The sequence below is a fragment of the Callospermophilus lateralis genome, chromosome 11 (genome assembly GCF_048772815.1).
Source record: "Callospermophilus lateralis isolate mCalLat2 chromosome 11, mCalLat2.hap1, whole genome shotgun sequence".
Taxonomy (NCBI): Eukaryota; Metazoa; Chordata; class Mammalia; order Rodentia; family Sciuridae; genus Callospermophilus; species Callospermophilus lateralis.
The window spans coordinates 1,442,102-1,717,736 of NC_135315.1; the positions used below are offsets into that span (position 1 = coordinate 1,442,102).

Sequence of the window (275,635 nt, forward strand, 5' to 3'; positions counted from 1 at the left end):
AGAGGCTTGTGCGCTCTGGCCCTGGTCGGCGCCTCTCGAGCCCCGGAGGGCGCCAGGAGGGACAAAGGGAAAGAAGGAAGGGGAGGGAGGTCAGGAACCTGCGGCTTCAAAGGCACAAGGGCCAGAGAGGGGTCGGGGGCTGTGCGTGCGGAGGTGCTAGGCTTTCCACCGGCCTCTGGGGAGTCGTGTGTGTTGAGCTTTTGTTTTGTGGGTGTCCCCCCCCCCAGTATGAAATTTCAAAGTTGTGGAGAAAACGCAAGCTGCTCGCGATTCTCGGGACGCGGGCTCCTCCACGAAGCAGTAATTTTACTCTTCCACCCCCTGCGGGCGGATCGCGGACTCGATTGTTCCTTTCTCACCTACCCGCTCGATATTTTACGCAAACAGGGGGCAGATTAGGTCGCCGGTACGTGCCGCTGCGATTCTTACTGGACTCGGGGAGACTTTTCTTTGTGTAACCTCCTCCCGGGGAGGGACTGCACCGCGTCTCCTTGTCTGCCAGCGACTGGCTCGCGGAGACTGGGGAACCAGAGCCAGCCAGGAACCGGACGCGGACTGGCAGCCATCGCGGCCAGGGCTCAGAGTCCTGCGGCCCCGTAACTGTGGCGCCGCCACCCGCCGAGTCCCGGAGCTCCAAACCCACCCCCCGCCCAACCTCAGGACAGGCCACCGCAGAGGACCGCGAAGACTGCGCCGCAGTCCCAGGTAGGGTTGGATCAAGCAGAAAACCCAGAGAAAGCGGTAGTATGCAGAGGGCCCCCGCTCCTCCCAGAGAATCGCTGACGAGGGCATTTCGGAAAGAACTGAACCTCGGTACACCTCCCCAGGGTGGCAGGGCGTGACCCCCGGAGCCTTGGTTCCCCTTTTCCCGCGGCCTGACGCTTGTCTCCCGCGCTTCAGGATCCCGGGTTTCTTCAGGTTTGCTTTGTTTTCAACTGTGCATCTAAAAACCCGCTCTTGCTTTGGCCGCCTGCTGGGGATCAGGGCTTGGGCCGGTCTGCCTAGCTCAGAACCCATCTCCCTCGCGCCAGCGAGCGCCCTGGGGCCTGCAGGCCAGGCCGGCACCAGGAGCGCGCCGTGTTCAGGCAGTGCTACAAAACCCGCTCCCTGCGAAACGGCCGCGCCCACCCCCTCGGGAGACGAGTGAAAGTTGGGGTCGCGTCGGATCCCCGCGCCCGGGGACGCACCGGCCGGTGGACCCAGCCACGCGACTCCTAGTCCAAGCCCGCGCGCTGCCCGGAACGCATGCAGTGAAAACGTCCGGCTGTTCTAGTGCCCATCCTCTAACCCCACTCCTCCCGGGAAATTTTTTTTTTTTTTCCTGAAATGAATTAGGCTTTTGAAAGTGAAACCCGAAAATCTCCCCTCCTCAGCCCCTTGCTGCAGCCGGGAAAGCCCCTCTGAACAGCAGCGGTGGCCGCCACGAGCCGGCCAGTTCCTTGTGCCGCGGAGCAACCGGGCGGAGCCCATATAGGACTACTCGGGCAAGTGTAGTAAGATGCAAGAGCAAATAATTGGGGTTGCTCGTGGTTCCTCCAGAGCTGGGCGCTTGCTGAGTGTCTACCCGCAGCCACCCGCGGGGCACTCGGTAGACACAACCTGGCGGTCCCTGTCCTGTCTCGATTATTTATTTTTAATGCTGGATGTCGATCGAGACAACAAGCGCTCAGAGCAAAGCAAGGACGCATCACAGGGGGAATTTTAAACCGATCGATAAGATTTTTCAGAGGAAAAAAATAGCACTCATATTATAAGTCCATCTTTTAGGAAAAAAAGCCTTCTCAACATTATAACGGATTTTTTTTAAAAGGGAAAATATAATAATTATTTTCTTAACATCACAATCCTGAATTTATCTTGCCAAAAAATGTAAATCCCCAAAGCCAAAATAAAAAATAAAATAATAAAAATACAAAAACAAAAAAAATGAAAGCAATTTCAGTTACTTACTGGAGGCTGTTTCCTGGATACAATTGAATGCAATACAATTAAATCAGTAAATGTGACTTTGTTTTGTATTCCTATTGGTATTTTCAATGTGCTGACTGTTGCACTGTAAATGCACCGCTTCCACAACAACGACTCTAGCGAGCCCATCCAGAGCGGCTCTCAAACCTGCAGCCCGGCGCGGCGAGCCACGGGCCCTGCATACTAATAAGCTCGTGCCACTCAGCCTGGAGCAGCCCGCGCGCTGATTGGACGCGCGGCCCTCCACGGCCGGGAGCTTGTGCCACTCATTCGGCGTAAACAGGCCTCCCAATAGGCTGGCGCCGGGCCAGGGAGCTGCCAATCAGGGAGCAGCAGGGCTACTACCAAGCCCGATGGCGCCTAATTCAAGCCCGGCGACTGCGCAGCTCCTTTGCGCAGATCATTGCTGCTGAATGGGAATGTGGCGGCGCTGGGCGGGAGAGGGAGCAGGGACGAGTGAGAGCGCGTGTCCAGGCCCAGGGGGAGGCTTTTTTTTTTTTTTTTTTTTTTTTTCCAAATCCGCAGGTCTAACGCTTGGTTTCTGTGTACAAAATGCCAGGAGAAGAAACAGCAACGCCCCTTAAAGCAGATGTCCTTTTTCATACTTGGGATCTGTCTGGCAGGTGGCAGGACCTAGGTGCAGGTAGGCCCCACCTCCAAGCCCAGAGGCCTTCTCAGGTTTCCCAGACCTTCCACCACTCTGAGAGTGCCGCTGCTCTAGCTAAAGCCCAGGAATGCGTGCACACCCGCGGCTCGAGCTGCAGGGGCACCACCCTGTCCTCTCCCGGCCTCAGACGCGGGGAGATGAGTTCTTCCTCTCCCACCATCTATTTGCAAGCGCTCAATTTTTATCTCCCTGTGCCACACCTGGCAACGGAGCAACAATCAAAATGAAAATCGAGGATTTGTTGCTAAGACAAGGATTATTCTTTCTTCTGATTCTATTTCAGGTCCTTTCACCTGATAATTTGGGGTGGGGGTCTCGGTGTGAAAACCGTGCATAGCATTTCTCTGTGCCACTCTTCTGCACATCTGTTAAATTCTCACAATGGAAAACAGCCACCGAACTATTCTCTTTATTGAATTCATATTCAAACCACTTTTTAAAATATTTTGCAAGCAAATATTTCATTTAGAATTTGATTTCCTATCCAAATGGTATTTATTCTCGAGGAGTCGAGGTGATGCCTTAGTGGCGATGAATACATTATTTTTACTCCTCTTTCTCCGTATGAAAAAGGATATATAAACGAGATGCCAGCCGACTCATTCACACGCATGAGAATTTCTCCACGGTTTCATTCCGGCTGGGAGGTGAAGGAGTTAAACCTGAGGCCGGTTGTCTCGTTTCTTTCCCCGCCCCCACCCCCCGCCCGCTCCCCCGGGACTGCTGGGATTGGTTGGCACTTGGCCATCAGGCTGTCAATCACCGAGTGTAAACAAGGCGCTGATTGGCTGTTGTCCAGTCCGCACTGGGCCTCCTGAAAAAAGCAATTACTGGCTCCGCGGTTTCAAGGCGGCCCCAGGCCGCTTGATGAAAGGAGATAAGCTGGGGACTGTTTCCAGGATCCCCGCGGGCCGACCCCGGCAGCCCGGGAGCGGAGGTGCGGCGGAGAGCCCGTGGATCAAAGGAATCCGCAGAGAAAGGGGAAAGCGGGCAGACGGACGAGCCGGCCTTGCCCCCCGCGGGCCGCGCTGGCCCGGGGTGGGGGCCGCGGGCGGGGACTCCGGGATTTCCCGCCCTCCGGGCACCAGGCCTCTGCGGGCTCCCACTTCGGGCACTTGGCCTGGAGGAACTCCAGGTAAGCCCAGGCTCCGCGGGCCGGGCTGGGGGCGCAGAACCAGGCTCGCGAGCCTGCGCAGCCGGCCTGGGACCCTGGTTCGGTTGCAGGACCCCCGCGGCCTGGGACCCTGACCAGCACGGGCTGGCGCCCTCGAAAGCGCGGCGCCGCAGCCGCTCCGCCGGGGCGCGCGGGCGGGCGGAGAGGCGCAAGGCATAAATCCCGAAGAGCGCCCGAGATCCGATTAGTGCGCGTCTATTCATTAGGCCGGAGGCGATTGAATTAGGTCCCCGGGCGCAGGTCTTGGCTGGGGGCGGCGGCGTCTGGCTCAGGCGCAGGTGGGGGAGCGCGGACCACCGCGCTCCTGGTGGCATCGGGAGCACCAGACGGCCAGTGCGCCACGGAGTATCCGGGGGAGACGCGGTCGTACAGGGTCCCGCCCCGAGGCCTCTGCGGAGGCTGCCCGCCTCCCACGCACACCGAGGAGAGGCGGCCCGGCTCCGGAGAAACTGTACCGGGGGGGGGGGGGGGGGGAGCGGTCGGAGACCCGCGTTTCCAGCCCTCGGGAGGGACGGGCGCGGGATGGAAGCGCGCGGCGCCCAGAATCCTGGGTCCTCGCAGGGCGCCCGTCTCAGACTGCGCCTTCCTGCGCTCCTTTGAAACCCGAGCTTTGAAACTCCACGGAGTTTGTTTTCCAATCCAGGAACCTTTTCTTAAAAATTAATTCGCAAAACCCCACTTTAAGAAAAAATAAAAGAACATATGTAGGAGAAAAATATTGAATCCAACAGAGAGGACACCTTGGCGACCAGGGGTGTTCCTGAAATTGCTCCGAGCGCGCCGCCACGGCCCCGCAGGCTCTGAAAAGGGGCTTAGCCTCCAACCTCCCTGTGAGGGAGGGGTGGACCCCCAGCTCTCTGAGGCCCTACTCCCCTCCAGAGTGCGTTGAGGAGCCAGCTGTAAAGGCCTCTGGGACCCCCAAACCGTACCCCCACAGGCAGGATATGATTTAGGGGTCCTGGAACCTGGCTGATAGGCAGGCTCTGGGCCCCAGCCGCAGTAAATACCTACTACCCAGGAGGTGAATGAGCGCAGGAGAGCACGGATGTGGGTCCTCTCTGCCCTAAGTTTTGGGTTTAGTTCCTTGTGCATGGCAGGTTCCCCGGATTCCTAAGTAGTGGGTGGGGGCTGGTTTCAGAATCCCCCAGTGCTGTCTCTTGTCTCTCCTGTGTCTCCTCCCAGAAGGAGGTTGCCCACGTGGGGAGGTCCTGGATGCCTTTCCCCTGCGTATTTCCCCCCACCTCTGCAGCCCTATTCTGCAGCATTCACTTAAAACAAATTTAGTGGGCTTTTTTTTTTTTTCCCCTTCCTCTCTCAATATTGTTTCAAAACAGTTGTTACAGCAAATAGCTGCAGATGGGCCTCTGCTGGATGTGGCCAGGGGCTGGCAGCTGCCCAGCGCAGGCACCCAGCCCTGGGCAGCTCTGCAGGACAAAATAAGCTCCTGTGTTCCCCTCCCAAGGCTTGGAGTCAGGCTGCCCAGGCATGTTTGACTGGGCTCGCTATCTGCATAGAGGATGCCTCCTTGGTGGCCCTCTGACTCTCCTGCTGTCCATAGCTAACAAATGTTTTTAATTTTAGACGAACATACTGGGATCTGCAGATCTGCCTTTTACAGGAAGAGGGCCAGGAGGGGCAAAGAGAGAAGATATTAAGCCTGAAGTCAGTTGTTTTTTGTTGTTGTTGTTGTTGTAGATGGACACAATAATTTATTATTATGTGATGCTGAGGATTGAACCTAATGCCTCACACATGCTAGGCAAGTGCTCTACCCCTGAACTACAACCCCAATCCTGATACCAGTCTTGATGCTGGAGTGTGTAAACCAGTGAGTTCTTAGTGGACCTGGGCCCTAAGACACCCAGCCCCTGGCCCACCTGCTCAGCAGCCTGAAATCCTAGAAGCATCCTCAGCCCTCAGATCCATTCCTCCCAACAGAAGCCCCAGCCATTTCTGAAAGCCTGGTGGACACCATTCAGGGTTTCCTCTGGCCTGGGGGGAAGATGAATGGACGCCATGCATAGCCAGCTGTGCCCTGACACCTGGGCATGGCCACTCCCTGAATGCTGTTCTCACGTGTGCACACATGAACATTCATGCAGTTTTGAGAGCATGCTCCTTTTGTTTTTTGGTACCAGGGACTGAACTCAGGGGCACCATTGAGCCACATCCCAGCCCTTTTTGTATTTTATGTATAGAGACAGGTTCTCACTGTCTCACGAGTTGCCTAGGGCCTTGCTAAGTTTCTGACGCTGGCCTTGAACTCACAATCCTCCTGCCTCAGCTCCCAAGCCTCTGGGATTACAGGTGTGCCCCATCACACCTGGCGAGTGTGCTCCCTTGATATGCACACATTCATGAGTGCTCACACATCACCCCATCCCCGTGTGTACACAAACCCACTCTGGCACATGTGAGTCTCTCATAGTGTGTGACACTCCCACATGCACATGGGTATAAAAGACAAAGGCAAGGCAGGCCTGGGATGTAGCTCAGTGGTGGAGTGCTTGCCTAACATGCCTGAGGCCCTGGTTCCATCCCCAGCGTCAGGAAACAAAACAAACGAGCAGGCAGAGACACTTCTACATCACATCCCAACATAGGGCACACCGCAAGAGCAGAAGCAGTCCTGAGCCCTGCTGTTACAGCCACAGCCTGCGGCCTGTCACCCCCAAGCCTGTCCTGGAGGCCCTGCAGCACTCCTGCCCTGACTCTCCCTGACACTAGCAGCAAATCTAGATTTCCCAGCTCCCAAATGACCGAGGTCCCAACTGATCTGAAATCATCAAATAAATAATCATTTTTTAATATAAGGGGCTGGGGATGTCAGGCAAAATATAAAAATATGAATTAACCACTGCTCCAAATAAATGCCTTACTGGGGCCAGAGAGCAGCAGGGCCGTGCTGCCGGGTAACTGTATGTTGGGTGTCTCTCCATTGTTCCTTGGGCCATTAGTCAAAGGGCAAATTAGAAACAATATCTTTCTTTCTTTCTTTTTTGGGGGGGTGGTACTGGAGATTGAATTCAGGGCCACTTGACCACTAAGCCACATCAGCCATATTTTTTTTGTATTTTATTTAGAGACAGGGTCTCCCTAAGTTGCTTAGCACCTCACTTTTGCCGAGGCTGCCTTTGAACTCATGATCCTCCTGTCTCAGCCTCCAGAGCTACTGGAATTACAGGCGTGTGCCACCACACCCCATATAGAAACAATTTCTTGAAGACAAAAATTGACTCTTAGTTCTTCCCAGCAGAGGTGTGGGGGACTGGCCCAAAGACCAGACCTGAGACTGGGGCCAGGGTGCTGCAGGCTGGCACATGGAGGGGCAGGTAGGGGCAGACTGGGGGCCCTGGGACCTAGGTCTGAACTTCTTCAGCCTGTGAACACCTGCAGGTTGGACCCAGACTGGGGCAGGAAGGGTGGGCTCAGAGTGGAAGGAAGGGTGGAAGCTGAGGTGGCCCACACCACCCTGGACCCCCCCTCATGGGAGGAAAGCTATACCCCACCCAACTCAGAGTCAGTGTTCCAAGGACAGCTCAGGATGAAGAATTTGCTCCTTTCTCTTCAAATAAGAGGGTTAAAAAAAAAGTCAGCTACAGTTGCCAGGAACTGCCCTGGCTAGAGGAGTATGTCTTGGGCCCCTTCCTGTCTCCTGAAGGAGGAGGCCCTCCACCATGCGGAGGCCTCCTCATCAGGACTTTGGCTACACCGTGGGGGGGAAGCTCCCTCTCCTATGCTGCAGACTCCCTGAAGCCCTCCCAGGTGGGATCTTGGAGGTGCTGCTTGGAGGCTTGGGGGGGGGGGCAGCCTTCCCCTGCCAGCTCTGCTTTGGAACTTGAGTTGGTAGGCAGACTAATTTGGGTGGGACAGGAGGGTGAGGGTGCCCTAGGTCCCCAAGAGCAGGGGGCTGCCTCCCAAAAGAACAAAGCTTTCAGTCCCAGCACCACTATTTAGCTGGGCCCAGAGGCAAGGTGTCAGGGGAAGGGGCTGTCGGCAGGATGCTGAGTCAAGGCCACAAAGAGGGAACTGTCCCAGGGCCAGGCCCGGCTGGGCAAGTCCTCTGTCACACAGCCCATCTCTCCTGAGGATCAGTCCCGGCTCCAGACTAAGCAAGGGGCCTGGCCTCAGTCAGTGCCCATTGAGACCCGGGAACCATCAGGGAAGCACAGGTTGTACCTCTAAGACAGATCTCAGGACCCCGTTGTGAGTTTTAAACAGCAAGGGGAGCATCGAGGTTGAGACCTGAAGTCAGATGGACAGCTTCCCCAGCCAGGGCCACCTCTGCTGCCCACTGCCCCTGCCTCGTCCTCTGAGGGAGGCTTCACTTCTGTTGCTGATTTTGTGCAACCAGGTCGGGAGGCTGCCTAGCCCCCTCCCCTTGCAGGGAAGGTGCTTGTTAAACAGAGTTGTAATTTGTGGCTAAATATAACCCAGTGTGTTCACACGGAAAGTATAATTCAGGGTGCTGGTCGTACGAGGTTATCAGCGAGGAGACCCATCTGGGTTAAATTAAAGTGATTTTCATAAAGGGCAGAAGCACCATTGCCAGGCTTCTCTCTGCCTTTTTATTAGCGACAGTATGGTTGTTATTACTACTAGAGGGGAGATGCCCCGGGCCCCAGGGCTGAAGAGCTAAGTGGCCCCTGCATCAGAGCAAGGAGACTTGTGTCCCCACAGGCAGTTCAGATTCTGTTGAATCTGAAGGTGACCTGGAGGGGAGAGGGCAGGCTCTCCAAAAATGGGGGAATGGCCTTGGGGAACTTCCTGAATAAGGAATGATGGATTCTCCTGGCAGGAGTCTGACCTAAACACCCTTCAGTCTTGGCGGTGAGGAAAGTCCTATGAGGACAAGAGCCAGACCCAGGAGGGAAAGCCCCATGACCCAATATACAGGAACAGGTGAGGACAGCTGAGTGGCTGCAGCAACCCTGCTGCGACAAGTGCCTGGGCAGGGCCTGATACAGGTGGTCTGTGGTCTTTCCAGGCACGCCCCCAGGCAGAACTGGTCTTCAGGCCCTCCCTTCCAGAGCCCCTGCCCCACAGCCGGCCACACCAGGCCTGGCTGGGGAAGGAGTGCAGGGAACTGGTTGCAGGGTGCCGGAGCTTGGGTGCTTGGGTGCGCTTATTGGGGTCACTATCAGGTTGTGTCTTGCAGGACCTCCTCTGATGGAGCCCAGCTGGCTTAGGCAGGGTCCCAGCTGTTCACCAGGGCCAGGAGCAGAACCTCTAGGGCCAGGCAGCCCATGATCTAGGGAGACAGAGCCCCCCCCCCCCCCCCCCCCCGCTTCCCTTACTTCACCCCAGTTCCTCTGGCTTCCTTGACAGCCCAGGCAGCCAGTGGAACAGCACTCTGCCCTCCTCACCCCACTCACAGTGGCAGGAGGCCTGCCTCCCCTGGATTCGTTCAGTGCTCCATACTGGGAAAACCCCAGCCAGGCCAGACTCCCCCGACCAGTACGGCTGCCCCAGTAGAGGGCCCTATTGTGTAGGGTGCTACACATGGGAACTGGTCCCGCAGGGTCACAGGCCAAACCTCAGGACACTGCTCTCCTGCTGTTTCCAGAACTCCTCATTCCCAACCAGCCCAGCTTCCTGCCCTTGAGACAGCCCACAATCTTTCTGCCCTGGGGCACCCCCCACCACTTGTATCCCCAGAGTCTGATGGGCCATAGGTCCCCTTCATGGAAAAAAAACAGGCTGGTAAGATGGAAGACAGATGCCTCCTTTTCCTCCCCCTTATGTCTGGGGGGATTTGAGTCTTTGGCCTGTCTGCATTTATAGACCACAAATAAGTGATTCCTATCAAAGTTCCCACAGAGCAGCCAGGGCCTGTAGCAGAGCCTGGAGAGCCCTCTCTTCCAGTTACCAGAGGGGCAGTAGGGACATGGTCACATAACCACCTGACCCATGCCTCCCACCTGCCCTGGAGCATGGCCACTGCCTCTTTTGTTAACAGGACGGTTGATATCTTAAGTTAAAAATAACTCAATAGGACCTTTTTTTCTGATCTGCACAAATACATATTCCACCCCCATCCATGGTGTGTGGACACCTCTGCAGGCAGCACTTGCCCATCCAGGAGGGTTTTCAGAAGTGTTCCAAAGGAAGACTCCCCAGAAAACTCCCTCTTCCAACAGTCCGAGCAGGGGGTGGAACACCCCCCCCCAGCTCTCGCGGGACACTTCCCACTTCCGCAGGCCTTTTCAAGCACATCCCACTGAGCGGGCGAAGGGCTACGGAGCCGAGCTCTGCGTCTTCCCCCGCGCGTCCCCAGGGTCCATCTCAGTATGCCACCACTAGCCAGACCGGCCGCTGCCTGCTTCGCTGAGCAGTGCAGGGCAACAAAATGCGGGAGGCGGATTTGCTTCCCCAAGAAATTGTTTGCCTTTTTTTTTTTTAAGGCTGATTTTTCAATGCAGAAAGTCTCCTGGAGCAGGTGGTATAAAATCAAAGCCCCTACATCCAAGCCAGACACAAAAGCGCCCTGGAAGTACCCGGACCCGCGTCCGGAGAAGCGCACGCACCCGCCGCGGCGGCCGCGGGCGCTGCATCCCCACCTGCTCGGTTCGGCCCTGTCCCCGAGAACCAGGAGGCGGCCAGAGGCGCCATAATGGCAAATTTATGGCCTGGGTGACGTGCTTTCCTCTCCCACAATGGGGCCCCGTGACATTAAACAGAAAATTGATGAGAGGGGAGCGGAATCTAATCTCTTCCCCTCCGCGCCGCCTCTTCTCGCTTTTCGGGGAGGGGGCTAGGGCCGGGAGGAAGAGTGGTCCGTGCGAGTTTGGCACCGCGCCAGAAGCGCCTTCCCCCAGATCCGCGCTCCCGGCCGGCCGCAGTGGGGTGGTGGCCGCCACCCTCGTCGCGGGGTCCCCACCCCTCCGCGAACGCATTTCGAGAGGAATCTCGGGACCTGGTAGCCGCGACGACACACCGACTCAGGACCCCAGGCCCAGGCATGCGGCAGCCCCTGTTCCCCTCCCCAGTTCCGGGCGCCCCCACCGCGCGGGGGGGGGGGGGGAGGATCCCGGCCGCCCAGCCCCCATGTGGGAAAAGACGGCAAGTGAATCGGGCGCGCCTGGGGTGGCTGCGAGCTCCCGGTCCCCTCCGCCGGCCGCACGGCTCCCCCGCGACGCGCCCGGCGCCTCCTGGCACCGAACCCGCCGCGCTGCGTCCTTAAAGGCGCCGCCTGCTCTGCCCGCCTTTGTCCGCGCCTCTGGGAAGGTCATGAGACGGAGAGTGAGGGGCAGCGGCAGTGCCTGGCGCAAAGCGCATCTCCCATGCATAGCGCATCCCCGGCCACAGGCGCTGGGCTCCAGGAAAACCTGACCCAACCGTCTCTGCGCCCCCTGCCCCATGCCCCAGGGTTACGTCTTGTCACACACACTGTGCTGGAACACACAGCCCGCTTAAACGCTGGGCCTTGGATAAGTGGGGGTCAGGGGGGTGTGCTTCTCAGGGGAGGATGGAGAGAGCCCCTGGGGACCTCTTGGGGAAAAGATCATCCCCAGAGCCCCAAGGACATCTAGAGGCCATGAACAAAGTCCAGCTTGGGGCCTGATGAGGCTCCTGGAGTGAGACTTCTGCCCCTCCTGCCTCCACCTTTCTGGCCTATATGACATTGAGGGTGCCTGTGTGCCAGATTCTGCCCGGACACTCAGACTCTAGGCAGCCTGGGTTGGTGGTGTTGCCCATTTCACAGATGAGCACACTGAGGGGTGAATGGCTTGCTTGTCTGCTCACCTGGGGCCTAGACACTTGGGCCCTGAGTTATTCTATAAAAGCCAAGATGAGGATTGACTGGCCTTTGGGTCCAAGCAGCCTCCAAAACCTTTGGAGTTGGGACTTCCACCTCGAAATGTGGGTCACCTATAGCACCTGCAGAAGGGGGTGCTTGGGCCCTGTCCTTCCTGGGCAGCAGGTCCACAGGCCCCAGCCAGCTGGCCTGTTTCTCAGTCCTGCCATGAGATGCCGTGAGGCCAGTCTGACTCTGCAGCTAGGAGGAACTGCTGATGCGTGGGGACAGCCAGGAAGGTCAGGTTGCCCTGGGACCAAGAAATCACCTCCGTCAGGCTGGATGCAAACCTCCACTTCTAGGTTCAAAAATGAGCTGTAAACTGCAGCAGCTTCCCATGAAGCAGGATGAACCAGAGGCAGCTGCCGGTCCCATTCAGGCAGGACCCGTCCCCCACCCCCAGCCCTGCCCTCTCCCGTGGCAGGCTCCTTGTGAATGTCTAGGCACCCAGCAGCTGAGCCTGGCTGGGGTGGGGGTGGGGGTGGGGGTGGGCCCCCTCGGGATGTCTGACCCAGAGCCTCTGATGTCAGGCCCACTGGGGGAGGGGACGCAGCTGGGGACAGCAGAGAATGGGGTCCTTGTGCCACTGTTGTCAGGCCCAGGGCTTCCATGAACACAGCTTTGTCCGCACCCACACCCCGTGGTGACCACGGGACAGGACTGGGGGATCAGCGGGCCTCAGAACAAGAGCTGCAAGCGTTTTTGGCTTTTTGGCCAAAGTTAACCCTTAAATGGGTGTTGGATTCACTCTCCCCAGCCATGTGCCTGGCACCTGGAAACCGGGGGCCGGAGGGCATGCAGAGGGGCTTCAGGCCCAAGGTTTGAAATACATTCAACTCTTTTTTTTTTTTTTTTCTATTAAAATGGCTGCAGTCATTGGAGGAAATAAGAGGGTGCCTGGGTGAGAGGATCTGGTAGGCGTGATTCTGACCGCACGTGGCCTCCCACACAGGTTCTGCTCCCACCCCAGTCCTAGCTGGCCACAGAAGTCCAGAGACAACTCCCCAGGGGTCTTCCAGAGGAGGAGGCCCCATCTGTCAACCCACCCGGGACTCTGGGCTGGGTGGAGGTGAGACTAAGTGGAGGATCTTGCAGGAACTCCAGAGCAGTTGGGTGTGGGTAGGTCACAGACCCTGGGAGCAGGAAGGGGTGGACAGGAAAGGGCCATTTGTGGGCCCCAGGACTTGGCTGGCAGCAGTGGGGTCTGCAGAGGCAGTGGGGTGGCCAGGACACTGGGAGCCCAAGGCAGTCCTCAGACTGCAGCCTCTGGGCCCGCTCACTCCCCTCAGCCCACGGTCCAAGAAGTACACCTGGGCAGTGGCACAGTGGTGGGTTTTCTCTTCTTCTTTGTGATTCTATATATAAAATGTATTTCTCAAATTTCCCTTTTGAATGGTATTCATTTTGTAATCAAAAACAAAACAACCGTAAGCAGCCCCCTGAACAAGTCTGCAGGGCCAGAGTTTAGCGGCTTGCTGCACAGTAGGTCCAGTCACCCAACCCCAGGGCCACTCCTGCCCTGAAGGCCCCTTGAGCAATCGCAGAGAAGGGTGCCTCAGTTTTCCTCACACACTCTGGGAATCACCAGCTGGACTCCAGATGGGTGCTGCCAGCTCAGGGCATGCAGGAGTACAGGCGGCACCTGGAAGTCCTCCTGTTTTCTGAACACTCAGAGGGAGGTGCCCCAGTGGCTGGCATTGCTGCCCAGGAGAGGCCCATGGGCCCTGGGGAGGGCAGCCCAGCAACTCATGAATGTGCCATGATAAGCCAAAGGCATGGGGCACCAGCAAGAGCAGGGCATATGGGGCCTGTTCCCCCAGGCTGCGCCTGGGCTCCCCTATCGCTTGCTCTAGAGGCTGGGAGAGGCTCCAGGGATGCCCCAGAGACTCAGAGCCCTGCCCCTAGGTGTGGCTGGTCTGCGGTGGGGGGTAAGTTAAGGCCCACCGGTCTCTGCTAGCTTCAGGGCAAGGTTGCACTCCTGCCCCCCGACACCAGGGGCAGTGGGATGAAAACCCACCCCCAAGTCTGCCCTGTCCCTACCCCAGGATTGGGGCCATGGAGGACTTCTAGCAGAGGTGGGTAGGAGGTGGGATCCAGAGGTCTCTAGCTCACTATAACTGGGTGTGGGGGGGCCTGGAGTCCAGAGTGTGGACAGTGCAGGCTTAGGAGCCTCAGGGCCCAGGAGGGGCAGGAAAGTTTCCCCAACATGATTGAAGAAGGAGCCAATAGGGGCATGGGGTCTGCAGAGGCAGTGGGGTCTTCTGCACTGGCACCCTCCCAGGAGCCCCGCACCCCTCCATGGACAAGAGGAAGAGCCAGGCATGACAGGCACAGCTGTCCTGCCTTGGGAAGGCACAGCTCTGGGGCCAGCATCACAGGAGGGAGCCAGGATCAGCCATGGTAGTCTCCATCCCCAGCAAGGACTCCCCAGCTGAAGCAGAGGGGCTGACGGACAGGAACCAGGCCAGCCGACCCCAGGCCTATAAGCTCCAAGAAGTATGGGGCTTGGGCATGCCTCAGAGGGTCCCCGATGGTTGGTGGTTCAGGATGACCAGCACCGAGTCTGACGCCTGAATAGCCAGCACTTTGCCAAGTGTTGTGGGCCTGCCCTGGGCTGAGCTCAGCCATTGTGTCCCACAATGCCACCACCTCGCTCACTGCTCCCACCTGTGGGTCCCACTAACCCGCAGTGCCCTGCTGTGTGGGACAAGCACACCAACCGCTGGGCACGTGAGGGACCCAAGATGTTCTCACCAGGAGCTAGGCACTAGCATGGGCAGCCAGCCATCAGGTATAGATGGGGTTCCTGCAGGCTCTTGGGGCTTGACCCCCCGACTCCTGCTTTTCCTGCATTCCCACCCGGAAGTCCTCTGGCCCAAGGATGTGAGGCCTATCCATCTGCATGGTGCCCACGGTGGTCCCTCAGCTCAAAGCGGGACTATAACAAACACAGCTGTTACTCTCATTCTTTTTCATGCCTTTTGGTAGTTCAAGCCCTTCTTTGTCTGGGATATTGTCTTAGGGTTATGCAGAGAGAGAGAGAGAGAACCAATAGGGATAGGCCCACACCTGTATCTCCATCTATGTCAAGAGATTCTTTAGAAGGAATTGGTTCACATGCTCACAGTCAAGTCCCAGGATGTGCCCTGGGCGGGAAGCTGACGGTGCAGTTTGAGTCTGAGGGCAGGGCGCGTTCCAGTTCAAACAGTCAGGAGGAGGAAACCCTCCTGCTCTCAGGAAGATTGGCATTTGCCTCCCATTTGGGTCTTTTTTTCCAATGGATGGGATGAGGCCCACCCACTTGGGAAGGAATGTCGGCTTCACTCAGTCCACATTCACCAGCCAGACCCTAACCCCATCCAGAACCCCTCAAAAACACCAGAATTGGGTTTGAGCAGACACGGCAGCATCCAGTCAAGTTGACACATAGAATCAACCCTGGTAGGTGCATTCCACTGGAAGGGGAATTGCTGGGTCACGGGACGGTGTAGGATCCCCGTGGCCCCTGCTCCCCACTGGCACTTGGAACTGCCAGTCTTCCTCAGCTCTGCCTTTCTGAGGGTGGGAAGCCTCCTGTGGCTTAAGGCTTGTTCCCCATGGCTGGGGGCCAGCCAGTGCTCATCTGACTGTGGCCATTTCTCCACCCTTTGGGTCCAGGAGGTCCCTGTTCAAATGTGTTGTCCCTTTTTAAAATAGTGTTGATGTGTCTTTCTTGTTGATTTTGGGGCTCTTGACGCGTTCCAGACACAGATCTTGGCTAGTCACTCTCTACACCCCCGTGGAGAGGCGCGTTGTTTGGGCTTAGATTTCACTCAGAGGCTTCTCTAAGTTGGTGTTTCTTTCTTTCTTTTTTCCCTAGAAATTGAGCCCAGAATTGTTCTGCCTCTGAGCTATATCTGTGGCCTTTTTAATTCTTCTTTTTTTTAAATATATATATATATTTTTAGTTGTAGTTGGAAATAATACCTTTATTTTATTTATTTATTTTTATGTGGGCTGAAGTTCAAACCCAGGGCCTCACACATGCTGGGCGAGCACTCTACCGCTGAGCACAGCCCCGCCCCCTTTTTATTCTTAAGTCAAGGCCTCCGTCCTAAGTTGCCCCCCTGCCTTGGCCTCCTGTCACTGGGACCACAAGGTGTGCAGCATTAGGCCTGGCTCCACGTTCTTGATTTTCACCGTTGGATTGTTTTGCAGTCTGGTGACTGAACCCAGGGCCTCAAGCATGCTAGGCAGGAGCTGCATCCTGAGCCTTGTCCCTAGCCCTTTCACTTGGTTTTGAGATAGGGTCTTGTGAGATGCCCAGGCTGGCCTGGGACTTGTGAGCTCCTGCCTCAGCCTCCTGAGTCGCTGGGCTTCAAGTTCTTAATTCTAATGAAGTCCAGTCTTTTCCTTTTATGGTTAGTAACCTTGGCATCCTACATCAGAATCCTTTGCTGACCACAATGTCTTGAAGATTCTCCTGTTTTATTCTAGAAGCTCAGGGGTTTATTTTTCACCATTTGGTGTATGATGCACTTTGATTAATTTTTGTATATACTGTGACAGAGGATCAAGGGTCAGCCTTCCTGTCAGGTCCAGCTGGCCTGCCCCCTTCCTGCTGCACTGCTGTGGCCTTTGTTATAAATCAGTGGGTTGGGGGAGGGGCAGCTGGCTTTCTGAACCCACCCTCCCATCCTTGGCCTATTGGAAGGTTCCTGTGCCAGTCACTGGGGCCTTTGCTGGCCGCTCAAAGCCCACCCAGGGGTTTAGGCAGAGGGGCCCTTGAGGTGAGGCTTCAGGGGCCCTCCTGGGTAGTATCCACTGCTTGCTCTCCCAGGGTACAGCTTCCTGTCCTGACTGCAGCGCTTCAAGGGCCCACCTCAAAGACCCTGAGGGGCTGTGGATAAGGGCGGGGGCAGCTCTCAGGGAAGGACACATCTGGTCAGCCCCCAGCTCACAGCAGCCCTTTACAGAGGACCCTCTGGCTCAGCTGCCACATGGGTTCCCAGGGCCGTTGCAGGCCCAGAGAGCTCGCATGGAGCAAGGACGCCACATGGAGCCCCACACTGAGCTTGCACATTAGTGGGGCCTGGGACAGATGGTGTCAGTTAGGCAGCATGGCCCAGGGCCACCTGGGTGGGGCTGTTTGAAACGGGGTGACACTGACGTCTGAGCAGAGCAGAGGGGAAGGAGGAGCAGGCGTGCAGGTAGCTCCTTTCAGGAGGACCTGCAGGGCCAGGGCCCCAGGCTTCCAGCCGGAAGGTGGCCAGGGCCTCCTGCAGGGGTGGGAGGGGTGGAGCAGGGAAGGTTTCAGAGTGCAGGGCCAGCAGTGGGGCCAGAGGTCCTTCAGGTCCTTCAGGCCCTAAACTACGGGGCAGGTCCCGCGGCTCAGGAGGTTGGACCCCGCACCTCTGGCTCTGCGACTGAGGTTCATCGGAGACCTCCAGAGGAAGGAGCCTCAGCACTGGAAGAGCTCAGAGGGTCCTGCCCAGCAGATGGAGAGGAGGAGCTGCAGCCAGGGAGGGGGCAGAGTGGGAGCAGGGGCTGGAGCTGGATTGCAAGGGTTCCAAGGGCTGCAGGGGTGCGTGGGGCGGGGCGGGGGAACAGGGTTCTGACTGCAGGGGTGCATATGGGGATGTGGGTACAGGGTTCTGACTGCAGGGTTGTGTGGGGTAGGACTTGGGTACAGGGTTCTGACTGCAGGGGTGCGTGGGGCGGGGCGGGGGTACAGGGTTCTGACTGCAGGGGTGCGTGGGGGGGTGTGAGTACAGGGAGCATAGCCACACTGCCTGCACTCTGGGACCTGCACCCCTTCAAGGGTCGGGGCTCTTCGCCAAGTTGAGTGCCAGGCAGGCTTCTGGGGGACTTGGACTTGGCCGGCAGGAGGTGATTGTCAGGCAGCTGGCTGGTTCTGGAGTGAGTGAGGCAGGCCCTCCCTGCCTGGACATGGCCTTGGGAGATGAGGCATAGAAGGGAATGGAAATCAGTGGTGTGGGAGGGGTCATACTGCAGGGTCTACAGGGGACGGGACAGGAGGGGCCAAGGAGGGGATACCAGATGGGGAAATCGAACCAAGAACTTGTAACAGGGGGCCAGGGTAGTGTCAGGAAGCCTGGAGAAGAAGGGTTCTGCCAGAAAGAGTCATCCAGGGCCAGTCAGAGGAGGCCAGAGCAGTGGCCCTTGGATCTGGTGCTGTGGTGGATGCTGGTGACCTGCCCAGGCCCTTGTGTCTGCCCCACCCCTCTCCCCCTTTCAGAGTGACTCTGAGTGCACAGGGCTGACCCCTCTCCAACCACAGCCTGTGACCACTGAGCACCAGGTTATAGCCCCAAGGTCCACTCCCTGCCAGGCCAGCCTAGCCCAACCTCCTGACCCTCAGGAGGCCCTAACCTAGGCTGGCTGGACTCTGCCCTGTTGCCACGGGCTGTTGCCTATGTGTTCCTGGCTGGTCCTCCTGGCCATCCAAGCTCCCTGAGATCTCCTCTAGCACTGGAAGGAGATGGCCTTGTCCTAGGTCTTATTCCTGTGACCCGGCCAGGCCATACAGTCCCAGGAGCACGAATCTTCCACCATCCCACGTTCTCCCCAATGATGAGACTCCATTGGCAATCACGGCCAAGCCAGTGCAGCCAGTGTCCTGGCTGTCACAGCAAATAACCACAGACTGGCCAGCTTAGATGACCAGAATTTATTTTCTCGTGGTTCTAGAGGCCAGAAGCTGGCAGCGAGGTGTGGGAAGGGTAGGCCCCCTGGAGGTGCCCAGTAGGTCCAGCCAGGCCTCCCGGGCCTGCCCCTCCCAGCACTCCTGTTCCTGTTCCTTGGTCTCTGTCTCACTTCTCCCTCTGTCTCCCTTTTATTTTTTCCATATTCTTCCTGAAAATTTTATATGGTCAGATGGGGAAATCGAACCAAGAAATTATAACGGGCCATGTTTGAATTCCAGTCCATTTCACTTCACCTAACCATGAGAGACTGTCTGCCTCGGCCTCTGAGTCAGGGCTTTCCCCCTGGGTGCGGGTGTTGGGGGCTCTCTTACTGCCGTGGACCAACGAGAACCGCTGGCTTGTCATGCAACTTTCAGAAACGCATTTTCTCAGGCCAGGGTTGCAACTCAGTGGTAGGGTGCTCACCCAGCGCATGGGAGGCCCTGGCTCCAACCCCGAGTGCTGCTAAATAAGTGAATGTATTAATAGTGTATCACTAGATGGCCCCAGAAAGGACCAGCAGCTTGTTGGGCTCCTGAGCATCCTGCACCACACCCATCCCAGCCTCAGCCCAGCACACTCAGCCTCCTGATGGACGGTGGGCCTGACCCCTTCTCCAGTGTGGCCCCCTCCCCAGCCACCTGTCTCCACACTGCCTGCAACCTCCAGAGAGACCCTGCTGCCACGGGCTGTTGCCTGGGCGTTCACGGCTGGTCCTCCTGGCCATCCAGCTCAGGGCCGGGAGCACAGAGGGCTGGGAGGGTGGCCCACTGCTTCTTCCCAGGCTGAGGTGCAGAATGAAATCGGTCCAACTGCATCTGTTGAAAAGCAGCCCCCTGGCCACCCTGCTGTGCCCTCTCACCAGCCCTGGGCCAGCTACTATTGTAGCTCTGCACTGTGCCACTAAGGAGCAGCGGTCACTCTTCCAAGTCTCCATGGCTGTGGGCAGAGCCCTGGGCATCCTGCCCTCCAGCACTGTGCCCCCTGGCTCTGCAGCTATGTATCTGGCAAAGTGTGGCTCAAGTGGGTGGGAGTCCCCAGGGTGCCAGTTTGGTTCAGCTTGGCAGAGGCTGCACCCCCTCTGCACCTGTCCTCAGGCGTCATATACACCTCCGTGCTTCAGGTCTGGTTTCTGGAATCTTCCTTCTTGTCATTTCCATCCCCCTCCCACTGTGTGTCCCCCAGAGTGGCCTGGACCTGAAGAAAGGGGCCCTGGAGAGTCAGGGCAGGTGTCCAGGGATCCGTTGCAGAGCAGGGGCTGGACTGCAGATCCCCAGACTCTCTCAGAGTCTGATTTATGGCTCATTTGTAGGTGAGGTCATCCTGGATTTCGGTTGGACACTAACTCCAATGACAAACGTCCTCATTAGAGAAAGACAACAGCTATTTGAGACTCACCCACACTAAAGGAAAACTACGTGAAGAGGAGGCAGAGGGCTGGGCTGGCGCTCCGTGGCAGAGCACTTGCCTGGCATGTGTGAGGCACTGGGTTCGATTCTCAGCGCTGCATATAAATAAATAAAGTCCATTGACAACTAAAAAAAAAAAAAAAAAAGATGTAGGCAGAGACCAGAGATGCACCACCCCCCGGGGAGTGCTGGGAGGCTGGGAGGACAAGGAAGGAGCCCTAGGAGCCTCAGAGGAAGGTGGCTCTGTGGCACCTCGATTCTGGACTTCTGGGCTTCAGAACGATAAGAGAATAAATTTTTATAGTTTTCAGTCACCCAATTTGTGGACATATGTCATAGAGGGGTGTGGGAAAGTAATACAACACTCTTTTAAAAGAAGTCAAGGTGTGCGCTGGGCTGGGGCTCAGTAAAGAGCATCGCCTGGCACGCGTGAGGTGCTGGGTTCGATCCTCAGCACCACATAGAAATAAAATAAAGGTATTGTGTCCACCTACAACTAAAAAATAAATATTAAAAAAGTGGGGCTGGGGTTGTGGCTCAGTGGTTAAGTGCTCACCTAGCATGTGCGGGGCCCTGGGTTCAATCCTCAGCACCACATATAAAGAAATAAAAGTATTGTGTCCAACTACAATTAAAAAAAGTTAAAAGGTGCCAGCATCATGGCCCACTCCTGTAATCCCAGTGGCTCAGGAGGCTGAGGCAGGAGGACCACAAATTCAAGGCCAGCCGAGTAACTAAGCAGATAGACCCTGTCTCAAAACAAAATAGAAAGGGTTGGGGGTGTAATTCTGTGGTAAAGCCCCCCTGGGTTCCACCCCAGTACCTCAAACAAATAAACGATAAATTCAAAAGGTATAAAAGATTCTAAAGTGAAAAACCGTCGGCACTGGGTCCCGCGCCCTGCTGCCCCCCAGCACTCACACATCAGCACACAAGGCCAGAGAGGGTGCTGGGCGTGGCCAGCGCAGCACAGGCAGCCTGCCTGCAGGAGGATCTTTATGCCATTCGGGCACCGTCACCTCGCTCCTCCTGAGTATGCGGTGCTTCGTTAGCTCAGCGATCTCTCCCTGGTCCAGCTCCTCTGCTCCAGGTGCAGGGACAGATTCCAGTGCAGGTGTGGCGGACAGGTGGTCCCTGTGAGTGCCCTTCCTCTGCATCTGGGCGTCCTGGTGAGAAACCCCTGCACCTGCTGGGGTGCTGGGTTAGGAGCACTTCACTTGGGGAGGAATATTGCCGGATGCCTCCCAGAAGGTCGCCCCATTCCCACGCTCCCCAGCAGGCAAGCCGGCTCACAGGAAGGAGAACGGGGGTCCCCGAGCATAGGGCAGGCCCCAGGGGTGTGGCTACGCAGCTTGGCCTCTGCTTTCTGGCTTCCTGCAGTCTGGGGCAAGCTTGACCGTGGAGGAGCTGCCAGAGAGCTCGGCCGGGTTGGGCGTGGGCTCGGTGCTCTCCCTGGGCATGTTGATGGACATGCAATTAACCCGCCTGTGGTTATGTTGGCAATTGAACTGGAACAGGAAGTTAGCACAGGAACCAGGGCCTTTCAAGTGTTGACAAATTCACCGAGCTCCTGCACCTGCGGGTGGGGAGCTGTGCTCCTGCCTCCACGAGGGAGCCAGGGAGCGGCATGTCTGCTCCAGGCTGGGAGGACTGGCCCTTTCCAGCCCTTTCCCTGAGCCCCAGGGCCCAACAGCCACACCTGGGCAGAAGCTGAGGCCTGTCCAGTGTAGACCCTGGTGCGTGGCTCCACATCTCTGTGGGTTTCTGTTTCCCCACATCACTCATGGGAAGCGGTCTGCATGAGCAGCTCAGCATCATCTGATTACCTTCTTGAATTCCAGATGCTGGGCTCAGTCTGATGCTGCAAAACCCTGATGAGGATGCCGGCCATCCCCTGGCAGGAGCGAGTCGTGGGACCTGTGCTCTTCAGGAATGGCGGTGCCTAGTAAGCCCACCTGCAGCCTGGGGAGTCTGAAACAGGGCCTGTGTGTGTGGGACCAGGAGCACCCTCCACGTTCCTCCCTGGACAGGTGGGTTTTGCTGGCTTGTTTTTGCAGCACTGGGGGTTGAACCCGACCCTTGAGTGTGCTAGGCAAGAATTCCACCACCAAACCACGTCTCAAACTCCCCTGCGCCTTTTACAATTTTTATTTTGAAACAGGGTCTTGCTCAGTTGCCCAGGCTGGCTTGAACTTGGGTCCTCCTTCCTCAGCCTACTGAGTACCTAGGGTGTGTGCCACTATGCCAGCTCCAGGACAGGTTTTTAAATGGCCTGATGCCTGGCGAAGCCTGAGTAGCAGTCCCCAAGTGGGGATGCCTGTGGGGCACCAGTGGAGGTTGGGGCTGAAGTTCAGCTCTTCATCATATGGGTAGGAGCCTGAGAGGTCCCGGCTGCTGCTCAGGCCACGGAGCTCTCACACTGAGGACGGCCCTGGACTGGCACACCCAGCTGACCCCTCAGCCAGCACACTCTGGAGGGGCCCTGGCTACTGTGGAGTGAGCAGACATGTCCCTGAGCAGGGCTCCTGCAGTCCTGCTGAGTGCGTCATCTGGGGTGAGCTCATCTCCCGAGCCCTCTGGGGCCACTGTGGCCAGCACTCCTTCCAGCACCTCTGCCTGTGGCTGCCCGCTCTGTCCTTTGGGTCCCGACCCCTCCCTCCCTATGCACTCAGTCTCCAGCCTGGTGTCCAGGAAGCCACAGCTACAAGCCTGGGGCCTGTTACACACAGACTCCACCCCGCGTGGTGAGACATGTCCCCTGCAAGACGTATTGAAGTGCCAGCCCCACACCTGCGACTTGGCCTTACTTGGAAACAGGGTGTTTGGAGTATGAGTGGGCTAGGACAGCCTGGCTGCCCGTGGTGATGCTGGCCACTGACCTGGGCCACGCAGGTAGTGTTAGAACCCCTGCCCTGTCAGTGACAGGGGAGAGCAGTTTGCACACAGAGGAGAGACGGCTGTGGACGATGGAGCAGAGATGGAGCCCTGTGTCTGCAGCTGAGGGCCACAAGGACCACCAGCACCCAGAAGCTGGAGAGAGCCTGGACCCCAGCAGCCCACCCTGCACATGCCCTGGTCTCCAGAGCTGGTCATCGGTTACAGTGGCCCCAGGAAGGTCATACCACCTCCTCCCTGCTCCAGGGACCCGCCTCATGGGCTCTTGGGTAGTGGCAGTTGGCAGGAAGTGTTGAGCTGAGCGCTCAGGAAGTGACCTCAGGACAAGGGGGCAGGCTTCTCCTTTAGAAAGGGAGCCTCCAGGGTGGAAAGAAGTTTGGAGTCAACTCCACTACGTGGGCTAAGGCTGCAGCGTTGGTGTGAACTCGGTTTCCAGTACAGACAGCCTCAGAGTGGATGTGGCGTTGAGTCCAGCTCCTGTCCAGAGACGCACTGCCGGCCCAGAGCCCAGTCCTGGCTCCACTCACAGGAGCGTGGGCCCTTCCGGAAAGACCGAGCCCAGGGCTGGGGCAGCGCATGCATTCTGAGCCTGGCCCGGTTGGTTGTGCCAGAAGGAGGTCAGGAAGTGCCCGAGAACAACAGAGACGACAGGGTCGTTGGGAAGGAGGAAGACAGAGGGCTTCCCTCTGGCCAGACCTGGGACGGACGGTCTGAGCAGCACCATGCCGTCATGGACGGCCATCTTTATTTACAACATAAATAATTCATGATGAAGATAAATGATTGAATACGTGAATGGGGGGAAAGCTGACTCGTAAATGTGGAAGGAATAATGGGATCAGAAAACTTCCATTTGGCAACCGGCATATTAATAATTGATTCAGGGAGGAATCAACAGCGGATGCTCCGACTGCTGGTGAAAGGTCGGAGGAAACAGGCTATTTACTTGGCCTCCAAGAGTCTGCTCTGAGAGCACTCACTAATTATTACTTAGTAATTAGTAAGTTCAAAATACTAATTAATTAACTGCACCGTGGAGGAACCTGGCAGGTGTCACCTTGAGCCAAGCGGCAAAAGCATTACCAACTGGGCTTGCTGGGCGCTGCCGACCTCAGTTTCCCCATCTGCTCAACAGGCTTCCTCCCGAATTCCAAACCACTGACCCCAACTGTCGAATCGGTGTGGAACAAAATATTTGAAGGACAAAGTCACAAACGAAGCTTTGAATTCTAGGTCACAGGACGGGAGAGAAGCATGGAAACAGACGAACACAGGGGCCGGGCCGGGCCCTGGGCCCACAGGAGAACTCGGGTCTGTGGCGCAGGGTGGTGTCCTACAACAGCAAGGTCTGACTCTGATGGTCCTGCTGCCGAGTCTGTGGGATCTGGTCCGTGCTGTAGGAGACCCACCGTCTCAGGGCACAATGGGCGTCTTGTCAGCAACGTGCTGTCAAGTGGGTCAGGAAACAGGTGCACTGCAGCGTGGCACGTGGGGTGCAGAGGCTCCTTTCACTGCTGCAGCACACTTTCCATACGTTGGAAGTTATACAAAAGAGTAAAGCTGAAAACAGAACCTGGATCAGAACATGAAAAGATGAGCCACAGACCAGGAGAAGGTACCCAGAAGCCACACTCCAGACCAGGGGCGAGGGTCCGAGATACACGGAAAACTCTTAAAGCTCCAGGATAGGCTGGGGCTGTAGCTCAGCGGTGGAGCGCTTGCCTAGCACGTGTGAAGCCCTGGGTTCAATCCTCAGCACCACAGAAAGATAAATGAATAAAATAAAGGTATTGTGTCCATCTACGACTACCAAAACCCCTCCATGGTAAAAAAGCAAGCAATTCGGTTAGAAAATGAGCAAAGACACGAGCAAACATTTCATTAGAGAGGTTATACAGATGGCAAATAAGCACTTGAGAAGATGTTCAGCATCATCAGTTGTCAGAAAAGTGGAAATGGAAACCACAGCACCATGTCAGCACACACCGATCAGAACGGCTAAAATAAAAATAGTTGCAAAACCCATTGCTTTGGAGGATGTGGAGAAACCGAACCATTCATGCACTTCTGGTAGGTAGGTAACCTGATCCCATCTCTCCAGAAAAGAGTTTAGCAGCTTCCTAAAAAAAATAAGCACAACTACCAAACAACCTCACAATCACATTCTTGGGAATTTATCCCAGAGAAGTGAAGTTCACACAAAATCCCAAACAAAAACGTCCATGGCGGCTTCACAACAGCTGGACCTGGGCAACAACCCAGACGGCCTTCTGTGGGTGGATGGTGGAGGGACCTCCAGAGCTCCAGGCTGCTCAGCCAGAGGAAGGAAGCTGGCGTGGTGGCACATGCCTGTCACCCCAGCAACTGGGGAGGCTGAGGAGGAAGATCACAAGTTAGAGGCCAGCCTCGGCCACTAGGTGAGAGCCTCAGCAACTTAGTGAGATCTTGTCTCAATAGAAATAAATAAATAAAAATGACTGGGGATGTAACAATAAAGCAATAAAGCACCCCTGGGATCCCTGGGATCAATCTTTAGTTAAAAAAAAAAAAAAAAAAGGAAGGGGAGGAGGAAGGAGAAACTGACAGAATCTAGATGAATCTCAAGACACCCAGACAAAAAGCCAGTCCCCAAAGGTCACATACTGTACGAGGTCGTTTGTGTAACATCCTTGAAACGGAGAAAAGAGTAAGGGTCACCAGGGGCTGGGGAGGGGTGGGGGAGTGAACGTGCAATAGAGGGGGAACAGAGGGGTCCTTGTGGTGCCAGGGAGCTCCGGTCCCAGCTGTGCCCACATCAGCGGCTGCTGGGAGGATGACCTTGAGAGATTTCAGGATTGCCTTTGGGGGAAGCCGGGTGAAGGGAATGTGGAGTCTCTCTGCCTCACTTGTGACGACTGCATGTGAATGTATGATCATTTCAAAATAAAAAGCTTAACAGAGCCCGGTGCGGTGGTGCACGCCTGTGATCCCAGTGGCTAGGGAGGCTGAGACAGGAGGATCCTGAGTTCAAAGCCAGCCTCAGCAATGGCAAAGCACTAAGCAACTCAGTGAGACCCTATCTCTAAAAAAAAAAAATGATAATAATACAAAATAGGGCTGGGGAATGTGGCTCAGTGGTTGAGTGTCCCTGAGTTCAATCTCTGGTACCAAAATAATAATAATAATACTTAATTAATTAAAATAAAAAAGCTTAACAGAAAAAGAATCATGGCAAGCTTGTGCACATATCCACCGTGTGTGTGATTTTATGTGATTGCTAAATCACATTGTCTTTATGGCGTGCATTGGCACACACTTTAAAATTATAAGTGAATGTAAAAGGATGAGAGTCTCTAAATTGGAAAGTCCGGGGCCAGGACTGCGTTCAGCAAATCCCCAGGTCGGTTGACAGATGGAGGCCCAGGAGAACTGCAGGCCTCTCCTCCAGCCCTGGCCTCTGCTGGGCACTGCCCCTTTGCCGCTTCTCCCTGGTCCTGGGGAATGACCCTGACCCTGCACCCTGCCATGGGGGAATCTAGAAGCCAAAGCTGGGCATGGCTCTTGTGCTACCACCGGCCGGCAGGGGACGAGATGAGGCTCATGGGTCCAGGAAGCGGGGCCAGGGCCCAGGCTCAGGGGATGAGGACCCATGGCCACCCTCCGCATCTCCCTCAGACCCCAGGGCTGTCTGTCCTCGAATGGGAGCCCCGTGCCCCACCCAGACAGCCCAGGGTCCACCCTGCCCGGGATGAGGCTCAGCGTGAGCCGAGGCCCAGCGTGGAGGGGGCCACGGCCACCTCACCCCGAGGCCCTCAAGAGGTGGTGCTCAAAGTCAGTCCCCCAGGAACCCCCATGTGACTCACTCAAGGAAATACCCTCTGAGCCTCCTGGGCCCCCAGTGAAGTGGCCGCTTGCCCTGGCCAGGAATCAGAGTTTAAAACGGGTTTTCCTGGAGATAATCCTGCACAGGGACAGAAATCCCTCGCCCCTGGGATTCTGGCCAAGGGAAAAGAATTTGGAAAACATTTCCCTCTAGCAGCAGTTTGAAAATAAAACGTGTTCACAGATTCTCTGGCACTCTTCCCACGGGGTGGGTCTGTGTCCCCTCCCCTCGCATCGGGGCTGGCTTGGTGGCTGGGGTCCCAGCTGAAAGCTGATAACAAGGGTCAGACACGTGGGTGGAGGAGCTTCCAGAGGACGCCAGCCCCCAGGCCACGTGAGTCCTTGCCAGTGGCCGAGGCTTCCTGCAGATGGGGCGAAGACAAGCCGGCCCGCTGGGCCCCGTCCAGGCTCCTGACCACAGAATGTGTAAGCACAATAAAGTGACGGCTGAGCCACCAGCTTGGTTACTCAGCACTAGTGGTGGGGCAAGGACTGCCTCCCATGGTGCCACCTGCAGACCTTGGGCTCCTGCCACCCGATCCCAGGAGTGACCCTGCTTCCTTCCTGCTGGACCCTCCCCCAAACCAACCCAGATGCTTCCATGCTAACTCCAGAAGTCCTGGCAGTCCTGTCGACCACTACATGTCCAAGTGGGGGTGACCCAAGGACAAGGAAGGGGCCAACGGGGCTGTGTTTGCAAGTTCTCAGCCCAGTGATATGGCTGCAGGTCCCACCCCATGGCAGTCACCCAGAGAGACACGTGGAGAGGGCAGGGGGTGCAGGGCCTGTCAGAGGCCCCTGGGAGGGACCCACTACCAAGATCAAAGAGAGAGGGAGAGGGGTCTGCACGTATCCCTGAAGGTGCACGTGCTGGGACTCGGTCCCCAGCCGTGGAGGTGGGCCTCCAGGAGGTGACTCCAGAGGGAGGAGGCCAGGCCTCAGTGGCTCCACGAGAAGTCACCCCACAGGCAGCCTCCGACCGGCCAGGAAGCCCTGGAGGCCGTGTGGCCGTACTTCTCCCCGTAATCGTTGCACCCAGGATCTTTTTTTAATACTTTTGTAATTGTTGATAGACCTTTATTTTTTAAATTTATCCACAGGCGGCGCTGAGAATCGACCCAGCGCCTCACACATGCCAGGCAAGTGCACTACCACTGAGCCCCGGCCCCAGCCCCAGCCCCAGCCCTGTGCACCCAGTTTTTTGAATCCAAAATTTGGTTTAAAATCTTTCCTCACATCATCCTCCAGGGTGCGGCGCTGGTCCTCAGGCCCAGAAAGGCAAAGAGGCCGCGGGGCCTGCCAAGGACTCCTGCAGCGCCTGAGCCCAGCCACCAGCCTGCAAGTCCCAGTGCTGCGGGGCTGCTCAGAGGCCAAGGTGCCCTTGGGCACATCTCAGCAGGGCGCTGAGGACCGCGCCTCAGATGAGGAAACCAAACAGCCGGGCAGTCTTTGGCTGCAGTCCACGGCGGAGGATTAGCATTTGAAAATCTGTGCTTTGTAACGCCATAGTAAATTTTGTCAAGCGCAGTATTTTGACTATATGCACAATCAACAGCAACCACTGTGTTCACCTTATTGTTTTTCAGACTGGAAAAATGTTTGCTGAACAGTCACAAAGAAATGATGTGCGTGGCTTTGGACTATTTGATCTTGACATAGATAGATCTATGAATATCCCCGGCATCCTAATCTTGGACCAAAGACAGTTTAGTAATAAATAACTACTAGCACAGTTAAACAAAACAAACAAAAAGCTTCACATAATGTCCACACCCCACTTCTTTGCAAAAATATTTGACATAAAATCTGTGATGAATATGTGGTAAAATACAGTCTGCTCTTGAACATCTTAGCCTCCAGAACCTTGAGCAAAATAAACCATTTTCTTTATAAATTACTCAGCCTTGGGTATTTTGTTATAGCAACAGAAGAGGGACTAAGGTAGAGGAACAGGAGAGAGCCAAGTCAGTGAAGAAAAGAAGCAGCTGGGTACACTGACGCACGCCTGTCATCCCAGCGGCTCAGGAGGCCGAGGCAGGAGGATCACGTGTTCACAGCCAGCCTCAGCAAAAGCAAGGCGCTAAGCAACTCAGTGAAATTCTGTCTCTAAAAAAAATACAAAATAGGGCTGGGGATGTGGCTCAGTGGTTGAGTGCCCCTGAGTTCCATCTCTGGTGCCTAAAAGGAAAAGAAAAGAGAAAGAAAAAAAGCAGAAATAGTCAAGGAGTCACCCAGGGGATGGAGGCCCCAAGTGCACAGCAAGAAGAGAGGGTGGCAGAGTCAGGTGGCCACGGATTCAGAGCAGCTCCAGCTGTGTCCTGTGGCCTCCCACAAGAGCCCCCTGAACTTCTGGTACCTCCTCAGTGTCAAGAAGACTGCAAGAATGGAGCGTGGGTGCTTCCCGTTTTCACAGTGTCTGACTGAAGGAGTCTGTAGCAACGCCTGTTGATCTAATGATGAAAATCAAGGGCCTGCATTTGAATGTCTTCGGGGTTTTCTTCCACTTTTCTAGTGACTCATTCTATTATATTTTACAAGAGCATTAGCCTGCAATGGACAGGGGCAAAACAAAACCGAACCTTTCCAGATGTGTCACCCAGGAGGAGCCGGAGGGGCTTCCCTGCAAAGGGAGCACCTTGGTCGGCTTGTTGGGGGTGGAGGTGGAAGTTACTCGGGAGCAGAGGACCTGCACGTGTTTACAAGATGAGGGGGGAGCCAGTTGAGAGAGAGAGAGAGAGAGACACACACACACACACACACACACACACACACACACGGCAGGGTACGGCAGAGAGCTCACCGATGGGCGAAGTCCCCTCCTGAGCTGGGGAGGAGGGATGGGACAGTGACCAGCAGGCCAGGCTGGCCGAGGAGCCGACGCACGCACAGGCAGGATGGTCATCTGTAAGTCAGGAGAAGCTGGCACCGAGGCACGGGCCTGTAGCCCCACGTTCCAGGAGGCTGGGCAGGAGGATCCAAAGCTCCAGGCCAGCCGGGCAACTTGGTGAGAGCCTGTCTCGGGGTAAAAATGAAGAAAGGTCTGGAGATGTGGCTCAGTGGTAGAGCCTGCGTTCAACCCCCTCTATGGGGGGAAATAGTAAATAAATAACAAGAAGCTCGGACCAAACATCATGAACGAAATAATAGGAAATACAGATGATTTCCTAGAGACTAGATACTAAAATCGACGCTAGAAGAAGCGGGAAATGTGGTCGAGATCTACCCCTGGAAATGTCCCCTGGCCCAGTTGGTCGTCAGGCAGGTCTAGCAGACTCTCAGGGGTAGTGCCATGTTGCACAAACTGCTTGAAAGAACAGAGGAGGTGGGGCTCTTCCACAAACCAAAAGTGGACAAGAAATCTGTGTCCCAGCCCTTTATGAAGACAGACGCAGAAGCCCTAGCAACCCGTCAGGTTCCGTCCAGTGGCAGCTCCGCGGTCAGCCAGGCTCCGGGGCCACGCCTGTGATCAGGGCTCAGGAGGCTGGGCAGGAGGATCTCGAGCTTCCAGCTACTCAGAGACCCTGTCTCATAAAATGAAAATGACCGGGGATGTAGCTCAGTGGTAGAAACCCCTGCGTTCAATCTCCAGCACCGCCCCCCACAAAAAGAGCTTAATGTATTCTTTTTAATTTATTGTTTTCCAATAAACCTACTGAAGATTCCACATTTTCAAATTTTTCCCTTTGGGCTAGGACATAGATTTTGAGACTTAAGACTATACCCCTCCTTCCCTCCCTCCACCCCTTCCTTCCTTCCTTCTGGTTCAACCCTAACCCAGGGGCTCCCCACCCTACTGTATTTTTGGGAGAGGGTCTTGCCAACGTCAAGGCTGGCCTCTCTCTTGCCATCCTCCTGCCTCAGCTGGTTCAGCTCTTTACTGACGCATGGTTTGTGAACATCAGAGTGTACCTGCTCTACCTTTTAGTCTTTCTTTCTCTCCTGTCCTGCCCCCTGGGCTGGGACAGGAACCCAGGGCTCACACAGGCTGGGCAGGGTCTCTTCCCCGGGCCCGTAGCCAGCCCAGGGAGCCCATTGTCAAACATCCCCTGCCTCCTCCTAGTAACCGGCACCTGGTTCCCGGAACAGGGCCTGTGTGGGATCACTCTCCACCTCTTGTCAGTGTTGGGGCTCCTGCTTCTTTCTTTCTGGTGGGCATGTGGGTGGCAGAGACTGCTCAACCTGGCATCAGCAATATGGCAGTGGTGGGTGGGCCATGCTGGGCCGTGACAGAGTTGGCACCAGGCCCCAGACCCTCCACCTCTTGGTTTGCTTCGGGGAACAGAAGGGCATCAGCTCTGCCCTTGAGCCAGGTGAGGACCTGGTGGTCCCTGCAGGCTTCCCTCTCAGACCCAAAGGACCCAGGGCAAGATGAATGTGCCCCATCCTGGCACAGATACGAGGAGCCTGCCCCGGGCCTGGTAGCACAGTCCCTGGCACCCATGTCCAGGCAGCCAGCCAGCCAGCCAGAGTAGAGCAATCCCTGATTGGCCTGGACCCCTGGTGGCACCTAGTGGAGTCTGCGGACGGCTTCTCAGAACAATGTCTTTAATTACACAGAATGAGGGCTGGGGTTGTGGCTCAGTGGCAGAGCACTTGCCTAGCATGGGTAAGGCACTGGGTTCCATCCCTAGCACCACATATAAAATCTAAATAAACAGAATAAAGCTTTGAAAAAAATACATAGAATAAAATATAGGATTACAAGAGGAACCCATCATACTGAAACACAGTAACCAAAGAATTTGTATGATTTTTGTATGTATTTTGTATACCCGTTTAAGTCTATCACAAAAGTGCTGAGTGATACGTGCTTTATTGACACACACTAAATAACTACCAAAAATGTGAAGTGCTGATGGGCAGACAGTATCTCAAGGTTCCTGCACCAATTTCAGGGTGATTTGGAAATGAGCACCTGGTCAGCCATCCAGGCTCATCCCAGAGGGAGATGGCGGGTTTTTAGTGAGAGATCCGTGAAAACAACGTGGCCTCCCGTGCCCACAGAGACCCCTGGCCCAGCTCTGCCCATGAACTGCACCTCTCGGGTCTCTCCAGGGACCACGTCAGGGGCGCCGGTCTTAGAGCAGTCACTTGGGTTTAGGACTAACCTAACTGGAGTTGGAATTAGGTTAACTAACTGGTGGAGTCGGTCATCAACAGCACATCTCCAGATTTTGATTTTTTTTTTTTTTTTTAAGTACCGGAGATTGAACCCAGAGACACTTAACCATGAGCCACACCCAACCCCTTCTTACACTTTATTTAGAGACAGGGTCTTGCCATGTTGCTCAGGGCCTCGCTAAGTTGCTGAGGCCGGCTTTGAACTTGCGATCCTCTTGCCTCAGCCTCCCGAGCCACTGGGATTACAGGTGTGTGCAATTGTACCCAGCAAGATGTCGACTTTTCCGGGCTGGGATTGTGGCTCAGCGGTAGAGCGCTCGCCTAGCCCGCGTAGGACCTGGGTTCAATTCTCAGCACCACATAAAAATAAAGGCATTGTGTTGTGTCCATTTAAAAGAAAGTGCTGACTTCTCACCTGTGCCCAGTGTGTGTCTCTGAAGGCAGGACTAACCCATTAGCACCTATTGTGATTATCAGTGCCTCAGACATCCCCTGCAGTCCAGCTCTGGGGTCTAGCGCCATGTTTTCTTGCTGTCCCTGTTCCCTGCAAGAGCCCCCATTCCCCGCTTTCATTAGGTACATCAGGTTGCCTGTTGCCTGTGTTTGGAAGCTTACATCATACTCTATTTACTAGTGGTGAGTTAATTAGTTAATTTATTTATTTTGTGGGGCTGGGGCTGGGGCTGGAACCCGGGCTTCATGCAGGCTAAGCAAGTCCTCTACTGCTGAGCCCCACCCAAGCCTTACAGTTGAGATTTTTAGTGTCGCCAGGCATGGTGGTGCACGGAGGCTCAGGCAGGAGGATTGTGAGTGAGTTCAAAGCCAACCTCAGCAACCTAGTGAGGCCCTAAGCGACCCAGCAAGACCCTGTCTCTAAATAAAATACAAAATAGGGCTGGGGATGTAGCTCAGTGGTTGATTGTCTCTGAGTTCAATTCTGAGTTCAGAAACCTTTGTTTAGCATCATCTTGAATTCACCTCTTCTTACCCCTGTCTAGAGGTAATTCAGACCTGTGCAATCCCATGGATGAGACACGGACCCTCAAAGCTTTATTTCCCTGCTCCCCACGGCTGCCCATGCTGGGGCCATCTGGGGCCACCTCTCAGACTGCTGAGCGTGTTTTCAGGCGTGTATCTTCTGATGAAAACGTCTCACCAGCCCACGTGGCCCTTGTCTCCCTCTTGGATTTACTTATTTATCTATTTTTTGCTAGAGTACATGATCAAGCAATTACTTGAGGTGGTATTTGTTGGAGATAAACTCCCTGCATACTTGGCACAACCAAAAACAGTGTTTGTTTTTCTTCATCACTGAATGGCTATGAGCCTGGCACAGAATTACAGGCTTGGAGAAGTGTCCCTCGGAGCCGGGAAGGGGCCCCTCCACTGCTTTTGAATTCCAGGTGGCAGCACCTCAGGCTGGGCTCTCCCTTTCTCTGAAGGTACCTGTTTCCCCCACGGGGAACTTTTGTCTTTCTCCCTGGCCTTTTAAAGTGTGAGCAGGAAAAAATAAGAAATAAGTAAATGAATAACTAAAATGTGAGCAGGGCTGGGGTGTGGCTCCCTGGGGAGGCTGCTGCCTGTGTCAGGCCCTGGGGCCACCGTGGAGTCCCTCGGCTCTGCTCCCTTAACAGCCTGCCTCTTCTCTCTCCCCGGTTCCGGCTCTAGACCTCGGGCCCTTCTCTCTCGCTTCACCTTTCACTCTGTGCTCTGGAGAATCCCTCACTTGACCTTCCAGCCCGCTGGGATGCTGGGTGGTGGTGGTTGTTATTTATTTAATCAGTCAGTTGTAGTTGGACACAATATTTTTATTTATTCATGTTTATGTGGTGCCGGGGATCAGACCAGGGCCCCCCCAGCCCCCCCCAGAGGAATATTGTCTTTACATACGTAGAAGACGTAGGATCATAGAGGCCATGGCTCGAGTGGAGCCAGTCCACTCCTTGGTCTAATTGGGCAGTTTTTGCTTTAAAACCATGATTTTTGCTTTCTGGTACTGGGGATTGAACCCAGGGTGCTCACCACTAAGCCGCATCCCTAGCCCTATTTTGTATTTTATTAGAGACAGGGTCTCACTGAGTTGCTTAGCGCCTCTCTAAATTGCTGAGGCTGGCTTTGAATTTGAGATCCTCCTGCCTTGGCCTCCTGAGCCACTGTGCCTGGCCCCTTGCTGGGGCTGGGGTTGTGGATCAGCAGTAGAGCACTTGCCCCCAATGTGTGAGGCACTGGGTTCGTTCCTCAGCACCACATAAAAATAAATAAATAAAATACAGGTATTGTGTCTAACTACAACTAAAAAAAAATATATTTAAAAAAAGAAAAAAGCGGGGGGGCTTGCTAAGTTGCTGAGGCTGGCCTTGAATTTGAGATCCTCCTGCCTCAGCCTCCAAGGCACTAAGATCACTGTTGTGCACCACTGTGCCCAGCTAACACCCAGTTTTTATTTCCCAGGATATCTAGCTGACTTGGGGCTGGGCTGCAGCTCAGTGGTAGAGCACTGGCCTAGTGTGCATGAGGCTCTGCGTATGATCTGTAGACACACACACACACACACACACACACACACAGAAAGAAAAAAGAAGAGCAAGCGAGATCCAGCTGACTTTTGGAAAGTTTCTTTCTTTTTTTAATTACACATGGACACAATATCTTTATTTTGTTTATTTATTTTCATGTGGTGCTGAGGATCGAACCCAGGGCCTCACATGTGAGAGGCAAGTGCTCTGCCACTGAGCCACAACCTCAGCCCCTAGAGAGTTTCTTATTGTTTTAATTTTCTCACACAAACATGATTTTGTTGTGTTTTCAAATGTCTATTATAGGGGCTGGGGATGTGGCTCAAGCGATAGCGCAATTGCCTGGCAAGCGTGCAGCCCGGGTTCGATCCTCAGCACCACATACCAATAAAGATGTTGTGTCCGCCGAGAACTAAAAAATAAAAAAATATTAGAAAGTTCTCTCTGTCTAAATGTCTATTATATTCTTGCAAATTTTTGAATGACTCATAAAATCATAAGGAAGAAAGCAAAAATCATGTGGGCATTCACTTCTCCTTATTCTTTTATTATGTCTTCTTATTATTTTCAATTTTTTCTCTTTTGGCCTTGGGGTTGAACCCAGGGCCTTATGCATGCTGAACACATACTGTACCGCTGAGCTACACCTCTGGTCCCAGGTCCTTAGTTTTTTCAGAACAATCTTCTTTTTTCTTAAGATATCAGTGGTGTGTTTGGAAATGTGGGAGTTCAGGGGCAGCAGCAGCGTAGGTATCTCTGACCTGCCCAAGGCAGGCGTCCCACTGGCTGGGAGGAGGATGCTCCCCACAGCCACCCAGGGTCCCAGAGCTGTCGACTGCATCGCCACCCTCAGTGTGGCTTCTGTGAGTGACTGTCCCTGCTGGCATCATGGGGTGGGGGAGCCACAAAGGCTCCCAGGAGCTCAAGTGTGTCTGAAACCAGCACTTATGCCACACTTACCGTAAAGGACCCTGGGAATGTAATGCAGCCAAGGCCCCATGAGAAGGGGCAGCAGCTCCGGGTGGACAGCTAGGTGTCTATCCGTCTGCCCTCTGGCCTTCAGATACTCAGAAGCACCCACGCTTCTTACACCATGTGAAAAGGGTCTCACAGGGAGAAAACCCAGCCCAAAGCCTGGCACTGCTAGGATATGTGAAGCCTCTCATTGGGTCCAGATGCCTGTCCCCTGGCCCAAAGGACAGCCCACCATGTGTTCAATGATCTGCTCCCCTCCTCTGCAAGCTGATCCTTACTCTGAGCTCTGCCACAGGCTGAGCCTCTTATTTGGCTGGGCTGTCATTGTGGCAGGACTCAAAGCAATAAGTAACTCTTCTCTTTCTGTGTGAGGTATAAACAGTGGCTCTTCCCACCTGGGTGCACCCCTCTGGGGTACCTGTGACTGTAAACTTGTCTTTCTCATGACACTCTGGCAAGGCTGCAAGGGTCAGCCCACCACACCCACGTTCTGGCTCTTTCCCACCCCTCGCCTGGCTTGCCCCAGTTTTTGCCCCAATGTAAGAAGGGAACCGTCCCCATCATCCTCAACTCAACTGCTACGTCAGTGCACATAGCCTAGGGTGGCCGGGGCCCTGCATGCCGATTTCTGTATCAGGGCTGGCATCTCAGTCAGCTGTCACCACGATGCTGTTTAGTGCACTACACAAAGTGGCGTAAAACAACAAAGCTGATTCTCACACACACAGGCCTACAGGCTGGCCGAGCTTCGCCAAGCCAGTGTGGACCCTGGTTACTGGACACAGGGTAGGCTAAGATCTGCTCTGGACTCTACTTTTTTACTGATAACAAATAGCTTCCTATTAATTAGCATCTGGTCTGTTCTCCATTCCTCCACGGGTGCAGTCTTCTCATGGTGGACTCCAGGCATTCAAGAGAACAAGGCCAAATTTGACAGCAAATTCCAAACCTTTGCCTCCACTTCACAATGGGTAAGAGCACACTGGCCAGAGCCAGCCACTCTGCCAAGCCCAATGTGGCCTTCCCAAAGGCCACAGGAAGGAGGTGGATGTAAAATTCAGGAACTGTGAACAAGAGTCAGGCACAGTGTTGCACAACTGTCGTCCCAGCCACTTGGTAGGCTGAGGCAGGAGGATCTGAAGTTCAAGGACAGCCTGGGCAACTTAGCGAGACCCTGTCTCAAAATAAATGAGAACAATTCTGGGGTGTAGCTCAGTGTTAGAGTGCCCCTAGGTTCAATGCCCAGGACTGTGAAAGACAGAAAGAAAGAGCTGGGACTAATGATCTAACCTAAGACAGATATTTTATTTATTCACTTATTGGTACTGGGAACTGAACCCAGGAGCACCCTAACACTCAGCAACATCCCAGCCCTTTTGAGATGGGTCTTGCTAAGTTGCTGAGGCTGGTCTAGAACTTGCAATTCTCTTGGCTCAGCCTCCTGAGCACTGGGATGAGAAGAGGATGCCGCTGTGCCCTGTGGACCTAAGTTTAATTGCCCAGATGTAATAGAACTTGGCATAACACCCTAAGCAGAAGGGAAATGGGCTTCTTTTGAGAACTGTAGCTGGGTTCCAATCTGGCCTTGGTGGCTGTGGCCACCTGGGGCCTGGCTGATCGTGGTCTTGCTGTCCTCCTGAGGCTTCCAGGGTGGCCCTGGGTGTTGCCACCTGGGCTCTCCTGGGAGGGAGCAGCTGAGGAGGGGTGTGGGCCAAGCACAGAGGCGAGTCTGTTTCCTCAGTTGGGCACTGGCCACAGGGCCACAGTCTTTGCAAGGTAACCTGACAAGTGTGGTCTAGCCCCACCGGGGAGGCAGGGACCTGGTGCCAGTGGGAGGCTGGGAGCTCAGTCTGGCCTGCAGGTTTGGGTGCTTCTCCCCGGCGGCGATTCTAGCTTGTGCTCCTCTTTGTATGAGGTTCTCTGTGCCTATCAGCAAGGGGTCAGTTGCCTTGAGGTGTGTGGTCGGCCCTGTAGGCTGCTGGAGTGACCAGTGTGGTATTTGAGGACAGGGGAACCCCTGCTCTTCAGGAGTTATTTGCCAGTGAGGTTTCTTCTCCGTCCACTGCCTCTTCCTGAGCACAGCCAGGGGTGAGGCTGAATCCCCAACAGACACCCCTGCCCATCACCCAGCAGCCATCCCAGGGCCCCTCTGCTGTGGCTGCCGTCTCTGAGCAGGTGCCCTCACAGCTACCATCCCTGTTGGAAATCTTCCCTCTGTGTCCTAAGGCTGTGGTTTCCTCTCTCCGGCCCCAGCAAGGCCCCCACCCATTTCCCCAGGCACCCTTCTGTTGTCTGGTTATAATGGATTTTAAATTTTTTCTGTCATTTACGGGGATTCAAGGTGGGAGGGGAGACTGTTAAGAATTGTCTAGACACTATCTTGATTCAATTCCTCTGCAGTCTCTAAACGCATTCGAGGTTCAGGCCTTGTATGCTTAATCCCTCGGAGCTGCATCTTCAAGATCATATTGATGTGGGGTCTGTGGATTGCAACCAGGCTGGGACAGGTGTGGCTGCTGCCAGGTACTCGCTACATTCTGGACTGCTGTCAGCCTTTTTGGAGCCTGATTGTGTGCTCACCTTGGGAACTCCTTATGGAGGAACACTAAGGTGGAGACTTAGAGGGGCACCAGGGACTGTCTAGTGACTTTGACAGGGAACTGGTGACTTTAATGTTAACAGTGCAGGGGACTTGAGAATTCTCAGGTTCAGCATTGCAGGTCTTGGGATGTTTGTCACCAGCCTGTCTCCCTTAGTGTTGTCTCCTGTACCAGGATGCAGCTTACTTATGTCCAGGATTCAGCTCACCCAGGACACAGGCATCAGGCCCCACGGGGGAGGCCCCTCACAATGTCTGCACCCAGTAGTGCTAAACTGAACCAACCAGAGGGCCCTGCTTCCATTTCTATCTTGGTTTATGACTTTGTTGGGGCCAAAGTTTGCAGAATGCTGGAATCATCAGTGCTAGGAACCAAGGAAAAAGATTGAAAAAACACCTTTCCCGAGGCCTGGGACCACTGGACACCCACAGGTTGTGGATTCTCCCTCTCATGGAACTAAAACTGTGTCTGCTACTTTCCAGAAGATGCACAGGACAGGCAATGACCAAAGCCCTCTGTCTGGAAACAGGAGAGACTCCAGTCCTGGGGGTTTATCTCCACCCGCGCTGCCTCCAGGGATGGGCGAGGGTACTGATGAGGCCCTACCTTCATCCCCTTGTCCAGGGTCTGTGCAGCTGCAGGGAGGGCACAGCAGCAGGCCGCGCAGCCTGGCTGTGGTCCTCTTGGGTCTGAGTTCCTTTCAAGCTCAGAGGGTTGGGGTCGCTGCTCAGGAGAACCTGAGGTAGCAGTCACCAATTCCAGGGTCCCGTGTAAGGCTCAGGACCTGCGAACCTCTAAAACCCTCGGCCCCCAGATTCCCGGGTGCTCTGTAATCAGAACCTCCCCTCCGAGGCGGAGGTGGCATCTCCTGCATTTCCCTTTGCACGTCCTCAAAGCCATGGGCGCCGCAGGGTGCGCCGCGGGCACATTAGGCTAAACCAAGCCCTCTTAAGCCTCTGGACTGACCCTGTTCAAGACGCCGTCCCGCTCTCGCAGCTGCGACGTCATCCCCTCCCACGTCCCTCCTGATTCCGAAGCGCCTTCCGATAGTGAAGGGGTATTCAGAAACGCAGAAGCCCGCTGCAGCCACATTGCCGCACTCGCTCAGCGGTGCACAGCCACCTGGGCCTCTGCACCAGGGTCCAGCAGCGCTCGCGGGACCGAGGGTGGCAGCCGCAGCACCGCCCATCGCCACGCCTTCGATCCCTCCCATTGGCCAAACTGCTCACCGACTGCGCTCCCGCACGATCCTATTGGCCCGCGCCCGCGGCCCAGACAAAGGGAGCGACCGAGGCGGGAGGCGATTGGGCGGGGTCCGAGCAGGGGCCCGCGCAGACCGCGGCGCGAGTGCGCCGGAGAGATTCGGGCGGGGGCGGGCTGCTCTCGCGGAGGCGGGGCAGCAGGGGCGGGGCCCCCATGTGGGTGGGGCCCGACGCCCCCGGAGGGCGCCGGCCGCGGGGCGCGGGAATCCTGCCCGCGCGCCCGCCCCTCCGCCCTGCACCCCTCCCGCCCCGGGGCTTCTGCCCGGGCCACGGCCGCTGCCGCCGCCTCATCTTCCCCGAGGGCTTCGCGTCGGTCTTCGCAGCCTAACGGTCCGGAACGCTGGAGCCCGGACGCACAAGGCCGCGCCCGAGCTCGGACCTGCAGCCGGAACCGCAGCCCCGCGCCTGGAAGCACCGTTTCCGAGCCTCGGAGCTGCCTCCGGACACGCCGGGCCGCGGGGATCCCCTACACCGACCGCGGAACCAGAGGTGGCTTCCCGGGCGCTAGGGATGGGTGCCGCGCCAGCAGCGGCTGGCCGGATCTCTGGCTCCCCGCGCTCCTGGAGAGTTGGCTCGGCGGGAGTGCGTCGCCGGGGAGGGAGGGACAGGCCATGGGGCGGCCAGCCTGGCGGGGAGTGGCTTCTGGGGGCCCCCTCACTAGCGGAGGGCCCGCGAGGCCGCCCTCGGAGTGCCTCCAGGTACGTGCGCTTTCCTTGTTTCCCGCGCGCCCAGAGCGCGCTCCGGGAGGGAACGAATAAAACCCCGGCTGATGTGTAAGAGCCTTCGCTGCAAACGCGTCTGTTTGCTGGGTGCAGAGAAGGCGGCGGGACGCGGGGAAGATTCCAGCTCCGAGTTCCTGGAGCTTCCACCGCCGCGCTCCTCCACCCTCACCTGAGGTTCGGAGCTGGGCCCCTTGGGGAATGCGTGTCCTCTTTTTCCCCCATCCCTTTTAATTGGCCAAGGACACCATGTGTCCTGCCTCGGCCTCTGAGCGGGGAGTACCAGGCTTTGTTTCCGCAGTCGTCCCATACCCCACCCCCTGGAAATCCGGATTCTAGAGCTGGGACGCTCAGGGAATTTGGGGGGTGGGGAACGGAGGAAGCTCGAGATGGGTGAGACTCAACCTTGGCTCCTATAGGGCGGGCAGCTCCCCTTCTCCTCGAACGAGCCTCTCCTGGCCTGCACGACTCTCAGAATTGGGCGAGGTCCTTGGGCTTTGGGTTCTTTTTTTTTGGTCAGGCGGCGGGTGGCCGGCCTGCAGCAGGCTCCTTCCCCTCCCCCATGCCCACTTCAAACAAAAGAAACCCTTGGAGAGCAGTTTCAGGGATAGAACTCTTCTGAATGTGGGCCTGCACTTCTCCCCGCCCACGTTCTTAGGAACCGGGTTTTTACAACAAAGGGGAAGATTGGGGAGCGTTGAAGGAAAAGGGCCGCTTTTATTTCGGGTTCCTTAAGAAAGAGAATTCAGCCCGGCCTGGTGGCGCACGTCTGAAATTCCAGCTACTCGGGAGGCTGAGGACCGAGGATGGAAAAAGTTCGATGTCGGCCTCGACAACGCAGCGAAACCCTGTCTTAAAATAAAAAGAGAAAGGCGGGGGATGTACCTCACTGGTGGAGCAGTCGAGCAGGAGGCCTGGGTTCAATCCCCCCTACTAAAAATAAAAGAATTCACTTACTCTTTCTCCCCCCCCCAAAAAAAAAATAGACTCAACTGAGCGAGAACCTTCCCCAGTTTCCTTACCTGATTAATTGGACTTTAGATGATGTTTTCTTGGAGTGATTTTGTTAGAAGGCTATTTCAGAAGCTATGTGGGAAATTGGCAAATTGGCTTCCAACTGGTGGGATTAAAAACCCCCATGCAGTGAAATGTGTCTTTGGCTGTTTTGCAGAAGATTGAAAATTAAGGGATTTGATGGTTGTGTGTAGGGGGTGGTTTGTGTCCTCCCCTCCCCCAATAGATTAGAACAAAAGGCCGGGCGGAGGGGGCCGGATGGGCTGTGGGTTGCGAAGCCCCCCAGCGAATGGAGCACGGTATTAAAGTCCCTCTTTTCCGGAGTCCCCGCGCACACCCCGATATCTTTTCCAAGGTGGGTGGAAAGGAAAGTAACGCCTCCGCCCAGAGTCCGGTGGGGCCCTAGGCTTGGCCCTCGCAGCAGGGACCCTTCGCCCGTTCGTTCCAAGTAGTGGCTTCTGGGCTGAGGAGAGAAGGGCCCGGGCTTCGCAAAGTCCCCTCTTCGGGGCATAGCACGTGGTTTCTATGGCCACCCTCCGAGGAGAAGGGCTCCAGGCGAAAACCGCTGTTTGTCTTCCTGGCCCTGCGTGGCACTCGGGCGCAGACCCGCGTCCACCAAAGCCCTAGACCTCATTTCTCTCAAAATAAGACCCAACAAGCTATAAAGGGTCCCTACTCCAGTGGAAAGGTCCTCAGGTTTATGGTCCCCGATTCCCCACACTCTAATTATACCCATTTTTAGTTGACTTATTGATGGTGACCAATAAAATAATTTTACGTTTTGGATTTTTCCCCCAACGTGAAAAATGCCCGTGTTCTTCTGTAACCCGCTTGGGCGTATCTTTTTCCGTGCTGCCCTCCGCCGGGGGCCTGGCCGCCCTCACCCTCGCAGCCTGGTCCATTCTCTCGCGCCAGGGCACCTCCGGGACCCTCCCTGGAAGCCCTGCCGGTGCGGTGCGGGCCGCCTGGGCTCCGAGCCCCACTTAAGGGTCGTGGCGCTCACCCAGCGGCGGAGCGGGTTTCCCCAGGATTCCCGCCCCAGTCCGTCACCCCTCATCCCTGGCCCTCCCCGGGCGGCACAGGGCGCGCGCCTGGGCGTTGCGGGGTCCGCAGACCGACCCCTCGACGCTGCCTGGCGGCCCCATCCCCCCTCCTCCCTTTGTTCGCCTCTCCGGACACTGAGTTGGAGGTGGCAGGGAAAAAATAATTAGATGGAAATCAAAGATTAGATGGGGTACGCCGGCGGCCTGCGCGAAGCCGGCCCGACACTCTGCTGCCGCCTCGTAAATCTCTTCCGCAGGCCTGACAAAGCCGAGTCTTCCATTCCCTGGGAACTCAGAAACTTATCGATCTCCTGCCGGCCCCCAGACACCCCTCTTCCGGAGCGAAGGCGGAGAGCCCGTGGTGACCCCGACTTTTGGCCAGCCCAGGACGCCCCCAGGCCCAAGCCCCGAGTTAGTTAATTCTCAGAAACGGACGAAGGTATGGGTAGGAGAGCGGGAGACCTGGACAGCAAGTGGCCCAGGGGCCCACCCCCATCCAAACAGGACAGCATCCAAACCCCCCATCACCTTGTTTGTAAAACCAAATAAATGTTAGGGTGCCAGTTTCTCCCGTTTCAAAGTACGTGAGGAGGTGGGGAGTTAGGAGAAGGGTGAGGGGCGGATTAGCCCCGGGCTGGCGACTCCTTTGTCTGGCCTGGACACTGGCTGGAGGCCTGCGGCGCAGGGAGCGGACTTCCAGGCGCCTGGCCCCGCAGGTGTGCGGCGCGCCCGGGCTCTGCGCAGCTCGGTGCCGGCCCCCGCCTAGGTGTCGGAGATCGCTCAGCCCACGTGCGATCCACGCGGGACTGCACCCGGATACCTCCCCGGCTGAGCTTGAAGTCTTGCACCGTTCAGATTTTTAAAAACTGGAATCAATTGGGAAAACAGTAGGGCTCTTCCCACCGTAGATTAGAGGTGGGGTGCCTTTTTTTTTTTTTTTAATCATATCTTGTTGAGGCAGTTGTTTCTGACCTTTCTTACTATTAAAAGAATTGTTGCCACATTTAATTTTTGTTGCCATGAGATATGGAGAGGGTAGCCCCACATTTTGAAGTAATTTGATAAGCCTTCAAGTAGCAAATCCGAAAGGGAGGCTGGCGGCCCAGGTATAGTTTCTTTATAACCTGAATTTACAATGAAAGCATTCTCCTTTATGGATATAATAGATTAGATTTCACAACTTAATTCTCCGCAATGGCTCAGTTTAAGGGAGCTCCGGCTGATTTTATTACGCCAAGCCAAATTGGATGTTTGTGGTCTTAACGAAAAGCGATTGTGACATAAAATATGTAATTCTAAAGTGAAAAACAACGGGTTCGACCCCGTCTCCTCCCCGTCTCCGTCCTTCCTGCTAGCCCCCAATCCCCCAGTTTGGGAAATGCCAAGAACTACTGGTGTTAGTCCGCGTCTCCCAGGGACACTGAAGCCCAGGCGGGCGGGGGCTGGGAGGCCTGGCTCGGACGGCTTCCGAGCCCGCAGCTGTGCATCGCCCGGAACGTTGGCGCTAGCCCGGGTCTCTGTCCACTCCGGCCACCGCAGGGGTTCCCCTCTTCGGCGCCCGGGGACAGGGAGGCGCGCTCTCACCGGGCGTCTCTGGCTCTGCGTGGTGCAAAATAGCTGCATCCCCGCCCGCGAACTCCGCCTGCATCGACTCCCGGACTCTGGCAAGAACTGGCCCCAGCACCCACCGTGTGCCGCGCCCGAGCGGGTCAGGACTGCCCGTGCGTGGTCCATGGGGAGTGGGCGTGGGCGCAAGGAGCTTTCCAGGCCCAGCCACCCCGTTTCTGAGCGCCCGGAGCCCGCCCTCTCAAGCCTCGCCTGACCAGGACAAGGGTCTGAGTGGCCCCGCCCGGGTCTGGCCCGCAGCGCGGCGCCCACGGCCCACTCAGCCATCACTTCTGATTAAGGTCGGCCCCATTCCACAGACCGCCGCGCCCCCTCCCATTTTGGCGTGCTTTATTGAGGACTGATTTTGTCGCCCCAGAAGCGGAGGGTGGAAAGCAGCATGAGCATAGTTGACCCCTGTCCCTGGCCACTCAGACCAGGCCTGAGACCCCTGCTACGACGCTGGGAGCCAGGCCTGGTGTCCCTGTCCCTCCACAGCCGCAGGGACAGCCCGGAGTCCCGCGCAGGGAGGGCACGAGCATGCCGCGCGTGGCCCGCGGGCTGCGGGGGAGCGCCTTAAATTAAATCTTCGCAGCGCCTGACCTTGTTTTTTCCTCGGGCGGATAACGGCAGCAGCTGTTTTTTCCAGAATTCCTGCTGCTGGGGGAGGGGCGTTATTATTATTTTTTTGGTTGTCACAGTCTCCTGGAAACATCCCCTGGCCTCAGAAAAGTGTAACAATAGCCCAGCGGATTTCAGGAGGAAGCCCTCTCCCCGGCTTTCTCCAGGGACTCTGCCCTCGGGCTGCAGCGAGCCCTCCTCCCCTGCTGGACTCAGAACCCACCTGGGGATTCCGAGGCCCACTTTGCCTGTGGAGCCTGGCCCTGGTCACTCTGGGTCACAACTCTGAACCCGGGAGATGGAGGGAAGTTGGTGGTGTCTTCCAGCATCACCAGGGGCTGGGGTCAGAGTGCCCTGCCCCAAGCCCACTCCAGGTGACCCTTCACCGGGGCCCTCTTTAAGGCACTTCCCCAGCACTCCATCCCTGCTCAGTGTTTGGAAGGGAGGTCCCCTCCCCGGGAAGCCTGCCCCTGTTTGCTTGGGGGTCAGCACTAGCCCAGAGGCAGTTTGAGATTAAGCATCTTGGCAGGGGGCAAGTGGAGGAGGGGGCCTGAGAGGACTCTGGCTGGCTTTTGTTCCCTCTCTGTTGGACCCCTCCCTGGGCCACTGCTGGCCTCTGCACACAGCTCCCCAGTTCAACAGTGCTGCTGCCTACCCCACTGGAGGGCTGGGGGCTGGGCAGTGGGTTCAAGAGGGGACAGCCACTGGCCCTCTTCAGTGGAGGGAAGTCAGCAGCCCTAGTGCTAACCACAGACTCAAGGAACCCCCATTTCTGGTTGATGCACCCCCCTGAGGACACCAGCACATCTGTCTTTTGGAAGGAGGGGCTGGCTCTCTTGGCCTTCTCCCAGCCGGGCAGGGTGGGCAGCCTCCTCCTCCAGTGCCAGTGAGCCCTAGCCACGGGACTGCTCTGCAGCCAGCTCTCAGCACAGCCCAGCAGCCACACGGGAACTTGCCCCAGTAGGACAAGGAGCCCAAAAAAAGTGATCCTGCCCTGAAAGTGCTCTGGGAAGCCAGGCTGGCCAGCCACTCTGGCAGTGTAGCTGGCCTGGGCCTCCTGGGTATCAGATAGGGCATGTGTGTGTGTGAGTGTGAGTGTGTTGGGGGTTGCAGGGAGCTCAGGCCCACATTTCTGTCCTACCTGCATGGGTGCTTGATCAGGAAGGGGAGGCCGGCAGGTCTCCTCTCGGCCACTCCCTTTCCTCCCCCAAGCGAGAGGCCTGGAGGGGCGTCTTCCGTGTCCAGGAGTCCCCAGGGTCCTCTGACCCGTTAGCACCAGAAGCAGCTGCACATGGGAGCCTTTAGGACCTGCCCTGCCCTGTAGTGGTCCGCTGGCTGGGCCTCACCCTGCCTCTGGACTTATTGACACTTGTGTCATGCCAGGCCAGCATGGAGGGCAGGAGTCGAACTTCAGTCTCTGGGCCATTGTGGTGGCAGGGAGCAAACTTCATTAATGGCTGTTACACAATAAAACATATGAAATGACCCCTACTTGTGATTTTAGAGATGCAGTTTGTTACATTTACATTTTTAAGTACTTCTGGGGCTTGGTGGGGGTTGTCACGGCACGGCTGGGGGTGGGCCCAAAGCCCCTTCCTTTGGAGGGACCAGAGATGAGATGAACCTGGGTAGCAGGGACCAGCCGCCCTGGCCTACGGCTGGCAGGAGATGACTGTCATGGGCTGCCTTCAAAAGCAGCAGAGAAAGACCACTCAGTGGCCTGTCCTCTAGGCCTGACTGCTACTGAGGGAGCTGAGGAAGCATTCCTGAGCCACACATCCGGGAGCCAGCTGGGCAGGACTGTCCCCTAGGGACCCGAGGCCTTGGGCACAGTGGGTTGCCTCCCATTGTGGGCTTCTGGGCAGGTTCCTTAGGTCAGGAAGCAGCTGGATGCCCCCCACCCTCAGGAGCTCTCCATTAGATCTGGCCCCAGAGGAGGCAGCCCCTCGTGCCTGGCCTTGCGAATCCCCTCTTCCATGGATTGATTCTGGGTCTTTTCGGCCTCCAGAGAGTACTGGGTGCCATATGTAATACCAAGGCCCAAGGGCCCAGACAGCCGCTGTGTGTGCCCCCTGGGTCTCCTCCTGCACCTGGTGTCTGCCTCTCTGAGTCCACCAACTGAGCACCCACCATGCCCAGGCCACTCCCTGGATGCCTTGGCAGGGAGGGAGCAACACCCTCTGCCCCTTCCCCAGCTACACACAGACTTGGGGTACAGCAAGAAGCAACCCCCACCTGCCGGAGCAGAAAGAAGCACACTGCAGGATACAGAGGGGAGAAGCCTCCAGGGAGAGTCCAGCCCACGCATTGCACCTCAGAACAGGGGGGTTGAGGATGGGGTGGAGCTCAGGGTAGGGTGCCTAGCCTGGGCTCCATCCCGTGCTGGGCTCCATCTCAAGCAGGCACTGGAGCAGGCTCCGGGGAGCAAAGCGTGTGAGGCACTGCCGCGTGGAACTTCCTGAAGACCCTGGAAACGGCCCGGCCATGGCCACCACAGCATCTGCAGTCACCCTGGCTTCAGACCCAGCTGGAGCTTGTCTTCAGTGTATGTGCACACACACGTACACACGCACACCTGCAAGCACGCCATCAGAGCCAGAGCTCCCCACCTCCCCCTGCCCACAGACGCAGTGGAGCCCTGGAGAACTGGTACCAAGGCGCCTTGCCCTTCATGCCACTCTGCAGAGCCACCTCTGAACCCCTCTTCAGGTCACTGCCAGCCAGTGGCCTCGGCCTGTCTGACCCTGGAGCTCCTGAGGGGGATTCTCTGCTGCCGCCCTCCCCCGTCCACCCTGGGCCTTGCCTCCCTCCCCTCTTATTCTGGGAGCCTCCTCCTGCTGAGTTAATTGGCAAACTTTCCCAGAAGTAAACTTGAGGATGGAAATTAATAATTTTCCTGGTGTTGCACTCCTTCTAATCAGGCCAGCTGGGAGGAGGAGGCTGGGTGCACAAAGGACCCCAGAAAAGCCATCAGCACCAACAAGATCTGCCAGGGGCCAGCGCCCCCCCCCCACCCCCAAGCCATTTAGCAGCTCTGCAGCCCCAATGCCGGAGACAGGGACATCAGGGTGGTTCACCAGGGAAGAGTTTGAGCCATCCTCCCACCCCTCATCCCCAGGCCAGGCAACCAGTTCTGGTGGCCACGTGACGTGGGCCCCCCAGGTCCTCAGAGGTGCTTCCAGCCAGAACCTGTCGCTCACTGGGAGGGGGAGGGAGGCCAGCGGGGCAGGGGGGAGCCTGGGAGGAGAGGCTGGAGGAGGGCTACTGCCTGCCCCCTCTCGGAGCCCCTCCTTTCAGAGACCGGTGGCCTCCTTCCTGCTGGTCCTCCGGCTCAGCTCAGAGGTGCCTGGTGTTGGTGCCTCACTCCGACTCTGTCTTACAAGGAGGTGCCGCCCAGCTCCCCATTCTGAAGCTCTGGCCTTGTCACAGGCCTTTCTCTGTGCATGGCAGGAAACGGGTGGGGGTGGAGGCCAAGGGTGTGGCCTCTGTGGCCCTGGGAGTGACAGCTGGTCCCTGACAGGCCCTGCCACGCTCGGCCGCCTTATCGGCTCCTGGCCTTCCGAGCCTTTGAGATGGGTCCTCGGAGGCCCTGAGGAAAGTCCAGAAGCCGCGGCCTCCCGGAGTCCAGCATGGGAGGTGGGTGTGACCGCCAAGAACCCCAGGTGGTTCCCACCAGGTGGGCCCCATCCATCCCACACCCGGGGCTGGGCTTCCAGCTGCCCTGGGGGTGGCTCTGCAGGCGGGGTGAGCTAGTGGAGGTGGCTGAGTTGGTCATCTTTCCCTGTTCATGAGGGTCACTGCCCACTTCAGCAAAGCTAACTCCCCGGGAAGCTTCCCAGGGAGCCAGAGATGAGACCAAACCCAAAGGGGGACTGACAGGGGGACTGACGGGCCAAGGAGGCAAGAGGGATTCCTGCTGCCCTGGGGGACAGCTCAGGCAGCCACCCAGTTCCACACTGGCAATGTGAGGGTGGCCCTGGAGGTGCTAGGGCACGCTCAGCGGCAGGGCCACGATGGCACAGGGGTGGGGAGGGCATGCCTCTGTGGGCTTCAGGTCAGCACCACAGCCAGCAGGTGCCACCTCAGACTCTTGGCCAGGCCCTGTCCACCTGAGCAGTGCTGACCCCTCCCAGGCCTGGCAGCTGTGGAACTGCTTTGTCCCTTAGCCACAGGGACATAGGGTAGGGTGGAAGGGAAAACTGTCACTGGCTAGTACCTGAACTTGGTATGTTGATAACAATGGCACTCTGGGGCCCCACGGCTATGAAGCCATGGAAATGACATTACACAGTGTGGATTTGTGTTTATACACCTTTTATTTGTATGATTTCATGTTAAACCTCAAATAAATGTTTCCTTATGTGAAAAAGAGAAATAATGTTACAAATGAAAATATGAAGCCCAGAGAGGGTCAGTGATTTGCCCAAGGCTACACAGCAGGATTTGAACCAGATCTGTCTATCTGAGACACACCCTTGTCTAAGTTAATGTTTTGTGGATTAATTATAAGTCATCATCCTATCTGACAGGGCCCTCCTCCTGCCCAGGACAGTGCCTGTGGCTCTTGGCTGGGCAGCTGACCTGGCTTGCTAGGTTAGACAGGCTGGAGAGGCGGCTTCTGGGGGCCAGGAGCTCATACCTCACCCCACAGCTGTGGGGTCTGGATAGGGCCAGGGTACTGGGGAGGCTCTGCTCAGATGTCCCTGGGAAGAAGCATGTCCTGACCACTTCCCCTCCTGCCTGGTCAGACCTACCTACTGATGGTTCCCTTGTAGCACAAGCTGGGGGCTGGGGGACTCCAGGCTGCTCCCCTGCTCGCCCTGGGCCATGGGTGGTGGCAGGCCTCTGCGCAGGTCTGGGTGCCGTGCCAACCTCAGGAGAGCTCTGGAGGATGCTTCTGGACCACACGGACATTTTGCAGGTGGCAGTCACCCCAGTGAGGCCCCGGGGTCTGAGGACACCCTGTCTCCTGGGTTGGGGACCCCGGCCTCATCGCAGCCCAGCTCCGGTCCTGCCCACATGTCTCAAGGCCACCTGGTCCTCGCCTCCTGGCTCACTGCCCTCCTCCACCTGTTTTCATCCATTTCAGGTCCACACTGCTGAGAGCCCAGGGAGCCCGAGCCGTCCTGAACTGGGCCTGAGCTGCTCTAGGTGGCGGTCCTGCCCCGCCCAGGCCTGGGGATGGCTTTCCCAGGCCACATCACTGGGCACATTGAAAAGGTGCCACTGGCCTGCGGGGAGGCCCAAGAGCTGAGGTGAGCAGGGCCAGGAAGGCACGATGCCAACAGGTGCCCGAGCCAGCCCCAGCGACCGGGCTTCTCCAGAGCCGGCCGTGGACTCCATGGGCTCGGGAATCAGCTCCTGGGACGTTTTCCCTGAAGTGGAATTTGGGCCTGCGCTTGCTCAGGCAGGAAGGGCCGGCTGTGTGGGCTGGGCTGGGACGCGCTCCCACCTGCTCTGGCCCTGAAGGCAGCAGGTCCCAGGCGGCTCTGGGGCAGGCGGAGGCCAGGGTGTGCAGCCTGGCCCCCTCTCCACAGAGGGCTCTGCCTCTCTCTGCCCGCCATGGCCCAGCAGGGGCCTCCCCACGCTGCCCTCCCAGCCTGCGGGCACTTCACTCTGCCCTTCAGCGAGGCCTCCCCAGGCCTGTCCCGGGTCTGCTCTGTGGGCAGGTTTGCCAGGCCCTCACAGTCCCAACCACGTGCCCACCTGCAGCAGCACCCCACTGGGCGTGTGGAGCCAGCATGCCCCTGGACAGCTGTGACAGTGGCCCCCAAAGCCCCAGACCGCACAGCCCACCTGGGACTCCAACCTGGGGAATCTGGGACACCTCCCTTTGTCCTCTGAGCACTTCCCGCTCAGAGGGAGGGGGAGGGCTGGTCCCACCTTCTTCCAGTACCCACCTGGACCTCAGGGCCACCCCATGCCCAGGGGCCTCAGCAGGGACCCATCCCATTTTCCTTGGGGCTGGTTCCTGACAGGTCCTCCCAGGAGCCCTGGCCTGAGCCCCCAGGTCTGGATCTGAGGGTGGCGCTAGGGATCAGATCCCTGGAGGAGCTGCAGGGCGCAGGCGTGTCCTTGCCTGCCCCCACCCCACCTCCAGGCCAGCAGGGTCCCCTCTTCTCTCTGCCTGCCCCCAGCTAGCTCAGGTGCCCCCTGCAGGGGACGAGTTCACAAGAGGGTCTGATGTGCCTCTGGCGTGGGAGCCCGGCCGCACAGGCCTGGGGTGGGAGAGGGCCAGTAAAACAGAGTTTTGTACACAGGTGGTGTGGCCCTCCACAGGACTGTCCAGATGTTTCCTGGGCCCGACGTGAAGGCCCTGTGCTTAGAGGAGATGCCACTGCACCTAGGTGTGAAGTCCCATGGTGACAGCCACTCACAAGCGTTGACAATGGCCAGGTGCGATGGCCACGCCTGTCATCCCAGTGGCTTGGGAGGCTGAGGCAGGAGAATTGCAAGTTCAAGGTCGGCTTCAGCAGCTTAGTGAAGCCCTAAGCAACCTAGCAGTATCTGGTCTGTAAAGAAAGAAAAGGGCTTGGGTGTGGCTCAGTGGCAGAGCACCCCTGGATCCAAGCCCCAGGCCCCACAGCCAGCAGACGCGTGTGTTCTGTGGTGCCACCGAGGGTAACCAGGGCCTCGCCCTTGCTAGACCAGTGCTCTGTCACTGAGCCGCAACCCCAGCCCCGGGAATTGTGAATAAAGGGAAGAGAGAGACGAGAGGAAAAGGGCAGACGGGGCAAGACTCAACAGGCAGAAGGACATTTTATTCGTATAGAATCATAAACATACTCCTTGACCACTGTCCAGAAATGGACTCCGGCTCACTCACGCCATGAGCAGGTATCTGGGCTTTCAGTGGGGAGGGGGCTGGCCCCGTCTCCATGGTAACAGCCCCAGAGTGGACCCTGGATGATCTCCCAGGCCAGACATTCAAATTCCAGGAAAGGATCCCCGATGACCTCGCTCTAAGGCTGTGGCCCGTGGCCGGTCCCCCCAAACACCCCTGTCCCTGGGCCGTGGAACCCGGGCCTTACAGGTGCTTCTCCACGCAAGCTGTCAGCGCAGTCACACCTACAGAACCTTCCAGCTCCACCTGCAGCACACTGCAGAACGCCAGCCATGTCCCTTTGTGACACAGTGAGCGGTGGCTAGCTGCTGCCACCCAGCATCTCAAGGACCATGGACATGTCAGTAGCCCAAGAGGTCAGAATTCAAAGGACAGTTTCCCCTGAAGCCATGACACTTTGCAGCCCGTGGAGCTGAGAATCACTGAGTGGAACCATGCTTCCTCGGGGTCGGTCTGTGCAGTTACCATCTTTCTTATTTCATAGGAGAGAGTGGGGGCCTCATGGATAGAAGCCGTGTGCCCAGTCCACCCAGGGAGTGGGGGCCAGTCCTGGTCTGTGTCCCCAGCCAAAGGAGAGATGTGGGCCTGACTCCCACCCAGGGCTCCTGCTGACCAGATGCCAGGACATCCCCAGGGGTCAAAGCCCACAAGCCTGGTGCCCACCCACACATCGCAGCACTCTCAGGATGGCGTGGGGACGCTCTGCTGACCTGGGGCTGGCCCTGGGCTCTGGGCTCGGGATGGCCTGAGCGAGCTGCTGGCCAAATGCAAACCTCCAACGAAGGGGCAGCCAGGCTAGCAGCAGGGGTGGGCAGAGATGGGCTCCAGGCTGACACAGGTGTCCCTGGACCACACAGCCCCACTCCCGGGCTCCCAGGCTCCCCCGGGCTCTGGAGCATGCTTCAGGGACAGCACTGTCCCTGTGCTGCTGGGGACAGACATCTACTTCCTGTGAGGAGGACCAGTCAGCCCTCTGTGGAGAGGCCCCAGGGCTCTCTGATTTTCAGAGTGTAGGCTGGACACAGATGTGCCTTAGCTGCTGGTCTTAGAGTTGCTGCCCAGCCCAGTCCTGGACGGGGCCCCCTGCCTCTGGAGGTCCTCATCAGCCTGAGAAGACCCCAGCTCCCCCAGAGCTCCAGGGGGCCCAGGAGGCCCTGCTCACCCTGGGGGTTTGCCTGTTCAGTTTGCTTTTTGATTAAATGACAGAGACCTTCACCAGAAAGTGACGTGGCCTCATGGGGGGCAGGGTCCACGTCCAGCTCCAGACCTGGACCTCCAGTCTTCTGTGTGGCCTTGGCCTCCCCTGAGTCCAGCCCATCAACCTGAGTCCCTCTCTGCCTCTCTGTCAAAGCAGGTGGGGCACCTGCTCCTCGGGGCTCCAGGCTGGGGCTGCCCCAGGCCCGATTCTGCCTCCCGAGGCCCTGCTGGCCTCCCCTCCTGGGTCTCTCCTGGTCCACTCCTGGGCACATCCACCCACAGCATGGGGCCCTGGGCAGTCCCCAAGACCACAAGCACCCCTTCATGTGTGTCCATGAGCAGTGGTCAGTGGGCCCAGGGCAGGGCTTGTGTCCCTCTGAAACGACGGCTGGGCTGGAGCCGGGAGCACTGCCCCTGCCAGGCCAGAAGAGCCACAGGATGGCCGTCCTGAACCCTGGCCAGGCGGGCTCTGACCGGCACCTGCCGGCGGGACCTGGGCAGGCTTTCTGGGCCCCGTGGGGTGGAGGTGTCTAACTCCGCTCCCTGTCATCTGGGCCTTGCCTTCCTCCCATCAGGGACGATGACCCCTGGTCACCATGTGCCCAGAGAACAGGAGCTGGGCTCCTGGGGGGAGCAGGCCGGCACCCTTGGCCCTGGACGCCAGCCGGCTGACACCCCTGACCTGTTGGCTGTGGTGGCCTTGCTCCCTGGGCTGGGAGACTTTGCTCTTTTCTCTGCTGGAACATGCTCCTGTCCTCCTTCTCTCCCTGCAGGCCTGCTGGTCCCCAGGATGCTGGCTGTGCTGGGTGCTCCTGGGCAGGTCCTCCCCACTGCTGCCAGGACCCTGCCCACCCCCCAAGGTCATCCTGAAAAGGCAGACGGTTGGGGTGGCAGTGGCCACCAGGCACTGCCCCACACTGGACTCCAGAGGAGGGTCCCCAAGGACAGGGGGACCTCCACCTCCCACTGGCCCCTCCACCAGGGGGGCCAAGAGAGAACTGGTTCCTGGGCCCAGGACACCAGCTCATCTGATCCAGGTAGGCAGGAGGAGGGAGCCAGGTCTTGGGAGCCCACAGTGGCTTGTGGGAGTGTGAATGAACCGTCTAGGGGCAAGAACCTGAGACTCAGAGAGGTGGTGCAAGGGCCGGAAGCCACGCAGCCAACAGGCAGCAGAGGCAGGTGGCAATCTTGAGCCTCAGCCGCTCAGGTGCGCCAGTGGGAGGTGGTGCCCAAAAAGAGCACCTGAATTCCAGGTTCCCCCCGGGAGAGGCGGCTGCTGCTTCAGAGCCAGGGAAGGCACCAAAGGGCCCAGACACTGGGCCTGGAGGCCGGTGTGGGCGTGGGAGGAGGGCTGCCACCAGACACCTGCCCGCCCCAGGCCTGGGCGGGGCTTCCCATCCTGGGTCTCACTTCTCCTGGGGCCCAACCAGGTGAGTCACCCAGCCTGCCACCTGGCAGACAGGAATTACCAGTGGGAAGGACAGAGGAGGATCTCCGGGGCCTAGAGGGCTCCGTCCCCTGAGCCGGGCCAGACCCCTCGCCCCCATCCCTCTCCCTGCTCCAGCCAGGTACCTGCACAGTGGGAAATGGGGGACACCCCAAGCCCTCCCTGTCGAGGCCTGATTTCTGCAAACCCACCTAGTACCCACCCGACAGCCCCCTGGGACCTCACGGGCTGGTGCCGGATTTGGGTCTCCTGCTGCACCCGGCGGCGGCGTGGATCACGGGTTCTGGGGTTTCTTGGGGCCGTGTGAGGATCACGTCAGGCACACCCAGCCTGGAGCATGTCTTTCAGGAACCGCGGACCTCAGAGAGGCCTCGAGTCCCCCGGGATAACTGGGGATGCGACTGCCCCAGGGGGCAGCCCCAGAGCAGGAGGCAGGACCTGGCGTGGCGTCCAGAGCCCCCCACCCTCGGACAGGCAGGGTCCTGAAGGAGCCCTGCCAGGCAGTCGGGTCCCACTGCCCTGTGGCAGTGAGCAGGGCAGGCACAGCCCCCGACCGTCATCAGACACATCTCCGCATCTCCAAGCCCCTCCTGCATTGAGACCCTCCTCCTCTGAGACCCCTCCCAGCCCGGCGGTGGCCTGGGGTGACCTTGAACAGCCTTTGGCCTGTGCCTTGGTCGGCCCCTTTGGGCCCCTCCAGCTGTGGATCTCCTCCTGACCTCTGCTGGCTCCCAGGCCTCTTCTGACCCCAGGTGGGGAGCCCTGTCCCTTGTCCCCAGCTCTACAAACCTTGGGGGATGCACATCTTGGCTATGAGCCCGGTGTCCACCAGGAAAGGTCACTGCAGCCCAGCAGGGAAATGCAGACCCAGCCAAGACTGCTGACCAGCTGCCCACCCTGTCCATCTGCCATGCCTGGGCACAGGGAGTAGGCTGTCCCCTGCCCTCCTGTCCTCTCTCACCCAAGCCCTCCTTAAGGGGGCTGTTTCCTTCGCCCCCAGGGCCATGCTCTCTCCCTGGGCTCTGCCTCTGCCCCGAGACACCAGGGTCCTGAACAAGGGAGGCCCCCTGCAGCAGTGTGCTGAGCTCGGCCAGGTCAGCTGAGTGGGCTTGGGTCTGCTCCTTGCCTTGAGCGGGGCTGCGGGTGGTGAGGATGGACGCTTACCAAGGGCTCCTCAGTGCCGGACCTCGCCTGCCCCCTTGCTCACCCTCCTGAGAGGTGGATACTGTTCCGTCCCCGTGGGCAGATGAGGGACGGAGGCTCAGAGTGAGGGACCTGTCTGCCCAGGCCCTGCAGCCAAGGAGGGTGGAGCTGAGCCTCCGGGGGCGGGGGCAGCCTGGCCCAGACTCTGCAAGCAACCCTGCCACAGCTTCTGGTGGAGCAGGGGACAGATCAGTCTCTTTCTTTGCGAAACGGTGGCCCAGGCATGCCACTCCTGAGCGCCCTCAGAAGGTTGCCAACTGGGGCCTTGATGGCTGCACACCAGCGTCCAGTGCTGCACTGTCCACAAGAGCCCGGCGGTGGCAGCACCTAGTGCCCCCCGAGGTGACTGCGTGACAACGCGGCTAGGTCCAGATGACAGAGTGTAGCCTCAAAAAGGAAGACATTTGACGCGGGTCACACATGGGTGCTCTCCGAGATCTGGACTGAGCAGGACAGGTCCCCCATCAGCAAGTGGGTCAGTGGGTACCAGGACCGGGCCAGGGGAGCCATGGCTCAATGGGGGCAGGGCCTCGGCTGGGAAGACGGAAGCCCTGGGTGGACAGGGTGTTGGCCGAGCAGCATGGCACATGCAGCATGGGTGCTCCGTGCTCGACCTGTGCACTCCAGAATGCTCCAAGGGGCCCAGGCACGGTGGTGCACCCCTGTGATCCCGGCAGCGGGAGACTGAGGCAGGAGGATCACAGGTTCAAGGCCAGCCTCAACAACTTTGCAAGACCCTGTCTCAAAATTTAATAAGAATTTTAAAAGGGCCGGGGATGTGGCTCAATGGTGAGGCGCCCTGGGCTCAATGCCTGGCACCAAAAATAAAAGTTTCGAACGGCTAGTTTGATGTTGCATATATTTTACTACCATAAAAAAGGAGGAGCAGCGTGGAGGACAACCAGCTCCCAGGCCCCTGCTCGGCCTCACAGGACAGTGCTGCTTCGGCAGACCAACTGCCCACCCACCTCTGGCTCACACTGGTCGGGCGTAGGACAGCCTCGGTGCAAACAGCTGTTCACGGTTCTCCCCACGCCCCATCCAGGGCAGGGGTGACCGCCTCACCTCTGCCTGCTTCCAAGGGCCACCCTGGCTGCCAGGAGGCCCTTGGCCCCGGGAGGGTGCTGGTGGGAGTGACCCTCAGCGTGACCAAGCCTGAAGGCTCCTCCTGCCCTGGGGGGCGTCTTCTCCTCAGTCACTGCCTGCTGTGTGGCGCTGGGTCGTGCTGCAACCTTCCTGGGCTGTGAGTCTGCCTGAGTTGCCCAGAGTCTGTGGGAGGAACCAGTCTCCAGATGCGGAGGTGAGGCCCACCGACTCGCAGGGCCGCCCGGAGACCTTGTTCTTCCCCTGCCAGGCACCACGTGCCTGTGGGTTCAGCACTGGCAATCCTGGGGTCGGCCCTTACCCCACCAGCTTTATTCTACAGCAGAGCACAGACCTCGAGGGACCAGCCGTCCCCCCGCTGTGCTGCCTTGGGACAGACAGCTAACATCTCTGAGACTCACTTAAGGGTCTCGACTTGAGGTCATCCTGGATCAGCGAGGGCCCAACCACAAGTGTCCTTATAGAAGACAAAGGGAGGAGGCACCTGCCAGGAGGAAGGCCGTGGGAGATGGGGCAAGGATCGGAGTCACAATGCCAGAAACAGTGAGCACCAAGAATGGCCAGCCACCACCAGGAGTGGGATAGGCAGGACTTGACCTTCCTAGGAGCCCAGGAGAACCAGCCTTGCCACACCGTGGGGCTAGTCTCCCGTCCCCACAACTGTGAGAGAATGAACGTCTGCAGTTTAAGCCACCAACTCTGTGGTCAGTTGCTAAGGGCCCAGGTCCCTTGCACGGCCATCACTGTCGGCACCAGCCCCAGCCCCAGCTCCGATCAGGGACTCAGTGCCACTGGGGGGCTGTGGTGGAGGCCCCGGGTCTGGGGCTCTGGCTTCCTTCCGTAGCTGGTGGGAGTGCTGCCCACCCTGGGTGGCTAGGTGCCGGGCTTTTGGACAGCTGGCCACCTCAGCTGCCCCAGTCACTGCACGATGCTAAGCCATCCCTAAAACCCAGTGAGGGGCTGCTGACCGCACACAAGGCCTACAGAGGTGGTACTGACTGTTGGCCCCTTCCTGCCCCTGGACGCACCACTGGACTTGCAGGCCCCTTCCTGCCCCTGGACGCACCACTGGACTTGCAGGCCAAGTTCCTGGGTCGCTGCAGGGCCTCCCTCACTCCAAGGGGAGGGGTCAGGGCCACCAGCTGCTCCAGCAGTCCACAGCTGTGTCCTGCTGTCCCTGTGCCTGTGGCCAGCTCCGTGCGGGCCCGTGTCCAGCACAACAGGCCTTCCATGTGCAGGTACAGGCCGAGACTTGCAGTGGGCCTGCAGCGTCTGGGGTCCTCTGTGAGCCTTGGTTTCCTCTTTGGCTGAGTCGGGAACGTCCTTAGCTCACTGGAGCATTAGAGGAATCGCTAGAGGCCCGTTTACCAAGAGGCCCGTCTTGCTGTTGCCGTGGCGGACATGACAACATCCCAGGGAGGGCTGCAGACCAGCACACCATGTTGGGATGGGGTGTACTGCGGGGAGAGGACAGAGGGCACCTCAGCCTGTGCAGCCCCACTCCCTGGCTAACTCTCCCAGGCCTGGGCCTGCTGTGACATGAGGGCTGACCCTTCCTGCTCTGTCCCCAGAGTGGGGCAGGGGCCAGAGAGAGTTGCCCTTCCTCTGTCCCTCCTGTAATCCTGCAGTTCTTGCCCCAACAGGAAACAGGCCCTGGCGGCGGCAGCCTGGCCTCGGCCGGCCGGGGCGCCCGGTTCGCGCAGGGCTGCCTGGCCCGGGGTGTGGAACCGATTTATTCGGTAGCTTTGGGCTGATTAGTTGCAGGTGAGTGGATGCCACGTGGTTTGTGTTGTAACAATATTTTGGGACAATTAGATTGAAACCACATTGCTGGCGGCCTGCTGGCGGCTGGCCGCTCCCTGCACTCCCCCTGCCCTCTGCGGCTCCTGGCTGGCCCGGCCACCCCACCCCAGGGCCCCATCCTCACACCCCCAGCCCCTTCCTGGCCTCCTGCTGACCCGAGGCTCCAGTTGCTGTAGAAGGCAGCTGCAGGGAGAGTTCCCAGGGCAGGTGGGGAGGGCCTGGGGCTCCCGCGGGCCCTGAGGTCAGCCCCCAGCGTCCTCTAGCTTGTCTCCTCTCCACTCCCAGAAGAGTCCCTGAGCCCCCTCCCCAGCAACAGCCCCACCACTCCACTTCCTCCGCTGGGAGTCTGCACCCCGGGACCTGTCCACTCCCCGAGCCCAGCACATGCCATGGGCAGAGAGGCCTGGAGAGTGACCTGCTTCCCCCACCCCTGTGGGAGAGGTTGGGGGCACAGAGTCCATCTGTCCCGTGAGGGAGGAGGCCCTGGAGCCAGGCCTGGCTCGGGGATGAATGTGCTGGGAGCGGGTAGCTCAGGGCACCTGAGCACAGGGCAGAGTGGAACCCGGGACCTGTCCTCAGGGCCCTGCAGCAGCCTGGACAGGAGTCCCATGAGCCCACTCTGAGCCTATGGCCTAGTGTGGGGCAGGGCACAGGATGAGGGGCAGGGGCCCTGGGGACTCACACCCTGCCCTTCCCTCCCAGAGACTCAGGTCACTGGAGGCCACCAGCCCCCGCCTGGCCTTTCTGGGACAGGCCCTGGTGGGGTGAAGGCCAGGCTCCTGCAGGGAGGCCCCTGGGGTCCTGGCTGCTCTGGGCTCTACTTCTTAGTCCCCCTCAAGGTGTCCCTGAGGGCTGGCTCCCCTCACCAGCCAGACCCCTTCCCCAGGCACCCAGGACCCCTCGGGCCTGCCAGGGGAGGCCGGGCCGGGCCTGGGGAACGTGGTGCCTGGAGGACCCCCTGGAGGACCCCCGTGGCAAGGCCCCAGTGCCTGGGTCTCCAGCCTGACTCTGGGTGCTCCTTAGAGCTGCCCGTCCCTGGTGCTTCCTGGGCACTGGATGCCTCCAGTGCTTGGACTCTTCCTGGAGTCCTGCTTGCTGTCCCCTGGTTCAGCCGCTGTCCCTACCCTGGGTCCGCAGCTCTCTCTGCCCTGCCTTCCAAGCCAGCTGGGCAGCCTCTTCTTGTTCAGACTCTTGCCTCGTGGCCTGGTGGGTCCAGGGGCTGAAGTCTCAGGGGTGGGGGACGTTGGGCAGGGCTGGGGCACAGTGAGGGCCGAGGGCTCCTGGCCCACTGAACCCGGCACGGCCAGCCCAGCCCCCTCCCTCATCCCCCATCACTACCTCCTGCCTGGGAGCCTCCAGCTCCATCTTGGCTTTGGGGACAGGCTTGGGCCACGGAGACCACTCTGCCCTCTGGGCCTCTCCTCTCAGGGACAAGGGAGGCTGGAGAGCCTGTCCTGATCCAGGAGAGAGGTGGCAGGGAGACCCCTCTGACCGTGTGCTGGCTGGGAGGGGACCTCAAGCCTCCCTTCCTGAGGAACCACGCTCCCCTCTGGAAGGTACAGTCACATGGCTGGTGGACGTGGCCTGTGTCCAGCCAACTGTAGGCCCTGCCCAATGGCCCAGGATCCAAGCCCTCATCCAGGTAAGGACATGATGCCCAGGCAGGTGAACCTGGGCCAAAACCCCGCTGACCAGACTGGGGACTGGGGCAGGGCAGCGGTGCCCAGCTGCTGGGCCCTGGCCGGTTCTGGTGCTGTCTTGTCCTTGGGGGGCCCATGGGGGCAGGCAGTGCTGCCTCCCTGAGCCCCACCTGGACTCCGCGGGCACCCAGGAGACATACTGATAAAAGGCACGACGAGGTAGCCGGGCTCCGCTGGCCCTGCCGAGGTCCTGAGAGCAGGCGCCAGGCCCACCCATCAGGGGTGAGGAGGCGGGTTGAGCCAGGACCTCCCTGCTCTGGCCTTAGGGAGGGGGGTCTCTGAGGCCCTGAAGCTCCAGAGCTTCCCCACGACCCCCACCAGCCTCACAGGCAGACAGGGCGGTTTGCAGGGGCCCTGCTGAATGACGGGGTGCTGGGCCAGCAGGCAGGCCCTTAGGACTGCCCACCTCGGGCTCCTGGGTGAAACCTGGTGAGGCAGACGCAGCCTGTGCCTCTCCTGCCGGGCAACAGGACAAAAGAGCTGCGGTGACCCCTCAGTGGGAGTCCAGGTGGCTCCCCATGGCCCAGGCACCTGGACGGCCTCCAGCCAAGAGGTCAGGGCAGATCCTCAGAGGAGAGTGGGGAGCACAGACATGCCCCGGGCTCCAGGAGCAGTGCCTCTGCCCAGGTGTCCCCAGGCCTTGCCACAGCCACCTGCCCCAGTGCCTGCTCCCACCCGAGGCACCTGGCCCAGGCACAGCGCAGCTCGTTCTAGGACGTGCGTAGTCGCTGGGTATTAGTCACACTGTCCCCAGAGGAGCAGACACCCTGGGTGCCCCAGGTGGCCCCACACTCTCCTGGGAGAATGGGGAGCAGGAGAGGCGGCCTTCTGGCTCAGCTGCAAGGGTCCTCCTGGGAAACAGGTCCCCTTTGTCCAGGGCCACCAGGGCCCCAGGGGCTTCCAGGGGCAGGTGACTGAATGGTGCAGGCTGTAGCCCCTCGGCACAGAGGGGAACGGGAGGCTGGGAGAGGGTGGAAGGCTGGGTCACGGCTGTGAAGGGGCGGAAGGCACAAGGATCCCTGGGAGCCCACACGTGCCCAGTGGAGGACCTTCCTCAGCCCCTGTCCGGCCAGGCTGCCCATCACAGGGCCTCCCCCCAGCGGGAGGAGCACCGCGCAGCGTGGCCAGTCAGAGCAGGCTGAGCTTCAGTCACGTGACTGGGTCTGCGCCTGCGGCCGAGCTGCCAGCAGAGGGGCACTGGCTACCTCTGTGGGTCTGGGGGCAGCCAGGACAAGACCAGAGGCCCTTGGGGACAACCTAGAGTAGAACCCCCTTCTCCCAAGCCTGGCTTCCATTTCTGCATAAGGGGGTCCCTGGGGTCCTGGGAGTTGTACCCAGAAAGACCCCAGCATGGGTGAAGAGAGGATGTGGGCCAGGCCACTGTGGCTGCCGGGGGGACGCCTGGATGGGGCTGTGCCTGCCACTTGTCACAGAGGAAACACTGTGGGGTGACAAGTGGGGGTCCTTGAAATGGGGGACAGTGGCTCTTCCCAGGAGAGGCAGGGGAATAGGGTCAGGAACCAGGGCCACCCCCCACTGCTGTAAAACAGGACAGGGCTGGGGAAGAGAGCAGTGGACATGAGAGCCCCCGGGCAGCTGGTCCTGGGGGGGGCTGGGGCACACCAGCGCTGGCACTGGTGGGTGGAGTGTGGCCCCCAACGGCCCTGCTTCGTCCCCTTCTGTAAACAGACCTAACGTGGGCACTAACTGTGCAGGCCAGAGGACCTGGGGAAGGACAGGCACAGAGCACTCCTGGCTGGCCTGGTGCTAAGGGTGGTGCTGTCAGGGAGACCCAGGCCCCTGAGGATTGGCCTCAGGGGTTTGGGGAAAGACCAGACCTGACGGCTTCCTCCCAGATATGCCCAGAGACTTTGAGGAAATGGATCTGCCTGGGGCTGAGAAAGAAGGTGCCCTAACCTCCTTTGCTAAGACCTGGCTCACTCTTACAGTCTAACCTGTGTCCTTCCTGCTGCCCTCGTCTCCAAGGCCTCGTCTGGACAGGAAGGTGCTCTCTGAATGTCCTTTCAGTTGTAGTAACTGCCGTCTCCCCAGGCCAGCCCTCCCCATCATGTTGAGGGAGGACAGACAGGGATTTGGGGTGGAGGAGGGGAAGGTGAGTAGGGACAGGGCAGAGGAGGCCAGAATGGACCTCTTGGCTGGGTGCACCTGGGAAACAGGGGAGGTCTCAGCAGGGCTCCTGGGCACGGACAAGGGGCCCTGGGTGGCTCTGGTGCCACCCTGTCCACACAGGTCTCCCAGGGGTCCTGGCTGCAGAGTGGAAGCACACTGCCCACACCTTTGCAAGCCCAGGGCACTCCAGGGTCACAGTAAGGCACTGTCCGGGGACCTGAGGCCCAGAGCTGGGTTCCAGAAGAGGCAGAGGCCAGGCTGGCCCTTGGCCTGAGGGCCTTGGGCAGGTGTCGGGGTGGTCTCTGCTGCCCTGAGTGCTGGCTCCTTTTGCTCTGCACCTGAGGGTGGAGGGGCAGGTGGGGCAGAGGGAAGCAGGCCTGGACGCCAGGAACGCAGCTGAGGTCTCCAACAGGCCAGGGCACAGCTTGGGCACCATGGGAGCTGGCCTCTTGAACAGCAGCCCAGGCCAGGAGGGACTCTGCCGCTGTCTCCGCCAGGGAACAGTCAGGGGAGGGGCAGCCCCAGCTGGCTCCACTGTCCCCTTCCTGCCACGTGAGCTTACACTCCTGGGCATGGTCACTCTGGCCCTGGGGCAGGCAGCCGAGGCCCCCTGGCCAGATGGGACCTTGCTAGGTCTCCCTTCATCTGGCCTCCACTTCCGGTCCCGGTTGCCCTCTGGCTTGTTTGGACCTTCCAGGCCTCTGGACCTGGGGAGCCCTGCAGGGACGGAGACCCTGCTACAGGTGCACACAAGGGGTGGCTGAGCCCCTGAGGGTTGGAGGCCTCAGCAGTGCAAGATTGGCCCTGGGTATGGCATTGGCCCCATGTGGACAGTGATGTCCATCTCCCCACAACCTCCACAAGCCCTGGAGACAGCCTGGGTCCGGAGAGAAGGGAGTTGGCAGGCTGGGAAGGCTGCACCCCTTTGGAAACTCCTAGGAGTAAGTGGGGCTCAAACATCCTGATGGGGGTAAAATGCAAGGTTTGGGTGCAGTGGCACGTGCCTGCAATCCTAGTGGCTCTGGAGGCGGAGGCAGGAGGAGCTCATGTTCAAAGCCAGCCTCAACAAAAGTGAGGCCCTTAGCAACTCAGTGAGACCCTGTCTCTAAATAAAATACAAAATACGGCTAGGGAGGTGGCTCAGTGGTCAAGTGCCCCTGAGTTCAACCCCGAGTTCTCAGGAAAAAAAAAAAAAATGTAAGGCCCTGGGTTCCATCCTCAGTACCAGAAGGAGACGAGAAAAGGAAACTAAGCCCACCCAGCGCTTGACGCAGCCATGCCACATGCTCAGCAAGCCCACACTCAGCGTCCCAACAGCTTTCACATCAGTAGCCACAAACTGAACAGCCCAAGTGTCCACCACAGCGAGTGCTGTGACGGCAGGACAGCTGAGCCACAGGGTCGGGTGGCATCAATGAGGACAGAGCTCTGGACACACAGACAACAGGGCTGAGCCCTAGGAGGGTCACCCAGAGCCACAGAGGGCAGACTTCCCACGAGGTTCAGATTGTGTGAAACACTAGAGGAGGGACAGCGACCTACGGAGACGGTGATGGAGGCAGACCCCTGGCTGCCTGGGCAGCGACTGAGCAGAGAGGAGCCGCAGGAGCCCTGTGGGGGTGCTGGGCGCTCCGTGTCTCACTGAGCCGCACCCGCGTCTGGTCTGCACACCCTTGTCGGAACTCATTGCGCTGAGCCGTTAAAATGGGTGCACTTTCTCGTTTCTGAAGTCTATCTCAATTAAGCAGATCAGAATTAAAAACCAACAAGGTCCTATTTGTCACCCATCAGATGACCAAAGTCAAAATGACTGATCATATCCCGCTTTGCCAAGGAGGTGGGGAGCAGACCCTCACCCCTGGGCAGGAGGGAGGTGTGCTTTGGCATACTGCTGCGCAGCCTGGCAGAACCAATCAGCATCTGCACCATGCATTCCTTTTAACCGGTGCTTCCTCTCCTAGGGATTTTATCTTCCAGACATGTGTGTGAAAGCACAGAGATGGACTAGTGTGTGCAAGACCCTGGGTTCCACCCCTGGCACCTCAATTGAAGAAGTGATATGGAAGCATTCTTTGCAACAGTATTTGCTTTGTTGAAAAATCAGAAGCACGAGGCTGGGTTGGGGCTCAGTGGTAGCACACTTGCCTGGCGTGTGTGAGGCACTGGGTTTGATTCTCAGCACTGCGTATAAATAAAATAAAAATAAGGTCTATCAACAAATAAAGAAATGTTTTTAAAAAATCAGAAGCAACTCAATGTCCAACAGTAAGACACTGGCTAAGTATGCATAAGCCAACCGTGTTGGTCAGCCCCCTGTCTCTGTGACAAAATCCCTGAGATAATGGACTTACAAAGAGGAAAGGTTTATTTTGGCTCAGTTCATGGTCTCTGCTTTGCTCTGGGCCTGTGGCAGCGCAGTCCATCATAGCAGGAGTGCATGGTGGAGGAGGCTGCTCACCTTACGGCGGCTGGGGAGTGAAAGGGAGAGACAGGAAAGAACCGGGGTCCTAACCCCTCTTTGAAGGGCACGACCCTGACCTGAATCTCTCCCACTAGGTCCCACCTCCCACAGATCCACCACCTCCCAGTAGCTCCACAGCATGGTCTTCACAGGACGGTGGACGTTTGGACCCAACCTAGAGCCCAGGCCTTGTCCCAGGCTGCTGGGGACTGCAGCCCTGAGAACCTGGTTCTGGGGCGCCCCGTGTCCTCAATGCTAGGCTGCTGGCTCCGGAACGCAGCATGGCATAGACGTGCCAGGGAGCACCCGTAAGTCAGGAAAGGTGCCCCAGGAACCTCCGTGCCCACCATGGGCCAGGCGCAGTGTGGGTGGCACATGCCCAGAGCCCAGCACCTCTGGAGGCAGAGGCAGGAAGATGGAAGTTCAAGGCCAGCCTACACAGGCAAAATCCTGTCTCAGAATAAAAACAAAAAGCTCAGCCAGGCACAGCGGCACACGCCTGTGATCCCAGCGGCTCCGGAGGCTGAGGCAGGAGGATGGAAAGTTTACGGATATGGATAGCCTGGACTACTTAGCAAGACCCTGTCTCGAAATAAGAAATAAAAAGGACTGGGGGGCTAGGGATGTGGCTCAAACGGTAGCACGCTCACCTGGCATGCGTGCGGCCTGGGTTCGATCCTCAGCACCACATACAAACAAAGATGTTGTGTCTGCCAAAAACTAAAAAATAAATATTAAAAATTAAAAAAAAAAAAGGACTGGGGCCAGGCGCGGTGGCACACATCTATAATCCCAGCAGCTCAGGAGGCTGAGACAGGAGGATCGTGAGCTCAAAACCAGCCTCAGCAATGGTGAGGCGCTAAGCAGCTCAGTGAGACCCTGTCTCTAATAAAATACAAAATAGGGTTGGGAGGTGGCTCAGTGGTCAAGAGCCCCTGAGTTCAATCCCTGATACCTAAAAAAATTTAAAAAAAAAAGCTCTCAGTGAAAGAGCACCTGCCTAGCACAAACCAGGGAGGCCCTGGGCTCCATGTGTCACTGTGTCACTGTGGAAGACAGAAGAGAGCCAAGCTGGGAGGAGCAGGCAGAGCCGGGTTAGCGGGTTTCCAGGGCTTTGGAGTGCCTGGGGGGTGGCCGGCGCCCTGCAGAGCGGCTCTCTGCTCCCCGTCCCTCTGTGCTCTTGGACTGGTTGACTCTGTGTGACCGCGGATTTCATAATTATAAAAATATTTTCTGAAGGAGGTGTGACCTTGACCTGCAGTCCAAGGCAGGTGGGTGGGGCCTCTGGGTGGCAGCCCCAGTCAGGCAGGCTGGGGGCGGGGCAAGGGAAGGCTGGGAGGGGAAGGGGTCCCACGCTCAAGGGCACGGGGACCCCGATGCTGGGGCAGGTGGAGGTAGGGGATTTCTGGGGGCCTCCACTCTGGCTTTCCTCCCCTGGAGGCGGGCCTTGTCCAGGACCCACTTTCAGGAGGAGCTGGCCCCTCTTGCTGCAGGCAGCGTCTCTACCCAAACACTGGCAGCCTGGGATTGTTAAGCAAATTGACTGGTGGGGCCCTGAGCCCAGCTAATTCCAGTGTCTTAATGAGCGGGGAGATGAGGTTTTATTCATCACTGGGGCTTTAAAAATTGCAGTAAAGTGGCCCACTTTATAAAGAAAAAATCAATCGCAAAAAGAAAACAGGAGTATGTAAATGGACAGGGTGACAAAAAGCGGACCAATTACCCCCAAAACGAGACGCAGTTATGGCTCCATTAACTCAATTATATTTTCAAAAGGATTTCTTACGAGGCCCCCACCCCACCCCACCCGCACACGCCTGTAATTTTTACATCAACTTCAAGCCATTAAGTTGCATTAAATTATTTTGAGGGAGAGAGAGGTATGTTTGGGAAGAGAACGCTCCAGGCACCCTTGTCCAGCCCCCCAGGGAACAAGGCAGGTGCAGGCAGGAGGGCCCGTGGGTGGCGGGGTCCTGGGGACAGGCTCTCTTGTCCAGTCCTGAGGGTCCCAGGACGCTAGGGCCTGCAAGCTGCTGTGGGCCAGTCCTTCTCTCCCCAACCCCCCATGCCCACGGCTTACGTTTATATCCCCAGATGGACAGCTCTTCTGTCCCCCCAGGGGTTGGCCCTGCAAACGCCGGGAGTCCCTAATCTTGCTGGCGTCCTGAGGTCTTTCTTTGTCTCATTGGAGTTAGAAGCTCAGTTTTCTGGAGAAAGTAAACATATTTAAAATAAGAGACACCAAAATCAGGAACCAAATGGAGATATGCTCCCTGCCTTTCTTCCTGCAGCCCGGACACCCTGGAAACCCAGGGTCCTGTACACATTGGACATGACGTCCCTTCAGCCCTCTCCACCTGCAGGGCAGGTCCTGAACTGTCCCGACTGTCTCGTGTGGCGTGCCTGGCCTGCGGGTGGCAGCTGAGACCTGCTTTCCAGGTCAGCTGTTCCCTGGGAGCCAGAGGCCTGCCCTACATAAGCCTGCGCCTGGGTCACAGGGGAGCCAGTGCTTAATGTCACAGAGCCCAGGCGGACACAGAGCAGGAAGTGGGGAGAGGGGGATGGGCAGACAAAGAGCACTGGGTGGTCAGCCAGGGGACGCAGGTTCTGCTAGTGGTGGGCAAATGGAGGGGTGGAGACTTGGGCAGGCAGTGGGTTGGAGGTGACCCTGGGCACCAGCCAGGGCCCCCCCAAGGGCTCAGGTGTGGAGAACCAGGACTGGCAGGCTGCAGGGTCAAACCACAAGACAGAGGACGGGAAATGTGGATGGGCATCACAGAGGCAGCAAAAGAACCCACTCAGACAGGCTGACCTGGTGGGGTTGCCGATGGGTTCTGGGAGGTCCCCTCAGCGTCCAGAGGGTCCCTCCACTGGCCAGAGGCTGTGGGAGAGAAGAAATGCCAAGAAAAAGAACTGAGACTGTGGCTCAGCGGTAGAACACTTGCCCAGCACCTGCGAGGCCCTGGGTTCCATCCTCAGCTCCACATTAAAAAAATAAAATAAAGGTATTGTGTCCAACCACAACTAAAAGATAAATATTAAAAAAGAAAGGCCAAGAGGGATCCCCTCTGTCCGGCACCCAGATAATGGCCTCTTGGGCTACGTGTGAGCTTCGCCCTCCCAGCCCCATGGCCCCGTGAGCACCTGAGCTTGCTGAGCCCAGGCAGCTGCAGGACGAGATCCGGCCCAGCCCTGGTTTGGGAGCCTGGGGCAGGGGACAGGTGGGGTGGACAAGGAGGACCACAGGGTGCGAGACCAGGATGCACAGAACCTCCCGCTGCCCACTCAGCCCCTTGGGAGCCTCAGGTGGCCTGTGAGGCTGCTGGGAATGGCCATCACCCCCTGTAGGCTGTGGCTGCCAGCAAGGGTGTGGACAGCCTCAGGGGAGAGTGCTGGGGCAGCAGAGCAGGAGCCAAGTGGCTGGGCCCGCAGGAAAGGCTGGGCCATCCCAGGAGAGGGAGTTGCCAGGGGGAGGCAGGAGAGGCCAGGAGACCAGGAGCTCTGGGCCTTTCCAAGGCCCCAGAGAACGTGGCCTAGGGGAAGATCTAGCCTAGGCCTCTGGGCATGGCCTGGGTGGGGTGAGCAGACAGAGGAGAGCTCCCACCAGCTTGGCCGTCCACCATCACGACACTGGGCCATCTCTGGAACTCCAGTCTTCCTTTCCTTGGCCGTAAAATGGACTGACAAGAGGACAGCTGGGCTCGGGGTGGGAGACAGGAAGACACAGGCCCCACTTCCCCTCCACTGTCCTGAGGAGTGGACTGCAGGAGGCCTCCTGCCTCTTGTCCACAGTGGGCGGCCTCAGGGGCCCCGCGGGGGTTTCCAGGGCCTCCTAGTACTGGGGAGATGCAGGGTCACCTTGGAGGAGGTGGCTCTTGGCCAGGGAGCCACAGCCTGCCCAGTGGACTCTGCTTCCCGCCTGCTCCCGCCCCACGGCTGGCTCAGCGAGCTCCTCAAGGTGGGGAGGGTGTCCTTGAAGGCTCCAGGGGCCCCTCACCAAGATCTGGGCACCAAGGTCACCGCCAGCTGGGGTGCTGCCCAGGAAGCGGGAGGGTGGCTGGGCCGTTAGGTCTGAGGGAGGAGGGAGGCAGAGGAGGGGAAATAAAAAGAGATTACATTTTTTAAAAGGTACTCTAGCTGTCAGCTGACACCATCCCTGGTCTCCATCCGTTTTACAGCCTGCCGGGATCAGGCAGCTGGGCCCCGTCTGTCGTGTGCGGAGGGCGGGGCGGGGAGCCAAGCCCCCCAGGCGGCCCAGCCATCAGGGCCTCTCCCGGCTTGGCTTCCCCAGGGGCTGCCCAGGCAGCAGGAGCCCAGCCCCACGCAGGGCGGGTGCTCAGTGCAGGTGAGACCCCCGGGTGGAGGGGAGCTGCCCCCGCGGGCGGCCACTATCGCTGCCCATCTATCCCCCTGACAGGTCAATTTTCTCTCGTGTTTTACAGGAGCTTTCAGGGCAGGAAATGTGATCGGGCAGCTGATTTATGTCCTCACCTGGTCTTTGTTCACCAGCCTTTGCTCCAGCCCCCCACACTGCTGCAGGGCCAGAGGACATCTCCTGAGGGGAGTCCCACCCTCACGCCTCCTCCAGCAACCGCTGACCACCAGAAGGCGAGCTGGCCCCGCTGACATGGGGACATCCTTGAAGGCATCATCCCCGTGTTTTGTATGAAGGGTGCCCAGGCTGGTGGGGGGCCCAGGCTGGTGGGGGTCCCTGGCTCAAAGGCCTCACCTAAGGCTGAGGCCTGGGGCCCAGGAACCAGCCTCGCCTGAGGGGCAGCTGTCCCCGAGGAAGGAACTGATTGCCCAGGACGACTTTTCTTTTTGAGCTCAGAGTTCTTGTCTGATGTTGTAGCCAAGTCCTTTTATTACCTCTGCGGACAGGGGTAGAGGGGTCACAGGGAGACACCTGCACCCCCTTTCGTCTGGAGGAAGGAGTGGCTGGAGGCCTTAGCCTCCACTTCCTGGGGCTACCTCCCGCGAGAGGACCCCCTTCTTTGTAGCTGGTGGCTCTGAGCTTTTGGGGAGTGGCAAAGAGCATGTTCAGAAAGCTTCCCGCAGACCGTCCTAGTGCGACAGCTGGGCTCCGCACAGCCCCAGCTCTGTCCCTCTTCTGCCAGGTGCTGCCCCCAACCCCTTTCAGGATTCTGGGAACTTGGGCTGCGGTCCCTTGGACCTCCCCCAGCAGGTGGTGGGGACTGTCACAGACTCAGGTGCTAACCAGGGTCATACTACAGTCACCAGACAGGTGACACTCACTGCAGCCCCCTTTCCCTGGAGCCTGGGTTCCTGCTGGAGAGTTTGATTCTAGGTCAGAGGAGCAAATGTACCACAGCCCAGGGGCTGGGAGCAACCCCGAGAGAGGCCGAGTCCTGGCCCCCAGCAAGGATCCCCGCAGCGTGCGCGAGGCCACGTGGGGAAGTCTGCCTGCCAGGAGACCCCACTCTGGGGCACGGGGCTCTGCCCTGGAGCCTAGCAGCAGCCACAACCTGGTCCTGGCTGGAGGAGGACTCCCTCAGCTCTGGAGCCCCTCTGCCCAGAAGGGAAGCCCAGAAGCGGGGCTCTGCTCCCCTGCAGCCAGGATGCTGTGTGACCCAGACCTCGGCTGGCAGAGTCCTGGTGGGGTGGCTCTGGGAGCACTGGTGATGGCTGATGCTCTGCCCCTTCAGAAGGTCCTTTTCCTGAGCTCCGCCTTCAGCTGCTTCTCAGCTCGAGAAATAAGGGTCTTTTTTTTTTTTTTTTTGGTACCAGGATTGAACTCGGGGGCACTTGACCCCTGAGCCACATCCCCAGCTCTGTTTCATATTTTATTTAGAGACAGGGTCTCTCCGAGTTACTTAGCGCCTCCCTCTGGCTGAGGCTGGCTTTGAACTCAGCCCCTGGAGCCGCCGGGATGACAGGTGTGGCCACGGCTACGTCATCCTCTTCTAATCTCAACCTTTTCATTTCCTCTCTTTCTTCTTTCTCTCAAGGAGCTGGGGGGTGGGACCCAGTGGAACCCAGGCTCTTCCCTAGGACCCAATCTCAGGGTTTGTTTCATCTTATTTTTATTTTATTTATTTATTTTTTTTTGGTACTGGGACTGAACCCAGGGACACTTAACCACTGAGTCGCAGCCCCAGCCAACTTTTTTGAGATAGGAACTCCCTAAATTACTGAGGCTGGCTTTGAATTTGTGATCCTCCTGCCTCAGCTTCCCAGGCTGCTGGATCACAGGCGTGGGCTACCTCGCCCAACCCACTTTTTATTTTTGTGGTGATGCTGGCAATTGAACCCAGGGCCCTGGGCTTGCTTCAATCTTTTTGATGAAGAGAGCAGGATTGCTTTCTGTTGTCAAAAACTGGCTGGAAGCTGTGGTTGATGTAAGTTCCAGCAGAATGAAGTTGACAGGGTTGAAACTCGGGGTTCTACCTGGAAAAGACTTCAGTCAAGATCACAGCCACCAATTCACCCATTTTTCTATCCCTCCACCCTTCCACCCACCAACCCCTGTATTCACCTGTGCCTCCATCCACCTGTCTACATAACATCTGTCCACGCATCCACCCACCCATACATACATCTACATAGTTGCACACTTACCCACCAACACACCTATCTGCACGCTATCCACCGACTGCCCCCTTCAGTCCACCCGTCTATCCATCCACTCCTTCATTTATTTACCTACCTATCCATCACCCACTTACCTATCCATCCTGCTCTCTAGTCATGCATCCATCCACCCTTCCATCCATCATCCATCCTCTCTTCCATAATTCTACCTATCCACACACTCATCCATTCTTTATTCACCCTCCTGTCCATTCACTTACCTGTTCACTCACCCATTCACCTACCTGTCCGTTCCCCTTTCTGTCTACCTACCACCTGCCCACCTTCATTTTGGAGTACTGACACGTTTCTGTCCTGAGCTCACTGACCTCCTGTTTGTCACGGTGGAAGAGACAGATGTCCTATAAATGCAAGAGCTCTGGGCACTTGGGCAGGGCACCTGTGACCCAGTGGGGGGACGAGCAGTCCAGGGAGTCTTCCAGGAGGTGTTTAGAGAGGGATAAGAATGAAGAGCCCGTTAGGTAGAGGGTCAGGTCAGGGTTAGAGGGAAGGGGGGCCTGGTTTCTTCAAGGTGCCGGGCTCCAGAGGGCCGAGGACAGCCCTGGGCCTGGAGCCTGGCAGGAACTGGGCGGGGCAGTGGGCGGCAGCTGGAGCTCACTCCTAGGTGGCAAGAAGGGAGGGGGGTGTTGGGGCTCCTTGTGGGGCTGTTGCTGCTTCACCAGGGCAGGAGGGTTGGGAGGAGGTTTGTGATGAAGAGGGGCAGGGCCACCAGTGTGGCACCCCTAATCCCGGGCCCTAAGGGAGCTTCCCAGCCCTGCACATATCCCTCCATGACTCTGCCTTCTCCCAGCCGCTCTCCTCACCCCTGAGCCGTATCTGACATTTGTAGGTCGACTCCTGGCCAAGAAACAAGTCTGGCTTCCTGGGTGGTGCCCATTACAGTTGCAGAAGGTGCAGACTGAGAAAGTGCCCTTGGCGTGAATGCTGCTCTGGAACTCTTAACAGATTCATCTCTGCACTTGCTTTGTAAGAGAGGTCTGGGGGTGCTGGAGCAGGCCCTTCAGAGCTGCCATGCGCCTCCGCCGCACAGGGTCCCTCGAGGCCAAGCCTGCATGCAGAGTCCTCAGTGCCGCAAGCACAGAACCTAGTGGCCCCTGGACTTCAGGGACCAGCTGCAAGGTGGTCACCATGCGGGGTTGGGTCATCAAAGGCCCCAGGGGCCATACTTCCTGTTGGAAATGGAAATTGCCCTAATGGAAGCACAGAGGCTGGCAGGTGCCCTGTGTTCCTTCCTGTGTCAGCCGACTGACCACCTGCCCCTGCCCTGGGGTGAGAGGGAAGGAGGGGAGGAGAGGGCAGCCCTAGGCTCCTTTCCTGTCCTGCTCTCCTCCCTGGGAAGCAGGGAAGAGCCGCTCTGTGGAATGCACACACATGGAGAAGCCAAGGAAAAACAGTCGGCTCTGGGAGGGGGTGGCGGGGGGGCTAGCCGAGCACACCCTTGGTTCCATCCCCAGCACCACAGAGACAAAGAAGCAAAGGAGTCAGTTCCTCTGGTGCAGTTCATGTACCGTGTTGGTAATGAGGACACTGTGCTTACGCTGACTACAAAATGCTGGTGGGTGTTGTCCCAGGTTTGGCCCCTGTTTGCGTTCTGAGCGGGCGTTGTACAACACAGAGATGAACAGCGAAAGCCATGCTGATCATTTAAGTGTTTCTTTCTTTTTTTTTTTTTTTGTGGTGCTGGAGACGGAACCCACACCCTCGTGCGTACTGGGCAAGTGCTCTACCACTGAGCTGCACCCCAGCCCTTCTTTATTTTATAATGATGTATTTGGCAAATAAAAAGAACCATGGAGCCGTCCTGGTGGTGGACGCCTGTTACCACAGCGACTCAGGAGGCTGATGCAGGATTGAAGTTCAAGGCCAGCCTCAGTAACTTACAAGCCCTGTCTCAAATTTAAAAAAAGTAAATAAGAGGCGGTGGGGAGCTGGGGAAGCGGCTCAGTGGTAGAGCAGCCCTGGGTTCAACCCCAATACAAAAAACAAACCAGGCAAGTGGAGAGACGGTGGAAAGAAGGGAACAGCTTTAGACTTAAACACTGTTGATGGCATTTTTTTCTGCCTTTTGAACAAGGCACCCCAAATTCTCAACTTGCACTGGCCCCGCAGACTACACAGCAGGCCCGCAGGTGGCCAAGCAGACTCCTCCTTCCCGGGGGCGGGAGGGGGGGGCGGGAGGGGGTTGGAGTACAGTGCTAGGAAAGCCAGGCCTGGTACCTCTTGGGAATCGCCTCTTGGGGCAACTCCCACACATGGCCTTGAAATGGCCAGTTAAGGACTCTATCAGTTGAGAGTGACCTTATGGCTCGGTTCCCAGGGCAAGAAGTCCCTTTCAGGACCTCCTGTTGGGGGCAGCTCCTGAGGCTCTGTCCTTCCCCAGGAGTTGGGGATGCGAATGCCGACAGGTCTTCCCACCTTTTCTCGACCTCTGCTGCTGCTAAGCACAGGACATTTGTCTGTGGGGCCACAGGGAAGGAAGAGAAGTGGGCCCGGCACTGGGGCTGGACAAAGAGGCAGACAAGGGCAGGATGATCTCTGCGTCCTAAGCCTCTCCCTGCCCAGCATGGAGGCGGAGAAGGCTGTCTCTCTGGGGCAGCACCCCAGCTGGCAGCATCAAGGGCAGCAGGCCTGGGGCTCACACTGGGCAGGCGGCAGGAGCCTGGGCCCAGGGCCGCCCTGGCCTGGCCTCTGGGATGAAGGCAGTTGGCACCGGCGCTCCCCAGCCTTTGGCTGCAACCTTCCTGTTCCCCAGGCCGGTCTGTCTTCCTCGGAGTGCAAAGCCTAGGCACCGGGTGTCCCAACCATGGCCTGCGGGTGTGACCTGGAGGTCCTGGCCCGCCTGGACCTTGCCCACTGGGCACCCACCGCCCACTGGGCACCCACCGCCTCAGCCTTCGCTCCCTGCCGCCTCCACTCTGTCCCCAGGGAGAACCTGCCTCCCTCCCTCCCCCTGCTCACTGCCCCATCACTCCTCAGCTGTCAGGGGCCTTAATCACCAGGCGGCATCTGATCTGCCTGGGCCTCTGCACAGCTGGGAAGGCTCTCTGGAGCCTGGGCATGCTGCATACCTGAATATCTCCCTGGGGCCACTGTCCTGCCCAGCTGCAGGGTAGCCAAGGGCACAGGGACGGGGTGGGGGGCTGCAGCTGCTGGAAGGAGGATCTGGACACAGCCCAACTGTGCCCCAGGACTCCCAGCTGGGTCCCTTTGATTCTCTACCCCCTCCCCATTGTAGCTTGTCCCACAGCCTCACAGAAGGAAATCAGAGATTTCTGTTTCCAGGATGGAGGCCCTTGAAGGAGCTGAGTTCTAATCAGCAAAGAGGCCCAAGAATCCCCACGCAAGGCAGGGCTCGCTGAGGTCCAGTCACTTCTGACGCCGTGGGTCACAGTCTTCCCTGGAGTTAAGCCCCACTTGGGTGCACCTTTTTGGGGAGACTGGTAACGTTCCTCCTGATCTGCTGCTGGGAGTAGCCAGCCCTAGAGTGGTCTCCCTGTCTTTAGTATCAGAACTCCAGCGTCTGCCTGGGAGGACACAGGTGAGGACCCCCAGGCCCTCCCACCCACACCACAGGCTTCCTGAGCAAGGCCAGGGTGTGGACAAGTGCGGGGTTGGGGGCATTGCTGCCTCTCCCTTCTGCAGTGAGAAATTGAAAGTCTTTGGGGTGTCTCAAGCTGGCCAGCCGGGGTGCACACATCCCACCCTCTACCCTCTGCCTGTGATGTGGCCTGAGCAGCCTGAGGTCTCAGCTCCCGTCCTGGGTGAGACCTTGTGCTCCCCTCACTGGTCTTCCTGGACACAGGATCCCTGGACAGGGCAGGGCAGGCAGAGTATGTGCTGGTCTCAACCTGGATCTGCCCAAGGCTGAGGCGGGGCAGAAGGTGGCCATGGTGCTGCCTGGCCCAGAGAAGACTGAGGCCTGTACCCTACAGAGACCCTGTGCCACTTGGTGGTCAGCGCCAGCCTGGGTGGGGTCAGCTGGGCTCTGGTGCGAGGACACCAGGAAAGGAAATGAGACGGAGAACGTGCTCAGAAATGACCGCTTCTGTTCTTGTGCCTCCATGACCTGCCTCCTGCCCAAACATGTAGGGTGACCATGTGTGAATTTCCCAGGGGCCTGCGGGGGAACCTGCCAGAGCCTGGTAGAGGCCTGTGTGTGCTGGCTGGCCGCTGTGTGTGCGTCTCCTTGAATGCCCTCCACCTGTGTTCAGGCACAGAAATTTGAGAAAAGGGACAAAATTATAGAGGAAAGCAGGTTCTCATCTTGTGGAATTCTCAACTGAAGGCTCATGGGAAGTCCCTTCCAGGTGGCTGACATGATGACCTGCAGCTCTTATCTGAGCGGCAGACCTCTGTGAAGGTCATACTGTCTGGCCAGCCCCCCTCCCCGTGCTGCTGTCTGGGGCCAGGTGGGCCCACCACCCTCAGACCCCACCCTGGGGGGCCTGGGGACACACATTTGCTGCGGGACCACTGCACCCCCCTTGCCCACCCCCTGCTGGGCCTGGCAAGGGCTCACATCCTGAGACCTGGGCAAAGGGAGCCCTGGCGTGGGGCCCAGCTGCCCTTTCTCTTGGAGGGCTGCAGAGGGTTGGCCCTGAGGCTCCAGTTTAGCACACTGGGGCTCAGCAGTGTGTTCAGTGTGTCCTAAAGCCCCGGCCTCTGCAGGGCAGTGTAGGATCGACACCGCCGAAGGGCCAACCCTCGTTGGTCCCACCCTCCCCTAAGTGTGGGGGTTAGGAGGAAGTGGCCCAGTGGTGTTGAAGGCACAGTGATCTGTGACCTGCTCAACACCTGGCCATACCCTTAGGAGTTTTGTGGCCTTGAGTGCATGACTTCAGTTTCCCCTGTGTAGAACGGAGATGGTCATGGCTGGGGGTCATCGCTGGTTGCCTCTGTCAGGAACCCAACTTGAAAACCGAGGTCTGCTCTATGGGTGGGGTGTGGGGGCCCAGGCCAAAGCGGGTGCCTCCATTCTCAAGCCCAAGCTTCCTTTCGGCGGTGCAGTGCCTCAGAGCTTCCGCCGCAGGGGGAGAGACGCATGATGAGCAGGTGAGGGGGCAGACAGCAGGGGGAGGGGGACGTGCCCAGGAAGACCTCGGCAAGGGCAGTGCGGGGGGGCGGGGGTCAGCGCTGCCCTTCTCCACAGATGGAGAGGCAGGGGTGGCAGGGCAGGAGGGCTGGGAAGCTGTGCTCCATGGAGGCCACAGCCAGTCCCCAAGCCTGGGGAGGGACCTTCCGGAAGGAGTATGGCTGCAGCAGAACAACAGGTGAAGGTACTGGGAAGGTGACGGCAGCCTGTGCTGCAAGGGCCTGGGCTGAGGAAGGGCGTGAGCTGACCCTCTGGCTGCTGCGTGGTGGCAAGACGGGGGCCCAGTAGGACAGCACTACAGCCGTGCAGTCTGGGAGAGAAGCCCTGTCCTGGTCAGCTTCCAGCACCATGCAAGAGACCTGAGTTGGTCAACTTAAAAGGAGGAGGGTTTCACACTGGCTCATGGTTTTGGAGCGGCAGTCCAGGGTCACTTGGCCCTATTGTTTTGTGGTGACCCAGAATGTCCTGGTAGGGAGTGCATGGGAGAGGACGCCCATCCATCTCGTAGTGGCAGGGAGAGGAAGAGGAGGAGGGGGACTCGCCTCCCAGTGTTCCCTTCAAGACCACACCCCAACACCTAACCTCCCCCCACAGGCCCCCACCTAAAGGTCTCACCCTCTCCCAGAGCGCAGGCTGGTGGCCAAGCCTTCTGCACTAGGGCTTTGGGGGGACACTCAAAATCCAGGCTCCAGCAGCAATGATGACCCAGGTTGGGGCAGAGACATGAGGTGGGAGGGATGTTCAGAATCACAGGCATCTGAACCTGGACTCACCAGCATTTCCTGACAGATGGGATAAGGGGTGGGACTGGGAAGAAGTCAAGGATGGTTTGATAGAAGCAGCCTTTGCACCTGCATTTCAGGCAGCAGGAATGAGGAAAGTGGGGAGGTTAAAGGGCTTTCCGGCAGTCCACCCAAGCCTCTTGCTTACGTTGGTCAGGTCTTAGTCACATAGCATGCCTGTCCTCGGCCTGACTGCCCTGCTCTCTTCCCACCCTTTGGTGGAGCCTGGGGCAGTCACTGGGTCTCTCAAACAGATGCTCCCCTGATCCTCCTAGAAAGACCCTGCCCTGTCTTGAGATCAGCCTGCCCCTGTGCTTCTCGGCATCTCAGAGACCCCAAGAGCAACCAAACGAAGCACCAGTGTCCTGGAGCTTGTCTCAGTGAAGGACCCCAGATTGGCTGGCCAACAACCAACACAAGCTCATTCTCTTCTGGTTCTAGGGCCAGGAGTCCAACAACGAGGGTCAGCAGGGCCATGCTGTCTCCTGTCTCTTTCCTGACCTGCCCATCTTCTGATGACCCTGATGTTCCCCAACGTGTGGCCGTCTCACTCCAGTCTCTGTGCTGTCACATGGTTTCTTCTCACTGGATTCAGGGCCCACTGGACATCCAGGATGCTCTCACCTCCAGATCCTCACCTTATTACATGTGCAGATGAGGTACATTCTGGGGCTCCAGGTAGACCTATGTTTGGGGGGGCCACTGTTGACCCACTATATAAGGGAATCCCCACTGTTTCCTGCCTGACAAACCCCTTCATAGCACTCAGAACCCTCACATCTGAGTTTGCTCATCTCCCCTCCTGCTCCTGAGGGCGTGAGCTCCAGGAGAAGGCCTTGCCTGGCTTCCTGCCCCTTCTGGCCTCATGCCGGGGCCCAGCGCACCCCTGTGCCCATGCCGCTCACCAGTTTCCTGAGCGCCTGGCTCCCAGGGATACTCGCCCTTCCTCAGTGCACAGCCCTGGTCCTGGCTGGAGCCATGGAGACCTTGACTCCTGCAGAAGTGTGGCTGGCCCTTGCCCAGCAGCTCCACAATGAGGCTGGAACAGGAGAGACTGGGCACACAGTGAAGATGCTGCTTGCCCGCCCCTGCGGCGAGGGCCAGGAGCAGGCTGGGCCACAGGCAGAGGGCCCAGAGATGGTACGATTGCACAGTGGCAGCAGCGTCCTCAGAGCTGGGGAGCAGCCGGGACTCTCTCCATCCTCGGGGACAATGAGGCCAGCAAAGGTGGGGTGCCTACCTGCAAGTCTCCCCAAGAACGGGACTGAGCCTGCCGCTCCTGGACCCCAGTGGCCACCCAGCAAGGCAGGCAGGAAGAAGCCCAGAGGAGCCGGTGGGCGTCTGGTGGGCTTCTCCGCCTGTGGCACCTGCGGGAGGGAGGCTGCATCTCGCACAGCATGCTTCCTGTGGTTCCCAGGGGGAGGGCGGCTCTGATGCTGTGAACTTGGCTCCGGGCGAGTGTGCAGTGGGTTGGCATCAGGGGTGGCTGGGTGGTAAGGCCGGCAGTGTGAGAAAGGCACGAGGACTCACGGTGGGGCTGGGTGCTGAGCGAGGCTGTGGCAGGTGCAGAGCTGTGGGTGGCCTGCATGTGTGCCTGTGGCATGGTTCTGGGACCTGCGTGCGCCAGCACACGCGGGGCGAGGGTCCTGGGTTTGCTAGCACAAAGTGCTATGGACAGCGGGGAGCGGGGCTTGACACAACAGAAGGCATCTCAGGGCTCTGCGGGCCAGATGTCCAGTCCAGGTGGGCTTCTCCTGAGCTGTGAGGCAGTAGAAGTGCAGCCTGCTCTCTGCCTTCATCTGCCCGTGGCTCAACCCCATGTGAATATCTCCAAATCTCCCCTTCTGATGAGGACCCTGGTCAAGTGGGAGATAGGACCCGCCCTACTCCAGAAGGACCTCAGCCTGACCAATGACATCTCTAGAGGTCACATTCTGAAGTACCAGGGCTGGGACTCTGGGGGGGAACGCAACCCTTGCATGTAGGGGCAGGTGTCCTGGGAATTTCTTAGCAGGGCCTGCCCTGGCGCGCTGCAGGCTTCCTGGGCAGGTATCTAGGGGTGGGTCCTGGGGCCCCAGGGGCAGGGGAGCCTGCTCCGACTTGGCCACTTACTAGTGGCCATTTCTCACTTCCTTGTGGAAAATTCCCTTTGGCCTTTCCACCTGGGTCTCCTCAGTGAGATTCCTGGGGATGGCAGGATGGTCCCCAAGAACAGGACCGAGCCTGGGCTCCTGGACCCCAGCTGAAGGGTGGAGGTGTGGTGGGGTCTTCCCACCTCTGGGAAAGGTGGAGGGTAAGCTGGGGCTGGAAGGGCTTCCTGGGTGCCCTTCTTAGGTCCTAGACCCACAAAGAGGGATCCCCAACTCCTCCCTTGGCCTGTCTGGTCTCTCCTAGGGCTGGTGTCTCCCTGCCTGCTGCACACAGCCCTGCCTCGGGCCATCTTGAGGGAGGTGGGCAGGGCTGGTGGAGGCTGCCTGGCCTCCTGGGAAGACTGGGGGAGGCTGTCTGGCCTAGGATGGGCTGGGAGGAGGCTGGCCTGGCCTCTTGGGAGGACTTAGAGGATGGCCTCCCAGGGCTCCTGCCTTCTCTGTCTCCTGGAACCCTAGGGGTGGGCATGCTGGAGGGCTGGCCTCCCATGTGTTTTGGCAGTTTTTCCAACTGAGGGTCTCGTGGCCCCTGGCTGTAGCGAGAGGCCTCTAGAGGTAGGACACCCAGCTGAGAAGGTGTCCAGGCCCCTAGGTCCTGCTGACCCCAGCGGGTCTTCCAGGCCTGCTCCACCCAGGTGCCCAGGCAGCTCCCTGCCTCCTCTCCTGTCAGGATGGCAGCATGCGGACACCCACCTGCCCAGCACCCCCTGGTCCTCAGACCCCCAGCCCTCGTCCCAGAAGGAAGACACCAGGGTCATTAAGCTTGGGCTCCCCACACCTGGCCCACCTGGCTGCCCCCACCCCACCCAGCCCCAACTCTGCTCCCTGTCCCTTCCTCATGCTTCATCCTAAAGCATCTAGGCAGGGCAGGGCCAAGGACTGGCTAAGCCAGGTCCTTGTCCTCCTTGGTTTGGGGGAGGCCCTGACAGAGAAGGAGGAGACCCACCCAGCTGGCCACACTGGGGGCGGCCTGAGCTAGCCCCTTCTCCCTTTCCCCAAAGGGCCAATGGATTGAACTGACAGGAGCCTTCAAACCACACGAGGGGTGGGGACAGGACAGCGGGTCTGACTCCTCAACCCTCACGCCCCTACTCAGGACACGCAGGTCAGGGCCAAGTGTGGGGACTGCACCCTGAGACTCCCTGAGCCTGTCCCCAGGCTGCCCCTGCGATGTGGCCCTTGGTATTGGTCCTGGTTGGTCCCAAGACCCTCTATGTGGGAGGGAGTGGACTGACTCAGCACCCACGGACTGGCCCCAGCAGCTTCCCGTCCAGCCATAGCCTCAAGGGCTGCAGATGCTAGATTAGGTCCGTTCTTGCAGCTTTATGGCTCTGGGTTTATAGAAACAGTGGGAAGCAAGGCCGGCTGGACAGAGGCCTGGGACCCCCATCCCTTAAGATGTCACCCTGTGTTGGGTGGCCTCAGAGATCTGCTGGAGCACAGAAGACTGGAAGGGAAGGGTTCCTAGAGGAAGGGGTGGGGCCTGAGTTTCCACATGATTCAGCACCTGAGCCAGGGGGGCTCTTGACCCCTCCTTGCTGCAGATGAAACCCAGGCCCCAGCACAAGGCTCTAGGACCCCCGGTGCCAGCCCACAGTCCATCCTGGCCTCTAAGCATGGCTCCAGCTTGGATTTGGAGACAGATGGAGGTGGAGGTCAGCCCACGGGAGGACCACTCTCGCTGGACTTCACAGAAAGCCTCAGGGGTCATCAAGGTCTCAGCTGTCCAAGTGACCTGGTCCAGCCCTGTCCACCGCTGGTGCTCCTGGAGCGCTGGTCTCCTCTCCCAGGCATTCTTCCTGGAAGCGGGCCACGGGCCCTGTGTGGACTTAACGCAGGCCGGCCTCTGTGTTTCTTTGGTGGGACGTTTGAAAAGCCACAGTCACCCTGGGGATTGCACTCTTGTGAGTGGGTCGAGGATGGAGGCGTGTGGGTGGAGAAGGGCCCCGGCATGTCCTGCCCTACTCTTCCTTAAACCGTGTCTTAGCAGAGAAGGGCCCGGGGAGTGACTGAGAGGCGGGAGGGGTGTCTTGCGGATGGGGCCATACAGGGCAGATCTCGGAGGGAGAAGGTGAGTACCTCACTGTGGGAGTCACGAACATGGGTGGGGAGAGGGCTGGGCCTCCGGGGTGCTTGGAGGGGTTGGTGGAACTGTGTCTTTCAGTGCAGGTGGCTGACTCAGGGAGGAAGGGAGACAGGGATGTATGGTGCGGTCACCCAGTGCACTGGGGCACACACACATCTTTTCTAGCTGTATCTACAGACGGAACCTGGGAGCAAAAGTTTGGCAAAGGCTGCAGACACATAACGCCCAAGTCTGGCCTCCAACTCTGTCCTCCACTGAGGGGAACCAGAGATCCAGGGAGACCAGGCTGATTCCAGCCAGGAGCACCCAGAAAGCAAGGAGGTGCTCAAAGAATGGAGGGATGGAAAAACACAGGAACCACAGAGGGGTTCTGCAACCCAAATCTGGGTAATTCCAGCATCAAAACAGTGTTAGTTGCCTCACATGCATGAAGCCTGGGTTTGATGCCCAGCATTGGGGGAAAAAAAAAAGTCAGCACAAATTATAACCCATTGAATAAAATAGGAACCATGAATCTACACTGATATAGGTATATTAATTAATTAAAAGCTTGGTAAGAAACAAGATATGTCATTTCAAAGTACCTCCCCGGAAACCATTCATTAATTCTAGAAGAGAAAGAGGTAGATTTGCAGGGAGAGACCTCATCAGCGATGGGATGTGCAGAAGTCGTGCATCACCAGATGGGACGGTGAAACAGCACCACTTTATAATCCACATCTCATCCTGGGGGGGTTGGCAGAATCATGGCCCCCCAAAGATGTGCACCCCATAATCCTGGAGCCTGTATGTGACCTCATGTGGCAAAAGGGACTTTGTAGGTGTGATTAAGGTCACAGACCTTGAGATAGGAGATTATCCCAGATAATCTGATGGACCCGATCCAATCACATGAATCCTTAAAGTCGAAGAGCTTTCTCCTGCTGGGTCGGAGATGCGGCATGAAGGGGACCTGACTCTCCTCCCTGCGTCACTGGCTTTGAAGATGGGGGAAGTGGGCTGCAAGCCAAGGAGGGCAGCAGCCCTGGAAAGGTGGAGCAGCCCCCAGTTCAGGGCTGGCAAGAAACGGGCTTTGGCCCGGCAACCAAAGGATGCAAGTCCTGCCACTCACCAACAAGCAGACCCACCCTGGAGCCTCCAAATAGGAAGGTGGCCCGCTGGTAGCTTGAAGTCCGTCCAGCAAGATCTGTGCTGGACTCCTCACCCCCAGAGCTAAGAAATAAAAAGTGGGCATCAAGCAACTGGATTTGTGGTAATCTGTTACACCAGCAATGAAAAATTAGTGGAGACATCAGACAAACCCAAATTAAGGGCCACGGGGTTGCTTATCTAGAACATAGAAATAATGCCTCAAAATTCATAAGAATGAACAGCTAAAAAGAAAAACGGAGGGCTGGAGTTATGGCTCAGTGGTAGAGCGCCTTCCTAGCACATGTGAAGCACTGGGTTCAATCCTCAGCACCACATAAAAATAAATAAATGAACCAGGCACGGTGGCACACGTCTGTAAATCCCAGTGGCTTGGGAGGCTGAGACTAGAGGATCACGAGTTCAAAGCCAGCCTCAGCAACGGCAAGGTGCTAAGCAACTCAGTGAGTTGCTTTCACAGAAGAAATATGAAAACAAAAATATGAATAGATGATTAACCTTATTTGTAACTAGGGAAGAGAAATTAAAGCCTCAGTGAGACTACATTTTATTTACCAGATTGGCCAAGCTGATGATATCAAATGTTGGGGACAACATAGAGCAGAGCATCCACAATCCACAGACTTCAGGTCAACTGGGCCAACTGCTGTTTTGTAAATAAAGTTTTATTGGAGCAGACACATCCACTTGTTGTGTATTGTTCAGGACTGCTTTAGTGCTGAAGTGGCAGAACTTAACAGTTTTGATAGAAACAGCGAAGTCAAGGAAGCAGGAAATACTCACCAACTGACACTTAACAGGAAGTTTGCCAACCTCCAATGCAAACCAGGAAAGACTCTTACAGCTGCTTTCAAGAGCAATTTGGCAATTACTATTAAAGATATGCATGGGTTTGAATCTGCAATCCAACTTCTAGGTATTTACCCTGGAGAACTTCTAACATGTAGACACTGAGGTGACAAGTACAACAATACTCAGTACATCACTGTTTATAATGGCAAACAACTGGAAACAGCTCAGTGCCCTTGGCAGGAGAATGGATTTATATTCTGGGCTACTTAAACAATGGCATCCATAGAGCAGAAAGAATGACTTACCCCCACCACACTGTGGTGATGGTGATGGTGAATCTTATAAACAACGTTGAATGAGATAGTTGCAGAATGTATATAATATGATTCCATTTAGTATACACGTAAAAAAAAATGCAAAAATGTTTTATCCCAATATACAATTGAGTTAATTAGGCTATAGCTTTGGCTTCATGAAACAGAATCCAAAATAACAGCAGCTTAAACCAGCCAGTCTGTCTACCTTATGGAGCAGTCCAGAGACAGTAGTTTGCACAGGTATGATGGCTCTGCCCCACAGTGTCCAGGAATCCAGGCTCCTCCTGGCTCCATTCCTGCCATGGTCTCCTTCTGGCCCCCATGGTCTGTGTTCCAAACAGCACATGAAAGAAGGGACAGATTCCTCCTTCTGAGGATTGACCTAGAAGTTGCGACTGTCATTTTTGCTCACTTCCTGTTGGCTGGAACTTAGTCACATGGTCGCCCTTACTTGCAAGGGAGGCTGGGAACTGTTTTCCTTATTCTAGGCAGCCACATGTGCAGGCCAAATCCCTATTAAATTGAATAAATAACAATAAAGACACAAGTAATAGTCTTCCCCATAATTGTTCAGTGGTATATCCGTATGTGGCAAACTTTAAAGAAAAGTAATGATAAAATCTGGATAATGATGATTCCAGAGTGGTAGGGAAAAGGGAACTGGGGAGGAACTCAAAGGGAACATTTGAGTTTCTAGTAACCCCGCTCTTAAAGCTGAAGTCCCCACAGGTATTGTTATTCATTACAACATGTGTTAAGTTTCACATCTTGGGGCTGGGGTTGTGGCTCAGTGGTAGAGTGCTTGTCTAGCATTTGTGAGGCCCTGGATTCGATCCTAGCACCACATAAAAATAAATACATAAAAATATTGTGTCCAACTAAAAAATAATAGATATTAAAAAAAGTTTCACATCTTGAACACGAAATTTCATAAAAATTATATAATTAATCAAAAGTAGTTTATATACTGTATGACATTTTCATAAAATAAATGAGTGCAGGCATTTATTATTTTGATTTTGTACTCAGTTACTGTTAATCCTGTCATTTCCTCCTCTTCTTCTCTTGAAGGTGGGACAGGGCATTACTTAGTGGCTGCACTGCCTGGTGCCTGAAGAGCCTCTCATTTAAGACACAAGACCCTGCATTTGCCTGCAGATGTGGCCAAGAGCTTCCCCAGCAACCTGCAATTCTCATGTGCAATTCCAGCTCAGAGGACTGGTGGGCATCGTCAGATATCAGGATTTATTATGTGTCAGGGCCCTCCTTTCTTCTCTCACCTCCCCAACATCCATTTCTACAGGAAGAATTTTCATTTGTCCAAGCCCCAGCCTAGAGGCCACCCGCTCTGGAAGCTCTCGCAGATTTCTCTGGTCACATCAGTCTCTCCATCTCTTCCTCTCACATTTCCTTCGCTCCTTTTCATATTAGGCCGTTAGATTCCTCCCACTACTGCAAGGGCCATTCTGCAGACTCCACGTCCTGCTTCTGTCTTAGCTAAGTCTCCTGCCTGTAGCAGAGTGTACCAACCCCTCGGTGCTGAAGTGGCACCCCTTTCTCCACAGAAAAGTCTTAACTGGGCATTTCTGAAGATTTCTCCAGAAATCTTCACCATGGCTGATTTTAGGATTGTCAACAAGAGTCTCTGCAAAAGAGTTTAATGTAGCTAAACTTCCTTTTTTCGTGTTGCCCTGTTTTACTTGGCCATTGGCTGGGAAGAAATCAGTACTCCAGGTGCTGGACACCCTCTTACTAGTTTTTCACAAACGTATCTAGTATAGTAGTTTGTTCAAATGTGCAAACTAGGCCTCTGGCCTTGAGCTGGGCTTCACAGAGATATCCACATTTCTAGGATAACAGAAGTTACCAATTGGGCTCCATGGTAACAGCAGGCAGTGGGAGGAAAGAGAGGGGAGTTCTTCTCCCCTTCTCAGGTGTTGTCCTTGAAGGGCTAACTTGCCCAGAATAGTGAAAGAAAAAGCTGCTTTTATGTGAACTTCTACAGACTGTAAACTTCTGAGCCCCTCCCCTTACATGCTGGGTATAAAACTCTGAAACTCCCTGAACTCGGGGTTCAGGTTATTGATTGATTACAGCAAAAGCTGTGCCCTCTGAACCTGGCTGCAGCCAAATAAAAGCGTTTCCTGCTCTCTTCCGTGCCTTGCCTCATGTGTCCCTACAACAGTGCCTAGGCATCTCATTTGTAAAATGCAGGTGCTATTCCCCCCCCCCCCAACAAGATTCGCACCGCCGATCAGAGTACCAAGCACACGCCCTAAAATCAGTCCTAAGGGCTAAGCGCTGCCGATGAACGCTAGAAACCCCGCTCCTCTTCGCAGGGCGCAGCGATCCCCTTTCTCTCCAGCCCTGATTGCCCTTCCGCATGAAGCTCCTAGGGGAGGAACCCCTGGCTCTCCAGGCCCCTTAGTATCCGAGGAGGAGCCGACCTGCTTAGCGCCTGCTAAGTACCAGGCAGGAACCGGGCTAGCGCGCCGGCACCGCCCCTCCCGGGCACGCTTGCCTCTCATTGGCGCACACCACCCCGAGGCCCGCCCCGTCGTACAAGCCCCGCCCCATCCCTCTAAACCGTCCGGGCCCGCCTCTCGCTGGCTCGGGTCCCGCCGTGCCCCGCCTTCGCTACCGTCACTTCCGGGCAGGGAGTGAGCGGAAGGCGGAAGTGTGTGTGCTGGGGCCGGCGAAGCGGTTCTGAGGTGTAGCTCCAGAGCCGCTGGCTCTTCCGGGTCGGCGCCGCGGGCCGCGAGAGCGAGCGCAGGGCCATGGCTGGGAGGCGGCCGCGCGGCCTGGCGGGGTCTGGAGGCTGACTGCGCGCCCCCGCCCCGACACTCAGGATGACGGCGGCCGCCGCCTCCAACTGGGGGCTGGTCACGAACGTGGTGAACAGCATCGTGGGCGTCAGCGTGCTCACCATGCCCTTCTGCTTCAAGCAGGTGAGCCGGGCCGCCGACGTGCGAGTCGCCCGCAGGCCGCGCCGCGCCGCGCCCGCTCCGGGCTGCGCCGACGCCACGGGCAAGGCCCGGGCGCGGAGAGGTCGGTGTCACCGCGGAGTGACTGCCACGTGGAGGACAGCGCCGCGTCTGCGTGGCCCCTGCTCGCAGCTTGCGCCGGCGGGCGGGCGCCCGGGAGGCCGCGCCCTCCCGGGGCCGTTAACCGTGCGCTGGCCCCGGTCCCGCTGCCGGGAGGTCCTGGCCGCTGGCCACGCCAGATAGGCAGGCAGTGAACATGCGATGGGGGGCTGCAGCTCAGTGGCAGAGCACTTGCCTGGCCTGTGTGCGACACTGGGTTCCCTTCTCAGCACCACGTATAAATAAGTGAATAAAGTAAAGGTCCAGCAACAACTAAAAAATACATATTAAAAAAAAATGAGACGGGCATTTTGGAGCTGGAGGTGGTGCCGGTAGTTGTTTTAGGTAAGCACTTCGCGTGTTTCACAAGTAGCTCTTTTGGATGAAACATCAAAAAAAAAAAAAAAAAAAGTTGTGATTCAGGAATTTTCCGTCCTGCACACAGAGCTCTGCAGCCTTTTCGTGTGGGTTGTTAGTCTAACATTGTTGGCCAGTGTAGGCGGGAGAACAGAACTGCGATGTCACCAGAGCCCCTGGCGATGTCACCAGAGTCCCTGGCTGGGGCATCCCAGCACTGTGTTACCCCAGGGTGCTTCTGGAATTCCTGCCTCTCCCAATGTCCGCAGCAGAACTGTTGGGGATAGCGGTGACTGTGAAATGCCTCCGTGGTTGGGACTAGGGCCCAGGTGATTCATGTGTCCCCAGATTTAGAACACCTGCTGCGTGTTGGGTATCAGGCCGATGCCAGAGGATGAGGTCAGCAGGGGCCTGCCTGGGAAGAGCTTGGATGTTTAGCTGGGAGCCTCTGTGCTAGCAGAAGATGAGAATCAGTTACACGTGTCCTGAGTGCCAGCCAGCTTCTTCCTCTGGACTCATCATCTCCTTCAGCAGAAGCCAACACACTACTTGGAGAGGGGTGTGTTTAGTGTTTGGCAGCTCTGTCATTAAAAAACTTGCATTAGTGTTTCTTTTTCTCACCCAGTAATTCTGGCACTTACACACACATGCACACATATAAACATTTTGTTGAAGTTTAATGTATAGAAAACTTTATATGCTTCAGGTATACTCAGTGAATTTTTATAAAGTCAACAAACATAGTGATTTACTTTGCATTGAAGAATGCCATAGTGCTAGCATCCTTGCCAGTCACTCCTGCCCACTACACAGGCCACCACCTGCCTCTGGTGCGGGAGGTTCCATTGCCTGCTTTCTGCTGACATTAGATGGAGTTGGTGTGTTTATTTCAGGATCTGGTAGTATTCTGTCATATAGAAATAGAGTTTGTCCTACCTTTGCAGGCATCTATGGTGTTTCCTGTTTGGAGCCCTTAGGACCAGTTACCCAGGCTCTATGAGTGATAGCATTTATTTTGGGTGTGTACCTGGGTAGAACATCAGGGTTACAAGATGTGTGTGTGCAGTTCTAGTGGATGCTGCTGAGAGTTTCCAGGGCATATCGATGTTCTAGTGTTCACTCCTGCCAGCAGGTGTCTGGGGTCCAAGTGCTCCACACTCTGCAGTATTTGATATCCTGTCTCTTTTCCATTTGAGCCATTCTGATGAGAGTGTGGTGACATCACATTGTGTGTGCATTTATTTATTTTTTGTGGTGCTGACAATTGGACCCAGGGCCTTGCACATACTGGGCAAGTGCTCTACCACTGAGTCCCAGCTCTTGATTTTTAAAATTTTGACACAGTGTCTCATTAAGTTACCCAAGATGGCCTGGGACTTGTAATTTTTCTGTCTCCCCTGAGTAGCTGGGATTACAGGCATGTGCCACCATGCCTGGTTCATTTGTGTTTTTAAAATTGATAGACTTATATTTTTTTATATTTATTTTTTAGTTTTAGGAGACACAATATTTTATTTTTATGTGGTGCTGAGGATCGAACCCTAGTGCCTCAGCATGCTAGGCAAGCTCTCTACCTCTGAGCCAGAACCCCAGCCCCTAGATTTATATATATATATTTTTTAATTTTTTTTAATTGTTGATGGACCTTTATTTTAATCATTTATCTGTATGTGGTGCTGAGAATCGAACCAAGTGCCACATATTCGAGGCAAGCACTCTAACATTGAGACAGAACCCCAGCTGGGATTTACATTTTTAAGTAGTTTTAGGTTTATGACCAACTAAGTGCGAAGTACAGGGAGTTCCTGTAGGCTGCCTGACCCCTTAATGCCTTGTCCCACGTAGAGGTGCTGATGTTTTAAGAGTCCATTATTATTATTTTTTTTTTTTTTAGAGAGAGAGAGAAAGAGAATTTTAATATTTATTTATTTTTTAGTTTTCGGCAGACACAACATCTTTATTTGTATGTGGTGCTGAGGATCGAACCCGGGCCGCACGCATGCCAGGCGAGCGCGATACCACTTGAGTCACATCCCCAGCCCTTAAGAGTCCATTATTAAGGGATAGTTTACATGCAGTGAAACTTATCTATTTTAGGGTGTGGTTCCTTGGGTTTTGATGTTTGTGTACTGTCATGTAGCCACACAACCAAGTTCTATCACCTCACAAAGTGACCTCTGTCTTTCTGCTGTCCACACTCTCCCATCCTCAACCCCTGTGACCTGCACAACTTGCTCAGGTTGTACCTTTCTTGAATGTCCTATAAATGTCACCACAGTTCATTGCCTTTGGGTCTAGCTTCTTTCCTTTGGCATGGTGCATGCAGGATACATTCATGTCAAAAGGGGTACAGTGGTTCCTTTTTTACTGCTGAATAATGTTCCTTTGCATGGATGGACCACATTTTCTTTATTGTTATTTAAGGCCACCCAGGTTACTTTGCAGTTTTATGGTTACACCTGCTATAAAGATATAGGTTTGTTCAAGGACATGTTTTCATTTCTCTGGGGGAATTACCTAGGAGTTTAGTTGCAGAGTCACATGGGAAGTGTCTGTTTAACTTATAAGAAAGTCACACATGTCATCTCTAATCTCTCAGAAGGTGCTTACCACTTATAGTTGTTGATCCAAGTAGCTAACACGTGGTGAATGTGACGTGTGTGCAGAGAATTGGGGAACCAGCTAGCTGTTGGCAATACCTAGCTGTCCAGTAGGACTTGAGGAAGGGGAAGATTCACATGCAGGATTCCCCTGCTTCAGGGCAACAGCCCTCTCAGTAAGAGGAGACTGCGGTGGAGCCTCCCTGTGGGCAGAGAGTGCTGTGTGGACCCTGATGCTGTGTGTGAGGTGGAGGTGCTGGGGAGGATCTGTTTTGTGATGTCTCTTTGTCTCCACTCTCCAGTGTGGCATTGTCCTGGGTGCCCTGCTCTTGGTCTTCTGCTCCTGGATGACGCATCAGTCATGCATGTTCTTGGTGAAGTCTGCAAGCCTGAGCAAACGGAGAACCTACGCCGGCCTGGGTGAGTAATGGCTCTTGGAGTAGTTGGTTCAACACAGTTCGACACAGGGGCTGGGTTGAAGTCACTGGCTGGCCTTCTCTGTGCTTAAGCCCTTTCTCAAGAAGCATGACATTCTACCTCTGGGGCTGTGGGGTCTTATTCCTATGATTTGGTTGTTTTTCTTCCATTTTATTTCTTAAATTAATTATTATTGTTGCTATTTTTTGCTGTACTGGAGATTGAACCCAGGGGTGCTCTACCACTGGGCTCTACCTTTAGCTCTTTATTTTTTATTCTGAGACAGAGTCTTGCTTAGTTGTTCAGGTTGGCCTTGAACCTGTGATTCCCCCTGCCTTAGCCTCCTTACCGTGGGGATAAAAGGTGTACTCCACTATGCCCAGCTCTACTTTATTCTTAATGAGTTTCTTGGACAGCAATGTTCTTTCTTATTTTAAAATTTAATGCAATTTAAAATGAAAGTGTTAATAGAATCACCTGCTTCAGTATTGAAGTGATAGGGAAAGGTCGAGGTGTCAGGTCTCCCACTTGCTCTCCTGCACCCCCACTCTGAGCGGGTGATGTATGTACCCTCCTTTCCAAGTCTGGCAGGGATAGCTGTGCTCACCCTCTTTAGGGCTGCCTGGCTGTGACACTCTCCTTACCCAGAAGCCTTCCTTGGAGCTGTCGAAAGGGATTCTCCTGAACTCCCCACCTGGAAGTCTATGGAGGATCTTGTTCTGAGCTTTGGCTGTATCTAGGATTAGACAGGACAAAGATGATAGGCTTTGTCTGTCTCCTGGTTCCCTTGCTGTGGTTTTGTTTCTTGTAGTTTTTCCTTCCTTTAATGTGACTTTAGTCAGAAGGAGTGAAGGCTGTGCTCTCCATTTCGGTTTGGACTCTTAATACTTTGGCTTTGAGGGCACCGCCCTCACTTTCCTGTCTGCCTGCCTAGTCTGGTGTAGTGTGTGTTCTGTTCTCTCCAGGTCTCTCTGCCTGCCTTGGCTCCCTTTTCTTAGCTCTGGGGGCACAGGGAGGAGACCGGTAAGAGGAAACAGGGTGCAGAATTACAGGGCTGAAGAAAGTAGACCCCTCTGGACATGCACAGTGAACTTGGGCACAGCCTCTCGTTTCCTCCCAGCCTGCCTTGCACTGGCACTGGGACACTAGTATTTGTTTCTGACTCCAGAACCCAGGGACCCCTTCCTTCTCTTTTGCTCTTGAGGATAGTGGCACTCAGTCTTTTGTTGTCATTGAGTATGTGTGAGTTATTGGTGAAACTTGACCCATACTGAGAGGGCCTAACTGTTAGGGATGAAGTACGTCCCTTCCTGGTCTGCACACCTGTGGCTGGTGTGATGCTTGTCCCCACTGAGGTCTTCCTCTGCATTTTATAGCAGAGACTGCAGCTCAGTACTCATACTGTATCCTGAAAGAAGTTGTGGGGCCCTCCGCTGGGAAGGTCATGGCTTTTGATAACTGGCTGGCTGATTATTCTTCGAAAGTTCCTGAGTCAAACCGGTTTGACAAGATGTGAAAGACTGAAAGAAAATTGCCTGTGAGCAGTGCTGTGTGTTGGTCACCTGGGCTCCAGCCTTAATCACGTGGGCGACTGCTGCCCAGGTCGTCCTATTGCATGTGGACACCCTGCTTCAAGCCTCGTTTCATTTCAGAAAATGTACAGGCATCAGAATCGATTGTTTATATGCCATGACCCCCATGAAACTTTCTGAGCCCTGGACTTTGCCCTGAGTTATGGCCAAACCCTGGCACGTGTGGTCTGGGCTGGAAGCTGCTTCTGCTTCAGCAGGGACCTCTGAGTTCTTGGTTGTGAGCAACCGGTGTTGCCGGTGCTGTGTCACACACATTCCATGGCCCTTGGGCTTCCTGGGTGTGTGCTGTGTGGCTTGGGAAACAGGGCTGTCAAACTGAACTTTCAGACCCTTTTCACCCTTGGCTTTCTCCTGCTATGTGCTGCTGGCCCTGTGTCCCATGCAGCAGTTGGGTCCCCAATACCATTCCTTCCCTGGTTCCAGGAGGAGCTGTGTTGAAGTCACTGGCTGGCCTTCTCTGCCTTGTATATGTTGTCCTTTTTTTTATGGGGGTTATTGGGGATTGAGCTCAGGAGCACTCGACCACTGAGCCACACCCCCAGCCCTATGTTGTGTTGTATTTAGAGACAGGTCTCACTGAGTTGCTTAGCCCCTCACTTTTGCTGAAGCTGGCTTTGAGCTCATTATCCTCCTGCCTCAGCCTCCCGAGCCACTGGGATTACAGATGTGTGTGGCGTGTTGTTCTGTTTTGAACAGCACCCCTTCTCTGCCCCATGTGTGCCCCCGTCTTGCACAGCACCCCCTTCTCTCCCTTGCTGCTGCTGGGTTTTGCAAGCAAAAGGGTGGGAGTCAGCTCTGCTGGGCAGCCTGTGGTGCTGAGGAGGAAAAGGTGGCCCTGTTTCTCAGGGTCCAATGAAGGCAGGAGGCAGGCAGGTGGAAAGCCTGGGTGCTTCCCTGGTGCCAGAGCCAGCTGGCCTCCTCGTCCTCATATGGCCTGCCCTGGATGGAGGAGGGGGCCCATGAGTGTGGGGAAGGGTGTGCCCACCCACACTGAGGTGGTTCTTGGACATCTGCAGACACTGGGGTGTGGGTGAGCCAGGGGAAAAGAAGAGAGAAGAGGGGCGGCTGCAGTGACAGGGCCTGGTTTTGGCATGGCCCTGCTTGGAGTCATGTTCTAGGAGCGAGAAGAGAGCTCTGCCTCTCACTCCTTCTCTGATTTCCTGTAGGCTTTCCACTCTCCCATGTCTGGATGCAGGCATGTTCTGGAACTTTTCTGCAGCAGGGCATTCCAGTGTGAAGCATCCTGTAGACTCAGCTTTCTTTTGGAGAAGAATTGGGGATGGGCAGATACCATCACTTCCACCTGTGGGACTGGAGATTCTGTGTCCTGCCAGCTGGTGCTTAGGTCTTGATCAGCATTCTGGATTCTGGGTAGGGATCAAGCTCAGGCTTTGGCTTTTGTTAGATGCACTTGAAGGGCGCCAGCTGAGTTTGGGAAAGGCCAGAGTGACCCCTGGAGGCAGAAGCCTTCTCTGCTCTCAGGATGGGCCTAGGCTAAGGCCAGTTCTCCAGCTCTTGCCAATAAAGGGCCTTTCCCAAGTAAATTAAAAATGACGGGATCATTCATACCCAACAGGCTGCATGTTTCCTGCTTTCAGACCTTGCCAGGGGGCCTCTGACCCCCTGTGAAGGGAATGAGCAGGAAGTTGGGGCGGCTGACAAGGATGAAGCCATCCTGTCACATGCACCCCCTTTGGGCTGCTCCTTGGAGACCAGAACTTCCCCTTCCCCTCATCTGACTGGACCATAGGGAAATTGATGATGACCAGATCACCATCAGGGTTCTGGGAGGGACCTTGCCAAGTCAGCAATTTCTCATTTCTAGAAATGATTCTGGGGTCAGGAAGGAAAGACAGAGGCTCCGTTTGTGGTAGGGTGCCCTATGCTGTGGCAGTGCCCACTGCTCATCAGTGCAGCATTCTGGCTGTCCACTTGGATACTGGCAAGCCCCAGAGCTCTCCTCTCCTCCCTTGGTCCCAAGAGTGACATGCTCATAAGATTGTGTTTCCTTCTGCAAGTCACTATTGAAGGGTGAAGACAAAAGCCCTCCCTCCTGTGCTGCAGGCTTGGAGATCGGCCTTCTGGCCAAGGGCTGGACCTGTGGGGTGCTTGCAAGCCCTGGAGACCTTTCCCCTGTGCCCTCTGTATTGGCCCTGTTCTAGGCAGGCCTCCTCGTGGTTGCCACATGCTGGGAACCTCTGCTTTGTGGGGACTTTTCTCTGTTTCTTTTTAAAAATATTGTCATGTGGGGCTGGGGTTGTGGCTCAGCGGTAGAGTGCTTGCCCCTCACGTGTGAGGTCCTGGGTTCGTTCCTTAGCACCCACATAGATAAATAAAATAAAGATATTGTGTTCAACTACAACTAAAAATATATATATTTAAAAAAAACAACAACATTGTCATGTGAAAAAACAAACTGCCTTTTGTCTCCCTTGTTTTCTTTTTGTCTCATGTGGTTTTGTTTATGGAGGGTGGATCCCCAAAATGCCTGGGGCCAGAATTTGAAAGTATCCCCCTTAGCTCCGTAACACATAAGACCAGTGGGTTTGGGTCACATGGTCTCACTGCCCTGCTGCTCACCGTTGGACTGAGTGCTTTTCTTCTCTTTGGTGCTAGCGTTCCATGCCTATGGGAAGGCCGGGAAGATGCTGGTGGAGACCAGGTAAGCCGCAAAGCCACATCCACCTTCTCTTTTCTTCCTCATTACCTGCAGCTGCAGATGCTGTGGATGTAGGAGGTGAATGGCCTGTTTCACATGCGGATTGGTTTATAACTTAGTCAAAAGTCTAATGTGTCTTATTCTGAAAGTGATTGCCGTAAGGTTGAAAGCCTTACACAGTCTTACCAAGAAGTCCATAAAGCTGGGGAACTTGGAACCCAGTAGAATAGCTCTTCCTCCACTGTAAATAATGGCTCAGTGCTGTTCCCTCACCTGCAACCCAGCACTGCTGCAGATAGGCGGATTAAACTGAGGCATTTTTTTTTTATTTGGACTAAAATTTTATGAGATGAAACTTTGCTGGGAAATTGCAATTTTATTTACATGCTTATTTTTTGGTACTGGGAAATTGTACTTTTAGCTTTCTAAATTAGGGAATTGTAAACTTGCGGGGCAAGGCCTCCCTTTTTTGGTAGCAGATCATCGTTCTTTTTTTTTGGTGCTGGGGATTGAACTCAGAGGCACTGGACCACTGAGCCACATCCCTAGCCCAATTGTATTTTATTTAGAGACAGGTATCACTGAGTTGCTTAGTGCCTCGTCGTTGCTCAGGCTGGCTTTGAACTCACGATCCTCCTTTCTCAGCCTCTGAGCTGCTGGGATTACAGGTGTGCGCCACTGTGCCCTGCTAGATCATTGTTCTTTCAACTTGTTTTACGTCATGATGCATTTCTGCACAGCTAAAAGAACTTTGAGACCCTCCTGTCGAGAGAAAAATACAGTACCACACAGAGAAGTTCACTGTTGTTCAGTCTTCACTCCAAGTACAATAGAGTGCACCCCACTCATGCCCAAGTCCTGTGAACTTGGACGTTTGAAATTGCACTCTCATCCCACCAACCTATGCAGTTGGGTCAGCACAGCCCAGGGAACAGGGTTCCTGGCCTTCAGTCCTGTCCTCGGGACTTGCAGGCACCTGCTCCCTGCTTCAGTCATGACAAGATGTCCCACTCCTTCAAAATACTGTTTCAAACCCACGGTTTCCTTTGTTGCAGCATGATTGGGCTGATGCTAGGAACATGCATCGCCTTCTATGTGGTGATCGGTGACCTGGGGTCTAACTTCTTTGCTCGGCTCTTTGGGTTTCAGGTAAGGGCGTTCTCATCTCTTCTGGTCTGTTGGCCTGCTGGAGGTTGTCTGTGGCACCTCGGTGTCAGGTCACTCCCACTAGCCAGCTGAGATCAGTATGCTTGGCTGGGAGACGCTCCCTGGGCCCTGAGTCCACTGATGCTCCCTGAGCTGGAGCTCGAGGCCTTGCTGTGGTAGCCTCTGGAGGTGGCGGAGAGGCAGGACGAGCAGCTGCCATGCTGCCCATGGCTGTAGGCATGAGTGGGGAGGAGGGGCAGTGGGACATCTCACACCAAGGTGCAGCGCAGAGCAGGTGAAGTGGCCAGGCCCTTGTTGGCCACTGTGCTCAGGTATCGGTTAGAGTGGCCACACTGGAAGCTCTGTCTTTACCCTGCTGAGGTGAACGTGAGGGCACTGCTGCCAGGGCTGTTGGACTCATGCTTTGTGCAGTCTGGGGGATTCCGTGTGGCATCCTCCATGCTTGGTGTTCCTGCCCCTGAGGGTCCCATCTGTGAACTGGGCCCCTCACATATCTCTTTACTTCCCTGATGGCAGCAAAGCTGTAGCCAGAGGCTGGCTAGGGTGAACACATGATGTCGCATAAAGGATCTTCTCTATGAAGAGTTCTTCATATTTGGATGCCAGTGGGGTAGAAAAGGATTTCAGTTTGCAAAGATTATGGCGGGGGGGAGCAGTCCTCTGCATGAGTGGACTGTGCCAGACTTACACATTGCCAAGAACATTCCAGTGAGTGAGTGTGGCCCTGGTCTGTGCCCTGAGCATGTCTTCCCAGTTGATTTTCTACTTCCCAAGTCTCACCATGGACTCTGTAAACGTAGTTCTGCCTGTAGAACACAAGGGGACCGTCTTTGAACCACCAGCTGCACCCCAGGTCCAGACATCTCACTGGTCCTGTGGGACGCACAGGAGAGACAGTGGTGGCTGCTGCTGCCTGGCAGTGCTTCCCAGCAGGCCAGTGTGTGCAGCATCTGTCCATCTCATCCCCCTTAGTGGGTTGTTGAGGTCACTCTGCATGTGTGACACTCCCATCCTGAGAGGCATGGGGCTGTGATAGGTGCGCAGGTGTTTGGAGCTGGGAAAATGTGTCTTGGCAGAGCCCCTACCACTCCTGGCTGGCTGCTGGCAGCTCTGAAGTTGGGTAATCATGTATCAGCTACAGCCAAGTGACATGTCAGGTACCCCAGACCCTTGCAGGTTCTGCTAAAGTAAACACAGTCTGGAGTTTTGCCATTGATTTTTCTGGATCAGTATTTCAAGAGTCCTAGCCTTCTTGAAGCAAGGTTGGCTTTGAGTTGGCTGGAGAAGCAACCTGTGGTAGGTTCTCTGGGTTTCTGTCAGCCTGGGTGCTAGGCTCCCACCACCTTCCTTCCCTGTGTGAAGTAGGGAACAGCTGACTTTTTCTTTCTTTTCTTTTTCTTTCTTTCTTTCTCTCTCTCTCTCTCTTTTTTTTTTTCTTTTTTTTTTTTCCGGCTCTGGCTGATCTCATTCTGGGGTGGACTGTATCCCATGGTGTTAAGAAATGTGCACTGAGCCACACTGCCCAGTGACCTTGAGGGCCACTTCTGGAGACTCACCACCTTCTGCTTTAGATGCTGTTGGTCCCCTAGGCCCCATGGTGTTCCCCATACCCTTGCTAGTGAGTGAGCTCAGGGCTGCAACCCAGGAGACCCTGCTGATTCCCTTCTAGGTGACCGGCACCTTCCGTGTGTTCCTGCTCTTCGTGGTGTCCCTGTGCATTGTGCTCCCGCTCAGCCTACAGAGGAACATGATGGCCTCCATCCAGTCCTTCAGTGCCATGGCTCTCATCTTCTACACTGTCTTCATGTTTGTGGTGAGAGCCTTGTGCCCTGTGGAAGGGCTCAGTCACATGCCCAGACCTGGTTTATCTGCCAGTGCCTCTTGGGGAACCATGGGGAAGTGGCTCCAAGCCTGAGAAATGTGTTAGAAAGATCAGAATGTGCATGAAGCCCACAGGTCTCCTGGCCAGTGAGCACTTTCAGCAGGAGTGGCTCTGAGGCTGGTGTCCCTTCACCCAGCCTCTGGGGACTCAGGGGTAGCACCTGCATAGTTTCGTTTCGTTTCTTTTTTTTTTAATTACACTGGGGATTGGATCCAGGACTTTGTGCATGCTGGGTAAATGCTCTCCACTGAGCTACATCCCCAGCCCTATGTCTGCAATTTTCTGGAAAGACCTTTCATGTGGGATTTGTGATCCAGAGCATGGCAGTTCAGTTCTTTGTCCCATGGTGGCAAGTTATTGTTTTTTTAAGTGAGCGTTTTGGTGGACTAGGCTGGAAGATAAAGTGTAGCACTGACACTGAGGATGGGGAGGCTTCCCTGGGAGAGCCTGCTCCGTGAGTTCCTTGGGACCTGAGCTGTTCACAGCAAAATTAGAATGGATTCTTCCTGAGGGAAGGAACCTGGTGTTTCCACAGGCGGCTTGCACTGGAGCCAGCTGCGGGTTATTTGCTGGAGCTGCAGTTTTCTGGCATTTCACAGCTCTCTGAGGACTAGTCTAGCATGTTAGGTCCTTGCCCTTCAGATAGCTGCCCCTCAGTTGGTTGAGCTCTTGAAAGATGTCTGTGCTCAGCATGGTCCAGGGCCAGGGAAGGACCTTTCCATATTGAGGAGACTGTCCTCTGTAATTTGACGGGCACTGGGACTGGGCAGGGTGAGTGAGCAAGGTTGTGCTTCTGTCTGGGCTGAGTGGCCCTTGTAGAAAGTGGCTCGGATGTGAGCAGGGAATGGGAAACCTATGCAGCTGCGTGCATTCCTTTGACAGTGTCCAGCCAACCTGTGGCATGAACCAGAGTGCTCCAGGGCAGGAGGCAGAGAGCCCAGGAAGGCGTGGGGTCCTCCAGCCGCAGAGTGGAGTGGGAAGGGCTGCGTGCCTCCTGCCTCAGGAGGTCGGCCGAAGGAGGCTGCTCCTGACCTGTGCCCTGCTCTCTCCTTGCAGATCGTGCTGTCCTCCCTCAAGCATGGCCTTTTTGGTGGGCAGTGGCTGCAGCGGGTCAGCTATGTCCGTTGGGAGGGTGTCTTCCGCTGCATCCCCATCTTTGGCATGTCCTTCGCCTGCCAATCGTGAGTACTGCTGGGGTGGGTGGTGGGGGGAGGGTGCAGATGGCTGTGCCCAGTGCCTGTCTTTGTCAACCACACGGAGCTAAAGAGTGCTGTCTTGTTCCAGTGTGACCTGTGAGTTCTGTGTGACCCAGAGAGACTCTTGCTGGGACTGGCTGGCTGGAGCACCTGCTTTGCCAGATCCTGGGAGAGGAAAGCTGGCTGCGGGTGCGGCAGCAGCACAGCCATCTGATTGCGCAGAGTCCCGAGTGTTTTGCCAGAATTTAGCTGCTGTTCTGAGAATGTTGAGAGGAAATTGCACAAACATTGAGTTCAGGCTGCTGCTGGGACATCTCCGGTCTTGTGTGTGCGCAGGCGGGCAGGCTCACTCTGGCACTTGGGGCTCTGTGAATGCAGATCAGGCTGCTCCGCCATCGCAGCGGCAGTACCTTCTCTACCAGGGTGGCAAGAGCTAGTGATTCATGCCTGGACGGGAGCAGTAACCGGCTGAAAAGAGAGGCGTAAATCCGGTGCGGACGGGAAAAGACCATCAGCGTGCAGGGGGCTGGCAGAGTGGGCCCCCCCATAGCAGCAGTGGGCATGTATTATGCCAATCGTAAACTAATGTGACAGATAAAATTTGCTCACACTGCTGTGTTTACACCCACATACGAGATCCAAATCGTCATTTCCCACTTACCATCTCTCTCTTGGCAGCTCGGTTTCCGCCAGAACGTGCTCCAGCCTTGCTGTTTAATGTCCCCATTATCATTGGTGACAGAAGTAGCATTCTTGCACTGTGTACCTAGTTACCAGTTGTCCTTTCTGTCTGTGTGTTTGGGTTGTTTTAAACCTAAGCCTGTGGTCTGGCTGCTTCAGTGGTGTCCACATAGCAGCCAATGCACATCTGTTGGGTTTGATTCTCAGGCGAGTTGTGGATTGGGAGGGGGATCACAGGCAGCTACCTGCAGGTTTGTCCTCCTCCCAGAAGGGCCTAGAGCCAAAGACTTGTCCTCTTCATCCATGCCGGGCAGCCTGCTGCCCTGGAGCCTTGAATACTCGAATGTTCGCCAGGTGCAGTGACAGGGTCTCTTCACTCCCAGGGCACTCTGCAGCCAGGAGCCTGTCCCTGTTGGTCTCGTTTTCAGATTCACTGTGTGGTCCTTCTGGCCTCACACAGTGAATGCTGGCTGATGCAGAACTGTCATTCTGTGCCCAGAGAGGTGACTGTGTTAGCATTGATCATAGGAGGCCTGGGGAGGGCAGTCTCCCTGGAGACCTGGGTCCCAGTCCCAGTAGTGGGGACAGCTATGATGGAGGCTACTCTGCGAGGTGGGTGGTCTGGGAATACCTTCGGGTGCCAGCGGTGGTGCTCAGAGCCGTGCCCTCCAGGGGAGCATGGGAACTTTGTGGAGGGGGCTGGGAGGTCTATGTCTCTGACCTTTCTTCTGTCCAGTCCAGGGGATAGTCCAGGGGTCCCTGGGAATGCAGGTTAGAGGAGAGCCTGTGACTTGGCCTCTCCACCCTGTCCATCCCCAGGTGTCCCTCTTTGTAGCTCCTGCAGCTTCCTCCCAGTAGTTCTCTGAGTGTATTGGGGTCATGGGTCTCTGGTGCTGATCCCCACAGGCTGGGTTCCTGGTGTGGTCCAGCTCTGGGCAGATGGTGAGCACTGAGAAGCTGGTTACAGGACATGGTCTTCTCCAGAGCTTTGGGGCTGGGGCTTTTGGTATCTTCCTTTGGCTTTCTGCTGGGCTGCCTGGGCATGTGGCTGCCAGTTCCTGCCTATCCTGACTGCTGTGGTGGCCTGTGTTGAGGTGGCCTGAGGGACAGTGTGCCGTGAGCCTGGGTGAACAGCCTCACCGGGCTGGGCCTTCCCACCTGTTTGTTTTCGTCTGCTCTTGGATCTGGCTCGGGTGTTTTTTTTTGTGTGTTTTTCTTTCACTTTTAAAAGGCAGTTTTGTTATTTGGCTCAACTGACCTTGTGCTTATCTACTTAGTGGCTGCTGATTTTCTGCATCCTGACCTTCTCCTCCTGCCCTGCACTGACCTCGTGTCCTTTGTGCCTTGAGCCTAGGTTGCCCTAGAGGGCACCACTGGCCTCCCTCTTGAGCCTGCGTCAACCCTTGTGCCCTTACTGAGACTGCTCCCAGCATAGCTCCCACCTCCTCGTGGCCCCGTCTCCTCCTTTCCGTCTTGGCTCCCACCCCTTTTGCAGGCATCCTGTCCCCTGAGCTTTCCTCAGTGCTGCCTCATGTCCTCAGAGTGCAGTTGCAGAACCTATGTGGGGCTGTCATCCCCTGCCCAGCCAGTGACTGGGTCCCTCCCATCTGCCCAGTAGCACCATACTTCTGGCACCAAGTATGAGATAGGAGCCAGTGTTCTCATCACACAGATAAGAGGCTGCCAGCTGGGCAGTGTGTCTGTGTTGTCCCCTCTCTGCCCATTCCACTCCCACCTGGCCAGAGTGCTGGGGGAACTACAACTGCCAGGCTTGTTCCATTGGACTCTCCCTTCCCTGAGGTGTGTCTGAGCAGCTGCCTTAATCCTCAGTGCCATGCTCTCCGCAGTGGGCATCTTGTGTCCCCTCGACACAGATGGCCTTGGCTCTGTAGTACTTATGAGCTATCCATGTGGAATATGTTCTGGGGGCTGGTCTGGGGGCCATCACGGTTCTGCCACTGCTGTGTCGTGAGACCCGCTGGCTTTAGGGTGGTGAGTCCGTGTGTGATGAGTGCCATGTGAAGAGGTGCTAGTGGCCAGGCTGCAGAAGAGGTCCTGGGAGCTGGCTGCCAGGGCGGGCGAGGCTCTGCAGAGCCTGCTTTAAGAACCTCTTGTCTCCCACAGCCAGGTCCTGCCCACCTATGACAGCCTGGACGAACCGTCAGTGAAGACCATGAGTTCCATATTTGCCTCCTCTCTCAACGTGGTCACCACCTTCTATGTCATGGTAGGACCCTGTTTGTGCCTCTCCTCTCCTGGGTCGCATCAGCAGGGGGCTCTAGCCCTCGAGACCCTTCATTTTGCAGAGGTGTCACTGTCCCATTCCAGTGTCCGGGGGTGCACTGCTCATGTAGCAACCCAAAACAGGTCCTCTTCTCAACCCCGGTCATTACTGGGCTGGTCGTGCTAGGCCCTTCACCCCAGGCTGCGTTGACATCTCCCAGTCTGAGGAACCCAACACCTCAGCAGCAGAGCTGCCCAGACTGCTCTAGTAGAGGGACTCTGCTTACCCTCTCCCAGAACTTTGTTAACTTACTCCAGAGGTGGGGTGTGTCCACTAAAGAGAAATGAGGAGGTATCAAATAGTAGGAGAGAATACCTCAAGTCCCAATCTGTAAATGCAGTCACTGTTAGCATTTTCCTAAGTTTTTCTTGCAGTCTTATTGCTCCAATTTCTGTCTTTCAATCAGATTATAAGTAGGAGAAGGTTGTGGCCTCTTTCTTTTGCTTTTGTGCTTCTAGTGTTGCTCTAGGTAACTAGGGATGGTCTCTGGCAAGCATCGTCCACTCCTGCGTCTACTTCTATAGAGGACCATGGTTCCCTGGTTGTGTTTTGGACCCAGATTACAAGTGGGTCCTCGGAAGGGCTTGGGAGCACTCTGGTGCCTGCCTTCCACCCAGGCAGCGCCGTTTTCCCCTCCCTGGGACCCTCTTGGAAAGCTGTGTTGGACTCCTCATTTAGCATTTTAAGATGCCCTCTGCTTGTCAGAGGGGGGGGATGTTTTATAGAGGAGGAGCCGAGTGGCCTTTTTGTCCCTGGCAGGCCCTCTCTTGCACCAGCTTCTTTGGGAAGGGGCTTGAGGGCATTCTGGGAGCAGCCCTTCTCCCCACACTCTGCCATGTTGCTGTTTCCTCTGACAGGTGGGGTTTTTTGGGTACGTCAGCTTCACTGAGGCCACTGCAGGCAACGTATTGATGCACTTCCCCTCCAACCTGGTGACAGAGATGATCCGCGTGGGCTTCGTGATGTCGGTGGCTGTGGGCTTCCCCATGATGATCCTGCCGTGCAGGCAGGCCTTGAACACGCTGCTTTTTGAGCAGCAGGTATGGTTCTTGGGGTGTCCTCCACTGCTTGTGCTCATCCTGCTTTCACAGGTGGTGGGAGGGGGCTTTTCCTAGTTAAAAATAAGCAGGCTTCAGTGGAAACAGTGCTGAGCATGTGCTTAACCATTCCAGCCCCTGGGAGGCAATTTTTAAGCCAACTTTGGAAGAAAGAGGACCAAAGACTGGCCTTTGGGGTCAAGCCAGGTGTGCCAGAAGCTTAGGTTGGCCTCTGATTTCCCAGCATGGATACTGTCATCAGAATTAGCAGGAATAGAAGCAGCTTTTGTTTCTGAGCAGTCCTGGGGAGGGATGGAGGAACCAGATGACCGGCAGTGTTGACAAAGACTGGAGGCAGGGCTGGGCTTGTTACACTGCTTTTTCACTTTTGTGTGACTTGGGAAATCTTAACAATTAAAAGGTTTCTGCACTGCTGTGTGTGTATTCAAGATAGTTGCCTAGGCCTTTACAAGAAAATATCTCATACAGGTTTGAAACAGAAAGGCTTTCTTGGTTCCTCACTGCTATTGCGTTTCAAAGACATTCTTATGATACTTGGGCCCAGGTTATTTGGGCTTGGGCCCCTCTCCAGAGTGTCCACAGGAGCCTTGCACCATCTTGGCTTCCCACCTACCTGTCCAAAGGTGTTTAGCTAAACGGTCTGCACTGACTGGAAGCTTCTCTATGGTAGCATATTCTGCCCTAGGTCTTTGGGCCCCACCTGTCTTGTCAGCTGGGACTCCTGGTGGCCAGGGACACAAGGTCACTTAAACTACTATGGCAAGGGGTTGTTTAGTGGTTCCAGAGAATCCAGGGGAGAGTCCAGCAGGCAGACTGGGAAGGGCAGCTGGCACAGGGCTCCCTGCCCGTGAAGGCCAGGGACATGGTTGTGGCAGAGCTGTAGCTCTTGTCTTCTTGTGGACTCTGGCATCAGCAATGGCAGAGGCCTAGTCCAGAGACCAAGTGCCCTTTATGTGCTGGCACCCTGGTCTGCCTCTGCTAGCATTCAGGCACCTGTAGCCAAACAAGGCAGAGGTTAGGACTCAGGCTCTTGCAGGGCAAAGGTGAGGCCTGCTCATCTGGCTGTGGAGTCCTCCCTCGCTCACCCCACCCTGCTTCCATCTGTGGGTTGCTGAAGTCCATCTCTCTATGTTTGGTGGAAACATGTATTTTGTATTGCAACAGCATTCGTGCATTTGCATACATTTTATCATTTTTTTTTTTGTAAAGTTAAAAAAAATCAATAGTGGCATGAAAGGCAGTATCAAGGAAGAAAGTTCACCTGCAGCCTTCCCGTACGTAGCACTGTGTAGCTGCTGCCCCACCTCGTGGGTCTGATAACAGAAGCACAGCACCCTCCCTTCAGCTCCAGTCCCTCTGTCTTCTGTGGGTGTGTAGGCAGCTTTTCTCTGAGAGTCCTTGGAAATCTCAGCACCTGCACCCTGTGATGGATGGTTCCTAGCCTTTTCCCCTTGACCTCCCTGGGTAACTGGCTTATGAATGTGCACATGGTTCCCCTACTTCCCCTTTTCTTGGAGTATTTCTTAGCGTATTCTTGGTAAACCTGTAGTACTGGGACTCCTGGGCTATAGACCTTAAAACCTTGGACAAATTGTCGCACCAGAGTAGAAATTGTGGCTCCAGCCCTCTCTCAGTTCATCCTGTGTCAGTCTATTCTGAAAATTGGTGCTTTGAAATTCTAGTTCTGAAAGGTTCTGCAGTTGTTTCTAGCCCAGAGATCAGCATGGTCAGCCCTTCCTGTGTGTTAACTCATTGGATCCTCACCGCAGCTTGATGAGATGTTTCTCTTGGCAGGGGGGGAACCTGTGGCAGGTGAGTGGCAGAGCCAGGATCTGAACCAGGTAGTCTGGAGCTCCTGGACGGGATTCTAAGGGCAGCTGCCTCTGCCTGTGCCACTCCACCTGGAAAGTGTTCTGTGTTCTGTGCGTGGCATGCATGAGGCCGGGTGCAGGGGGCTCTGCCACTTTATACAGCGCCTCCCCTTTTTTTCTTCTTCTTCCCAGACTTTGAAATTATTATTTGCTCATTACGGACCATTCAGAGATGACGGTAACACAGCCAGGTGCATGGGGGTGTGCCCATGTGTGGCAGGGCCTCTGCCTGAGCTCTGCAGCCTGCATTTGGGAGATGCCGGCTGCCTCCCTGCGGAACAAGTATTGTCTGCACTTGGTGTTTCTTTTGATAATCTCTCTGTAGCTTTGCTCCGAAAGTGAAAAGGAAAACGGAAGGACTTGACTCTGTCTTCTGTGGGTGTGTAGGCCAAATTTTAGGATGGGTGGTCAGCACCTGGGTAGAGAGCTCTCCAGCCATGCTGCAGGGCTTACCTGCCAGGAGCTCCCTTCCCCCAGCGTGGAGCCTGGTGCGTTTGTCAGAGCCCAGTACAGCATTGCTCCTCAGGAGAGTGGTGAGGAGATCCACCCTTTCAAACCTTTTATTTCCTCCATATAGCAAAAAGATGGGACCTTTGCTGCTGGAGGCTATATGCCGCCTCTCCGGTTTAAGGCACTCACCCTCTCCGTCGTGTTTGGAACCATGGTTGGTGGCATCATGATCCCCAATGGTAGGTAAGGTGGGCGGTCCCTCCTTTCTCTCCACTTCTACTCCATTCTTGACGTTCCACACAAGGTCCAGGTGTCCTTGCCCTGTGTCTTGGCATTTAGCCAAGGCTCCCAGCTCCCATGCCGTCCACTGGTCTCCTACTAGCCCAGAAACTCCCGGGCTATTTTTTCCCTTGGCCCACAGAGAAGCAGGGGATAGCGTTGGCAGCCGGATGGAGCAGCAAATGTGTGTTGACACCAAGCAGTTCGGCACCTGGGCAGAGACTCAGAGCTGGGACATGGGCCCAGTTTGTAAAGTGAATGACTGTAAAGCTGCTGCTTCCTTACTGTCACTGTTGACTCCCAACTTGTCAACACAGTACCCAGGGGAAGGTCGGAGGCCCAGAGCAGCACTTTCAGTGTCCAGATGCACCCACTCCCTCACAGACGTGGTGGGTGGAGCTTGTCACCAGATAGGAACTTGCAGGTGCCCGCCCCAGAAGCCACCTGTCCAGCTTTTTGCTGGGACTCTACCTGGCCAACACACTTCTGCCCCTGGCTTTTGTTGTGTGCTAGGACTAGTCACTGAGTCACCTGTGAAATTGCAGGCAGTATGACCTAGGCCATGTGGAGTCAACAACTGATTTTGGTAGGAAATTCCAGATGACTGGCCCTTTAAAGACTGGCAGCCAGCGCAGCCTGGTGAATTGAGCCTGGTTTGTGGAGCCCCCAGGGCACAGTGGCTGCCTGGCTCCTCACTGACACTTAGCCTTAATGCTGCTCACCTGTCCCCACGCATGCTCTTTCTGGCTCACCCCTGCTGTTGCATCTGTTCCAGTGGAGACTATCTTGGGTCTCACGGGGGCCACGATGGGGAGCCTCATCTGCTTCATCTGTCCAGCTCTGATCTACAAGAAGGCCCACAAGAATGCCCTCTCCTCCCAGGTGAGTATGTGGCCAGCCCGGCTGGCTTGGGAGAGGAGGCGGCGGTGCAGAGCGCCTCTCAGTGTTCAGATGGGTTCTGTTGACTGGTTTTGTTTCCTAGCACAAGGGGAACTTGGTCAAGGAGGCAGTTGGACAGTGGTAGAGTCAGGCTGAGCAGTCTTTGTCCTCAGTGTCCATGTGCGTCTGGTGCTTCCCAGAGTTTACCTTCTTGCCCGAGTGCTGGGGCTTCACCGCTTCTCCCCACTACGTGTTTCCTTGTTCTCAAGGCAGCATGCACATGGGGGTGCTTGTGTGTGCGTGCTCGTGCATGCTCACGCTTTTTCCTCCTGTGGTGCTGGAATCAAACCCAGGCTCACACATGCTAGGCAAGTCCACTACACGACTCTGCACCCAGCCCCACTTTGCTAAAGCCCCTTCCAGGCTGCTTGCACATCTGTGGTCTGTGGTGTGAACCTCAGAGCTGTTGCCAGGAGGAGCTGCTCCCCAGGCTGCCTTCCGGGGACGATCCAAGGCCCAGGCTCCCAGGAGCCTGTCTCCAGCCTTGTGCTGCAGGTCAGCTGTTGTGGGCATTTCAGCGTATGCAGGAATGTGTCTGTAGGAAGCATCTGAACACGGGAGGATCTCGGGGCCTTTTGCCCCAGTGCTTGATGACCTCTCGCTCCCACCTTTCCACCTTCCTCTTTCTTGGCTTCCCTGGAGTGAACGTGAACATTTTTTATGGTTTGGAAGCCACTGGCTTTTCTTTTCCTGTGGACTCATGCTTTTTTCACTCTTGATGGGGTCGCTGAGCTCTTTCTTACCCATGTGTATTGGTAGGTATACAGCTTGACCCACCTTTGCAAAGGGTGCCCAGCCACAGAACCACCTTCCGGGTCAGGTAGAGAACATTCTGGCACCCAAAACTTCCCTTGGGCACCTCTTGGCCATCCACCCTCACAGTCCAGAGGTTGCTGCTGTCTTCTGTTGATGTTTTGGAGTAATTTTTTCTGTTTTCAAATTGACAGCCTCATGGTGTGTGTCCCTGGGCGTGGGCCCTGTGCTCAGCCTTCCGTCTGAGCTCACCCCTGGGCCTGCCGAGGAGTTCGCTGCCCGCGGCTATGTGCTTTCCTTTCTGTGCCATCACTGCTGTCCACTCACTTGGCAGGACAGGAAGCTGCTAGCCTGCTGTGCCAAGTGTTTCTTCCAGTGCCCATGGGTGTGTGGCTTGTTGTGCACTTGGGAGGGGGTCCTGGGTGTGGCCTTGGCTCTGCCAAGTGGACTTGTTTTCACAGTGGCTCCTCCAGTACCACAGAGAGTCCCCTACACTTCCCATCTCCTCTCCCTTTTTGAGAGCTGACCTTCTGAAGGGTGGCTGTGGGTGTGGAGGCCCCTCGCTTGAGTGTGTTTGCAGCCCCTGCCTGACTGATGACCTCATGTACCTTTCCATGGGCTGTGAGCCACGTGGGTGTCGCCTTTTGTGACTTCCTTTCAAGTCTTGGTTTTTTCTCCTACTGGGTTGTCTGTCTTTTTCTTATTGATTTATAGGAGTTTAAACAGATTCTGGCCTGGGGTTGTGGCTCAACAGTAGAGTATTCACCTAGCATGTGCGAGGCCTTGGGTTTGATCCTCAGCACCACACTAAATAATAATAATAATAATAACAATAACAATGATAATAAATTTAAAAAACAGGTTCTAGATGTAAATCCTTTTTTAAAAAAAGCATATTTTGGGCTGGGGTTGTGGCTTAGTAGTAGAGCCCTTGCCTAGCATGTGTGGGGCCCTGGGTTTGATCCTCAGAACCACATAAAAGTAAATAATTAATTTAAATAAAGAAATTGTGTACCTCTATGACTAAAAATCTTTTGTTGATGTTGTTGTAGATGGACACAATACCTTTATTTATTTATTTATTTATTTTAAAGATAGAGTGAGAGAGAGAGAGAGAGAGAGAGAGAATTTTTTAATGTTTATTTTTTAGTTTTCGGCGGACACAACATCTTTGTTTGTATGTGGTGCCGAGAATCAAACCTGGGCCTCACGCATGCCAGGCGAGCGCACTACCGCTTGAGCCATATCCCCACCCCACAATACCTTTATTTTATTTATTTTTTTCGTGCTGAGGCTGGAACCCAGACCTCACACATACAAGGCGAGTGCTCAACCACTCAGCCCCAGCCCCAGCCCCAGCCCCAGCCCCCTGCCTTTTTTTGGTGTTGTTTTTGGTACCAGGGATTGAACTCAGGGGCACTTGACCACTGAGCCACACCCCAGCCCTATTTTGTATTTAATTTAGAGACAGGGTCTCACTGAGTTGCTCAGTGCCTCACTGTTGCTGAGGCTGGCTTTGAGCTCATGATCTTCCTGTCTCAGCCTTCCAAGCCGCTGGGATTACAGGTGTGCGCCACAGTGCCTGGCACCTTTTTGCTTTTGTAAGGACATCTTTTGATGAACAGAAGTTCTGCATTTTAGGGTGGTCCAGTGTGTGGATCTCTTTTTTTCCCCTTGGTGCTTTTTGATTCTTGCCTAACCTACCTACCCCACGGTCCTGAAAACAGCTATGCTCTGGAGGCTCACATCTACACCTGTGCCCCACTGGGATCAGTGGGTGTGGGGCAGGCCATGTGGCCCTGCCCTTGCCCTGTGCGTGTCGCCCTCAGCCCCCCTCCAGTGAGGCTGCCAGGGTCTCTGTGTCCTGAAGCAGCACTGCCCACTTCAGGACTGCAGCTGTGCAGAGTGTGTCCATGGTGGGCAGTTGGAGTCCTCCTGCTGTATTCCTCTATAAAATATTCTTTCCTGTAGTTGGCTCTTAAGCTTCCTCGAAAATGACCTGTTGAAATTTTCATGGGGGTTGCATTGAAAGGTTGAAATCATTCTTCAGTTCACAAAATTTTCTGATTTCTACTTTCACCCATGGCTTCTTTAGCTTTCCAAACCTTCAGGATTTCCTAGTAATTTTTTTTCCTGCTTTCAAGCTTAGTCCCAGTGTGGTTGGGTAGTACACTACAGAGAATGCCAGTCCTTCTTGGTGAGGTCACTTCCGAGGCCTGCAGCGGCTGCAGCTCAGCAGCTCAGCATCTCGCGGCTGTGTGTACCACCCCTAGCTTCAGTCAAGATTTCTAACAGGTGTTCAGGTGCACCTGTGTGTGGCTTATCACTTACGTGAAGGTGTTGCCTCTTAGTATGTCATTGGAACACACGGGTTCTGGTTGGTTGTATCTTCTGCCAGCCTGACACTTCCCTTGTGAAGGTCCTAGTGTCCGTGGGGCTCCCGTGAGCTGGCCTTGTGGCTGCCCTAGCCCCACTTTACAGGTGGTCACTTGTTTACCTTCCTGTGTCCTCTCTGTACCATTCTGAGTTGAAGCCATGTCTCTGGCAATGGTGTGTTACTGGGTTTTGTTTTGTTAACAGGAGACTGTTAGTAGGAGTTATACTTTTACGTTTACAGTTAATACTATTACTCATTTCGGGAAGAAACTTCTGTCCTACTCTTTGTTTTTTCTGTTTATTTTCCCATTTCTTTGTTTTGATCAATCAGGCATGTAAAGCATTTACTCTTTTCCCGCTGTGGGTGCACTCTAACCTAGTGGTCACACTAGATACTACAAATCCTTGGCTTGGTCCACCGTGAATTCCTTTTTTTAGCTACATCCCAGACAAGGTGCATGTGCCTCAGTAATTTCACCCTATTTGCCCTCGAAGGCCTTTGGTGCTTCTGTTCTTACTATTACCCATTTTTTTAAAAAATATTTTTTTTTTAGATATTGATGGATCTGTATTTTATTCATTTATTCAAATGTGGTGCTGAGAATTGAACCCAGCGCCTCACACATGCCAGGCAAGTGCTCTACCACTGAGCCACAATCCCAGCTCCATTATCTGTGTTTCAAGTCCTGCCCGTTACTGTTGTTGCCAGTGTGGACAGTTCTTAGGTGGCTCAGCTTGGAGTTGGCAGTGGGTGGTGATGTGAGAGCAGTACGCACCTGGTGGAAATCCTGCTTCACGTTTTGAGTTCACTCTCTCAAGCTGGCACTGCCTGGTGTGTTCTCCTGTGCTGCTGGGCAGTAGCCGTGGCAGTGAGCCCTGCATCAGCAGGGCCCCACTGACGCTGTGCTGCGCTACTCAGCCAGGGTACTAGCAGGCCAGAAGAATTTCATGCAGCTGGACTTAAGGTGGTTTCATTGTGGCTTGGGTTCATCAAGATGTGATCCCACTGTATATTGAGGAGCACGCGTGGTCAGTCTTGATGCCCGTGTTCCTCTTTGGTCTCTTGATCTTTGTCGTCTGGCCCTGTCTTCTGGTGTGCTTGGTATATTGCAGTCATCAAGGCCTGCAGAAGCTAAGTGGTGTGACTTCCGTCCATCAGATAGCTGAGGTGGCCCTGTTCTGCTTGCTCCGCCCCAGGGTCTCAACCCTGTGCTGGTTGCTCTCATTCTCCTGCACGCGCTCCTTGTTCTGTCCCTGCTTGGTTCTTGGCTCAGCTGGTAGCCAGCCGCACGTGCCTCCAGGAGAGTGGCAGAAGGTGGCGTGGCAGCTTCTCTGGGGCTTCTTTCTCCGCATCCCGACCTCCTCCCATGAGTCTGCCTGAGTCCATTGCCGCCCTGCACCACCCTCACTGTGGCACCACTGGCCCCGGGTGCCATGGGCAGTCAGCCTTGCTTGTCTGAGTGCTCTCCTGCTCTCTGGGTCTCGGCCACTGGGGCTGAGCTGCTGCGGCTCTTCCCCAGTGCTTCAGTTGGGTGGCTTTTGGTTTTGTCTGGCTTCTGAGGCTAAGTGGGAAGACCAGTTGAATACCAGCTCTTGTGCATGGGCTTGAGGCAGAAGGTCCTTAGTGAGTTTGAGGAAGGTAGCCCATTGCCTGTCAGACTGCAGGTGTTGTCCCAGTTTCACATCCTCCAGTTTTTAAGTATGTCAAACTTTTTTTTCTTTTTTTTTAAAAAAAAAGTTACAAAGACCTTCCCCATGCCAGTATTATTTTTAAGATTCTTTTATCATTTTGTCTAATAGTTTTGTGATTTCATTGTTTTTCATTTAAATTTTTGACCCATCTGTGTTTTATTTTGGCGTGAGAAGCAGATTAGGTACTTTTTTCTAGATGGTGCTTAGCTGTAGAACTTGGTTTATCCAAGTAGTCCTCCCTGGGTGAAAGGTTAACGTTCTCACGTGTCAAACCCTGGTGTACGCACGGTGGGACCCCACCACACCCGTGTCGGCTGCCACAGCTGCCACACTGCGTTCCCTCCCACCTGTCCTATTGCAGACCTTGTTTGAATCGGTTGATCTGATGAACAGAAGTCAGTCCCCCTGTTTGTTTTTGGTCTAGTTGGAATTAATTCATTGATGCTTTAGATTAATGTAGGAGAATCAGTGTCTTTTTCTTTATCAGATCTGCACTCTGTACCAGGAGCTGCCCTCTTCAGCAGCTGGGGTGAGTTCAGGGTGTTCGCATGCCCCCACAGGGCCGCCCTCTTGCCCCTGCCTTCCTCCCTGACTGCATGTCTCCTGTCATGTGCCCTGAGCTGGGATGGCTCTCAGTTGGCTTTTCTAACCAGTTCTTTTATATGTAAGGAAGCTGCAGATGTTCATGAATTTGTTTTTTACTTATTTACCTTAATGAATTCTCACTGGATCTCTTGGATTTTTTTACCTGCAGCTAATGATAATTTACCTCCTTTTTCCCATCGTCCCATGACCTTGTCTGCCTACGTCATGTGTGCCTGCCGGGAGCCACTGGCTGGGTCGGCAGCTCCCCTTCCTCACTCAGTGGGGATGTCTTCTAGTGTGTGTTCAGCCCAGTGCTCTTGGCTTGTATAGGAGCAAGCGCAGATGGGCCCACCTCCACGTGCACATGGACGCTCGCACACAAGGTGTCATGCCAGAGACCTACTGGGCCTGTTTTACTGCATTTCTTAAACTCTAGAATGTGCTGCACTGCCCAAACTTCTTTTTGGCCAAGTTGGAAAGATGCTGAGGTTCTGTTCTCCCAGGGAGCTGCCTGCCAGCCACCATTCTGTCTGGAATGGGCCATTGGACCAGCTGACTGGGGTGTGCCAGAGTTTTTATGTTGTGAGGGATGTGTGTTTGGAACCCCAGTCCCCCATGGGGCCAGACCCTTGATTCCCTTGAGCTCTCTATCTGCTTTGGTGCTTATTCTCTACACAGGTGTGTGCATTGTGGATAGGTGACCAGTGTGCAAAGGAAGGAGTTTTGTGAGACTGTTCCCAGAAGAGTAATTACAAAGCATAAAAACAGCCAAGTAAACTAACCCTGTGTGTCCTTATGAATTTCATTTTTTTGTCTGAGAAAATCAGAGTTCTTTTCAATCTTTTTTTTTTTTTTTTTTAATATTTATTTTTTAGTTTTCAGCGGACACAACAGCTTTGTTTGTATGTGGTGCTGAGGATCGAACCCAGGCCGCACGCATGCCAGGCGAGTGGGCTACCGCTTGAGCCACATTCCCAGCCCCTCTTTTCAATCTTAATTGAGGGCAGCCCCAGTTCAGCTGGTGGACCCAACTCAGGGCTGCCCTGAAGCCAGCTGGCGGGGGGGGGGTCGGCAGGAGCTAGAGGGAATGTGCTTAGGAGGACGTTCCCTAGGGCAAGGAAGGCCAGCCCAGGGAGGCAGAGGAGGGACAGCCAGAGGGCCCCAGGGCAGGAAGTCCTGCTCTTGGAGAGGTGCCAGTACACATTGCCATGCAGAGAGAGGTGGCCATTGGGGCTGGGGGCTGAACCCTGACCCAGACGGCCTTGGATTCCACATTGAGCCACAGGGCTACAGAGTGGCCAGAACCCCAGGCTCCAGGTGCTTGATCCATCACTGAAGGGCAGAGTGCCATTTGTGTGCTGTCCACACAGTAGAAGTGAACGTTTCGTCCCCCAGAGGTTGTCTCTACACCGAATCAGCCCCTCTCAGCTGGAGCCTCCGTCACTCCCCGACAGGAGGGGTGCTGCAGAAGCCTTGTAGACTATGGCCCCAATCAAGGCCCTGCATTCCCAGGCCTGAGCAGAACTTCCAAGATGGATTTGCACCTCTCCCAGCTGGCTCTGTGGCTGTGTAAAGAGGTGTCGCTGCCAGAATCTCAGTCAGCAGGGTGCTCTGAGGTAGACGGCTGGCAGGCAAGGCCCGCTTATCCACTGGGTCCCCTGCTTCAAAAGCAGCTTTTCTGTCATGCACTAGGCTGTGTCTCCTGGCACAGTGCTGGAGGCTGGACTGGGCATCTAGAGGCCAGGTTGGGTTCCTCTCTGAGCCTGAGGCTGCACTCGGCGGGCTGCTCCCTCCCCAGGTTCCCAGTTGTTCCGTCCCTGCTGAATGTTAGAGCTCAGAGCTTCATTCTCTTTCTTATTCAGGACTCCCAAGGGAACCATGATGGCTCCTCTGCAAATGGTCAGCAGTTAGACCTCACATTTCAGAGCGAGGACCTTCCGCCCTTACTATCCTTTGCCTGACATTTTTTTTTTTTTTTTAGACTGGGAGTTGAACCCAGGAGCACTTAACCCACTGAGCTACATCCCCAGCCGCGTTTTATATTTTATTTAGAGACAGGGTCTCGCTGAATTGCTTAGGGCCTCACTAATTTGCTGAGGCTGGCTTTGAACTTGAAATCCTCCTGCCTCAGCCTCCTGAGCCACTGGAATTACAGGTGTATGCCACTGCACACATCTCTCTGCCATTTAGTAGAAGCTGCAACTGGAGGGCAGGGAGCCTTGATTTAGGACAGGCTATGCAGGCAGGGTGGAGGGGTCACAAGGCCTGCTGTCTGATGTCTTCAGTGCCATGCTGGCTTAGGTTACCCACTGGCAGCTGCTGTTCATGTGGACTGTTGCCACTCCTCCCTGCAGGGAGCTGGTGGTCTCAGGAGGTGGATATTTCCTCCTTTTTATTAGCCTAAGAAGACCCAGCTCACTATCAGATGACGTCCTTGTCTGTAAATGTTTTTGCAGATATTCATGCAACAGCTGAGGCTGGGTCTTCACAGACTTTTAGGAAAACACTTTGGTCCCAGTGGGGTCAGGAGCTTTAATCTCTGTGCTTAGTAGAGCTTCTGAGTCCTCAGTCCCAGGGACCAGTTCAGATAGCATCCCCCTGGCACCTGGGCAGCCCTGCTATTACCTGACAGGCTGGCTGGCTGCAGTTCCTGCCGTGGGGCCTATGGGCTCCCCATGAGCCCTGCACAGCCATGAGGCAGGCTGGGACTGGCCCTCTGTGCTCCAGGGCATCCATGAATGTGGGAGCAGCTCAGGGTGTCTGGTGGCGGAGAAGCAAGTGGACTTTCCCCTGAGGTGTCTCTTCTGAGTTGGTCATGATCCCGCTTGAGAGTCTTCTTTCCCCGTGGGAATCTGCCTTCTGTGATTGCCAGACCCAGGTGGCCTCACCACTGCTGAGCTGCTGTTCTTTCAGGCAGCTGGCCCTTCAGAAGAGGACTGGAGTTAGGGCTCTTGAGACCTCAAGCAGTTGATGAGTGAGGGTCCCTTCAGCTGGGCAGGAAGGCCACTCTCTGGCCTCTGTTGCAGAACCATCATAGCAGGAGTTTCTGCCCCTGGAGGGCTGAGGCAGGTCAGTAGTAGCAGCACCCACTGCTGAGGTGGCACAGGTACGCAGGCAGAGAACTGGCCCAGCAGGTGCCCGTTTTGCAACAGGAGTTGGAATTGGGTGAGGAGGAGTTGGTGGGACTGAAGGCCTTAGAGTCAACCATGGGTCCTTCAGGAGGAGGCAGGGCCCCTTGAATGCAGCTCATGGGGACACTGATGGGCACCACCACACAACTGAGAAAGGAGGTGCTGTCTTTCCGAGTCTGGCCTGGCAGGGTTTCCCACCTTGCCAGCTCTGGGCATGTTTAGCCTACTGTTGGGCGTCAGATGTGGGTGATGTGGGGGAAGGTGTGTCCATACCTGTGTGGCCTGCATCCTTGGTACAGGGCCCACTCTGGGGGGGTTGTGCAGGAGTGTGTACCTGGAGGATGGTAGGTTTAAGAGACACCTGGCTTGGGCAGGTGTCCTGAGATCCTTGCTCCTGTTCCATGGTGGTCAGGAGACTGCCCTCCCCAGGAGGCTGGATCAAGGCTTGGGTCTCTGCCTCCATCGCACATATAGCACCCCTGCTTTCCCGAGGCTCCTCTCATGCCTGCAGCTCTCCAAAGTGTTCCCACTCCACCCTCATGCCCCAGCCCTTCCGCCCTGCCGAGGCAGCTCCACAGGCCTGACTCATGACCCAGCTGACAGGACCCATGGGCACCCAGACCACCTGGGTTGACGAGGGAGTCGTGGCTTGTCAGTGTCCCGTCACAGCCCCTGATGTCATCTGGTTTGCGGGAGGCAGGCTGTCTCCCCTGGATGTCACTGTCAGGACCCGTGCCTACCTGTGCTGCCCTCCCAGAGGGCTGCTTCATACCACTGTCCTCCCTCCTTCCTCCCTCACTCCATCCCTGGGCTTCCACTGCAAGAGGAAGTTTTCACAGCAGTGTGTGGGGACTGCCGTGACACCTCCTGTCTTGGGGTTTTTCATCCAGGTGGTGCTGTGGGTCGGCCTGGGTGTCCTGGTGGTCAGCACACTCACCACCCTGTCCGTGAGCGAGGAGGCCCCTGTGGACTTGGCAAAGGAAACTCCTGGTAGCCGACATGGGGAGGTCGAGGGAGCTAAGAAGGCGGAGGTGGCCCGGCTCTCAGGTATGCGTCCAGGTCCCAGCCCTAGCCCACTGAGCCTTCTCGGGATCAGTGGCCACTGCATCGTCTCAGGGTCACGGGCTGCCTCTCAGCTCTGCTCGGAGTGTTTTACGTCTCCAGCAGCAGCCTCCATCCAGTGGGTGATAGACCTGGCAGAGGGCTGCTGTCTGGGACTCACAGACCTGGCCTGTGAAGGCCTCTTTCCACAGAGGCTGGCCGGTGTGCGGGGGCACTGGGTGGTGTAGCGCCAGCCTGGGACAGGCTGAGCCCCAGCACCTGGCTCCTGGGTGCGCTGGCAGGTGTGTAAATCCGTGGGGGTTTTATTTTGAGGATGTAAATTTTGAGGCATTTTTTCCTCAGTAGAGTGAGCAATTGTGTCTCAGCTTTGTTTCCTGTTACTTATTGTTTATCAGTCATCGATAGCACTGCATCCCACACTGCCCACCAGCTGCAGGTCCCCGCAGAGTCCTGGTGGTGCTCTCAGCCCCATCTGTGCCACATCACGTGGGGGTGCAGGGGTGTTTTATTATGGCACGTGGAGTACCCAGAAGTGTGTCTGGGCCAGTCTCTGACAGACCCCCAGGCTTTCCCAGACACAGGTGGGAGGGTAACGCAGGGAGGGCCCACAGGCTGGCAGACCCCATCCAGCTCCATGCCTGCCCAGCAGCTCCAGGTGGCATTGGGGGTGCTAGCAGGTGGTGTTCCCTGTGCTGGCCTTCATTCTGGGGCTTCCATCCCTGAGACCAGGTGCCACACCAGGGTGCATCTGTGGGTGGTCAGTCAAGAGACTTGGGTCCATACACCAGGTTTCTGTCCAGCCTGCAGCTCTGAGGAGGCCGTGCTGGGGGAGCAGTGCTCTCCATGTTGGTGGATTCCAGGTCACCATGAGGATGCCTGTCCTTAGTGGACAGAAGACACAGGTCCGTTGAAGGGACCCCGGCAACCTGGCATGCCCACTGGCCTACCCAGGCACTTGGAGATGTAGCCTCAGCACAAGCCTAAGATGGGCCATTCCTGCATTCTGGGATACCGTTCCTGGGCTTCCATAGCCCTTCCCCAGCATTGTCACCTTGTAAAACTGTCCTGGGAGCTCCCTGGCCCTCTGCTCTGGACAGCCCTGTGCAAGGAACAGCTTCAGGAGCTTTCTTCTGTCTTCCTTGGTTGGCAGAAGCAGGTGAGAAGGTTCTTCCGTCCCAGTTCCTTGCAGTCAAGAGGCTGAGAAGCAGACACGGCCTGCCAGGCAGGTGCTGAGGGAGGGCAGGCTGGGCCCAGAGAAGCCAAGCGTCGTGTTAAGCAGCCACAGGTTGCTGTGCACCGCCTTGCCTCAGTGGTGACGACTAGACTGGGAGGAGGTGCGCTAGAGGAGGTGGCTAGTGCGTGCTCACCCCCGTGGGTAGCCTGGATCAGTCCCTGCTGGGAAAGGCCAGTCTGAAGCTATCTGAGCTGTTGGGTATAAAGCAGGTGCTGATGCCGAGGGGATCTAGTGATGGGGGTCCTGGCGACCAGAGCTGACTTCTGGTCATGCCTTTCCCAGTTCGACCAGAGCTGACTTCTGGTCATGCCTTTCCCAGTTCAGTGCAGGTCTGCCTGGTGATGAGCTTCCTGGTTGATCAGCGCTGGGCTCCTGTCCTGTGGAGTTGTGTTGTCTCTGGTTGGGGACAGTGTCTGCATCTTGTCATTGCATGCCGCATGCTCACTTGAGGCCCTCCACCACCCCTTCTGGTCTTCATTTCTTCCCTGAGACTAATGCGTGGCCCCCAGAGCCTCATGCCCGCAACTCCTCTGTCTTCTAGCCGCCAGTCACCCCTGTACCGAAGGGCTGCCTCCTTGGGTGTAGCTGGGGGCCTGGAAACTTCACCAGCCTGTGCCCATGAGCTGCACCACCAGCAGGAACAGAGCGTCTGGCCTTCTGATGTTGAGGAGACCACAGATGGAACCTGCCTGCTCTGCTGAGAGCCCTTCCATGGACTCAGTCCTGCCTTCACGTGGGACACGTGGGACTGGCAGGTGCAGCCCAGGCCTCACAAAGGCCCTTGGCAAGCATGGCTGTGTCCCTGAAAAGGCTCATGGAGACAATTAAGAAAAGCTGATTAGGCCATTTGCCTGTCTGGAAGCCCTCTGAGGGTCTGGGTTGCGTAGGGGTCCTGGAGTGTTGCAGCTCTACCTTGAACCCGGCCATGTGCCCATCTAGCTTCCCTCTCACCTTCCCCGCCCCCCGCTCATGCATACTGGCCATAGTCTTGGCCCACACCCTGGTGCCTGCGCCTGTCCCCTCTCCCCAGCAGTGGGGAGGCTGTGTGGCCTTGTGGGAAGAGGAGGTGGGCCTGCACTTCAGCCTGCTTGCAGCCACAGCTGCCTACCTGTGGGTGCTGATGCAGAGGTGACCTCGGCCTGAGTGGGCCACACATCTGTGCCTTCAGCTGGTGGGATCTCTCTCACTCCATCATTGTTTGTTCCTGATGGTCTACCATAACCTCATTGCTGCCCACACCCTGAGGGTCGGAGAGCCTCTGAGCACCTTTGACAGAGCATCAGGACACCGAGGGCGAGACCTGCTGTCACATGTTCCTCTGCTCTCTCCTTAAACGGGCAGTGCTTCCTTGCCCCTGCTGAGCAGGTTCTAAAAGTCCTTGTTCTGACCCAGCTGGATCAGACTATACCTCTAATCCCAGCTACTTGGGAGTTTGGAGCGGCGGGTCACAAGTTCAAGACCAGCCTGAGCAACTGAGATCCTATCTCAACCTAAAAAACAAGAAAGACTGGTGATGTAACGCAGTGTAAGCTCCTGACCACACGTGTGTGACCTGGGCCACCTTGTTGCCTCTGAAGATTGACCCTTCCCATTGGTCACCTGGCAGACACCCTGCTTGTAAAGAAAAGCGTGAGGGTCCAGCATCCCTCTCCTTGCTGGCACCCCAACATTGCACTGCTGGCCCTGGGCACCAGCCTAGGCCTCTGAGCATCAGGAGTCAGCCCTCTGACCCTGCGGCTCACGTAGCAGCCACATCCAGAGGCGGTTTTTTTTTTTAATTTTTTAGTTTTAGGTGGACACAATATTTTATTTTTATGTGGTGTTGAGAATCGAACCCAGTGCCCTGCGCACGCCAGGCGAGTGTGCTACCGCTTGAGCCACATCCCCAGCCCAGAGTTTTTTTAATATTTATTTTTTAGTTGTAGTTGGACACAATACTTTTATTTTTATTTATTTATTTTCATGTGGTGCTGAGGATCGAACCCAGGGCCTCGCACATGCTAGGGGAGCATGCTAGGCGAGCACTCTACCGCTGAGCCCCAGCCCCAGCCCCAGCCCCAGAAGGCGGGGTTTTAAGCAGCCCTTCCTGGGTAGCAGGTTAGCACAGCCACAGCAAGGAGGGCAGCAGCGGGGCAGGCTGGCTCTGACCAGAGCTGGTGGAGCCTGTCCCCGCTCCATGCAGAGGCCTTGGGTCCCGAGTCTCCAATGTGGCTCTGGTGGGAGCTCGTCCTTGGGCTGCAGGGACAGCCGCAGCATTACAGAGGGGATACTTTCCATCTGTACTGACCACAGGACACAGTGGTGGTGCCCAGAAGCAGAACGCTCCAGCCCTGTGAGGCTCCTCCCAGAGCCCAGTCAGTGACCAAGCTGGCTGACTGCTCAGCCTGAGGACAGACAGGTTTGTCTCCTGCTAGAAAGCCGCTGCTCAGGGGCACCTGTTCTGGGGAGAGTGGGCTTCTCTTTGTTTCACGTCCTTCCTCCCAGCCCTTTATCAACTCTGCACTCTGCTGGAAGCCCCTTTTTTGAATTTTTCTTGTAGATGTAGATGAACAGCATGCCTTTATTTTTTTTAATGTGGTGCTGAGGATTGAACCCAGTACCTTCCACGTGCAAAGCAAGCGCTTTTCACTGCTACAGCCCCAGCCCTGGAAGCTCCCCTTAACCTGTGGTTCTTCCTGTTCATTCACAGGGCTTCTGCCAGGGGGCTAATTGTATGCTGGGGACTGGTGCGTTGTCACTTGCCTGAGTTTGTCACCCGGTGGCGCTGTAGAGCTTTCTGTGAGGCATTCCAGCACAGGAGGTGCCAGCCTCCAGTTTGTTAAGGACTCTTGAGCCCCAAATGGACGGTACCTTTACACCTGGCTCATGTGTGTCCGGTTCTGCTTCCCTTGTCTAAGTGTCAGTCGGCTGCCACGTAAGGCTGATGTGGAGCTGAGGCGGCTCCTCCTTTTCCCCTCTGATGGGCCCATGGACGAATCCTCTCCGCACGGCATCTCATGGGTCCCTGGGCCTCTGGGAGGAAGGGGTTCTGATTTCCAGAGTTGTTTTTCCCTAATAGGTTCTTTGGATTCTGCCATGCTCGCCTAAAACATAGAAAGTGGCCATTTTAGGTGGAGGTGGTTCCTCCTGGGCTCTGTTGGACCCCTCTCGGTGGCCTGCTGGCCCCTGCACTGTGGCTTGCAGTGGGATGCAGCGCTAGGACAATAAAGAGCTTTCCTTGTGCTGTTGTCCTTTTGAAGTGAGTTTCCCCCTCAGCAGTAAGATGTTCACAGGATTGCAGGTTAGCACTCCTAATGTTTCCCTTAGAGGAAGGGTAGGAGAGTTTGGGCAGGTCATCCTGCAAAGGGGACCCTCTGTAGACAGCCCATCCATGGGTTCATGCTGCCACCTGGTGGTCATGGCCGAGCATTACATGGAGTGGTCTGTGCCATTAGGTGTAAATTGCATTTTGACATATTTTTGTTATGAATACACATGAAAAATGACAGTTTTCTTTGCTATTTAGCTGTTAATGATTGAGCTGGGAAAAATGGCTGCTGAGGCTCTGGCACTCGACTGGGAAATGTGGTCATGATCCCAGAGAGCCACCTGCTCCCTGTGCTGATTGACAGGCAGCTGGGTGGAGGGTGGTTCAGCTTGCTGTGCTGTGTTTACAGTCCAGGATCCCCCTGTGAACATGGCCGAGGATGGCCGAGAAAAGCCAAAGCTGCCCGAGGAGAAGGAGGACCTGGAGCAGGCCCAGATTAAAGGCCCCGTGAATGTGCCTGGAGAGGAAGATGCCAAGGAGAAGCAAGAGGCCGCACAACTTGATCGCCCTGGTCAAGGTGGGTGGCACTGGCCACTGGGAACAGAGAGGGACCCCAGTCCTCGTGGAGGGACACTGAAGACTGCGCATCTTCCCTGGGCCCAGCCTTAGGTCCTGCGTCCAGCACTCTCGGTCTCTCCATTCTCTGCTTGCCACTGCTTCCCTTGTAGCTTTCCAGAGTGGTGTCAGACCTTGGCTGATGTGGTGGGCTAGCAGCAGGTGGTGCTGTTGGGTGCTTCACCCTGATGAGAACTGGAGCCAGTTCAGGTTCCCTGGGAAGTGAAAGTGGGTACCGCTTGCTCAGCCTGACCCCCCAATCTCCCTGTCCTTTCAGGCATTGCTGTCCCCATGGGTGAGGCCCACCGCCATGAGCCTCCTGTGCCTCATGACAAGGTGGTGGTGGATGAAGGTCAAGACCGAGAAGGGCCAGGAGAGAGCAAGTTGCCTTCCAGACGCACGGATGCAGGGGCTCCTGAGGACAAGGGGCAGATGGCGCTGCCTCTGCCTGAATCAGAGAGAGAGAGGAGGGAGCCTGAGAGGGGAGAGGCAGGGAGAAGACCTGAACAGGCCCAGGTCCTGGAGGAAGCAGGTGGTCTTCCCGAAAGTCTCCAGAAGCTTCCAGAAGGAAATGACCAACCAGATGTCCAGCCTGGGAAGGACGAGTATGGGCCAGGCAACAGAGATCTGCACCCAGGGCCCCAGGCTGTGATCTCTGCAGATCAGAAGGTCCTGGCCGCAGTTGGAGGGGAGCCTCCACGAGGTGCTGTGGGGAACACGGAGAAGCCTGTAGAGAGTGGCCCTGGTGGGTGTCAGCCAGCTTACCTTGGGGAGCTCCCGCGGGGTGGGCTTGGGAATGGGCAGGAGGGACTGATTACTCTCTCTCATTTCACAAGATCAGCGTGTGAATGTAGCAGCCCCTTCAGCAGCTGGTGGGGAAGGAAGAGTCTGGTGGCTTGACAGCTACTATAGTGTCTGTCACACAGTTGTTTGCAGACCACTAAATGTCAGGTGCCACGCTGTTCTGGTGTGTCTGGGTGCACACTGGGGACGGCTCGGGAGCGCTTGACAGGTAACACATTGTTAAGTGCCCGTCTAAGAGCTAGTTAGGACGCGGCTTGCATTTTAATTGGCAAAGGTAGTTAACATTGGCTCACTGCCACAAGCCTATGAGATTGTTAAATATTTTTTTATTACTTCCCTGGTAATCATCAGGTTGAATATAAACTGCTGACAGGCTGGGGGGGGCTACGTCGGGGAATCGTTTAAGGAAACATCTGCTGCCTCCTTTGTCCCCCACCCTGAGCATTTTGCAAAACCTGAGCCTCCTGTATGTGCAGGTGGGAAGGCGCCCCTCCCAGCGCAGAGGCCAGCTCCTGGGGCCGGCCTGCAGCCAGAGCCTCGTGAGCAGAGGGATGTAGAACCCCCAGGCGGAGACCAAGCAGGCAGCAAGCTGGAGGGTAAGGCCTGAGCATGTCCCCCCAGTTCCCCAGGGTAAGGTTGGGGAGAGGCTGGGGTGGTCCCTGGAGCCCATCAGGTCCCTGCTTCTGCTCACCTCCATTTCTCTAAGGAAGTGCCCTCTGCAGCCCTCTTCTGTCTCCCCCTTGGGGCTTTCTCCTGGCCCTTCTATGAAGAAGTGCTTTTTTATCTCCCTTCTCCCCTTCAAAAAGAACCTGCCATGGTGCCTCGTGGCTTGAAATTGCCCTTTTATTTTACCTTAAAGCAGGCAGGTTGCTGCTTCCAGCACTCAGAGTTGGAGCCACCCAGGGTGGGTGTTAGCATACCCAGGTGTAAAGACTCACTTTAAGGCTGTGCTTTGCCTGGGGCCGCCTTGTGGGGTTGTGACCCTGTGGTCCTCACAGGGTCCCTTCCTGCCCATCTCGTGCTGTAAAGGACTGTCCCCTGCCCCCTAAAGCTTGGCCATGCCTTTCCTGGCTTTGAACCCTACCTACCTCATCCTAAGTGCTCCCTGGCAGAGGAGGAGGTGGTGGCCCCCTAGTGGCCTGCTAGTGAGGGCCCCTCTTGCTGACTTTGGTGACGAAGCCTCCTAGGTCGGCCAACTCACGTCACCATTCCCTCAGGACACAGCTGGGAGGTTGGCCCCACTGTCCTTGGGGACGGCAGGCAGCAGGTTGCTCAGCTCTCTTGGGCCAGCCTGGCACCAGCCTCAGCTGCTCTGGACATGGTGTTGCCTTGTGCTCCAGGGCCACCCTCAGGGTTGGGGAGAGAGCGGCTTTGCGCTCTGCTGGGTGCCAGCAGGCACTGTGGCAGAAGTCCTGGAAGGCAGAGCTGGGTGCATGGTGGGTTTCTGCAGGTGTGGAGTTGCTCAGAAGGCTTTCCTTTGCTGTGGCTCTTGCCTCTCTGTTGGTCTGGCTGTGCTCGTTGGTTCCAGTTTCTATGCTCTGTCATCTAAACCTATTTGATGCTTTGCTTTTTTTCTTTCTGAAAAGAGACTTTTCACAGTTTCCTATTCTGCCTTTCTTCCGTATGCCTCTCCACGGGACGAACAGCTGAAATTAAAAAGATAGTAGCAGGTAGGACCTGAAGGAGTGTGTTGGGATGCAGCGCGCTCGCGGAGGGCCTCGTGCGGGTGGCGTCGGCTGGGGAGCCCACCCAGCTGGGCCCAACACCCAGTGTTCTCGGAGACTCTCTTGCTGTGGCTCTGCTGTTCTCAGAGGACCACTGAATGGCTTCTGTGAGAGGACGGCCCGCCCACTAGAGATGGGTGTGTCACGCATTCCACACGGGGCTCCACATGTGGGCCGCCACAGCCCTTTGCCTGGTCCATTGGTTTTGGTGGGCTCTGGCTGGGTGGTCTTACCCCTCCAGTGTCTGACTTGTGTCCCGTGGGGCTTCCTACAGCATCAAGGGCCTCTTTCCTCCTTGCCCTGTCCCTCTCAGCAGAGTCCAGGGCTGGTCCTCCAGGTCCTCCAGGCATGGGGGCGTGGCTGCTCTCTTGGAACCCCACCCCAGGGGCAGGAGGGTGTCAGCAGACGTGGGACCTGATGTGACCATCATGACTTGAGACAGCCAGGGTGACGGGAGACCTGTGGCTGAGGTGGCTGGTCTGTAACCCATGGGGACAGCTCCCTAAAGGGAGATATGTGGGCGCCACTCTGGGCAAGTGTCTGGGACTGGGCAGGGAGTAGGGGCTGCCCCTCTTCCTCAGCCTCGGCATCCTTGCCACTGGCCCACAGGAGATCAGGGCAAAGCTTAGGGCTGTGTCCAGGGAACCCTCAGTGCCCCTGGCAGGATGCTGCCCTGAACTGCCGCAACCGGTCACCATGTCACTCTTGGGGAGGATGGCCTGCCGCCAGTCTGTGAGGCACACAGGGCCCTTGCTGGGCATTCTTCCGTCTGATGTGAGCCATTCCCCTGGCAGCCCTAACCCGTCATCTATCAGAGATTCTCAATTTTAATACTTGTGAAAATTTCACAAGCCACAGGTGCCTGCTGCCCACAACTGACCCTGTGCTGAAGAGTTTGCAGAAAAAAGCCAGCTCCCTGCTGACCCCATGGGTGGTGGTTTCTGGTGATGCCTGGCTCTGCATACGAACAGGGCGCAGGTGCAAGTGGACATTTGGAGCCTCCCTCCCCTCCTGTCTGTGCTATCCCATGGTTGGCCACTTCCATCCGTGGGTGTGTGCTCCCCTACGTGCCAGGGCTGCTGGGTGTCCAGGACAGCTGTGTGCTGGCCACTGGCCTATGCCTCACTGGGTCTGGCCCCCATGCTCTTCTTAATGGAAAACTGTGTTTATTCTCACCTTGGAGGAAACTTTCTTAAAGTACCAATATTCTTTTTTTTTTTTTTTTAAATATTTATTTTTTAGTTTTCGGTGGACACAACATCTTTATTTTTTATTTGTATGTGGTGCTGAGGATCGAACCCAGCGCCCCACACATGGCAGGCAAGCGTACTACCTCTTGAGCCACATCCCCAGCCCCACCAATATTCTTTTTAAAAAACTAGCTTGTTTGTCACTTTTATTTTCTTAGGTGATTGGCTTAGAACAACAGTGTGAACAATGGGGAAACCACCCACCCCAGCTGATCTTCTGGCACATTCCCAGACTTATTTGGTTTTTCTCTGGGCGCATTTTTTTCAGCAAGTACCAGGCAGGGAGCTGGGCTCTGCAGTTGTGTCTGAACCACAGCAGTGGGGGGCTAACTGGTTGGATGGCCCTGGCCACCAGGGTGTGGCTGCGGGCGGGAGCTGGCACCCAGCTAGTGGTGGGCGGGTTTCTAGGCCTCCTTGGAACTCTCACTGGCGGGAACCCTCACTGCACTCATGTGGTTGAGGTGACGGCGGCGTGGCCCTCCGCTGCTGCTCTGGGCCTTGAGGTGCGTCATGCTGGCAGCCCACCAGATGTCTGGCAGCCCAGTGTCCTGACTGTGTGCTGTGTGTGTCTACCAGAAGCCGGCAGGGCAGAGATGCTGGACCACGCTGTCCTGCTGCAGGTGATCAAAGAGCAGCAGGTGCAGCAGAAGCGCCTGCTGGATCAGCAGGAGAAGCTGCTGGCCGTGATCGAGGAGCAGCACAAGGAGATCCACCAGCAGAGGCAGGAGGATGAGGACAAGTCCAGGCCTGGTAGGCTGGCCCTGGCAGGGGGAGGGCATTAGGCATCTGGGGCTGGACCTGAGGCTTGCTGGCCTGATGTCTAGAGGGCGAGTTTAATTTTGATTTGTAATTCTTAACTTCTCGAAGTCTGTTCTTTTTAGTCCCTGCATTAGCAGCTTGTGTTCATTTCTATGGCCCAAACTAACATCAGCTTTACTTGCAGAAGACATGCAGCCAGATCCTGGAGTGGGTGTGCCCAAAGGTCAGGATAAGGAGGCCCGAGATGGGCCTGCTGGGAAGATGGAAAATGCCCCTCCACAGCTGAAGAAACCTGCACTTGGAGCTCCAGGGGATCGCCGAGCTCCACCCCGGGAACTGGGCCAGCACTCCCCAGAGAAACCCGAGGGGGCAGCAGGCAGAGACCCAGCTGGTCCTCCTGGTGGAGGATCTGACATAGAGCCGCAGGGAGCCCGGGCCAAGCTGAGAGAGGAACAGAAAGGTGCCGTGCCCGAAGTGGCCCAGGCTGTGAAAGAGCCTAAGATGGCCCAAGACTTGGAACCAGCGCCCAGGCCACACCCTGCCGGGGCCCCTGGGAGCCCAGAAGAGCATCTTGCTGGGGAGGTCTTCAGGCAAAGCCAGGACACCTTTGGCAGAGGTTCCCAAGAAAGGAAAAAAACTGGGCAGGAAGCAGCAGCCACTGGGGCCAACACACAGAAGGAGGCTGACCGGCCCATGGTAGGGGCAGTTGTAGAGGCTGGGGACCCTCATATGAAGTCCAGGCAGTTGAGCCGAGACTTGGGACCTGCCATGGACCCACCTGACAGGCCAGCAGGAGTGGACCCTCAGCCCCAAGCCATGCTAGGTCAGAAGGAACCCCAGCCCATCTCTGAGGGGGGCCACGGTGGTCACCTGGAGGCAAAAAAGGAACCCCCTGGTGGGGACCATGTACCTGGTCCTCATGAGCAGCCAAGAGCCAGGGAAGATACTGCCAACCAGGAGCCCAAGCAGAGGCCAGACCCTGAGCCTAGCCCCAGGATAGTTGCTCCTGGGGCTGAGCCGCCAGACAACCCCAAACCCAACCGAGACCTGAAGCTGCAAGCTGGCTCTGATCTTCGGAGGAGGCGACGAGATCTTGCCCCTCATCCAGAGGGGGAGCCAGCCCCAAAGGATGGGGTCATCATCAGCTTTAACCCCCTCCCTCATGTCCAGGTGAACGATCTTCGCAGTGCCCTGGATACTCAGCTCCGCCAGGCAGCAGGGGGCGCACTGCAGGTGGTTCACAGCCGGCAAATTAAACAGTTGTCTGGGGCTCTGGAGGAGGCCAGCTAGTGTCTAGCTGCGTCCCTGGTGAGTGTGAGGTCACACTTGTTTCTTCCCAGGTATTTGTCTGAGCCCCTTAGCAAGTGCTGGGAAAGCCTGAAGGACTGCCTTGTCTGCGGCTTTGTCCCCTCCCTGGCATTCTCCCTGCTTTCTCAGGGCCTCTAGGCCTCTGCAGCTGTGGGCTCTGGCTGTCCTCAAGAGGAAGAGGGTCTCACCTGTGGCCTGCTGAGGCTCTGTGACTGGCACTGCTGTGCCCAGTCAAGCAGTGCTGGTCCCACTCTCGGCCTCCGTGACACCTGCATTCTACCGTGGCCTCTGTTCCTCCAGGGGTTCCTCCCTAAGCATGCTGAGGCCTCCCCACTGGCAGGCAAAGCCCTTGGTGTGAGAGACATGCAGGGTGAGCCTTGGCCAGCTGTAGGGTGTAGCTGCTCAGAGCTTCCTGTCAATCATCCACATACTTCATGGCTTAATTAATGATGAGATTTTTAAAAAAATAAAAATACCACTGATAACTGAAGAGTCAAGTTGGCATTGAGTCACCTGAAGGAAAACCCAGTCAGGATTTGATGGGACTGGGGGTCCTGGAGGACATCATAGGACCTTCATGCTCACAGTGCAAGTGCAGCCCCAGAGGGACGCGCAGACTGCCTCATGCTTGTGGCACGTGCATGCCCACAACCAGAGCAACTTAGTGTGCCTTGCCAGCTGTGGAGTGGCACTGTCGCACCAGGTGCTATGCCTGCAGTGGGCTCGCAGCCCAACACTAGGGCTGCCTCGGCCATCGTTCTTTTTCCACTCTTACCAGTGTGGCCACCAGGGCCTTGCTGCTGGGAATTCAGGCAGGGAGGTATGAGTTTAGTTCTGTGCCTTTAACACCCCTGGCCTGGGGGGTAGGCACTTGAGGAATGCAGGGACAAGGAGCCTGGCTTGTCTTTGGGTCACGGAAGCACCCTATTTGCACCCGTCCTTGGAAGCCTGGGGAATAGGGCTGTGCGGTGCCCCCCTGCACCTGCTGAAGTCCTTAGATTTCACTGTGATCTTTTAACTTATGTCACTGGGCAGCCTGATGGCTAGAAAATGAATAGGAGTGGAGTTTCTGCAGGCCAGGCTGGGACTCCTGCTGAATGCTGCTCAAGAGGGGTGTGGATCCCAGGTCATCTCCCACCTTTTGTTCCTCACAACTCCAGATCAGCTGTGACAAGGTGAAGCACCCTCTGGGTGACCCTGGGATCAAGCTCCACAGGTTAGGATTGCTGGGGTGCGAGTTTTCTCTTGCCTTGACTTTCCTGAACATCTTACCTTCACCCAGTTTTCTTTTCCTTGCTGGACGTCATACCACCCCCACCACCCGCCCTCCTTAAGAGTCAGGGCCTCCTACCCCAATAGATGGATGTCATGACTGGGCATGTCACAGCTGCCACTGCCCTCACCTGCCCCTCAACACTTTCCTCCTGGCTATCCATCTGCCCCTTCCAATCAGCAGCCCTCCACAGGTAAGGACAGGAACTTCTTCCCCAAGAAATTGCAGACCTCTGGGTGGAGCTCTGAACAGGGCTCTGACTCCTTGGCACCAACCCTGTCTGGGTCACATGACTACTGGGAGCAGCCAGTAGTTCTGGCCAGAACTCTCAGACTGGGTCATCAGTGAGCCACCCACCAAGTCAGTTGCTGCCCTTGGCAGACAAGGGCCAGGTCCACCCCAGTGCAGACCACAGGGCAGTGGTGTCTACCTGAGGCTCCCTCCTAGAGCAGGGACGGTGCTGCCTAGTCAGTGCACAGCGCCCTGAACCAGGGCGGGAACCCGGAAGCACTGGTTTTACCGAACTCCAGCTCTCACCGGGAACCAAGACTTCTGCCTGGGCATAACGTGAGCCTGCCATGAGAGCACCAAGGTGGTCCTCGAAGCGGGGCTTGGGTTACGAGTCACCCCCACGGCAGGAACACAGCTCTTGAGAGCTCAGGTGGTGCTTAGGTGTGCATGCTCCTACCTTGCCACCTGCCAGGAGGTGCAGCAAGAGGGCCCTCATAAGACACCATTGACACTGGACTTCCAGCCCCCAGAATGAGAAAGGGTTTTTATAAACCGCTCAGTCTCTGGTATTCTTTTATGGCAGCCACACAGGGCACGCCTGAAACAGTACAAGCCTAGACAGGTCATGTGTGCAGCAGCAGACACCATTCCATCTGAGAAAGGAACACTTGAGAAGTTAGTGTTTCTGAGATGTGTGGCTGCCCTGTCCCAACACCCCAGCAGCAGCGGAGAGTCATGCCAGCACAATGTCCCTCTCTCTGGACAAGACCCAGCCTGGGTCTTGTCACAGTGGCCACTACACCCTCTTGGAAGCCACATCTTGAAGCACTTACAGCTTTGAAATAGGGTTTAGATGCAAGGCAGAGGCACAGACTTGAGTTCACAGGAGGCAGTGCCAAAGGGCCCCATCCCAGCTCTGCTCTGCCCCAGGGCCCTGAGGGGGGTGCAAGCTGTGACAAGGACAGCGTGCCCTCTCTGCCCAGCCAGTGAACAGGATGGTCCCCCACAGTGCCCAGCAGATGGTGCTCAGGCCTGTGGCTTCAGGAGTGCCAGAGTTACACTTCAGACCTTTTAGAAAGGTCCCCATGAGATGGGATGGGGAACCCATGAAGGGTTGGAAAAGGCTTGTGCTCAAGTGCACCTTGGGCTCAGGTACTCGGCAGCTGCAATCAGAACAGCCCCCTTCCTAAGTAAAATCATCTGCAGAGTGGGTCCCCTTGTGCCACTGGACTGTTATCTCTGGTGTGTCCTGGGCACTGGCTATCAGGTTCAGGGGCTTCCTTCACTACTCAGGTTAAATGCATCTGGGGAGAAGGTTCTTAAGTGGGGACCTGGTGGCAGTGTTCCATGGCCCAGACCTGCCAGCTTCTTGGGGGAGGCCAGGCCCACAGGCCACTCGCTCTGTACAATGAAGCTTAAGCTGTAGGATTTAATAGTCTTTGTTGCTGGCTTGACTACATCTTAACCTAACCCAGATCCTTACATATAATAAGTTCCTGCCCACCCAGGTTCAACCTGTTGTGAAGAAACATGCTCCAACACCCAAGAAACTTCGTTGCTCCCACCCCTTCTAGCCCCAAGAGTGTTCGCTGTGTGCCATCCAGTGGTGGTGGACGGAGGTCAGAGTGTAGGGTCCTTCCTAAGAACTTCCCTTCAAGGTTCTCTTGGCCTGAAAGATAAAAGCGTTTTGTCTGAGTGGCTTTTTTCCAAACTAGATATGGCTCAAAAGTAACAAACCCACCACAATAAATGCCTTATTTTACCAAATACCTTATGGGTGCTGGGGGAGCTGGCTGGAGCTCACCCCAGGGCTGGGTGTTCAGTTCAGCTGTTCACAGTGACCCTGACGGCCAGCACAGACCTCATTTGCCTACCCCTGAGCACCACCTGGTGGGGACCAGGCCCACACACATCTGGACACACACGGGGACACACACACACACACACACACACACACACACACACACACACACGGGCAACAGCAGCGGGAGACTATTCTCACTAGGTTCAGAGAGGGTGAAGTCACTTGTCCAGGTCACAGGGCTCCAAGGGTGCAGCAGGAATTTGAGCCCAATGACCTTTCCACCTCCTCATGTAGAACCCTGTAAAAGTGCCTTGGATCACGGGGAGGAGAGGCCCGAACCAGCTTATCGGCAGGTTTCCTCACTGTGAGAAACAACTGGGGACCCCAGCCCAAGTGAGTGAGGGCACATGCAGGGACTGCTGTGGGGAGGTCTTTACCTGACCTTGGCAAAAGAGTGTGTGTGTGGGGTCACAGATGGCCACACAACCTAAGGGTTAGCTCTTGACCAGCCACAGAGACCTACAAACAGCAGGAGCACGCCATTCTTCATCTAACACAGAGCTGCCACAAAGCTGCCTTTCCCCTCTGAAGGGCAGTGAGGCCGGGAAGCTGCCGAAAGGAACAAAGGGCAACTGCTGGTGAGTGACTGGCCTCTGGATGGGCAGCTAGTCAAGGGGCCACATGGTGGGGCAAAGCCATAAGAACTAAAAGAAGAGAGAGTTCCCTAAGCCTTCCAAAAAGGAGAACACGAACCAGATTCCTCGACCACTGCCATTCTGCCTAGGGCAGTCCTGAAACATCAAGAAGTTGCTTGGGATTCACTGAATCCTGTGAGTCTTAGCCAGCTATGGGGTTTTTTTTTGGCCCAATTCCCTGCGTTAATAGCTTCCAGTAAACAAGTAATCACTAGCATCATGACTCACCTCAGACCCCAGACTGAATTAGGGGTACCTAAGGTATATGCAACCCCAGAATAATGATGGCACAAGACCCTTGTGGTTAAAGCCCTATTGGGCCCGGTGTAGTAGTACCTGTAATCCCAGTTGCTAAGGAGGCTGAAGCAGGAGGATTGTGAGTCTAAAGCCAGCCTCAGCAACTTAGCAAGGTCCCGTCTCTAAAACAAAAAATGCAAAAAAATGGATGGGGGCGTGGCTCAGGGATTAAGTGCCCTGGGTTCAATCCCCAGTACAAAAAATTAAAAATAAATAAACAACGAAAGCCCCATTGGCAGGTGACAGCTTCCCAGTCCTGTTCTGGAACATTCACCGTGGCCCAGTCCACCAGCCTCCAGGAACCCCACTTTCACCAGGGCCTGGGTCTTTCCCCTTAAAGTATGTGGCTGTTTGTACAGGACTTTTATTGCATAAAGACCCATGGCACGGACCAGAAGATGCTGAAGCCCAGAAACAGGAAGGACGCAGGTGGAGGGGTCAGAGACAGACCAAATCTCGGACCAAGAACCGACCAGGACTCCTTGTGGAATGGTCAGCGATGAAGGGGGCGCGGGGCAGCAGCCACTAGCGCGTGCGGCAAACAGGACGCGGAGCGCGGCGCTGGGGTCCCTTCGGGCAGGACGGCCCTGGGTGACAGGCCAACGCGAGTTGGCGCGAGGGCCTTCCACCGGTCACCGCCGGTCCTCCCCGCGGCCTGAGGGAGAGAGCCCGACCCTGGGGCGGGTTGGGGCTGGGGTCGCGCCCACCTACCGCGGCGGCGAAGCAGCTCCGCAGGGCCTCGAACTCCCGCGCGCAGACATCCTTGCTAAGGCGGCCGCCGGGGGCAGTGGAGGCCTGCACGCACCTGCCATACGCTGCGGCCTGCAAGGGGAGGGCGCCGTCGGGGGCCTGACCGCGGCCATCGCCCCCCCGCCACCGCCTGCGCAGCCTTTCTGCCCCCACAGGCACGGCCCCGCCCTCGGCTCCTTACCTCGGCCGCGCAGGCCGCCAAGCGCTCGGGGAAGGCGCGGAGGCGGCTCCGCACGCGCCCCCACACCGCTCCGTTCGCCGACATGAGCGGCTCTCCCAGGCACCTCAGGGCGCCGCCATCTTAAGCCCGCCCTCTTCCGGCGTCCAGCTGTAAATCGGTCGGCGCTTCCGTGCTTAGCTTGCCCACTCTTCCAGGTTAGAGGCCTAGAGCCCCTGCAGTTGGCTCTGGTCCTTGTCTGTCTGTGGTCTGGGACTGCGGGTTGGTTCAGACTCAAATTTCTCACGAAGCCGACCTTAGGGCCCGCCTCCCGCGAGCGATTGGCTAGCGGCGCCAGAGCCGCGCGGTGATTGGAGGACCCGGGCCTGGCGGAAGCGGGGCAGGCCGGGAGGTGACTTGGACCATGGCTGCCGCGCCGCCGCTGCGGGACCGCCTGAGCTTCCTGCACCGGGTGAGTGAGGCCGGCTCGCCCCGCCGACTCCGGGCGCCTGGGGACCTTCCTGGGACGACGGGAAAGAACTGTTGAGCAGCAGGAGAGAAGGGCCGAGCTCTCCCTGATCGCGGAGGATGAGGGGGCAGCGGGCGGGCGACCTCCCGCACCCGGAGGCTGCGGCGCTCCGGACGGCACCTTGCCTAGGGAGCCTCAGGTCCTGGAGATGTCGCGTGCGGGAGATGCAGACATCTCCAGGCGACAGAGGGGAAGCTAAAAGCTTGGGTAGTGTATGCTCAGGGAGAGGTCAGGAGCCTGTGACCAGCCATTGTCCGGAACGTGCGTCGTCCTTTGACAGCCCTGAGCCCTAGAGCACCGGGTAGTCCGGGGACGCGCGCCTTGGGCTGCTAGAAGGGTCCGGTCTCCCGCGCAGAGCCTCGGACGGGACGCTTCTGTGCGAGCTCTCCTGTCTTCTCCTGTAGTCCTGCAGACCCCCTCCCTCCAGGTCCCCTTCAGGACGTGGTGGGCAAATAGCATGGTGTGGCGGGGTGTGTGTGTGTGTGCGGGGGTGTACACACGAGCGCTCGCGTTCAAGGCCTGTTGTAACACACGTTGCACGATTTTACGAATAGTCCTGACACATGGCTGCCATTCAGGTCACTGGCACCAGACATGCTTCCAGTGCTTATTATTTAAAATAACCCCCAACTTATAAGTAAGTAAGTAAATAAGTTAATTAATTAAATAGCCCCCAACTTTTCCATTCTGGGCAGATACTGGATAACATGACAACATGTTAGTTTTCAACAGCATACTGGTGTGATTACTGGTATGTCTGTTGATGTGTGAGCATAAAATCTAAAACTTTAGTTAGTTGTTCTCGGGAATATGGAGAGTGAATGGTTCTGATTCTTTGAACCTGTGCTCAGAAGAACTAGCAGCATTCACATTCTCTACGTAGACTGTTCTGGGCATTTTGCTCTTACTAGTCAATAAGCAGGGGTATTATTTAAAACCATCTCACATGTCAGTAAGAAGGTTGGGAGCTGGGCCTCATCTTGACCCAAGAAGAGAACCATCATTCCTTTCTCTCCTCCCTGTGTCCTGGGGGTCGGTTCTGGTCCCTCTTAGCTAGGTGAGGCCTATTTCTAACACGTCTGGTGACTGTGGGCCCACATGTGTAAGATGGCAATGTGTCACAGCTCTTGTTCCCTTTCAGCTCCCAATTCTCCTGAAGGGCACCTCGGATGATGATGTCCCGTGTCCAGGCTACCTGTTTGAAGAGATTGCTAGTATCCTTCCTCTATGTTCCTGGTGAGGGGGAGAGTGGATGGCAGGGGCCCTTTGTGGCTTTGAGGTTACTAGGGTTTCTGCTCTCCTGTGGGCATCCACAGCTCCTTCATCATAGGATCCAGGGATGGCTGGTCCAAGAACTGCGATACAGGAGACCCTGGATCCCAGCACTCCTGAAACCAGGGCTTACAGTCAGTGCCACTAGGAAGCACGCCCTGAGAAGGCCATTGGTAACAGGAGGTTGGGTTTCTCTCCTCAGCCAGTGCTTCCTGATGCAACGTGTGTTACAACAGGCTATGAGCGCGAGTGCTTGTACACACACACACACACACACACACACACACACGTTCCTTCTCTAACCTGACCGCATTCCAGAAATCTCCCATGAGTCCCTGGGCAGCAGCCAGTGCCTACTGGAATACCTCCTGAACCGCCTGGACAGCAGCTCTGGCCACGTCAAGCTCAAGGTGAGTCCTTGAGTGGCAGCAGTCAGGCCCTAGTTCCCATTGTGGGTGGCAAGGCTGGAGGGGAAGACATGTAGCCAGGGTGTCGGGTAGCTGGGCTCTGCCCTGAGCATCCCATGCCAGAACCCTCAGCACTCTGTACCTGTGGACTCCCCAGGTGCTGAAGATCTTGCTCTACCTGTGCAGCCACGGTTCCTCCTCCTTCCTGCTGATCCTCAAACGCAACTCTGCCCTCATCCAGGAAGCCACAGGTACATGGAGCCAGCACAGACTTGCTGGGGGAAGCCAGGGTGGGATGGCAGGGAGAAGGATTGTCAATTGATTGACTGTTAAGGGGTGAAAAGGGGAATTTGTTTGCATTGGAGGTATTGGAGGTACAGACTAAGGGTTCTCCACGGGCAGCTGTAAGCCCTCATGGGATGAGGTTGAGTAGGTGTTGGGTGCTGTCATGCTCTGAGGCCGGAGAGCTTGGGGGTGACTGAGTCTGATTTTCTAGGACCTCTGCTTTTTAGCAGAGGGAGCCTGGCACAGCCCAAGGCTGGGCGCGAGTGGGGCTGAACAAAGCAGGGCCTTTCAGGCTGTGACACAGACCTGGGTTGCACATCCAGTCCCTGCAAGGCCTCTTGTGTTGCGTCTGGCTGGAGGAGACTGGGCCTAAGGCAGCAGTGAGGGGTGAAGCAGTGACTTGGCAGGAGGGGAGGCATGGGTACCTGGGGAGTCAGCAGCCACCACGGTGGTAGATAAGGGGCCACCGCTGTGGGGTAGGTGAGGAGGGTGCTGGGGATCTGCTTGGGTGTGGCCTGCGTAGGTCCTGAGGAGGGACTCCTTGCTGGTCACGCCGGTAGGGATGGGGTGTCCGTAGCCCACAGCTTGGGAGGAATGGGCCTTAAGAGCCATACTCTACAGGTGGTCAGCAGTGCCCAGGGTCAGCCACCCCTTGTTGGCCTTCTCTGCCTTCTAGTTTTTGCAGGGCCCCCGGATCCTCTCCACGGGAACAGCTTGTACCAGAAGGTGCGGGCAGCTGCCCAGGTGAGCCCAGGATCAGGGTCACTCTGAACTTGTACCAGAGTACCCACAGGGTGTTTGCCGTTCTCCTGCCACATGGGACCCCAGGCTCTGCTCCTTGCTGCCAGCCTCCAGCCCCTGTGTCTAGCTGGGCAGCTCAGGGGAAGCATCTGAGATGGAGCAGAGCTGACAGGAATGGGGGGCCAGAGCAGCAGGCCCATGTGGACGCTGAGCGCCCTGCTTCCTCCTCCAGGACCTGGGCAGCACCTTGTTCTCTGACGCCATGTTGCCGCTGCCTCCCTCCCAGCCTCCCCGGGGCCTGGCTCCAGCAGGTACTAGATATGGAGATCACGTTCAGCCTGTCACGGGGTTTCTTCCTCTGGAGTATTCTGAGCTTGGTTGCTTGTGTGGTGGGGCTAAGGATGGGGTTGGCTGGTCACTGACTCAAGGGTCCTCCCATAGGCATGGGCTCCCAGTCCAGGCCTCAGGGCACCCTCCAGGGTTTTGGCTACAGCAAGGAGCAAGCCCAGGCAGGTAAGAGGGTGAGGCTCTGGGGCCCCTAGCATGTTGGGGGAGCAGGAAATAGGAGGGCAGTGGGAGCAGGCCCCTGTGCCTCCCCTGCTAACCCCAGCCCCACCTTTGTGGACCCTTTCCTGGCGTGGTCCCCATTGGCATCTTTCTGCCCAGCCATGAGGAGAGCAGCAGGGCCGGGGCCACACTGGCTTTGTGGGCAGGGGAGAGAAGTCAGGCTGGGAGCTCAGGGTCTGGCCAGCAACAGCAGCAGGGGCTCAGTCCCCTGATGGGACTGAGGGCTGAGGGCAGCAAGGTGGAAACAGAGCTGTCACCTGTGCAAGTGGGGCAGGGAGCAGTGACTGCAGACGCCTGCTGCCCCAGGTATGTGAAGCCCGTGCTGCTGTGCGAGGCATCTCAGCTGGCCCCTGGTGCTGGCATCTGCTGGGGTCCAGTTGTTTGGTGCTGGACTTTAACAGACCATCCTGGTTGCAGCTCTGGGGGTTCCTGCTGATGCTTCATTTGGCTATGGCCTATACCGAGGCAGAGGAGAGGGACTCCCTGCTGGCCCTGGGGGCAGGGCGGGGCTGGCTGGAGCACAGAGCTGGGAGGAAAGGGCCTTGAAAGCCAGGTTCTGTGGGCTTTTCTGCTTTAGCCCAGGAAAGAAAAGGGCGGCCCCTCCTGGCATCAGTCCTAGCACCCCTCAAGCAAAGGGCCCAAAACATTTTTGCTTCTTGGGACAAGCCCTTTGGATGCCCTTGCCCCAAGCTCCTGTAAGCTGAGGGTGTCCAGGAACATGGTCCTGGGAACTGCTGAAATGGATTATGCTGGAAGCTTCCAGGGAGCTGAGGTCCCACTAGGAACCTCTGCTCCTACTTGCAGCATGTATCCTGTCTTCTTCAGCCCTGAGCAGGGAGCAGCCCTGGCCCCTTCGTGCTGGAGAATGTGGGGACCAGGGGGTAGACTGGGGCTCACATGGCTCCCTTCTGTGGGCATAGGCTCTGCCAGCGAGGCCCTCTTCTCCACCATCCAGAGGGCTGCAGAGGTGGTGGCTAATGCCGTGCGCCCTGGAGCCCAGAAACCCCCACCCTGGGGAGACACCTACCAGCCTGCCGTGACTCCTGCAGTCAGCCATGGCCTGCCCACCCTTGGGAACCAGCTCCCTGGAGCCCTCCCAGGTGTCCGAGGTACTGAGGCAAGGACTCCTGCTCTCGGGTCAGGCTGTTCCTCCTGTGTGCTGGGGCCTGGGGCTTTGGGGCGTGGAGGCAGGTGGCAGTGCTTCCTCACTTGGGGGAAGGGACAGATAGGAAGCAGAGCTGCCCCCCCACCCCCTGGAACAAAGCCTCTGAGGGTCACAACTGCCATCTTTTCTTGCAGCCACCAGACACCAGCCTGGGCAGGCCGGAGGGGGCTGGGATGAGCTGGACAGCAGCCCCAGCTCCCAGAACAGTGACCTGAGCAGGGCCTCAGACTTGGGCAGTAGGTCTGGTAGTGACAGCCAGTCAGGGGCCAGCCGGGAGCCAGGCGACCTGGCAGAAAGGTGAGCAGGATCAGCTAGGGGAGGGGACATGTGGCCTCCACTCCCAGAGGGGTCTTCCCCAGGGCTCCTGCTGTCCAGGCTTCACCCCAGCATAGGGAGGGGGAAGGGCCGTCCCCCTCCACCCGAGCTGGAGCTGCCTGAGTACTTTCCCTTCCCAGGGCGGAGGCTGTGGCCACCAGTGACTGCCAGCAAGAGCTAAGCCTGGTGAGGACCTTGGTGCAGGGGCCACGCACCTTCCTGAGCCGGGAGGAGGCCCAGCACTTCCTCAAAGAGTGAGTTGACACCCCGCCCCGCCCCCACCAGCCAGGCCTGCGTGGGGACACCAGCCATCCCCTCCTGCCCACAGGTGCGGGCTGCTCAACTGTGAGGCTGTGCTGGAGCTGCTCCTCCACCGCCTGGACGGGGCTGGTGAGCACGAGCAGATGGTGAGAGGGCTGTGGGGCCACGGGGAGCCAGGGGGCTGTGTGCACAGGGCTCAGCCTTGGGGTTGGGTGTGCTGCTGGGTGCTGACCCTGCCTCCTGCCTCCTAGAGGGCCCTGAGTGCCATCGCCTCCCTGGGCTGTGCTGACCTCCTTCCCCCGGAGCACGTCCTCCTCCTCTCCCAGTCAAGGTTGCAGGAACTCAGCAGGGGAGGCCCTGGGCCTGTGACCAGCAAGGCCACCAAGGTGGGCAGCAGCTGGGGCCACTGGCAGTGTCCCTCTCCTGGACACATGCCCACAAGGCCCTTCTTGGTGGGCAGTGCTGGCAGAGGAAATGGAACACGGTCCCTGCTGTCCCCTGCGCCCTGTGCTGGCTGTACCATGCTTGGGGCACGGTCACGTCCCAGAACCCCAGCCCTCAGCCTCAGCGCCTGGCTCACTCTTCCTCCTCCCTCCCTCCTTGCAGCCTCACAGCCAGGGGAACCTCCTCCAACTCTAGCCCTGGTCTGTGCCCACTTCCCCAGTGTTCTGAGTGCTGCTGGCCCCTCCCAGCCAGGCCTGGCCCCTCCATCGTCCTGGTCCCCATTTTTTCCCATTCTGTGGCTGCTGGGAGTACAGCTGCCCGTCACCCAGCCCCATTTCCGTCCGCCACTGCTGCCCGCTGACGGGCTGCAGTCACAGTGCTGAGTGAGCCTGGACTGCACATTGCTATGGGTGCATTTCATGTCCACCTGTTGGGGTGACCAGACATGCTGAAGAACTGGCTCTTCAGTTTCCCTGGTGGTGCCCAGGAAGTTCTGAGGACAGGAATGTCTATCTGCATGGCAGTGACATAGGGAGGGCAGCGATGACAACAGGCTCCTGCCCAAGCTGGCCCTGCCTTCTAGGCAGTGTGCTAAGAAGGGCATGTGGGGAGGGACCAGCTGTCCCCCAGGACTCCTGGAGCTATGCAGGAACCTCCCACTTCCTCTCTTCTTCTAGATCCTGAGGCACCTGGAGGCCTCCTGTGGACAGCAGCCCCCTGCTCCCAGGTCCTGCACCGAGCCTGGCCCCGCAGCCACCCTTGCAGGCTCCTCGGACTTGCTGACTGGCCCCTCGCCTCCCCCTGGGGGCCAGGCCTTCCTCCAGCCACTGAGCTCCACCCCAGCCTTGCCTAGGAGCCCTGTGCCCTCCCCACCCCTGGACTCCTGTCCCCTCCCAATCCCTGGAGACACCAATGAGGCTGAAACTTCTCTGGCAGTGTCTAGAGAGCAGGGCCCAGACACCCCAAAAAGAGGCCCCAGTCGCTGTCGTGGCTCCTTGTTTGCTGGCATGGAGCTGGTGGCCTGCCCCCACCTGGGTGGCACCAGGGCTTCTATAGAGGCACCCCACCCAGCCCAGCCTCCCCAGGCACGGGCCCAGAAGGCAATGGTTGCAGAGCCTGTGGGCTCGGAGCCCTCAGCTTTCCCTTTCTTAAATGTGTGACCAGGTGGACCTGGCATCTGGTTTCCTTGTTCTCAGCTGGTGGCTCCCAGGACCCTGTGGCCTCCTGCCCGTCAAGGCCTGGTTCTCCTAGGGGTCTGCTGGCAGTTTCCTTGCACCTTTCTGGTCTCTCATCCTCACCCACTGGGGCCTTGGTGTGGACAGCCACTAATGGAGCCTGTGCGGCACCTCTGCATGCCCCAGACTGGCCAGGACAGGGCGCACGTGCTGAAGAGCAGGTTTATCTGGTGCCCCCACGAGTCATCTGTGACACCTTCCCTCCAGGCCAGTTCCCCAGCCATGCCCCTGCAGGATAGGACCCACACATGCCTTCTCAAGGGTCTGAGTGCCTGGGGGCCACCTGTCGTCTTGGGGTTTTGGCCAGTGCATCTGCAAACTAATGCTTCCTGAAGGCTACTGGCCAGTCTCCAGGCAACCTGACCAGAGAAGAGGACCCCAGGGCTATCTCAGTCTTGTCCATCTGCCTCCTTGGCTGGATGCTGGCTACTTGGGCTTGAATTCCTGTAGTGGCAGACAGGGTTTCAGGTGCTGGCCTTGGGGTCCAGGAGCAGCTCTACCTTCAGAGTCAAGGGTTGAACTTGGGAGCAACAGCTTGGTTCTTACTTTGTTTTGGTCCCAACCTCAGATTCTTCTCAGAAAAGCCACAGTGGCCAGAGCCCACTGCCTTGTGGGGTTGAGGCTGGTGTGATGCCCATGGGTGCAGCAGGCCTGGTTCCCGGGTGCCCTGCCCCAGGCTCGTGCTGCTCCCCTTGGCCCCAGCTGCCTCCTGCAGACTGCATGGGAGAGGTGGAGTGCTCCTGCCCATCCCACGGGAGCTGCCAGAGTGCTGGGGTCTACACTCTGAATAAAAACACTACTGTTGTATGCAGTTGGGCCACTTTTTTCCCACTTTCTTCTGCAGGTGTACATTTTAATGAAGACACCATTAGTAAGAACACACTTTGGGGATTTCTTTTTTTTTGGGGGGGTTATTAGGGATCAAACTCAGGGGTACTCAACCACTGAACCACATCCCCAACCCTTATTTATATTTTATTTAAAGACAGGGTCTCCCTGAGTTGCTTAAGTTGCTGAGGCTGGCTTTGAACTCGCCATCCTCCTGCCTCAGCCTTCCGAGCTATTGGGATCACTGGTGTGCATCGTCCGTCCTGCTAGCTCTGAGGATTCTTAACGTAGGCCGGCTGTTATTAACTTTTGGCACAACTGCCAAGTGGCCCCATCCTTGCCACTAATCTTACTGTGTCCATTCACACCTCGATCCTGGTGGTGGTCACGTCACTGTGCCTGGGATGAGAGATGTCAAGCAGAGGAGGTGAGCATGAGCGTCGATGAGGGATCCCTGCTTCTGAACCAGAGACCTGCAGGCTTCAGGTGACCCCGTCAGGTCTCAGCTGGGATAGCACCCAGGGGCTCACCTGCCAAGCATGTGCTCTACCACAGAGCTGTGCCCCAGGTCCCTCTGCTGGATTTTTGAAGATATAGTGACAAACAGTGAAAATCGAAGGAATTAGAATAACTGAGGTGATCTTGAGTAAGAACACACCAGTGACTGATCTCAGCACAGCTGAGGCTGGTGTTGGCGACCAGGTAGATGCTGATCAATGGACCAGCACATGTGGACCATCCGTCTTCTGCAAAAGTGACTGGCCCTGAAGAAGGGGCAGCCTTTAAGACAGTGCTAAACAGCAGACATCTGCATGTGGAAAAAGGAATAAAAAAACAAATCTTGGCCCATACCTCACACCTTACCTGTAGTTTAAAGGGAACCATAGGTCTCAACATGAAGCAAAACTGTCAAGCTTCCAGAAGAAAACAGAAGTTTCTGTGGTTTGGTTAAGCAATAGTGTTATGAGATAGAAAAAGGATTATTACTAAAGTTAAAAAAAAAAAAAAAAAACTTGGGGCTGGGGTTGTGGCTCAGTAGTAGAGCACTCAGTGTGTGCAAGTCCCTGGGTTCGATCTCAGCACCACATAAAAATAAAGGCATTGTGTACATAAAAGAAAGAAATATTTTAAAGAATGATTTAAAAAAAAAAACCTCTTTAGCCAGGTGTTGTGGTACACACCTATAATCCTAGCTACTTGGGAGGTTGAGGCACGAGGATTGCAAGTTCAAGACCAGCTCAGGCAATTTAGCAAGACCCCCAGCAACTTAAACCCTGTTTCAAAATAAAAGGGCTGGGGTTGTGGGTCAGTGGCAGAGCACTTGCCTTGCATACATGAGGGTTCAATTTCTACTACCTACCAAAAAACCACAAAAACAAAACTTTTCTTTTGACAGTTAAGGGGATGAACAGAGATGGAGAAGATATTTTCAGATCACCTGTCTCTTAATGAAGGACTGATATAAAGACCTTGTAAGGAACACTCAAAACTAAGAAAAAGGACCCACATTACAAAGTGAACAGAATATGTGAACAGATATGTCCCCAAAGGATCAAAGTACTCCTGAGTTTGATCCCTTGTGTGAACACAAGGCGCACGTGTCAGGAGTGGATTCTCACCGCCCCTGATCATCAGGAAGGGTCCTGAAGGCTGTGTGGGTTCCCACGACCTGCCTGTCACTGGGACTGTAGAGGAGGAACCCTGGCAGCACTGGGCCCAGAGGGCTGCAGGAGTGTGGAGCTGCAAGCTTGTGGAACATTCTGGTAGCTTACAAGCACCCAGTACACGACCCACAAGCCCCTCCCAGCACTCACCCAAACAGAAGCCACCTCCACTCAGTCTAAGCAAGTCTAGAGCCACGGCTTCAGTGGCAGTGCTGGGATTGAGGCTGGGTCCTAAGGTTGAAGAACAAGGTGACAGCTGGGCTTGCCTGTGGCTTGAGCACTGCTGCCAGGAGCAGAGAGCCGGGGGAGAACCAGGCCCAAGGCTACGCCATGACCTTGAAGCTGCCTGACCATAGGGCCTGAGGGCGGGGAGGGTTTGGCAATGAGGAGGTCCAGTTCCAAGTCAGCTTTTTCATCACCCGGTGACAAATACCCAAGAATAACAACTTCTGTTGTAGCTCAGTTTCAGAGCTCTCCACCCATGGCTGGCTGGCTGCAGTGTGTTGGGCCTGAATAGAGGGAGGAGATGGAGGAGAGGGAGTGGGAGAGAGGGAGCAGGAGCTCCAGCAAAAAGTACCCTTGCGGGCACACACCCAGTGACATGCAGCCTTGCTTCAGCCCAGTAGTCTACGCACCCATCAGTGTGAGCTCTGCCTCCTGATCCCCTCACCCTCTGAAGGCCCACCTCAGGACACTGCAGCACTGAGGACCACGCCTTCAGCACACCAGCTTGGAGGACATTCCGATCCACCCCAAACACACACACACACACACACACACGTGGGTGGAAGAGTGTTTTGCACCTGGGTTGCAGAGGTGGTTGCACAACTCACACTGCCAACACCGTGAATTTTACTATGTATAAACCAACTCTTCTATTTTATTTACTGATTTATTGCAGTCCTGGGGAATGAAGCTAGGCAAACAACCACTGAGCTACATTCACAGCCCTTTTTGGTTTTTATTTTGAGACATGGCCTCATTAAGTTTTCCAGGCTGGCCTTGAACTTGTAATACTCTTGCCTCAGTTTCCTGAGTCCCTGGGATTACAGGCCTGCACCATTATTGCTCCCGGCTTCAAACCTCTTTTATTTTTTTTTTTTTTTAATTTTGAGACAGGGTCTCTCTAAATTGCTCAGGGCCTTGCTAAGATGCTGAGGCTGTCCTCTATTTGCAATCTTCTTGCCTCAGCCTCCCCAGCATCTGGGATTACAGGCATGGTCTATGTGCCCCGTTCAAACCCTTTTAAAAAGAATAAAAATAATAAAGGTGTTTAAGGGGAAAGAAAAGGTGGGGGTGGAGGTTATAGCTCAGTGACAGAACGCTTGCCTAGCATGTGTAAGGGTTCGATTCTCAGCACCGCCTATAAATAAAATAAAGGTTCATTGACGACGACAACAACAACAATAAAAATATATATATATATACCACAACAATAAAATATATATATATATATATATATATATATATATATATATATCCCTGTAATCCCAACAGCCAGGGAGGCGGAGGCAGGAGTTCAAAGCCAGCCTCCGCAATTTAGCGAGGCGCTAACTCAATGAGACCCTGTCTCTAAATAAAATACAACATAGGGCTGGGATGGGGCCCAGTGGGCACGTGCCCCTGAATTCAGTCCCTGGTACCAAAAAAAAAAAAAAAAAAAAAAAAAAAAAATTATATATATATAAATATAAAAGGTATGTGGAGAGGCCAGCACCATGTAATACAACTTTTGTTGAAGAGGGCATCCGATCTGTATGTCCAGGGTTCCCTGGGCAGAGTCTGGAGAGCCAGAGCCGGGCGAGGGCTCTGACCACGCAGCACGGGGACGCACTCCCGGCCTAACGCGCGCCTTCCGCTCACCAGCGGACGGAGCCGGGTCAGGGGTGGGATCAAGAGGCGCGTTGGTTCCGCCCACCGCCCGCTCCGCCCACGCGTTGGCCCCGCCCCAGAAGCTCCGCCCTCTTCCGGCCTCATCCAATCGACAGCCCGCCACCGTCGCGGGCCCCCAGCTCTCCGCCGCTCCTCCCACGCTGGAACCTCCCGAAGGACAGCCCAGTGGTCCAATGAGGTCCAGAGAATTCCAAAGCGGGAGGCCAGAAGACCAATCCGAAAGCGACGCTGGCAGGAAAGGCGGGCCGGGTGAAGGGCAGGGGAGGCGGTGCCCGAGTGGTTGCTAGCCGCGGCCCCTCGCCCGTCCTCACGGCGCTTCATTGTCACCCGCCCGGGGGCACCGCTGGGGACCGCGGGGCGCCAGGTCGCCCGCCCGGCCGAGTCCGCGGGCCCCGCGCCCCAGGCCCAGCTCGCGCAGGTGAGGGGTGTCCGCGCAGGTGAGTCTCGCCCTGCAGGTGAGACGGGGCTGGTGCCCCCGGGCGGCCCTCTCCCGCCCTCCCAGAGGGCGACGTGGAGTACGGCCGGGGGTCTCAGGACCCGCCTTATGCCCAGGGGAACCGGGGAGACCGGAGCGGCCCGGGGAGAAGCGGAGGGCTCCGCACTGCGCAAGGGCCCTACCCCTGCTTGTCCCCGCGTCCCCCCCACGCGGGGCCAGGCGGGACGCTGGACCTGACCCCTCAGGCCCCGCGAGGAACACCTTTCCACCCGGGGTGCGGTTGGCCTCGCAGGCCTCCCTTCATCCTGCCGGAGGTTTCCATGGAGAGGCTGTGTTTACCCCGGAGCCTTGCTGGTTGCACGTGTGGCTGGGACAGCAGGGTCCGCTGTGTCCAGCTGGGCGTGGCCAGTGCCGAGGAGGGGGGGTGTTAAATTTCACCGGCAAGCAGGAAACGCAGAGCTGAGGCCGCTGACCAGGCCAGTGGCAGGTCTGCCGCTAGAAAACGGGGGACCGGCTCCCAGACTGGGGCTGGCCAACTGTGGGGTAGCACCCAGGCAGCACTGACCCACGATAGCTCTGTGCCCTTGGCACACCGGATGCAGTGACAGGGACTGTAATCACATGTAACATTTGGGTCCTCATTCCCTCAGCACTCACCACTTGAGCCCTTTCTGTGTCAGGTCCCTGTCCTCTCAAGGGAGTCACCCAATTCAGAATCTTGTGTGGTGTTTGAAGCGGAAGCAGGATATGGGAAAGAAGAGGGTTGGGGTGGTAGACAAGGTCAGGTAGGCAGAAGGGCCAGCAGGTGCAGAGATGCTGGGATGGGCCAGCTGAGCATGAGAGTGGGCAGGGGTGGGGTGTTTGATTCTCTGTGCCTGGAAAACTGTTTCCACCAGGATATAATGCCATCTGGGAGTGTTCTGAAACTCAGGTGCCGGGTGAGGACAGCAGGGGGCCGGGCAGGTGGAGGGGCTGTTACAGTTGTCCAAGACAAGGAGTCTCTGACCCAACCAGGGTTGAGATGTGGAGGGAGCCAAGAGGCCAGAGGTGGTTCCCAGGCAAGAGGGTGGATGGGAAAGAGAAGCTGGGGCTGAGCCCTTTTCAGAGGAAAAGAGCAAGGGAGACTAAGAGCAGCCTACATAAAAAGGGGTGGCAGGGTGCCCCGAAAGCACAAGAGCAGCTGCCTCATCCAAGAGTTCAGGGAGTGCCCAGGGGCTCTGAGGGGGTCTTGGCTAGAGCTTGGGGACCCTGAGCTTATTGTCCTAGGACTTTCAAGACCAAATCCTGCTGGAGTAAATTGGGTTGTTGAGTGCACACCCTATGCTAGCCTCAGGTCACACCTTGTGGTACCCACACAGAGGCAATTCTAAAATTCCCATTTCACTGAAGAAAGTGGCTCAGACAAGTGGAGTGCCTTGTTCAGGATCATGGTGCTGGTAATAAATGGTAGTAAATGGTAGAGCTCTGCCGTTTACTACCAGCACCATGATCCTGAGCAAGGCACTCCACTTATCTGAGCCACTTTCATGCAGTAATATGCTGCCCACCTGCCTATCACCCAGAGGCACCTGCTCAGCCCTGTACTGGCATGGGGTTTAGAACAGCCCCCTCGTATTCCTGTTGAGGGGCTCACCTGTCAGTGAGGAGGGTGGCAGGTTCCTGGAGGGTTTGGTGGCAGGTGGACCTAGGTGTCTTGAGCGGGCAAGGCTCTGCTGCAGGTGGTGTTTGCAGGGGACTGCAGTTTTTTCGGGTGTCTCACTATATCTCGTTTCCCTCTTAAGGTCTGTCATGTCCACCATGAAAGGCTCACGGGCCACTAGTGGTACCCCTGAGGGCAGCCCGGAAGGTGTGGACCTGAGTCTGACTGGCCTCCCTCTGCCCATGTCCCGGCGTCCTAGCAGTGCCTCTACAGCCAAGCCCGTCACCCGCTCCATCTCTGTGGCCACAGGCGGCACAATGAGGAGGAGGGCTCTGGTGAGTGCAGCGTAGGGCCCTGGGTCCTGTTGTCATGGGTGGCATCTGGTCCCAGGGCAGTTCTGTGCAGTTCTTGGCTATTTCCAAGCAGGAATGGTCCAGGCCGTGCACACCTGGGAGCTGACCCACAGGAGGACACAGTGGCCAACTGGCCTGAGGCAGAGCCCACATCCTAGCACCAGGCCCTGTCCCTCCTGCTCTGCTGCCCTTGGATTTGTTTGGAATCTTAATCAACAAGGTTGACCTGTGGGGAGGGTGCCACGCTCCTGTGACCCCGGAGAACCCTGGATGGGCTCCAGTGTGCTGGGCAGGGGTGCTCCTCCTGCCACCTGTGCTGGGGCAGGGAATGAGGCTGTCACCCACACATCAGGGTGGCTGAGGGGCTAGGATTTGGTCTCAGGGAAGTGCTGGGGGCGGGGCAGGGCAGTGCCCCACAGAGGGGCCTGGGAGCTTGGCTTAGATGCCCAGACAGTCTGGTCCTGGTAGGGGTCCTGGTTGAGAGTAGCCTCATGGGTTGGGATGGTGATCCCTGTGGATAAAAGCCTTGCTCCAGCTGGGCGGGTGGACACGCCTGTAATCCCAGTGGCTCAGGAGGCTGAGGCAGGGGGATCATGAGTTCAGAGCCAGCCCTAGAAACTTAGTGAGGCCCTAAGCAACTCAGTGAAACCCTGTCTCTAAATAAAATATAAAGGCTGGGGATGTAGCTCAGTGGTTAAGTGCCCTTGCATTCTTACCGCCCTTCTCCCTAAAAAGGTCACTCCTGCTTTCGTGAAAGCCAAATTCTGAGGTGAGGACAACAGTCTAGTAGAGGACCTTCCATCCAAACAAGTTCCCAAAGCCCAGGACCCTTGTGATGGGGATCTGGGACGTTCTACCAGGGCACTCATGGTGGCCACAGGTTTAAGATACAGTGTGCTGCTTCAGCGGAGTGATGGCCAACTTGGGCTAGTGTGTCACTGATACCTGCTGCCCTCTGCAGCTCCACCTTGCTCCGGAGTCACTGGACCCTGCCTCCTGTCCAGCTCCCTCCCACTGCCCCAGGAGGCCTAGAAGGGGGCGTGGGGTGGGGATGATGCGGTGACACAGTGGTGTGGAGTTGCTGGCTTGCTAGTGCCCAGCTGTGGTTGGCTGCACCTGTGGCTGACCTGGGCACCTACCACCCTCTCCCACCTCTCCACTTGAGGGCATTCTGTTCCTGAACATGGGTTTAAAGACAAGGCCAGCACAGGTCCTGTCCAGGCATCTTCCCAGGCTGCCCCATTGCCTGCCCCAGTATTGAGGGGGGAGCTCGCGAGTCCTCTCCGTGGCAGAGTGTCCAGCTGTTTCCTACATTTATGATTGTAGCTTGCTCCCTGGTATCCCTGGCAGGGGTCACATGTGGGTAAAAGCCACCACCCAGCGAGGAGTGGCTCTGGGTGGCGCCTGTCCTCTTGGCCACCTTGCTGCCACAGGTGTCTTTGGGGTTTGTGGGGAGCACTTGCCAGGCCATGGCTCCATGCCTGACATGGGGCTGATGACTCTCTTTCTCCTGTTCTCTGTGGGGCTGGAGTAGCCCCTGGCTGGGGGCCATTTTGCTGACCGTCCGCCTGGTATTTCCATATCACCTTTGTCTCCAAAGACTTCCCTCTCTCCAGGGCCCTCTGTCCCGCGATTGTCTGGGACATGAGCTGTAGTCACTGGTGGTCTTGTGGCTCAGGTGACGTCAGTGCCAGACCACCCTGCAGTTGGAGGGTGGGGCTCCTGGCTTGTGACTTTGTGTACCTTCTGAGCACACCCTTTCCGCCTTGGCGCCTTCAGTGAGCACAAGACCCTCCTCCCTTCTTGACATCAGCCTCAGCAAGGAGGTGGGAAACCGCTGCCAGGAAGACCCAGGACAGACGAAGCTGTCCATATCCGTCACCTGGTGCCGCCGTGCTGCCGCTTTGTTTGATTGTTTTAAAATTCTACCTATGGGACTGGGGCTGTAGCTCAGTGGTAGAGTGCTTGCCTAGCGTGTGTGAGGCCCCGGGTTCGATGCTAAGCACCACACAAAGATAAATAAAGGTATTGTGTCCATCTATAACTAAAAAATACATATTTAAAAAAATTCTGTGTGTGCTATTCTGAATGGTCACATGCACACGGTTTAAAATGCAGAGACACCAGAAGGGGGCCCATCAAGCAGCAGACCTGCCTGTCACCTCCCCGGGCAACATGTCAGGGTGGCTGTGTGGTGCTGCGGGTCTTGCTGCTCCAGTACACAGGCACATGTGGGCCTGCGCGCGGGCTGTGTCTTGTAGAACCCTGAGTGGCTGTGCGCAGCCGTTGCTCTCTAACAGCAGGGCAGAAGGTCCTCTTGTGGGTGGCTGCAGGTCGGCTGGCAGCAAACAGTGCCGCCACGAGTGTCTTCAGGCCTGTGTTTGCCAATACATACGTGATCTTGTAGAATGAATCTTGTTTTTTTTTTTTTTTAAAGAGAGAGAGAGAGAGAGAGAGAGAGAATTTTTTTAATATTTATTTTTTAGTTTTCGGTGGATACAACATCTTTGTTTGTATGTGGTGCTGAGGATCGAACCTGGGCCGCACGCATGCCAGGCGAGCACGCTACTGCTTGAGCCACATCCCCAGCCCCTAGAATAAATCTTAAAGGTGGAACCACGGGGTCAGAACCCGTGGTATTGGTATTGCCAAGTGCTCCCGGCTGGGTGTGGCTCAGTGGGGGCCCTGGGTGCTGCCAAAAGAAGCTCATCGGCCCCATTTATACTCACCTCACACAAGGAGAGTGCCACTGATGGACAGTGACATACAACATGCCCACAGCTGTTGGTCTTCACTAATTTGGTATGCACAGAAAGAGAACTGATGGTGCTGTTTTTTAGCAGTTGTAGAGAAGTTTATTTAACTTATCATTAAGGTCTATATTTGTAGCTTTGCTTCATTTAGATAAGCACATTAGGAAAAAAATGTAAATTACATACTATGAAAGTGTACTTTTAATGAAACGTGGTTTTAACAGGACATGGATATGTAAGTTTAGAGTTTTATTACATTGTTAGAAAATTGTATTAGAAAGATGCAGCCAGGTGGCGTGGTGGCGCCTGTAATCCCAGCAGCTCGGGAGGTTGAGGCAGGGGGATCAAGAGTGAGGCCCTAACCGACTCAGTGAGCCCTGTCTGTAAATAAAAACACAAGAAGGGGCTGGGGATCTGGCTCAGTGGTTGAGTGCCCCTGAGTTCAATTCTCGGTATCAAAAAAATCACAATGTTATTTTTGTTCATTTTGCAATCAGTATGCCATCTTTTACCGCATGGCTTTGAATCTTGTTCAGTCCAACAAGTTTCAAAGAATAATTTATTACATGCCTTAATAAAACATAAATATTTTCAAATTCAAATAGATGTTTGGCAATGAGAAAAGTTTACCTGAGATGCCACAAGAACGCAATCACGTGTGTGGAGTGGGTGGCAGGGCCAGCCTTTACCTCTGCTGAAGGGCTTCCGAGGAGCTAGGCTAGCAGGCCGCTGCATGTACCTGGATCCTGACGTAGCTGCCCTTCACTCTGCTTGAAGGAGCTTGGGGGTCTCGGTCTGCGTGATTGACTGATTCTAGAATCAGGGCAGCAGAGGGGAAGGGCTGAGTTGGTCCACTACAGGCCGAGGGCCAGGTTCTGTGCTGGACACAGCCTCTCACGGCGCATTTTGCCCCTTGTTCCTTCCCCCGAGCTGCCGGTGTAGCAGTCCACATCTGTGTCTGCGGTATCAGAGGCATTTATCTCCCTGTGTGGAATCGGGTGAGCATGAGCTGCAAGCTGCATCCTTCCAGCTTCAGATGGAAACCAGGACTATCCACACAGCTGTGGGTCGTCGTGCTCTTGTGGCACTAGTGTGGGATGTTGGCCCAGGCCATGACCTTGTCAATGGCTGAAGCCCACAGTTGTCACATGCCCAATTTTTGCCTGACATCTTTTTTTTTTCTGACATCTTTTTTTGGGGGGTGGGGTACAGGAGATTGAACTCAGGGGTACTTGCCCAGTGAGCCACATCCCAGCCCTATTTTGTATTTTATTTAGAGACAGAGTCTCACTGAGTTGCTTAGTGCCTCGCTGTTGCTGAGGCTGGCTTTGAACTTGCGGTCCTCCTGTCTCAGCCTCCTGAGCCGCTGGGATTACAGTGTCTGGCCTGACGTCTTTATTCTGCCCCAGGATCCCACATGGCATTGGGCCCCCTCGGTCCCCTATGGCCGAGGCTCAGCCCCTCCTCCATGACTTGACGGTGGTCTGCAGGACGTTCTCATGGGTAGGCAGGTTTGGTAGGACCACAGAGCTGACGGCCCTTTCATGGCATGAGGCCTCCCTGCCACTCGTCAGGTTCCCTTTCTTACTTGCTCTCTGGAGGGCTCTTATCCATGTGGTCCACGCTTGGGGACCTGTGGGCCCTGCTCTAGCCAGAATGTCTCCACAGGTTCTTTGGGGTTTGTGACCAGTGGCTTCTCACTGTACCTCACTGTGAGAAGGCTCCGCAGCGCGTGCTGCTCTTGAACCCCTTGCTTGCTGATCTGCCGGCTCCAGCCTTGGCCCCGGGAGTCTTGCGCCTGGCTCTTGCTCCCTTGGACTGCTCACCTTTTGGTTTTGAGCACTTGCTTTCTTCCTTTCTGGCCCAACAAACTGCTCTGGCCTCATCTTGTGTGTTCTGCTTTGCCCTGCTCCATGCAGAGGTGCGGTGGGCACACACTGGCGCGCCTCAGCCTACAGCCCCTCCAGGTGGAGTGGCACTATGTGGCCCACGCCCCCATCCCACCTCACCTTCTGGGTGTTGTTGAAATCCCCTCTGTAAACCGTACTGTTCGACATGAGGCTGGCCCAGGGTCCCAGGTGAACTGACATTTTGATCAGGTGGGAAATTCTGGGGACTTCGAGGTCACCCCCGAGATGCTGAGGGCAGAGTCTGGGGCTTGCTCTGGTGAGGCGCAGGCCTCCGTTGCCCCTTTCCCTGAGCAGGTGCGGCCCACCTCAGCCAGCCTCCCTGAGGAGGTGGAGGGTGCCCTCTGCCCATGTCTGATAGGCACAGTGCCAGGGCCAGGCAGACATTCCTGGGTCTGCCCAGAAGAGCAGTGGCCTTTCTGGGTCCATTGCCCCAGTTTCAGTCGTCGCTCAGCTCCCTTCGCAGGGTGCTGGGTGCTGGGTGCACGCTTGGTGCCCTTGCCACCGCCCTGTCCTCTGGAGCCTTTCCCAGTGCCTGGCCTGGGCCCCTAGTGTGGTCCAGTGGGACCACCACAGGAGAGCACTGGGCGCATCACTGACCTGCCAGACTTGACAGCTGCCTCTGGAAACAGACCCTGACAGTCCGTGAGGGCCGCCGCCCACAGCCTGGGGGGAGTGTGCGTCCTCTGCAGGGAAGGTACGTCAGAGCCCTGTGTCTCTGCTGTGGCCGCTCCGGCCCGCTGTCCGCTGCTTCAGAAAGCGACTTCGAGCCAGGGGAGACGCCAGGGAGAATGTCTGCTTCCGGCTTCCGGCATGTGGTTTTGTTTTTTGTCTTCTGGCGGGGAGGGGGGGGGGGCTGTTTTTAGCTTAAGGATTCGGATTTTAAAACCTGAAAGTCTGTGTCTGTTTTCCGGTCTGGGGGCTCACTGTTGGGGTGGACCCCTGTTGGCGTCAGGTTGAATCTCACTGATGATGTGAGCAGTGTGTGGGGTGGGGAGGGTCCCCCGCTGTTTCTCACTCAGGACTTTCCCCCAAAGTGCTTGATTTGGAAGATCTTAAGCCTGTGGGAAGCTGGAAGGCAGCCCTGGGCCCAGCCGCGTTCCACTGAGCCCTTCCCCACCTGCCTCAAGCCCCTCACTGCTCTCCCAGAGGCCACCCAGGTGCCTCCCTCAGCCTGGCCGCAGGGCTCCACATGCCCTCGCCACCGGCGGCACTCTCCTCCCCAACAGCCTCCTGCCCGGGGACTGTGCAGACTGCCCTCTGACCCAGACTCCCTGAGAGCTCGCTGCCCACCGGTGCCCCCATCTCCTCTCTCACCCCATGGCAACCCTAGAGCCGCCTGGCTGTGCTCCCAACAGGAGACGGTCACAGCCAGCCTGCTGCCTGGCCACGACCCTCCCCACCTGTGCAGGAAGTCCAGGCTCTAGGTGGTCGGCCCTGCCCAGCCCCCACACTGCCCCATCCTGCCTACCTGCTCCTGGACCACTTGTGTCCCAGTCCGTCCCTAAACCGAGCGTGCCTTTCGTCTGTCCCTCCAGGGCTTGCCTGTGCTGAGCAGGCTGACCAGGGTGGGAGACTTCGGCCATTGAGTGGCTTTCTCTCCCTCTTCGCAGGAGGCCACAGGGCTTGGGGGTTCCCGGGCCATCAACAACCTTCGAAGGTCTAACAGCACCACACAGGTCAACCAGCCGTGGACCAGCTGCCCCAGGTAACCCCAGCCCATCGGGTGGCCTCATCACCCCAGCTTCTCCCAGAGCCCTCTGGTAGCCCAGCCCCCAGGTAGCCCCTGTCCTCTCCTGCCTCAGCCCTTTGTCAGCTCCATTTGTGCCCCTTTAAGGCCTGGGGTCTGGGGCGAGCTCCATGCATGTCCACCTCTAGCCATGGGCTGGGTGGGGAGGCCACCAACAGGCAGACAGTCTTGTCTCATTGGCAGGGACCCTGCAGGCGTGGTCCTCCAGGCAGATCTCCCACCTGTGTCCTCTGCTGGGCTTGGTGGCAGGTGGTGGGACCCTCACAGGCCTGCTCCTCACAAGTCTTTGTCCCAGCCTCTTCCACCTTCCCCTGGGGTCAGGCCTGGGTGCAGAGGCACTGGCACCTGGCACTTCCCCGTCCTCCTGGTGAGCCTGTGCCACCTCCACCAGTTAAACAGCTGCTGCCCTGCTGGCTCCACTCCAGTGGGAAGGGATGCCCAGTGCCAGCAGGGGACCCAGCCTGCAGCCAGCAGACCCTCAGGACAAGGGCCTAGGCTGACACCTCCTCCCACACATCTTGTCTGCAAGAGGGCAGATGCCAGCTAGGGCTGCAGATGTGCAGACTGATAAGTTCTGGGCCAGCCCAGGGGTCACCTCCCCTGAGGAACAGGACAGTGCTGCCCCGCCCAGGGTCGGTGGCCTCAGGGGTTGGCATTGTGTGTCCACCAGAGGCAACTTCAGAGCCCAGGACTGTGGCGCAGAGCAGCTGGGATACTTGCTGCACTTTTTATTTCTTCTTCTTTTCTTTTTATTTATTTATTTATTTTTTTGGTGCTGGGCATTGAACCCAGGGCCTCCTGCATGCTGGACAAGTGCTCTATCGCTGAGCCACACCCAGCCCGTCTGTGATCCTTAGTGCACTTGAGTTGTCCTGCCATCGCCACGGTCATGTTTTCTCCCTGGAGAAAGCCCCGTGGCCCTTGGTGGTCATTTCCCTCCCTCCCACCTGCTGGTCACCAACCTGCGTGCTGTGGGTTCGCCTGCTCTGGACATTTCCTGCAGCTGGAGTCACCGTGTGTGGCCTTTGGTGTCGGGCTTTGTCCTGGAGCTCAGTGTGTTTGAGGGCCATCTGTGCCATGGCGATGGCCAGTGGATGACCAGTGCTGCAGTCCTCATAGTGGGTTGATTTGTCACTGGCTGGGCGCAGTGGCATGTGCCTGTGATCCCAGCAACTCAGGAGGTTGAGGCAGGAGGACTCAAGTTCAAGTCAGCCTGGGCAACTTAGCAAGGCCCTGAGCAACTTAGGAAGACCCATCTCAAAAGCAAAGAGTGCTGGGGATGAAACTCAGGGGTTAGCGTCCCTGGGTTCAATCTCTGGTATAATAATAATAATAATAATAATAACAACAGGGGCTGGGGATTGGCTCAAGCGGTAGCGCGCTTGCCTGGCATGCATGCGGCCTGGGTTCGATCCTCAGCACCACGTACAAACAAAGATGTTGTGTCCGCCAAGTACTAAAAAAAAATAAATGTTAAAAAATTCTCTCTCTCTCTCTCCCTCTCTCTCTCACTCTTTCTTTAAAAAAAAAAAATAATAACAACAAAACAACAATAATGATACAGTACTGTGTGGACAGACCACGTTTCCATCAGGGCAGCTCTGTTGGGGCAGCTGTGGCTCTTGCCCCAGGTAGGTTTGGACATTGGGGCAGGTATGTCCTAGGCCACATGGGGGGCCCTGTGGACCCCTCTGAGCTGCAGGCCTGTGTGGCTTCCTGACCACAGGAGGAGAGTGGTAGCAGTGGCTGGTCACATATCGAAATCTAAGCTCAGTGTGGCTAATGGACGGGTTCTTGGGCCTCTTCCCCCAGGCCCCAGCCCGAGCCCGCTGGTCAGGGCTAAGGAGCCGGCTTTGGGAGAGAAGCTCTCACTGGCAGCACAGCCCCCCTCTGTCCTCTTGTGAGATGTGGCCCTGTCTTCCTGGGGCTGGCCACCTGGCTGGCTGACCTTGTCCTCATGTGCCATCCTCTTGTGACACAGGCCTGCAGAGCCCACTGACTTCCTGGCGCTGTTCGAGGGAGATCCTAGTGGGAGAGGGAGGCTGGCCCGTCTGCCCAAGCCATGCAGTGGGAAGGGAGCCACCTGGAACGTCCTGGTGAGGCGGGCCGAGGCGGCGTGGGTCTTGGTCCTGCCACAGGACTGCCATCTGCTCCTTGTGTCCTTTTGCCTTTGTCTTGGTCAGCAGGCTGTGATCCTTACACCCTGGGCACTTGGGCACCTCCATTTGTGGGTATGGCAGTGTTGGGAGGGCAAGGGCCCTGGGGTAGGGCCTCGAGGGTGTCCTGTGTGCCCCTAGGACGATCAGCCCAGGGGCTTTGGCTCACCGGCCAGTGCCCAGAGTCCCAGCACCCTCAACTCCCCAGGGGGCCCACGGAGGAGGGAGTGTGCCCTGGCACCCAGCTTCACAGCCAATAACAGGTACCACCTCTGCAGTGCGGGTGTGGGATCTGGCTCCTTTGGAATGAATGGCTTTCTTGCTCAAGGGCATAGGCTGCAAGGTGGGGTGGGGGCGGGGTGGGGGCTGTTGACCACTGCTTAAACAGGGGCTTGTGCTTGTCCCGCAGGCTGTAGCCGCCATGTCCCGCGGGGAGCTCCTGCCCCTCCAGGGTTCCCTGGAGGTTGGACTTGGTGGCTCCATGTGTGTCTCTGGTGGTAGGGACCATATGGCCTTCAGGCCCAAAGTGGCCTGCCTTGTCAGGGATGCAGTGTTCACTCTAAGGTCGCACTCTGGGGACCTGAAGGACCAGAGCACGTCCGCAGGCCATGGTCAGGGTGGTGGGAGGGTGCGGAGAAGCCCCGGAGGAAGCAGCAGGCCAGCCCCAGCCTCGGCCTCATGGGGCCTGGGGACAGAGCTGTCTCCCTGAGAGACAGGAAGGGCTTCTCCACTAGGTGCAGGACATGGGGCCCTGGAGACTCCTGACGGTGCCACAGCCAGCACTGGCAGCCCCTCGACACCTGTACCCATGCTGGCGGTCCCAGCCGCCTGCTCCCACACTGATGCACCCTCCTTCTCTGACAGGAGCAGCAAGGGAGCCGTGGGCAACTGTGTCACCAGCATGGTGCACAACCACTACGCCCCCGTGGAGAGGGCACCCCCACTCAAGAGCTCCAACCAGACAGCCCCCGCGCTCAAGTAAGGCTGGCACCGGCCCAGGAGGCACCAGGCCCGGGGTCTGCTCAGCAGGGCACGCGGTGCACGTGAGGGCACTGGACCCGAGCAGCAGGTCCCTCACCCTCAGTGCTGTCACCCAGTCCCATCCAGGGCTAGGCCCACTTCCCAGGGACTCACATCGGGCGGGGGCCCTCCTGAGGAAGCTGCTGGCCATGTCCAGAACTGAAAGGGTGTCGCCGTGGGGTGACTGAAAGAAGCAGAGGAGCCCCCTGTGCTGCTTTGCTGAGTTGGTGGCTCTCCAGCTTTCCTGAGCCACCTAGCTATGGACTCCTGCTGCTTCTAAGAACTTCTTACTTTTGTAAATGTAAAGAATATCTGGCCTAATGGTACATGCCTGTAATCCCAGATGCCTATAATCTCAGCTACTTTGGAGGCTGAGGCAAGAGGATCACAGGTTTGAGGCCAGCCTGGGCGATTTAGGGAGGCCCTGAGCAATTTAGTGAGACCTTGTCTGTATAATAAAAAATAGAAGACTGGGGCTGGGGTCGCGACTCAGAGGTGGAGCGCTTGCCTAGCATGTATGAGGCACTGGGTTCAATCCTTGGCACCACATAAAAATAAATAAATAACATAAAGTTGTGTCCAACTACAACTAAAAAAAAATACTTAAAAAAAAACAGAAGCCTGGATGTGGCCCGGTGATACAGTACCCCTGCGTTCAATCCCAATACCACTTAAAAAAATAAATGAACGTGAAGCCCATTTACTCGGGCGCAGGCTGATGGGTCTGTCGTAGTACAGGTTTCCCCAGGGACTGGCCAAGTAGAGGAGGAGGGCAAGCTTCTTGCCGAGCCCAGACCTCCTGCTGGCTCAGAGCCAAGGGTGGCTGGGGCTCCACTGGCGCTGGGCAGAGCGCTCCTGGGGCAGTGAGACGGGTTTCTCTTCTGATTAGCAACATCATCAAGGCAGCCACCAACGAGGGCAGTGAGGGTAGCAGCTTCCGGAAGCCCCACAAGAACTTCAGCACTGACCATGCGGCCCGGGGCGCCGCTGGGGGGACCACCACCAACCTACTCAGGCGGAAGGAGGTGACGGAGGAGGAGGCCGAGAGGTGAGGCTTGCAGGGAGCAGGGGCTAGGGCCTGGGGGCTTTAGGGAGCAGGGGCAAGGGCCTGGGGGGTTGTGGGGAGCAGGGGCAAGGGCCTGGGGGTTGTGGGGAGCAGGGGCAAGGCCTGGGGGAGTAGCAGGGAGCAGGGGCAAGGCCTGGGGGGTTGTGGGGATCAGGGGCAAGGGCCTGGGGGTTGTGGGGAGCAGGGGCAAGGCCTGGGGGGTTGTGGGGATCAGGGACAAGGGCCTGGGGAGTAGCAGGGAGCAGGGGCAAGGCCTGGGAGGGTTGTGGGGAGCAGGGGCAAGGGCCTGGGGGAGTAGCAGGGAGCAGGGGCAAGGGCCTGGGGGAGTAGCAGGGAGCAGGGGCAAGGGCCTGGGGGAGTAGCGGGGAGCAGGGGCAAGGCCTGGGGGGGTTGTGGGGAGCAGGGGCAAGGGCCTGGGGGAGTAGCAGGGAGCAGGGGCAAGGGCCTGGGGGAGTAGCAGGGAGCAGGGGCAAGCGCCTGGGGGGGTTGTGGGGAGCAGGGGCAAGGGCCTGGGGGAGTAGCAGGGAGCAGGGGCAAGGGCCTGGGGGAGTAGCAGGGAGCAGGGGCAAGGGCCTGGGGGGCTTTAGGGAGCAGGGGCAAGGGCCTGGAGGGTTGGGGGAGCAGGGGCAAAGCCTGGGGTCGGAGGACTCCAGTGGGAATCTTATTCAGTAGTTATTTAAATGGCAAGTGACAGACACATGTGGTGTGGTTCATCTGCATAAAATGCCAAGAAGAGGTAGATCCTTAGAGGGATGAAGGGAGCAATGGCTGCCAGGATTGGGCAGAAGCTGGAGACACAGGGTGGCCGTTGCTCTTTGAGGCAGTGGGAACATTCTAGAACAGGATTATGTTGATGGGGATTGTGCTGGTAGTTGCAGACTCTGTGAATTTGCTTAAAATCATGAAATTGTGTGCTGAAAATGGGCAGGTTTTAATAATGTGTCAGTTATTCTCAGTAAAGTTGTTTGTTAAAAGAACTTTATGGGGCTGGATGAGGTGGAGCATACCTGTCATCCTAGCAGCTCAGGAGGCTGAGGCAGGAGGATCACAAGTTTAAGGTCAGCTTCAGCAAGTCAGCAAGGCTATAAGCAACTTAGCGAGACCCTGTCTCAAAAAGGGCTGGGGATGTGGCTTGGTGGTTAAACACCCCTCGGTTTAATCCTCAGTACAAAAAAAAAAAAGTTAAGGGAAAGAAGATACAAGACTGAGAAGAGCAAGAAACCCTGTGGGGCTGTACACTTGAAGCCACCCTTGGGGGCTGCGGGGTGGGTGTGGTGGAGCCTCTGCCTCAGGATAGTGGCCCTGGCCTCCCCACTTCGCAGCTAGACAGCCTCTGCAGACACCTCCACCCAGCCTCGACCTCCACCCGGCCTGCCTGCCCTGCTGCAGCTGCTCAAAGCCTCTGAGGTGCCCTTGGTGGGCGGGCTCATCGAGTCAGGGCCCTGGTGGCAGACGAGTTCTGCCCTCCGCTCTCTGTTAGTGTCTTTGCTGAGAGGATCTGCGCTTGGTCCTAAGGGTCAGGGTCGGCGTTTTCCCTTGGTCAGCTGTACTGAGTGTGATCTCGAGTGGTAAAAGGCTTCCCCTGGACAGATGCACACGTGGTGTCTTGTGGATACAGTGCACCACCACCAGACGGCTCCAGCACCACGGTCCCTGGAGTCCTGTCTGTCCACCTTCAGGCCCCTGCCCAGCAGTCCGGCTGTTGTGGCATGCCCTAGACAGAGCCCCTCCTCTGTGCCCGGCACTAGCGCAGGTGGTTTCTCCTTGCTGCTGAGCAGCGTCCTGTCACCTGTCACCTGTGCTCCCTCTGAGGACAGTGAAGCATGTTTGGATTGCTTCCAGTTGGTACCTTTCGTGCACAGACTACCCTGGTCTGTGGACAGACGGCACCTGCTCTCCTGGTGACCTGGGACGTCACATTTGGTTGTTGGTGAGATGAGCCAGGAGGGCTGGTCCTGCCAGGTTTCAGTTGGTGGCAAGGGCTGTGTGCAGCCACCAACTTGCTCTGCCTGGCTGGGCCTCCAGTCTGCAGGTTCTGGCAGGGCCTTGGGGGCACTGGACCCCCTCTCAGCCCTGAAGCCTGCTCTCTGGGCAGGTTTATCCACCAGGTGAACCAGGCTGCCATCACCATCCAGCGCTGGTACCGCCACCAGGTACAGCGCCGCAAAGCAGGAGTTGCAGACCTGGAGCACCTGCAGGCGGCCACGCAGGAGGTCAGTGTGGGCACAGCCACCCCGGGCTCCCCCTGGGCGGGTGCAGAAGCCCAAGGTCTGAACTGTGCATAGGCAGTTTCTGGGACTAGTAGAACGGAGACCTGGAACCACAAAGGTCACACCTCTGTGGCCCACATTGTCCTCAGGGGACCATGGTCAGGCCTGAGTGTCCTGCTAGTCCCAGGAGGCCTCTGCATGGGCACCTGACCCCGAGGCACAGTGTTGACTCCCCTTCTGAGCACTCTCGGGGTTAGGGGCTTCCCTTCATGGGGCAGAGGTGGGGTTCAGGGTCATGGGGACTTGCCTCACCCTCCCCAGCTCTTCTGGCAGGGGCAGCAGCAGCAGCTGGGCAGTGGCAACCTCCTGGACCTGCACCGGCAGAAGGAGGCAGCAAGGAAGAAGGCCCGAGAGGAGAAGGCTCGCCAGGCCAGGCAGGCGGCCATTCAGGTGCCCTTCAGCCCCCGGAGGCCAGGAAGAGCCCAGCCCCAGCCCCAGCTCCAGCACTGCTGCCTGGGTCCTCAGGCTCTGGACATGGAGCCCCAGGGCAGCTGGGCTGTGGGAGGCAAGGGGCTGGCCTCGGGACCGCTCAGAGATGCTTCCTCTGGCAGGAGCTGCGGCAGAAACGAGCCCAGCAGTCAGGCAAGGCTGAGCACGGGCTGCCCAAGGGGAGCCCGGAAACCAGAGCACCGGGGCAGCCTCGGCCCTCCCAGGAGCCGCCCCTGACACCAGGCAGTGACGCCTGCCAGCCCCTCAAGGCCAACAACACTGGTGAGTGACCTGGAAGGCCTAGGATAGGAAGGAGATACAGCCTTTGCTGTCATGCCCTGGCCCTCATACTGTGGCCAGGTGGGCAGCTTCTACCCGCAGCCTGGGCCATGGTAACACCCACACCACCCCTGCTCCTGACCAGCTCACCTGTTTGGTTGGACTTGAGGTGCTCAGTCCTTGACAGATGGTCCTGGACACAGGACCCATGGAGCATCGAGGCCTAGAGCCAGAGGTTATGCCAGCTCCCCAACCTCAGTCCCTGGAAGCCAGGGCCCCCCAATGACTCTGCTCTGGGTCGTACCTGCCTCCCCCTTACCTGGCTCCTTCCCAGGCTCTTCCAGGTTCAGCAACCTGCTGTGTTCTGTTGGGCAGGCACCACCGTCCACCCCACAGGCCCCAGGAACCCTTGCCTACCTGCCTCTGACTCATCCTCAGGGCACCAGCTGTCTCCGGAGGACAAGCCACAGGTCTGGGCACAGCCCACCCTTCCCTCCCTTCTGGACTTTAGTTTTGAGGGGCGTGTCCATGCCAGGAGTGGCCTGAGCTGACCTTTTCCCCACCCCTCCTCAGCCGGGTTCCCCTGAAAGGCTTCCCAGGGCTCCTGTTCTGATGCAGAGTGGCAGGCTGGGGGGCCCTGGCTGGGTGGAGTCTCAGAACTGCTCTGGAACCCTGTAAGGTTTTCACACGGGGCCTGGGTAGGGCCTTGTGTCCCTGTCCACAGAAGAGGAGCTTGAAGGTCAGAGGTGTCAGGGGACATCGAGGCCCTCAGGCTGCTCAGTGATGTAGCTGAATGGCTGAGCCTGTCTGTCTGTTCTCCTGGGGGAGGGTTGCCACTGGTGGAGATGCTTTCAACCTGTAGGCTGGGCTTGAGGGGCCACAGGACGTGGGAGCAGAGGCCCCACCCAGCTCCACTGGGGTCCGCCTTGGGCACGAGTATTCTCTTGGGCACCAGTGGCCTTGGTGGCTGCGTCCCCCCTGCCTGTCTACTGTAAGGCATCCTGTCCCAGGACATGGCCAGTGAGGACGTGGAGATGGTGGGCCCCACCAGGAGCAGGGTCAAGTCCAGGGAAACCCTGGACGAGCTGCTGGACACGCTGAGGCTGCTGGAGGAGGATCCCGAACCACTGTCCCATCCCAGGGTCTATCACAAGGACAGATATGCTTGGATGGATGAGGTGACTCAGCCACACGATCCCTCACCCCAGCCCATGCTGCCACCATTCTCACAGGCCCAGAGGCCAGGGAAGGCGGGGTTCCCCAGCTCCTGGCTGCAGTTGAGACCCTAACAAGGCAGCCGGATCTCACTGACCCACTCTCCCCTCCTGTGCAGGGACCCTGAGTTGGGACACAGGAGAACCTCTGGGTGGGCGACACCCAGCTGCCTCCCGCCTCCCACTCTTACTGCCTCTGCTCCCCCAGCAAAGCACCCAGCCCCGGGGACCCCGAGTGCTCGGGCCACCCCAGCAGCACCCAATGCTGGCCCCACCCACAGGACAGTGCCAGCTCCCTGACGGCTGACAACCTGGAGAGATGGGGGAAACTCGGTGCACCCTGCAGCACCCCTGAGGAGGGGGCGCTACTGTCTGAGGCGAAGCTGCAGGGCGTCAGGAGCTTCCTGGACGAGATGGAGAGGTCGGGCCAGGGCCAGCCCGCCATGCAGCAGGAGGTGGGCACCTGTCAGGCCCCTGCGGCAGCCCAGCCCACTCTGCTCTGGGGGTCGCACCTGCCTCCCCCTTACCTGAGGCCACCAGGCTGCTCAGCGATGTGGCTGAAGGGCCCAGGCGGGGGACTGGCAGGACCGACTGTCCCATGCGGATTCCTCTCTGGGTGAGCCTCTCGAGCATCCTCCCTACGCCTTGCCCAGGGAGCTGTCCTGGCACCCTGGGCCCTGGTGTCCCCTGGTGAACACCAGTGGCCAGGCTGAGTGGAGTGGTGGCAAACAGCAGGAAGGTCAGAAGTGACTGTAACCCGGGCGCTGCCTCCTTCCCAAGGCACTCTGTGCCTTCCACACGGCCACCTGTGCCAGCCCTGGGTCTCTGGCTGGACTGGTGCCAGAGTGCCAGGCTGTGTAGGGACTGAGGTCACAGCCCTCATTCCCCTGTACCCAACAACAGAAGCCTTCTGGGAGAGCTCTCCCACCACGCCTCAGACGCCTGCACCTTGCTGCTCCTTCCCCTGAGGGTGGAGTGGAGGGGACATGGAGGTCCCCTGGAACATGGGCAGGCAGGGCACCTTGCACATCCATGCTGCCTCCTGGTCATCTACCCAGTGAGCAGTGGGTGGTGGCCCACCTGCCTGACACTTGGCCACATCTGCAGGGGCTGGCACCAGACGTGGGGCGGGGGCACCCAGAGTTGGCATCTGAGGGGCGCATGTCTGTGATGCGGCTGAAGCTGGAGCTGGAGGAGCAGAAGCAGGCTGTGGTGCTGCTGCAGAGGGCACTGGTGAGGCCCTTAGCATGTCACCCAGGGCTGCCAGCTGGGCCACAGGCCCCCATAGCACCTCGCTGCGAGCCCTGGGCACTGGCTTCTTCCCAAGGCACTCTGTGCCTTCCACACGGCCACCCGTGCCCAGCCCTGGGTCTCTGGCTGGACTGGTGCCAGAACCTCCTTTCCTGCTCACATCCTCCACAGGCACAGCAACGTGACCTCACGGTCCGGCGGGTCAAAGAGACAGAAAAGGAGCTGAGGCGGCAGCTTCGGCAACAGAAAGAGCACTATGAGGCCACCATCCAGCGGCACCTGTCCTTCATTGACCAGGTGATCCCTCCCAGGGGACCAGGAAGGTGGATGAGGCCAGAGGGTCAGAATCAGGCTTACAGAGCAAGGGACTGGCCGCAGGTGGAGCTGGCCTGAGGTCCACATAGCCCGCTGTGTCCTGCCCAGTGTGGTGGGCTGCCGGGACAGCGGGCAGAGCATGACCAGGTGTCCCTTGGAGGAGCCAGGCAGTTCCAGAGCTAGCTGACTGCTGGCCCAACAGGGAGGTGTCCTGGACAAAGTTCAAAATTTTCTGTGCCGTGCCTGGGCCATCAGATCCCTGGAGGGCCACCCCTGGTCTGTTGGGGCTTCTGGGACAGCCAGAGTACCCCCAGTGAGAGCAGCAGAAGCTTCCGGGTTGCCCCTCAGCCACATCCCTGGCCGGATCTGGAGAGACCTCTAGGCCTGGGGTTGGAAAGATGGTGGTCACTTTGGGTGGTCGACATCAGTGTGCCCGAGTCGAGAGTCGGGCTCTCAGGGAGGCTGGTGTGGTTCCAGGAGGGTCCTCAGCGAGGCCTCTCTGACATCCACCATGTCCTCCAGGTCGAGTACCCAGAGGGGCAGCCGCCCCGTGTCCACAAGCATACACGGTCCTGTATGGACAGGGTGGCCCTGGGAGACAGGCCTCCTGCTGGGGTGGGGACCTTAGTGCAGAGCCTTACCCCCACCCCCGCCTCACAGCTGATCGAAGACAAGAAGGTCCTGCATGAGAAGTGTGAGGCGGTGGTGGCCGAGCTGAAGCAGGGCGACCAGCGGTGTCGAGAGCGCATGGCCCAGATGCAGGAGCAGCACGAGCTGGTGAGCAGCCTGGGGGCCTGGCCGAGCTGCTCCGCGGGCAGCGGACCCCAGAGCAGGGCAGGGTTGGAGGAGGGTCTCCATAGTCGGGGGCCCTGAGGATGCGGTCCAGACAGGAGGGCTATTCCTCGCACCCAGCTGCATCTTCCCCTGGCTGCTTCCATGTTTCCACCCAGATCCAGACCTGGTGCCGGCCTGGCCCTTCCCCTGGGCAGTGGCCCTGGACTCAGGAGGCCAAGCCCAACCTGGGTGCCCAAGCAGCTCAGGCCCAGGATCGCTCCTGGTGTCTTCCTGCTTGGCTGCCAGGAGTGAGAGGCCGCCTCAGCCACCTCAGTGTGCTTCCCATCTGGATGCCAAGTCCCTGAGCCCACCTCAGACCAGAGCCCAGATTCTGAGTGGGGGTGGCACCAGCGTTGCCAGAGGCCCCGGAGTCCATGGTGACAGCCAGGTTGAGGACCACCGGCCACAGGGGAGAGCAGGGCCTCTGCAGTTGGAAGGCCTCTGCAGTTGGAAGGCTGCTGCCCTGCTCAGGACACAGGTGTGGTAGAGGGGACAGATGTCATTTGCATCTTCTCTTTCCACTTCCCATGTCCTTGTTTTTAGGAGATCAAGAAACTCAAAGAACTAATGAGTGCAACAGAGAAAGTCCGCAGGGAGAAGTGGATCAACGAGAAGACCAAGAAGATCAAGGAGATCACCGTCAGAGGTGGGCCACTCCAGCACCGATTGGGGTGCTCTAGAGGGGAAGAGTGGCTGCAGTCCCCAACAGGAGGGACTCACACCAGACCTCCCAGAGCAGGCACAGTGTCGAGGGGCAGCCGCCCTAGGGTGGAAGGGGCAGGCCCACACCAGTGGGCCACCAGAGACTAGAGCTCGGGCAGCGCCCACCTCCCCTGGGGTGGGCTTGGAGGCCACACTGTGGGAAGCAGCAGGGAGCGGGAGGCTGGGAGGCAGGCTCCAGGGTGCTGTCGGAGGGAGCCCAGGCCCTCAGGTGGCTCGTGGGGCTCTCCTGGCCTGGCTCTTGACCCAGAACCCTTGCTCCAGGGTCCTGGACACCCATGCTCAGAGACCTGATGGTTAGGGCAGGCGGGCACATGCCCAGGCTGGACAGGCCTGTAGTCCCCTTCAGCTGCTACAGAGTGACTGCCCCAGGAGCAGGGACCAGGGGCAGCACTGCCCCTTCCCTGCAGCACTTCAGGCACAACTGCACTCTGAGGTTGGCGTCCTGGAGTGGGTGGTGTGGGCGGGGACTCCCTGCAGCTGCTGCCCTGCCCCCAGGCCTGGAGCCCGAGATCCAGAAGCTCATCGCCAAACACAAGCAGGAGCTGAGGCGGCTGCGGGGCCTGCACGAGGCCGAGCTGCTGCAGCGGGACGAGCAGGCCGCCCAGCGCTACCTGCGCCAGGCCGAGGACCTGCGGGAGCACCTGGAGCGGGAGAAGGAGGCACTGGGTCAGCAGGAGCGCGAGCGAGCCCAGCGGCGGTGGGTATTCGCACATCCTGGCTGCCCAGGCCAGGGGCCCCGGGTGGGGTGGGGCGATGCCCAGACCCTCATCCGAAGCAGGGCATTTCCTCTCTAAACCCTGAGGGTATGTCCTGAAGGCCTGGGTCTGGGGGTCTTGGGAGCGGGAGGGGCCCAGTGTCTTGGTGCAGCTGCCCAGGAGGGCACAGGAAACTGTGGCCCCAGGATAACAGTCCTGCCCATCTCAGCACCAGCCAGTAGCTCCTTTGTGCTTGTGGGTGCAGCCCCTGCACCAGCCAGCACGTCCCTCCCGTGAAGGGACGTTGTGACTTAGGAGGTGTGCAGACCCCCACAGCTGGCCCAGAACTTTCAGCCCCAGACAGGTGACTCCAAGGCCCCTCTGGTGCCCAGAGCAGCCTCTTGCCCTCATCTCCTTGGCCCTGTGGGCGTGGGGGGTGTCACTGGTCAGAGGTGTGACCAGGCTGGGTGGACCCTCAGACCCTAGGGACCTGATGGCTGGGGGATATGCTGGCAGTGGCCAGTATATGCAAGCAGCTCTTTTTGTATGGCTGGCCCTTCCAAAACACAGCTGGCCAGACCCACAGCCCTGTCTCAGGTGGGGTGAGGACACAGGCCTATGGCAGCCTGTTCCCACCGTGGACCCTGCCCCTGGCCCCCCACACAGGAAGCAGAGCTGGCAGGAAGAGGCCCTCCTCGCTTGCAGGGCCAAGCAGGATGCGGTCGGTGAGGACAGACAGGAATAGGAGATAGTAGGTGGCCGAGCCATGAGGCCATTTCACGAGCCACCACAGGGGCCTCAGCTCAGAGTCATGGTGGACTTGTGGCCTGGCTTTGCTGACCTGGGCAGTGGCTCTGACAGGCATCAAGTGTGACTGGAAGGATGCTCTGAGGACTGGTGTTTGTGGCCTGTGGCTGCCCCTGCCCTGCCGCACGAGTGTCCTGGGACCTGTCCTGGGGCCGGCGGCCTGCCAGGTGAGCCAGCCTCGCCCTCCCGCAGGTTTGAGCAGCACCTGGAGCAGGAACAGCGTGCCCTGGAGCAGCAGCGGCGGCGGCTGTACAGCGAGGTGGCCGAGGAAAGGGAGCGCCTGAGCCAGCAGGCAGCCAGGTGCCGCCAGGGGCTGCTGACCCTCCTCACAGTGACCCCTCACCCGCCCATAGACTGCTCACGTGGTGACCCTCAGTGCCCTTTGCCCACTGACCCCTGGCCTGGCCTGCAGGCAGCGGGCAGAGCTGGAGGAGCTGAGACAGCAGCTAGAGGACAGCAGCTCAGCGCTGACCCGAGCCCTGAGGACCGAGTTCGAGAAGGGTCAAGAGGAGCAGGAGCGTCGGCACCAGGTCCCCTCCCCCGTGCCGAGCCTGGCATCCAGTAGGGCAGGGGCCTGGGCTAGGCTCTGGGCGGACAGGGCTGGCTGGTGGCTCTCATGCCCTGTTCCCCTCCAGGTGGAGCTGAAGGCTCTGAAGGACCAGCTGGAGGTGGAGAGGCAGGCATGGACGGCCAGCTGTGCCAAGAAAGAGGTGGGAGGGCAGGGCAGCTCCAGGCCTCTGGGGCTCTTCCAGTGTCGCACAGGGCTCCTGGGGCTCTCCTTCCTCGGCTTGCAGGCTGCTCTCTGCCATCCTGTGGCCACAGGAAAGCCAGGAGTTGGCAGCAAGAGGACAAGGCCTGGTCAGGGCATCTTGTCCTCCATGCCCGGCAGCTGCCAGCCCGTGCCCCTTGGTCAACTGCTTGCCTGCCTGTGGGGGCCGCCCTCCTTGGCCTCTGGTGTTTCCTTTTGGGAATTTCCAAATAGCTTCCAGGAACTGGTCCCATTTACACTCTCACAGCCCCACTTAGCAATATGGCAAGTTCCTTCTTTGTCCCCAGCCTGTCTGGTGGCAGAGTGGTCTCCAAGGAGAGGACTTGCATGTTAGCCGGCTTATCCAAGGGCCTCCAGCACCTGGGGAACTAGGGCAGGGCAAGCCCTCTCTGCCCGATGAATGTGTCCGTGCCCCTGTGGTTCAGAGAAGGGAGCCTGCTGCTCCCCTGCCCTGTGCCCCTCCACCTCCCTTGTCCTGCACCCTCCCAGTGGTTCCCAAGCCAGCTGCCTGGCCCCGCAGGAAGCGTGGCAGCTGAACCGGGAACGTGAGCTCAAGGAGGAAATCCGGAAAGACCGCGATCAGGAGATTGAGCTGGTTATCCACCGGCTGGAGGCTGACATGACCCTGGCCAAGGAGGAGAGTGAGAGGGCCATGGAGAGCCGGTGAGGCCTCCAGCGCGGGAGCCAGCCAGGGGCTGGTGCTGGGCTGCTCTGGCCGCTGGGGTGAGGGGAGGGCAGGAGCTTGTCCCGGCCGCTCTGCCAGCTGCACCCTGCCCACCCACCAGCATCAAGCGTGTGCGGGACCAGTATGAGGCTGAGCTCTCGGAGCTGGAGCAGTCCCAGCGGAAGCTTCAGGATCGGTGCTCGGAGCTGAGGGGGCGCCTTGGGGAGGCCGAGGGGGAGGAGGAGCGCCTGCAGGCCCTGTTGCGGCAGAGGGAGAAGGAGCTGGATGACCTGCGGGCAGTGAGTGTCCCCCGCCCCTCCCAGGTCTAGAGCCCACCACCGTGGGAGCCCTGTTCACCACCTTCCCTGCCTCCAGGTCAACTCAGAGCTGTCCAGGGAGCAAGGCAGCCTGGTCCAGGTGGTCCGCCAGGAGTTTGCTGACCGGCTGGCGGCCTCTGAGGAGGAGAACCAGCGGGTCAAGGCCGAGCTGGCTGAGCTGCAGGCCCGCCAGCAGCTGGAGCTGGATGAGGTGCACCAGAGGTGGGTAGCCGGGTTGCAGGGGCCAGAGGCAGAGGGCAGGGCAGCATGCAGCACCACGGCAGAGGGCACCACAGATGAGGAGGGTGAGCAAGGTGAAGGCCTCCGGGGTGCAGGCCGCCCGTGGGCAGGGGCTGGCACGTGGTCCAGGTCCGAGTCCAGGAAGCCTGGACCAGTACCCCAGTGGCACTGAGTCCTGGGGCATCTGGTGCCTGGCCTCACCAGGAGCACCTGAGCAGGTTGCTTCAAGCTGGGGCTCAGTGTGCTTCTTAGGGGGCACCCCAGGGCCTCCTGAGGGCTGGAGGCCTGGGTGGGGCAGCTGATGCAGAGAGGGGAAGCTGCAGGGGCAACAGTGAGCCCCCAGGGACCTCATGGTCCTCCTGCCACCTGCCCACACTTGCCATGGCCCTGAGGGGTGGGTATGAGAAGTTCACGGCCGTCCTGGCACAGCCCCACGGCCTGTGCTGCTCCAGGCACGCTCTCTGGGTTCTGACCCCCGTGAAGGCAGCTTCTCTGGGCCCAGGCCAGCCTTGGAGCTGTGGCCGGTGGGCTGGGCAGGTTGGCTGCCCCTACAGGCTGGCTGCCCCTGCAGGCTGGCCGAGGGCGGGCTGTGCAGAATCCCACTGTGTGCCTCTGCAGGGTGAAGACAGCCCTCGCCAGGAAGGAGAAGGCCGTGAGCAGCCTCCGGAGACAGCATGAGGTGGGTCCCAGGGTCCCTGTGCTGGTCCTGCCTGAGATTGGGGCAGCCCACGCCTGACTCTGGTGCCCATCATAGGCTGCCATGAAGCGGGCTGATCATCTGGAGGAGCTGCTAGAGCAGCACAGGCGGCCACCCCTGAGTGCCAAGTGACGCCACCTGCAGGACGGAGGCAGGCCGGAGACTGCGATAAGGAGTCCCGCTGCCTTGCTGGGCCCTGGGGCGCATGCTGGCCAAGGTGCGGCCTGCTGGCCAAGGTGTGGCCTGCTGCCCTGCTTGTGAGCCCTGTGCTCAGGACACCCAGTCTGTGGCTGTATTTTTTACAGTAAAAGAGGGTTTTTTTTAGAGTCCTGTGTCACCTGCCTTATGTTTCTCTCCTGGGCTGGAGGACACCGCAGAGCTCAGGCCTGGCTCCAGCCCTCTCCTGCCTCCCCATCTCCCTCTTCTGGGCTGTTCAGACTGACCAGGAAATGGCAGGTGGCTAACATCCCTTCTGCTCTCAACGCCCCTGCCACCCCCATCTGTTCTCTGCCTTGCCCCGTGGCCCTGAGACTCAGCTCCAGTGCCCAACTTGGAGAATGGCCCTCTGTCCCTGCCTGGCCCATAGGAGGCTCCGTGCAGTCTGTGGGTGCCTGAAGCCCCTGGGCTGCTGTTGTGTCCCCCATGACTGGAAAGACTCCAGGGGAGCAGGTGGCCCTCCTAGGAGACCGTCCCCTACTGAGGCGTGACTGCCGGGAGCCCTCTGGAAACGGGGACTGGACAGGCACCCCGAGGAGGGCGGGCACTGCCAGACCCTCCCTCTGCAGCCTCTGCACTTGGCACTTTAGCTCAGAATCTGCTAGTGCCCTTCACCTTGCGGGTTGTCGGCACAGACAGGTGGAGGCTGCAGCCCTCGTGGACAGGAGGGTCCTGGAGCACTCGCAGGGAGATGAGGGTCTACTCAGCAGGCGTGCTGTCCTGGAGCAGGCTTCCGTGTTGGGATGCTGCCCAGCAGCCCCAGGGGGCCTTCACCCCGGGCCTTTCTCCTCGCCTGCAAGTGGTGTGCAGACCCCAGGAGGCTTCCTGTGAGTGTGGTTCTGCTGCTGTGTCTGGGACGGCTCTGGGGGTCTCCCCCCATGAGGGCCCGACCAGCCCCATGACCCCCTGCCCTGTACCACCTTGCACCCGAGTCACCATCCTGTTCACTGCTGGACATAAGCCATGTCTGCTCCTTGTCTAGCCCCCTCCCAGAGAAGAACTCAACTGGTCCCTGGTCTCGGGCTAGACCAGGAGGCTGTCGATGGCTCCCCTACATGGCAGAGGGTGAAGGCTGCTGGGCCTCTCTGCTCACCATCTGCAGGACAGGGTTGCTGACCAGAAGGAGAAGCCCAAGCCTTTGGGTGAGGCTGGGAAATGCCCCTGACCAGGACACAACCTGGAGGCAGATATGAATTTGGGAGAGAGTGTATGTTGTCAGGAAGGCCGGGACTCCTGGAGAATGAGGGTGGACAGGGCTCAGAGGGGAGTCCACAGCCTTGGGTCCCTCTGGCAGCTTGTAGCACTCGGGAGTTCCACAGGAAGTTTCCTGGGGTCTCAGGGGCATCTGTTAGTCCTCAGCCTCCTGCCTGGGCCTTCCACCTCCTCCTACTGCAGGTTGTGGACCAGAGGTCAGGGCAGGGGCAGCAGGATGTCACCCGGCAGGACGTAATCCTGTGGAGCTCCTGTTGTCCCTGGACTGTAGAGTGGGTGGGGTAAGGTCTGGTCCCTCGGTGAGGAGGAGGGCTCCCACAGCAGGAGGTCAGGTTTTAGATGGTCTCTTTATTTTATTTTTGGTGCTGGGACTGAACCCAGGGCCTTGTGCATGTGAGGCAGGCACTCTACCAGCTGAGCTATATCCCCGACCCTAGGAGGTCAGATTTTAGAGCCCCAAGTGGACTCTGCCTAGGGAGTCCCCCCTGCCCACCTTGCTGCCCTCGTGGGTTTCATGTTCCCCACAGAGCCTGCGTCTGAGCCACATTCCTTCTGAGAGAGGCCACACCATCAGCAGCCATCTCTGTGCCCGACGTAGACCTTGGTGCAGACCTGAGCAGACACCTTGCCCTCTGGGGCCCACAGGCTAGCGGGGCTAATGGGCAGAAAGCAAGGGACTTACCATTTCAGAATCCCTGCCCTTTATTTCCTTCCCTCTCTTTTCTTTGACTTTAATTTTCTGTTTTTTTTTTTTTTTTCTAAGTTCTTGGGGAGGATACTTGGATCATTGATTACCAGCCCCTTTTCCTTTCAAATCAGTGCATTTAAGACTATGAATTTCCCTCAGATTACAACTTGAGCTGTACCCACAAGGTTTGGTATGTTGTATTTTTGTTAATGTTAGGTTTGATTTTCTTATTTCTGTGGTGGTTTCTTTGAATCTCAGGCTGTTTAGAACTGTGTTGTTTTTCTTTAACTTTTGTCTATGATTTCTAACTCATCTTCCCAGAGGACCTGTCCCATGTTATTCCAGTCCTTTCACTTGGTTGAGATATGCTTTAAGGCCTGGCTGTTGGTCAACTTTGGCAGGTGTTACATCTGTAATGTGCACTCTGCATCAGGGGGCTGCAGAGAACTGGCTACATCCAAGAGCCAGCCCGTCGTATTTCCCGAGCCTTCTGTAGGCTGACTGCTTCCTTTGGCACTCGGTCTCTCGGTCCCTGGGGTTGAGTGCTAAGGTCTCTCACCATATTTGTGCATCAGCTCTGTCTCATTCTGGTGTGTTCATTTTTCCCGTTGTGCATTTGGAGGCTGTACGTTCAGAACCATGGTGATTCCCTGAGATTGGCCCTTTATCATGAGTCCTTCCTCTTTGACCCTAGAAGTGCTTCTTGCCTTAAAGTCTCCTTCATCTGATAGTAAAGCTTTCTCTCCTTGGTACCTGCATGTGTCTCTCTTTTTAAATTTTTTAAAAGTACTTTTATACCTTTGTTTTATTTATTTTTGTGTGGTGCTGAGGATTGAATCCGGTGCCTCACATGTGCCAGACAAGCGCTCTGCCCCAGCCCCGCGTGGTGTCTCTTTGCCCTCTTTTTACTTCCAACCTTTCTATGTCCTTATAGTTCAGGCCAGTCCCAGGCGATATGCACCCAGGTCTGGCTGGGAGTTGCTGACCCACTTTTGCTCTGGTGGGCAGGTGGGGAGGAGGGGGCCAAGGGGCCAGGTCTGTGGGGCCGGCTGGGTTCTCTCTGTCCTGGCTCCTCCTGGGGACCCCGCTGGAGCTCCAATGTGGGCACCTCCTCCCTGGCAGATCCTGAACACCCAGGAGGCTGCTCAGCCCTTAAGCAGTGTCACTGGCTGGACCGTGCCTGCCAGGGGAACCTGTGCCCCTCACGCTCACCTCCTGGGGCGCTCTCTTTCTGGGATCTCATACCCCATGTCTTTGATGCTTTGTTTGCTCATTAAAGAAAACATGATACACATGTGAAGGTCATAGTGTATTGGAGGATGGGAGGTGCTGTGGGGAAGACTGAGTCAAGGGGAGCATGAGATTCTGGGGGTAAGTGAAAGGCAGAACGGTGGGTAGGGACCTCACTGGGACGTGACATTTGAGGAAAACACTGAAGGAGAAGAGGGAGTTTGTCATGCAGCTGGGGAGCATGCCAGGCTGGGGGAACAGCCGTGGAAAGGCCCTGGGACAGGATGTTCCTGGTGGGGCACTGGACGAGGCCACCTGCTCTCATGAGTGCACTGAGGTAAGCCACGCTCCTGGTGCTCACTCTCCACACCGGAAGACAGGCCAGGAGGGGCCAGGGACAGCATAGACATGGTGCTCACACTGAAAGAGGGTGGGCAAGTGTGGGCGGGGCAAAGACCAAGACGGGCCCCGTGTCCCACCAGAGAGCTTGGGAGAGCTGGAGTCATGGAGGATTGGGCACAAGGAGTGAGGGAGAGCCAGCCCAAAGCCGAGCGAGGCCAGGAGAGGCGGCCACCTGTGCGCTCTGGCCCTGGGGGCAGCCAAGGACACCTGCAGAGCACTCTGGGCCTCGCTCGCCCTGGGCTGCAGGAATCCCCACACATGTCCACACATCTGCTGTGTGAGCTGGGGGTGTGGGGCCAGGTGGCCACAGGACAGACCCAGGGCCCACAGGAAGGGGCCCTTCAGGGTTCTGGGTCCAAGAAGCACCAGGCTGAGAGAGAGGGCAGACCCAGGCAGCCCAGGGCTGGGGGGGACCTCCCTCCCAGTGCCCCCAGTGAGGTGAGACCAGGGGAGGGGAGGCCTGGACACCTGCCCGCCCATCTGCCCATTCCCCACCAGCCCCCAGCGCGTTCCGGCGGCTCCCAGGCGCAGGGAGGCGTTCACAGACACACGGGCAGCAGCACCGCATTTGTTTAGAGCTCTGTTTCTTCCACTTTCCTGGAACAGGCTGTGTCCACCCTTGGTCTCCTCCGTGAATGTCCACTGGGGCACATGCTCACCCCACACAGCCCTGCAGGGACCTCTTGCTGGTCCAGGGCTGGTCATGGTATTACTTCTTCTTTGGAGTCTTCTCCTTCTTGATTAATTCAGAAAACTCTAGGGCAGGAAATCCATACCTAGTAAACACGTCTGATTCTGACAGCCTGGGCTCCTGGCCCCTGAGGGGGCAGGCTGCTGGCCCTCTGATGGCCTCAGCAGTGGTGAGGCTTGCCCCTTTCTGAGGGCCCACAGTCTGGAGGATCTGACATCCCAGCCTGCCTGAGCCCTGGTGTGAGCTGGAAGACCAGTGAGTGGACCTCCCTGAGCTCAAATGACCTGGGTCTGCCGAGACCCTCAGAGATTCCTGCCTGACCCTTCTGAGCAGGTGCCCTGTGATCAACCTGCCTTTCTCAGTGGGGAAACTGAGGCTGGGGGCCTGAGTCCTGCACCGCCCCTTGCCAGCCATCCTGTTTTATGCCTGGGGCCTCCCCCTGCACTGAGGGCTGTGATGTGGCACAGGTGGGTAGGGATGGGCGCACACCTGGACAGTGGTGTCTGGGGCACTGGGCCGGTTGGCTCTTTCCTGGTGGCCACTTTGCCTGCCCTCTGCCCCAGTATCATGACAGCGAGTGGTGGCCAGAAGTCTAGGGCAGCCAGAGCCACAGGCAGTCTGAGCCCTGCCGCTTCCCTGGGCACAGCCCCACCCATACTGTCTCTGCCCAGCCAACCTTCCCAAGCCCCCCAGCACCCGTCTCTGCTCAGTGAGACACCCACCCACTCAGCAACCCCCAGGCTGGTTCCCCACATTGAGTTGGGGTGCTGAGAGGTCTGGGGTGGGGTGGCCACTCAATGCTATGCCTGGATAGTGCGTGTCCAGCACTGGCAAGGGCCATTACTGTGGGGCCAGGTGGTCACATGGGGTGGGGCACTGGAGGAGTCCCTGGGGCCCCATCTGGCTGCCCCCACCTTCGTAGTCGATCCTTCCATCCCCATCTGTGTCGGCTGCCTGGATCATGGCCTCGGCCTCCTCATCCGTCAGGGGGGCAGTGGGCATGTTACTGGGGATGGTGGTCAGGATGTACCTGGGCCGAAGGGGGCTCAGGTCAGGGCCAGGAGTGCCTGACCTTCGCAGCTGCTCATCCCCACTTCACAGGCGGGGAAACCAAGGCCCTGGACGGATGCCTCAGGCCCAGAGTCCCCTACCCTCTGGGTTTGGGTCCAGCACTGACACTGTGGCCCTGGCCAGTAGGGCTCCAGGGGGCATGTCAAGTCTGCTGGGTGCATGGGGGCACCGGCTGGGCCTGGCCAGGGACACCAACACCCTTCCCAGCCCCTGCCGTTCGTTACTTGATCTCATTCCACTCAATGAAGCCGCTCTTGTCCTTGTCCAGGGTCTGGAAGGCCTTGCGGATGGCGCTCTCCAACTGCCCCGAGGCCTGGAACTTGCGCATGTACTCAAAGAACTTGAGGTAGTTGAAGGACCCTGGGGCCAACCGGGCTGGCATCAGAAGGGCCAGCTGTGCACAGGGCTGGGCAGGTCAGTGGACCCAGAGATGGGATCATCCAGGTCCACTTCCTTTCTTCCCTGCCCACCAAGGTCATAGTCCTGAGCCCATCAGCTCCAGGGACACAAATCAGATGTCCCCTGCTAGGCCTGGGCCCAGGGACAGGGGCAGCCATGTCCCATTCCCCCTTCCCAGGCTGGGGCCGGGTCCCCGAGCTGGCTATACCGTGGTGCCTCATGTCTGAGGGCAGAAGCTCTATGTCCTTGTCTGATAGGGATGTGCCCATGGCCAGGGCCATCTTCTTCATCTGGGAGGAGAAGTCCTCGTCCATCCTGTCCTAGGGTGGGCAGAGAACAGCCTCTTGGTACGTCCCTGCCCAGGTGTGCACTGCCCACCTGGGCAGCAATCATCATGACTTTGACATGTGGGGCGGCCCCAGGCTTAGAAGAGGGGCAGCTGGTGGAGGGGTTTCCATGCCTCAGTTTCCCCACTGAGAAAGGCAGGGTAATCCTGGGGCACCTGCTCACGGGGGCAGCCCCTGAGCCTGGGTGGCCCAGGAGGTGCAGGCATCACTGTCCGCACTTTACGGGGCAGCTGGGCAGCCTGTGCCCCTCACGGCAGAGCCTCATGACCTGTGGGCTCTCAGGTTCTTTCCCTGGGGGGGTGTTGGGTTCCAGGATATGAGTAGGAACAGCTATTTCAGAGTCCAGGGCTGCGGGCTAGCAGGTGTCCAAGGCCCCTGAGCCCTCCAGAAAGTTCACAGGGTGAAGGAGACATCTAGAACACATGGCCCCACCAGGAGGGGCAGTGTGCACTCATGGCCCTGCCAGGGGCTGGGCAGTGGCTAGAGGCCTCTCTCCTCTCCTCCTGATAGGTCAAAGGTTGCAGCCCCACCCTGGGGCCTGGACGTGGGGAGCACTTGATGCAGCCCCAAGGCTGAATCCTGCTTCCTGCCCGGGGTGGCTCCCCTGGGCCAGCCCCTGTCCTCTAGCAGGAGGGAAGGAGAAGGTGGGGCCTGGGCTTAGAGCCCATCGTCACCTCAGTGGCTAACTCCTGTAGCATAGCAGAGGCCCTACCACCCCGGGACCTGACCTGGTCCCTGACTCCCCTCCCCAGGCATCTCAGGGTCCATTCTGGAAGAGGAGAAAATGGTCTGCCCACTTGGGGTCCTGTTGGGGGACCTGCCACCTGCTTCCATCAGGAAGGGGCCCAGCCAAATTCTAGGCCAGGCCTGGCCCGGCCAGAAGGCGACCTCCTGTCTAGAGTCTGTGTTCGTCCCCAGCCCCCTGCCCACCTGGCTGCTGTCAGGGTCCCCACCAGCATGCTGGGGCCGGGGCCGGGGAGGCAGGGCCTTGGGCTCTTTTTTATTTATAGCTCCTGCATCCAGACCTGGGATGGGGTTTGACCAGTCCCCAGAGAAAGGCCCCGATGTCCAGCCTGATGGGGCTGCAAGGCCCAGGTGAGCAGGCCCCGCGCTCCTCTCAGCGCCTAGAGAAGTCCTTCTTCTTTCCTCCCTGCTCAGGCCTCCTTTCCCCTCCAATCTCCCGGCCTCCACCACCAGAGCTGACTGAGCTCCGAGGCCTGCCAGTGGCCGTGTCCCCAGTACTGCCATCAGCTGGACGCCTTTGTGCCCAGCCACTCCACACCACTCACATGGCCTTCCCTGGGAGCGGGGGCTGCCCCAGCACCCTACCCCTGCCAAGGACTTCCAGGTTCAGACGCTACAGTGAGAGGACTCACTGGTGGCCAGGAGATAATGGGCACAGGGGACCCACGGATGGGGCTAGGTGAGGGGCCAGAGCCAGCTCAGGGCTCCTGGGTCAGGAGGCCCTGCAGCCACTACCCTGTGCACCCCAGGGCCCAAGGTGGTGGCTGTCAGCCCCTGTGCAGTCCTGGCTCACAGCCACCCCTGGTGGGCACACGTGCAGACCCGGGCCGCCCCCCATGGGCGCGTGTGCAGACCCAGGCCCACTTGGCTGCCTTTGGAGCAGACCTCCCTTGGGGCCAGTGGGGGATGCTGGCAGAAGAGCTGCCCCTCTCCTTCCTCCTCCTTTCCTTGTCTCCCCTGGACTTTGCTAAGTTCCTTCCAGATCCCAGGGCACCTCTTTGTCCTGTGTATAAAGACCAGGCCCCAAGCTCCTGCTGTCCAGCTTGGGCAACTCTAGTCGGGCCTAGTGCCCCGAGCTTCCCAGCCCGGACAGCTTACCGCCTGGCTTTCCTCGGGGCTCTTGGGAGGCAGTCAGGCCGTGTGTTAGGGGACTATGGGGAAGTCAGCCTTTATACTTGGGAGCACCCGGCTTGTTTACATCTTGCGACTGCAGCTGTCCTCCACCCCTCCCGGGCACTCCAGCCTGGCACTGGCTGCCCCAAGGGGCTTGCTGGCACTTGGCTAGCCTGTCCAGACTGGGCAGTACCTGGCCTTAACGGGCACGGCGTGGGGATGGGGAGGGGCAGGCAGACGGTACAGGGCCAAGGGCCTTGCCCAAGGTCACAGGATGGAGCCGAGACCTGGAGCCTCCGCCACACGTGGAGACCCAGGTCCTGACGGCCCTGGACACTGGAGCGCTGGGCCGTGAAGCTCGAAAGATGAGGCTGTGGCCATTGCTGGGCAGCTGTGGGCTGGTGGGACCCTGGAGAGGTGCTGTGGCATGTTGGGGACCTGAGCCAGGGCGAAGGCTCACAGTTCAGCAGAGCCTGAGGCCAACGGGCAGCTGGGGAGCCTCCAGATGACACAGGACAGACCTCCTCCCAGGTCACAGTGTGTCCCCCTGCTGGGGCAAGGAGGGCAAGGGGCTGTCCCTGCCTGGCTCTGAGCACCAGGCACATCGTCACCTTCTGCCCAGGGCAGGTAGCTGCAGTCAGCTTGACCCTGTGAGGTGGCCACGCTGGGGGCAACAGGCTGTGCGAGGGCAGGAAGGAGCCGTCAGAAGGGGCATGGCTGGGCACAGCACCTGGTCCTGTTGGTGGTGTGTCACCCTATGAAGGTGAGGTTCCTTCTGATCTGAGATGATGAAGCTGTTATGCAGTGCCATCTGCCCTCGGGTGCCCTGCCGGCCAGTTTGAGAGGGTCTCAGGGAACCCTCACAGCAGCCCCCCGGAGGCTCTGTCCCCAGAAAGTGGGAAAATGGCCCCCAGTTCTGTTTGCTCCAGGCTCAGGGGCCAGGGAGCACCTGGAGCCTCAGAGCAGACACTAGGCCCAGGACAGCGAGGGGACACCAGTGTGTCCGACAGCTCACTTTCCTGCAGGGCTGAGCCAGCTCTGTCCACAGCAACTAGGACGGGGGAAATCCTGGCACCTCGGGGTCCAGCCAGTGTCCTTGCTTCACTGGGACAACGGTGGGATGCGTTACTGCAGCAGGTCTGCAACGTGGTGGAGAGCACACAGGGCAGGTCTGGCGGGAAGGGGCCACCAGAAGCCCTCCCCGTGGGCCTCTGGCTGCTGTGCTTTCTGCTTCACTGTGGCAGAAGGTGAGCGGCCTAAAGCTCTCCAGCACAACTGTCTTCAAGTGCACCGCTGAGCAGCTGGGAGCACGTCACGGCGTGGCCACCACCACTGTCCCCTCCAGGACCCTTCATTCCAGACTGAAGCCCTGCCCCCCCGGCACACTAACCCTCCTCCCTGCGCCCGGCTGCTGGCCACCGCATCCACTGTCGCCATGAACGGGGGTCTGGGCACCTCCAGTAGGAGGCCTCGCACGGTCCGTGTCCTTCTGTGACTGGCTGGTTTCATTCACCGCCAGACCTTCAGTTCTTCTCCCGTGTGGCACGGGTCAGATCTTTTTTTTTCTTCCTGGACGTGATACAGGATTCATCACTGGATGTGATTAAGGGCACAGGGGAAGTCCCCAGGAGTGCAGGGTCCCGTGTGTCGGGGACCTGCCTGGGGCGTACTTGACCCTGTAGCCTTTGGGGATGAGCCGCCGCTCAGTCACCATGTCTTCACATTAGTCTCATTGAACTTGGTCAAGTCCCCCTTCTTTAAGATGTGGACCTCTGGCCGCCGGGAGTTGAACCTGGCCCTTTGTGGCGCTCAGCCATGTGCTTCTTATCCTGCAACTTGACATGGGTGGGCAGGTGACTTGGCCGCTGGGCCCGGGGCTGGAAGGCATCCACACCCGCGGCTGGAGCCCTCAGCCCTGTAGGGTGGCGTCTTGCTGATGTGGGGACCTGGGCAGTGTGGAGTGGCCCTGGGTAGTCTCTGTGGCAGCTTCTTACCAGGTGCTTATGGCACAGACAGGGAGCCTCCAGGGCTGGGTGGGGAGATGCCCTGGTCACCAGATGCTGTGGGGCTGCAGAACTGAGCTCACCCGTGGTCCTCCTTCCACCCTGGGTCAAAGACGCTGCCCTCAGCAGCAGGGACACTGGGCAGAAGCGAGACTGGTTTGTTTTTACCTACCAGTGACCCTGGGTAGGCAGCAGCCCTTCAGGGTACCCTGAAGGAAAAGTGTCCTGTCTCTTCAGGGCTGAGGAGCTTCCCCGGTGTGGCTGGGCCACCTTCTGTCTCCCTCCTCTGCTGATGGACCCGGGTGTGTCCCCTCCTGCCGGCTCTGTCAATATGGGCAGGCAGGCATTCCCTCTCGTCCCCGCCCTCGGTTCTTCTGGGGATCCACCCAGAATTAGAGGTGCTGGGCCACACGGAGGAGCCCCAGGCCCTGCTCGGCAGCTGTGCGCTTCACACCTGGCCAGCGGGGCGTGGGGTCCAGCCTCTCCACACCGCTGTTTCCCGATGGCAGCCATCCTGTGAGTGTGAGGGGGACCCGCTGCGGTTTTAGTTGGCGTGTTCCTTGTGACCAGTGCCAAGCGTGTTTGCATGTGCTCTCTGCCCATGCATGGTCTTGTTTGAGAAGTGTCTATCTCAGTTCTAGCCCATTTTTGAGTCATGCTGTTTGACTTTTGTTGAGCTTTAGGAATCCTCTCTGTGCATTCTGCATACTAATTTCCTATCAGACAACGATCGGCAACATTTTTTTCTATCTTTCTTTTTTGGTACTGGAGATTGAACCCAGCAGCACTCTACCACTGAGCACATTCCCAGCCCTTTTTATTTATTTTGAGACAGGGACTCGCTAAGTTGCTTAGGTCCTCAATAAATTGCTGAGGCTGGTCCTGAGCTTGTGATCCTCCTGCCTCAAGCCTCCTGAGCTACTGCACCTGGCTTTTCCATTCCTTGGACTGACTTTTTTCTCTGTTGATTGTTTCTTTTCTGCACATTAAAAAAAAAAAAATCATGAACTCAAATTTGTGTTTTCTTTTGTTGACTGTTGTGGGTGTCAGAGCCAAGAAGTCCGAGCCAAACCCAATGCATGGAAACTTGGTCCTCTCTCCTTTAATAGTTCATGGCTTTACCCCTGGTGTTCAGGTCTTGGACCTGTTGAGCCAGGGTTTTGCATGTGATATGAGGAAGGTCTGACTTCATCCCGTCGCATTTGGATGCCTGGTTTTCCCAGCACCATTTGTCTTTTCTCCAGTGAATCGATCGTCTTGACACTCTTGTCAAAGACCATTTGACATGGGGCTGGGGCTGGTGCTCAGTGGTAGAGCCTAGCATGCATGAGGCACTGGGTTCAATCCTTAGCACCACATAAAAATAAAATAAAGACATTGTATCCACCTAAAACTAAAAAGATGAATTTTTGAAAACAACAACAACAACAACATTTGACCACCGGGCCCAGTGACCCACGCCTGTGATCCCAGCAACCTGGGGAGGCTGAGACAGGAGGATCAAGTTCAAAGCTGGCCTCGGCAAAAGTGAAGCACTAAGCAACTTGGTGAGACCCTGTCTCTAAATAAAATACAAAATAAGGCTGAGGATGTAGCTCAGTGACCAAGTACTCCTGAGTTCAATCCCCAGGACCACCTCCCACAAAAAAGAACCACCATGGGTATTTGTGTGTTGACTTTATTTCCTGCTACTTTGCTGAATTCATTTGTTAGTCTAACAGTTGGTGGAATCTTTCAGGTTTTCAAAATATAAAAGTATATTATCTGTGAGCAGAGATAGTCTTGACTTCTTCTTTTCCAACTCGAATACTTTTTCTTTTCTTGCCTAATTTCTTTGGCTAGAACTTCTAGTACTGTTGATTATAAATGGCAAGAGCAGGCACCCTGGCCTTGTTCCCGATTGTAGAAGCAGCATTGAGTCTGCCCTCCGTCAGAGCGTGGTGCTTGCTAGGGTTCTGCACAGACGGTTCGTGCTGTGTTAAGGTAGTCTCCTTCTACTCTGTTGAGTGTTTTGCTATGAAAGGGTGTTGAATTTCATCCAATATTTTTTCTGCCTCAGTTGGTGTGTCGCTTGTCCTTCATCCTGTCAAAGCTGTGTGTGGCATTGATGGACTCTCGAATGTTGGACCTTCCTTGCATTCAGGGAGTGAATCCCACCTGGCCGTGGTGGACGACCTTTATAACCTGCTACTAAGGCCAGGGCGCTGGGGTTTTGCCCAGGACCTTTGCATTCCTGTCCAGGAGAGATGCTGGCTGTAGTTGTCTTTTCTGTGGCCTCTGCTGACTCTGATATCAGGATGATGCTGGCTCACGGGAGGAGTCAGGAAGTATCCCCTCCTCTTTTCTTTTCTGGAAGGGTTTGGTTGACGTTAAGCTCTTTAAATATCTGGTAGAATTCAGCCGCGAGCACACAGGGTCCGGCGTTTTTCTTTGTGGGCGTTCTGATCACTGGTTCAGTCTCCTTATTGGTTCCAGGTCTGTGCCAGTTTTCTCTTTCTCTGTGATCCAGACTTGGTAGTTTGGTATTCCGGGAATTTGTCTGATCCTCAGTGCTTTCCTGGGCCCTGCAGGATGAGACCCTGGAGGAAGCAGCTGCCTGGCTTTCCACTGTCAACTAGGGCAGACAACTAGCTGCCCCTGTGCCCAAGGTCCACCCTGTCTGCTCATGGAAGCTGTGTGTGGTGTCCAGGAGCTTGGCCTTCTGGCATGGCATGGTCTCCCGGTGGGGACAGGCTGGCCAGGGTGTCAGAAAAGCCCACAGGAGAGGCGGAGCGGTTGTCCTTGTCGAGGTCCACAGGGGTGGAGGAGAAGGCCAGGGGAGGAGAAGGCCTGTCAGGCCAAGGGGGCTCCTGTGAGCACCTCTGCTCCAGGCAGGGCCTTCGCAGAGCTGTCACCAGGGGGACCTTGGGGAGTGGAGCAGGGACACTTCATGCATGAAAGCTCCTGGCCTGGCCAGCCTGGAGGGAAACACTTCACCATCCATTTCTTTTCCAGGCCTAAGACTTTTAGCCTTTTATTTTAGAAAGAGTATTGTACCCCAAAATGACAGTAAAAAAGGGAAACCTTTTCCCAGCCCCTGTCCCCAGCTCCCCTTGGTGCAGGTCACGGCCTCTGAGGGCTGCGCCAGGACCAGGCACCCTCCAGACCCACTGGTCCCCGTGTCTCCCTGCTGGCCGCTGCGTTCCCTGTGATAGGAGGTGAAATGGCTCCTCACTGGGACTGAGGATGGCCAGCAGCTCCCTTGACTGTCCATCTGCTGGGCTTCGGGAAGGTTCCAGAGCTTCTGTCTTTAGAGATGGTGGTTCTCACCTCTGAACCAGAACACGTCCTCCACCTTGGCTACATTCACAAGAGTGGACAACACGGGACACCATGGATGAGCCCCTGGTCCTGCCAAGTTCTTCTCCAGGAGAGTTTGCCACAGCCTGGGTGTCCCCGGCACCTGGGTGTGGCAAGCCCACGTGTGACTGTGGTCACAGCAGCTGCACCCACAGCGACATGTGGACAGGCCAACAATGGAGCCTGTTGAGCCACATGAAGGGCTGAGGTTCTAACTGTCCCCTTGACGAGGACTAACCCCATGTGTGGCTGTCACTGCAGTAGCACAAGGACATGCTCAGAGTGGGAGGGAGCACTTTTAGTAAAGCCCAGGAGCGCCCTGGGGGGGAGCCCGGCATGAGCAGCCAGGCTGCTCGGCTCAGGGTGGGGGAGAGGCAGCCAGCCGCTCGCCAAAGCTCCTGGAGCCAGCACCTGCCCCAAGCTGACAGATGGCCTGTCCCCCGCGGCCCCTCAGGTTTCACTGCAGGTCAGAGCAGCTCCTCCTGCCCCGGCCCTGGCCCCCCTCTGGGTGGAGCCGGCCTGCAGGGGCCACAGGCACCACCTCCCAGTGCAGAGTGACCCTGTCCCATGACCATGGACACTGCCCCCTGCAGAGGCCCCTCAAGGGCTGGCACTGCCCAGCCTCCTGGCACTGCCCAGCTACTGCAGGCAGAGTGGGGCTGGGCCCTGCTGCTGCAGCCTGCACGCCCTCCCAGCGAAGCCCAAAGCCGCCCCCCGGCCTGTCTGGCTGAGCGTTGGGGAAGGAAGAGGAATTGGCTCTTCTGTTGCCAGGGCCATTTGAGTGCTGCAGCCTCCTCCTAGATCATGGTGTGGCCTCTGTGGTGGGTGGGCGGCCCTTGGCCAGCTCTGAACACTGGGCCACAACTGGGCCTCCTGTGGAGGCTGGGTACCCCCTGCCCACTGGTGTCTCTTTGTCAAATGCCGGAAGCCCAGGCAGAGCACAGCTACAGGGTGGGGTTCAGGGGTTATTCCAAAGCTGAGGGGTGTCCTGGAAAAATCTGTGTAGAGGCAGAACTGCCCTGTAGCCGTTCCCCTCCCCATGCAGACACAGGGTCACCCCAGCACCCCCCAGTGGGATACAGCTGTGGCTGCAGCATGCAGGTGAGCTGGGTCCTGGGTGGCCTCCTCTTGCTGGGCACACGTTGTCCCTGTGTTGTGGTCAGGAGCTGTGGCCCTGGCTTGGGGGGCTGGGGTTGGAGGCCCCAGCACCCTGGAGATGCTGCTCAGAGGGCCTGGCAGGTAGAGCTGGGGATGTGACCGAGGTGCCCCGTGTGGGGTGGGGTCCTGCCAGGCAGGGGGGCCCCTGTAGCCCACTGTGGTGGCAGCGCATGGGTTTCTGTGCTGAATCCAGGCCGCCAGTTCACAGGCGGGAGTGCGAATGTGGCTTGTCAGGATTAAAATGTTTATGGGATGAATTTAGGAAGGGGATGACCTGTCCCCAGGGTCCTGTGCTCCCCACTCTGCACTCCCCGCCCAGGCCCCTCCCTGCTGTAGTGAGTTCAGTTGTAGCCCCTGGTCATGGTGGAGTGGCCTCACCTGGACACAGGGTCTCTGCAGGTGTGAGGAAGGGTCCACTGGGCTGGGGTGGCTCAGTGGTGGAGCCCGCCTGCAGAGCACCCAAAGGTTCTGGGTTCTGTCCCCAGCACTGGGGAAAAAGAAAAAAAAAGATAAAGACTTGTCCAGTGAGGGCAGGTCTGTCCAGTGATGGGCGGCTCTGGAGGATCTCCCCAAGGCCACAGAGGAGGGGTGGGGTCCAGAGCTGGAATCGAGGATCGCCCTGCCCTGGAGCCGTGGGTGGGAACCTCTATTTCAGACTGAGAGTCCTCTGTGGCTCCAACCAGTCGTGAGGACACTCCCGGGCCTCCCCACCCTCTTGCTCCTCTTGTCAGCCTCCGTCACCCCAGAGCCCCTCACTAGTGCCTCACCCTGCGCCCTGGGTCCCAGTCTGTGGAAGGCGACCCTGCTGGAGTTCTCCAGGCCAGGAGGACCATGGCCAGTTCCTGAGCGTGAGGCTGGGAAGGCCAGGGAGGGGACAAAGACCACTGTGTGCTCTGGCTGCCCCCCTCACCACCCCGTGTCTGGCATGGCTGGATCCAGCACGTGGGATGGGACCCTGAGGAGGGGGGCCAGGCTCCAGGGGCCCGGCAGCCTTTGTGACCCAGCCTTTCCTCACAACGGTGTTATTTTACTCATTGAGAACTTTTTCACACTGACTTTCTGTGTGCGTGATGCTGGGAACTGAAGCCAGGGCTTGTGCGTAGCAGGCAAGCACTCTACACTGAGCCACACCCTTTTATTTCACCTTAGACAGGGCCTCACTAGGTTGCCCAGGCTGGCCTCGAACTGTCGATCCTCATGCCTCTGCCTCCCAAGTTGCTGGGAATACAGGTGAGTGCCACCAGCCACCCTGCCCGGCTCTATTAATTCTGACTCTTTAGAATATTGCATTAAAATATTGGTTACCTTAATTATTAAGTTTATTTTTTAAAATATTTTTTAGTAGATGGACACAATATCTTTTTATTTATTTATTTTTATGTGATGCTGAGAATCAAACCCGGTGCCTCACACCTGTGAGGCGGGCGCTCTATCACTGAGCCACAGCCCCAGTGCCGACTAAGTTTATTTTTACCAGCTTTACTGAGATATGATTCACACATCATGAAACTATCAACTTAAAGTCTACAATTTGATGTCAGTTTTTTGTTTTTGTTTTGAGACAGGGTCTTGCTCTGTTGCCCAGGCTGCTCTCAAACTCCAGGGCTCAGGGATCCTCTGTCTCTGCTTCCTGGGTGCTGGAGCCAAGGTGCACCCCAGGACCAGCTCAGTAGCGCAGTGTGTTTCAGCATATTCACAAGACCTAGGACATTTCTCGTCACCCCAAAAGAAGCCAGCAATCACTTACCATCTCCCCCTCCCCAGGGTTCTGGCACCGTCAGGCTACTTCCTGTCCCTGTGGACTTGCCCCATCTGGACACTTCATATAAACAGAATTGTACCCTCCCAAGACTGGCCTCTGTCCCTGAGCACCATGCATTGTGGCTCATCCCTGGTACAGCACCTGCCACAGCTTTGATCTTTTTGGGGAGCAATACCGTTGCACCGTGTGGACATGCCCTGCTGTTCACCACTCACCTGAGAAGGACGCAATCCCCCAGCTTCCTGGGGTCCCCTAAGCTCTGCTCCTGAGCGCTCCCTTGCCCCACCCTCCTCCGGGTCTAGCCCTTGCCACCCTCTGACCCCTGGAGGCTCCTCCTCTGCATCTCTCCTCCCCCCAGGATCTCCTTCCAGAGCTTGCTGGCATCTGCCTCTTGGACGGCAACCCCCCCTCACTAGGCTAGGCCCCTGGAGTCAGCTCCTTTGGCCACCCTCTGCCCCTGGCATCTACAGGACTTAACAGTACCCTCTAGTGTCAGCAGCTGGCACCTCTGTGACCCCTACACTGTGGGCTGAGGCCCACTGGGAGTCCTGGTCACTCAGGTGGTCATTTTCCACTGTTAGGCATGGCTCCTGCAGAGGCACTGAAGGGTCTGGGGTACCGTGCTCTCCCCCAGGCCAAGAGGTAGGGCAGGGCTACATCCCGGGGTTCTCTCACCTAAGGGTGCTAGCTGACTCTGCCCTGGATTGGGCAGAAGCCTGTACTTGGACCAGTGGCCTGTGATCACCCCTAGAATGGCAGGCCCATCTCTGCTCATGCCATTCATGGGGACTCAGGTGCACCTGAAACTCAAAGGCTTCCGACCCTGTCTGGCCCCTGTGTACATGCCTGCACACGTGCTCACAGGCAAATCCTGAACACTGTTCTTTCCAGGTGAGCCATCTTAGACCTGGTCAGGGGGCAGGCCACATGGGCACTGAGAGTCTGGACAGAGACTCCCTCTCAGCCTAAAACTAGCACCCACTGGGGGTACTGGACTTTTCCCCTGCCCAGGTCCAGGTGTCGGGGTACCTGCCAAGCTGGGCAGAGGCTGGCCCTCCATATAGGGGCTGAGCAGTTTTGCTGCAGGGTATCTGACCTTTGTCCCTTATACTGGTGCACTCCTGGACAACAGCCCTCAGGGGGCCACTGCAGCACCCCATCCCCAGGGCTGTGAACTACCTCTGCAGTCCAGTGGCCTCTGGTTCTCCTGAATCCCCAGAAGGCACAGACTGGACAAGGTGAACAGATGCCTTTTGAGTTGCTGGGGGCTGCTTCACCCCTGTGGCTCCTTGGTCCACAGCAGACTGCGGCAAAGCCCCAGAAAGCATCCACCACTTATTCTGGGACAGAAAGAGGTCTGGACAGCCCAGTGTCCTGGGCAGGCTTGGGGTGTACCTGCCATTGCAGGAGACCCCTGAGATCTGAGAAGACAGAGAAGAGTCCCTTGCTTGGCACATGAGAAGTGGACTTTCTGCACAAAGATCCACCCTAAGAAAAAAAAAATGGGTGAGTCCTGGAGCCCTCTCCCAGCACTGCTGACCCCTCTGCCAAACCCTGTCCTAAGTCTTCCCCCAGCCCCTGCTGCTGCAGTCCCCTGTCCTCCAACAGGCCATCCTGGGGCTTTGCAACTGGCCCAAGCATCAAGGAGCAGGAGGTACAGGCGACCCAACTCTACTAGTCTCCACTACTAGTTAGGCTACAGCCGGCTCTGTCCAGGCCGGGCTGCCCCCGCAGCGCCACCGCAGCGGGGCAAAATGGCTGCGGGCGGGGGAGGGGCGGGAGGAGGCAGCCCCTCGCTGTCGCCCGCCGGAGCGCTGTTCACTGCGGCGGGGGCGGCCAGTTCCTTCTCCACGGCTGTCGCAGCGTGGCACAGCCGCAGGCGGTCGTGCAAAAATAGCCCCCCACCCCGCCAGCGCAGGCGCCGCCCAAAGGGCACGCGGGGGACCCCGGTCGCCTCCGAAGCCTGCCTTGAACCCCGCGCCGCCCGGACCCTGCGTCGGCGATGCCAGCCCCCGACGCCTCCACCCCTAGCCTCCCGCCCCCTCCCAGCCTCCGTGTTCGCCGGCCTCCGTGCCGCTCCTAGCCTCCGTGCCCCTGGCCTCCGCTCCGCGCCCCCCCACCTCTGCGGCCCCGCTCCGCGCCCCTGCCCGGTGCCCCCCTCCCGGTGCCCCCGGCCTCCGCGCCCCGCCCGGTGCCCCCCCGCCCGGTGCCCCCGGCTTCCGCGCCCCCCCGCGCGCGCTCCCGCGTGTTTTCGGACTGCACCAGCCGGAGCCCCGCGGCGCGGCGGCGGCGGGCGGAGGCGCCTCGTCTGTCGCCGCCCCCACCGGTGCCCGCGCTGCTGCGGTGGCTGGGGGCGCTGGGCGCGGGGGCCGCGCGCTCCGCACCTGCGGCGGCCGCTGGGCGATGCCGCGGCGCGGGCCAGGGCCGCGGGCGTCCTGAGCGCAGCGCCCGCCCGGGGATGCCCGTCGCGCTGCTGGCCCTGGCCATGTCGTCCTCCTTCTTCAACCCCAGCTTTGCCTTCAGCTCGCACTTCGACCCCGGTGAGTCCGCGCCGCCCCTGGGCCTGCTGGCTGCATCCCACCCCCACCTGCCTCCCACTGCGGACAGGGTGCTGCTGCGGCCTGGGTTTCCCATTTTGCATGGAAATTAACCCCTTTTCTGCCCGGAGCCGGAGCCGGCACAGAGGAGCAGGGTCAAGCTTAGCAGGACCCCTACAGGTCTGTGGAACTGGGCAGGCCCTGGGGCCCAGACAGGACACAGCTGGGCTGGCAGTGGTGGCTGGGTCCTGTGTCCCTGGGATGCCTCCCCAGCACAGGTGACTGGGGAGGGCTCAGAGGGCTCAGGTTGGCCCCAGGTGTGCAGGAGAGGAGGTTGCCAGGCTCAGAGCCCTTAGGGAGGTGTGTGGGGGGGGCATCTAGGCTGGGGCACAGGCCTTCTGGGGACTCTTGCTGGCCTGTAGTCTTGGTTGGGGGGCTCTTTGCCAGGCCCAGAGCTGGTTCTGGGGCTCCCTGTCAGGGAAGGTGGTGGCTGGCCTACCAGGTGGAGGCCTAGAGTGGGCCTTGGTGGGGCCCAGGCCCTGGGCAGCAGGTGAAGCAGAGGTGGGGCTGCCAAGCTGGCTGCACAGGACTAGGTCCAGGCCCCACCCCCACCCCGTGGACCCAGCAGTGACCTGTTTACCCGTGGCTGCTTGGCTATGGTGTGGCAGCTGGGTGGGCAGAGGGGGTGGACAGCGGGCAGCCCCAGGTGTGGCTAGGAGGTGGCTTTTCCTCGGCTGTCTCCAGCTCCCAGCCCCTCTGAGCCTAAGAGGGGGATAAGCCCCTGCCCAGGGGCCTCCAGTCCCCCTCCATGTCCCTGGGGCTCTGGCACCGAGCTGATGCAGCCCAAACAAAGCCAGGCTTGCACATGATGGCTCTCCTGGGTCTCCTCCCTGGAGGGGGGCCAGCATGGGCAGTGATGCACGGGGTCCCCTGGGCAGACCAGGTCTGAAGGCATTTGTTCCTGGGGGAGGGCTGTCTGCTTGGCTAAGGGCCATGGGTATCACTTGCTTGGAAATGACTTCCCGGGGTGACCTGAGGGGCTCAGAGACCACAGTGCCACCATCATCAGATGGCTCAGAGCCCAGCAGCAGCAGCAGTAACTGGCGGGCTGAGGTAGGGGCTGAGCAACCCCAGGCCACACACCAGCATCCAGGAGCTGGGAGCTGGCCATGGGCTAGGGAAGGCCCCATGCCATGCCAGATGTTGTCCAGCAAGCATGGGTCTTCCTGCTGGGAAGCAGGTCCAGGCTCAGATGGGCGGCCTTGGGACTGCTGGGGAGTGGAGGTGGACGCTAGGACTGACCCAGGAGGGAGGAGCCCTTTGGCCCACCTCAGTCTCGCTCTCTCTGTTGGGTGCAGACTTCTCCTGGTGGGGGTCTTTGCACCCTGACGCTGAACCAGGTGTCCAGGGCAAGAGAGACCCTCCCCACCGTAGGGGAACAGCAGCTCTGAGCATGGGCACAGACTTGGTAGCCAGCTGTGATCAGTGTCATTACAACGTGTCCTTTTAATGACCTAGGAGGGAAGAAGGTTGCTGGGAGGAACGAGAGAGCCCCGCCATGACTGTACCCCGGGCACCGCACCTGTCCTGGGGCTACCCAGGAGGTGATGGGATGGGAGAGAATGCTCCTGCAGGGGTAACCCACAGGTCCTGAGGGCTCCGTGTGTTGGAAGGAGAGGCAGGAGCCTCTGGCTGTACTTAGCCCAGCGTTCAGAATCTGCTGTCCCCCACTGAGATTCCTCTGTCCTTCCCTGACTCTCTGGGCTTCCATTTTCCCATCTGTCCAGTGGGACAGTGCTGGAGCCTGGGCTGCTCTGGAGGCATGTAGCTATGCCAGACACTCTTGGGGCACAACCTGGTGCCTGAGGCTCCCTGTGACCACAGTGGCTTGCTCACTCTCTTCATCCCCATAATGGAGAGAGAGATGGTCCTTTCTGAGCTCAGCTGGCATCTGTGGGTGGTCCTCTGGGGCCAGCAAAACCCAGGGAAGAGGGGGCTCATGTTGTCAATGGTTGCAGTTTGTTTATGGGTCACTCTCTGGTCACTGCAGCACCAGGCACAGGGTCTTGACGGTCTCCAGCCTGTGTCCTGTGCCCATGACCAGCTCTTGGTCCATCATAGGAGTTGGTCCTGGTCTGCACGGAGGTGACTGCAATCTGATGGTATAGGTGGTGTGGGCAGATGTGTCTGAGACTGCAGAGGCTGAGCTGGGGGTGGAGGCCATTGGCACTTGCTGGGGTCTGCCTGGGCCCCCTCCACCCCCACCAGCCATACTGGGCAGGACAGGGTGCTTAGGGGACAGGCCTGGATGCTCACTCCTGGGGTGGTATGGGCCAGCGCAGGGGAGCCCAGGAAGAGTTGCTCATCTGGGTCTGGCTCTTCCCTGGCTCTCTGACACCCAAGACGGGTGACTGGGGAACGTCCCATGGCAGTGGCAGTCAGGTGGCTTTTATGCTGGTGGTCTTGGGCCAATCACCCAGCCTCTCTGAGATCAGCTCTGCACAGGTGAAGCCTTTTCCTGGGTAGACCAGGTGGGCAGAGAATGGAAACCAAGAAATGAAGGGTGACAGGGGCAGCTGGAGGGGGCTGGGAAGGAGGTGGTGTTTGACCTTGAGGGGTGGGGTTACCGCTCCTGCTGGGTGCTCCAGGGCAGGGGTGACCCGTTTCTCACTCCCAGCCTCTGGATGGGGGGGGTGCGGGGGGCTCAGTAGGTTCCTGCTGGTTCAGGCCTCCATCAGGGTGCTGTGGTTCCTGGGCCTGGAGCTGTCCTAGGTGCTGGCAGCGCTGGGTGGCGGTGCATCACCCCCAGGCCTCCGGGCACGGCTCACCAGCCCCCTCCTGTGCACCTGGCCCTGTCTGGGCCTCCGTTTCCTGATCTCTAAGCTGGGGCTGTGGTGTCCTCCCTGGTGTGGACAGTAAGCCGAGCTGGTACCTGGACAGTGTTTGTCAAGGCTGTCCCTGGTCAGATGTCCTGGACCAGTCAGCAGCACTTGGAGTGTGTGGAGACTCGTGGCGGACAGGGCAGCTGGGCCAGCACCTTCCCCACTGCCCACCCCATCCTCCAGCCCTCAGCTCACATCCTCCCCTCTGGGGAGGCCCAGCCTCACCAGGACAGTGGCTCCTCCCAGGTCCCTGTGTGGCCAGGCACACAGCAGGCGCACCAGGGCCCACAGTGACCATGCAGCCGAGGAGGCCGAGTCCCAGACCAGGCCTGGCCGAGCAGCACAGTGGTGAGGGACTCAGGGGGCTCAAGGGCCCAAGAAGGTGCCCTGGGACAGCCGGGTGTTATCCCCGTCCTGCTTCCTGGCTCACGATGGGCCCTGGAAACCAGGAAGCTGTGACCCCGACTCATGCAGCCTGGGGCTGTGGGGCCTGGTGAAGGCAGAGCGTCTCCTGGGGACAGGAGCCCTGGCCGTGCTGGGCAGTGGTCTGGGAGCCCAGGAGGGAGCTCATGAGGCCCAGGGAGGAGATGTGAGGTCCCAGGCCCTGGGCAGGGAGGGAAACCCCTTCTCTCCCTTCTGGCACATTCTCCAGGAAGTGGGGTGTGCCCTTCCCTCAGATGGGCTCTGCCTGCTCCCACCCTGCCCGGGGCCCAGCCACCCACCTGCCCCTGCAGGCTCATGCACCCGTGAACACGTACACACACGTGCCCCTGTGCCTCACGCCCACTGATCCCACACACACCTGACGCGCACACCCGCACCTGGGCACACGCAGGTGCAGTGGACGCCCTCCGCCGTCTGTACCTGTGGCTTCTGTGGTCAAAGCCCAGGCTTGGAGCCGCCTTCCCTGGTCCTTCCCAGGCCAGACCCTCTCTCTTGGGTGACCTTGAACTGGGCCCACTGGTGCTGCTGGCTTTGGCGTGGGCCTGAGTCCCCCAGATGGCCTGGCTGGACCTGTGGTGGCTGTGACTTGAAACGTGTAGGAAGGCTCTGCCTTGTGCCTCTGTGCATTTCAGGGTGCACAGACCCCCACGCTGTGCTCCAGCCCTGACCACCTGTGTGGACTGCGTGACTGTGGACGAGTGTCTTGTGAGATTCGGCAGCCCCTGCTGTGGGGTGGGTGGCTCCCGAGACTCTGGGGGCTCGCCAGAGTCCCCTCACTCGCCTATGGCCTGGGAGCCTGCTCCCTGGATGCCACCGTCCCTCCTCAGGGCTCCTCTGGAGGTGTAGGCTGGTTGAAGGGTGTCACCCAATTCGTGCCCACCCAGGACCTCAGAGGGGGCCACGTGGGAACTAGCTCATGGAGACGGAATGCGTTAGGACGAGGCCATGCCAGGCGGGGGGCCACCTGAGGAGGGAGCACAGACACTGGCAGAAAGACAGCCACGAGAGGACAGAGGCAGGGACGGGAGGCGAGGACCCTCCCTGGACTTTGCTGGGGAGCGTGGCCCTGCGGCTCCTGGACCTGACCTCTGGCCTCCAGAACCGGGGGAATCAGTCTTGGCACTTTCTAGGCAGCCCCAGGACCCTGTGCAGACTGTCGCCCCTGGTCCCTCAGGGTGCTGGGCCCTCCGGGGCCAGAGCTGACGGCCTTGCCTGCAGCCCGCCCAGCTTCAGCCTCAGGCTGGCCGCAGCCTCCTCCCTGTACGGTGAATTGTGACCCTCCCCAGAAAGGGACATCCATGCAGTAGAGCAAGGGGAGGTGGCTGACCTGACCCCAGTGTGAAGGGGTGCAGGCAGGAGGCCCCCAGAGCCACTTGCCCTGCTGGGCACGCCAGGGGTGGAGCATACCACCCTGGTATGCTCGGACGTGGCAGTGGGGGTGAGCTGGGATGTGTCTGAGGCATGGCTGTCCCCAACACCTGTCCTGCTCAGGGAGCACTTCCCAGCTCCCTGCCAGGCCCTCCTGGGCTCTGAGGAGGCCTGTCCCTCTCAGAGGCTGGCCCTGGGGGCAGGACCAGGTGGGCCTGAGGGAGCCAACCCAGCCTTGCCCGGATGGGAGTCCGGGCGAGATCACCTCAAGGGAGCCTGGCCTGCTGCCCGGAGCCTGGGGTCGCTCTGTCCTGTCCCCAGCTGGGTCCTTGGTGGAGAGACTTGCATCACCCCCCCCCCCGCCCCCGAGGGCCACTCTGCTGGGAGGGCTTCAGCGTCTGGGCCCTGCCTGCCTGTCACTGAGGAACCAGCAGCAGCAGGACAGGCGGCCACGGCCTCCCCACCCCCAGCAGAGGAAGCCGGCAGAGGAAATGAGGGCAGCGGACAGGGGCCGGAGCCAGTTCCCAGGCCGCCTGTCTGGGCGACGGTCGCCTGAGGACTGTCACAGTAGGCTGGTCACGCGGCTTACCCTGCCTCCTCCAGGGCCTGGGCTGGGGGCCGGGGCCGCAGGGGCAGGTGAGGGTGGGCTGCTCCTGGGCCACGTTCTGGGGCGGAGCCGCCGCCGGAGCCACCAGGAGCCACTGGCTGGAGTCCGGTAGGTGGGGTTGTGAGGCTGCTCCGCCGTGCCAGCCCGGGGCGGGCAGGACGCTGATGCCAGGCCTCTGCGGGGACGAGGACCCTGCCAGAGGATGTGGCCACACCTAGCATGGGCAGAGCCTCTGTCGGGGGCTTCTGGGCAGTGGGGGTCACCTGTCCCAGGTGCAAGGGATGTGGGAGGCAGGCGGGGTTGAAGGCCTGCCCACCCTCGGAGGGTGGTGCTGTGGCCTTCCTCGCCGGCCCTGGGGAGGGCAGTCCAGCTCCTTCCACCCGCGGGGCCCTGGGGGCCTCTCCTCCTCACCACTTGGGCGCAGGGCAGCAGGCAGCTCTGGGCAGATGGCCTCAGGCTTGCTGTGGTGAGGGATAGGGGACCTGGGTCCCAGAGCTGGCCCAAGTCACCTGTGCCCTGAGGCTGTACTTCAAGGCCAGGGGTGGCGTCCAGGCTGTCTTGGCTTGCTCCGCAGGACCCCGTGCTCCTAGGTCCCCTCTGGCTGTGCGCGCAGCCTGCTGTCCTGTCACTCTCCGTGGACTGAAGGAGGGGCCTGGCGTCTGCAGCTGCCGGCTCCTGCCCCCGTGGGGCCCAGCCCAGGGCCAGCAGGAGGGGCAACCGGCGGGCAGACAGGTGAAGCAGTGGCTGGCTCTGGCCATCGGCTGGGTTTCCTTTCTGTGGAGGGTCCGTGGTCCTGGTCAGGCTTGCTGGGGGCGGGTTGTCCTCTGGTGCCCCATTTCCTAGTCAACCTGCACACACACAGATGGGCTCCGTCCCCAGTGTGTGGCTCAGTGGGTGTCCCACCGCGTGACAGTGCCCTGCTAGCCGCCCTCTTGGCCCTGTCCCCAGGCTGCTGTTGCTGGGCTCTGCAGGCCGAGGGTCTCTCGTGCCCTCTAATGAAGGCTCTTCCACCATGCGAGGTTGGTCAGCTCCGTGGGGCCAGCGTTCAGTTCTGCCTGACTTGGGCTGCCCTCCTGAGCATTCTGGTGGGCCTCCTCCTGCCCTCCCTCCCCCCGCCTCCCTCCTTCCCCTTTCTGAGGTCCCTCCACATGGAGGGCAGGATCTGTGGCTTTTAGTGTTCACGGTCACGCAGCCGCCACCACCGTCAGCTTGGGAGCTCTCCTGTTCCCCTAATAAAAGCCCCGTGCCTGCAGCCATCGCACCCCATGCCCATCCCCTCACCCTGCCAGCCGTGAGTGCTAACCCCAGGCTCCTGGGGTGCACCTAGCCCTCGGCGGCCTCGCTTGCATTTCCCCGATGCCTGACGGCCTTGCGTGCCTGTCCCAGGGCCTGCTGGCCAGGCGGAGTCCTCTTCCCAGCCTGTCGGAGGCTTCCTGCTTGCTCTGTGCACAGCACTGACGTCTGGCAGCTTCTGTCCCTTCCCTTCCTAGGGACCTTGCTCCGGTCAGACAGGACGTTGTGGGCCACTCGTGCCAGGGGAGCCGCGCACTCCCTCCCCTGTCCTCCCGGACCGGTCGCCACCCCTCCTGGGCTCACCACGGCCCCAGGCCTTGCTCGCCCAGAGCTGCCGGAGTCTCTCGGGCCCAAGGTTGTCATTCCTGAGCACAGTTCCTGCCTCTGGGGTGTCTGGCTGGAGGGTGATCGTGCTGGGACTCTGTGTGGACACGCAGGCCTGGCCTGGCCTGGTCCCTGCTTCTAAGCCCCCGGGGCCCCCGGACTTGCTCTCCGTCCCGTGGGGTCCCAGCGAGGACGGCACCACATCCAGCCGCTCTGAACCCGGGACGTCCCTCTCCGTCTTGTTTTTCTTCCGTGACAGGCAGTCCTGCCAGTTGTGGCTAAAAATAACTGCACCCAGCGTGCGTTCCCGGTACTCGAGGGTCTGGCAAGGACCCGTGGCTTCCTTCGCAGCTGGAGCCTCGCGGCCCTCGGCTTCTGCCCAGGTGCTGTGTCAGGGCTGGGGCCCGAGGTGACCAGAGTCTGGGCCGAGGGATGTGTGCCGGCAGGCCGAGGCGGGGGCCACAGTGAGGTGACACTTGTGCAGAGAGGACGATGGCACTTCAGTGAGGGAGCGGGGGACTCTGGGTGGCCCTGACCTTGCCTCCCCAGTGAGCTGGCTGCCCTGGGGCTTCCTGTCCGGCACCACCCCACCCTTGGACAGGCCTCAGAGGGCCCTGGGGTGTCAGGGAGCATGGTGAGGGCGTTGGAGGGAGGACACCAGGCAGGACTTGGTGTGGTCAGCACAGAGCTGTCGCTCTGGCGGCACTGGCAGAGCTTCCTGCTGTCCCTAGGCCTCTCCAGCCACCAAGGCAGGGTGGCCTGTCCAGGGCCGGGCAGCAGACTTCGGGTCCTGGGAGATGCGGGGACCCTGTGGGCCCAGGATAGACTGCCCTGAGAACTGCAGTGTGTGCTGTGGGGTGGGCGTGTGTGAGCGTGCAGATCCTGTGTGCAAGGTGCGTGTAGGCGCACACGGGTGGACACGTTCATGCCTGTGTGCACACCGTGTCTGTCGAGGTGGGTGTGTGTGCGTGGGTGTGTGCAGCTGTGTGTTCGTGTGAGGGCACAGGTGTGTCGGGATGTGGGGATGAGTGTGCGTGGGTGTGTGTGGCGGTCTGTGGGAGTGCGTGTGCGTCTGCAGGTGAGGCTGTGGAATGCGTGTGCCCAGCTGCCCTTTGGCCTGGGCCCCCCTGCCTCGGCTCCTCACTGGCGTCTGGTGTGGGTGACATTCTAGCCCCTGGCCCAGGGTGATGATGGAGGGGCTGACACCAATCTGGTCAACAGTGGGGCCCTCCTGGAGCTGGACCTGGGGTCTGGGAGTGAGCCACCTCCATTTCTGCTGTCCACCTGCCCACAGGCTGAGCCCGCAGCTACTCAGGCCCATGGCCTGCCCTGGCTACGTCCACCTCAGTGGGTCTCCCCTGCTGGCAAGGCAGTGGGCACAGCACCCAGTTGTCTGGACATCATGGGAGCCTCAAACCCCAGTCCTGGTGGCCCTTAGTGGGCTGGCACCTGCAGGACCCTGAGTTTGTCACTGTAGGTCACATGTCTCTTGGCTGAACGTCTGTGGCCACTTTTTAGCTACTGACTCCGTGTCCTGCCCAGGGGAGGCTGTCCAGGCTCTGGGGCTGAGGGGATTGGGAAGGTCGGGTGGGCAGGGCTGAGTCCTGGGCCTTTGGAGCCTTCAGGGTGCTGTCTCCCCCCTCGGGCTGCCTCTCCCCTGCTGGAGGCTCCATGGAACCTGGTGCCCGCCTGCCCAGCACCTGGCTTCTAGTGGTGGGGCTCCTGGGGCTAGGGGCTGTCTGGAAGCTCTTGGTGTGGAGGTGTCCACCAAGGCTGGACATAACCTTGGTCCTGGGAGGCTTCGGGGCAGTGTCCAGGACCTGTGGCCCTGCCACACGAGTGCCAGTCCTCTTCCCTGTCTCCACCTGGGAACAGGACTGTCCACCTTTCTGGGGCGTTCTGTTCATTCTGGAAGGGGCCTCGGGTCTGGGCCTTGGTGCACCTTCTCAGAAACCAAGCTGCTGCCCCACAGCTCTGCCTGCCCTCCAATGGCCCATGGGGGACAGGGCACTCTCCTTCTCCCCTGGCCTGCTACCTACTCCTCTGTGGGAGCTGGAAGGGGGCATCTGTGACATCCTGGAGACCCCAGGCTCCCCGGGGCACTGCCCCTGACCTGGGTGTGCAGACCGCCCCTCGGGTGCCTGTGGCCGCCTCTCAGCTCAGCACACGGGTTGCGCCAGTTCCTTCCTGAGCGAGATCCCATTTGCATCACCAGGCGGGTGTGGGCCTGGCACCGGGAGGTCCCGATGCCCCATCCGGACCTGTCCAGCCACTGGTGGCCACTGTGGCTCACCTCAGATGGTGGTGGAAGGGGCTGAGTGTCCAGGATGGCCACGCTGTTCTCAGGGACCCACAGTGCCTGACTGACCCTGGGGTGAGCTGCAGCGGGGTCTGGCCAAGGTGGGGCCCAGGGAGGGGTCTCTGGGACAGAAGTCTGTCGGGACTGTGGCCCCTGTTCCAGGAGGGTTTGGGTGTCCTCTGTGTAGGAGCTAAGGACACCAGGGCCGGAGGAGACCAGGTGTGGGGGAGAGCCGGAGCTCCCTGGGGCAATGACTGGCCGGCCGGGGAGGTGCCCTGCCACACGAGTGGGGCCAGCTGGGATGGTCAGGGCTGGCCACAGCTTCCTGTGGATGGCGTGGGCACTGGGTGTCACCGTTCACCATGGGGACGTGCTCAGGTGAGGCCCACAGACTCCACCCTCCCTCGTGGGCAGGTCAGCGGCACTGGGGTGTTTGCAGGGGCATAGCCACCACCTGTGGTTCCAGAAAGTTCCTGTCACCGGGGGCCCCATCCTTCTCCAACCCCAGCCCCTGGCATCCGTGGCCTCTGTGGACAGCCTGCGGGGCACGGCCTCAGGCGCTGCACGGAGCCCATGCGCTCCGCGGGCAAGCTCGGTCACCAGTAAGGACCCGCGAGTCCTCAACCCCAGGGAGGCCAGCTCCCTTCACGACCAGAGACGTCAGAGACGCCAAACCCGGGCAGTGACCAGCAGTCCTCCCACGGGGGAGCCAGGGCAGAAATGAGTGAGAGGCACAGGAGCGAGCCCCCCGGGCCACCCAGCCACCTGGCCCACAGGGATGGCCGTGGCTCTTTCTGAAAGGAAGAGGACGAGGCTCGGGGAGGCGCGATGGGCGCCTCCTTGGGGTTGAGAACTCGCATGTCCTTACTGGTGCCGAGTGGCGCCTTGCTGGTTGTGCTGGGTGTGGGGTGGCCTCAGCTCCTGGACATGCTTTCCTTCCGTCATTTTGGCGGCTGTGCTGGGTGCCTTTAACTTGGGGCTTTCTAAATATATATATATATATATGTTTAGTTGATGGACACAAAACCTTTATTTTGTGTATTCTAGTTCTCTGGGGTTCTGGGGATGGAACCCAGGGCTCACACCTGCCACAGTGAGCCACTCTGAGCCACAACCCCAGCCCCCAACTCGGGGCTGTAACTCACCAGACTTTCATTATTTGACTGCGTACTGGCTGCTAGACCTGAGGCCGGGTGGGCAGGTGCCTTCCCGCTGGGCGGCCCTCAGCCCTTTCTGCTTATGCAAGTATCCTTTCCAGACAGGCCCCCAAGCTGCCCGGCGGCCTTGAGCTGTGTTCCGCTGCCTAGCCTCCTGAGGAGTAGCTGCCACCGGGGTGGGGGCCACGCACTCAGGCCCGTCACAAGTTCCGACGTGGCCAAACCCTTCTATCTTTTCTTTTGTGAACCCTTCCATCATTTTTTAGCTTAAAATCCTCAGCTGAGCTGGGCACAGTGGTGCACGCCTGTGATCCCAGGTCCTCCCACAGCTGAGGCAGGAGGAGTCCCAGTTCAAGGCCAGTGAGACCCTGTCTCAAAATATAAATAGACAGGGCCAGGGCAGTAACTCAGTGGTGGAGCCCCCGGGGGGTTGGGGTGAGGTCAGCGGCAGAGCAAGGCCCTGCTTCTGTCCCCAGCACCACAGAGACAAAGTCCAAAGACAGAGACCATGTTCACCTATTTTCTTTAAGATGCTGAAACTTGACATGGACACACCAGAGCCAGTCTGGCTACTCGGTGGAGGTGAGGCAGGATGGTGGGTGTGCCCAGCACAGCACAATGGGTCATCGTGGCCTTTGCTGAGGTGACCTGGAAAGGCCAGCATCCTCTCTGCTCCCTCCTTCCTAAGCCTTCCAGCCCCTCCCCAGGGCTCTGTCCACGGCGTCGTTTGCAGTGGGTGCCAACACAGCTGACTCTGGGACCCTCTCGGGAGGCACCGGCCTCTGCAGTCGTCCCCACGGAGGACTGAGTCACTCTTACCAAACAAACAGAAGCTTCGACCATCAGGAAGTGTTAAGCCAGAGTCCGCCTGGGTGGCCCGGGACGTGCCCCTGCTCCCAGGGAGGCCCTGGGGCTCCCCCCAGCCCCCCAGCCCTCCACGGTCCCCAGCTGTCTACCCACAGGCACTGCCCCTTGGTTGTGTTGTCCACCCTCTTGCTGGGTCAGTGGGGAGGGAGGGCTCCCAGGGGGGCTCTGCCTTTGGCCCACGTTCCTGCCTGCAGCACTGCTTATCCCTGTCGGGTCTGGGGCAATTCTGGAGCATTTTGGGGTACAGGCCAGACTGGTTCTGTGCAAGGGGACCCTGACTATTGGTGCCACCTCAAGCAGAGGGGGGCAGGCCCCGTGTCCCTAGAAGGGTGCACCCAGGTACACTAGGAGGAACGTTCCGAGGTGAGCTGCCCCTCACACCTGGGCACTTGCCCCTGAGAAGGCCACTCAGTGGGGGAGGCCTGCAGGGGGCTCCCAGGCCTGGTGGCACTCACTGTGGGCCAGCACCCCCGAGCTCAGACCCGTAGCTCATTCTGGGCCACATGGGCGCATCCCCAGAGGGGCCTGGAGGAGGGGGTCTCTCTGCAGGCCCAGAAGTCCTGGGCTCCCGGGGTGTGAGTAGCTATTTCTGGGTGCTGAGGAGGGGCTGAGGACGTGCACAGCTGGCCAGCAGCAGGGGCCTGGGGGAGTGGACATGGACCCCATGCAGAGAACCTTCCAGCTCCCAGAGCAGCTATGTGGGTCCTGGGGACAGTCACATGGAGCAGGACTCTTGCTGAGCAGGCAGGCGAGGCCTGCTGGCCTGTGGGTTCCTGAGATTCGGCCTGGGAGGTGGGCAGGCCACTGCGGCCAGGGCTTCCTGAACCAGAGGGGCTGAGGGCTCCAGCGGTGGGGCCACCTCGGCCTCAGCCAGGGCACTCCCCAAACCCACCCGGGGCTTAGATCTCAGGACTGGTCACGCTACGACATTGGCAGGGCCTTCCCAGGGGGTGAGGCTGGCCTGGAGAGGGGTCTGGGGCCAGGATGGAGCGGGCTGTGAGTGCCCTTGTCCTCGAGAGCCAGCACTGTTCCGTGTCCCTGGCTCCTGGGCACTGGGGGTGCAGAAAGAGGCCCCGGCGCAGGAGCTGGCAAGTGGCTGGGTCCACCCTCTGAGTCTCCAGCCAGCAGGCTGCCAGGCCTTAGGGCTCCGGGGCTGCAGGGTGGAGCCTCAGCCTCTCAGCCCAGAGGGTGAGCACTGTGTCTAGGGCAGCAGGGTCCACCACTGTGCCCCCTGTCGTCCCTCAGGGGCTCTGCCTGGCAGAGGGCTCAGAGCACCTGCTGCCCCCATCTGCTGTCCCATGCTGGGGACAGTTCCTCTGTCTGACCTCCACCCAAGGCAGGAGATCAGTGTTAACGGGGCCAGGTGGGAAGACATGCTCAGATGGCCGGATGGTTGGGGGACGTACAAGGTGGCTCATCCCTTCCATGGAAGTGGGGCCTGGGCCTTGGGGCCTTGGGGCCCAGGTCACCACACACAGTCCATTGTCCTTCTTGGGGCTCAAGGTTTGGGCCCTAGGCAGATGGACCCCTGCCTGTGGATGCTGTCCCAGTCTGTCCTGCAGAGGGCAGCAGGGGGCAGAGACCCAGTGTGGGCCGCTGCTGGCCCCAAGCACCTATCTTCTGAGAAGACCCCAGAGTGTGCAGAGCAGGGCAGGACCCCAGCCCCCCAGGGCCCACGGGGCTTGCTTGGTGGTGGAGAGGTCCCTTGTTAGAAAGCCCCTGACCCCTGACCCTGACAGCCCCTTCCAGAGCTGGGTGTGATGAGTGTGGTCAGGGCCCTGGGCGTGGACAAGTGGGGTGTCCAGGACCACCGGAGGCCCGGGAGCTGCTGCGGCTCCCCAGAGTCCCAGGAGGCGGCCTATGGGCCCTGCGGGCTCTCTGGCCTTCCTCTTTGCTTGGAGGGCAGTGTCTGGGAACAGGCTCCGGGTCTGTTGGTGACAGCCTTGGAGGGTTCGTCCTGGAGCAGATGTGACAGGCCAGGGAGGCCTGGGATCCCCAGGCAGGGCAGGCAGAGCCAGGTGGTGGCCGTCGCTGAGCAGGGCTGAGCAAACCCAGCAGCCCCTCCTGGTAAGGGCTGTGTGCCAGGACTGGGGGGTCTGCAGCACCCAAACTTGGGTCCCCAACCCGTGCCCCCTCAAGCACCTGGTCCCCAGGCCCTGCTTACCTGCCGTGCTCCTGGGAGGCCCCGGCCTTGCTGAACCGCGCGTGTGAAGTGGCCAGAGAGTGCCACCTGGTGGAGACTGGGGGTCACACAGATGACCCGGTAGTTGGCCTACAGTGGGGGTCACACAGAGCTTGGGCCAGGTGGCCTGCTGACCTCAGCCACCCTGGACTCTGGGCTACTCAGCAGGGCAGGGCAGGGCCACACAGGTGTGGGCCAGGCTCACAGGTGAAGTCGGGCCCTACCTGGAAGGGCGGAGCTCGCGGGCAGGGCCACACCCAGGCGGCAGGGTCAGGATCAGCCAGGCTCACAGTGGGGGCTGCAGGTGTCCCGTGAGGGCTCTGCTGGGCCCTGGGTGGTGGGCGAGTCTTGGTCCCGTGGCTTTGGGTTTAAATGGTACTGATTTTAAGTCCTAATTTTGTTGGTTAAAATGGAGGCTTTGGAGGGCTGGCTCCTGAGGCTCAGGGAGAAGCCAGTCCTTGTCTTCTTGGTGTTAGGGTCCCCATGTCAGGGCCCCTCTGATCACGGTGACTCTGCTGCGCTGTCACACCTCTCTGACCCTGGCCTCCCAGCCAGGGACTCTTGTAGTGGCCCTGGGCTGTCCTGGTAACCCAGGCTGCTCTCCCGTCTCAGGCCCTTCCTGGTCATGTCTGCCAAGTCCCAAGTCCTGGGGATCAGGAGGGGGACAGCTCGGGGGCCATCTTTCTGCCCACCAGGTGCTTCTCACCAAATCTGGGGGGGTGAGACTCCAGGTAACAGAGACACCAGCACAGCCAGCTCGTGGGGAGCGGGAACCCTCAGTGAGACATAAACAGACCTGGGAGTGACGGCCGTGGCCTGGTGCTGGTGCCAACGCAGGAAGTGGGGCGGAGGGCCATCCGCCCTGGTGGAGGCCAGCCGAGGGGCAGGGGGGAGGGAGCCGCCACCCTCGGGTCTGAGAGGTGGCAGGGTTGGGTGCAGCGGATATGGCTGATGCAGAGGTCTCCTGGGCCGCATCTTGGAGTGTCCCCTACCTGTGGGCGGTGGTCTTGGGAAGCCGAGGCCTGCGCACCCGCATGGATATTGCTGCTGCTGACCATGGGTCCCCAAAGCAGCCCCAGCCAAGCTGTTGGTGACATGGAGCTGCTGTGGAGGGCCAGGGGCTGTTGGGGTGCCAGTGCGGGGGTCTGATTTGAAGGGGCCTTCCAATGCAGCTTGGCGTGGGACTGAGGATTGGGGGCCTGCAAGGCTGGGAGTTTGTGAGAAGCCGCCGGAGGGCATCGGTCAACGCTTGATGTTTGTTCCAACAAAGCCACATGTGCCTTTTGTGTCCCTGGGCATGAGGTCCTGGGATGAGGGAGGCTGTCTGGGTGCGTCAGTGGGCAGCCCACCCTGGGCACAGTTGGGAGAGGCGTAGCTTAGGGAATCTCTGCACCCAGGCCCCGGTGGACAGAGGGAGGAGGTCAGTGGACACAGGTACCGGGTGCCCTCTCTGGGCCAGTGGGAGTCCCTGAGCCTCTAGTGCTTCATAACCTGGACTCATGGACACCTCCGGCTCCCTCCCTCATCCTGGGCCCCCTCTGCTGCCTTGTCCATGTCTGGATGCCCTTCCCCCACAGGGACAGGCTGACCCCTCTGACCAGCTATATAGTGACTTATTTGGTAAGTCACTGACCCTCCCGCCTGCCACCTCTGCGCCCTCCCTGCACACCCTCAGCCCAGGCTCCCTCCCAGGGAATGCGCTTGGCTTCCTGTCCCCATCTCTGTTCCCTGTCCTGGCTTGTGTGCAGCTGCCTGAGAAGCCCCCGTAAAGGGCCAGACCCAGGTTCTGTCCAGGGCTAGGCTGCCCAGACCCTCAGGCGAGGCAGTGTCCTGTCCCCTCGGGTCCCATGGTTTCCTTCCCCTGTCAGTCAACATGATAATGGGTGGCTCCCAGACCACCAGGAGGTGACCTGGACCAGTGGTCACCTGGCCAAGCGCTGAGGTTGCGAGAGGGGAAGAAGGGAGGGCCCTGAGCAGAGCCACCACCCCCCTGACCTGGGGCAGGCATGGCCCTGGGGGCGCTGGCCTCCCGCCTCCTGGTGGTGGAGAGCAGTCAGGGGCTGCTGGCCGTGGCCACTCTGCAGGCGCCTTTGCAACGCCCTGAGCCTTGGTTTTCTTTCTTGGGAATTGGGGATGATGGAGCCGGCTTTTGGGGACAGAGGGGTGTGTGTGCCATGTGTGCACCCATCTGTGAGCACACTCCTGTGTGGGCCAGTGTGCTAACGTCTGCCCGTGTGTTCTCAGTGTGGTTGTGTACGTGTGGGCAGGCGTGAGCCTGTCACCTGGGCAGGTGTGCCTGGCCCTCGGGCCCTTTTCTGTCCCAAGAGCCGATGCCTGTGGGCAGGCAGCAGGTGCCAGCTGGGCAGCACAGCGGGTGCTCTGGAGCCTCAGTCGGGGGTGTCAGGTGCCCAGAGCAGGGGACCTGGGGCCCAGCCAGCCTGCAGCCTGGGAACCAGCTCTCCCTGGGGGGCACCTGTGGCTGTGGGAGGAAGGGAGTGGCCCCTGTTGACCTGGGCCTCCGTGTCCTTGTCTGCAAACCGTGTGGCAGGAGGGTTCTTGGGTTGAAGGCACCGTGGAGGCCATAGTCTCTGCTGTCTCGGGAGCAAATGCCCCCCGGGGCCCCTGCTTGCTCTGGCCGGCCCCTTTGGCCGTCCCCCACCCCACACATCCGACTTCAGGGATGTGGGCACTGGGTTGACAGGGAGGAGCACTCGGCGCCCGTCTGCCTGCCCTCCGTGGCTGCTTGGTCCAGCGACGCTGTGAATGCCCCCACCCTGCCACCCCTGGAGGTCAGCAGGGCACCCACGGTGGGCCTCTGTAGGACGTAAGGGCCTGGCAACGGAGGTGGAGGCCCAGCACGGGCTTCTTGGGGCTCCTCCAGGGGTGAGGGCACCTGCCTGCTGCCATCAGCCACAGCCTGGCTGTCAGCCCCAGCCCTAAGGCCACCAAGGGGACTCAGTCGGCCAGTCTGTCCCGCGCAGGCAGAGGTGGGTGGGGGGCATACTGATGAAGCTCAGTACCAGGTGGAGACGGGGGGGGGGCGGGGGGTAGTCACCGTGGCAACGGGCGTTCTCTGTGCAACACCTGCACGTGCGCGCGCACACACACACACACACACCCCCGTAGGCATCCACGCAGGGCTGCAGGTGGGCATGGCCATGGGTGTGCCACCCTCTGTGTGGGTCTTCACCACAGGATTTGCTGGCTGACCTGCCCTCTGTCCCCTGGCCCTGCCTGGTCCCTGTCCTGGCTGCCCAAGGCCCCTCTCTGTCTCAGGAGTGGGTGTGGGAGTGGGGCTGGAGCCCTGAGTGGACGCCCAGGCCACCTGCTGTCTTTCCTGGCCCTCGGTCTCTCACCGCCTCCGGGCAGTCCTCCCAGACGCCCCGTTAGGCGAAGACCCGGCAGGAGCACAGTGCCCCTCACCTGGCTGACGGCTTCCTCACCAGCGGGTAGAGATGGCTGCTACCTCAGGGGTCCTGGGGCAGGCGACAGGGTCTGAGGGGTCTGCTGTTGGCAGCGGAGAGGCTGAGGGGCTCAGTGGCTAGAGAAGCTGGTGGGTCCAGAGACCCCCAGATGGTCACAGAGGGTCTCTGGGGTGGTGGGCGGGCGCCTGGGTGTGGTGGGGCAGGCCCAGCATGGAGCCGCTGGCCAATGTGTCCCCTCTGTCCAGGGGGTGTCTGGGCCGGCCTTTACCTCTGCCTGGGGGCCACCAGGTGCCGGAGCTCCCCTGAGCCAGGCTCCGCGGGGAGGCCGACCTGGGAGCCGCGCTGGCTGGGCCTTGGGGAGGGTGTGTCCTGCTCTCCTGGGCAGCGTCCCTGTCTGGGACGGAGCAGCGCGTGTGGACCAGCTGCTGCAGAAGGGGGTCCTTGCTGCCCCCAGGACAGAGTGGTCCAGAGAGGTCTTGGTGGCGGGTCCCGCAGGGTTGACCCTGCAGACAGGGTCAGTGGGCTCATCACACCTTGGGAGCAGCTGTCCAGATCCTGGCTTGTGGTTGGTGGCCAAATCCATGACCTCCCCTGCTTGGCAGGGTCTGTGACCCACCCTCCCAGCCTCAGAGGGACAAAGTAGGATGACCCAGTGTGAGGGTCACCCCACAGTCTCCAGGACCCTGACCTCCTAGAAAGGTATCCCTGAACCCCAGAATTGGAGGCAGGACCGGCTCCAGCCAGTTTATCAACCCAGTGTCCCATGATGAGGTCAGAGTGGCACCCAGTGGTCAGCCACAGAAGGGCAGGCTCTGTCCACTTGCATCAGCTTCCTGGAGGCGAGGGTGGTGGGCTGAGAAACTGGGTGGGCCTGGGGCCTGGGGCCTGGGGCCTGGGCTGCCCCACATTCTCCTTTCTCCACAGACGGAGCTCCGCTCAGTGAGCTCTCCTGGTCATCGTCCCTTGCTGTGGTGGCTGTGTCCTTCTCGGGACTCTTCACTGTCATTGTCCTCATGCTGGCCTGCTTGTGCTGCAAGAAGGGTGGCATTGGGTTCAAGGTGAGGGCTGGGGTCCACAGGGCTGTCCCTGGGACCTGGAGGGCCTGGCCCGAGTTCTCTTCCTTCCTGGGGCCCCCAAGGTGGCTGCTGGGACCGTGGCTGGGGCCACCTGGGACCACTGGGACCATTCTGATGCCTGGGCTGGGGCTTCACTCACCGCCTCCCCACTTCCCTGGGGACGCTCGGGATGTCTGAGCGTGACCTGAGAAGCTGTCCCCGTGGGCGTCCCCAGGTCCCCTGCTAGTCCCTCAAAGGGAAGCCGAAGGCATGCCGACGTGCCCCCTGGCCCCGACTGCCCTGTGCAGTCCCCCAGTTTTGGCATCTCTGCCCCCGGGGACACGGAGTGCAGACCCTGAGAGCCAGGGCCCTGCCGTCACTGATGGCCACCGTCACTACTCTGGAGCGTCTGCTAAGGGCCCAGTTAGCCCTTGGGCGCGGGACTCTCGAGCTGAGGCCACCCTCCAAGGACAGGTGCTGAGGGTCGTCCCTTGGGTGCTGTCCCCCACTCTGCAAGCCCCCACGCCCACCTGGCCCTGCTGAAGCTCGAATCGGGACGACTGGTGGAAGGCGGGGACCTGCCTGAGCTGAGGCTCCGCCCTCGGTGGGGGCTGTGGCCCTGATTCTGCCCATCAGCACATTCACAGCGAGGCCTGGCCACTCTCGCGCCCACACCGGGAGTCCAGCCCACAGATTGCAGTGCGTGGAGAGGGCAGGGTGGGCGGGGCCCCTGTGGCCCACGCTGGGCCCAGCTGCGTTCCAGGGGCCCCTTCCTACCAGGTGACCCACACCCAGCCACGGTCGCCCCATTTGGAGTCCCAGCACCTTCCTTGCCCTGCCCCAAAAGCCATGTCATGCAAGCCCGTCCCTGTCCCTCTGGCCCCCTGGCAGGGGAGCAGCAGGAGCGTGGCCTTCCCTCTCCCAGAGCCAACATTTGCTGCCGGCTCACCTGCCCAGAGCCCAGGGAGCCCTCATCAGCCAGAGAGCTGGGGGCCTGAGCGGCAGGTGCCCGGTCCCTGGGGACATGGCAGGCGGGCCCAGGCAAGGCTGGGTGTTGGCAGGATCCTGAGGCCAGAGCCTCAAGGTCGCGTGGGCAGGGTGGGGGCGGGCGGAACTTATGGGCCATTGTGAGCAGCCCCTCCTCGGGGCCCTGGAGAACAAGGCCTCACACAGGCTGCAGCCCCTCCTGCCCATGCCCTCCTCACCTCCTTGGGCACATGGTGCCCGGAACATTCCAGCACCAGCGTGCCTTGGTGGGAGGGCCGGCCTCCGTAGCGGGCTCCCTGGCAGCTCCCCCCTGGAGCCGTGCTGGGCAGCCCCCATGCTCACTCTGTGCTACCTGATCACCCGCTGCTCTGGCAGGACCCAGCGGGCCTCCAGGCCACTCGGGCAGGTAACGGACTGCGGCCAGTGCTCACCTGAGTGAGAAGCAGGCACCTGCAGAGGCGTGGGAGTTAGAGGGCCGGGGAGTCCTTGGGTGGTCTCCTGGCCCTGGAGAGGGGGTTTCCACAGGCTCCAGCCCCCTGTCCGGTCCCTAAGTGGCCCTGTATCTGAGTGCAGACCTGACTGCCCAGAGGGACACTCACAGAGCCCAGTCAGCACTGAGACCCAGGAACTCAGGGGGTCCGGGGGGCAAGGAGGCCGGGCCTCCTCTCCTCGTCCAGCTGTCTGTCCACAGGGCACAGTCCTGAGTGGGTAGCCAGGCTTCAGCTTCTCAAGAAGTCCCTCGATCCCACTCCTCTTTTCCCACCTGGGCACTGGGGGTTGCCGGAGGTGGGGGGACAGTGTGGCTGGGACAGACTGGACCCTGTGCTCCGGGGTTCTTCATCATTTACCCTGCGCTTGCTTTAACCCAGCCTGGGAGGTGCCCAGGCACTTCGGCTGTGCTCTGGACCTGGCCTGGGGGGTCTTCCCACACAGCCGGGGCAGCTGCATTTCAAAATAGCCCCTGGCCAGGAGTGGCTGCCTGGTGCTGCCCAGTGTCAGGCCCTGAGGAGTTTGGAGGTCCCAGGGAGCCTGCAGCAGGTGAAGGCCAGAGGCCGCCTGTCTTGCAAGGGGGCAGTGGGCCCGGGTGGCCCCGGGGGTGAAGGTTGCCAGACTTATTGCTTCTTGTCTGGCCAGGGACGCGGGGCACTTAGTTGCTTCTCCCAGATGACTTTGGTGGCGGGTTGGGATGATGTGTTCCCTATCTCCAAGGCTGCCCAAGGCAGAGAGGACCCCTGGCAGGACCCAGGGTGAGGGGCTTCTGGGTAGGGCTGGCTGAGAGGTGTGGGGGCCCGACTCTGGGTGGAGGGCAGCTGGCCTGAGTACGGCCACCTCTCTCCCTTGGACTTCAAGCAGAGGTGGGGTCCAGGTGGCCAGGGCTCACTGTCACTTCATGGAGGCTGGATGCTGGGGCTTTGGCTTTGCCTTGGGTCCCTCCAGGGCTCCGGGAGGCAGGGGGCGAGGAGCAGGGTTCTGCAGGAGGAGATGGGAAGGAGCCAGCCAGGGCATGGGGGGCACCAGCCCTCCCCCGGCTCCAGGGGAGAGGGCCCCACAGAGCCCTGCTGCACCCTCTGCTCTGACCCCCCTGGAGCGCAGCTCATGGCACGTGCTGCCGGCCCACAGGAGTTTGAGAATGCCGAGGGGGACGAGTGTGTGGCTGACGGCTCAGCGCAGGGCTCCCCGGCCGCAGCAGCGCAGAACGGGCCCGATGTATACGTCCTGCCCCTCACCGAGGTCTCCCTGCCCATGGCCAAGCAGCCCGGCCGCTCAGGTGAGTGGGACAGGTAGGGAAGGGCCGGGCTCCCACCCTCTCTCACCTGTGTCCTAGTGTTGGACACAGGTCCTCTGGGGAAGCCCGAGGACCCAGCTGCAGGGGTGGGGACACAGAGGGCCACATGCCGTGTGTCGGCCCAGGGTGCATGCAACCTTCTGGACCTGGGGACCAGTTGTCCGCAGGTTTGGGGACAGCCCCGCCTGCCACTTCCACACCTGGGGGTTGCTATGCAAAGGGTTGGTGACACAGGCAAGGTGGCTGGGCTCTCTGGTCCTGGGATGGCCGTCCTTCTCTGCTGTCCCCAGAATGCTTGACCCCAGATTCCTACATCCTTGGGCCTCTACCTTTCAGGAACCTGGGCTCCACGGTGCGTGCCAGGTGGAGCCTGCACCCGGGCAAAGGGCTCTTGTGGGGCTGTGGGCGTGGGGCCAAGGACTGCCTTTCACTCAGGCCTGGAGTGGGTGGGGGAGAGGGTGGGAGGGTGGAGGTCAGGCAGGGCCTTTTCTTGTGCCTCTCTTGGGCTGGGATGGTGCATGTGCCCCATTTGCCCCCATCCTGGGCCAGTCGCCCTTGTTGACCACCCAGGAGCAGGCATGGGACCTGGACCCAAGGTGATGGTAAACGGCAGAGGCTCTGGAACCCTGGCTCTGTCCTGGGCAGGGTCCATGGCCTCCAGCCACCTCCCTGGCGTCGGATTTCAGGCCCCTCTGCCTGGAACTTCTAGCCACGGGCTGTCCCCTGGCTGCCCACCCCCAAGACCTCTGGGAACACTGAGGGAAGGGATGTCAGGTCAGGAAGCCCTGCCGGCCCCAGGGGGGCTCTGTGGGCACAGAGGTGTGTGTCTGGGGTGAGGAGCCGACCACCTGCCCTGGGCTGTGCCCTGCTGGCCTTCCCTTGGGCTTCCTCACAAGCCTACCTTCCTCCCAGGCTGGGGCTGGGCCTGCAGAGCAGACCTAGAGCGGGCCTCCAGCAGCCTGCAGCCTGGGCCCAAGGCTCCAGGCGCGTCCTCCAGCCCCCAGTCTCCTGGAGCAGAGGTCACTGCTCAGAGAGGAGTCCAGGCCTGAGGCTCCATTATGAGCACATCTGCCCACTGGCCTGAAGGCCTGTGGCTCCCTAGCACTCCTCAAGGGGCAGGTGGGTTGGCTGCATGGGGACCCAGCCCTCCTGGATACCATGGGGTTCCTGAGCCCTGCACAGAGAGGAACAGGGACCCCCTGGGAGCACTCTGCTTCCACAGAGGGGAGACTTGGGATTGGCTGGGTCTGAGAATGGAAACTATCCAGCGTCACCCGGCTCAGGACAACAGGGGAGGATGGCTCAGGCCTGCCCTCCACCCTGCTCCTGGCCTCCTGTAGTGTAAGACTCCTGCCTCTGTGGCTGGCCCTGTGTCCACGGCCTGGACCCCTGAGCTTGCACAGGGACAAGGAGCTCCTGAGACCCCCAGGTGGGAGGGATGTCCAGACAGGCTGGGCTGCAGGTGAAAAGTCCCAGGCACAGGGACCAAGGACCCTCGCCCCAATGTCTGCCTCAAGCCAACATTCCCAGGGGCCCTGGGCTCTGCTGGCAGCTGGTCTCAGGCCTGGCCCGCCCTGCCCTCCAGGATGCTGGCGTGGGAGCAGAATTTGGGGAATCTGTTGGGGCATGAGTGGGTGCAGCTAGCCCTGGCCCCTTCTTCCCAGACCCACACTGACCCTTCCTGCCTGCTGACCTCACCCAGCCTGGCCTTCAGGGAGAATGGGCCCAGTGTGTCCCGTACGGGGCTGTGCCAAGCAGCCCCCAACAAAGGAGCCTTTGGTGTGCTTGGTGACGGATGCCAGCCTGCGGCAGGGTGGGGGCGGGTGTTTGGTGCCCTCCCCAGGCCTCGGCGTGAGCTCTGGCCCCAGCCACACTGCCGGCGCCGTGTTGCCCAGGCAGTGGGTCTGGCTCCAGGGCCCGTTGTCTCTGCCTGGTTGGTCCTGGTGGCTTCAGGCAGCCCTTCCCAGGCCTACCTGGAGATGCCCGGATGGAGCTAGAACCATGGCTCTCCTGGGCAGCAGGTGCCCTGCTCCTCAGAGACCTTGGCCCCTGATGGCAGCCCCCAGGTATGGCCTGTGTCTTTTGTGGGGACACGGCTAGCTCCCCAGGACGGGCCTGGAGGGACAAGGTGAGGACGGGAGGTGGAGGAGGTGGAGGGGTCCTGAGTCCCTTGCCGTTACAGTGCAGCTGCTCAAGTCCACGGACCTGGGTCGGCACAGCCTCCTGTACCTGAAGGAGATCGGCCACGGCTGGTTTGGGAAGGTGAGCACACTCACTGGCGGTGAGGGGGGAGGGCGGCAAGGGCTGCTGGGGGAGGGGGAGCAGCCCTGTGGCCCCAGCTCCCCCACCCCACCCTCAGCCTGGACGGTGGAGCCCGAGCCCGAGAGCCAGGGCCTTGGGAATAGACAGAGGCACAGAAGGTTCCAAAGCTCATCCTGCGCGGGAGCAGAGCAAGGCTCAGGGAGGCAGGACTTCTCCAAGAGCCGCTCTGGGAGGGGAGGGTGACGGGCGTGCCTGACAGGTGTTCCTGGGCGAGGTGCACTCGGGCGTCAGCAGCACCCAGGTGGTGGTGAAGGAGCTGAAGGCCAGTGCCAGCGTGCAGGAGCAGATGCAGTTCCTGGAGGAGGCGCAGCCCTACAGGTGGGTGGCCAGGGCCCAGGGCTGGGGTGGTGGGGGCGGGAGGCCTGTGCAGGAGCAGCTGCAGCCCTGCCCGCGCCTCAGGGCTCCTGTGGGCTCTTGCAGGGCCTTGCAGCACAGCAACCTGCTCCAGTGCCTGGCCCAGTGCGCCGAGGTGACACCCTACCTGCTGGTGATGGAGCTCTGCCCGCTGGTGAGTGGCTGTGGAGAGAGGGGCCGCCCATCCCCAGCCCTCTGCTGCGGGGGTGGGGGCTTGGCTCAGTGGGGTCCTCTCTCGCCCTACCTAGGCAGTGCTGCTCGGGCCTCACACCCCCTAAGGTGGAGTCCCAGGAGGCCCTGCTGAACCACCGTCCAGAGGCAGCTGGCACACAGAGGGTGACCTGTCAGCACTGGGCATGGCTGTGGGCTCAGGACAAAGTGGGCCTGGGGCTGAGGCCCCCGTGCCCCCGGGGGTTTCCCATCTGCCTGGGCTCCCCAGAGCAGCCTGGGTGGTGGTTGAGCTCAAGGTGTCCTAGCAGCCATGGGGCTCGCGACACTCCCTCGGTTTTCATCATGAGAGCCTGGGACTGGCCACCTTCCAGGGCAGACTCTGCGTCCCCTGCCTGCAGACTGTCCCCTTTGGGCCCCTGTGCATGCTCACAGCTCCAGCACCGAGCTGAGGTGTGCCCGCACTGAGGCTGCCTGTGGCAGAGCTGGCATCCGGCAGGACACAGGCCCTCACCCCTGGGTCTGGACCCCTGGCATCTGGGCTCCGGGAGCAGCTCTGTTCTGCACTCAGGGGCCGCAGCCCATCCTCTGGCTACCAGCCCCCGTTCCTCCTGGCTCATGTGGTGGTCAACAAATCCATTCAGGCTCGTGTTTTTGACTGTCCAAAGGGATATGGCCCTAGAGACCCCACAGGGCCAGTTGGCCGGGCCAGTTTGGAGAGAGCACTCTGAAGGGCCACCTGTGGGTCATTCCTGTTGGCCCATCTCTGGGACACAAAGTCCTCTCCAGAAACAGCTTGGTGCCGAGCCACAGCTGCTGTGGGGCAGTGCTGGGCTCCTCCGGGCAGCCGCTGCCTGGTGGCTGGTGGGCAGCCCCGGCTCAAGGGTCAGACCTGCCGACCCAGCAGTGGGTGGGAGGGTGGGCAGCAGGGCTCTGGAGCAGGCAGCAGCCTGCACTGGCAGCCACTCCCCAGCTGGCAGGCGGCTCTGTGCTCCTCTTGGCAGGGGGATCTCAAGGGCTACCTGCGGAGCTGCCGGGTGCCCGAGTCCATGGCGCCCGACCCCCTGACCTTGCAGCGCATGGCCTGTGAGGTAGCCTGTGGTGTCCTGCACCTGCATCGCAACAACTATGTGCACAGGTGAGGGGCAGGTGGGGCCGGGCCTTGGATGGGTTTCCTCTGTGCCCACCGCCTGTGTGCCCTGCAGAAAGGGCACCTGGTTCCACCTCCTGGGGCCTTGGGAGGACTCACTGGGCAACCTCTATCACTTTGAATAGTGACCACGGGAGGGTTACAGACTTTTTAAACCCCGCATCAGCCCTGCCCTGTCTCCCCCAAGGCAAAAAGGAAGGGCTTAGCTGGCCCCCAGCAGCGGGAAGGCTCTGTCCTACCTCAGCAGTCAGAAAGACAGGCCAGGATGTCCCCCAGCCTGGGGGACGTGCTGGAAGAAGTGGTGATGGACAAGTGGCCCCTGCCAGCCCTGGACGCCGCATGGGCCGTCCTCCCCAACAATATCCTGGTGCTGAGTGGTGACACAGGCAACTCCAGCATCAGTGATTTTGTTGAAGAGGGCAGCTGCCAGCTTCCTGACCCCTGCGCACCTGCCCTGCTACCCCCCCGCCCCAGGCACGGCACACAGACCCGGGGCTCCTGGGGTAGGGACAGGCTGGAGCTGCTCCCTCCCCACCTGAGTCCTGGGCACAGCTGCAATATGGAGGGTGCAGCCCACCCTGTACTGCGTGTCCCTGGACACACACTGGGATGGAGCCCAGGGCCTCACACACCCTCCAGCCAGGCAGGAGGGTAAAACTCCACCAGAGCCAGCCACTGGGTCGGAGGTCACTCTGGGTCACCCGCATGCTCCACCCCACCCTGGGGCCTCAGCTCCCACCCTGGGTGGCAGGGCAGGACCAGGGTCTGAAACATGGGCTCTGGCCACTGGCAGGACCCCCGGGACACTCCGGGCCTCAGTCCCCGTGGATCCTCGCCTCCCAGGGAGCTAGAGTGGTGATGTGACACAGAGGGAACAAGGCCCTGGGAGGAAAGCCACAGGCCCACAGCAGGGGTTGCTGTGGCCTCAGGTCCACTCCAGGCCAGGCCAGCAGAGGTACCCCAGAGGGGAAGGAGGGCTGGGGGTGGCGTGCTAGTGCTGGCCTGGCGGTGCCTTCACTGGGGACCCTTAGGCATGGCCTGGCCCTCTCTGGGCCTCGTTTTCTTCATCTGCGTTGTCAGTTTAGAGGCCCTGTCCACGCAGGCTTTCCAGAGTGCCCAGGGCTGGGGCCCACCTCTCAGACGCCTCTTCCTGCCTACTGCTGGGTGGAGCCCAGGACACCCGGGGTGACCAGCTGTCCAGTTGTGGGCAGAGGACCCTCAGTGCTCAAGGCCCCTAGCCTGGCACACCCGGCTGACCCTGCCTCCCACCCCACAGCGACCTGGCCCTGCGAAGCTGCCTGCTCACAGCTGACCTGGCGGTAAAGATCGGCGACTACGGCCTGTCTCACTGCAAGTACAGGGTAAGTCAGGGTGGGTGGGGCCTGCAGGGGGCTGCGCCTGGCAGGGCTCACCGTCCCCGTGGGCCCACAGGAAGACTACTTCGTGACTGCCGACCAGCTGTGGGTGCCGCTGCGCTGGATCGCACCGGAGCTGGTGGATGAGGTGCATGGCAACCTGCTCGTGGTAGATCAGACCAAGACCAGCAACGTGTGGTGAGTGCCAGTCCCCAGCAGACAGGGCGCCTCGGGAGGACCGACCTCCCCTGCTGCAGCTCCGCCTCGGGGCTGCCTGGTGCTTGAGTGGAGCCTCTAGCAAGAACGAAGGGTTTGCCTGGGGTGCGGTGATGTGTGCCTGCTACCCCAGAGCTCAGGAAGCTGAGGCAGGAGGACAGCAAGTTCAAGACTAGTCTTGGCAACTTAGGAAGACCCTCAGCCATCTAGTGAGAGATCCTGTCTTTTTTTTTTTTTTAATTTTATTTGTAGATGGACACAATAACTTTATTTGTTCATTTAGTTTTTTTATGTGATGATGGGGATCGAACCCAGTGCCTCACGAGTGCTAGGCAAGCGCTCTACCACTGAGCCACAACCCCAGCCCCCCCGAAAGATCCTATCTTTTAAAAAAGGACCAGGCTCAGTGGTAAAGTGAACCCTGTTAAATCCCCAATTAAAATATATATATATATATATATATATATATATATATATGGAAAGGACACAGGGTTTGCAGGCCTGAAGTGTCACCCCACCAGCCATCCAGCCATCCCCTGGCCTTTTGTGGCGGGATGCAGGCTGGCCACTGCAGGAGAGTCTAGTGTGAGATAACATCTTGTGTCTGCCATACTGGCCTCTGGAGGTCATTGGGAGCTGGTGCCCACCTGCATTTACAAATGCTAGTGGACTGAGCAGGTGTAGTTGCTGGGGACCCCATGCAGGTGGAGGGACTTCCCTGACTCTGGGCCTCACAGGATCTACTGGGCTGACATCCAACAATAACAGTCAGAGTGCACACTGAGTTTCAAAATGCCGCTGCAAGCAGCAGCGTGGGTTGTCCTGTGGGGTTGGGCCTGGATCACACTGTGCCCCTGGGGAGGTGGGGGTGGGCTGCTGGCTGCCTTTGGGCAAGTGGTGGTCAGGCCATGCTGGGCAGAGAAGCAGATTGGGAGGGGTGCTGGGGTGCCCCAGGACTGTCTCCTGGAAGCCGCCATTCTGAGCCCCAGTGCCCAGCTGGGCAGTGGCCATTCCTTTCATCCTGGCTCAGCAGCCTTCAGAGGGACAGGGCGGAGCTGCTCTGGGGACCTGGAAAGTGCCAGCTTTCACAGTCCTGGGGCTGCCTCCTGCCACAGAGGTGGCTGGACCAGCCTCTGCTTCTGTCCCTCTCCTGGTGACAATCAGAGCCTGCACCCCTGCACCAGCCACCTTTCCTGAACTTTTAGGGGCCTCCCCTGGGCCTCTGAACCATGCCCCCATCATGGCTCCACCTCCTCTCCCTGTCTTCAGTTCTCTGTCCAGGTGTCCCTTTCAAGTGTGCCCAACCCACTGCACTCTGGCTAGGGTCCCCAGGCTCAGAGCTCTGGCCAAGGTCAGTAACTTCCCCATCGCCACAGCAACTCTGTCCTCCACTCCCCAGAGCCAGGTGAAGCCATGGCCCTCTGGAAAGAGCCCCCGTTGCTCTCTCCCAGCCCCACCCGCGCCTGGCGCCCCAGCTTGTTCCCTCAGCCCCACAGGGGTGGTTTCCAGTCTGGCTTTTACTAACTAGGCATCCTGGGGCTGGACTCGTCCTGGCCAGGGTGACCATGTTCTCTTCTTGGTGGGGGTGGGGTGGGAGCAGCTGTGTAGTACTGAGCTGATTCTGGAGAGGCCGGCATGATGATGGAGCTGCCCTAGGTGTCCCCTGGGTCCTGTAGGGGCATGCCCAGCCCCATCTCACAGTGGTTGGCCCTACAGGTCCCTGGGTGTGACCATCTGGGAGCTCTTCGAGTTTGGGCGCACAGCCTTACCCCCACCACTCAGACCGGCAGGTGCTGGCTTATGCTGTCCGGGAGCAGCAGCTCAAGCTACCCAAGCCCCAGTTGCAGCTGACCTTGTCTGACCGCTGGTGAGGACCCCACCACCCCTGCACAGGAAGTCTCAGAAGTGGGGCATGCTCTAAGTCCCGGGGTGGAGGTGGCTCAATACAACTGCTGGGGTTCAAGGTCTCCCTGGCCCAGCCCTGCCCTCTCTGGGGCCTCTGCACACCTGTGATCAGGAAAGGGGGATCTGCTCTCAGGCTGCCGCTTCTTGGGGACTGGGGTGTGGGGGAAGTAAGTGCCTTTACTTGCCCCCCCAGTAGCTGAAGTCAGGGGAAACACCTTCCCCGTGGGGGGCTGGCATGGCCAGGTCCACCCATGGGGCCTCCCGGCAGGTACGAAGGTGATGCAGTTCTGCTGGCTGCAGCCGGAGCAGCGGCCCACGGCCGAGGAGGTGCATCTGCTGCTGTCCTACCTGTGCGCTAAGGGCGCCACGGAAGCCGAGGAGGAGTTCGAGCGGCGCTGGCGCTCGCTGCGGCCAGGCGGCGGCGGCGGGGGCCCAGGGATGGGCGCAGCGGGTCCCGCGCTGAGCGGCGCCCCAGAGCTGGCCGCCACCTCGTCCTTCCCGCTGCTGGAGCAGTTCGCAGGCGACGGCTTCCACGCGGACGGCGACGACGTGCTGACAGTGACCGAGACCAGCCGCGGCCTCAACTTTGAGTACAAATGGGAGGCAGGTCGCGGCGCCGACGCCTTCCGGGCCGACGGGGGGGCGCGCCGAGCCCGGGCCGCGCCGCGCGCCTGCAGGAGCTGTGTGCCCCCGATGGAGCGCCGCCAGGCGTGGTGCCCGTGCTCAGCGCGCACAGCCCCTCTCTGGGCAGTGAGTACTTCATTCGCCTGGAGGAGGCCGCGCCTGCTGCGGGCCACGATCCCGATTGTTCTGACTGTGCGCCCAGCCCCCCCGCTGCTGCGGACCAAGACGAGGACTCCGACGGTAGCACCGCTGCCTCGCTGGCCATGGAGCCGCTGCTGGGCCATGCACCACCAGCCGATGGCCCCAGGGGCCGCTGCAACCACTACCAGAACAGCAGCCGGGCTGGGGATCCGCCCTCCCCCTCAGGTTCACTCTCTCCTGGGCCCTCCATGCTAGCAGAGGATGCAGACTGGGGTGTATCGGCTTTTTGCCCTCCATTCTTCCAGGACCCACTGGGGGCCTCCCCCTCGGCCAGCTCCAGGGCCCAGCCATCCCCTGGTGGGGAGGAGCTGGGGGAGGCTGAGGCACCAAGGGCTGCCCAGCGTGGACACTGGAGCTCCAACATGTCAGCCAACAACAACAGTGGCAGCCGTGACCCAGATTCCTGGGACCCAGGCTACGTGGGCAGCTGCGCAGACCACTGCCCCAGCCCAAACCAGACCCCACGAGCCTCCCCTGAGCTGGGCCGACCCCTGGACCAGGAGGACCCCAGGGAGCCTCTGCTTGGGCCACAGACAGCCTCCCTGGGCCAGGAGCCAGGTGGATGCATCAGCCCACCCCATCCATGCCAGGTCACATCCTCCTACACAGAGACTGCTGTAAATGGGGGTGACAACCCTCAGGCAGAACCCAAGCTTGCCCAGGAGGCTGAGGGCTCTGCTGGACCCCAACTGCCTCTTCCTTCCATCCCCTCCCCATCCCACGAGGGAGCCCCACTTCCTTCAGAGGAGGCCAGCGCCCCTGATGCCCTGCCTGCCTCACCCACACCTGCTGCCAGTGGCCAGGTCACAGTGCTCAAGCCAGTCCCAACTCTGGACAGCAGCAGTAGTGAGGAGGAAGACACAGCTGAAGCCACTTTGGGTGTCTTTACTGACTTGTCTAGTGATGGCCCTCAGGCTGAGAAGCCAGGTATAGTGCCAGCCTTCCGATCTTTGCAGAAGCAGGTGGGGACCCCCGACTCCCTGGACTCTCTGGACATCCCGTCCTCAGCCAGTGATGGTGGCTGTGAGGTCTTCAGCCCATCAGCCGCTGGCATCCCTGCTGGGCAGCCCCGGGCCCTGGACAGTGGCTATGACACTGAGAACTATGAGTCCCCTGAGTTTGTGCTCAAGGAGGCCCATGAGTCGAGTGATCCTGGGGCCTCTGGGGAGCTGGCCTCAGAAGGTGGGAGTGGAGGGCCTGATATGCAGCTCTCGGCTTCCCTGGGAAGCCTCAGCGAGAAGAACCCCTACAGAGACTCTGCATACTTCTCAGACCTGGACGCTGAGTCTGAGCCCTCTGTGGGCCCCCAGAAGTGCAGTGAGGCTCAGGCCCTGGGGCTAGAGCCAGACCTGAAGAGTCCACAGGGTCCTGGGCCATCTGTACAGGCTTCTCCCCAGCCTGGGGTGCTCCAGGAGGCACCAGGCACTGGCCACAAGGAGGCGCTTCCACCTGGGGAGGAGCCAGATGCCTGCTCCAGTAATCCCAAGGCAGAGCCTCCTGGGTCCAAAGGTCCATCAGATGTGCAGACCGTGCCCAGTTCCAGCCACTCCAAATTTTTCCTGCTGACCCCGGTCCCACTGAGCTCAGAAGGTGAAGGAGTAGAGCTTCAGAGGACCCCAGGACTGTCAGGGTGGTCCCCACAAGGGCGGACAGGGGGCTCGGGCACCTCCAGAACCCCGCTCTGCTTGGCACTGCCTGACCATGTTGGGGCATTGGAGGGCCGGTCGGAGGAGGAGGAGGAGGACAGTGAAGACAGCGATGAGTCGGACGAAGAGCTCCGCTGCTACAGCATCCAGGAGCCCAGCGAGGACAGTGAGGACGAGTCCCCAGCTGTGCCAGTAGTGGTGGCTGAGAGCCAGAGCGCGCGCAACCTGCGCAGCCTGCTCAAGATGCCCAGCCTGCTGTCGGAGGCCTTCTGCGAAGACCTGGAGCGCAAGAAGAAAGCTGTGTCCTTCTTCGACGATGTCACCGTCTACCTCTTTGACCAGGTGGATAGCCGGCCCGAGGTGCATGGGGAGGGTGAGAGTTGCTGCGGCTCCTGGCGTGAGCCATGTGATTCTCTGGTCCCTCCAGGAGAGTCCCACCCGGGAGCTCGGAGAGCCCTTCCCTGGCGCGAAGGAGTCGCCTCCCGCGTTTCTGGAGGGTAGCCCCGGCTCGCCCAGCGCCCCCCGACGGCCGCGACGGGATGACGGCTCGGGTGACTGCTCCGAAGACGGTGAGCTAGGGGGGCGGGGCCGTGGCGTCGGGGGCGGGGCCAGGCCCAGCGCGGGTGGCGAGGGACGCGAACGTCTCGGCGCCCGGCTTGCAGGCGGCGGGTTCGAGTGGGACGACGACTTCCCGCTGGCGCCCGCCAAGGCGGCCGTGGCGGCCGCGCTGGACCCAGCCGCTCCCACACCGGCTGCACCCCTCACGCCGGCCGCGCCCACGGCCTTCTCGCGCTCACCGTGTCGCCCGCGCCCGTGTCCCCGCTTCTCCATCACGCACGTGTCGGACGCGGACGCCCAGTCCGTGGAGGTGAGGCTCCGAGCGGCGGCGCGAACGGCGCAGCTGGGAGGGACGCCCCGCTGCGGGGGGGTAGGTGGGCCTACCCGCCTTCCCGGGCCTCGGCTGCTGTAGCAGCGGCTTGCCCGCGTCCGAGCAGACAGACTCTCGGGCTTCTCCTCCCTCCACGGCAGGCCGCTGGACACTGAGCACCCTACCAACTTTCCCCTGCTTGGCCCTAGCGCCCCCAATCAGCTGCAGCCTCTGCCACCAGATCCTTCCCGGCGCTAGGGCGCCATCGCCTATGGCCCCCCACCACCTGCTGGCCATCCCAGGTGGGAGGTTCTTGCTAGAAATCACTGCAAGCTTTCCCCCCCCCCCCCCCCCCCCCCGCCCCCTCGCCCGGCTCCGCCACCTTCTTGGAGGAAGGGCCCTAGACCACCCCTGCCATTCACGTTCCCAGTCCACTGCCAGGTCCCCCTCCAGGCACCCTTGCCCACTGCTTGACAAGTCCCTTCAGATCCTCTAAGCTTCCCTCAAAGCCCACCTCCTCCCGGGAGCCTGCCTACCTCTCCTCCCCCAGATAGACCCAGCCCCTACAGCTGTCTGGCCTGGGCAAGGGCCTGCCATCATCCCCAGTACTGACAGGCCCATTACCAGGCGGCGATTGCATAACCCTCGACACCCGCTTCCAAGGGGCGGTTTCCCCATCTGCAGGAGGACGTGGAGGGCCTTTGCTGAGCATTGTTGGGCCTGGGTTGGGGAGAGGTGGTGGAGGAGAAACAGGCCCACCTAGACTCTGACCTGCAGGGAAGAGGCCTGCCCCAGGCCCTGGTGGGAGTGCCGGGGAGGGTCCTGGAGTCTGGGATGGGCAGTTCTTCCTACTGCTCACTGCAACCCCCTTGCCAGGCCCTGCAGCCAGTGCTGGGGCTGGTTGCCCTGAGGCGTGAGACCTGAGCAGCGGCCCTCGTGAAGGCTGGCGTCACTGGAGGCCCTGCCCAGGCAGCAGCAAGGATGGTGAAGGGGAAGGGGACTCCAGTGCCGCAGTGCCCCCTGCAGCATTCTGGAGAAGCAGGTGGACAGAAAACTGGCTGTGCAAGGACACTCGCGCTGCCCTGGGGGCAGAATGTGACTGGACACGGGTTTGCTGTCGGCCTGGGGATGCTTGTGGCGCGATGGGTGTCTCCACATACATGCACACTCCAGAGGGGCCCACTCCCTGGGCCTGGGTGGCCCCACCCTGCGGCCACCCTTCTGCCTGGCTGCTGCTGTTGGACTGCTTGGCTTCAGGCCTGGGGACCCACCCTTGGCCACGGGCCTGCATGCCTTGCCTGGCTGGCTTCCTTCCTGTGTTCACAGGACATTTGTGTCCTTGGCCAGGCAAGGCCTGGCCCCAGATGAGGTCAGGCCTTCAGATCTCCCTGCACCCTTCCACCTTGGTCTGGGTTTGCTTGGTGCAAGAAGAGGCCCCTGGGCTCCGTGTCTCCAATGCCCTTATCTCCGAGTGACTGTTCCCTTCACTGCCTCTACCCACAAGGCCCTTCCCATAGGGTCTGGGATGCTCTCTTTTGGTGCCCTCCTGAGCTGCAAAAGGCAGCCAGAGGCACCAAGAGGGGCTTCCAGGCCTCACCCCACTACCGGCCCTGTTCTAGAGGTGCCCTCGGCAGGCTGGTACAGGTAGCTCCCCTCCTTGGGATAGTGCCTGGCCCCGGGCCCCAGCAGTCAAGGGACAGTGGGGGCTCCTGCCACAGGGAAATGGGGAAGAGGCGGGTACGCAGGCAGCACAAGGAAGTATTTTTGTAACCACGGTTGCTGGAGTGAATGGAAATGGGGTGATTTTAAGTTATTGTTGCCAAAGAGAAAGTTTATTGTTGCTTTGGGGGTGGGGAAGGGACATTTTTTAGTTTGTGTGTGTGTGTGTGTGTGTTTTTTTTTTTTTAATTAGTTTGAGGCTTCAGAAGCTGGTGCAATGATTTTCTTGTTCTTTTTTGTTTTTTTAAGAGAAACCACGCTAAGAAAAAAAAATCTTGTGCTCAGTGTCTTCTTTGGTGTCTGTAGACAAAGCCCTGGGGGGCTTGCCAGCCACCAGCTGTCTGGGGATAGGAGGCACACCCTGGTGACCTGACACAGCTGTCAGGGCAGGAGACCCCCAAAACCCCCTCTTCCTGGGTGAAGAGGGCGGACCCAGACCTCCCTAGGGCAGTCCCCCCACCCTTCCAGGGGCTGTGCCTGCCCCTTGGCCCAGCAGTGGGTAGAAGAGGCAGAGGCTTTGGAGGAGCGAGGATTTCTGTGCTCCCTGCGGTTCCATGTGCCACCTGAGCTGTGGCGCAGCCTCCCGTGTAGACAAGCCAGGAGCTCAGAGCCCTCCTTGGAGGGTCTCTGAGGAGTGAGCTCTGCTCAGGAGCTTTGAAGTTTGTATCCAGCAAAGGCTCAGCCCCTGTAGGAAGCAGCTGGGGGGTAGTCCCGTCCCACCCAGGAGTCCTGGGCAGAGTCAGGACCCCACCAGCCAGCAGGCACACAGCTGGTGACCCCGGGCACACTGCCAGCAGCAGAGTTCTGGATGGGAAGTAGGGCTCAGGCAGGGAGGAGACGGGCCTGGAGAGAGGCAGGACGGAAGCCGGGCAGAGCCCACTCAGTCCCCAGGAACAGCAGACAGAGCCCGGGGGAAGCTTGGTGCTAAGATAAATCACACTGGAGAACAGGGTCCACCCAGGCCCACAGATCACACCTGGCCCGGGGGGTGGGGGCAGCCGTGTACTGAGCAGGCTCGGGAGGTGAGAACAGCAGTAGGCGCCCTTCCAGCCACAGCTGACCCGTGTCTTCCTGTGACCAGGGGTAACTAGAGCGCTTGGCCTGGAACCAGAGGTGCCTGCCCTAAGAGGACCAGCCTCTCTGCCAAGGCCATGGCAGGACCAGCAGGCCTAGGGTTCTCAGGGTCACCCCCTGGTCAGTCCCGCCTGTCACCAATCCTAGGAGCAGCCAAGATTCAGATCCAACTGAGCTGAAGGGGGCTTGGGCCTTGGTCTTCCCAACAGGAACTCACAGGTGGTGACAGCATCAGGTGTATGGGTGGCACAGTGTGGCACTGCAGGCGTGGCTGTCAGTTGAGGAGGGGAGCAGACCTGTCATTGGTCACCGTTGGCTTCAGCTGGACGTTGGCAAAGGGATTCCTGAGGAGAGAAGAGTGATTTCAGTTTGGGACAGTTGCTCTGGACAAGCCGTGCCACCCAGGCTGCCCTGGGACTGCAGCAGGGACTCCAACAGGCCACTTTAGAACTTAGAGCTGTGGACAAGGGGGGTGCTGGGGCCAGAGCCAGGCATTCTCTGCAAAGCCTGCTGACCCCTGGTGTAGCCAGCCTCTCTTCACCCTACATGCTCTGGACAGGGCACCCCCACTTCACACTGGCAACCGTCCCAGAGAGGTATGGTGGGGGCACACTGCAACCCTTCCGGTTTCAGAGGGTACAATCAGGTCAGCCCCCACCACCAGGCCAGGCTGAGGAGCAACTGGGCTTGATGGCCCATCAACACATAGGACACAGCTTGGCAGGCGACACGAGCTGGCCCAGGCATGCAGGCGTCACTGCAGACAGGCAGACACACAGACATGAGGTGTGCTGGCACCTACAGGCTGGGGGTGGACGTGGTGGCCCCTGCCAAGGGCTGGCTCTTTCTCCACTGGGCGGCGGTTTCCCCAGGGAGCTGAGCCCTCCCCAGGGGTCCCTGGGCTGCAGCTGATACACAAAGAGGACTCAAGAGACGAGAAGTGGAAATGGAACGAGATGAGCACAGAGGGCACAGCACCAGCCTGGTCCACTGGGAGCCTCTTCTCGTCAGTCCCTGTCAGGCTCAAGAGGACCTTCCCAGGCTGGGACAGCAGGGGGCGGCAGGTGGGTAGGTCAGGCAGCTCCACAAGGGACAGCACAGATGGCGTGTGAACACAGGACTCGCAGGCACAGGACTGTGCTCCTGGAACGTGGGCTGGGCTCTGGAGCCGTTACCTGGAGTGGGGTCACCTCTGGCCCAGCTGGGTCCTCGGGAGCCTGGGTGAGCCAGCAGCAGGCCTGTGGGCAGGCACTCCATCCAGCATGCCCAGGAGGACGCCCGCAGGCGGGGGCATCTCCCTATGCTTTCCCAAGGACTTCGTGTTTTCTACAAATTGGAAACACTGTGAGGCTTGGAAAAGATGAAATGAGAAGACGGACAGGCCACGTGGTCTGGAGGACCTCAAGACGGCGTCGCTCCTACGGCTCTGATGCTGACTGACCGCCTTTGGCTCACAACATCCAGAGTCCAGGGCCAGTGCCGGCTCTGCTGCAGCCGGGGGCTCTGCCCAGGGCTGGGCTTCTCTTCAGCTCAGGGCAGGCAGCTTCCCACTGCTGCCCGGAGGCCAGAGAGGGCCGGGGTGCGATGGTCAGGCCTACCCGCGGACCACACCGGCTCCCGAGAAGAGCTCCAGGGCCAGGGGGCATGGGCAGGTTTCTGTGGAGGGTCTGTGCCAGGACAGAGGGTGGAGCAGACCGTCCCAGGTGCCAGAGCTGGGGTGGCTCCAGACGAGGGCCCAGACAGGACGGCCGAGTCACCTACAGCACGCCGCACCTCCCTCTCACCCAAGCTGTCCCCGACAGACACGGCACCAGTCAGGACGACCCGGAGCTCAGGCCTAGGGAGCCCTCCTGCGAGGGTCTCCACTCTAACCCACGTTCTCCTTTCTGCGCCTCCACACAGTGGAGCGCTCGGAGCCATCCAGACCGAGTTTCTGAGGAAACAGGGTCTTGGGACCCTGCACGCTGTCATCTCACCACCCCCACAGAAGGCCACCACCTCCAGGAGCTGGAAGAGCAGGCTCTTGAGTGACTCTGGGGAGCTAGCCTGGGTGACTCCTTGGGGCCATGCAGCGTCTCCCTGTACGTGTGCCAGCAAGCAGATCCCATGGACGTCTGCCCACAAGGGAGGAGATGCTCCCGTCTGAGCACGGTTGGTGGACAAGCAGCTAGAGTGTGCCGGGCCAAGGGAAGTCACCAAGCCATGTCCAGGATCGGGGGGCTGGAGATAGGGCATGCCCAGCCAGGACACAGGACACCTGAGGACACCAACGTGCAATGGCCCTCTCCCAGGGCAGAGCAGGGCTGCTGGCTGGTCAGGGCTGAGAGGTGGGCAGCAGGGTGGGCCACCACCAGGGCAGAGGTCAGGGGAGCTCCACGCCATCTTGCAGTTGAGGGCCCAGGACCTGCTTGAATGGTCTGGCGGCCCACAGGCTGGGACGCAGGTAGCCGCCTGTGAGGGACACTGTCACCAGGAACTTAAACAGTCTGAATCCCTGAGGCCACATGGCTCGCATTTCAGGCTGACAGAATTCAAGAGCAGCATGGACTTCAGGGTCAGCACGGTCGTTTTCTAAGCCGACCACTTGCATGAGAAACAGGGAGTCTGAGAGCAGACTGGGCTGCCTGGAGGACAGAGCCGAGCTCAGAGCGCCACATGAGTGCCTTCCTGTGTCCACAGAGTGGCAGCACCCACAGAAGCTGTGACTAGGAACTGAACCTCAGGGGCTTCTACCATTGAGCTACGTCCCCAGACCTAAGTTGCTGAAGCTGGCCTCGAACCTGGGACCCTCCTGCCTCAGCCTCCTGGGTCTCTGGGATTAAGGTGTGTGCCATGGTGCTAAGCTCTGGAGTTGGCCTGAGAGTGGGTGGTGCCTTGGCACTTGCCTCTCCGTTCTCATGCCAAGCCCCCTCTCAGGGCCCTAAGCTAGGGAGGAGGGCACTTGTCGACCAACTAGAGATGGCCTTTGACCCCACCCAGGGGAGCTGAAAGGCCAGGTAGACACTGGCTGGGAAATGGCTCGACATGCCACGGTGTGGTGCTGGCTGCTGGCACACTCGCATCCCCTGACGCCCAACAAATTCCCTGGTCCATGCCTCAGTCTAAGTGAGGGATGTGGGTCCAGGCAGAGTCTTCCAGCCTCCTGGGCCTTCAGGTGAGGACAGCCTGGCCACCAAGGGGCTCAGAGGGCCCGGGGCAGGAAGGTGGGCAAGAGGGTAGGCTTCCCAGGGAGCACCTGTGGGAGGGCGACAGGACAGGAAGGAGGGCAGGAGGGTAGGCTTCCCAGGGAGCACCTGTGGGAGGGCGACAGGACAGGAAGGGGGGCAGGAGGGTAGGCTTCCCAGGGAGCACCCGTGGGAGGGTGACAGGGCAGGAAGGGGGGCAGGAGGGTAGGCTTCCCAGGGAGCACCTGTGGGAGGGCGACAGGACAGGAAGGGGGCATGCCTTCCTGCCCCCAGACTTCAGGAGCTTTCGCACAGAGCCTTCCACATTCATGCTGCAACTCCCCAACAGAAGTGAGTCCCACAGGAGCCCGGTCTGGGACTGCCTGAATGGTCTGGCTGCCACGGGTTGGGATATCCCTTGTAAGGGATGCAGGCCCTGGCCTCACAGGCCACCCTCCTGCAGTGTGGGGTGGGAGGGCAGCAGGAGGCCCCCTCCACTTGGTGAGTGTGTGCACAGCAGGGCCACGTGATACAGTGAGGGCTGAGGAAGACCCCTCCTGTTCCCAGCTGCCTGTCTGCTCCTCCGCCAGCAAAGGAGCCATCAACCAGCAAAGGGGCTGGAGGCTGATGGGGGCGCCCTGGGTTTGGTGGCAGAGGGCCACTCCTGGGCAGTCTCCCCAGTGTCTTGGGACTGGCTGAGGAGATGGGGGCACTTAGAAAGGTTAAGATCAGAAGGCAGTGGGCAGCAGGCTCCAGACCCTCTTGTCTCCAGTACCCTGAGCCTGGGCCCAGCTCTGCCCAACTATGATGCTCACCGGACAGGCTCAGAGCCCATCACACCCTCCAGAAAAAGACCCCTGCTGGTGCTCTGTGGTCAGTCTCAGGGGCTTGCCAGGGCCACCCTGTGATTGTGGCTGAAGCACCCAGCAGGGGCAGGAGGAGACAGAGGCACGGCAGCCCACACAGTGAGGGCAGTATCAGGGTGGACAGGACAGAACCGCAAGCCTCCAGGGGAAAAGGGAAGACCAAGGAGCCCAGAAGGGAACCAATGGAAGGAAGGCCCGGAGACCCGAGCGCAGCAGCTGGGCAGACCCCCAGGCCCTGCCAGGCAGGTGGGCCCCTGCCCACCAGGCTACCCTGGCCCAGGCGGGGGTCCATCCAGATCCACTGCAGATGCAGACAGATGGGCATAAGAAGACCAGGACAACTTACTAACTAGTCAGGGGCAGCTCAAAGTCTGGCCACTTCCACATCCGTGCTGCAAGGAAACACAAGGCTCAGTTGGTGGGGCATGAGGGAGCAACAGGTGGTCAGGGGACCCTGCAGGGAACTGAGGCCAGAAAGGCTGGGGACACCAGGGGGCCAGTGCAGGCTCCAGAATCCTGGAGCCCAGAGCACAGCTGCCAGGCAGAGCCGGCTGCAGCACCTGCAGGCTGCCTTGCTATTCAGGTCTACAGGAGGCCGAGCAGGGGCTAGAGGGCTAGGCAGGCACAGGCAGGGGCTACCTTCCCCGCCTGGAGCCTGCCCAGGCCCCACCAGGATCTGCTCTCTCACCTGGGGCAGTACCACCAGTGAGCCCAGTGAAGAAGGGTGGCAGCAACGGCACTGGACTCAAAGGGGCCAGCACTGTCCACAAACCTAGGTCCTTCCAGCAAATGACCCCAAGGTGCCCTGCAAAGCCCACCGAAGAGGCTATAGATCGGTGCCTGGAGGCGTGGCCTGGCCAATGAAGCCTGGACACATGCCAGGGACTGGAAGGAGGCGCCAGACCCAACTTGGTGCAATAAATAAAACTTTTATTCAAACAGTGAACTGCAGTACAGGGCACAACTCAGATTAAAAAAAAAAAAAAAAAGGAAAGGAGAAAGGAAAAATATCTCCAGCACTTTACATCTTCATACAGGTTTTGTGTGTTGTGTCTACATTCATCCATTGCACATGGAATCCCCTGGATTTGAAATCTTTTAGCAAAATGGGACACGGAAAGTTCTTCACACAGTCCAGGTTCTGGCTGTGCCCCCTTTAGCATCCTGGGCTGCCTGTGCCTGCAGCTGCGGCTTGCAGACACCACAGCCGCGTCCCAGTCCTCGGCAGTGTATGGAGGCTCTGGCTAAACACCTCCGACAGGCCTGTCTGCAGCTTCGTGAAGGCTCCCAGTGGCCACAGGGCCCAGCCAGCTGCACCTTGGCTCAGCCACTCAGAATTTAGTTGTGTGAAGAGACAAAACCAGTAGCCACTGAGTCCAGTGTGCTTGCTTCTAAAGTCACCAAGACACACAGAGAGACGAGAGTGTTTAGGAGGAACTGGGGCAGGGGCTGCCTGCTCTCCCCGCGGGAGGCGCGAAGCGCCTGCCCAGAGCCCCCTGGGGTGGCCTTGCCAGACCAGCTGCGCACACCCTGCCCCTGCAGTCCGGGGGCCACAGGGAGCTGCGACTCCCTCGCAGGCTGGTTAAGGAAATGGCTTCCAAAAAACAGGGAGGGGTGGTCTCTGGAGGTCTTTGGAATGTCCTCGTGCGGCCAGGAGCGCCTGCTCTGGCCCCTGCTCCTGCCAGTGCACTGCGGGGGCAACACCACCCCACTACTGAGACGCCACACACTGCTCTGTGTACTCCTGTCCCGCAGTGTCCACCAAGGAAAGAGGCCCCTGCCTGGTCTGGTGGCCTAGCAGGGCAGGGCCTAGGGTTGTGGCCTCCCTCACAGGAGTGGCCAGCTTCCTCAGGAGGCCCCCCTGAGCTCAGCATGAGCCCCCTTTCTTGGTGTGGCCCTTGAAGGGGCTGGGTGGGCTGGGGCCTCAGGGCGGAGCCTCTGGGGCCCCGGAGCCTCTGTACTGGGAGACCCAGTGTGCCAGGGGCAGATGCAGAGTGACAGTGCGGACACCGAGGCCATGCAGATCTTTTTTTCAGGAAAAAAAAAGTCCTTTTCCTGTTTTTCTCTTTTTTTTTTTTTTTTTTTAAAGGTTTTTCTTTTTCTCTGAGCTCTAGACCTGGCCCGTGGCGAGCCTCACAAAGGGGTGTGCGTCGCAGACACCGCAGGGCCAGGCAGCGGGCGAGGACACTACGCTGCTGCCCGGCCAGCAGGCCCCGCCTGGCAGTTTCTGCTTGAGGCTGGGGACACACGGGTGGGGGTGTGAGCGCGGGGGGCGCAGGGAGCAGCACCATGGACCCTGGGGGATCGCAGAGTCTGGGGTCACCAACCAAAAGGCGGGGGCAGGTGGGAAAAAAACAACCCAAGAACAAACCGACGAGAGCGGAGGAGGGAACCGGTGGAGGCGGGGGCTCTTCAGAGCAGCTGCCCGTGGTCAGCGTCCTCACACTGTGGACACCAGCGTGCCACTGCCACTGTGGAACAAAGTATAATACTGGACAGCTGCCCAGGTGCGCACCACTCTAGCCAGAGGCAGCAGGCCCACCGCCGGCAATAGCCTTCTCCATCAGCTCTGGCTGGCCAGAGCCTGGCCACGGCCTCAGGAGTGGGCAATGTAGAAGCCAAGACAGGAATGCGCTCTGTGGCGACCGAGGCTGCCCAGGGCTCAGGAGTCAAGGAGGCAGGCAGGCAGCCCTCTCTGACCCTGCTGGGGTGGACGGGGCCAGCTGGATGCCAGGGAGAAAGAGCAGGGCTAATACAGGGTCCTACTCTGGTGGAGGCTGAGCCCCAGCAGGGCTCCCCAGGAAGAAGAGACTCAGGTCCCAGCACCCCCATCGAGCCACTGGTGCACCCGCCCAGCCTCAAGAGCCGTTCGAAAGCCCTTACCTGCTCATGGACCGCGCCCCGTAGTCCTCCAGACCCTGGGGAGGGAAGGCACATAGTCAGCCTGGGGATACAGGCCCCTGGCACTGTCCACAGGGACTTCTCTGCCCCGGGCTGAGACTGGGCTCTGGAGGCCTGCACTTGTCTCCACCCTCTCTGGCTGCAGTGGCTGTGGGCATCCTGGAGCCCTTGGTTCCCCGTGGTGACATGGGAACCTCCCAAATTAACGGGATACCTCCTCATCTAGCCAATGGCCTCCTGGACTATGTGAGCTGTTGGCACATGAAACTACCTCCACACAATGGGGCCTCCCTGAGAGCCAAGGCCCAGAAGGAACACTGGCTGTTCAGGTGGAGGACAAAAGGAGAGGCCAGGGCTCTCTGGAAGTCTTGCAAAACAAGAGGGGCCTCACCAGGAGGCCAGACCTTAAGCAAGTGATGTGCAGAGGCTGGCCCTGGGGGTAGGTATGACCAAGGTGGGGGCGATGGACGTGTGCCTGTAGAGGACATTGGGCAGGCAGAGGCCAGTGCGGGGGAGGGCAGCTGGTGAAAATGGGTACCTGGCCAGGAGTCTGGGCTGGCCTTGGGCCATTTGTCCCTCTGAGTCCCAAACCATAGCTTCCTAGAAATGTCTGGATCCTGGGGAGACAACACTGTCTAGGTGGGAACACCCTGGGCGTGAGGCTGGGTGGGGATGGCTATGGACAGCTGTCTCACCTCTGCCAGCCTGGTCTGACCACTGGACATCAAAGGGTGGGTAGCCTCACCATCTTTGACTCTCCCAGCCTTGAATCAAAGCTCAAGACCACAGGGACATGAAGGTGACTCCCTGCTTGGAGACTGGCCTGTGCCCAAGGCCCGTGGGCTTCCTGCTGTTGCCACATGCTCTAAGCATGGACTCCAACACATGGACACCCTGAACAGAGCCACACCCACCCCCTGCCAGCGAACCATCCAGGGCCTAAGACTTCAGCCTCAAATGGCAACCTCTGGTCTCCAGTACTGGACGGCGTGACCCTCCAAGGCCACACTGACTGGAGGGTTCTGGTCCTATCCTGAGGGTTCAGGCAGCAGGAGCTCCTGGGACCACCTGAACTCTCTGGGAGAGGAGCCTGGGAATCTGCTCTTCCCTGACCCCCGGGGAGGGGTCCTCCTGAGCAGTGCTGGGTGCCAGGACAGCCCTGAGGCTAGCCACTCTCAACCCGGTTAGCACAGCCAGACCAGGAAAGGACAGCGAGCAGCCAAGGCTAGAAGAGGGGGCTGTGTGGGGCTGGCACCAGCAGTCACCTGTAAGATGTGTGGACACAAGTCCCAAACCACAGAGACCTCACCCCAGGCCAGCAGGGTAGGAGACCCAGATACTGCCCAGCACCAGGCACCTGGCCCCTCAGGGGAGACTGGTATGGGGATGCCAGCCAAGGTCCCAGCACTCACCTGGGAGAAGGCAGGCACAGCCACGCTGTAGGGTCTCTGCTTGAAGGTGCCAGCTGTCTGGGTGGGGAAGGCCCGGGAGGATGTGCCGTAGTCAGGGGGCGGGAGGGCCAGGTCGTCCTTGTCCAGGAGATTGCCCGTGCTGCTGCTCTTGCCCTGCTGGAGGCTGTGGGGGTGCAGGGCTCAGGGGAGGCCAGGCAGCCCGCAGCCCAGCCCCCATGGCCCCCCAGGGAGCCCAGCAATGTGGCTATGGTGCCTTCACATGGCGCACTCTCGCTGGGCCCTGCCAGGCTGCCCCAAGACCCGGCTGCAGCCATGCTAACCCAGTGGGCTTCCCTGCTGGCCTCCCTGCTTCAAAAGATAAACAGGGTACGGCCCCCACCATGATGGATCAGCCAAAGGCTGCCCACGCAGCCCCAGTGCCTTACCGCCCAGAACCCGTGGGGGCCAGGCCAGCCTCGAGGCCCCACCCCACCCACCTCACAGGCCTCAGACGAGCAGTGGGACCTGTGATGGCAGAGGAGCAGGGCCCAGCTGCGCTCCGTGTGCTCCCACCACAGCACTCTCCAGGGCTGAAGGCCAGGTGCCCCCATCTGCGACCAGGGTGGCATGCTCACCTCATATGCAACCTGTCACTGCCGTCACTGTCCAGGACCCGGGTGTAAGAAAAGGGAAACCAGCCCCGCCTGGAAGAGAAGCCCCGGTGAGAGGATTCCCCGCTGCACCGTAGGTCTTCAGGCCAGCAAGTGAGTGGCGTTCCAGCCTCTGCCAATCACCATCAGACTCCAAATCCCACCCATCTCCCAGCCTGGCTATGCCGGCTGTACCCTGGTCCCCCGGCCCATGCTGGATCCACACTCAGCCCTGAGGGCAAGATAGCTCTATGTCCCTCTCTGATGGAGCCATGGGCCTAGCTGCCACCACCACAGGCTGGGCAGGGTCCCTGTGGAATCCCAGGCACAGCTGTGCTCCATCTGCCACATAGCCCCTTGCCAAGGCTCCAAAGCCAGAGAAGCCGCTGGAAGAGGAAGACGGGACCTCCTGTCCGCAGAGACCCCTCTCCTGGGCCATGGTTGCCCTTGACCCAGAGAAGTGCCAGGACATCAGACCACCTCAGCTGTCTTCCCTCTTGCTATGACACACCTGGACAAAAGAGGCCCTGGGACAGGAGCCCCCAGGTGCAGCAAGAGTGGCATGTTGGCACAGGCTCTCTGCAAACAGGCATTATCTGTGGTGGTACAGCCTGCAGGACATGGTACCACCACTGAGGCCAGGCCAGAGACGCAGGAGCACAAAGGCTGGGGGTCTCAGGCTCTGTCACCTGCCTGGGAGACCACAGGCCTTGCCACCGGGAAGCTAGGAGTGCTACAGAAAATATGCATCCAGAACACCACTCAGCACACCAAACTGAGTGGCAAGGAAAGATGACGCAGTGGCAGAGGGGACTGTCAATGAAGAAAGCTGTGAAGGCTGCTGCCCCACATGGGCAAGCCCTCGGGTTCACCTCATCCCAGGAGGACCTAAGACCTGGACCATCCATCCGTCCCCACAGAGAACCAGCACTGTGAGCACATCGGAGCCGCAGTGTCCCTGTGCTCACTAGGGACCAGTGTGCCTGGAACCCACTCTCGCCCCACTGGATACTCACATCTTGGTCTTCTCACTCTCGCCGTAGTGCCAGCCGTCACGGGCCTCAGGCACCAGCAGGGTGATGAGATCGCCCTCCTTGAAGCTCAGCAGTGTGCTGTTGTCCCCAGCCGCGTGGGAGAAGATGGCTTTAACCCGCATGCGGCCATTGCGCTCCAGGCCGGCTGCCATGGAGCTGGAGCGTGGGAGAGTCTTGTTCTCAGCTGTTGGGACAATGGGGGCCGGTGTGAGGGGCTATCCACGGCAGAGGGAGCCTGTGGCACTAGCCAGGGTGCCTGAATGCCCTGGGCAGGTGTGAGGTGCTACCATGGCTGAAGGAAGCCCTCCTGAGCCCAGGGACAGGGCTCTGCCTCCCTGCACACATGGCACTCCCAGCCTGATGTGCACTGCAGGCCCATGCTCGGTAAGCCCCTGCAAGCACGTGCACAGGCCTCTGACAGCTCAGGGCTCAGGGTCTCCCAGGCCTGCCCCTCTCCTGGGCAGGGTCCCCGCCCAGCACCCTTGGGGCCTTACTGGTAGCGTAGCTGTTCTTCGGGGCCACGCTCTTGCGCACGGGGAGTGTGTTGGAGTAGGAGTCGCTGAGCTTGCTCTGCGACTGTGGGGGAGACAGGGGCTTGGCCTGAGCAGCCTTGCGGTCAGCCCAGGGGCTGTAGTCCTCGCTGTCTGGGCCTGTGACACCATTCATGATGGGTGCATTCTCCTGGGCAGACATCCGCTGGAGAGAACAGGAGGCAGGGGTGAGGTGTTATAGCCCTTTGTGTCCCATGGGGGGCCCTGGGCTTGGCACACTGGGGTGTCCCTCAGAGAAGGGGCAGCCACCCAAGCAAAGGGGCCCACCCCCATGTCCGTATACTCCAGGAGGTCCAGGACTCACCCCCACAAATGGGGCCAGTTCAGGGGGCACCGGCAGGGGCTTGGCCCCCGGAATGGGGTCTGAGATGACCAGGTTAGACTTGGAGGCTGACAGGGCGCTGGGGAGGATGGAGCCATTGCTGCTAGCCATTTGCTGCATCAGCTGGACGGCACGGTCTGGGATCTTGTTGGGGTCAGCACAGGCCTGCTGCCACAGCGGCAGCTTCTGGGCCAACAGGTCCTTGCCCTGAAGTGGAAGAAACAGGACAAGGAGGAACTCAGGCAGCCGCAGGCTCCTTGTGGAGGGCAGAGCCCAGAGGCACTGAGCACCATCACACTACACGTGGTCTCCTTGCTGGCACTGACGGCAGCTCTTCATCAGGTGCCCCAGAGTGAGACAGGTGAAACATGGCCTTGTACAAAAAGGTCTACCATGGGCTGAGGTTGGGCTCAGTGGCAGAGTGCTCGCATGGCACCGGTGAGGTACTGGGTTCCATCCTCAGCACCACATAAAAAGAAATAAATAAAATAAAGGTACTGTGTCCAACTACAACTAAAAAGAAGTGGTTGGGTGACTACCCAGCCAGGGCCTGGTGCACTATCACAAGCTGTGAAGGTGGGGAGCTTCAGGGTGAGAACCAACTGAGGCTAAATCCTGGGAAGACTCCCAGGGACCTGGAGCAAGAAGTGGGCAGGGGGTTCACACAGCCGCCCCAGGACGCACGGCTCCTCCGTGGGCAGACTACGTGTCACTAGGGAAAGAACCACCAAGAGGCAGGAGAGGAAGCTGACTGGGGGGAGGGAGGGCCCAGTCTGGCCAGGCCTGGCTGCTGGAACTGCAGGAGAGGACAGTACTGGGGCTCATTGCCCCTGTTTCCTCCCAGGGCCAGAGCCTGGCTCTGCCTCTGGAGGACACGGGTCTGCCTGGGATATGCCCGTGGGCATGAGCACAGAGGGTGGACGCCGGGCAGGTAAGCACAGGTGTTAAGCTAAGGTCTCCTTTAGGGAGTCCTGTGTGTAAGGACCTCCAAGGGTCTGGAGCAGGCCTCCAGGCTGCTGACCCAGGCAGAGTTCTGCTCTCCCTCCCTGATCCTCACAGGGCCTGGCCCCCACTAGAGGGCGCAGGCCACGGCCACTGTCGCCCTGCAAGCACCACGTAGCCCAGCTTGGCTCTGATGCTGAGGCAGGGCAACCAGAGGCAAGTGGGAGGAGGCATGGCCAGCAGTGTGCCCCCCTCCAGGGGTACAGATGCCTCCTGTGCACGGCTGGAGCGGACCCAGGCAAGTGAGGGTAGAAGCCTCTGGGAGGGAGTGGCGTCTGTGTCCTTGATGCTCCAGGCTACGGGGACTAACGACATGGCTCTGGATTGTGTGTGTGTGCAAGCGTGTGATGGGCAGTGCACCTGTTGGTGTTCACTTGCGGCCCCCTTGGCGTCTCCTTCACTTAGGGAACATAAGCAGGGTCTCCCCGGTGGGTTCAGCTGCCCAACAGGTCTTCTAAACTCTTGGAATGTTCCAGGGACACAATCTGATTCCATCTCAGCTCTTGTAATGGACTACGGGTGAATAAGGGCCCCGGGAAGTCTGGTGCCTAGGCCTGACTCCCTTGGGGGATGCACCAGCCCTCCAGCCCTGTCCTTCAACCCCAGGTCATCCAAGGAGAAAGCCTACTGCAGCCCCTGAGGAAATCCATCCTTAGAGAACCCTCTAGCCGTTTCTGTTCAGCAAAGGTGGACTGGTGCCTAGGACTCAGCTCCTCCCAGGGAGAATCTCCCCACCCCTCAAGGAGCTGCGGAGTGTGGCCTAGTGGAAACAGGAGGGTGTGAGCCACAGGCAGTATGGGGCCTGGGAAGGAAGCAGGACACAGCATACCCAAGTCCCATCAGGACACCCCGTGGCTTGAGGGAAGAGAACAGGAGAGGTGAGGAGCCCTCTCAGAAGGACCATGTGACAGGTCTGACTCCCTATAGTAGTGTGAAGCAGGGGCGAGGCTACGAGCAGGGACCTGGGTGCAGCTGGGCAGGGCTCAAGACTGCTCAGGAAGAAAGGCACGGGCAGGTCTGGGTGGGTGACCAAGCCATGGCAGCTACTAGACATGGCCAGAAAGGCCTGGGGGTTTGTGGCATGGTCTTGGATGGCCAGGACACCTGGCCAGAGTCAGGGAGCTTTCCACACTGCAGGGGGCAGGGCCACAGGCCCAGAGACCATTCCCAGTTCAGTTAGAGGGGCCCCCAGGGGCAGAGGTGAAGGCACAGAGCCCATGCTGCAGGGTGGCCAAGCAGAGACCCCCCCACCCCACTGGGGAGTACTGTGGGCCACTGTCCAGTCTGCCACCAGCCCATGTCTCACCAAGAATGTTCTAGAAGGACCAAAAAACGCATCCTCGAGCCCTCCTTAGTACCTGAGCTCTTGAAAAGCACCCAGCAATTTCTGATGCAGGGCTTCAAAATGTCCATATCCTTTGATCTGGTAATTCTCCCTCTAGAACTCTGTCCCCAGGAGAACAGGAGCGTGCAGGGATATTCTAACTCAGTATTACTGGACCACAACACTCCTCGACATGGCCCTATTTAGTTCACGTCCACCAGTGGCCCAGCCACAAGCAAGCAGAGCTGGAGGCCCAGACCGCTCACCTTGGAGTGGTAGGCGGCAGAGTTCTTGGCCACGGCACACTGCTTCTCCACCAGGAAACAGAACCTCCTCCGCTCCTCTGTGAGCGCCGTCTTGTAGCCATCAGACACGTAGTTCTCCAGCTCGCCCTGCTTGCTGCTGATGGCGTCGATGTACTGGGGGCATAAAGGAGAGAGGGCTGAGCCAGTGAGAACTCACGGTGGGCTGAATCCAGGCGGCCCCACGATGTAAAGGAAGGTCCTGTTCCCGCAAAGTGGAAGCTGAAACAGCTCGGCGTCAGGGCCACTCAGGACAACCGATGACCCCGTCCCCTGCAGCCACTCCTGGCATGCCTCTTCATGCCAACAGTGTGACCAAGGGTCCTGCCTCCTGCAGGGGACCCAGTGGAGGGGTTCGACTCGTCTCCTTGAGCCACAACTTGCGTGTGAGTGGCAGGCCAGCCTCTTTGTGTGGCCTCGGCCATGGCACAGAAAGGCACATGTGGAGCCACCCAGCATCCCAGCCCACGGCCATGGGGCTGCTGCTTTGTCCTCCTGCATCAGTCAGTGTTCCTGGAGCAGGAGGTGAGGACACCGGGCAGCCTGCTGTGGGTGGGAAGACGCTCTGAGGCTCTTCTCCCACCAGGCCCCACCTGAGCAGGCCAGGAGTGGGGACAGAGAAGCCCTGGTGGCCTGTTCTGCCAAGAAACCACATGGGAGAGAGTGAGAAGCCAGCCGTGGGGAGGAGAGAGAGGTTGCTGAGAGGACTGAGAAACAGCAGGGGACAAGCAGGCCTTCCTACCTCAGCCCTGACAGGACACGTGCTCAAGAACAGGACGCATGTGGTTGCAGGGCCCTAACAGGGGAGGAGGCCACCCATGACCTTGACCTTTCAGTTCAGTGTTACCCAGATGCCTACCCCTGGTGCCTCCTCCCGAGAGGCTGGGAATGTGTCCCGACATGGTGGCTTGGAAAACCCCTCAGCCTCAGAGGTGCTCTGGGCTCAGGAAAGACAGGTGGTGAAGCCACACGACAGAACCCACAGGAGCCAGCGGCACCCCCACCCCAATCCAAAGACCCAGCCATCCGTACGCCCCAGTGGCTATGAATGTGGCTCCGACTACCAACAACTGTCCTGCCCCAGCTGTTGTGTTTCCTGGGGGACCGGTAATCCAGCTAGGAAGAGTGCTTGACAAAAAACACCCCAACCTCAAGTTGAACCTCACCCAACCAGCCTCCAAGACCCCAAGACTGCACACACCAGGACGAAGGGTCTCCCAAAAAAATGTGAGCATGGAGAAGTCGATTCAGAGAGACAGTCCAATAGGGGCTGGGGGTGTGGGCAGGCCAGTCTCTCACTTGAAGAAGGTTCTGGAGGTGGGTGCAGGGATGGTCAGTGTCAGTAAGAAGGTGACTAAGGGATGTATATTCCATGATAATTTTTTAGAAAAACAGTTATCAATGGACCTTTATTTATTTATATGTGGTGCTAAGAACAGAACCCAGTGCCCCACACATGCCAGGCAAGCGCTCTACCATGATCTGCAACCCCAGCCCTGCATTACAATTTTAAACAATCTTAAAAACCAGTACAAGCAAACCCACCCCAGAGAGGCCACTGGGCACACAGTGCAGGGCGCTGTCAGGGCAGGAGCTGGGGGGAGAGCCACAAGAGGCAGGAGCACAGAGGCCAGCAGGGGGCACTGAGCCCAGGCCCCAGTCCTGTAGGCGCTTTCCCCGAGGAAGTGACAGGCACCCAGCCCCAGGGCTCTCTACCTCAGTCCCTTGGGGAGGAGTGCATCCACCTCTCCGACTTCTCTGCTATCCCTTCCATGACCTGGTTGGCAGGGATGTGCCCGAGGCCCGGTAGGTAGTGTGCGGCACTAGCACAGGGGCCATGGCTGACCTCTGCAGTTCCTAATCCAACAATCTAAAGCGACCACTTCAGTCTCCTGGAGCTCAACCTGGCCTTATGTCAAGTGTCTTCGGTGCGCCAGGTCCTTAGGGCTGGGGGAATTAATGAAGACAGAAGAAATTTCAAGCACCAAACACAATAGGCCTGTGGGTGGAGGTCAAGGTCTCTAAAGCCCTTGAGGTGGGTGCCCAGACCCCTCCGCTCCCACTCAGGCTTCCAGAGTGCCTGTCTCAATTCACCTCCTATGACCACCCCACTGGAGCCGGCACGCTGCCCACCCGACAGCTGCCTACCCCTGCTCCAGAGCCTGACCAGGCCTAGAGCTGCCCAGTGGCTTCTGCAGCATCACTTCCTGTCCTCCAGCAGGGGGCAGGCCCCGCCATGAGGGGCGGCTCCCGTCTGACTCACAGCCTTGCCTCATGTTGACTCAGCGTGGGTGGGCAGCGGAGCCCGTGGGCGAGGGGATCCAAGAGCAGGCTGTTCCCTTGGCGCCTCTCCACACACGGCTCAGCTTGGGGGTAGGGAGGAGCCCAGCTGGGTGTAGGCCTGTCCCCAACGTGGCCACCAAGGCACCCTTCTGACTGCCAGCGTGAGCGGGACAATGTGCCCCAAGGTCCAGGCCTGCCCAGGGCTGACACTGAACACAGGCCCCTGCACTGAGCGCAGCCCTCCCCTCTGGAGGGCAACTGAGAGGGCCTAAAGTGGCTGGCTCACCACCTCCACCACCAAGTCCAGGCCGCGTCCCCAGGAACAGGCTGTGGTCCTCCCAAGTGGCCGCAGGCGGGAAGAAAGATGCCTGGACACCAAGTGAGGGCCTGGGGGCCTGATCAAGCTGCTGCCTTTGGCTATGCAAAACACAGGATCAGCACCTCCTACCCCTGCTCCAGAGCCTCTATGCACGCAGAGGCACCCTCTCCAGGCAGCAGCAGAACAGCACCCCAGGGGTGTGGCCCAGGACTCCAGGAGGGTGCCCAGGAGACTGTGCCCAGGTCAGCCCAGGTCCTTTCCCAAGCTTCAAGGTAGAAGAGCCTGGACAGGGAGAGGTACACACCAGCACCAGCCTGTTGCCACCTGGAAGATCCACTTGCCCCACCCCATGAAAGTCTATTGGGGACTTTCATGTTTCAACCTGGCCTCAAAGAGGGCACCTGCCCTGGTTCTGAACTCACACCACAGAGCCACTCTTAAGTGGACAGCAGCTCTTAAGTGGACAGCTCGGGAGTGTACGAGGTTCCCAAGGGAGAGGATGGGAATCCCAGTGCCATCTGTCCTCAAGCTATAATGTATCCCTCCAGTCCCGGAGACTGCTCTACTCATAGCCAGGCCTGGAGGACGGTTGCACCCAAAGCCCAGGCCAGAGGCGGGTCAGCGTGAGACCCAGAGCCCTGGAGGGCAGCTGAGGTGCTAGTGAAAGGAAAGGCCGGGAGAGGACGCCAGCGCCGTGCCCCATGCCCTCGTGTCCAGCAAGCCACTGTCTACGGGCACTGCTTGGAACGGTTACCCCAGCACAGAGGACTAAGCCAGGACACGAGGCCCCTGGGTCCTTCGCCCCAGGAACAGCACCTTCCAAGCCAAGGCCCCGGAGCCGGCCTGCTGCCCACCCGACAGCTGGTTTCTGGGTTTGTAGGCTGGTGCTGCCCCTGCACAGCAGCCCTCGACTCCCTGTGTGCACACAGGCACTGGCCTCATTAGCAGGGTCTGGCAGTCTGTGGTGTCGGGAGGGACTGGTGCTTAAAAACTTTTGAGATTTCCACCTACTCAGGAGCCTGAGAAGGGCTGGAGCCACACAGGTCACAACCAGGAGCTCAGGAAGGGGAGACAGCAAGCAGCACTGTGGTGGGGGCTGCAGGAGCTCCAATACTGCCCATGGATCCCACTGCCTAGGGGAGTAGTCCCTGAGCCACCTGCCCAGGGCCAGCTAGGAGGGTCACAAGGACATGGGGCAGTTGCCTGCTTCAGCCTCCTGTGAGTAGTCAGCTGCTCTGAGGCCCTGACATGGCACCTGGGCTGCAGCATAGTTAGGCCCGCGAGCAACGCTCCGCGCTCCTGTCTAGGAACAGCCAACTCTCCTGACCTCCTTTTCCAGGCTACCTCGTCATGAAGGTCACCACTTTGCTGGGAAGATCCTGGAAATCTAGGCCAGGGAATGAGGAGGGCAGGGAGAGGAAGGAGGTAGCGGCCACCAAGGGGCTCCCAGCTGCTCTGCCCTAAGGCCCATGCCCTGTGTGTGGAGCGCTCGTCTCCTGGACAGTGCACGTAACAGAACACAGCCTGGGCCTGCCGTGCTCATGGTTCAGCCACTTAAAATGGCAGGAGCCGTCCCTCAGAGGCCAGGTCTCCCAGTCCCCTCCCTGCTACTCCTTGCTGAGCTGGGTGCTATGGTGACAGCACTGCAGAAACGCCCAGCCGAAAGCACCAAGACCACGGTGCGCGCCCACTTAGTCACCCAGGCACAGCAGCCCTGTAATCCCGGAAGACAGAAGGGATCGGAATGTGCACCCTCTTCTCGCAGAGCGTGCGGTGACTCAGACAGGGGAAGGGCATTCTGGAAAACTCTGAAGCCCTGTGGTTCACCTTATCTGAAGCTGTGGCGGCTTCACCCCATTTCTCCAACTCCTGGGCTGCCCCTGAAGGCCTCCTGCAGCTCACGGGCATCACCCAGGGCACAGCGGCTCCAGCGTGGAGTCACTGGGGGCCTGCGCTCAGGTCAGTGTGTGATGCTGGAGCACTGAGCCACAGGCAGCAGCGCAGCAGGTGGCTCCAAGGGCTGCAGGTGCTCAGCTCAGCCCCCACGGCTCAGGGCCACAGACAGGGCTGAGCAGGGGGCCGTGCTCCTGCGTGCAGGCTGGCAGTGGAAGGGCTGGCCATTCCACTCTGTAACATTGTTGAGGGCCAGAAATCTAATCTCTGAGTCATCTGGGACAGGCGGGTTAGAGGAGGCCATGGGGGCAAGACCCCACGATGGTACCAGTGGTTAGAGGAGAGACAGACAGACCTGAGTTGGCACACTGGCTCCACCTGACGCCACAGCAAGGCCTCATCCAATGCCAGTGCTGTGCTCTCGGACTTTCCAGCCTTCAGAACCGGGAGTTAAACAAATCCCCATTCTTTTAATTACCTGGCCTCAGGTGTCCAGTTATAGCAACAGAAAGCCGACTCAGGCAAACGTGTTTCGGGAACACATGAGGTGAGAGCACAGCACTGTTGGCAGACCTCAGGGACCCACAACCTCTGCAGTCCCCATGTTCCTGGGGAAGTATCCAGAACTTTATCAGACCACAGGGATATTCAGGAGCAGCAGGTCCCAATCGCCACCCCCCATGCTGTCCCAGACACACAATGCCAAGGCACCCCGCCCAGCACCGCACACTCCCAGAGCCATAGAGGGAGCATGGCCTCCTGTCCACACCTGCAACACACTGCCAGGGCTGGAGGCTCACAGACCAAGGTGTCCCTAAGGGCCAGGTGAGGCGTGGCTACAATGTGCACGTGGCCCAGCCCTGAGAGAAGCAGAGTGCTCCCTCCCTGGCTGCCTAGTCCTCCAGGAGATCAGGGTGGTCTGTGGTTTCTCACACTCTATTTCTCTCCAGCAAGGACCCCAGGCGGCAGGCGATCTTACTCCACAGAAGGGTGGCTCCTACCTCCTCACAGCGAGTGCCTGTCCAGACTGCTCTGCAGAGATGGTCCTGCTGTGGAGAAGCTGCCCCGTCACTCCTGCTGCGGGCCCAGCCTCCACTACCATCTCAGAAGATCGCATCTCATCTTTGCTTTGTTAATCACACACCCCTTTAAATAGAGCAAGTCTCTCTCTCAGACCACGATCAGGGAGTTTGGGCCTGAAGCTCAAAAACCAGTACAGGGGACACAACTGAGGAACCTGGAGGAGCCCAAGTCATCTGACCGCTCCCGTGTCCTGGCAAACAGGGGAGGGGACAGTTTCCTGGGACCCAGGGACCCCCACCCCAACAGCCTCTAGGGCAGGCATCCCACCCTGGACATGGGACCACTTCCTGGCTCTCACATGGCCAGTGGCAAGTGCTGTACCTGCCTACCCTTTCCACACTGCCTTGGAGAGGACAGTGAAGACTGACCTGGGCAGGGAACCTGGTACCCTTACAGCAACAGCATCCTCCACCTCAGCCCAGGAAGGCCCCAGTGGATGGGGTGGGGCAGGTCCCTGCGAGCACCAGAAGCTCCAGGGACTGGGCTGCCCAAGAAGCCCACCAGGTGGGTCAAGCAGGGCTGTTCCAGGGCCTGTGCACCCTGGGCTCAGCTGCAGGGTCAGCTGATACCTCAGGTCATTCCAAGGGTCAGGCCACCCCATGCCTGCTTCTGGCTCGTCCATCTCCCTAGGTTCCCATGTGGCTCGGGGGCCCAACGTGGGGTCTCAGCTGCCCTTCCCTCAGTGCCCAGAGCCTGTCATGGGTGAGGGAGGACAGGCCCTACTGCACCACACCCCAGGGCACACTGCGAGGCAGCGTGACTGCAGACTCCCTACAGCCACAGTGCCCTCGGCCCGGCTGGGGGTGTCACCTCACCCAGTGGCTGCTACCTGTGCTCAGGTCCATTTGCAGGAGAGCCAGGCTCGGGGAGGGATCAAACGGGACAGAAACATACTCAGGAGAAATCTGACCCTGAAAGATCTGCAGGGGGACCTGCACCAGAGGCCTGGCTCCTCCTGGTGCAGGCTCCCCAAATGCTGGGAGGGGGACCCTGCTGAAGGGGAGGCAGAATGGGAGCCCTGGAGACACTGGCCAGGTGGGACTGTCAGCCTGCCAGAGGCACTCAGGGGCTTTGAGAACAGTGGGGCATGTAACATCCCTGAGGGAGACAGGCTGGCCAGGTGAGGAAGGACTCTGGAGAGGTAGGGTGGGTTACAGGCGGTCAGGGAGGAGAAGGGGAGACCATGGGTGCAGGTGTGACCTGCCCTATCCTATGGTGGGCATCTTGGTGCAGAGGAGGCCTGGCTTCCCCAAAGCTGACACTACCCACCAGAAGGACCCTGCCTGCACCAGACTAGCATGGCCACCAGTCCTGAAGAGAACCAGACACTCCCTTCTCCCACCTGGGCTGCAGCTGGTGTCCAGGGAGATCCTCAGCCCCATGGCCAGCCTGAGTCATGGCCCCTCTCGTCCTGCCCTGGCTTCCATCTGCAGGTAGGACACAAGCACACCCCTTCTCCATCCCAAGAGAAGGCACCCTCTCCACCCCAAGAGAAGGCACAGACTAGGCTCACTCTGAGGCCTGTTCTGTCACTTCCAACCTACTGGACACAGAGTGTCCTTCGCCCTTTCGGGTCCACCATGCCCCAGGAGAGTGCCCCATGCTCCATGTGGTCAGTCTCTTCCCTCAGCCTGGATGGCTGGCTTGGTAGTGACGGAGTAGCTGGGGAGTGAAGCCCGTGGTGGGGCAGGGTGACCGCAGGCTGTGGGTGTCTTGCTCACGCCCTCCTCTTATGTAAAACTCTCCTGTCCCAGTTAGCGCCCCAAATGCTCCTGGGCTCCTGCTCCCTGACCTATAATTTAAAGAGCTCTTTTTGTGGAAATCCCAGCACGCACTGTCTCGAGCATCTGCTGAGTGTGGCTGCTGAGCTCCTGGTCTTGCTGCCTCTCTGGGCAGGGACTGGGTAACTTCAGGCCCCAGGCAACTTCACCAGTTCCTTCACCAGCCTGGGCAGCAACCACGCTCTGGGCCTGGCCTGCCCACAGTCCAGTGAAGGCCACAGGCCTAGCTACTGTTGCATGTGTACAAGGCTCTGGCAGAGTCCAGCAACAGAAAGGCTGTTGGGAAAGCAGCACTTGTTGGGGCCCTCTGCCACATGGGTACCCCCAAAGACACAGAGCTGCTCCCCATGAGCCCCTGAGCTCAGCCCCAACCTGAAATAGCCCCGGGACCTCCCTGCTGAGTTTCTGCTCTCAGGAGCCCCTGAACCCAGGTTGCAGAGGCCAGAAGGACGTCACGGCTAACACCAGGCTCCAAGCATCCCGGTGACCTCAGAGACGATTCTCAAGACACATAGTCATGCTGCAAGGGTACACAGAGGACCATACCCGACTACACACCACCACTGCTCCTCCCACTGGCCTGTAGCCTGTGGTACACCTAACGAGACCAGGGTGGCCAGGACCCAGGCGGCCTGGTTCCTGAGCCTCCACCTCCACCTCACCAGCAGTGACCATGGCCAGCATAGGCTCGGGCTCCAACACTGCTCAAGCACCCCAGGGTGACCCTGTGCCAGCCACGAGACCTTTCATACACAGATGTCCTTACCAGTCTCCACCTGCCTTGCTGCCCACAGTTTGTACCATGGCTAGGCCCCCTTATGTCTGGCCCACCAGGTGAGGGACACACAGAGTCTGAGAGATAATGGGGACATGAGGAGGGGGCCTCTGTGGGGGGGAGTGACTGGGGAACTGAGTGGAAACGTCTACTTATCTGCTATACACACCCCAGGCCCAGGATGGGCCAGGTCACTCCAGGGCCTGGGGTCACCACCACTCCCAGTGGTTCAGTTGTCCCACCTTCCTAGTTAGCTCTAGGAAGTAGTCCCAGGGGTCCAAATAGGATAGCATCCAGCTGCCACCCCAGCAACTGGGTGTGTGCACCTTGGCCTCCCCAAACCCTGCTTCAGGGATGAGAACCACTGTTCATGTCAGGGGTGACCCCACAGGCACACTGGACATGGTGGCTCCATTGGCACAGAGCAAGCAGGTCTAAGGGCTGCAGCATCCCAAGGGCCAGGCAGGGTCTCCAGAATGGTGCAGGGAACAGCCCTCTGGCTGGAGACTGCCCCAGCAGGGCCCTGTGGAGGCCTTGGCCACTGGGCCTCCCTGTGGGCAGCTGGGAAGCACTCAGAATCTTTAACAAAGGGGAAAACATGGGGAGAAGGTCTCTGAAAAGCTGTGCTTCCACATGGAAGGAAAGGTCCTCTCCCTGGTAACAAGGACCTGCGGGGGTCTCAGACCCACAAAAAGCGGTAAAAGGCCAGCCCAGCGTCCTTCCCAGATGCCCCAGCGCTCAGCTCCTGCCCGTCAGGACAGACAGCCTGGAGCAGCAGCAGCACATCTCCACTCTCCAGGCCTGCTCGAAGCCCACCCCAGAGCCAAGACTGACAGTGGACGCTGCCTGATGGACAGGCACCACGAGCACTTACTGTGGGGGGACACAGTAGGTACAGCCACCAGGGCGGCCCCACCATGGCAGCTTCAGTTCTGGTGTCACACAGGCTGCTCCTGGTGCCTAGGACATCCTTGCTGGCAGCTGGAGCCACCCTGTTTGTACAGCCACCCATTTTACAGATCCTACTTTTACACCCAAGAACGTTCAGCCACGGGGCTCATGCAGGACTAGGTGTCCCTCAGGTCACATCTGTGCCCAGCCCCCAATAGGTGAGCCAGGCAGCACTGAGGTACTGGAGGGGCCCAAGCAGCCCATATGGGAAGGAGGCACCAGAATGGTCCTAGAGCAGACCTCCCCAGGGCTGGGCGCTCCAAGGCTCACAATCTGCAGGGAGGAGAGGCCTCTGGGCACGATGGCGCATACCAGCCACTCGGGAGGCTGAGGCAGGAGGAGCACAAGTTTGAAGCCAGCTCGCCAACTTAGTGACACTCTGTCTCAAAACAAAAAATAAAAACGGCTGGGAATGTAGCTCAATGTCATAGCACCCCCGTTTCCATCCCCAGTCCTGGGGGGGCGGGGAAGGGCCTCCACTGCTGCATAGATGAGAGGCCAGTGAGATGCAGTGGAGGGGCAAACCCACCTCTGGGCTTGTGGGCAAAGTCCAATCAGTCAGAACATGCACAACAAAGCACTCTAGCCACAAGGCAGGGTGGTGCTGTGGGCAGTGGAAGGAGGCAAGACGTGGGGTGACTGCTGATGGGCTTGGAGTGTGTGTGCGACCAGTGAGCTGCAGCTACCACCCTTTTTTTTGAGACAGGGTCAAATTGCCCAGGCTGGCCTTGAACTTGTGGTCCTCCTGCCTCAGCCTCCTGTGTCACTGGGATTGCAGGTGTGCACTGCTGTGTCTGGCCAGGGCATGGGACTCCTCCTAGGTGGTGGAAATGCCCTGAGCTGCCTGTGGTGATGGTTGCACAACTCTGCAGATGTGCTCAGAACCACCCCACTGTTGGCTCTGTGAGGTGTGAAGACTGTGTCTCAGTGAGGCTGTTACCAGGGCAACACAGAGCGCTTTGAGGAGAGGGGAGCACAGGCCCCAGCTCCTCCCAGCGGGCAGCCATCCCTTGGACAGCCTTGGTGTCCTGTCACCAGGCTGGAAGGCTTGCTCTCTCATGCACTCACACCTGGAATGGTTGCCCAGGAAGGCCAACAACAATCACACCTGCACTGCCTGCCCCTGCACTGAGGAAGCTACCACACTCCCGTCAGCGTCAGGGGGACGCGCTGTATGCGTCAGGCCTTCAGAAGGCAAAATGGCGGCCAGCTTCAAAGATCCAAGAGGACGTAAGACACGTACTGAAGGGTGTGTGTCGGTGTTCACCACACTCCCACTCTGAGGACCCTGATTGCAGACTTTGAGGTAGTCAGGGCAGCAATCTGGGACAGCCCCAGGTTGCACACACCCTTAGAGGCAGCTGCGGATCGTTAAGAATGACCAAAACAGAGATTCTGAGCACAGAGAGATGCACTCCACATGAGGAAGGCAGGGACCATCGCTGCCGCCTTGCAAAGCACACTTGCGTGAGCAGGAACCTGCACAACAGGGCCACTGGCAGCTGCCACTCCTGCTGTGGCACTTCTTCCTTAGCGGTCTCAGCTCCCTGCCCAGGCCTACCAAGTGACCCCCCACAGGCTGCACGCTGCTCAGGCCCACAGACCTGCTCAACTTCAGTGTGGACACCACAGCTGCACACATGTGCACACACTCACTTAGGCAGGTGTGTGCTGAGAACAGCAGGCAGGGAGGAGCCCCCAGATCAGAGACTAACCCCAGAGCCACACCCTTGCCTTCCCAGAGCATTTCTGGAAACTTCTGTCGTGGTTGTCTGGGGTTTTCCTGGTGTCTCCTCCAAACAACTGGTGTCCTGCTTTGTCGTCCCTCCCTGCCTGTCTGTGGCGACCTCTGCTATACATTCTGTGCCGTTCAGGACCCCAAGCCATGCAGCACACAGCACCCGCGCTTCTGTTGGGATGGTGAAAGAAACAGCAACAGCAGCGGCCTCTCAGGAGCCATCGGCCATGCTGCCATGACTAGTTGATGAGGGTGACAATCTGGGGCAGAATCCAGAGCGACCAGGGAAGGATTTAATTTGGATTCCTGCTCCAGTGGCCAAGAACCTTCTGGTGAGCAGGTCATCCTGCCAGCCAGGGGATGCTGGCGCTTGCTGGGAAATCTCCCAGGAGAGCAAAGCAGGCCTTGCCCACTTCCACCAGGGACTCATCCTGTCCTCGGCCAAGACGGGATGATCACTTTCTTGCTGAAAGTGTGAGGTGCTGCTCTGTGGAAGAGGCTCTACATGGAGCTGTGGGCTCGCCTGGTGACCTAGCACCTGGCGGTGGGGGCAGTCCTACCTGCAGCTCCTTGTCTGAGTATTTCTGTGGATTCTTGCTCCCCTGGCTCTTCTTGCGGAGCTTCTTCAACTCAGCCTGACACTTGTCCAGGGCGTCCCCCTTGCCCCTCTGCTCGGTCTGGTATTTCTTCAGTGCCGCCTGAGGGTCCACAACGAAAACAGAAGCTCGAGAGCTCAGCAGCAGCTCGGCCCCTCCCCTCCTGGTCCTTCCCCGGGCTGCAGGCATAGCAGGCCCGGAGGCAGCACAGGAGACATGCTCAGCTGCAGTCTGGATCAGCAGGCAACCTCGGCCTACCTGCCCACAGCAGGTCTCTACAGCCCAAAGACAAAAACCGGACCTGGGAAGGGCCCTGGTCCTCAGGCAAAAGCGTCAACTCATGGGGTAAATCCTGCCAGGAGGTTTGCCTCAGCTTCCCGGCCAGCTAACCGGCAAGGACAGGAAGAGCAGGCCAGAGGCACTCGTGAAGCTCTGAGAGAGCTTCAAAGCCGTGTCCTCAGCTGTGCCAGAGTGGTGGAGAGGGGGAGCTGCACATGGTGCCTTCAGTGTGACGGTCATCCCAGGGCTGCGCGGGGGGCACCCGAGGCGCTCAGGTGGAGGAGCCCTCTCGCGCAGGAGGCTCAGAGGAGCCGAGAAGCTCCACACAGAGAAGGCCTGAGAGCAGAGGGCAGCAGCACGGGTGGGGCTGGCGGGGTGTACTTACGCTTAGGTACCTGGAGTCCAGCTCCACCTTCTGCTCCAGCTGCGTGAGCAGCTCGTTGTGGAAAGACTTCAGCTGGACATGGGAGAGAAAACAGACCTGCAGTCAGCTCAAGGCAGTGCGGGAGCCCCTGGACAGGGCACCCAGTGAGACCTGGGCCCCGTGGAACCAGGAAGCTGCTGGAGCGAGCACTGGACAGAGGTCCCAAACGCTAAACAAACTGGCCCTCCTCAGCTTAGAGGTCCACTTTCCCAGAGGGAAACAAACACCCCCACTGACCCATGCTGGAGCCAGAGGAGAGCAGATAGCAGCTGGGCTTGAGAGGAATCGGGCGAGACCTCGGCGACCCCTTGCCTCGGGCCAGAAGCTTCTAACCAGCACCCGCCACGGGGAGTCAGGGGAGTCCAGAGGAAACCAGTGTTCTGGCCATCACCACAAGGCACTGGGTCCTGGCAGGGCTGGCGCTGACTGACCCCACCTGGCTCCTGAGGCCAGCCCAGGGTGAGACCTGGCCTAGCCCATGCACATTGTCCCCAGGCCACTCACCATGGCTCATCTGACCTGTGCCCAGAGCCCAGGGCCTATCTCTACCTTTGAGTATGGTCACAGTCCCACATAGGAACACAGCCAAAGCACGTAGCCAGCTCTTCACCTGGAGCCTGCCCACCCTGCCCACCTGCACTTGCCTTTTGCACCCAGGAGCGGTCACTAGAGGCCAGACTCACCATCTCTTCCAGCTGGTTCTGGATCTGCCTGTGGACTTCGGCCATCTGGAAGAGGACATCTCCTGAGAGAGCAGGACAGCAGGAAAGAAAGAGGGTTAGACACTCAAAATCATTAGCTGCTCCTCTCCCTGGAGCACCAATGCTGGCAGGCCATGCTGGCCTTGGGGCTGAAGGAGGTCCTGCCTAGCCAGTTCTCATCTTGTCTAGGGAAGCCCCATGACCTCAGGCAGAGAGCCTCGGCGGGGGGAGCAGGGGCAGGAGAATGGCTGCTGAGGGGAAATGAAATTCTAGAAAGACAAGGGACTCTGATCCCAAATGCACAGCATGCCTGGCATCTCGGGGGTGACCTCAAACATCTACACTGAAGTAGATGCTCATGGCAAAGAGAAGAAGTAGGGACAGTCATGTGGACCTGCTTCACGCCTCTGCACAGACCTCACACTCAGACACTGACCACCACCTGCCCAGAGGGAGCCAGGCAGAGGGATGCTCCAAGCCACACAGCAGAGTGGGCAAGCCTTCCTCAGGGAACACGGTGGGCACAGGTGCTGGGCACAGGCCACATCCCTTTCTGACCCCGAGAACAAGGAGGAAACAGGTGGCATAGCTCAGCACTGGGACTCCATGCCCTGGAGGAGTGGGTACACTGAGGCAGTCTGGGCCCACAGCCAGGTTCCACGCACGTCTTTCCAGGGCAGTGGCCCTTCAGGGATGCCGACGTCCCCTTGGCCCACTTGCAGAGGGCAGAGGAAGGCAGAAGAACTGTGCAGCATGGAGCGAGCAGTGGCGGGCTATTCCCAACCTGGATGCCCACACCCCTGCCCTGGAAGCACGTTTCAGACTCCCACTCCAGATGGGCAGGCGTCTGGGTTACATGGATGCTGGGCTGCCTGCCCCTTACCATGAAGGGTCGGTGGGAGTATGGCCAAGCACCATCCCACTTGCCCCCTGCTCCTGTCAAGGAGGACAGGCCCCCGGGATGGCTTCAGAACACTTCTTCCTGTTCAGCCAAGTGAGATGTTGGCAGAACCCACCGCCCACCCCAAACAGTGCCTAAGGAACTAGCTCTGAGCCGGGAGCACACACCTGGGCTGGTCTCGAGACCCACACTGCCCCATGCCAGCCCTGTGTGAAGGCTGCCAGGCCAACGGCCCCGTTTCCTTGGCTGCAGAGGGGCTGGAGCAAGTGATCCCGCCACACTCCATTGACTGGCAAATATCTACTGATATTTAAGAGGGTCTGTCCCCACCTGAAGGGCAGGTCATTTTCTGGTAAGTCTTGTCCCTGAGCCCTGTCTGAAGCAGAACTTTGCTCATGTCGGGGCACCCCAAGGTCAGGAGGCTTAGGGGGTCCTCTTTGACTCAAGCAGGCAGGGAAGCCACTTAGGAGCCCAGGAGCCCACTGAAGTCAACAGAAACCAGAGCAAGTCCTCTGACAACCCTTCAGGAAGCCCGACCGGATGACACTCCCCACAGGACCATAGCCAGTCCCAGAAGTCACTTCCCTCCAGGAGCTCATCTGGATTCGGAGATTGGATTCATACCCAATGTCTCCACGAGCAACGGGGTGCTTCCGCCCCATGACCACAGGGACACTCAACGTGGAGGAGGACCAGGTGCTTCATACACTTACTCCTTCCATCGGCACAAGCTGCAACCAGGATGTGCTGGCCTCCCTGCCCCAAACACGTGGCTCCACATTAACAGGAGGGACAGTGGCCAGAGCTGGGCCTCAACCCCAGTCAGCTCCCGCCTGCAAAGCTGGGGCTTCCTGCAGCTGGCCCACAATCTCTTGCAGGGCCACTCTGTGGTCAGAGGGCACACAAGACAGCCCTGAGAGCCATGTGCTGACCACCGACTTCAACTGCACACACCCACACAGTGCCACGGTGTGCCCAGAGCCAGAAACCGTCCCTGGAGAGCACGTCCAAGCCCACAAAGCCCTAGCACGACAGGGCCCTGGATACTACTGTGTGGGCCAGTACCATAGGAGGGCACAGCAGAGGCCCCAGGAACTGCACCCACAAGATGAGAGCACTGCTGCTCTGCTGCGGCCTTGGTGTTCCAGACAAGGCTGTGACCACCGATGGCCGCAATCAGTCCCGGGCCTGGAAGGAAGTGAGCCTGAGGCCTGCCAGCCTCTGTCGCCCTCCAGGGGCTCAGGGGAGGGGGTAAGGACAACAGGGGGACAGAATTTGGCATGAAGGGGCCTGGTCCTCACACCCTGGGACAACCAAGTGGGTAAGTCTGAGGTGGTGGACACAGAACCCCAGGGAGAGGGTGCAGCTCCTGCCAGCACACACTCAAGGCCACACAACTCAGTCACTTCTCTGAGCTGCCTGGCTGCTGCCAGCCATCAGAGCACTGTCCTGCATGTTGAGAACAGGGTACACAGGAAACCCAGAGCCACAGACCAGACGACCCCCCGCCCCCACTCAGAAGTCACAAGGGCTCGATCCGTCAGCAGGGCCCATGAGCAGAAGCTTAGGTTTCTTCTGCTTTTCTTCGTCTGTAAGTCCCAGGATGAACGACTGCTGCCCAGACCAGGAGCCCCCGGGCAAGACCTCCGGGTTTTGTTTAATGGGGTTCCTGAGGCCGGGGGGAGTAGGTGGGCCTCAGATTCACCTCCTGGCTCTCAGGGTCCCATCAGCATATAAAGTGACTTTATCCAAGGCCAAGGTGACACAAGGGCCTGAGGTCTATCCTGTGCAGGGTCCTGCTCAAATCCGTGGTCTTGCTGGGCCTGCCCTTACCCTTGGAGTGTCACGTGCCCCACTCCCACTCAAGTGGGCCATGGAATCCACGAATGAGAGTTGAAGCACAGGGCAGAGGGCTTCCAGACAAACTGGACACACTCTGCTGGAAGTCTCCCTGGGCGGTGGTCTCCACGGCTCTCGCCACATTCTTTAGACACCAGAACTGTTACGTTAACATCAAGACCAAACAGGAAACGCACACGTTCTGGAAGGCTACCACACCAATTCGACATTTGGAAAACAAAGTCATAAAACAGCAAATCCTGGGCTGGGGTTGTGGCTCAGTGGTAGAGCACTTGCCTCGCATGTGTGAGGCACTGGCCTCAATTCTCAGCACCATATGTAAATAAATAAAATAAAGACCCACCAACATCTAAAAAATATTTTTAAAAAATAAAAATAAAACAGCAAATCCTTTAGAAAAGAACTAATGATGTCAGGGTCACAGAAAGCTTCTTGCAGGATCTCTGCCAAGTGACAGGAGTCAGAGACACAAAGGACAGCTGCCACCATTCCACCCAGGCTGTGCTGACACTCAGATGTAGGCCCAGAGTCCCTGCCAGCCAGATCCCTCCTGCTCAGAGCCCAGCCAGCAGTCCAACCCTGCGGCCCCCACCACGCAGTGGGCACTCATAAAGAATACCCAGAACCCAAGCTGCAAGCTGGTGCATGCAAAAGGAGCCACACCAGAGTTTTAAACCTGACTTCACCTGGAGCCACAGGATATTGTGCACATGTGGCCATCAGCAGTGACCCCAGCAAGGCCACCAGCACACCAAATCAGCAGAGGATGGCACCCTCTCTTCTGTGCCCTGCAACCTGACCATCAGGGAGACACTGCTCACCAGGGGCAGTGACTTTTGCCAGATAAACAACTAGGCAGTCTCATCCACTCTCCATGTCCTTTATGGGTCTAGAAGACATGCTAGTGAAGGGCTTCAGGACCAGAGGGGACCACTCTTTGGAGAGATATAAGGCTGAACAGTTGTGGGTGGGCTTTGGGAACACTTACTCACCAGGCCCACCCTGCCGTGGATGAAGGAGGGGGCTGCTGGTTTTCCTAACTGGCCTGTGATGCAGACACCCAAACTCTTGGGGAACTGGTGTTTGGGGCCATAGCACAGGTGAGTCCGAAACTGGAGCAAGTGGGTTCAGAGAAAGGTGAGGTCCAGCTGGGCCAAGTGGTAAGGGAGGCCAGGCAAGCCCGTGTGCAGAGCCACCACGTGATGGACTGCCAGAGCACTGGTGTGCAGATGATGACCGGCAGCAGGGGCCCCACCCCAGGGTGCTGGCGTGGGAAAGCATGAGGCGGGAGGAGCCCCCAGCACACCTAGAGCGTGAGTCAGCCTTCTGTTGCCCCAGGCCTGGGCAGAAACCTAGGGGCACAACAGGGCTCTGGCAGAGATAGGGTGATTGGGGATGGAGGAGGGTTTGTTTCCTGAGCATCTGGGAATTGGGGAGGTAAGAGAGGGGCACACGTAATGCAAGTCAGTTGGGATGATCTGAAAGCACACAGGCACAGAAAACAAGGCACCCCCTCCCTGCCAGCCTCTACCAACCCAACATAAGCCAGGCAGCTGCAGGCCAGCACACTGTCACCTGCACTTGACCCCACCAGTTCTAATTTTTAAAGGTTTCTGATATTGTTAGTGACCTTGAACATGGCCTCATATCTTGCGCTTATGAGTGAAATTCAGTCCTCAAGGAAATGTCCCTCCTCACAGGAGAAGAGGCAGGGGTGGGACTGCCAGGTGCAAGCCAGCAGAGCCATCACACCCCATGCAGCAGCACACACAGGTGTGCACCGTATACACAGGCAGAACAGCCACACACCCCGAGTTTCCTCCAGACCACGGGACCTGTGGGGAACGTTCGCTGGCCCTGGTCAGCTGTGCTTTGTTCAACTACACAGGAACCTCACCACTGCCCTCACTTCTCATACCATCTGACTAGGAGGCTTAGCATCCTGGGAACCAGCAAGGAGACCACACCAGAGCTGGGAGAGGCTGGACAAAGCTGTGGGTCCAGCACCCAGGCATGGCCCCTGCAGGTGCCTGGTCACCTGGTGGAGCAAGTGTTTCCCCCGCACTGAGTCCCAGCTCCTCTGCAATCACATCAGGCCAATGGGACCCACACAGCCCCACCCCCATCCAGGACTGGACTGTTCTGGACTTTTTTTTTTTTTCCCTTTCTTTGTAAAAATATTTTTTTTAGTTGTTGAAGACCTTTATTTAATTTATGTATATGGGGTGCTGAGAATTGAACCCAGTGATCCACACATGCCACGTAAGTGCACTACCACTGAGCCCCAGCCCCAGCCCCCTGCTCCAGACTTTCTACACAAAATGGCATCGTCCAACACGTGGCCTTCAGCCCCTGGTTTCTTTCACTAAGCACAGTGAGAACAGGCCCATCCATGTTGCGGCAATGGGCAGAACCTCCTCCCTCCCCTGCTGACCACCGCTGCACTGGACGGAGAACCTGCACCTGTCACCTAGGCATCTACTGCCAGCACTCGGCTGCTTGCTCCTTGGGGCGACTACACACAGCGAAGCCACAGCAGTCAGTTCTGCACAGCCTGCAGTTAGCCTTTCTGATTCAGGCTCTCTCCTCTCCTTACAGGCAAAAAGTCCTCCAGCAACCAGAACCAAGGCAAGTGGGCAAACTGGGGTGCAGCCAGCACCAGAAACCATGTGGGAGGCCAGAGCCTCAGAATGCTTAGGGGGCCTACTCTGATGGAGCAGGAGCCTCAATCGGGGCCCCTTCTAGGCATCTGCCTACCAGCTCCCCCTGAGAGCCCGTCCCTGTCCCTGCCCCAAGCTGGTCCTAGTCTGCTGGGAAGACAAAGCAAGAACATGGTAAGCTGCTGATGCTCACAGGACCCGAGTCTCCAAGGAGGCCCTGCCTCCCCAGCAGGGATGGTGACTCAGGTCCATCCCAGCAGGTAGGTGGGCCTGGCTGTTCTCACCACATCAATGGAGCCTCAGTCTTGGCTGGCCACTGCCCCAGCAGCAGGTGGCTTCTGCTGGACCTTGGGATCCTGAACAAGAGGCATCACCAAAGCTCAGTCACTTCTACTTCTCTTTCTCATTTTCATTCTTGCTGACCAGGGGAAAAAAGTCCCAAATGACCTCAAAGATATGCACAGACCCTGGCAAGAACTGCAGTGACAAGACAGGTGCAGGTGCCCAGGTGGCCCTGCAGAGTGCCCAAGACCAGCCAAGACAAGTTCACCTGGGGGACTGAACACACCAAATGGAGGAAGCAGAGACACTTGAGGGCCAGCACCTGCCACCATCTGGTCACTAGTGAGCACAACATGGAGAGGAAGGGGCTGGCACCAGAGGACATGTGGACACAGAGAAAGCGTGGTGAGGTGCCTGCACTTAAAGGGCAAGGTTAAGATACAGGAGGAACAGGTGGGAGAGGGACACACCAAGGGGACAGCCGGGGGACAAAGGCCGAGCTCCCAGGAAAGGATCTTGAGCGACCAGAGCAGGCGGCCTCTCAGGAAACCCTGGGCAAGGTGAGGACCCCAGGGAGACCAGGTGCTATGGTGACGGGCCAGTCACACGGGCAGATGCTCACGCTCGGCTTATAGAGCTTCTGGAAAAGGGCACAGCCACCCCCTGAGGCGACCAATGGCTGTCTTCAGGGGACCGGACCCGGCTCAGGCACTTCAGGGATGTCTGGTGGCCTCTGAGGACACTGGGAGGCCACCGAAGCTAGAGGCTGAGCAGAGACAGAGCCTTGGCCTCACCTCCCACTTGAACTCAGCAAGCACCAGGAAGTCTCCCAGGACTCCCCAGGGGCAGAGTGGGGACCTCAGCCACACCCGGGCGCCCAGGACCGAGAGGGCAGAGCCTGGCTCTGCAGCCTGCTTCGCTGGGGCGTAGAAGACAGGCTGTGTTCTGGCCCAGCCCACCTCTGTGAGCATCACGGGAGCAGCACAGCGAGGCAGCTCACCTCGCCACGGCCTGGAGGCCAAGGCTGGCCATTCTCTTAAGCTCTGCTCTAGTGCACACCTGGGCACATGCACACACCTCTTCTGAGACAACTGGGACTCAGGAGCAGACACTGAGGCATCGCCCCTCCCAGCACCTCAGCCCGTGTCCAAGAACAAGGGTCTCTTGTTATGTTACCCCGTCACTGTCCTGACCCTCAGGAATGCTGCCATGACACACCCTCTTCTAATCCACAGTGCACACCCATGTCCCCAACATGGAGTCTTCTATAGAGCACACTGAGGCCTGCGGCGTGTGGCTGGCCGCCTCCTTGGCACTCTCCACCTGACCTGCTTCAGCAACACCGGGGCGGGGTGGACACCCAACCTCCAGCACACCAAGACGCTCACTTTCTTCCAGGTGCCAAGATCCCTGGTCTCTCATCTAAGTGTCCCCTCATACCTGGCTTTCACAGGAGGCATTTTAGAATAGTCACTGTCCTTATAACCTGCAGATGACAGGAAGCAGCAAGGGAGTGAAACCTGGAGACTGAAGGTGGTGGGGTGGGGAGGGAGCCTCAGGCTGGGCTCAGCCCATGCAGGCCAGGGGGCAGACTGCACGGCTCCCCATCCTGGTCTGCAAAGGCCAGGTGGGCTTCCCCTGAGGCCCTGCAGGGCCCAATCTTCCTGAGCAGTCACTTCACTTAGGTTTAAGAAGGGAGGCATTTCCTCCAATGCAGCGCAGGCTCCAGAAGACAGTGGACCAGACCGCGTGGTGAAGCTGGGCCACGTGGCAATGTGACATGTCTCTGGGCTGCCTGACCACAGGGCTGGACACACTGTGGAAGGCCAGGATTCCCAGACCAGGGGAGCCTCACATTCAGCAATTCATACAGAGGCAGTTTGAGAATTTGCTCTGCACTGTGGGCTCAGCTCCCAAGAACACAGGGACCACCATGGGATAACGGGGCTCTAAAAGATCAGCATCAGGAAGGCCAACCAGAGGGCAGAAGTCCTGAAACCCACTTAACCCAAGAAACCGTAGAGGAAGCCAGGACCCCACGTGGAGGGGGTCTGTAAAGCAGGTTACACTCTGAGATGCACACTCTATCTGAGCTGGGGGTGCAGTGGGGAAGTGCCATGGCTTCTGTTTCCAGAACCTACCACCCCCACATAGGACCACCCCAGCAGCAAGGACCTCCATCTACCACCTGTGTGCTGGCTGAGGCTGTCCTGATGTGCAGTAGGTGGCCTGGGGAGACAGGCTGCTAATACTGCTGGGTCTGTGGGAAAAGAGTCCAGACCTGGATGCCCTTGCAGACCACCTCCTCATGGGTAGAGGGCTGCTGCACCTGGTGCCTATGAGCAAGTCAACAAGACCCAGGTCACAGGCCAGTCTTCCCCAGGACACTCAACTCAAGAACCTCTGAAAGTGCCCCCCACCACACACACACACACACACACACACACACACACACACACGGAGGGCCACTCCTCCGACACTCCAACTCTGAGCAGGAAGGGCAGGCAAAAAGGTTAGAGAAAGTGGCCAAAAAGGTAAGAGACCCAACCTACAGGCTGGCCAGAGAGCAAGCCCCACGCCCAGCTGCCCCCCAGCCCCTCCAGAAGATAGGGGCTGTGCTCCACAGGCTTAGAGTAGACAGCCCTCTGCTGAGACCCTGCCTGGTGCCAAAGTCAGATAAATGTGGGCATCAAAGAAGGAGGGATCTGAGCCAGAGCTAGAGAAGCACCATGAGGTCACGAGGGTATGAGCCAGGCCACAGCCACTCTGCACCTCACCAAGGAGTCCGTGAGGGATGGCAGGAATGGAGGAGACACGGACGTGGAAGAAAACAGGGCCTGCAGCTGGACTGGCCTCTGCCCTCTAGGCACCAAACCTGGGAGAAGGGAATGCAGGCTCAGGAAGGTGGGATGTGGTGGATCAGCTGACCTGGGCCTGCTCTAGCCCACAGAAGCCTAACCTAGCCAACATCTGCTGACCAGCCAGCAGAAAGAGAGGAAGACCCAACACCGCCGTGACCTAGAGGCTGTGGCACTGGCATGCATGTGTCCACACGGCACTGTGCTGGAGGGGCCAGGTCTGGCCACCATGGCCCACTCAGTGTGGCAGGCCTCAGATGACAGAGGATGCAAAAACACTCCTCGCAGACCAGCAGCCCCAGAAGGAGCTGGGGAGCGCAGAGGGAAGGTCCCTGCCTGGCTCTCTGGGCAATTCCACCAGTGCTCTAAGACCTCCTGGAGCCGGACTCCATCCTGCCACAGGAGTAGGGGGCTGGCAGGCAGTACCGGCTGCTATGGAGTGGCCACAGGCACCAGGACACTTGTTCAAGTTATTCCTGTCATTTCAGGAAGTACCAGAGCTGTCACGCTCTCTGCCAGGGGCAGACAGGCTAGGCTATGGGCTCCTAAAGGGTCCGCTGCCACACTTGGCGGTGAGCACGCACACCTCCGCGGCCTTCCTGAGAGGAGCCTCCAGAGCTCATGAGCACTGCCTGCAGGAGGCACGAATACAAGCGCCCGTCAGGCAGTCTGACAGCTAAGGGGGCTGCCAGGGAGTCTGTCCCCAGAGCCACAGGAGGGGAGAGGGGCTGCAGGACCCCCCTCTTGTGGCAACGACGCCCTCCTCTCCACTGCCCTGTAGCCTCCAGCGCTCCTTTGGGGGAACTGGGGTTGTTGTCCCATGCACCAAAAGGCCAGAGCAGAACGTGGCGGGAAGAGAGTAACAGAATATTGATGGCTGTGTTGCCGTGGTGACAGCACTGCTACCAACTGAAACAAAACAAGTCCAAAGATGTCACTGTGGTGTGAAAGTAGTACCTTGGACACCAGGGGCTGAGGGGAGAGAGGGGAGGAAGGGCCACGGCTCCCCAGCTCTGTGGTCAGCTCTGCTCTCACCTGAGAATCCCCAGCCACCTAAGCTGGTCATGGTCCACAGAACACCAACCAGCAGGCCCTCGAGGTCCTCACACACTGGAGCTCCAAGCTCAGAGGCCACTGGTGGGGTGGCCAGGTGGACTGCTGCAAAGGCCCCAGCATGCACGGAAGTGGAGACAGGGCTTGGGGGACCAAATTGAGGTGATCTGCTCCCCACATGGGCCAAGCAGCCAGGGCTTAGCCTGGCTGCTCCCACAGCACCAGGAACTGGGTGCCGAGTGAACCCTCAGTGGACAGGTACCTGTGTACCGGCTCTTCTACAGAGGACCCAGTGGAGGAGGGTCCCACAGTCTGTGTTTCAACAGAGAAGGGGCCACTGCAGCCACGGGAGAAGACCCTCTGAACACTGAGTCCTAGCTGCAATCCCAGCTAGCCTCAGGGTCTGCCAAGTCCCATCATCAAGCTTGGGAGTGGGGCTGGGACACACAGACCATTAGATGCACATATCTGTGGGGGCTGCCGCTCTGTGGACCAGCCACTGGCCACCAATGCCCCGTCTTCCTGTGACCCCTGCAGTCTTGGCACTGTCCCTGGCACACGTGGAGCAGGGCCCACACTCCTGAGTGGCATTAGACAGGGGCTGTGTGTGCAGCATGCACTCACCCGGCTGAGATGCAGCCCGGCAGTTCCCCGTGAAGTAGCTGCTTGTGTGCAACTGCTGCCATGGGAGGCCTCCACCATGCAGGACGTCCCAAGGACAAAGCATAGCAGCTCAGGACCCACGTCCAGATGTTCTAGGAAACCAATGGGAGGGCTCCCTTGAGCCCCGCCCGCCCCTCGAGGGCTGTGTCCTGCAGCTGGGGGATCCTGTCCTGGAAGTCTCTGGGCTCATGCTTCCCAGGAGCACCCTGATCACTCCCAACAAGCAGGGCGGGTCTGCAGAGGCCTGGGAGAGTCAAGCTCGGCAGCTAGCTGTGCACACGTTCTGGATGCCACCTCACCTCAGAAGCACAGCCTCACCACAGAGCCCATCAGCGTCACCCACGGCCAGGGGTCAGCCCCACAGCCTGTGTCCCAGCCCTGAAAACTCCTCTCCTAGGGGAGCCCCACAAGCCCCAGCAGGACGAAACACCACAGCCAAGAGGTCAGAGGCCATGACCTCTGCAGCCTAGGCTCAAGGACACAGAGAGGGAAGCATGAGAGTGGACCTCCAGCCAGGGCTGCCCTCCTGCTCCTGGGCTATCTCTGCGTGATGCTGACCACCCTGGTCACCCCTTCTCTTCAGTCCACACACTTCAGCTTAAATAGCCTGAAACAGGAAATTCAGGGGCTTCTGGTTTGAGACCCACTTTACTCCCTCCTACACACAGGGGTAAAGGTGTCAGGAAACAGGCTGGGGGAACCATGGGCCAGGACTGCTTCATATTTGCTCCCAGAAAACAATGGTCACCAGAGCAGAGGACCCACGGTCACCAGCCCTGGCACTGCCGTACTTCTTGATATCCCCCTTACAGGGCAGACCTGATGCTGGGAACATGGCACATGCAGTGCGCTCTCCCCCACTGTCACGGAGCTGCTGCCCAGCACTTGGCAAATCCAATTAAGACGGTTATTAATCTCGCCCTACAAAGGCTCAATCTGGCTCCACAAAGGTTTCAGCAGGTGGCCAGAACTGGCCTACTAGAGGCTCAATCCACACAGGAGTGCAGGTCCCTTGAGCCCCAGAGCCCTGCCCAGGCACGGCCAGCCCCCCAGGCCACCCTGTCATCAGCCCCAGGACTCAGATGCTCTTCTGAGATGAGGACCTGAGACAGAGGAGGCTGCTCCCACCCAGGGCAGGCTAAAGCCCACAGCCACACAGGGAAAGGCACATGGACAGCCCCTGGGACAGAGGGTCTTCATGAAGCCCTGACTGCTAGGCATGGACCAGGGAAGGGCCCTGGGGTAAGTGTCTATTCCCGGGCACTCCAGCAGCTGCTCCTTCCCAGGTGATGAAGGCGCCTCCCCCATTTCTACTGTGGGGAAACAGGAGGAGTAGTGGGAGACCTGGCGTCGCTAGCTGGGAAGGGGAGGTTAACAGCCAGCTGTGCACGGTGGCACAGGCCTATGATCCCAGCAACTCTGAGGCTGAGGCAGAAGGATTGCAAGTTCTAGGCCTGCCTCAGCAACCTCAGCGAGACTCTCAAAAATAATTTAAAGTGGGTGGCAGGGATGTGGTGCTTGCCTAGCACGTGTGAGGCTCCGTTGCTCTAGGGGGGGAGCTGGGTGCAGCCACGTCCTCCCTTTTGTCTTTTGTCAGCAGGCAGCCACTGCCAAGGGGAGGCCCAGGACCAGGCGGGACCATGGTGGCTCCCACTGTGTGGATCTAATTAAGACCTCTGAGCAGTGTCTGTCAGGAGAGTTTAGCCATCTCCAGAGATGGATCCCTGCTGCTCAGTCTGACAGCAGGTGAGAGCCAGCACTCAGCTTCCCACACCAAAGGGGATGCCAAGGCCACAGCCTCCACCCTGAGACTGGGGCTGGCCACACTGCTGCTCCTTGGCCAGGTGTGGATGGCTCCACCCAACCTGGGTGGCAGCACAGCCAGGCCACCACCCCCACTCCCATCTTCACCACAGCCCACAGCTGGAGTGGTGGCAGAATGGGGTGGCACCTCTGAACCAGCTCAGCCAACAGGAGCCACTGGGAGGCCCTGAAACCCCCTCAGGGTTCCACGCGGAGGGTGCTTATTCCCTCCTGCCTGGCCTCACATTCCAGAGAGACCAAGTATCGGGAGGGAGAAGAGAAGAGAGGCAGTCATGGGAAGAACACAGAAGCCTGCAGCCACAAGCCGTCCCCACAGGTGGGAGCTGGAAGGCCGCCTCTCCTCTTCGGGGTGATGGGGTGCACACCACCAAGGCTGCATCACATTCAGAGTCACTGACTCAGGGTCCAAAGCCTAGTCCACATTCCAGGCAGAGTCGCGGGCTCCTGCCTGTGGGCATCCCCATTCTGAGGCTGTACCCAGCACCCATTTCCTCCATCTTCCTGGGTGCCCAGTGAAGCCAGGCAGATGACAAGGGCTAAGCCCAGGGAGCCTGGCATGCATGCACATGCCCTGTGATCATAAACAAGGCACCGCAGGCCCTGGCAGGTACAAAGCGGCCCTTCAAAGAGAGGAAGGAACAGGAGAGGCCTCCAGAGACAGAAGGCTGCACCTACAGCCCGCTGGCCCCAGCCTACAGTAGAGCCTCGCCCAAGGGAACACCCAGTCAGGGTCTCTGGAGGACGGCCCAACAGGTGGTACAGATGCATGAAAGCAGCGAAGGTCTCTCAGGGCAGGCTTCTCCCCCTCTACTGTGTGGTGGCCTTATTTCTGACAGTGTGCCCTTCTGAAATGTCAACAGCACTGCATGAAGCCTGGGATGTACCAAAGAGCAGGCTACCTGGCCTCCTCACCTGGGTGACTGTGGCACAGAGCACTGGAGCCCCCTGCCCAGTGTGCACGCTGGACCAGGAATGTGAGGACTCTGGCCTCCTCCTGCCACCTGTCCCCTGTCCCCTGTCCTGGCCAGTTTGGCTCAGCCCAGTTCTATGCATCCTGAAACTTTGTGCCAAAGAGCCAGGGGCAAGGCTGCAGGTGGCCGTCCAGCAGCATAGACATACCATGGTCAGCAGCCTCTGGAAGGTGCTATGAATGAGCACAGCAACCAGGCGGCAGCCTGGACGGCCACACGTGACTGCCCAGAGTGCCTCCAAGGCCCACAACAAGGCAAACTATCTGCCCGCCTCTGCCCTGTGGCCACAGAGATGGCAGAGAGGGAGCAACAGCAGGAAACAGGAGCCGCAACTACCTCCTCCTGAACCCTAGTCCCTGCAGAGGGCTGGGAACAGCACAATGGCAGCTTCTGACTGGGTGTGGCCCGCCCTCCCTTGGACCACCAGCTAGGCTCAAAGCCACGGGAAACTCTGCCTGTCCTCATTCGCCAGCAACTGGCTCGAACACTTGGTTGGCTGGACACACACTTTCCCAAGCTGCTGCTCAGTCCAAGCTCCAGAACCCTCAGGAAGCCAGCTGAAGTCACACCCAGTTCACATGCATCCAAGTGGCCATGAGAGCAGCAGCACTCCCCTCATACCTGCAGCCTCCAGGGACCCCACGGAGGCACGCCTCAACAGACCCAGGGCCGAGGATCGGGGGATCTAGCCAAGCAGCAGGCAGAAGTGGGGGTGGCTGTGAGAAGACACAGGATCGTGGAGCCACCTCCGTTCCCTGACCAAGCAGCCTGCAGACTCACTCACCGCAGGGAAACAACATCCACCGGGAGATGACAGGATTCTCCCTCCCAGCCTCAGGCCTGAGGCCGCCTCCCCGCTGCAAGGCCAGAGCTGTGGTTCTGAAAGACCAAGGGGACCAAAGGCAGAGCCTGCTCTGGCCACTTGCAGGAACAAAGGGGCTGCTGCAAATGCTCGTTTGAAGCAAAAATGACTCCCTGGGCTTTCATGACTGTGGGCACGGGCCCAGCACCAGGAGCATTTTCTCTGATAAGACCTCTGAGCAGCATCTCTGGCTTGACACCCTCCTTCCTACCTGTGGGAAGAATGAAGTTCCAGTTCTAAAGGGAACTGGGTGGGGTGGGAGAGGCAGCATCACCCTCGGCAATCAGACCAGGTCTGTGCAGTGGAATCCTGCCCCTCCTAATGGGCTGTTGGTTTAGTAAGTACCACAGGACTACAGGGGGCTTCCTGCATGTGAGAAAGAAAGCAGGGCCAGAGGCTGAAAGGCCACTGCTTCCTGGCAACCCCTGCCCCACAGCTGGGTGCCATAATACCCGGAGGCCAGGAAGAGTGCGGGCTGCAGCCCTGCTTTGCTGGCATCAAGATTAACCACTGAAGCCAGGTGCCAGGTAGCATCCCTGCATCCCAGACATTCTGGAGGCTGAGGCAGGAGCATCATTTGCACCTAGGAGTTGGAGATCAGCCTGGGCATGGTAAAACAAAACACCAAGATTAAAGAAAGAAGACCAAAGAAAAAATAAAGATCAATGAAAACAATCAAGGATCCAACCAAGGACTAATCGGGCTGAGTGCCCCAATAATTGCATAGATCCAGGTCTCCTCTCCCCAGGACTCCATTCCTCAAGGGCTCTGGTTCACCCCCAAAGCAGCAGAGGCATCATATTTCAGGAATGAGCAATACTGTGGACAGGAAGACAAGGAGAAAACTAGGTCAATATTAAACAAAACAAACTAAAAATGAGACCCACTGGTCTAGAGCAGGCCACCTCACGGTAATAAGGTTCAGCTTAGCAAAAAGACATAACTATACAACACATATGCATTTGATAACACAGTCTGCAAACACATAAAGCAAAAACTACCAGACAAAATGGTGAGAATGCAGACACAAATGTGTCTACAGAACATTCTACAGCAATAAAAATAAATGTACCCACTGCTAGCAACCGTATAGATTAATAAGAGTGAAAAAAGGTACAAATCCACTTTTCTATGGCTGACACTCAGAGGCCAATGGCCCAGGACTCCTACGAAGCCCTGGTTGTCTGAAGCTCTGTCTCTCTCTGGGCCTTGCCACCCTCCTCTGTTTCAGACCCTCCCCATTTCTACAAAAGAACCCTGTTTTTGTGTACCTTGCCCCATTGGACATGCCTTCTACTCCCCTCTTTCCCAGAGCCCAGTTTTCCTCTGGGTGGGGTGGGAGAGGCAGCATCACCCTCAGCAATTAGACCAGGGTCTGGGCAGTGGAATCCTGCAGGGACTGCTGCTCGGGTGGCCCCTGCAGACTGCACACCACCCTGCCATGTGTGATGTATTGTTCAGGGGCCTCTCTTGGGGCTATGGTTACTCCCCAGGCCCACCAGGGAAACTGTCAGGAGTCTTCAGAACACTCAGGACAAAGATCTTAAAAGCTTCCAGGGAAAGAAAACCAAGACCTCCTTCTTCACACAGCAGCAGCAGCAGCAGTGTCAGATAGTGCTGGAAACAGCAGGGCTGGAAGTTAGAGGGCAACATGGTGATGCCTCCAACTTCCCGGCAAAGATCACCCCAAGTCCAAGTCCCGTGGCAGGTAGGAAACCACCTGCAACACCTGCAGTTCAAAAGCGTTTCCCCCTTTCCTGTTCAGGAACCTTAAAGGAAAAACAAGATGACTCTCCGATGGGGTGATACTGGCACAGAAAAGACCGAAGACTGGGGTCCAGCTGGGAGGGGGCACCAGGAGGCCCCCAGGGGACCGTCCCAGTGGAAGCCCAGATGACTGGAGCTGGACAAGGGGACTCCAAAGAGAACCCCAAACTATAGGAAACAAATGGACAATGGACAGCAAAAGGGTATGGTCTGTGGATTTGGGAACACGTCGATGACATCAAAAATGACGCAAATGAAGATGTGAGTCTAAGGGAAACAAAACTGTCACGTTAAGAACTGTGACCAGAGCCCAGTAGAAATCCAGGAACCATCATGCCAAATTAAAAAAAAAAAAAAAAAAATCAACCTACTGGACTTTATTAAAATTGACCATTTGTGTAATTCTAAATATGCTGCTGGGCTAGGGTGTGGCTCAATGGCAGAGCACCTGCCTGGCATGCACAGGGCTTCCCTCCCCAGCACTCAATAAAAGAAAAGAAACACAAAACTCACAAAAAATGACAGACCAATCAGGCTGAGAGAAAATCTCTACAAAGCACACACCTGACAGGATCACACCTAGAGCGGGAGGACTCTGTAAGTCAATGAGAAGGACAGGAGGAAAGACCCGCACAGACATGCCCCAGGAGACAAGGGCACGCAGACCAGCCCATGAAAGACGTGTCACACTGTGAATCAGGAAACCAGCTCTAGAAATGTCCAACCTGAAAGAACTCCGCCCACCAATCAGGGCACAAACAAAGAGCCCACCCAGACCTACGTGGGGCCTGGCTCAGAAAGGCAACACCAGAGCCAGGGGTTCTGGAACACAATCCAGCCACACCCACAACTCCACTCACACGACTCCTGGCACTCGCACCTAACCTTGCGACACAGAGCAGATCAGTGGCTGCCTAGAGGACCTGGATTCTGGGAGGAAGGACAGGTCCAGCACCTGGCCTCCACACCAGCCACACAGCTGCCTGCGGCAGAGCTCATGTGCAGTTGGCTGTGCTTCAATTAAGCCCCAGTAAGCGGGACACAAGTCACTGGGCCATGCTGAGTGTCTGTCTCAGCAACGGAAAGGTCATGTTGTCACCACATAAACAGCACGTGTTGACATCAGCCACGATCGTGTGGATTACACCGGCCAGGGTGAATAATGGCATAAAAAAGCCAAATCCACATTTTCTACCTTAAGAACTTATTAAATGTCTAAACTTAAAAAGCAATAGCAGCCGGCTGTGATGGCTACGCCTGTAATCCCAGCGGCTCGGGAGGCTGAGGCAGGAGGATCACAAGTTTGAGATCAGCCTCAGCAACTTAGGAAGACCCTGTCTCAGAATAAAAAATAAAAAATGCTAGGGAGCACCCCTGAATTTCCAAAACAAAACCCCAAAAGCAGCGGCAGCAGCATAAACTTATCTGGTAGATGTGCAGAAGCAAACAGCAAGCAGACACCCAGACACCCAACAGATGGGCAGCAAGCAGGGAGGACAAAAGGACCAACTTCGTCTTTTTTTATTTATTTATTTTTTTTTTTTTAAAGAGAGAGAGAGAGAGAATTTTAATATTTATTTTTTAGTTTTCGGCGGACACAACATCTTTGTTTGTATGTGGAGCTGAGGATTGAACCCGGGCCGCATGCATGCCAGGCGAGCGCGCTACCGCTTGAGCCACATCCCCAGCCCCCCAACTTCTTTTTAAAGCAAAGGCATGTTGCTTTGGTAAAAGTCCAGCTTCCAGCCAGTGGCCCAGCAACCCCACTGCCAGGTGCATGCCACTTGTATGTCCACACAAGTACTGTTCCACGAAACACTACTCCCAACAGCTGAGAAGAGGAAGCAGCCAATGTCCACTGATGGATGGAGAAACAAAACCGGCCTGTCCACGTGGTGGAGTATCACTGGGCCATAAACAGGAATTCTGGCACATGCCACGACATGGACCGACCTCAAAAAAACCCGCTCCACGGAAGCAGCCAGATGGACATGGTCACAGGTTGCTCAAGGCCACGGCAGGCAATGTCCAGGAGAGGCAAATCCATGGACATAAACCCACGAAAGGAGGGGCTGCTGGGGCTGGTGAGGGGCAGGCAGCCGCGCTCCTTCTCCCCCCAGAGCTGGACAAGAGTCCAGCCTGAACTGGACGTGCTGAAAGCCCTGGAGTGTTCACAATGAACGGATGAACGGCATGGCACCAGCACAGCTGTCAAGAAAGCCGTTACCAAAAGAGGACGTTCTGACGGGGGAGCCGGCAGCACCCCAGCCACTCTGCAGGCGCAGCAGGCTCCACTCTCCAGATGAGCCCAGGAGAGATTTCAACACAGCCCCATGCAGACAGGAAGCTCCCTGACTCAAGTCGGAGCCCTGACACCACCTTCCCTGCTGCCCACCTGGGCCTGCAGTTCATCACCCGCCCCAAGTACGGCAGCAGGTAGTCCACGAATCTTGCCGTGTTCCCAGACAAACCTGCCCCTCACTGTGAGGCTGCCCAGGTCCTGGACTGCCTACAGGCAGATCCTCACCCTCTGTGGGTGAACAAAAGATAAAGCCCTGATCCTCTATCACCGGACGAGAAAAACCGCCTCCACAGACACACGGAGCTCAAACAGTGCCTCAAAGATGGCTTCGGAGGCGTTGGGAAGGCCAGGCTGTGAAGGAGGGCACCTTCTCTAAATTCTAGACCAAAACTCCAGTCCAGAACTCTGGGGGACCCACATGTGGTACTGGCGTCACCATCTCCATGACCCCATGTTGTCCACCTCACCAACCAGCCAAGTCTACAAGCCAGACTGAAGCGAGGTATCCAGCAGCCCAAACAAAAGACCTTCTGCCCTCACCTTCCCAGGGCTGCCAAGGGCCCCAGGTCAGCTCTATAACCACAGTGCAAGAGGGTCTCCTCTGAGGGCCATCAGAACTGCTGAGACCAATACAGCCTTCCTTTTAGACGCCCAGGTGCCATGTCCACAAGAGCCCAGTCCCCTGCACGGACTCCTTGTCCTGGTCTGCCACTTCACTGGGCCACATCCACATGCAGCTTTGTTCCCTTCCCCCAGAAAGGTCCTGTGGTTGCATCTGACAACCCAGCAGCATCTCGAGAACACTGGAGGCCACAGGAATCCTGAGCCCTGAAACACAGCAGCAGCAGGCCTGGCGCCTTCACCAGAGGCTGACTCTGTGCAGGTCTCGAGACACAGGACAGGGCAGAGCACAAGGTGAGAGCAGGCGGAGCTGGGAGAACGGCGGCCCTGCAGAGGGCCATGGTGGGGGAGGCAGGCCCCTTCTCAGCACCCCAGCCTGCGAGTGCAGCTGGGGCCCTGCACTAGCAGCAACCAGAGCTCAGCCTGCCCTGCACGCTCACGTCAACTGCAGTCTAAGCATCTGCACCTGCTGCCCTTGCTGGCCAAACATGAGGACAGGTCCCAGGATAGCAGGGAAGCTTCCACAGACAAGGTGACCAGAAGAAGAAAGTCTGTCCTCTGTGCCCAGAGGCTAGTGATTCTTGACCAATTTAGGTTTTCTCACTGATCCAAGGCCAACCTGCTGGCCACAGCCTGCCGAAGAGCTGTGACGGAGCCCAGACCGGGCCGCTCCAGGCCCACCCCCAGCCACGGCATCCCAATGAGGGAAGGCAGCCCACAGCCACATCAACACCAGTGCCCTGAGTCAGGAAGACCACAGAAACTGGACTCCACCCAAAGCCCGGCTTGCACCAGGGCTCAGGGGCCTGCAACCTCCATGTCCCACAGCACCCCGCAACTGTGTTAGTGATATGTGCTCCTCCTAGAATGTTCACAAAGCCAGAGCCCGAAGAAAACAGCCATCTGCCCAAGAACCCCACCCATTAACACACTGGGTCCCCTCCCTCCCCCTCACGAGGCATGGGCACACACGGCACATGGGGGAATCACACCCCCCCGGGGGCTTACACCCTTGTCACTTATTTGCACAGCAGGAGTGATTCTGCAAGTCGGCAAGCACCACCAGCAGAGTACCCTGCCATACTAGCTCAGGAGGTTGCCCTTCAAGTTCTGCTGTGCCTGCACACCTCAGCCCAGCCACACTCCTCAGGGGAGAAGGCCACCACTGTGCTCCACGCAGCCCAGTGCATTCGCTTTCCATGGGGTGCCCCTCACCAGCTCTGAAGGGCACTGTCATTTTAATATCTTTTCTTATCTGGTAGATAACTATGACTCCAAATGGAAGAAGGGCCAGGCACAAGACCAGATTCTAGACCTGCTTGGGTACCTCCTACAACTTAGGGATCTCGAGGCTCTCTACGGGGCCCAGGGTCTCACCAAGTTCCTTGGAGCCCTGACTCTCGCTGGCCAGCTCTCCCATCTTCACCAGGGCATCGAAATAGCCTTTGGCAGCGAAGGTCACACCTGAGAAGAAAGGAGAAAGCAGTTACTTCCCACTCAAGGTGCTTGCAGCAAAAACACGGCCACGGCAGCTGAGGTCAACCCCGCCTTGGCCTGGATGACCAAAGAGCTCTCCAGCTGGACCCTGGGTTGGATGTCACCCTGTTGCTTGTTGATGCTATTTCACTCCAATCGTAAGGGCTCCTTTTATTTCTCAGAACACAGTGTTCTGTGCAGCTCCAGGGCTACTCCCCATCACGTGCTATTTGCTGATAGGGAGGAGCTCTACTGTAAGTGCACTTCACAAGAGCCGACCCTGGGCAAGAGCACCACCAACCTGAGGCTAGGAAGCTACGGGTTCACTCCCAGACACCAAGCCAAACCCACAGAGGGCGAGCCATTTCTTGCTGTTCCTGGATCCTAGCACAAGGTCCAATGGGAGTAGGAGCCACTGCTCAGAGCAGCTTCCAGGTACCCCTGGGCACTGTTAAGGCCAGAGATGCCTCCTGTCTGTTACCACAGAAGGAAGGAATGCCCATTTGACCCAGTGGGCATGGAGAGCTCAGCCCTGCTGACCTCCACCCCAGCTTGGGGGAGCAGCAGCACACAGAGGAACTAGCAGTCTGGGCCTCCCTCCTGGTAACTCATGGGACCCTCTCCAACACTTGCTGTGCCTGACAAACTCCTGTATGTGGGAAAGGGCCTGCCCAGGCTGCACAAGGAACAGGGCGAGTCACAGTAGCATAATTACAATTTCTAATCTGTGTGCTAAGCCCAGCTAGGGGCTCATAACTGGGTCTTTGATCACATTTTGCTTATAGTTCTCAATTAAGTGCACACAAGTTGTTCTGTGGCACAGAACCCTGTACAGGATCCTCATGCTTCTGCTGTCTAAGGAGTGGGCTTCTTAAAATAAATGGGACAAAAAGCAGCAGAAGTCAAGCACTAGGGAGGCCAAGTGCAGCTGAGGTGCTGCGGCTGGCCTGGGTGGCTGAGCTCTGTCCTGGGAGTCACTCAAGGAAAACAGGAAGAGGAAGTGGCCCTCCCCACTGTCCACAACCACCAGTAACCTCACGAGGGGCAGCAGAAAGGCCAGAAAGAAACTCACGCCCGAGCATCAAAGGCTGGAGGGTACAAATCAAAGTGGAAACCACAGGCTGCAGCTGCCACTGAGGTTATAAGTGACAACTTCCAAAAAGCAGGACACCTAGGGACAGAATCCACCAGCCAAGGGAGAGCCACACGAGAGTAAGAAAAAATCCTTCATGGTCTAGGCCACCAGGCATCCCAGACGATGGCTTTGAAGAGGGCAGCCCTCACTGCCTGCAACATCCAAGTTCCACATCCCATCTCCTCAAGGTAGAGCTGTCCTGGACCTTTTGAGTGCACAGGGAAGGCCAGATGCCAGTAGGGAATGAGAGGTTGGTGACATTCAAGGCACACAGGGATGAGTTTTGCTTGGAAAATCAGATTGCAGCATGCTACGCCCGAGACAAGCAGCAAACCTGGCCTGAGACTCAGAGCCTCTTGCCATAGTCAGACTCAGCCCAAAGGCAGCGGCTCTTAGGACACCCGTGAGCTCCAGGCAAGTGGCCTTACAGCAGGGGAATGGGCCGGCTGACACCCCCAGGAGGCCAAGGGCACACTGCACCACTTCCATGCCTGAGGAGCTCCTCCTCGGGGATGGTGTCCTGAAGACCCTGAAGGCTGGCTCTCCATTTGAGGAGGACAGGACAGGACCCAAGTGCACCAGCAGACAGCTGTTCTGTGATCTGGGCCCTGGTGGGCTCCTGGGGCTGTGCTGCTGGGCTCAGGACTACAGAGGAACAGAGTGAGGATGAAGGCAGCCTCCCCGGCAGCCACAGGAACCCTGCAGCATGTTCTTCTTTTCTCTCTCTTTGCAGTACGGGGGATTGACACTGGGTTGCTCTACGACTGAGCTACCGCCCCAGCCCTTCATCTTGAATCAGGGTCTTAGTAACCCAGGCTGGCCTCAGACGTGCCATGCTATTGCTGTAGCCTCTTGAGTCACTAGGATTACAGGTGTGCACCCCCCACCACCAGCTGGAACCACAGCTGTGCACACTGCAGGCAGAGGGCAATTCAGAACATGGAAGCCCTGTGATTACTGGCCAATGCCACTGGCTCCAACAAAGTAGGGACCATAGGCCACTCTCCTGCACTCTGAAGGGAGCGGTTCTTCCCTGGCAAGGCCCAGTGACCTTGTGGTCCTGCAGGAGACTGTTGCTACTGCTCGGGGAGGGTGGGTCTGCAAACAGCACAACTTAGCCCTGCTGGGTGGAAAGACCAGGCCAACCTAGGGCCCAGTGGTATGGGAAACCCATACCCCTCCCTGGGCAGAGGGGATCACAAGGAGCTGAATTCTCAAGGGTTTAGCACTGCCACCCCCAGATCCTGGTCCTCAGTCCCAACACCTGGGGCAGAAGCTGCACAGTATCTGCTCACCAGGGAGAGGTTACAGGGCCCAAATCTAGGGCCACCACAGTACCAGTGGCATCCTGTACACCCTAATCCTAGTTTCCATGTAATCCTGAAGCCCTGGGACAAGACCACCCCACCAGCAAGGAGGTGCAGTCACCATGTGCTGGACACATTCAGAGCTCAGAGAGCTACTCCCTCGCTGGGTTTCTAGTTGGATGTCGTTTCTGGAAGACATGGCTTCCACCCAGAACCTAGGGCCTGAGCTGAAATTCGCCTGCCGGTCAGGGATGGTGAGCCCATAGACAGGGGCTGCTGCTCTCTACCTGCCAGAGCTTTCTCGTAGTTCTTCCCCATGGCGATGAAGTTGCGCAGGCTGGGGTTAAACTGCTCCATGATGGTCTGGAAGAGAGCAGAGAGAGTGGTGTCACCAGTGCTGTCCACACATCACTCTGGGGGGCCCAGCCATGGGGAGGAAGTCCACGGTGGGTATCACTTCCCCAGCTCCAATCCCAGCTCTGGACCTTCCTGAACACCCTCGGGTAAGTGAGCCTGAGCCTGTGTTCACATCTGTACCATTGAAGTGGGCACAGACCCCCGTGCACAGGGTGTCTGCAGAGCAGCAAGGGAATACTCTATGGGCTACGCAGTACTTAGTTGGTACTAAGATGCGTGGCCGCCCAGGCACCATTACCCAGCTGGCAGCGCTGAGTCAGCCCTAGGAGGCCGCCCGCCGGCCACACACAAATGCTCAGCAACGCCCCCCACGCTAAAACCCTAACTCAACACATCAATTACCAAACATCAACTCTGATTAGTACGATCCACAGCCTGATCTGCAAATACCACGCTATGAATAATCCAACAGGCTCCGGATCTGTTTGCCTGACGGACTGCAGCCTCCTGCCAATATCAGCAGTTCTTAGACTCAAGAAATTAGATTTTCCCTGTGAAGGCCAAATAAATGTTTTAATTACAAGGCGTAAAAACAGGCACACACAAACAGAGCCAAATGAGAACTCTACCAGCATAACACGCACGACTACCGACAGCCAACCCAGCCAGGGAGGGCCCTGGGAGCAATTCTGAAAGAAAGCCCTGTCTCGGCCACATCCTAAGCCTTCCGGTGGTTTGTCATGCTGGGAGTCTGATCCTTCCTGAGGATAACAGGAAGGGAAGCTGCCTGGCTCTGCTGGGGCGGGAGGCTGTGGGGCCTCCACCCACCCAACCAAAGCCTGTGGGCGGGGGCAAGGGCAACCCTGTCCCAGCTCCAGACTAGGCCGCAGGACCCGCGGGGCAGGTGAGGAGGGCATTTGAGGACAAGAACACCACTTTACACCATGGGACCTGGCTCCAGGAAATGCACTGACCCATGCTCCATCTACCTTCCTGAGGTATGGCAGCACTGAGACCTGTGTTCTTGAGGACAAGGGCTCAGCTCTGACCCACCCCCTACATGCTTGCCGTCACAGGCTTGCTGTCCCCTCCTCACCACACCAGAGCCCACACCTCAGCAGCAGGGACACCTGCACAGGTATGGGCACAGACTTGTGCCAGCCCAAAGCCCATGTGCACAGGGAGGATGCAGCAGCCACCCAGCCTGCCAGTGCCCCACAAATCCGGTGTCTCTGGAGGGAAGGTGCAAGGGGGCATACGCAGAGGCAGGGCCAGAGGTACTCAGCAGCAGAGTGAAGACAGGAAGGAAAGCAGGCCTCCCCAATGGTGGTAGCTTCCCCCAGGCAGGGCAGGAAGCTGGGGGTGGGGGGAGGTTGAGCAGAAGCATGTCAGTCAGCAGGCCGCTCAAGCTTTGGTGGAGGGCCCAGGTGGATACTAGGAGGCACCCCAGGAGGCTGCTCAGTCCTGATTAGGAACAGGAGGGAAGGTAGTTCCAACAGGGCTGGATTCCTGGGCACTGCACACGGAGCACTGCCATGTGGAGACAGGTAGGGTGAATGGAGGGGAAAGGGTGGCCACATGCAAGCCTCTGGTCTGGGAGGGCAAGTGAAGCGTACTGCACACAGGATGGGGACCAGGGTCTGCACCAGTGGGATCCAAGGGGTGCCTGGAAACAGGCAGGGATACCCCACGGGCAGTGGGATGAGACATGTGTGGTGTCTGGGGGCATGGGTACAACAAGTGCTTCTGGGCATTTTGGGAGGCAGTGGATGAGCTCTGAGCTCCCAGCAGCAGTGTTTAAATCCCCACCCCCCCCCAGACCCAGGAATGCAGAAAAACTCCATGAGTGGGACTGCCGTTAGAGACAGGAAAAAGTGGGGCGCTGACCTGGCAAGGGTGCATGTGACTGATCATGGTGTTCTGGTGCAGGCTTCTGCACGTTCACCTGTGCACACGCGTGCACTGACTGCATCAGACATGCTTCTCACTGGCTGAGACTGACAAGTCTGAGAGCTGGCCCCAGAGGCTTCCCTGCTCACAAGACCCCAAAGAGCCTGGCTCCAGGCTCATGGCCCCCGTGTCTCCTGCAACCCCCAGGAGGAAGAGAGACCTAACCCGGGATCCTGAGCCCTGTTAACACTCTGAGTGACAGGAGAAAACACAAGAGCAGCCCAGGGCCTGGACAGACAGGTCACTGAGGTTTCACTTCCTTGGTGCAGCAGCTGAGCTCACACACAAGGAATGTGAGGAAGTGGGCAGGGCGGTTCGGGTGCCAGCCAGGCCACCTGAGCATACTATGGCCTCCATCTGCTGAGGGAGCAGCCAGCCAGGACACACAGGTGCTGCCGTCTCAGCCTGGAGGTGGTGGCAGAGGCAGGTACCCTCAGCTAACAGCCGAGAGGGCTGGTCCTTGCTGAGGAGGCCAACTCCTCCTCCCAGCTCTGCACACCAGTACCCAGGCCTGGCCACAAGAGGGGGGCTTTTGTGGAGCCATGTCTCAGTGCTCCTGGTGAATGTCACCAACCCTCACCCGGGTCATCCATCTCTTGGCAATCATGGGAGGGACCCAGTGGTTGGTGAAGGGACCAACCCCTCTGGGAGGAATCCATCTCTGGCAAAAGGACACTTTTCTGAGCTCCCAGGTCCATCCTATCTTTCTAGGGCTCACAGAGACTATTTTAAGCTAGTGGGCCAAGCTGTCCCCATGAGAAAACCAAGACGTGCCCAACCACCCTCAGAGGCTCTGAGTGGAGGCTCCTGCCCCGCTCACACAGCCCGGAGAGGTGAGCGCACGCCAGGCCTGCCCTCCCTGGCTGGCTCCCGGGCCAGCGGCCTCTATAGTGTCCAGGGGTACTTACAGCTGGCAGGGGCTTTAGAGTATACCTGGGGTTCTTGTGAGGGGACCATGGGGGCCAATGAAAGTAGGAGCAGCCTCACCTCAACTACCTCCTCCCCTGGAAAGGACGCCAACCCCACATGGAGTGGAGTGGAGGGCAGCCAGAGCAGCTGCAGGACTGCCAGGGCAAACTGCGCTCAAAGATCTGTTTTCTTTAAAAGGGGGAAAAGGCGACTCCTTGGATTCCACTGGGCAGTCTAGAGGGTGACCATCTGCCAAGCCAATGAGGACAAAGGGCAGAGAGCAGCTATCCTCACCTCCCCCTACTTGAGGGAACAGGGAGAGGGCCAGAGTATTTACAGAAAGGAGGTATGCCAAAGGACTTTGCCCTCGGGCTCCGGCACCCCGTCTGCAACTGCCAGCCCAGGATCCTGTCAACAGTCCCCCTCCAGCACTACCTAGGAAGACCAGTCACTCCTAGCAAAGGACACAGGGGGTGTCTGGCCACCTCCCTGTGTGCTGTGCTTGTGTATGCCACCGGCATGTGCAGCAGGGCTAGCCACAGCTCCCCCTCACCCAGAGGACACTCAGAGAAAAGGGACACTGGAATCTCCCTGGCTGCCTGGGATCCTCTCCAGACCCACTTTACAGGTGGACAAAGTAAGGGTTAGGCTTCAGGAAGCCTATCCCCAGCCTAGTTCCTTGTAGAGCCAAGTCCTGCTTCAGCACTGGGCCAACCAAAGGGCCAAACTCACCCCCTCCTCAATGGCCCCAGGGCGATCCCCCAGTAAGTCACACTCCAGCAAAGTCAGAAAGAACAGGGAGGGTGGGGCAACATGCTCCTCTTCCAGAAGCCAGTGCTCAACAGCTCACCACAGGACGAGGGCCTACGCCTGCCCACCTGCTGCCAGCAAGCACTAGCTCCTACTTCCCAGGAGCCCAGGGCTGCCCACCATCACCCCCATCACTGCTGGATCTCAGCAAGAGAAACACACACAAGCTTCCAGGCTGGTAGCCCTAGGGAACCTTTCTAGGTCTCCCATGGTGCCACTGCCCAGGTAAGAGGGTTGTGCAGACAGACACAGACCTCATGGCACCCCAGTCCAGGTTTTCCCAGAAACTCTACCCAGGATTCCAAGGCTCCCAGGGAAGGGTGGGCAGGACAGGGACACACAGGAACTGATGATGGAGCCCAGCCTGGGAGCCTGTGGCCCACGCATTCAGTGCATGGGTGGTGTGTAGACAAGGCTCTCCCTGGAAGACTTCCCAGGGCTCACTGTCCTAGGATACAGCCTCAGTCTCCCCACTGTAGGGGGTACAGGCAGAGAGAGCGTGGCATCCATCATCCATGGGACCACCTGCTGTGGCCTCCCCGACAAGGAGCACTGACAGGCTCAGGATCCTGGGCCAGGGTGCTGTTCACAGTACAAGAGAAACTTGTGTGTGTGTGTGTGTGTGTGTGTGTGTGTGTGTGTGTGTTTTATCTTATTCTGAAAACTGGGGGGAATCTTTATTTTTATAGTACTGGGGATTTAACTTAGGGGTATTTTACCACTGAGCTACATCCCCAGCCCAACTTTTTATTAAGAGATGGGTCTTGGGGATGTGGCTCAAATGGTAACGCGCTCACCTGGCATGCACGGGGCGCTGGGTTGATCCTCAGCACCACATAAAAATAAAATAAAGATGTTGTGTCCACCGAAAACTAAAAAATAAATATTAAAAATAAATCTCTCTCAAAAAAAAAAAAAGAGAGAGATGGGTCTTGCTAAATTGCTGTGGTTGGCCTCAAACTTGCAATCCTCCTGTCTCAACCTCAGCCTCCTGAGTTGCTGGGATTGTAGGAGTGAGCCTGGCAAGCACTGAGAGGGCTGCCTGGAAAAGGGAGACCTTGAGCTGCACCTCTCCTGCTTACCCTCAGAGAGGTAGGAGTGTGTGTGTGTGTGTGTGTGTGTGTGTGTGTGTGTGTCTGTGTGTCTATGTGTCAGACAGCAAGTAGACGCACACTTCCAGAAAGAACAGGGCATTTACTGTGAGGAGGGGTGTGAAGATGGCAGGAGCCTAAAGGTTCCAGAGAAGAGCACGGCAACCCAAGTGGAGCTCCCCTCCTTGTACCCTGCCCCTTCCTGGCCAGCACTTCAGCCTGTGTGACAGCAGGGACCCCCTAGAGCAGAAGGGAGGCCCCGGCAGCCACACTGCCATGCAGTGCTCTCCAGGGCCACCTGCTGTGTGTGAGCCCAGTCCTCAACCCAAGGCCAAGCAGCCTCATGAGTGCTCTGCAGCGGCAGGTACCAACGCCAAGAGACCGGCACCTTTTTGGAGAAAGACACCCTGACCACTCTGAAGAGAGAAAAGGGAGGTCGGGGGCCACCAGGCTTGCAAGGGCAGCTTCAGGGCCTCAGGGAGGTAGGCTGGTTTCAGGGAAGATGGATGGGTTGATGGCAGAGCCCAAGAACTTCTGGAGCCAGAAGGGGGACCAGCAGGGTGGTGGGGATGGGTGCTATGCCACACCTCCAGGCCTGGCAGGGCCTGGGTAGGAGACACCTGCTGTGATATGGTGGTTCTCAGCTCTGGTGCCTCCTCTGGAGAAGCTGCCATCATTAATAAAGAAGCTCCCCACGTCTCTGGCCAGGTGCCCAGACGAAACAGTCGGAAGCAAGGTGAACTCTTATCAGCAGAGGTCCAGGACAGGTCCTCCTCCTGTCGTCCCTGCCTGCCCCCACCAGCTGGGTCTGGGAAGCCTAGGAGAGAGACCACCCCAGGGTGCAGCAGAGTCCAGGATGAAAACCACAGGAGACTCAATTCTGAAAAATTCTCCAGCAGGGCCTGTCTACAGACCCCTGCAGAAGGTCCACCATGGGTGTCATGCAGGCATTCAGACTTAAGGCCCCCAAAGCTCCCGAGTGCCTACTTTCCGTTCAGAGGCCTTTGACACCTACACTCCTACACCCAGTTTTTTCCAGGGGTCTATACCTCTCAGGTTCCAGTCCAACCTCTCATGCGTGAGGTCCTCAGGGGAGTACCTAAAGGAAAAGCCACACCTAGGGCCCTGAAGGGCAGTCACCTGAGTCAGGCCCCACACAAGGAAATCCAATGTAGGCACAGGTTGAGAGGTTCAGCTGGTGGGT

The 275,635-nt window shown here is 58.4% G+C and overlaps 7 protein-coding genes and 2 long non-coding RNA genes across 22 annotated transcripts in view; 5 read left to right on the top strand and 4 right to left on the bottom strand.

Annotated features, from left to right (window-relative positions):
• Positions 1-3,447: 3,447 nt before the first annotated feature.
• Positions 3,448-28,355, top strand: LOC143409901 (uncharacterized). Of its 2 annotated transcripts, none has more exons than XR_013092690.2 (4): positions 3,448-3,770; positions 21,544-21,732; positions 27,559-27,597; positions 27,707-28,355. It is a non-coding gene; the product is annotated as an uncharacterized LOC143409901 (long non-coding RNA). The 2 variants fall into 2 exon arrangements; XR_013092691.2 differs by having other exon boundaries at positions 28,045-28,355.
• A 57,107-nt stretch (positions 28,356-85,462) lies between these two features.
• Positions 85,463-126,345, top strand: Slc38a10 (solute carrier family 38 member 10). 4 transcript variants are annotated; one of them, XM_076870914.2, is made up of 16 exons: positions 85,463-85,748; positions 89,143-89,260; positions 93,466-93,511; positions 94,564-94,657; positions 96,345-96,488; positions 97,614-97,738; positions 100,559-100,661; positions 101,576-101,758; positions 104,225-104,336; positions 105,152-105,258; positions 114,743-114,899; positions 119,805-119,972; positions 120,288-120,755; positions 121,291-121,410; positions 124,365-124,538; positions 124,732-126,345. In XM_076870914.2, the coding sequence occupies exons 1-16, from the start codon at positions 85,650-85,652 to the stop codon at positions 125,835-125,837; spliced, it is 3,324 nt and encodes a 1,107-aa protein (XP_076727029.2). In that variant the 5' UTR covers positions 85,463-85,649; the 3' UTR covers positions 125,838-126,345. The 4 variants fall into 4 exon arrangements, with proteins under 4 accessions (XP_076727029.2, XP_076727030.2, XP_076727032.2 ...); XM_076870915.2 differs by having other exon boundaries at positions 124,735-126,345; XM_076870917.2 differs by lacking the exons at positions 124,365-124,538; positions 124,732-126,345 and adding an exon at positions 122,401-124,348.
• A 1,531-nt stretch (positions 126,346-127,876) lies between these two features.
• Positions 127,877-131,242, bottom strand: Ndufaf8 (NADH:ubiquinone oxidoreductase complex assembly factor 8). Of its 3 annotated transcripts, XR_013155631.1 has the most exons (5): positions 131,087-131,242; positions 130,867-130,977; positions 130,195-130,277; positions 129,606-129,772; positions 127,877-129,028 (listed from the first exon to the last, which is right to left on the bottom strand). XR_013155631.1 is itself a non-coding variant. In XM_077110570.1 (4 exons), exons 1-4 carry the CDS (start codon positions 131,168-131,170, stop codon positions 129,013-129,015), a joined length of 294 nt encoding a protein of 97 aa, XP_076966685.1. In that variant the 5' UTR covers positions 131,171-131,242; the 3' UTR covers positions 127,877-129,012. The 3 variants fall into 3 exon arrangements, 2 of the variants coding, with proteins under 2 accessions (XP_076966685.1, XP_076727033.1); XM_077110570.1 differs by lacking the exon at positions 129,606-129,772; XM_076870918.2 differs by lacking the exons at positions 129,606-129,772; positions 130,195-130,277 and having other exon boundaries at positions 128,775-129,028.
• A 220-nt stretch (positions 131,243-131,462) lies between these two features.
• Tepsin (TEPSIN adaptor related protein complex 4 accessory protein) lies at positions 131,463-139,088 on the top strand. Of its 2 annotated transcripts, none has more exons than XM_076869517.2 (13): positions 131,463-131,534; positions 132,733-132,827; positions 133,182-133,273; positions 133,428-133,521; positions 134,232-134,299; positions 134,529-134,607; positions 134,738-134,809; positions 135,784-135,972; positions 136,163-136,325; positions 136,484-136,597; positions 136,672-136,750; positions 136,856-136,990; positions 137,726-139,088. In XM_076869517.2, exons 2-13 carry the CDS (start codon positions 132,761-132,763, stop codon positions 138,206-138,208), a joined length of 1,635 nt encoding a protein of 544 aa, XP_076725632.1. In that variant the 5' UTR covers positions 131,463-131,534; positions 132,733-132,760; the 3' UTR covers positions 138,209-139,088. The 2 variants fall into 2 exon arrangements, with proteins under 2 accessions (XP_076725632.1, XP_076725631.1); XM_076869516.2 differs by having other exon boundaries at positions 131,469-131,534; positions 132,733-132,805.
• Positions 139,089-139,371: 283 nt separating this feature from the next.
• On the bottom strand, positions 139,372-141,049 carry LOC143409235 (uncharacterized). The gene is made up of 3 exons (XR_013092627.2): positions 140,926-141,049; positions 139,642-139,919; positions 139,372-139,510 (listed from the first exon to the last, which is right to left on the bottom strand). It is a non-coding gene; the product is annotated as an uncharacterized LOC143409235 (long non-coding RNA).
• A 1,891-nt stretch (positions 141,050-142,940) lies between these two features.
• Cep131 (centrosomal protein 131) lies at positions 142,941-167,792 on the top strand. 4 transcript variants are annotated; one of them, XM_076870701.2, is made up of 26 exons: positions 142,941-143,105; positions 144,886-145,078; positions 151,370-151,464; positions 153,488-153,602; positions 153,804-153,925; positions 154,527-154,640; positions 155,572-155,730; positions 157,844-157,961; positions 158,292-158,408; positions 158,570-158,729; positions 159,102-159,196; positions 159,737-159,904; positions 160,222-160,395; positions 161,048-161,173; positions 161,363-161,488; positions 162,167-162,283; positions 162,884-162,986; positions 163,559-163,760; positions 164,758-164,865; positions 164,978-165,095; positions 165,201-165,275; positions 165,855-165,997; positions 166,120-166,297; positions 166,374-166,537; positions 167,174-167,234; positions 167,310-167,792. In XM_076870701.2, exons 2-26 carry the CDS (start codon positions 144,893-144,895, stop codon positions 167,382-167,384), a joined length of 3,219 nt encoding a protein of 1,072 aa, XP_076726816.2. In that variant the 5' UTR covers positions 142,941-143,105; positions 144,886-144,892; the 3' UTR covers positions 167,385-167,792. The 4 variants fall into 4 exon arrangements, with proteins under 4 accessions (XP_076726816.2, XP_076726817.2, XP_076726818.2 ...); XM_076870702.2 differs by having other exon boundaries at positions 142,941-143,086; XM_076870703.2 differs by having other exon boundaries at positions 142,941-143,086; positions 145,006-145,078.
• Positions 167,793-171,709: 3,917 nt separating this feature from the next.
• On the bottom strand, positions 171,710-175,379 carry Pvalef (parvalbumin like EF-hand containing). Its single transcript, XM_076870845.2, has 5 exons — positions 175,351-175,379; positions 173,370-173,481; positions 172,987-173,122; positions 172,606-172,721; positions 171,710-171,756 (listed from the first exon to the last, which is right to left on the bottom strand). Exons 2-5 carry the CDS (start codon positions 173,473-173,475, stop codon positions 171,710-171,712), a joined length of 405 nt encoding a protein of 134 aa, XP_076726960.1. The 5' UTR covers positions 173,476-173,481; positions 175,351-175,379.
• A 16,017-nt stretch (positions 175,380-191,396) lies between these two features.
• Aatk (apoptosis associated tyrosine kinase) lies at positions 191,397-217,907 on the top strand. Its single transcript, XM_077110555.1, is given in 16 exon segments — positions 191,397-191,573; positions 203,937-204,070; positions 206,675-206,822; positions 209,023-209,102; positions 209,362-209,480; positions 209,583-209,670; positions 210,689-210,822; positions 212,111-212,195; positions 212,266-212,387; positions 214,122-214,155; positions 214,157-214,275; positions 214,583-214,946; positions 214,949-217,123; positions 217,209-217,350; positions 217,444-217,649; positions 217,752-217,907. Coding segments are annotated over 15 exon segments (4,017 nt in total). The 5' UTR covers positions 191,397-191,573; positions 203,937-204,025.
• A 1,568-nt stretch (positions 217,908-219,475) lies between these two features.
• Baiap2 (BAR/IMD domain containing adaptor protein 2) overlaps positions 219,476-275,635 on the bottom strand; it is a 65,221-nt gene continuing 9,061 nt past the window's right edge. Inside the window, exons 2-15 of one of the 4 annotated variants that reach the window (XR_013092733.2) lie at positions 269,602-269,677; positions 266,774-266,860; positions 246,755-246,816; positions 246,033-246,104; positions 245,333-245,470; positions 233,914-234,066; positions 231,304-231,528; positions 230,943-231,144; positions 230,431-230,632; positions 229,400-229,468; positions 228,786-228,948; positions 227,356-227,390; positions 220,660-220,786; positions 219,478-220,211 (exon numbers count right to left, since the gene is read on the bottom strand). Coding sequence is in view for 3 of the 4 variants with exons in the window: in XM_076871635.2 (XP_076727750.1) it covers positions 220,717-220,786; positions 227,356-227,390; positions 228,786-228,948; positions 229,400-229,468; positions 230,431-230,632; positions 230,943-231,144; positions 231,304-231,528; positions 233,914-234,066; positions 245,333-245,470; positions 246,033-246,104; positions 246,755-246,816; positions 266,774-266,860; positions 269,602-269,677 (1,554 nt within the window). In the remaining variant the exon portion in view is untranslated. Of the gene's footprint in view, positions 220,787-224,818; positions 224,865-225,394; positions 226,944-227,355; positions 227,391-228,785; positions 228,949-229,399; positions 229,469-230,430; positions 230,633-230,942; positions 231,145-231,303; positions 231,529-233,913; positions 234,067-245,332; positions 245,471-246,032; positions 246,105-246,754; positions 246,817-266,773; positions 266,861-269,601; positions 269,678-275,635 lie in introns of those variants that run through there. The other 3 variants (XM_076871637.2, XM_076871635.2, XM_076871636.2) reach the window with 3 other exon arrangements.

Coding starts and splice junctions, on each gene's coding strand:
- Slc38a10 (XM_076870914.2), top strand. CDS start 85,650: ATGACGGCGGCCGCCGCCTCCAACTGGGGGCTGGTCACGAACGTGGTG. Junction 121,411..124,364: donor AGCAGGCAGCAAGCTGGAGG/GTAAGGCCTGAG, acceptor TGTGTCTACCAG/AAGCCGGCAGGGCAGAGATG. Junction 124,539..124,731: donor TGAGGACAAGTCCAGGCCTG/GTAGGCTGGCCC, acceptor CTTTACTTGCAG/AAGACATGCAGCCAGATCCT.
- Ndufaf8 (XM_077110570.1), bottom strand. CDS start 131,170: ATGTCGGCGAACGGAGCGGTGTGGGGGCGCGTGCGGAGCCGCCTCCGC. Junction 130,978..131,086: donor TGGCGGCCTGCGCGGCCGAG/GTAAGGAGCCGA, acceptor CTCCCCTTGCAG/GCCGCAGCGTATGGCAGGTG. Junction 130,278..130,866: donor GGAGCTGCTTCGCCGCCGCG/GTAGGTGGGCGC, acceptor TTTTTGTTTTAG/AGACGGGACCTTGCTAAGTT.
- Tepsin (XM_076869516.2), top strand. CDS start 131,487: ATGGCTGCCGCGCCGCCGCTGCGGGACCGCCTGAGCTTCCTGCACCGG. Junction 134,810..135,783: donor CAAGGAGCAAGCCCAGGCAG/GTAAGAGGGTGA, acceptor CTGTGGGCATAG/GCTCTGCCAGCGAGGCCCTC. Junction 136,598..136,671: donor GCCCAGCACTTCCTCAAAGA/GTGAGTTGACAC, acceptor TCCTGCCCACAG/GTGCGGGCTGCTCAACTGTG.
- Cep131 (XM_076870701.2), top strand. CDS start 144,893: ATGTCCACCATGAAAGGCTCACGGGCCACTAGTGGTACCCCTGAGGGC. Junction 163,761..164,757: donor CGCGAGCGAGCCCAGCGGCG/GTGGGTATTCGC, acceptor GCCCTCCCGCAG/GTTTGAGCAGCACCTGGAGC. Junction 165,998..166,119: donor GAGAGGGCCATGGAGAGCCG/GTGAGGCCTCCA, acceptor CCCACCCACCAG/CATCAAGCGTGTGCGGGACC.
- Pvalef (XM_076870845.2), bottom strand. CDS start 173,475: ATGGACGAGGACTTCTCCTCCCAGATGAAGAAGATGGCCCTGGCCATG. Junction 172,722..172,986: donor ATTGAGTGGAATGAGATCAA/GTAACGAACGGC, acceptor CCTTCGGCCCAG/GTACATCCTGACCACCATCC. Junction 171,757..172,605: donor TGGAAGGATCGACTACGAAG/GTGGGGGCAGCC, acceptor TTCCTGCCCTAG/AGTTTTCTGAATTAATCAAG.